The sequence below is a fragment of the Protomyctophum parallelum genome, assembly GCF_964188405.1.
Source record: "Protomyctophum parallelum genome assembly, chromosome: 15".
Classification (NCBI taxonomy): Eukaryota; Metazoa; Chordata; class Actinopteri; order Myctophiformes; family Myctophidae; genus Protomyctophum; species Protomyctophum parallelum.
The window spans coordinates 38675177-38957157 of record NC_139710.1 but is presented as its reverse complement, the minus strand read 5'-3'; the positions used below and the strand labels follow the sequence as shown (position 1 = coordinate 38957157).

The window sequence follows — 281981 nt, the reverse complement described above, 5'->3', positions numbered from 1 at the left end:
TCTCCCATAGCGGGTTCAGCTCCGAGCGTGCACCTGCCGTTTAGCCCACCGGCGTTCAATACAACGAGAGCCTGCTTGCTAGGCAGTCCTCGAAGAATAGTCTGTGTGGAATTAAATAGGTTTCCTTCCGACCTTTTAGTATGGGTTCCAGTTGTCTTCGCTGTGGCAGGGCTGCCCCCCTGTTGCGTCGCGATAACTGTGAACTCCTGGAACTCCCGTTCCTAATTCACTCATTCATCCGTGTCGTCCGAGGTCTCTGTCCCGCGGACATTCCCTGGCCCGATCCTGAAAGCCTGTGACGGGGAGAGTGACAGTTAAGGCATGCAGAGATATATACACAGGAGTGTGTGTGTTTGGTGAGAGCGTGTGTGTCTGCTTACCCCCCGACGGTTTGTGCGTGCGTGCCTCCGTGAGCGCTTGTGTGTGTGAACCAGCCGCTGTCAGACCGACTACTAAGTCTTCCTTTTATACGCCGGGTGTGGCCGCTTGCTGGTTTGGGCGCGGTCCGTCCATCAGCTCAATCTGGTGGAGGAGGAGGTTCGGGACGTAGACATCCCCTATTAGGCGGCCGAGGGCGTGTCTTACGATCCGAGGCGTCTTCTGTCTGACAGCTTGTCTGGTTGCCCTGGCAACGCACTTACCATCGCGGGGTGTCGCTCGCGAGACCCCACACACTCCCCCCCTAAGATCCTCGCTGAGGCGAGGGGCTTTATTTTCTTCCTCTTCTTCATACATCCTGGACATCGCATCTGCATGGCGTATGTCTTTACCGGGTCTGTGTTCTACCGTGAACGTGTAGTTCTGTAGTTCTAGGAACCAACGGGTGACCCGCTCGTTCCGATCTTTGTTTGTGGACATCCACTTGAGGGGCGCGTGGTCGGTTACTAAGGTGAACCTTCGGCCCCACAGGTAGTACCGTAGGTGGTGGATTGCCCACTTCACTGCGAGGCACTCTTTCTCGACTGTAGAGTAGTTCCTCTCGTGTTTGAGCAACTTTCTACTTATGAACGTGACTGGGTGTTCGTCTCCCTCTAGCGTCTGGGCCAGGACAGCACCGATTCCTGTGTTAGACGCGTCTGTGTGGAGGACGAAAGGGGTATTAAAGTCAGGTGTAATCAGGACTGGGCTTCCACAGAGGGCATCTTTCAACGCTTGAAATGCGCGCTCTGTTCCCTCGGTCCATTTTACGTGGTGTGGTAGACTTTTTTTTGTGAGATCGTGTAACGGGCTGGCGGTGGCAGCAAAGTCTTTTACAAATTTTTTATAGTACGACACTAGGCCGAGGAAAGACTTCACTTGTTTTTTGGTGGCGGGCCGTGGCCAGTTCTGTATTCTCTCTATTTTTTTCTCTTGTGGCTTAATGCAGCCGCGTCCAATTGTATAGCCTAAATAGTCTGTTTCGGTCCAGGCTATACGACTCTTCTTGGCGTTAACGGCTAAGCCCGCCTGGCGTAGGGCGTTGAGCACGGCATCTAGCCTTTCTAGGTGCTGCCGCCAGGTGGCGCTATGGATGATCACGTCGTCCAAATATGCCGCCGCATAGGCGCTATGGGGTCTCAGGACTTTGTCCATTAATCGTTGGAAGGTCGCCGGAGCTCCGTGTACACCGAAGGGCATGACTTTATATTGAAACAGCCCATCTGGGGTGGTAAATGCTGTTTTTGGTTTGGCTCGCTCGGTTAGGCCAACTTGCCAATACCCTTTCGTCAGGTCTAATGTACTAATGTGTCTAGCGGGGCCCAGCCGTTCAATTAGCTCGTCTACGCGAGCCATGGGGTAGGCGTCAAACTGCGATATCTCATTTAATTTCCTAAAATCGTTACAGAAACGTAGGCTCCCATCTGGCTTGGGAACGATAACTATGGGGCTCGACCAGGGGCTGTGTGACTCTTCTATGACGTCTAGCTCGAGCATTTTCTTCACTTCCTCCTGTATGGCCCGCCTACGAGTTTCCGGGATCCTATACGGCCGTAGCCTGACTACCTTACCCGGGGTCGTATCGATGTCGTGTTTTACTACCGAGGTACGGCCGGGTAGCTCGGAGAAAACATCTCTGTTCCGGTCTAAGAGCTCTCGGATATCCTGTTGTTGTTGCGGGGCCAAGCCTTCTCCTACAGCAACGGGTGGAGTCTGGGGAGGGGGGCGGGTCAACAGAGCAGGTAGCGGAACGGTTTCCGGCGGATACCACTTTTTCAGAATGTTTATATGGTATACCTGCTGGCCCCGTCTCCTCCCTGGTTGGGCCACTCGATAATTAACGGGACTGAGCTTCTTTACAATCTCGTATGGACCTTTCCAGCGGGCTAGGAATTTACATTCTGTCGTGGGGACAAGGACGAGGACCTGGTCCCCAGGCTTGAATTCTCTCACTTGTGCGCCTCTATTGTACACTCTACTTTGTGCTGCCTGTGCCTCTGCCATATGTTGTCGCACAAGCGGCCAGATGCGGCTGGCGCGCGCCTGTAGTATTTCTACATGTTCGATGACATTTCGCAGTGGGGAGGGCTGACTCTCCCATGTCTCTTTTGCGATATCTAGCAATCCGCGGGGCTGTCTCCCATACAGGAGCTCGAACGGGGAGAAGCCTGTGGATGCCTGGGGTACTTCTCTTATGGCAAACAGTACATATGGGATGAGGCGGTCCCAATCTTTTCCGTCCTCTTCGGCTACTCTTTTTAGCATTTTCTTCAGTGTGTGATTAAATCGTTCTACCAGCCCATCGGTCTGAGGATGGTAGGCAGATGTGCGTATTTGTTTCACTTTCAGCCAGCTATAGAGCGCCTTGATAACCCGTGAGACGAAACATGTCCCTTGGTCCGTCAGGATTTCGTCTACTAAGCCTACTCTACTAAAGAGCATCATGAGCTCGTGTGACACTGTTTTGGCATTGGCGACCCGCAGGGGTATAGCCTCGGGATATCGTGTGGCATAATCAAGGATAACTAGGATATATCGGTGCCCGCGCGCCGACTTGGGTAGGGGACCCACTATGTCCATAGCTATACGCGAGAAAGGGACACCGATAATCGGCATGGGAATGAGCGGACTGTGCACGACCCCCCGCGGGGACGTGAGTTGACATTCCTCGCATGACCGACAGAAATCTTCGACCGCTCTTTTTACTCCCGGCCAGTAGAAGCGAGCCAATATGCGATCATACGTCTTCTGTACTGCTAAATGAGCGCCTAGTTGATGTGAGTGTGCCAAATATAACACCCGCAATACATGGGATCTAGGTACGAGTAATTGTTCAATTACAGCCTCTACTTTATCTTTGACGGCTCGATAAAGTAGACCATTACGTACTAGAAAGTGAGGGAAGGTTATTTCGCTCACCCCATCACACCGCTTCCCCTCGACAGTGGAGAGGTTTCTCCGCGCCCCCTCTAGGTTCGGGTCGGTCCACTGGGCCGTGGCGAACTCCCCTTGTAGGCGAGTGGGGGGTCCGTCCACTTGGGGGAAGCTGACGAAGGGGTCCTCGTCGAGTGGCGGGGTCTCGTCTGCTGAGGAGTGGACTTTCTCCGGGCCGGACTCGTCCGGGGCGGCGGCTGTTGCTGCTGATACCGGCCCAGCTGCGGGTTCTCCGAGGGCGGGGCAGGCGCGGTGTCTCTCCGTCTCTGGTCTAGGGTGGCGTTTTCTTCCCCTCTTCCGCGGTGGACGGCGGAGGCCCGGGGTCCAATACTTGTCGAAGAGCGGGCAGTCTGTGCCTATCAGGAGGGGGACGGGTAGGTCCGGAACCACTCCGGCGGGTACCGTCACGCTGCCTCGGGGGGTCTGGATGTGTATTTGGGTCACTGGGTAGCGGCGCAGGTCGCCATGCACGCAGCTGACCGGGACCGTCTCGGGTCCACCGCCGGTCACCAGGTCCCCTCTCACCAGTGTCACCACACTACCGGAGTCTACCAGGGCCTGGGTGTCTCTGCCGTTCACTCGGACCGGTAGGGCTGCCTGGCACTGTGCGGAGCTTCCCGAGTGCAGGCAGTGTCTGGAGCCCACCAGACTGGCGGCCGAGGCCATCGAGACGTCGGGGTCCCGTGCCCGGTCCGGACATGCCCAGGAAAGGTGGTCCTCCTGTCCGCAGACGTAGCACCGCCTGGGTGGGCCGCGGGCTGGTGGTGGGTTCGTCCGGGGTTTAGGCGTGGGGACCGTCTGGGCCTGGCGGCGGCGGTCCCGTCCTTGTCGGTTGTCGGTCTTCGCTGGTTCAGTTTTAGATGGTTGCAACATCTGGGTGCCCACCTGGTAGTTCTCTACCAGGGTGACTAGCTCTTCAACGGTGGCGGGGCAGGCGTGTACCGCCATCTTCTTTGCGTCGGGGGGCAGGGCTCTCACGCCGCGGTCGATCACTATCCTATCGAGGAGTGGGGTGCCTTCTCCTGTAGTGAGCCAGTTCTGTGTGAGTCTGCACAGGTCGGCGAACTGGGTGCGCGCCGGCTGCGCCATGCGGAACTCCCACTGGTGGAACCTGTGTGCTCTGGCGGGAAGGTTGTACCCCAGGCTGGACAGGATGGCGGCTTTTAGCTTTCCGTAGTCGAGCGCGTCTCTGGCGGTGAGGTCCCGGCATGCTTGCTGTGCCGGTCCGTACAGGTAGGGGGCTACGATGCCACCCCAGTCGGCCAGTGGCCACCTCTCCCGGGTGGCGGAGCATTCGAATACCTCTAGGAAAGCCTCGATGTCGTCGTCAGGTGTTTGCTTAGTGAGCACGGCTGCTGGTGATCGGGGGGCCGGTGCGTCTCTGTCCAGTCTGTGCAGTACCTCCCGCATGCACGTCTGGAGGTCCGTGTTGCTCTTCACCAGGGCGTTTAAGGCTGCTGCTTGGTCCATATTAGGCGGTGGTTAGGACCTGCTATACCCACATTCTCCACCAAATGTGGAGTCTTGGTGGGAAATGAACAGGCAGAACAGGGTATTGCAGCACTTCAAAACGCTGTTTATTAGCAAGAAGGTTGATTATGACAGTTAGATCACAATGAGACGCTCGACATCCGTCTCTGGGTAGCATTCACAAGCGTACAGTATTATTGGCTTCACAGGATTCCTTCGATCGCCTGGAGTAGGGTGAGAAACATCGGTTAGTTTCAACTTAGATTATACAGTCTTCTTCTTACGGCACGACTCCACACTGGAGGGCTCGTTATAATAAGAAACGATAAGAATAATAATAATATGACGGCGGAGCCTTGCTTCGTGACGTCGTCAGTATTTAGCCTTTACTGTAGCGTATCTTCTCCCATAGCGGGTTCAGCTCCGAGCGTGCACCTGCCGTTTAGCCCACCGGCGTTCAATACAACGAGAGCCTGCTTGCTAGGCAGTCCTCGAAGAATAGTCTGTGTGGAATTAAATAGGTTTCCTTCCGACCTTTTAGTATGGGTTCCAGTTGTCTTCGCTGTGGCAGGGCTGCCCCCCTGTTGCGTCGCGATAACTGTGAACTCCTGGAACTCCCGTTCCTAATTCACTCATTCATCCGTGTCGTCCGAGGTCTCTGTCCCGCGGACATTCCCTGGCCCGATCCTGAAAGCCTGTGACGGGGAGAGTGACAGTTAAGGCATGCAGAGATATATACACAGGAGTGTGTGTGTTTGGTGAGAGCGTGTGTGTCTGCTTACCCCCCGACGGTTTGTGCGTGCGTGCCTCCGTGAGCGCTTGTGTGTGTGAACCAGCCGCTGTCAGACCGACTACTAAGTCTTCCTTTTATACGCCGGGTGTGGCCGCTTGCTGGTTTGGGCGCGGTCCGTCCATCAGCTCAATCTGGTGGAGGAGGAGGTTCGGGACGTAGACATCCCCTATTAGGCGGCCGAGGGCGTGTCTTACGATCCGAGGCGTCTTCTGTCTGACAGCTTGTCTGGTTGCCCTGGCAACGCACTTACCATCGCGGGGTGTCGCTCGCGAGACCCCACAATATATATATATATATATATATATATATATATATATATATATATAGACATTTGAAAACAGCTAATCAACATCTAGGCTAACTTTCACTCTTAGACCAGTTATATAACCCGGTTTTAGCAGGGACCCCCTGAGTTTTTGAATGATTGATTGATTATTTCACAATATGTAGAATGGGTATATTTAAAAAAAAAAACGAAAGCACAAGTCAATACAAAAACTGTTACTTTGTGGGTGGCACCATGAAAAGCACACGACTAGTTTACATCGGGGTCCAAAATCTATACAGTCTATACCTGTAATACAGTCAAGCCTCCAGCAGGGCCCCAGGGCCATCTCAATGTAGTGAGATATCGGGAGGGGATTCTGGAGCCAGTGGCGATACCATATATATCTTCAGAATCTGTGAACGCCATCCTTCACACATCTGCTGACATTATGGGTCATCATCACCCAAAGCATAGTGAACAAGCAGAGAGCTGCCTGTAGGTTATAGTGTAAACAAACATCCACCCACATCTTGTGGCACACACACCACGTCCACGTCACTAGTACATGACGACCTAGAGTCAATACTGGAGGGCAGCTGGCTGGCTGTGAAGACAGTGTTGTTTTTGGCAGCACATTTTGATTGTAGTTTTAGTCAGAGTCTCTTGAATAGTTTTTATTTAGTTTTAGTCACATTTTAGTCAGAATGTTAGTTAGAATGTTTTAGTGTTAAGTCTAGTTTCAGTCGACTAAATATCATGTTGACTAAATCTACAGTCGACTAAAATGTATTTTGGCGGGTGTTGATGCCGTTATAATGACTGATTTTACACGTCCTGAAAATAGACGAACTACAAGCTACGAGCTTGTAGATCGGCTATTTCCAGCATGCAACCAAGTGCTAACTGACTTATACTGGATCCCTTGTCCACTAGTGACCAGTCCATTCCTAACATTTTACCCTATTTTTTATTTGTTGACGAAATTGACAATAGCCTATATTTAGTCTTAGTTTTATTCATCGTAGCTTAATTTTCATTCGTGAGACATGGCCAAAGCATGTCCGGCTGTCCCCAGCCAAAAACGTTGAGACCCCCTGCTGTAGAGAACTGATAAGGCAACATTTCCCAAATTTCATCATGCTTTAATTAGCATATACTGACAATTGTGACATGTCAAACTAGGGGGGTTTCATGATTCTGAATCCATTCCAAGCATTAGTTTTGCATGAAAAACACTCATTGGCCTGAATTCGGCCATAGACACTTGCCAAAATGTGCCCCAAATGTGCTGACCTCATCACTTTTGTGCTGACCTCATCATATTTGTGATGACGGCTATGGTCGTTTTTAGGCCAAGGAGGGTTCTTCGTGCAAAACAAATGCTTGGAATGGATTCAGAATCATGAAAACCCCCTAGTTTGACATGTCACAATTGAACATGCTACTTAAAGCATGATGAAATTTGGGAAATTTTGCCTTATATTGGTTGTCTATGGTGTGGAATACAATAAGGGCCATAACTTTTTTTCGCGATGTTTCCGGCAGAGCAGGCCTCTCATTCTGTGGACCTTAATGACCAAGTGAATAAAGAAAACACAAATAAAAAGTATGGCACGACATCACAGGTTAATCCTTAACCGTTGAGCTTTTGGGCCTGTGGCTCCCTGGCTAATACCTGCCCCAAGTGCCCCGACATGTTTCATATTGGCCAAATAACAGCCAATATCCATGGTTAAATAAAGGTTAAGGTCCATGTGGCATTAAAGATGCGGAGCCGGTATAGGAGTTGACCTAATTTCCTGCCTCTGCTACAACTCAAGCTGCGACGGAAAGGTCGACCACTATACTGCGGTCGTCAAATAACGCAGGGCTGAAATGAATGGAGAATGAATGCAAGGATATACGTCAGTGTGTTATAAAGTCGAGGGTAGAGCCTGTATTTTCATAGAGTGCTATATACTGTATAGCAGCACTTCAATTGTCATATTACACACATTTTGAATGTATTTTCTCTCATTTCTCCCATAGCCTACTGTACTTCTTTGACACATTCCTCCATTATTGCAGGAATCAAACATGTATGTATGCTTGCTTTAGTCGCTTCTACACACAGCGCCGCCTCTCTATAACCACCAGAGCACCCCTGCGTGCTCATCTGCTCTATCTCGCGACCCCGTGTGTGCACTCACGCAACATTCGCGTAATCATGCAGCCATTGCAAGGAATACGTTTGGGTCGCTTTGCGTCCACATGTTGACTCTCTGGAGGCTTGACGAAATTAAATTAACCCCCGGGCCACATGCTTGATTAGGGGAAGGCCTGCCTGGTGCCACAGCCAATTAATTTGATAGCAAGCAAAAGTCTGGAGCTGGGCTTCTGTCTACTCATTCTGTCACATGTGGAATGGTGGAATGGTGGACCCTTGTGACATGAGGATGTGGCCTATTAGCCACAAGACGTCATTAAAGCGTCGTAACGCTCCAACACAGGAGGACGCATTGTTTGTCAACAACAGCACTCGTTATGCGATGCTAGTATTTATATATAAAGCCAACATTAAAAAAATAAAAAACAACACACACAAGCGTCATGGGTCACACAAGCTTAACCACTTTAAATGTGGCGTCCCTATTTGGGGCATTTTTTCTAAAATGTTATTTTGTAAGTGTATTTTAGAACTACGGTATATACCGGAAGTGTGGCATTTTGTTCTTTGTGCTAATTGTGTTACTGTTGAATGTGGGAATGCGTTGTTGTGTGCCATGTATTAACCCATTAAGACCTGATACAGTAGGCTACATCTACAAGCTCATAGCTATAGTAGATCTGTTAGATCTGTTATCTGTTATGCTAGATCTACAAGCTATGAGCTTGTAGATCTAGCATAACATAATGCTTAAATGACCAAAAGCCGCCCAGAATGGGTTAAGAGTATAAGTAAGCCTTGCCAAGCCATGAGGCCCATAGGGCAAAAGAGGTGCCATATACAATTCATATGATTCTAAAGGCAGCCCCCAAGACTTAGAAATACACCCCGACACAACATAGGCTATGTAAGTGTGCCATACATGGCCATAATCCTGCACCTGAATTTAATTGGCCTGCCTCCCGCTATCTCATCTCAATGAACGAAAGCAGTCAAAGCAGTGAGCTGCCAAATTCACTCGCGCTCGTTTTCTACTAAAACAACTCACAGCGTGACTGACAGTTTCCAAAATGCACAGTATAAATCACAGTAATCCAGCAGCTTTTATGCTGCGTTTACACTGGCAGACACAAACGATATTCACAGCATATTTGTAGCTTTGCAGCTGGCGTCCATTGAAAAGGAACGGTAGCCGCATTCAAAACCTCTATAGGCCTACTTGGTAAACTTGGCGTGATTGTTATTATATGAAAAAGATTTGTTTTGGGCTTTTCTGCCTTTATTGATAGTTACAAGTGAAGATAAACAGGAAAGAGGGAGGGGGAGAGACACACAGCAACGGTCAACGTGAACGGGACTCGACCACGACATGCAGCAACGGTCAACGTGAACGGGACTCGACCACACGACACGCTGTCAGGCCCAAATGTGGCATGCGCCTTGACCACTAGGCCAGCGGGCGCCCCAGACTTGGCGTGACTTGTACTTGGTTCGCTTGGTTTTCTACTACTGTGACAGTAGTAGCCTACTGTACACCTGTCTGTATTGTCTGTACACTTTGTCTGTACACCTTTATGCTGCTCAGATGATTACTCACACACGCGCACGCACGCACGCACGCACGCACGCACGCACGCACGCACGCACGCACGCACGCACGCACACACACACACACACACACACACACACACACACACACACACACAGTGAAACATGCAGGCAGAGTCACACAGACCAAAGTGCCAAACGCTGTAAATGGTGGTAAGCCCCCGGAGTGTGCTGTGCTAATTGCCACAGCTGGTGGAAGTGGTCTAATTTTAGAATATTTTTTAATTACATTCAACAGCTTCTTGAATTAATCTCAAGGTTCTGATTAAGAAACAATGACTTGTGCTCACTGGGATGATGGAGTGGGCTGGAAGCAGAGATGGGTTTTAGCATCACAGAATATGACAGTATAAAGTCTTATAACAGCTTAATTACTTTATAATTTCGCCCGGTCTTCGTTCACCGTGACAGCCAACCCGCCATTTGATGTGTATGCAAAAAAAACAGCAAATCTGTGCCTGGATCACATAAATGACCATATGTCTTACGTCATCATTTAGAGCTAGTCATACGTATACTATATACATAATCAGTAAAATAAAATAGCAAATTGTGCCTGATCTGCTGGGACCAGAGTACGTGGTGTGTATATGTATGACTAGCTCTCAATGATGACGTAAGAAATATGGTCATTTATGTAATCTGGTCCCAGCAAACCAGGCACAAATCTGCTGTTTTATTTGCATACGCATCAAATGGCGGGTTGGCTGTCACATTTTTTGGCGCAAAGTAACCACAGTATACCACTAATCAACTTACAACTACATACTCTATAGTATATGTATATATGTATACGTATGTCTTACGTCATCATTTAGAGCTAGTCATATGTATAGGCTACTATATACATAATCAGTAAAATAAAATAGCAAATTGTGCCTGATCTGCTGGGACCAGAGTACGTGGTGTGTATATGTATGACTAGCTCTCAATGATGATGTAAGAAATATGGTCATTTATGTAATCTGGTCCCAGCAAACCAGGCACAAATCTGCTGTTTTATTTGCATACGCATCAAATGGCGAGTTGGCTGGCACGGTTTTTGGCGCAAAGTAACCACAGTATACCGCTAATCAACTTACAACTACATACTCTATATAGTATATGTATATGTATACGTATGTCTTACGTCATCATTTAGAGCTAGTCATACGTATACTATATACATAATCAGTAAAATAAAATAGCAAATTGTGCCTGATTTGCTGGGACCAGAGTACATGGTGTGTGTATATGTATGACTAGCTCTCAATGATGACGTAAGAAATATGGTCATTTATGTAATCTGGTCCCAGCAAACCAGGCACAAATCTGCTGTTTTATTTGCATACGCATCAAATGGCGGGTTGGCTGGCACGGTTTTTGGCGCAAAGTAACCACAGTATACCGCTAATCAACTTACAACTACATACTCTATATAGTATATGTATATGTATGTCTTACGTCATCATTTAGAGCTAGTCATACGTATACTATATACATAATCAGTAAAATAAAATAGCAAATTGTGCTTGATTTGCTGGGACCAGAGTACATGGTGTGTATATGTATGACTAGCTCTCAATGATGACGTAAGAAATATGGTCATTTATGTAATCTGGTCCCAGCAAACCAGGCACAAATCTTCTTCTGAAAATACTGCGGCATGGTCATGCTGGACCTCCAAAAGGCTTTTGACACCGTGAACCACTCCATACTGGTTAACAAGCTTAAAGCTATTGGTTTTGATAGCACATCAGTGAGCTGGATGCAATCCTACCTGGAGGGGAGAGAACAGATGGTGGAGGTGAACGGAACACTGTCCCCTCCCCTCCCAGTGAGCTGTGGCGTCCCACAAGGAAGCATACTAGGGCCTTTACTGTTCCTAATATATGTTAACGACATGACTTCAGCTTGTGACTGCAACTTGTTCCTGTTCGCAGATGACTCAGCACTGCTGGTCTCGGACAGGAACAAACTGCAGGTTGAAAAGACCCTCAGCTCTGAACTCGGTAGAATCTGCACCTGGCTCGCTGATAACAAACTATCCTTACACCTGGGAAAAACTTCGGATCAAATAGTAATCTCAGCAAGGCAGATGGCTTCTTGGTTAGAGTGGGTGACAATATTATCACACGAAAAGATCAAATTACCTACCTAGGTTCCATCCTGGAGGCCAATCTTTCCGGTGATAAAATGGCCACCAACGTAATCAAAAAAGTCAATCAAAGAACAAGATTCCTTTACAGGATCTCCACAGCACCTCAAAGGCCCTTAAAACAAGGCTCCAGACCTCACAAAACAAACTGGTCAGGCTCCTACTTGGCCTCACCCCCCGAACCCACCGAACCCCTGCCCACTTTGACAGGCTGGGATGGCTTAGGGTCGACGACAGAGTACAGCATCTTGCAATGGGTCTGGTCCACAAGATTCGATACACCACCAAGATACCCATGTACTTTTTTTTTTGATTGATTGAAATATTTATTAACAGTTTGTAGAATTTACAGTACATTTTAAGCACAAACTCAATACAAAGACTGTTAACTGTGAGTGGACGACCCAATTAAGCATTACACTTGTTTACAACAGGGTCCACATTGTTCAATTCATCAAAACATTTAGAGACATACAAATAGACACTTCTATGTAGCTAAAGAACAGAACAGGAATTCATCATTTAGGAAGCACAAAGGGAAAAGATACATATACAGTGAGGGGAAATGGGGTGGGGGGGGGATTCAGATTTTACAGAGGCCAGTTTCGAATTGCAGCCATCCGTAGGTGCCCTTTGAGAGCGGTTTTGAAGGAGTCAAGGGATTCACATGTCTTAATGACTGTTGGTAGGGCGTTCCACATTTTGGTGGCATAGGAGCGAAAATAATTTAGTCCCTTGTTTGTGCCGAATCTGGGTTGTACATGGTTTGTTGCACTCCCTCTGGTGTTGTGGGTGTGGACTTCGTTTACATTAAGGAAGTATTTAGACAGGTACATGGGTATCTTGGTGGTGTATCGAATCTTGTGGACCAGACCCATTGCAAGATGCTGTACTCTGTCGTCGACCCTAAGCCATCCCAGCCTGTCAAAGTGGGCAGGGGTGAGGTGGGTTCGGGGGGTGAGGCCAAGTAGGAGCCTGACCAGTTTGTTTTGGGAGGTCTGGAGCCTTGTTTTAAGGGCCTTTGAGGTGCTGTGGTACCAAGAGGTGGATGCATAGTCAAAGAAACCTTGTACGAGGGCTCCTGTTAAGGTCTTCAAGGTGTTTTTGCTGACCAGTGAGGAGATCCTGTAAAGGAATCTTGTTCTTTGATTGACTTTTTTGATTACGTTGGTGGCCATCTTATCACCGGAAAGATTGGCCTCCAGGATGGAACCTAGGTAGGTAATTTGATCTTTTCGTGTGATAATATTGTCACCCACTCTAACCAAGAAGCCATCTGCCTTGCTGAGATTACTATTTGATCCGTCTAAATACTTCCTTAATGTAAACGAAGTCCACACCCACAACACCAGAGGGAGTGCAACAAACCATGTACAACCCAGATTCGGCACAAACAAGGGACTAAATTATTTTCGCTCCTATGCCACCAAAATGTGGAACGCCCTACCAACAGTCATTAAGACATGTGAATCCCTTGACTCCTTCAAAACCGCTCTCAAAGGGCACCTACAGATGGCTGCAATTCAAAAGTGGCCTCTGTAAAATCTGAATCCAAAAATAAATCATGATCTAGAATATATCTACATCGATAAAACTGTATTTCTTATATAGATAGAAACTTGAACCATACTTAATAATACTAGGTGTTTACATGCATAAAGTAGATAGGTAGCAAATAGTTACACCTAATAATTAGACATTTCAAACGTTCCTTCACAGAGATACTGAGATTCCACAGTTTACAGAATAATTATACTGTATAACATATTTTAATTCAGTTTATATACCTTTTTTTCATCACATATCAATGATTTATTTTTCTTTAAAAGACTAAAAAGGGATCCAGAATATTAAAAAAAACTGTATTTCTTATATAGATAGAAACTTGAACCATACTTAATAAAACTACACTGTAGGTGTTTATATTAGGGCCGGGACTAATTGCGATTAATTTAGATTAATTAACTACAGAAAAATTAATCGCAATTAACTACAGATAAATTAATCACACCTTTTTTTTCACCGCGGAACGTTTCTCACTGGGCGCTTTTCTATAGTACTGAAAACTGGAAATAATTTAAAAGTCACCCCATTTTGTGTTGCCTAGAACTGGAGGTCTGACAAAAAACAGTAACAATATGAAGTAAGTACAGCTTTGTGATGTCACTGAGATGTACTTGTTACTGTTACTAATTTTTTTTTCAGACCTCCAGTTCTAGGCAACACAGAATGGGGTGACTTTTTATTATTATTTCCACAACAGGTGGAACAAATGTTGAAAATGAGTGGTATCCTGTAGTCACTATTCGTTGATTCACTGGGATACCAAAAAACATTAAAAAAAAAGGTTTCTCGCTGTTCTCGGGTTGAATATTGATATGCAATTAAAATGCGATTAATCTAGATTAATTAATCGCAAAGCCTCTGATTAATTAGATTAATTTCTTTAATCGAGTCCCAGCTCTAGTTTATATGCATAAAGTAGGTAGGTAGCAAATAGTTACACCTAATGGGCGCGTTCGGAAATAGCGCACTGAGCCCACTGTGCAATGCAAACTAATAGGCCAGTGCGCTCCGGTGCGGTCTTTACGAAGGTGCCCAATAATTTCAAACGTTCCTTCACAGAGATACTGAGATTTGACAGTTTACAGCGGTCGAAAGTATACTTGCGCGCTCTGCTTGCGCACTAGTTGGCCATTTATGGCCTACTAGTGTGCAACAAGCAAGTATGCACTCGACAGAGTGCAGTTCTAGTTTATTATATGGAGTTGGAACAACTGATGTTCAGGAGGCGGAGAAACACACTTTGACCATGCCCTCATGCCATCCTCCGCCCTCCTTGCCAATCTACCCAGCCTACTTATACCCGCCTCAGACAACCCAGCATCCTCTATGCTTTTCGTATGCTCGTACACGCCACACGCACGTACACATACTAGCAACAGAAACAAACCAGCAACACGAAAACCAGCGGCTCACCTGCCATGGTTTCTTCCACCTCGGAGGACGATCCTCCCACGGACGGACAGGGGAGCCCAACGCTCATACCTGACACTGACACGTCCAGCGACGATGACAGCCGTCCCACCACAGCCCCCCAGACCGCCGTCTCTCAGCCATCCAGGCTCAGCCTTATCCGGAGCCGCATTCGGGACCGTATCTGAAAGCTCCGCTCCGAGAAGAGGAAGGGTCGTGAGACTCGCCACCAACCACCGGCACCAGCCCTCCCTCCACCCACCCAGGCGACCCTGCGCTCCAGGCGCGTCCTCACCGCCACCCGCAGCTCCGCCGCTTCGCAACCTCCCAGCAACCCAAGCCCGCCACAACCCGCCATCTCCGACTGGACGGTAGTAGGACTTCACAAGCAGCTCCGCTTGCTCAACGTTCCGTTTGTCCGCTCCACCAACAAGGCGGGTTTGTTCAAACTTTTCTGCGACAGCACCAACAACAACAACAACGCAACTCCTTCAACTTCCTCAAACACGGCGCCCACCGATGACGTCACGAGGCGCGCTCCCAGCGCGGCCACCACCGATGACGTCACCCGCCGGTCCAAGCGGTCCCGCGTCATCCCAACCTCTCTTCCCCCCCCCACCTTCAGTGTTGGCACAATTCCAACCAGCTCAACCACCCCCCTCCCCCCCGCCATCACAATCCCTCCAATCAGCCAGACCCCCCCAAACCCCCCCACCTCAGTGCCTGCCCCCCACACCCTCACATCCCTCCTTTCCCTCTTGACCTCCTCCCTCTCGTCCTCCTCCGCCGCGCAGCCCGCACCACCCCCCACCCCCCCCACCCCCCCCACTCAAACTCCCCCCATCCCCCCATCCATCGCCACTCTCGTGGCTGCTTTGATCCAGGCCTTCCCTCAGGCTCTCCCAGCCTACCCGCCCTCCCAGGTCCCCCCTCCCCCCCTCATGGCTTCTCCTGCCGAGGTTCCCCCCGCCCCCCTCATGGCTTCTCCTGCCGAGGTTCTCCCCGCCCCCCTCATGGCTTCTCCTGCCGAGGTTCTCCCCGCCCACCTCATGGCTTCTCCTGCCGGGGTTCCCCCCACCCACCTCATGGCTTCTCCTGCCGAGGCTCCACCCACCGTCCCCCTGGCTTCTCCTGCCTTCCCACAGGCTCACCCTGCCTACCCTCACCTCCCGGCTACCTACCACCCTACGCTGGTTCTCCCCAGCGTCCTTTCCGACCCCTCCTACCCTCTCCCCCCCCGTCCTCCCAACTTCTCTCTCTCCACAGCAACCCCAGCAGTCGTCCCGCCCAACGCCCCAGCAAGAAACCCCCAGAACATCTGCGCCGCCCTCCGGAACCAGATTCTCTCAGGTAACGACATCGACCTGGCCACCCTCCTCCGTCCCTCCACCACCAACTCAGAATCCCGCGTCATTGAGTGCGGAGACCTCTCCATCCAACTCCGCAACCCCACCCCTTCACGCTCCGCCATCCTCACCGTCGCCGAGTTCGGCCTGGCATTCTCACTCTACAGAGACGTCATCTGCTCCACCTACCCAGCCCGGCGCCAGGAGCTGGACGACTACCACACCACCATCCTAGACCTAGCCGTGAGGTTCGGCGGCTCACTCTTCCTAGAGTACCACCGCCAGTTCTCCGCCACCGCCGCAGCAAGGCTCCACCAGCTCAACACCGCCACATACTGGGGTCAACTAGACCTGGAACTCTACTGCCGGATATTCGCAGGAAGGCTCGCCATCGCCTGTAACCTTTGCGGCAACCCCACCCACCCCGCCAGCCAGTGCGTCCACGCCGCCACCCGCACCCCCGTCACCAGCCAGTACCCTGCCGCCAGTCAGCACGTCCACACCGCCGCCAAACCCACCACCAAACCCACCACCAAACCCACCACCAAACCAGCTTCCAGTCTTCCCCCCCTCCTCGCCATCGGCGCCCCGCCCCCGCAACGAACCCCCCAATACCCAGCTTCCAAACAAACAACTGACGTACGTGGCCGCCCAGTCCTTTACTGTGGCACCGAGGCCATCTGCAACAACTTCAACGGCATAGGGTGCTCCGCTTCCGTCTGCAGGATGCTCCACGTTTGCACCCACTGCGGGGGCGCCCATGCCCGCCCCTCCTGCCCCCAACACCCCACCAATCCCTCCAGACCCAGCTGACTACTCCGGCACCTCTCCACCCCCATCAACATCCCCGCCCTGGCCGCCGCACTATCACGCCACCCAGACCCCGCAACCGCCTGCTTCCTCCTCGGAGGCCTGAACTACGGCTTCTCCCCCGGCCTCATCACCCTCCCCACCAACAGCCACATCTGCCAAAACCTCCAGTCCGCCATCACCGACCCCGACTCCGTCACCACCCTGCTCACCAAAGAAGTCAAAAACTGATTCATGATCGGCCCATTTTCCACCCCACCATTCCCCATCTACCGCATCAGCCCCCTCGGCATCGCCACCCGGAAATACTCAGGGAAAAAGAGGATCATCCTCGACCTCTCCTCCCCCCACGGCACCTCCACCCCCAGCATCAACAGCCTCATCCCCAGCCCCCCATTCTCCATGCAATACGCCACCATAGATGGCGCCATAAACCTCATCCGACTCGCCGGCCAAGGCGCCCAGCTGGCCAAAGCCGACGTCACCGCAGCTTTTAAAGTCCTCCCCCTCCACCCCGACAGCTGGCATCTTTTTGGGGTCTTCTGGCAGGACGCCTACTACTTCGCCGTCCGCCTCACCTTCGGCTGCAGGAGCAGCCCAAAGCTGTTTGACACCCTCGCCGAAGCCCTTTGCTGGATCCTCCTCAACAACTGCAAGCTCCCCTACGTCACCCACCTGCTAGACGACTTCCTCGTCGTCACTCCCCCTCACGCACCCCCCGCATCCGGCCTCACCACACTCACCTCCCTTTTCAATGACCTCGGCGTCCCCCTCGCCCTAGAGAAGACCGAGGGCCCTTCCACCTCCCTCGAATTCCTAGGAATCACTCTGGACACTGTCTCACTCCAAGCCTCCCTGCCCCCCGACAAGCTCAACCGCATCACCCTCCTACTCTCCAACTACATGGACCTCCCCCAGTGCAGCAAGCAACAGCTCCTTTCCCTACTCGGCCATCTGAACTACGCCATGCGCATCATCCCCCAAGGCCGCTCCTTCATCTCCAACCTCCTCCACCTCTCCACCTCAGTCCCTTCCCTTCACCACCAAGTCACGCTCGACTCCCCCTGCCAAATGGAGCTGCGCCTCTGGCACCTCCTCCTCTCAAACTGGAACGGCATCACTTTTTTCTACAACGACTTTGTCTCCTCCCCCGAAGACCTCCAACTTTACACAGATGCGGCCCCCTCAGTAGGCTTCGGCGGCTACTACGCCGGAAGGTGGTTCTCCTCCCCCTGGCCTGGCGAACTCCACCTCCTCGACCCTGACCATACCCAATCCTCCACCCTCTACGAACTCTACCCTATAGTCGTCGCCGCAGCCCTGTGGGGCACAGAGTGCACCAGCAAGAGTGTCCTCATCCACACCGACAACCAGGCCGTCGTACAAATCATCAACAAAGGCCGCTGCTCCTCTCTCCCCGTCATGTCCCTCCTGCGCCGCCTAACCTGGCTCTCCGTCACCCACCAGTTTCTCCTCCGCGCTGCCCACGTCCCCGGCCACCACAACACCATCGCTGACTCCCTTTCCCGCTTTCTCTTTCAGAAATTCAAGACCTTGGCACCACACTCCGATCCCCTTCCGGTCCCAGTCCCTCCATTTTCCGACATCACCTTCCCCTAGAGCATCCTCTCCACCACCTCATCCTCCAGTCCCAGCAATCCGTCCTGCTGAGCATAGCAGACTCCACCCTCTCATCCTACCGGACAGCTTGGATCAACTTCCAGTCCTTCCATCTCCGCCACAACCTACCCTTCCCTTCCCTCGATCTCCTCTCCCTCTCCGCCTACATCAGCCACAGCGCCTCTGCCCTCTCCACCCGTTCCTCCACAATCCGAGTCTACCTCTGCGGGATCAGTTTCTTCACCAAACTCCTAACCGGTTCACCCCATCCCTTCACTCAGCACCCCCAAATCCTTCTCCAACTCAAAGGCCTACAGCGCGGCGAACCACGACTCCCCCCTCGGCGCCTCCCCCTCACCATAGAAATCCTGGCCTCCTGCATCCACACCGTCAGATCCGGCTACGCCAACCAAACCCTCAACTCCACCCTCGAATCCATGTTCCTCCTCGCCTTCTACGGCTTCCTCCGCTGCTCGGAGTTCACAGCCGCCAACCGGAACTTCGACCCCGCAATCCACCCCTGTCTCTCCGACATAACTTCCCACGACCACGACACACTGGTCTTCACCCTGAAACGAAGCAAGACCTCCCAGCATCGCCCAATCCCCATCTACTTCTTCCGCCTCAACTCTCCCACCAGTCCTTTTGAATCCCTGGCCAACCACGTCCGCCTCAGACAATCCCAGCACGCTCTCCCCCAGGACCCCTCTTCATCGACGAACACGGAACCGTCGCTACCCGTGGCTGGTTCCTCCTCCACCTCCGCCAAATCCTCACCATCTCAGGCTACCCTGCGGAAAACTTTTCCGGCCACTCCTTCCGCATCGGCGCTGCCTCCACAGCTGCCAGACGAGGCCTCCAGGACCACACCGTCCGCCTGCTAGGTAGATGGTCTTCCCAGGCATACCTGACCTACATCCGCTCCTCCCTCCACGACATCAAACAGGCCCACAACTCCCTGGCCTAGTAGTCGCCCCCGTAGTCCTTTTGGGGATCACGCCTCCAGCGTACCGCGGGCTGACCGCCACGCGATCACGCCCCACGTGTGCCGCGGGCTGACCGCCACACGACCCCTTCCCCAAAGACTTCAGGGTCGGCGAACCCCCGGAACCCACGCCCCGCTCTCCTCCTCATCATCACAACCCTCATCACTTCATTCTCTCATTCAATAAAAACCTTAAACCTTCCAATAGTGTGTTTCTTCCAACTAGTGAAATGGAGTTGGAACAACTGATGTTCAGGAGGCGGAGAAACACACTTTGACCATGCCCTCATGCCATCCTCCGCCCTCCTTGCCAATCTACCCAGCCTACTTATACCCGCCTCAGACAACCCAGCATCCTCTATGCTTTTCGTATCCCGCCACCATCCCCATCACCACCTCAAGACCAGCAGCTTCCACTGCTCCTTCTCCTCCATCTCTCCTCACCTCGTCCCTTCCTCACAGTTCCCACGGGGGATCACGCCTCCAGCGTACCGCGGGCTGACCGCCACGCGATCACGCCCCACGTGTGCCGCGGGCTGACCGCCACACGACCCCTTCCCCAAAGACTTCAGGGTCGGCGAACCCCCGGAACCCACGCCCCGCTCTCCTCCTCATCATCACAACCCTCATCACTTCATTCTCTCATTCAATAAAAACCTTAAACCTTCCAATAGTGTGTTTCTTCCAACTAGTGAAAAACGTAAATGATACAAACAGCCTCCTAAACACAGTCTGAAAACTGTTTGCCTCTTGTCAGCAACACCTGCTGCTTGATTGAGATCTGATTAAATACCCTTCCGGCTTCCAACCTTCACATTGACCACACCCCTCAGTGGACATCATTGGCCACAATTAGGAAACTCAAATGGCGCTTACACTGATAACAGATTGAAAACCTCATAATCTCACATGGATGATTTCTGTAATTATAGCTTCTAGTGCATACCAAAGAGAGTGCGTGTGTGCGGAATGTCAGAACAGGTCAGCTTTCAGCCGCTCTGCCCCTCACCTCTGGAACTCCCTCCCCCCTGACATCAGAAACATGGACTCTATCACCATTTTCCAAACTCACCTCAAAACCCACCTGTATAGGCAGGTCTATGACTCTGCGTGACCTGTGTCTTCTGCTGCAAGCTGTGTTTTGTTTTGCTTTTAACTGTGTTTTTGTACTGTTTTTAACCTGTACGGCGACCTTGAGTGACCTGAAAGGCGCCTTATAAATAAAATGTATTATTATTATTATTATTATTATTATTATTATTATTATTATTATTATTATTATTATTATTATATAATGGAGATGTAAGGGTGCCAGCGGGGGCAGTGTCTTGAGTGTACAGGGTTTGATGAGGTCTGACCATATATGGAGCGTGTCTTGAGTGTACGAGGTTTGATGAGGTCAGATGGACCCATTAGGGTCCGTTTGGTTGCATTTGTAGGTCAGATGGACCCATTAGGTTCCATTAGAGTTAGAGTTACAGACCCATAAGGGTCCATCTGGTTCCTAACTATCTACCTGCCGTTTAGCTGGGGACCCCCTGGAACTCCCTCAAGGACGCCTGAGAACCAATGACCTTCCTAGAACATTGTCTCGACTCCCATTTGCCTCATCGATCGATTACTCATTGATCCAGAATTCCACGACAGCGTCTTGGCCAAATTACTGGGCAAATATAGTGAACGTTTCCGGTTATGAGACAAATGCCCTGGACAAGGACATGCAGCGTAAAAGCATAACACATTTTTACCGTCTTCCCCGGGGAATAAGATAACTCTGAATATGTTCTCAAGTGGAAAGAATGCACCCGGTAGAGGGCTTTAAGAACATTCTTATTTACCACTGTGGTCGGGCAAGGCCTGGAGGCTGTGGGGGGGAGGAGAGGTCAATCAGGTTAGAATCTCACCAGTTGTCGTCAAGCTATGCCATTTCCACCATTGTGTCATTTCAACCTTTCCCCTGATTATGATACTCATATATGTCAGTATCGTGGTCACTGGTCAGTATCACGTCTGTTTCATGGTCAGTATCATGTCAGTATCATGTCTGTTTCATGGTCAGTATCATGTCTGTTTCATGGTCAGTATCATGTCTGTTTCATGGTCAGTATCATGTCTATTTAATGTATCGTGGACTCAGTATCATGTCTGTTTCATGGACAGTATCGTGTCAGTATCATGTCTGTTTCATGGTCAGTATCATGTCTGTTTCATGGTCAGTATCATGTCAGTATCATGGATTACAGTTTCTCTCTTAGGTCTCAGAAACAAAATAATGTATTTTTTAGATGGGGTCCGCGGCCAAATTACATGTAATTTTGGAGGGCCCATGGCCTTAGGCTTGCATTAAGTTTGAGCATCACTGATATTGCAACATACGTTCGTTCGGAAAACTGTCAGGATTTAGATTTGTTTGTCAAATCGGCCTTCGGTCTTATAATGGGCTAAAAATAAAAGAACCACATGATTTACATTTAGCCCTATATACATCATCTGTGACACAATTTGCCTCTGTGTAAAAAAAAAGACTAGTCTCTGATCTAAATTAGGAGACAAAAAGGAGCCATGGCCAATTTCCAGAGACACTTTTTCCCCTCCAAAGCGAATATAATCTAATTTAAAGGACCCAACGTCCCCAAATAATCTCCATTTCTTTATTTTCTTTTTCCTTTTTCTGTTTTTACACATCCTAGCAGCTGCCAGCTAGGCCACCCTTAAAAACACCACTACACAACAAACAAAGGCAGCTGTGAAGGCTCCCAGGATGACTAATGGGAGGAAATGGGGATGTCTGCAACTTAAACAAGTCATTGGAAGCTATTTTGGGCGAGCAGTTGTTTTAACAAAGGCTCCACAATGACCATAGTCCGGTGACTATTAAAGCTGGAAACAAGAGTCATCATAAAAGTCAAATACACCTCCTGAAATATAGGCAGCGCTGTCAAGGTATAGTACATGTATAGTATAGGCCTATATAAAGTTGCTGTCAGGTGGAAACCTCATGTGCTCAAAAATGTTCAATTTCAGGATTCAAATTTTAAAATCACACCTGTGTGAAGTGAGGGGGCGCTCTTATCATCATACATCATCATGACATAACATGTCGATTTGCTCGTCCACATACGACGTACATTCTACATTCATTGTCAATGGGAATTTAATCTTTGTTTAAGACGCAAATCTACGCTAACTAATAGCCCCTCAAAAGTAGACGAATCCACAGAGGACGGTGTATATACCATTAACGGTAACAGTCCCCCCATAGCGGATTAGCTGAGATAGACTTTATTGATCCCCGAGGGTAAATTCAGATGGTCCGACAGCTCATACAGGCATACAATAAGGTTAAGAATACAGCAAAAAGGGGGGGGGGCATGGGTTAAAAAGAAAGAGAAATATATTTAAAAATATATTATGAACAAGCATAAAAAGAGGCACTAATCCATGGAGCAGTGCCCTGTAGGCTAGATGTGGCTAATCAATTAATTGTAGCCTACCTCAGTAATGGCCTATATCATCCATCGTTCATGTGATGTCATCATTGGCATCAAAGTCCAACTCGCTGTTGCATTTTAATCACATGAGATCGAATCAGATACAATGGTTTAAATGTATATAATTTACTCACGTAGCCTACTGTACTTAAATACAATTGTGTGGTATTTATATATACTTTATTTGAGTATTTCTAATTTCAAACTTTTACTTATACTCCACTACATGATCTCATGAGGCAAATATTGTACTTTTATTCTACTACATTTATTTGAAAACTTTACTAGTTACTTTGAAGATTTTCATCATTGTTACAAAACTAGATCTACAAGCTCACAACCGTACAACGTGTTGCTTGGTGACGCATTGTGAGCTTGTAAATCGGCTTTTTTCAATAGGCCTACTTCTTAAACATTTGTTTTCAATTTTTTACATGACATTACAGGAATAAAATGTTTTGTTATTAATTCATGAAAATATGTTTTGGGAATCTTTTTTGAAAATGTTTTGAAAAAATAATAATTTGAAACAGTGATTCTAGTAGGTCTAGTATAGCCTATTATATCAGTGGTTCTCATACGTTTTCGTACCAACCAAGGACCCCCAAATGTATATGGCCGCGGACCCCTTGACTTTAGCATGTTGGACAAAATAAATGAGGTGCCCAGATGTCCCTAGTGCCCATCGGACGGTAGAACTGCTTTGGTTTGGGCCATAGTTATGCTATAGTGTTTTGCACTAACAACGCCCCCATGTGGCTACAACGTGCACAGAGTGAACTCGCTGGACAAGTGCACAAGTAGGCCTACAGTACAAAGGTCTACCGGTAGAGGGCGGCAGACTTTAACTTTTTACGGCCCATGGTAAACTGTACTTTAGATATTTACAGACATCAAATACAAACAAGACATAAGGGATGTAGTGGCGGCGGCATCCTCCACTTATCTTACATGTTTTTTTTACTTACTTTTTCTAACACGTCCATTATGGGCACATTTATAAGAAACTAAAGAAAGAATAGCAAATATAGGTATAGGTATCCGAGGCTAGATATGCAAAGTGTTGAGAACTTGTAGACAAGTCTTCTGGTTTTATCCTCTTAGCAGTTTTTGTATTGACTTGTACCTTCCTTGGACTGTAGGCCTACCTACCTATTATGCAATCAGTTAACATTTTCAATCAATCAATCAATCAATCAATCAATCAATCAATCTTGCTGTTCTTGATTACTCATAAGACTAATTTTGGTAGTTATTAGTGGTTAAAAACCATAGAAAGGAAATGACCGTATCTATTTTGAAACAGCATTTCTACACTCTTTCACCAGTGGTCTCACATCACACACCCCTATTAAAGGTATATTCAGTGATTTCACTTAATTCAAATATCACTTATTTTTTTGTTTTGTTGTGATAATCCTCCCTACTATAGAGTGTGCTGGCCATATAAGGAGTTCCTCCCTGTCCCCAGTTAACCCCTGGGGGTCAAAAAACCTTAGGTTTCGTTTTTGACTCTCTATCCTGATTGGACGAAAGGCTGGGTCCCACAGCCAAAAACGAAACCTAAGGTTTTTTGAGTGAAATCACTGAATATGCTCATAAATAATCTTTTCCATGCAGGACCACAGACAGACACTACAAACAAGCAGTGGAAAGTAGCCCAATTAAGATAATTGAAATAATAATATTAGAGAAAATACATCATAAATAAATACTGAAACCAGATATATGGTAATCATTATGGAAAGTTTATGCATATAGGCCTACACCCTACAGTGTAGGGTGTAGGCCTACTATTTCCATTTTCCGGCCATTCATTGCAAAAACATGATATAAAATAAATAAATAATCAGGGGACCCCCGGCCATATTATATATATATTTATATATATATATATATATATATATATATATATATATATATATATATATAAATATATATATATATATATAAAGGGACTCCTGCACATTAAAAAAAACCCTGTGGGAGGTGCAAGTCTAGTCAGCATGAAGGCATGGACTTCAGACTATGCACCTGACGAAGCTTGCGGCGAAACGCGCCATGTCATGCTAATAAATAAGTTGATGCTAAGTTGTCCGTCTCTGTTTCCTGGAGTGTGCAGTACTTGTTTGTTTTTGTTTTTTTGTAGGAAAAGAAAATTTAACTTTTACTCCAGCCTTGACCCATAACAATTGGCCACAAATAAATCAATCAATCAATCGGGGCGCCCGCTGGCCTAGTGGTCCAGCTCTAGCCTGACAGCGTGTCGTGTGTTCGAGTCCCGTTCATGACGTTGACGACCTTTGCTGCATGTCTCTCCCCTTCTCTCTCTCCCTCTTTACTGTCTTGAAGATAGTTACAATTGTAACTATCAATAAAGGCAAAAGGCAGCAATGGATTTTTCTTGGGAGGGGGGTCCTGTCATGACCCGCAACAACAAACAACAGAAACCAAGCATTTACTATTATATAGGCCACACAGTCAAATTTGCACTGGAAACCAAAAGGTTGTTGTGAACTTAAGAGCTCAGAGTTATCTGAACAGATAACAAAGCTACTAACCTGCAATCTCTGGATAAGGATTAGCTCTGGTCCATAGATCTAATGCGTTGCATTTAGAGCTATGGGACCAGAGCTAGATAATGATATGTTATTGTTTCCTGTAGCCATGCACTTTGGACTTAATATACTACATGGACACTTCAGCATGCACCATTATAGTTTGAAGACATTGTTTACAATTTACATCCTTCAAAAATCTCTGATATTTGTATTTGCACATGCGTCTTCTTGCATGTAAACTTTTTAGTTAACAGACACTGCGGGCCGGCCCACCGGACATAGGCTATGTCTTGTACGTTAAAGCTGCCATAAGCAATATGTCAAACTTTTAATTCCCTTTTTTTTTTTTTGCAGGAGAGAGTCACTCCTGCAGAGTTAGAAATTGATTCATGTCACTGACTTATAACAATCTGTCAATCTGTGAAGCACAGGGGTAGTCTAGTCTAGTATCCAACAGCCAGAAATGGGTAGAACGCTCCCGCCAAAAATTTAGTCTCTGTGACACATCTATAGGGGCCACAATCTGCATTCAAAGATTTTCCTAGAAGGGTCGATTTGCCTGTCTGCTTCCTGATTGGTTAGTCATTGCGTCAACCAATGACAAAGCTTCTAGGCACATTTTTTTAATTTTACATTTTTATCCCACGATTTTGTAACCCAGTTATCTTTTCACCCAGTGTCAATTATCTAATGTAATCCTGGGCACTACACTTCCTCTGCCAACCTGGGGGGGCAGCAGACTGACCTCATGCCTCCTTCTATGCATGAGGAGTCCAAGCTGCTTCTTTTCACCTGACAGAGGGGAATTTCCCCAGCCGGACGTAGCGCGTGGAAGGGACACGTTATTCCGACCAGTTCCTTTCCCCTCCATCAGGCACCCCGGCTGGCCAGGGGGAGGTAGTTTTAGAGACCAGGATTACGGCATGTTTTTGTGAGGGTATCTACCCTAGGGGACACGGGGAGAACATGCAAACTCCACACAGAAAGGCCCTATCGCCAACCCCCGCCTCGGGTATGGGCACTGATGACGCGGAGGAGGGAACACGTCGCCAGTGCCCACAGCGTCCCCAGCGGGACTCGAACCCAGGACCTTCTAGCTGTGAGGTGACAGCACTACCAACTGTCCCACCGTGCTTCTAGGCACATTTAATGCAGATTGCGGCCCCTATGTGTCACAGAGACAAAACATTTTTTGGGAGCTGTCTAGGACGAAAATCACACTCGTGTGAAGTGAGGGGCACTAATATATTGAAGTCTAAGGGCCATTAACAATAAAGAGACAATATGACGTAACATTTCCCTTCATTGTCAATGGCGTTTTTAAAACAAACATTGAACTAAAAACAAACATTAAACCTGTATCAAAAATACAGATTTGCTCGTCCAGTGGCATCAGTTCAGCCAAAGCTAACATATGGCAAGGTGACGGGACGTACGCGCGTGCAGCGTTCGCGCACAATAAACTTTTTCGTGTATAGCCCGCTAAGCCCGGTTATTTGCGTCTTTTTATGCCTATGTGTGGGTATTTGTCGGGTTTTTTTGGGGGGGGACATATTTTCCTCCATTTCCCTCTATTTTCCTAGAAATATTAAGTTGAGTGTCTTTGAGACTGACCCCTGCCAATTTGCCATGAAGCTTACAATGTCAGAAATGTTAAATAACAACATACTGTCCGTTTCAAATCAATTATTTATTTATTTTGCATAGAAGTGTATATTGGTACGTCTTTAAATGGTCTGATGAATTCAAAATGGAGGGTCTTAGTGCTTTTTCGGGTTTTATCCTCTAAGCCGTTTTTGTATTGACGTATCCATTCTACATGCTGTGAATAACAACTTCAATCAATACATCAATCACACAAATGCATGCACGCACACACGTGCGTGCGCGCGCGCGCACACACACACACACACACACACACACACACACACACACACACACACACACACACACTTAGATTAGTATAGGCTATATTTCACCAATTTGCACCACTACCTACATATTGACTACATGACATGCACAGTTAAGTATATTAGCACTGTTTACTCAATGACTATGTAAATAAATGCTGATAAAGAGCTATAGAGAATATATACCTACATACTGTATAGGGACAGTGCAGTGAGTGTTCTGTCCACAATGCTATATTATTGCCCATGCCATTTCGTGTGGCATACCAAACTGTAACATATTGTAAAGATACTGAACGACAAGGGAGGGATATAACGAGATAAATAATTAATAAGTTCCATCTGACTGATTGTAGGGTGGCTATACCTCTTTTTGGCTGATAAGATATCTTCACTCACTCCCACCTTGTGTTGTTGTTCAGCAGATATGGACAGGTGTAGTCCTTAACATAAATGTTCCACTGTATGACATGTGTGCAGTGCACACTATAGTCTGAAACTAGCAGATCTACAAGCTCACAATGTGTCATGATGCACTGAAACCAGCAGATTTACATTTACAAGCTCACAGTTGGTCGAGTATGCAACGCGTGGTGATCTTGTTGATCAGGATTTTCTTTTTGTCTTTTTAGTGCACTACACTTCCTCTGCCAACCTGGGGGGGCAGCAGACTGACCTCATGCCTCCTTCTATGCATGAGGAGTCCAAGCTGCTTCTTTTCACCTGACAGAGGGGAATTTCCCCAGCCGGACGTAGCGCGTGGAAGGGACACGTTATTCCGACCAGTTCCTTTCCCCTCCATCAGGCACCCCGGCTGGCCAGGGGGAGGTAGTTTTAGAGACCAGGATTACGGCATGTTTTTGTGAGGGTATCTACCCTAGGGGACACGGGGAGAACATGCAAACTCCACACAGAAAGGCCCTATCGCCAACCCCCGCCTCGGGTATGGGCACTGATGACGCGGAGGAGGGAACACGTCGCCAGTGCCCACAGCGTCCCCAGCGGGACTCGAACCCAGGACCTTCTAGCTGTGAGGTGACAGCACTACCAACTGTCCCACCGTGCTTCTAGGCACATTTAATGCAGATTGCGGCCCCTATGTGTCACAGAGACAAAACATTTTTTGGGAGCTGTCTAGGACGAAAATCACACTCGTGTGAAGTGAGGGGCACTAATATATTGAAGTCTAAGGGCCATTAACAATAAAGAGACAATATGACGTAACATTTCCCTTCATTGTCAATGGCGTTTTTAAAACAAACATTGAACTAAAAACAAACATTAAACCTGTATCAAAAATACAGATTTGCTCGTCCAGTGGCATCAGTTCAGCCAAAGCTAACATATGGCAAGGTGACGGGACGTACGCGCGTGCAGCGTTCGCGCACAATAAACTTTTTCGTGTATAGCCCGCTAAGCCCGGTTATTTGCGTCTTTTTATGCCTATGTGTGGGTATTTGTCGGGTTTTTTTGGGGGGGGACATATTTTCCTCCATTTCCCTCTATTTTCCTAGAAATATTAAGTTGAGTGTCTTTGAGACTGACCCCTGCCAATTTGCCATGAAGCTTACAATGTCAGAAATGTTAAATAACAACATACTGTCCGTTTCAAATCAATTATTTATTTATTTTGCATAGAAGTGTATATTGGTACGTCTTTAAATGGTCTGATGAATTCAAAATGGAGGGTCTTAGTGCTTTTTCGGGTTTTATCCTCTAAGCCGTTTTTGTATTGACGTATCCATTCTACATGCTGTGAATAACAACTTCAATCAATACATCAATCACACAAATGCATGCACGCACACACGTGCGTGCGCGCGCGCACACACACACACACACACACACACACACACACACACACACACACACACACACACACACACACACACACACACACACACTTAGATTAGTATAGGCTATATTTCACCAATTTGCACCACTACCTACATATTGACTACATGACATGCACAGTTAAGTATATTAGCACTGTTTACTCAATGACTATGTAAATAAATGCTGATAAAGAGCTATAGAGAATATATACCTACATACTGTATAGGGACAGTGCAGTGAGTGTTCTGTCCACAATGCTATATTATTGCCCATGCCATTTCGTGTGGCATACCAAACTGTAACATATTGTAAAGATACTGAACGACAAGGGAGGGATATAACGAGATAAATAATTAATAAGTTCCATCTGACTGATTGTAGGGTGGCTATACCTCTTTTTGGCTGATAAGATATCTTCACTCACTCCCACCTTGTGTTGTTGTTCAGCAGATATGGACAGGTGTAGTCCTTAACATAAATGTTCCACTGTATGACATGTGTGCAGTGCACACTATAGTCTGAAACTAGCAGATCTACAAGCTCACAATGTGTCATGATGCACTGAAACCAGCAGATTTACATTTACAAGCTCACAGTTGGTCGAGTATGCAACGCGTGGTGATCTTGTTGATCAGGATTTTCTTTTTGTCTTTTTAGTGCACTACACATGCCTTCGTGAGAAATAATATAAATCTCGCTTTAGTTAAGTACAGGTCAAAGGCTGTGTAATTAGTTGCATCCTTTTTAGTGACCATAAAGTCATCAAGGCTTTCCCGTGTTGAACACACAAATAACAGGTTATATAATGACTTGTTATGTTTTGCCTTTATCCAAGGCGCTTTACATAGATTGAGCATTACATTCACCCATTCACACACACATTCATACACCGATGGTGGCGGAAACCATGCAAGTATGAATGAGGCCATTATGCTTTCTAAGATCAGGGTTTCTCAAAGTGGGTGCTACAGGGGTGCAGCAGAATACTAAATATTTGTAATTATCATCTCAATTTAATCACCCTCATAGACTCACTGAAACAGACCTGAATTGCACTGTACTTGATGCGTTCTTTTTCAATCTACACCAAATCTCAAACAGCCGCTGTACAAGCTCAGAAAGTCAGAACATGCTTGCGCTGTGTGAGCTTGTAGATCGGCTGTTTTTGTTGAATATCTCACTTAAGTAAAAGTATAAATACTGCAATATATAGAACTACTCTGTTACAAGTAAAAGTCCAGAATTTATGCTAATAATAATACAAATTTACAAAGTAACTAGTAACTAAAGTTTTTAAATAAATGTAGTGGACTAAAAGTACAATATTTGGATCTGAGATGCAGTGGAGTAGAAGTAAAAGTATTGGATGTAATTGGAAAAACTCCAGTAAGGTAAAAGTACCTCAAAATGTTACTTGAGTACAGTAAATGTACTTAGTTACTTTACACCACTGCTAAGATCTCCAGGTTACAGATATGTGTTAAGCAAGCATAACTCAGGCAGCTACATACATAACACATGTGACGCTGAAGGGTTCCCAGGCTCAACTGTCCCCTCCACAGCTTGACCCATACAAACAGACCACCTGTTTGGCACGTCCTTCAGTCACGAGCTCCCCCGCTGAAAACTGCCTGGAAGATTTGGCGGGCTGTTTGGCAGTGTTTGCATTGCGCTGACCTTTAACAGCTAGTGACTTTAACACTTGAAGAGAGAGAGAGTCACTCCTGCAGAGTTAGAAATTGATTCATGTCACTGACTTATAACAATCTGTCAATCTGTGAAGCACAGGGGTAGTAGGCCTATAGTATCCAATAATTGTGTCACTCTTATAAAAACAACAAAAAAACTGTCACTCAAGAAAAGAAAAAAAGAGAAAAGCATAGTAGGTTATTTACGGTTGAAGTAGGCCTATGCGGCGGTGGCTCAGGGGTAGAGTGCCTGGATGGTAACCGTAAGGTTGCCAGTTCGAACCCGGGCTCCCCCAGAGTTACTGTCGAAGTGTCCTTGAGCAAGACACTGAACCCCTAATTGCTCCCGATGTGCTAGTTGGTGCCTTGCATGGTTTCCGCTGCCATCGGTGTATGAATGTGTGTGTGAATGGGTGAATGTAATGCACAATCTCTGTAAAGCGCCTTGGATAAAGGCGCTATATAAATGCACCATTTACCATTTATAAATACTTGATTTGAATCCTGGCAATTCTTCTGAGCAAGATTTCCTCAAAGATTTATTTATTTCTGTTCTGTAAGTGTCAGGCTGTTTATAACAACAACTCTGAGTTTCTTTTTATTGGCCTAGTCCTAGTGATACAAGCAGACAACATTCAATGTCATTTACATTTTGAAGCTGCAACTCATTCTGTGTATAACCAGTTAGCCGGTGCTCATTTTTAAAGAGTGGTATATCTGGTATCCCTTCGAACCCCCTCCCCCTCCTGACAAATGCTTTTTTTCCCTACTAATTGACTTTGTGTTTGAGTCCAACACACTGACTATCTCAAGAAGAGGCCTTTCCCCATTCCCTTGTAGATAGATATTTTAATGGGACCTCTTAGAAATATGCACTGACACACTCATATTTGGCTCAAAATCCTTCCGTTTGGAATTTGGCTTTCTGGGCAGGGGGGAAACACAACAAACTCAATCAATCAATCAATCAAAAATAAGAAGTGTAGGTTTAGGCCAATAAGAATGTGATAAATAGGCCGGTTGTGACAATGCAAAGCGGAAACAAACTGTGGCTTTATTGGTGTGTGGGGGGGAAAGTGTTACATTGACATAAGCAACAATACAGACAGTGACAATCATTTGCGCCTCTCAGCCTTTCTCTCTATAACTCACATGGCAGGCCTCATTTAGGCCAAATCAATATAATACATATAGGTGACAACTTACCAGGGGTCTATTTACATTTAAAATTGTTGCTGTCACCAGCTGTTATTGTGGTCTAGCCAGGTGAACTACGTAGGCTGTCGATCACCGTCATCAGCTTTTGTCAAAAACACTCAAATAACAATAACGCGGAGGGAGTCAGGACTCAGGAGTTATTCACATTCAGTCATTCACAGAATCATTTACAAAAAGAAGAGGCGGCGTTGCCAGATACTGCGAGTGAAATAAGCACCCAGGTCTATGAAAACAAGCCCAAATCTTTAGGCTACCGCTATTTGAAAATATAGCAGATCTAGAAGTTCACAACGCGCTATGAGCGTGTATATCGACTATAATTAACTAATCTTGAGTAGCCTATATCTTATGAATTGAATACTGCAGGTCAGGAGTGGACTCCAATGGAAACAAGTCACAGTGCTTTTTGTGTTCAATCCTTTTTAGCATTGCATTTGTATTAAATTGTACTCTTCTGTGCTTTTTTGCAAATTGATGGGGTGGAAACTGCTACGAGGATATACCGTAACTATGTTGTTTACATCAGGGTCCTCCGTTTTCAATTGATCAGAATGAGAAATATTTCATTGCCAACTTTTTTATGTTGTTGTTGTTTTTATGTGGACCCCAGGGAGGGAGACTCAGTTACTCACCAGTCAATTCAATTTCAATTCAATTCAAAGGGCTTTATTGGCAAGAGAAAACATACGTTTACATTGCCAAAGCAGAAAGAACAATACAACAATACAATCAAAACAAGAATGATGTACATTTGAAGGTCAGAATCTTCAATAGATCAAAAGTCTTTAGGGTCACCAACTAATGGGGATTGTGGCTTAGCGAACATGGCAACACCGAAAAAGAGGGTTTGAAATCAGCATTAGCCTCCAGCATTGAGTTGTAGTGGCCCCGTCAATGGAATGTCAACGCCCATTGGCCGGTAGTAAACAGACGTCACGCTGGTGGGAGGGGAAACTGGCCAACCGCCAATGACGTAGTCCTATTCTCGGAAAGGGGAGGAGTCTACTGGCATTTTTTCACTGCCTTGACACTTCCTAGCCGGCATTTCGTTAAAGTACGTCGACTCGGCAAGTGTGTGAGTCAGTGAGAGCAGCACAGCACGCCAGTATTTATTTCTTATTTATTGTATTATATAAATATATATTTTTGAGCCATAAACTATGCTCGGCCTGTGCCTTTACGTGCCTGTCCCCAACTCGGACCGGGTCGAGGTGGAATACTTCGAGTCCAACGGACTGCCGTCGGAGCTCAAGTCTCTGTTCAAGCTGAGCGTTTTCCTCCCTTCCCAGGAATTCACCACCTACCAGAAATGGCGGAAGGTAAAGGGGAAAAAAACCAAACATTTAATATCCCACTTGTCTTTATTTTATACATAGGCCTACTACGCGTTTAAAGGTACTAATTTCGGTCTTTGAATGTTTTGTTTTGTGTTACTTTTCTCTTATCAACGAAAAGCCGGTATTACTCCACGTAGTAAAAAAAAAAGCCTGTACGACTAGGCCTCGCCGAGTCGCCGGTGTCCCGCTTGATTCGTTGCTCTATTCATGACGTCTGTCTGCAGCCGGCATGCGATGCATGCTCCCTCCCAGGAGATTGTACACCGTGGTACGACGACGTAGCTAGCTGCCCTTAGCCTAAACTTGGTTTAGATGCATTTGATCGATTCTGTCATAGATCGAAAAGGGCGGCTGGCCTGGCTGCATATCGCTGTCTCAAAAGAACTGGCCACCTTCCGCACCTCCTCTTTACTGTCAAGCTACAACCTATGGTTTACATTTTAAATGCACTGATAAGCGGTGCACGGTGATCCGTGCAGTAACATGCGCTTTGAATGGCTTATTTTTTATGATATATACTATTCTGTTATCCTATTTAAAAAAAAATCTAGATTAAACCCCATAATGCTAAGATACCGGTAATACACAAGTTGCACAACTTTTTTTCTTTTTTTTTATATACATGAAGTGATTTTCTTTGGTTTCAAATAAGTGTTAAAAAGCTCTATATTGTGATGGTACGCCTTGCTATAGAGTGTTTGTTCAGAACGGGAGTCTCCGTTTCTCCAGCTTTTTATCAAACAGAGAATGCATTTTCATGTCGGGATGCCAATTTTATCCAATCAGGATTAGCGATACAGATTAAACGTGTGGAATTGAATTGTAAATGACGGCACAAAGAAATGAGCAGACAAAATTGGAACTGTCTACTTTCTCCCTGATTGGTCGACATTTTGTCACGTACCTGCAAATATATTTTCTGTTTATTAAAGAGGTGGAGAGACAGGGAGTCAGACTGTTAACTGAACAAACACACTATAGCAAATGATTACAATCAGAATATTGTGATTTAATCAAAGGTATCAGTATTATTTCGCATTGTTCTATGATGCTGGAGTGACTTGAGTGCACCAGGGTAACCTCTCTATGTGGCCTCACTGGCCTGGATCAACGTGTGACTATCAACGCTCCTAGACTGCAGCTCCGATGTCACCGCTGTCAGTCCACTCTACTCCAGCGCCAGTGTCCCCAGCGTGTCCTAGTTTTAAAGAGACGTCTGGTACTCTGCTCAGTCATTCACAGTCACATTGCAGAACACTTGTTGGAACTGTAGTTAACATTTAAAGCTGGACATGAGACGAAGCCAGCACTCACAGGCGTCTTCAATCAGTCAAGCCCAGGCCTGAATCTTGGCTGGGTCACAGGCAGCGACAGGCTTGTGATCTGACCCTGGCCTACACCACTGTTGCGGTCGGTGGTGTAGGGTCTTATTATCACAAGCCATAGTTAAAATGCACATTCTCATGGCTTGAAGTTCTCAGCACGCCACGACTGATTTCAGTATGTCTGCTATGGCAGCATGTTGCTTGCAGCCCCATGATTTGTGTTCCGTTCCATTCACAGTATTGTGTTTTGTCTTTTTGTTTCCCCTGTAGAAATCTTCCAAGAGGGAAGAGGACCTCAATGGACAGCTGGATGTTGAGGATTTTGTCCACTATTTGCAAGACTACGAGAGGGACCTGAAGCTGGTTGTCAAAAGTTGGGATAAAAAGAATAAAGGTATGACTTTATTGATCCTGTGTTTGCTAAACTTAGTTAAGTTTATTCCATGCCCACCCACTAGAAAATGGAACCCCAAATGGATAAGGCGAAGGGGGGGACTTTAGCCACCTGTTTAACTTATGTAGGGGTACTAAAGTACAACGCTACGAAACATCCAGTGACGTTCACTCTTGGCTGTGTGAACGTCATTCTGTCATAGGTCATGGCAGTTAAACAGATCCACTTGATTTCTTGATGTAACTGTAACGCATATTAGGTCATGGCTGTTGCATTTCATGTAATGTCTTAACATCGCCTTTTAAAGGACTATAGCTACGCAATGATGGACCGACAGTCACATTTGTTTTGTTCCATCAAGTCATTGAATTATAATGGAATCTTTTAGAAGTTAAAAGTGCACTTCTTTTGTATAAATTAAAAACATCGTTTTGTTTCCTTTTTTAAAGGTCCCATCAGTTCCAAGGTGTTCATGGAGTCTCTCAGGGATCTTGGTGTGCACCTTTCTGAACAGCATGCGGAGAATGTCCTTAAAAGGTAATGTCCATGAAAGTAGACAAAGAGGGGTACGAGGATGTTCCCCACAAATCCATTAGTCAATGATGGAAGAAACATAAAACGACAATGACCATCTTGTGGTAATTTGGTTATCCCCTCCCCTTCTTTTTAATAGCATGGATAAGAATGGAACGATGACAATTGGATGGAGTGATTGGAGCAACTACCCCTTGGTGGACAGGACTGAGAGCATTCCTGAGATAATTCTATACTGGAAGCACTCTACGGTAAGAGCAGAGCGTGGAATGACAACCAGCTCAGGAGCCTTGTGGTTAGTGGAGTGTCCGCCCTGGGCCTGGGGGTTTGGTCCTCGGCCGGGGTCATACCAAAGACTATAACGATGGGACCCAGTGCCTCCCTGCTTGGCACTCGGCATCAAGGGTTGGATTGGGGCAAGACATTTTGGCGTCATGTCCAGGGGGTGTACTTGTACATCACCTGCTCCGGCCCTATGGGCCTCATGGCTCCGCAAGGCTTACTTACTCAGCGAAGGACGACACAGAAGTAATGTAGTAGTGTACTTTATCAGGTTGACACACATGAATCAGCAGTTAAGCAGTTATTGGTCTGTAAAAGGTATATTGGCGTAAGTTATGTCAGAAAGGATTATGTCTGAGGGATTTCCTGGTTTTTATTTAGCTCTTATGTAATTGTAGTGTTGAGAAGCGGGCTCAAATTGCCTTCTGTGGGGTCCTTGCAGACAGTCCTGGGTGCCATTGAAATACTGTACGACAGATAGCAGCCAGTAGACCACTAGATATGCAGGCATATTCACAGAATGTCCTGGGGCTAAAATTAAAGGTGATAGAGGTACCCGTGTCAGTTTATTTTATAAATGAAATTATATTGATTTGGCCATTACTTGCCCATATCCCTCCTAACATGTTCATTTGTTGTCACGTTTAGAAGATGGTAGGTAGCCCACTGAAGCCCAGCCATGTTGCCCATAAGCCTGTCTCAGGTTTCTGTAGAGCTTGAGGCAGCGTGACACTTGGAACTTGTAGTATGATCCCCTTGGACATGACGCCAGTATGTCAAAGGGACTTGGGGCCCCATGCCAAGCAGGGAGGCATCAGGGCACCGGGTCCCATTTATAGTCTTTTTATTTGGCCGGGTGATCGAACAGCGACCTCACAATCTCAGGGCAGACACTAACCACAAGGCTACTGAACTGGTCACTTTAGATGGACCATTTGTGCAACCAGGAGATGAGAGTACTGCCAAGTTGAGTTGGAAGTTCACACTGGCATGGATCCACAAATCTATCCATCTGTGCTTAGATTGGGTAGCTCATTAAATCTATTTTGAAACGGTGTCCTGAAACCTCTGTGCATTGCACAAATTAGCATTTTTATGGCTTTATTGCAATTTGATATTAACTCTGCTGCATGATTCTTGGCACCTGGACCCAAGTACTGTGGCTTTAAGCGGACAACATCAAAGTGCTTAATTCGATTAAAGTCTCTTGTAGCAAAAGCATAAGGGTAACTCAAATGAATTGGATGGCCAACTAGTGCTGCACGATTCTTGCTCAAATCTAGAAATGAGATCGCATAGATGTCTGGATCTAAATCTAAATCTCGATCTTTATTTTTATTTTTATTGTGCAGCAGCAGCACTACTGCCAGCTCACAAGTTTTCAACTTGCATGGCCTAAATGACTCATGACTTGACCCTGAGTTGAAATGACGCCTCACTTTGATGCAAACTTTGCTGTCCCCAAGGACCGATGCGTAATTCAACCTGTTGGGACAGAATACTGTAGGTTTCATCCCATCATCACCAGCCATGTTGTCAATCGCCTGCTAAATCCGTTCCTCAGAATAGAATTTCTGATTCAAACATCTTTGACATGGCTGCTTTAGATTAGAATAAATACAGCTTTGTTGTTTTCAATGTCCAACTTGTGTGTGTTTTTCTATTGGCTCTTGTAATGATTATAAATGTGATCCCTCGTCTAGATCTTTGATGTGGGTGAGAACCTGATGGTGCCTGATGAGTTTACTACAGAGGAGAAGATGACAGGGATGTTGTGGAGACATCTGGTTGCAGGTGGTGGTGCTGGAGCTGTGTCTCGAACCTTCACTGCCCCGCTGGACCGGCTCAAAGTCATGATGCAGGTAAGGAGAACAAAATCTTTAATTTAATTTGAGCACATTTCCGCATCCAGTGACTGGCTGGATCCAGAATCCAGCAGCTTAGTTGATAGTTATTGTTCAGTAGCTAGCTAAGGGCTCATATTGAGGACGGCTGAAATCGTCTATAGTATGGCGTAGGCTGGAAATGTCTAGCAATCTTTTCTAGGGCAGCATTTAGGCCTTTTGCATAAGGGCAGGTGGCTTAGTTACTTGCTCTGAATTGCTCAAGAGTTGGCCATTACTTCAGCATCATAAATTGGTTAATGTTTATGGCGAAGAGGCCAGAGTCCACGCTCTATTTGTTAAACCTAGTTCACTAGGTCATCCACTAGACAGAACAGTAGCACACCCTCCAAGGGAACATATTGCATAATTATGTAACTGCAAAGTCTGTTGGTGTCAACGGCCTCAATATTCGTCAGCAGGCTCGTCATAGGTGACCAGCATTGATAAGAACAGGCAAGAGTTTCTGGGGGAAAAAATAGCTGCAGGTATTACTTGTGCATAACTTAATGTGGCACATACCTTTTACCTTTTGGAAGAGGGGGGGGAAATATGGGACAAAATAGCTGCTGGTCAGATGGGCTACATGGCTACAGTAAACTTGGTTCTCCATATTGTGGCTGCTTAAGAAGACAGCCGTACTAGTCCTAATCATAGTTTACTGGCATTTGGCCGTGTTCATTCCACACATTATCAGGGCCATCAGCTGAATTCTGTCTTCTTCTCTCCTCCCCAATTAGGTTCATGGAACACGAACCAACAACATCTGCATTATGAGTGGATTCTCCCAAATGATCAAAGAAGGTGGGATGAGGTCCTTGTGGAGAGGGAATGGGATTAATATCATCAAAATCGCCCCGGAATCTGCTCTCAAATTCATGGCTTATGAGCAGGTACCTTTTTTTTATCATCTCAAACTTGAGTTCCTTTTTCCTGGAAGATGAAGACATGCTTTTAGTTACTGATCTGGGTTTTCTAACACGGTCCTTGTTCCTCTTTTTCTTTCACACAGATCAAGCGTCTGATTGGCAGTGACTCAGTCACTCTGAACATTGTGGACCGTTTCGTTGCCGGCTCTCTGGCTGGTGTGTTTGCCCAGAGTACCATCTACCCCATGGAGGTAATTATACTTGGATTATACAAAGGATTAGTTTTAAAGACATTTTATAGGCTTCTTAAAATTGCAACCAGGCATCCATAAGGTTATCTCAAAGTCAAAATATTCCCTAAGACCTCTGCTGTGCGAGGTATAAGCGAAGCTTATGATGCCAGGTAACAATGTATTAACATTGTTTTCTATTTCACTTCAAGGTCCTGAAAACTCGTCTTGCCCTAAGAAAGACGGGCCAATATGCGGGTATCTCGGACTGCGCAAAGCAAATCTTCAGAAAGGAAGGCGTCGGAGCGTTCTACAAGGGCTATGTCCCCAACATGTTGGGAATCATCCCCTATGCAGGCATTGACCTGGCAGTGTACGAGGTAAATGCTTGTTCAAGTTACAGACCTGATAATCTAGGTAGGATAATAGAGTAAAAACAATTGGATATGATTATGAAGTCTTCATTTCTCAGGTTTAATTGCTTTCTCCTATTCAATCCTTAGACACTGAAAAATTGCTATTTGGAGCGGTATGGCACCAACAGCACAGATCCTGGCATCCTTGTTTTGCTGGCCTGTGGCACTGTGTCCAGTACTTGCGGTCAACTGGCCAGCTATCCGCTGGCTCTGGTGCGCACCCGCATGCAAGCACAAGGTGAGTCATCAGTCATGACATGTCAGTCATTTCAGCTGATTATTCTTATTGTTTGGGCTTGTTATGTGTAGTAGTAACTCATGCATAATCTTTATTTCTTTTTTTGCAGCTACCCTGTCGAGCAGTCAGCCGCAGGTTACTATGACAGGTCTTTTCAAGAACATTATTCAGACAGAGGGTCCCCTGGGACTCTACAGGGGCCTGGGTCCCAACTTTTTGAAAGTGATTCCAGCTGTCAGCATTAGCTACGTGGTATATGAGCGCCTGAAAACCTACCTTGGGGTGACCTCACGCTGAAGCAACTTTTTCGCCAGAGGCCAGAGGATTTAACTTTCATGGGTGCAATTTGACACTTTCTTTCATGCTCCACCCCAAAGGGCTTGGGTACAGGAGGAATCTCAAGTTTGTGGAACCCTCTCATTCTGTGAATGACAGCTGATGAAAGTCAAAAAAGCAAGTACACCAACAAGAGATGCCAAGGGGGAGGATATTTATTCTGAAGTTGCGGGGAAATGGAAGCTCTGTCGATTATGCAAATGCTGCTATATAGTGACTATAAATCGGACCAAATGTTTTGTGTTCCAGACAGTGCCTAAGAAAATGTTTGTTTCTTATGTGACCATTGTAAACCTGAACGGCCTCAATCACCATCCATTTAATATGCACTTGTGCCTTCTACTAAAGATACTGTACAAAATCCAATTCTGTAGTGCAAACCTCTGTTCATGGCAATGGTGACATCAACAAGTGTTTCATTCTCTTCAACGGTTCTACCACCTGTCAAAAGTCTTAATATGTGGATTATTGTTTACCTTCTGCTCCGTCTTAACTTTGAAAATTGCAGAATGTGCTTGTAGTTTTCCGTAAAGACTGAAGTGTTTATTTATGTCCGTCCACTATTTATTATTTTTACTCTGGAGAATTTGTACTTGTGTTGCTTGGTCTTTCGAATGGACATGCTGGTGTTGCGGACAGCTCTGTGTAAAGCACCAGCCACACTGAGCACTAGAACTACATTGTTCACTTTTGTATTTTTTTTTAATAGTTCATAGTAGCTGGTCTCTGCCAACTAGTATTCATAGTTGTAGTGCTCAGAGTGAATGACCCTTAAAGCTGCTATAAGCAATAATCTGTCAAAATTTGAATGAGTTTTTATTTTATTTTTTGGACAGCCGGCAATGGGTAGAACGCAATCTGCATTCAAATTTTTCTAGAAGCTTTGTCATTGTTCGACTTGCTTGCGACTGGGGTTTTTTTTTTCGACCAATGACAAAGCTTCTAGGAACATCTTTGAATGCAGATTGCGGCCCCTAGATGTGTCACAGACTACTTCTTTTTTTTTTGGGAGCGTTCTACACATTGTTGGGCTGTCTGAATACAAAAATAAAAGTCATTAACATTTTGACATATTATTTCTTGTAGCAGCTTTAAGAGAATGAATGCAAATGTAATGTATAGATGAGTGACATGTGTTAATATGATCCATTCAGGAAGACTGGAACCTTAACTTAAAACACACTGCCACCTGTCAAATGCTGCTAGATCTTTGGCTGTGTGGCTATGAGATGAGATGGTGAAGTGATCGGGTAGTTGGAATTTTTGAGATTTACCGTCTGTCGTTTTACTGTCTGTCTCGTTTTATATGGTTTCCTTTCTTTGTTTTTTGCAAACCACCTGTACATGTCTTAATTGCACTACTGTAATGTATAAATGTTTGAGTAAAGTTTAGGATGTATTCAACTAAGCCTTAAGTTATGTGTCAGGGTTCACACTTGGTGGTTAAATACTTCAAACATTTGTACATTGTGGAATAACTGCTTTGAGTAATGAATGATTGCATAGCTCTGGCGACATGCACTTTAATGGAAATTGCTGGAAGGGCTTTTGAATGTCAACTTGGCGAATCAAGTTTATTTTTGTATTATGATTTTAAAATTTAATGGACCAGTTCATTTCAGGCAAATAAATGCAGTCTATTGAAATATTTTTGTGTCCTGGCTTTGTCCGAAATCTGTGGGTGAATTTTCAATTTGTTTGAACCAACGATTGCATTACAATAAATACTTTAAGGATTATGCATTCTGTTTGCATAAAAGTAAATTTCAGGTATATTTCCAATTTTCTTAACTTTTGAACTTTGGCTACTTTGCCCCCCCCCCCCCATTAATAGCAGATCTACAAGCTCACAATGCATCATGACTACATTGTGAGCTTGTAGATCTGCTCATTTCAAAAGATTTTTATATATTAAACTCATTGACAAAAGATTTTTATACATTTGAAAACTTGTGATTTGTCACACATGAGTAGCCTATATTTCTACTACTATACCAATAGTATACCTAATATTTTCTACCTTTACTTATGGTAATACATTTTGAATTCCGGACTTGTAACTGAGTCTATTTTAGTTGCAGTATTGATACTTAAAAAGTACATTTTTAAAATGAGTAAATAAATCATGATCGAGTCCCAGAAGCTCGGTGGAGCCACGGCATTAGTAGTCTCTCAAGACTGACAGGGGGCGCTGTTTTTCCTTTGTTTTGCCAATGACTTCCCGTGTTGAACTGCATTAGAATTAAGCAGTTTGTCCCAAACGACTGTCCGTAGCAAAAACAAAACACGGAAGCAGGAGTGGTCGACCGACCGACTCAGTCAGTTTATTTGGCTCGATGTTAGATCATTGAACAATTCAAACTTAATCAAATCCTTCTATTTAAAGGACTGTTAACGCAATGGAACAATGTAACTACTTAAAGGGCTGGTAGCAACGCATCGCTATATTGAATCTATAATGAATCATTGTGTCGTTTAGAGATAAACTGAACACCGCAGCTAAATGCTTAGCCAATAAAATAGTGATCAATTATTGAAAATGTTGGAGAACATGTTCCGAACTGGCTTTCTGATCAGGACGACACACACGGTCCTGACCTGGGTTATAACTTTAATACTGTTTTTACACAACACGGGTAAGTCAAGTCATGATGATGCAAATACAAGCCATTATTATTATTATTACATGGACATAATATCAAGGTCCATTATTTATTCGGCATTTGAGCCACGGACCCCCATTTGATGACATTTTAGCCTCACTGCTCTCAGACCCAAAACTTGGGTCTAAGAATATGTTGTTATTGTTGCATAAAGATTTTGTCCACGCCATTTTGTCTATGGCATGCTGTATTGATATGTTAGGCAAAATAACAATTATTCTACATTCTGTAAACCTTTGGTTTCCATTTACGAGTTAAAGATCTAATAAGGGTCCATTTGGTTATCAACTCTCCATCATTTAGCTGGGGACCACCTGGAACCCCCCCCCCCCCCCGACCATTGGTTGAAAACCACCATGCCCTTGTGATGAACATGTCAACATATTTCTGTCAGGGACACCAAAAATATGACCAGAAACAGCCCTAAATACTACCTTTGCTACTCAAGGTGCGTTGAGGGACCTTTGGGGGTTTCTTTTAGCTCTTTACCTTTTTTTTGTATAATGGGAAGGTGTCCAAATCCAAAAAAATTACACCCGTACTGAAGTGGTGCAACTCCGTGTGGGGGCCCCGGAACTTCCAGACCCCCAGGAATGCGCCCAGGGGGCCGGGCCGGGCCGGGCCGGTTCCGGCGAGCCGCCCTGCGTCTGAAACGGTTGAGAAATGACAGAGTTACCATGTGGGGGTCACTGTACTGTACTGAGGCCTGTATGGTTGCATTTGTTGTAGATCTGCGGCGCTGTGAAGAGCACGGAGAATTGCTGCAGCCCATTCTGTTCTCGCTGCTCGTGCTGCTGTCGGTGATGCTGTACTTCACCGTGTCTCTGATGGACCCGGGGTTCGTTCTCACAGACACCGTCAAGGTAGGTTCTGATCAGGGTTGTTTTTGGCAGCAATATTTGTTTGATTTTAGTCATAGCCTCTTGAATAGTTTTCCTTTTAGTTTTAGTTACGTTTTAGTCACCCGGAATGTTTTAGTGTTAGTCTAGTTATTAAGTGTCATGCAATTTTAGTTGACTCAATCTACAGTTGATTTAGTCGACTAAAATGTATTTTGGCGAGCCTTGATGCCGCCATAATGACTGATTTCACACTTGCTGAAAATAGCCGATCTACAAGCTTGTGAGCTTGTAGATTGGCTATTTTCAGCATGCAACCAAGTGTAAAATACCTCTTGTCCACTAGTCCCTTCCTGACATTTACTCTAGTTTTTATCTGTTGATGAAATTGTCAACATATTTAGTCGACGAACATTTTTCGACTTGGTTTCAGTCGACGAAAACAACGTTAAGATACAGGCGGAGCCGGAAGAGGCCTTTTATATGTCTTTATGTGAACAGAAGAGCAGCGAGAGGCCAACCTCCAGCCACTTCACACCTGCTAGTTAGATTAGAGGCCAACCTCCAGCCACTTCACACCTGCTAGTTGGATTAGAGGCCAACCTCCAGCCACGTCACACCTGCTAGTTAGATTAGAGGCCAACCTCCAGCCACTTTACACGTGCTAGTTAGATTAGAGACCAACCTCCAGCCACTTCACACCTTCCAGTTAGATTAGAGGCCAACGTCCAGCCACTTCACAAGTGCTAGTTAGATTAGAGGCCAACCTCCAGCCACTTCACACGTGCTAGTTAGATTAGAGGCCAACCTCCAGCCACTTCACACGTGCTAGTTGGATTAGAGGCCAACCTCCAGCCACGTCACACATGCTAGTTAGATTAGAGGCCAACCTCCAGCTACTTCACACCTGCTAGTTAGATTAGAGGCCAACCTCCAGCTACTTCACACCTGCTAGTTAGATTAGAGGCCAACCTCCAGCTACTTCACACGTGCTAGTTAGATTAGAGGCCAACCTCCAGCCACTTCACACGTGCTAGTTAGATTGTAAAAATATTATTTGTTCAAATTAGTTGAAAGTGAAAGATGGTATACATTTTGTTCCATTTTTGTACAATGAAATAGAGAATGAGTGTCATTTTGTTTTGTATTGTCCCTTTTATGGGAGGGTCAGAGAAAAGCCGTTTAATAATATAAACTATGATGATATGATGGATTTAAATGATGCACAATATGCACAATATCTTTAAATTGGCAAACTATCTAGAAAAAAAGCCTGGGACCTAAGGAAAAAAGCAATGTACAGCCAGTAAGGGCTGTTTTGTTTTGTATATTTTTGTTTTGTTTTGTTCATGTTGAGTAGACGATCAACATTACTGGTAACCAGTGTAAAAAGACGTGTATATCCGAATAATTGTAACTGTATGAAAAGGTGTCTTATAACCCCATGAGGGATGGGCCACGAGGTGGCATGACACTTAAATAAAATCATTAATTAATTAATTCATTTTACACTCTGAGAGATACAAAGGAATACATAGGATTTCACAGTGTGTTAATCATGGATTGTGGTTTGTACTGTGGATAAAGGTGACCCACATTTGCCTTTTTTGCCCCCCCCCCCCCCCCCCCCACACACACACACACAGAGCCCTCAAGGGTTGAGTGAGGAGTTGGAGGTGATGATACCCCAGTCCACCCCGAGGCTGCGTCGCTGTGGCTATTGTCTATTACAGGTATCTGCTTTCACAGGCGCTGGTTTCTCAGTGTCCATTTGGAAAAAATACCAAACTGTCACTAGGGCATTCACTTCTAGTCATTTTTACTAGTTGACTAGTTGCCTAGTTTACTAGTCGACTAGTTGTTTAACGACCTATTATGTGTAAAACTAGTCAACTAGTACCAACAAGGTCAACTAGTACTAGTGGATTTACTAGTCGACTAGTTGCTTAATGCTCAAACTGTCACTAGACAGACAGACAAAATGCAGCTAAAAGTTAATCTGAACTGTGAGCCAGAATGCCAGGTCACATTTTATTCTAAAGACATAGTTTGCTGGTAAAATAGTTAAATATCCGGACACACACACAACCACGTGTGTGAAAATGTTTTGATGGTTCAATATCTGATCCATATGCATTACAGATTGTGATACCACACCCCCCCCCCACACACACACACACACACATGTGTGGTATCACAATCCGTAATGCATATGGATCATATATTGAACCATCAACACATTTTTATTGTATGTCTCTTATAAGCCCAAACCGCACCAATGGGTCGAGACGCAACAAAACGCTTTTAGCGTTTGTCCTGTTGCACGTCGACGGCGCATGGTGGCACATGTCGACGCAAGTCCACCCGAGTGATTCAATTGGTTCAATTCAATGGTTGCTTGCAACTACATGCGTCTACTCACAACCGTTTGGCTGCAAGGAGTTGCATAGCGACCCATTGCTGTCATGATGTGGTTTGGGCTTTACATGAGCAATGAGGAATTACATTCTTGATAAAAAAAACACATGCCCCCCCCCCCTATCTCTCTCTGTCACCCTCTCTGTCTCTGTCTCTCTCTCTCTCTTTGTCTGTCTGTCTCTGTGTGTCTCTCTCTCGCCATCTCTCTCTGTCTGTCTCGCTATCTTTATGTCTGTCTGTCTCTCTATCTCTGTCTCTGTCCCTCTCTCTTTATGTCTGTGTGTCTCTCTCTCTGTCGCCGTCTCTCTCTTTATGTCTAATTGTCTGTCTCTGTGTGTGTCTCTCTCTCTCCGTCTGTCTCTGTCTCCTCTCTTTATGTCTGTCTGTCTGTCTCTCTGTCTCTGTCTCTCTGTCGAGCAGCAGCCTATGCGAGCCAGGCATTGCCAGACGTGTAAGCACTGCGTGCACCGCTTCGATCACCACTGTCCGTGGATCGAGAACTGCGTGGGCGAGAGGAACCATCGCTGGTTCATCGTTTACCTGACGGTGCAGCTGGTCGCTCTGCTCTGGGCTCTTCACATAGCGCTGTACGTATGTGGTGGAGAGAACAATACTGTATGGCCCTCATTTATCAATTGAGTGTAAAATCTGCCCCAAATTCGAGTGTGGGTTTCGTAGTACACCAACGTCGCCACGGCATTTATAAAGTGATCGCAAACAGCTGATCCTTCCTTAATTTCGTTCTGACGTTAATAAATGTGACGGCTGAAATCTATCTGGCACGCCCTATGAAATCAAGCCTTGCCCTCGTTTTTGCGACATGAACAACTTGCAATACGACCCATGGAAACCATGGTTACAGGGGGGAAAAAAAGTTTCTCCCGTGCCTTGCTGCCTGCCTCACCCCCCTCTCTCATACACACACAGACGCACACGCAACTTGCAAGCCCAACTAACTTGTGTGTTGTTAAATAAAGAACGAACACCTCACAGTTGTAGGCCTACCCTGTCTGGTTCCTCTCACCTCGCTTGCCTTGCTGTCATGCACGTACGCACCTACATGACACATCGCATCGCCATGAATGGAATACGTTTGTAGGCTGGCCTATATTAATTTTACCCATTCGTGCGCAGTGCACGGCGAAGGCGTGAGACTGCGCGCTGCTGTGATAAGTCCTGTGAGTGATGCCTGCATGAGAGATAGGCTATCATGTCGTCAAGGCAGTCATAATCAACGTTGTAGTGATTTGATCATTGATGAACGAATCATAAACATATGGATGAAGGCTTGCCGCTTGCATGTGTGCTGGTATGTGTGCTGGTATGTGTTGGCGACGCACGTCGCGGTCCCGTCCTCCCGAGTCCCGACCCCCTAAAATGATATCGCTTTTATCTGAACAGTCAAAGCACTTATTTAAATGGTGAATGATTAAGCCCCTTACACCTATAGCCTGCTACAATTGCAAATAGGTAAGCTGTATGCTTGTCATTGTCACTTGGAAATAAAGGCGTGCAGTCCATTTATGCCTTTCTTTTAATAATATCACAGACTGTACAGTGATATAGGCATCTGATGTCATGCGCAATGCGCTCCCAAATCATCTCACAAGTGCGCTCGCATAACAAGGCCAGTAAAGCACTGTTAGATTAAGCACAAACTAATACATTGTAAACATGTTATATTGTTTTTAATTGCACGAATTTAATTACTTGTAAAGTTGGAAATCTCTCTTTTTCTTTTTTTTACATGTATATACATAGTTTTATATTAACATTTTAAAAATGTTAAAACATTGAGTGAAAACATATGCTTAGATGCCTGTGACAGCATGTCAGCAGTTCAGACAATGCTGCTCCGCTTGTGTACGACAGAAAAACAGCCGAGGACAAAGCATACAACAGCTCCCGACCAGACGTGACTTTTTGTCCTACTCAAGTTCAATTTCAAGCTTTGGCGGAAATGGTAAATGGCGAATATTTCGGTAATTTTGGCGTGCACCCATATTTTGGCATACACACGGTTGATAAATGAGGGCCATTGTATTCACACGGCGGCCATTTTGATCTAGCGTCACATTTTGCGGATCGGAAGAAATTGGACGCCGTGTGAATATGGTGAAACATTGCAATTATTTGAGAGATTCGCAATTAATCGTTTCCATGTTGGAAAATGTTCATACATAAAAAATAGCAGGAATTGCAGATCTACAAGCTTACAACACGTCACCAAGTGACGTGTTGGACCCATATAAGGGTCCAAATGGACCCATATAAGGGTCCAAATGGACCCATATAAGGGTTCATTTGGTTCCTAACTATCATTTAGCTGGGGGAACCCCCCTGGAACTCCCCTCAACAAGGTCCCCCTGGGGGGATCCCCCAGGAACCCCACTTTTGGGGGGAACCACGTGCCCCCTATACATACTAATGTTCTTTTGTGTGTGTGTTCTTGTCACAAGGACGGGCATTTCGCCCGCCGCCACGTGGCGGACGTGGCTCGGCCTCAACGGCGTCCTGGCGGTGGCGCTGGGCCTCTTGGGCGTGTTCTCGGCGGTGGCGGCCATGCTGCTGGGCTGCCACCTCTACCTGGTGTCCGTCAACTCCACCACCTGGGAGTTCATGTCGCGCCACCGCATCTCCTACCTGAAGAACGCCGGCGACGACGAGAACCCCTTCGACCGTGGCGTGGTCTGCAACCTGTGGGACTTCTTCTGCGTCTGCCGCACGGTCGTCTGGGAGCACGCGTACAACAGGAACAGCCACACTCCTGTCTGATTTATTTATTGTTATTATTATTATTATTGCCCCATTTTGGGCTGACGTCCAAATTTAAAAAATGTCTTCAAAATCCTGACGTTTTCTGAAAAACCTTATGTTTCTGTATGTGCTCAAGTGGTGTTCATGTCAAGGACCTCAAAAATTATATGTTATTGGCCACCGACCCGACTATATGTAATAGTCATATTACATATTACTATATGTAATTGGTAATATGCCTCCGAGCGGTCCAGGCACTTAGGCCGGTAATCCAGCCTGACGGCGTGCCACAGGTTCGAGTCCCGAGCCTGTCGGCTTTTGCCGCATGTCCTCCCCCTTTCCTGTCACATTACAGTACTGTACCCTATGAAATGAAGGCAAAAAAGCCATCAAAATATCTTAAAAAAAAGGACCACTTTTCAACCTATCTTCATATAATTTGTCCTCACTAATGTTCATGATAAAATACCACCATTTCTTTCTACTCATTCCGTGTCTCATAGGAGGGCCATTTGGGTCCATTTGGCAGAAGTTCAGAAACCCGTCCACCAGTGACATCATCGTTAAGCTGATTTTTTTTTAAACAAGATTAAAAATAATAATATTTAGATTTGTATTATCGTGAGAACGATGGCTTCCATTATTGCATTGCCACTTCAGGAATAGAAAGCCTGCAGTTTCTATTAGCTTGGATTCCCCATCGATGGACGGGTTTCTGAACTACCCAAATTTTGATTTTAGTTTTAGTCATAGTCTCTTGAATGGTTTTCATTTAGTTTTAGTCACCTGTAATGTTTTAGTGTTAGTCTAGTTTTAGTCGACTAAATACCATAAGATTTTAGTCGACTAAATCTACAGTTGATTTGGTCGACTAAAATGTGTTTTGGCGGGCTTGATGCCATCGTAATGACTGATTTTACACTAGAATGACATATACTGGATCTTTTGTCCACTAGCCCCTTCCTAACATTTTAGTCTAGTTTTTATTTGTTGACGAAATTGTCAATACATGTAGTCTTGGTTTTAGTCGTCACATCTTAGTTTTCATTTGGTTTCCATTTAGTTTTCGTCAGTGAAAAAAGGTAGTCGACGAACATTTTTCATCTTAGTTTTAGTCGACGAAATCAACATTGCTGCCCACCAGTCGGTGAACAACATGTTAGCCCCAGAGTGAAAGGACTTGTCGGAAAAAGTAGAAACTGAGAGATGTGTCGGGATCCACGGTGATAGCTGATCACCGTGGCAAGTGACGGAATGTTGTAGTTTTCTAACCTTAAAAACAAACTACACCTCGGTGATAAGCTATCACCGACAATTGCGCCTTTATTCATACTCCAGTTTTAGATGATAAGGTGAACACCGAAACGGTGGTTTAGTTAAAAAAAAACCAAGAGAGATGTGTTTAGGTGAGTCACTTAACCACCACGTCTCAGTGACGTCATGTTGTAGTTTTAGTAAAAACAAGAGGGATGTGTTTGGGTGAGCGGTGAGTCGCTTAACCATCGCGTCTCAGTGACGACGTCATGTTGTACTTTTCGGTGGTCACCGACTCGAACCATATCACCGAAAACTGGATAGGCCTTATCCTCAGACAACGTGGCTGTGTCTGTTGGTGTCTGAAAAGCTGTGCGAACAAAGTCCATTTACCGCCACATAATATGGGTCATGTAAACAAGCCACTGGTTCCCATGTGTGGGTCACGTGACACATTTTTATGGGTCCCTATAATGCTTTTTTGTTTTCATTATTTATTATCAAAACAATTTCCGAAAACAATCCCAGAAAAGCAAAATTCTTCATAATGTTAAAAAAAAAAAATCAGTGTTTTTCAGTAATTCCATGAAGAAAGAAAAGAAAAGCAATTCCGTGAATTATAACAACATACGATTTACAAGCTCAGCGCGGCGCCAAGGAACGTGTTGTTGATCTGCTATTTTCACTAGTTTGCATCCTGGGCAAACATCTACCGGTAATTTCCCTTTTGGATCACGGGCTAACAAGTTTGGGAACCGCTGATATAAAACCACAGTAAACATGGTCCTAAAATTACTCGGGGGGGGGGGGGGGGAGAGAAAATAAAGTTTTCCAGACCTGGAAAATGTTTGGAAATCAAATTAATCGGAATGGGCTTTATTGTCACATCACAGGTCTCTCTCTAGGTTGAGACGAGCCCTCCATCGTGGCTTCCAGTCACACTCCATACATCTGGCCAGTTGTTGGTGCTTTGCGCTTTTGCGTCTTTACAAGGTAAAGAAAAAGGTGTGAAATTAATTTCTAGTGCATAGTTTCTATCGTGCGGTATTTCCATAGGAAAAAAAGAAAGGGAATACTTATGTGTGTGGAGTTGGGAGGGGGAGAATAGATCGGAATCGATCTGTTATTTTTGTCACGGGACACCTTCACTCGAGTCTGTCTTGGTGCGCCGATGGCACACGTTTAAGAGCCTTATTATTGGACTATATGGCCCAGGCCGTAGCGTAACGGTCTGGGCACCGGACTGGTGATCCAGTCGCGGTGTGCCGCGGGTTCGACTCCCGGACCCGACACGGCCTTTACCGCATGTCATCCCCCCATCTCTCTCCCGTTTCCTGTCAGCCTACTATCTGTCCCTTAAAAAATCAATAAAAGGCGTAAGCCGCAAAAAAAATAAATAAAAAATTATTGGACTATATGATTTCTGTAGGCCTCGGAATGCTTGGGAAAAGTTATGGAAAATGTTTGAAAATGAATTGTGTGTGAACTCTGTATAAAATGGCATCGTAGTGTCTGCTCCAACCTGCTTTGAACCATCACTGTCCTTTGATAGTGGCAGCTAACTGGGGATTATTGAGTCAGGAGGACATTTAAGATGATCATAAAAGTGTCCTCTTATCTATGCAGAAAAAACGGCTATAGGCCATTTCCACGTGGGTTAAAACAAACGCCTCGGCAGTACCATTCGATCCAGGTCCCTGCCATCAACCATTTGCACCCCTTAAGGTCCCTGCACAGTGCACACAGCGCGTTTTTCGGATTTCTTTAGTGGCGTTTCTACATCGGTTTTGCGGAAAAAAAACACGCCCAGTGTGCAACCACCTTTATTGTTCGTTATATTGGGGACAATAAAATACGACACTAATATTGAATTTCTACGGTCTGTTTTAGTGCTGCACGAAAAATTGCTGAAATGGAAGATAATGTTTTGATTAATCACTATTCTTAATGATTAATTGATGATATTTGTGTTTATCGGTGTCATATCTCTGGTCATATATGCTATGTAATGGCCTCCTGTGTGATTTTTATTGTGCCGTCCTGAGGCCTGTGGGCGGGGAGGTGGGTTGTTGTACAATGCGTTGTGTAATGACCAGATGAGGGCAAGGTGCAACAGCTTACCAAATGAGATGAGATGTCACAACAATTACTTATTGATTGTGGGAGAAAGAAAAATCACCATTTTAACCCATTTGCCTGACGTCGAAATAAAAAAAATGTCAAGGACCCCAAAACCTATTATGTAATATGCCTCCACCCCCCATCTGAAAATATGTTGTTCCAGGGACCTCCCCAGAAGCAAAGATTTGAGTTTGAGAAAATGTTCACTCTGTAATAATATATATTCAAAGATTAGAGGCACATTTTCACAATTTTTCTAAAAATAGCAGATAGCTCATAGCGCGGCACCAACGCTATGAGCTTGTAGATCTGCTATTTTTCAATAGCTAAAGTATAACATAATGCTTTAAAACACCAAGAGGGGTTCCCGCCCAGAATGGGTTAAATGACTTCAGATTAATTTCAATCGTGTTCCCTAATTGTTTGTAGTTAATTCATGTGTTGTAGTTTTTATAGTTGATTAGGTTGTGATTATTAGCTTGTCTGATATTGATTTTTCAATGCCAATATCACCCTTTGTCAGCCTTCTGATTGGTCCCTGACTGACTAACCAGCATGACTCTTAATGCCTTGTTCCGCCCTGTTTATGCCTTGTTTATGTTGACACGTCTTTTTGTGAAAAAACTAAAAACAAACATGATATGCCCTGCAGTCACCATGCTGTGATGTTCCTTTTTACTGACACCAAGTTTAAAATAAGAATTGAGTGCAACTGAAAAACGAAGCAACTGAAAAACATGTTATTTCAATGGTAGTGAATGTAGAGAGGATTTTTGTCTGACCACAAAACGGCAACCAATGGGTGCGAAGAGGGGCACAACCACGGGGGCGGGACTTGACAAAGCGTGAATTCTCATACAGGAAGTCGCAGAGGCTAGGTTTAGGGAGTAGTGCTTGAAATGTTATTTTTTAATGTGTTTAAAAACATATAGATGTGGAAAACAATACATAGAATTACACTGGATAATTAACATCTATCAACAATCTGCATAATTAATTAATTATCTATTAAAAAAAACCTGAAATGAAACCTGCCATATTGGTGTCCATATAGTGTCGCAGTCCCGCTCCAGACGAGCGGTTCGAAAGAGAATTTCGCATAAATTTTTTCCCATAGACGTTTCAGAAAGTATTTATTTAGAGACCTGTAAGACTTGGATGGTGACAAATCATTAGTGGTTTCACCAGGCAACAAAAACAATTGGGTGGGCCAAACAAATTAGAAGAAAAAAAGGGCAGGGTACAACACCTTTTTTGTTGTTTTTCTTCTTTTCTAATTATTTGTTCGGCCCAAAAGAATTGTGTTTTTTATTGTCATGATTTGTCACCTTCCGAGTTGGCTTTGTCCGAGGCTGAAGCCCTAACCACACCAAAGGGTCGAGACGGTTTTAGCGTTGTCCCTGCGGTGTGACCCTAGTGATTCAACGCATGGAATTCAATGGCCCAAACCACACCAAAGGGTCGAGACGGTTTTAGCGTTAACTCCTTCATGCAACCGTTTGGACCCAAGGAGTTGCATGGTGACCCTTTGGTGTGGTTAGGGCTTTAAATAAATACTTTCTGAAACGTCTATGGGAAAAATGAACGAGGAATTCTCTTCCGGGCCTCCGATATATCAGGTCAATGTGATATATCAGACTACCATTTCGCAGTGATTATGTTAATTGTGACAAACCTTGACAAATCATGTTTAATACAAATGTCACGTTTTGTACTGGGTTTGTTTGTTCATTTTATTTTTATTTTATTCGGGACTCAAAGGATACAATAAACACTAATCTTTATTAGTATACAGTACATATGTATTGGCCTACATTCCTAGTTTGGACGCACCACATACAACATACATTCACATGGCAATGTGTCATATTTTCAGCAGCAGAAACCTAAAGTGCTACTCTAGCAAAATGATTACCTGTAATAACGATAGCTTGCCTTTTGCGCTGAGGTTTTAGACCAGTGGTTTTCAACCCTTTTCGCATCAAGGACCATTACTTTATTTGGTATTTGAGCCACAGACCACCGTTTGATGACAATTAATTAACCTCTCAGACCCAAGAATATTTTGTCCACAATTCCATGCTGTATTGATGTTGGTACCATTAGGAGAGATAACAGGCTCTCCCTCAAGGACCACTGGTGGTCCCCGGACCACTATTTTAGACTATGGGCCCGGTACCTTACTACCCCTTATCCCTAAACGTTTTTTTTCTATTTAAAAGAACATTTTTTAAATAGTTCAAATTGAAGTTTAGGGTACTTTTAAGTAAGGCACAGACGAAAACAGGACCCTGGTCCTCTTATCCAGAGTGGTCTACAATGACCAAAGGGGCAGTAGTGGAAAGTGAATACAGTACATAGGTACTCCACTACTTCGCAGGTCCAAATATTGTACTTTTACTCCAACATTAATTTGAAAACATACTTTGATCTGGACCATTATTACAAAACGTACAGTAACCATTTCAGCCCCTATAATTTTCTGGAATTTTCGGAAAATAGCAGATCTACAAGCTTGTAGATCGGCTATTTTCAAAAGATTTTATGCATTTGAAAACTTGAAATGGGACATTCTGCAATAATGAGTACCTTCTACTTTTGGTACTTTTTAAAGTACATTTTGATACCAATACTTTAGTACTTCTACTCAAGTACATTTTGAATTCCGGACTTTTACTTGTAACAGTATTTCTTATTTTGCAGTATTGATACTTTTACTTATAAAAACAAACTGTGAGTACCTTTTCACCACTGCTAAAGTTCAGTGTATCGCTAAAGGGCACTTTGACCATACATAATATCTATGGTCAAAGTGCCATATTAGGTGATATATGTGCTGTCATGTAGATGGACACATTGTGGGATTGAACCTGTGACCTTTGTGTTTAAGCCAATCTCTTACACCACCATTTGAGCCACCACGGGCCACCATTTGGTAAGATTTAGTGTCTCAAGACCTCTAAACACTAAAGAATATTTTGTTTTTCGGAACGTTGAATACGATTTTGTCCACGATTCAATGCTGCATTGATGTACTTGGTAACGTCGGAGAGATTCTCTAATTGTGTAGACTTCTTAAGTAATGCAGCATTTTAACAATAATGTAACCCTCTTTGAGAGTGTAACATATTTTACGCTCTCAAGAGTTTAGGACCCAATATAAGGGTCCAAATGGTTACCAACTCTTCCATCATTTAGCTGGGGAACACTTGGAAGCCCCTCACAAGGACCACCGGTGGTCCCCGCCCGGGGTGGTCCCCGGCCGGTGATCCCCGCCTGGGACAACTGGAACCCCCTCACAAGGACCACCGGTGGTCCCCGCCGGACAACTGGTTGAAAACCACCGTTCTAAAACCACGCCGTCACCATCACGCTCTCACAGTACCGTTATACTTATTGCACTGACCTCACGAGCGCTGAGTCAATCCCGCAGATTAAGCTTTGCTTAAAATATTATTATGGCTATATTGAATTCTCTATGGCTCCTTTTTTATAGTGCTAAATAACGGATTACATTGTTTCTAGTGCACGAGTTAAACAACAACAGTGCCATGCACTTCTCGATGTGACAGAAAACAGTGTGGCCCTGGTAGCCTGATATGCGCATTCTAGTCACCTGTAATGTTTTAGTGTTAGTCTAGTTTTAGTCGACTAAATACTGTTAAAGAAATCGTTCGGTGAGCACTTCTACCCTCAATCTTCTGATTCGAAAACATATTCTCCATGTTGTCGCAGGAACAGCTCTGCCTTGCATTGAACCCATCCATTGCAAGCTGCATGGGGTGCCCAACCCTTCACGCAGTCACGTCTCAGTACAGTTCAGTGTCAATAAGTGTCTCAAAGTTCAGTGCAACGATCACACTTCCCACAGTGTGATCTGGAAAAATCAACCCAGTAAGCGGCTTGCAGCTTGGCCCTGTACCCCAATCTCAAATAACGGATCAAGAGTAGGCTTACTTTGACAGATGCATATGTAGCTGCTATTACTCTAATAATCATATTCCATGTAGGCCTATGTGATGTATTGCCATGCTCTTTGTTCTTACCTAATGTAAGTCGCGCTGGATGTAAGATCGAGCACTATCTCACCGAACGATTTCTTTAACAATACCATACGATTTTAGTCGACTAAAATGTGTTTTGGCGGGCCTTGATGCCGTCGTAATGGCTGAATTTACACTTGCTGAAAATAGCCGATCTACAAGCTTGAGCTTGTAGATCTGCTATTTTCAGCATTCAAACAGAGTGTAAAATGATACTGACTACACTGGATGCGAGTCATCCGTGCACACACACACACACACACACACACACACACACACACACACACACACACACACACACACACACACGTCTTTACTGTGAGGAGGAACTGACTTGACAAAAAACATTTTTACATACTTTCTGTTGAATGGACATATTTAAAAAATATGAGTTATTCAGGGAATAGGGTTATTATTATTATAGCTTGTTATTTGTTGGGTCAAGGCAGTGGGCGAAGCCTCTCACAGTGATGATGCATAGTATAGGGCAGCTTAGACTGTAGCTCTGTAGTTAAAACAGGTCAAAACATAATAAGCAAAAGGCCATAAAGCATGCTCAAATTCTCTCAAATCAAGTCTGTTAAATCCCTTAATATAATTATGGCAGTTTAGGGATGCACCGATGTGGACATTCTTGGCCGATACTGATGTTTAAAATAACAATTTTGGCGCTAGCGTCTGTAGACGTCCTAGCGCATCCTCAATGATACCGGGCGAGAGAGGAATATTCTGATTTCTTTCCTTTTTTTTTGTCAGTTCGCCTTTCGGCTACCATATGTTACGCTCTGCAGTCATATTAGCTTACCGTTGACTTAGCTGTTAGCGCGGCAGAAAGAATGACTCGTCTCTCCTAATCCAGGGCGCTCTCCGTGGTTTTGAACCGATATACCGGCGCTTCATTTCTGCTCCTCATCCGTCTCTCCCGCAAAAACGCTTTTTGGATTATATATCGTATAAATTAAAACGATAGCAATGTAAGCTAGCAATGTAAAGCACACTTATTTAGCGGATTGTTTCCGGGTCGTGGGTTTCAGAGTAAAAGCGGCCATGTCTTTCCGGCACCCAAGAGCTCCTATTTTGAAGGACTTCCGGCACTGATTGTGTTAATCTCCGGCCTGAGTGCTGGGCGCTACTATTTGATAGGACGGAGAACTCCGTTTATGCCGCTCTGGTGTTAATGTCCGTTTTATTTGCCAATATTGACCGATAACAGCAAATATGTGGCCGATACATCGGTTCATCCCTACCCACGTTTCATAAATACAATGTAGACTAAATTAACATATATGGTAGAGTTGATATGGTGTTGCTGTGAATGGACAGAATACTGAAACAGTCAGAGAGAGAGAGAAATGGCCCTGCCGTTTGTGACGGAGAATATAAAGGGTTACAATCATCCAATTTACTCCTCCTGTAAGACCGTGTCTAGTTATTTGCCTGATGTTGGCTTTGTATGACAGTGAAAACAGTCCGCATATAATCAGCCATGGGTATGCAAACTATGCATGAACCGAACCTGTCCTGTTTGGGAAAGAGCTGTGCAAAAATAACTGTCCATGAATACGCTCCCGTCGTAGAACTTTGGGGGTTATGACCAGAGTGGGAAACTAACTCTTTTCACTGCCAGCTAGCCAAGGGCTGGGAAATCAGTCGGCATGATTAGATACCGCAGCTATTAACGACCATGCAATTAACGTTTGTCAAGTAGGAAAGCCCTTCCAATTAACCAACATTTTAACTGGTGGTTGACTATGTTGGTTTCCAACCCTGGCCCGGGGAGCCCACAACAGTGTTTTGTTTTATCTTCATCCGTGCAAGGCAGAGAAGTCAAAGTCAGCGAAGGCCTCCTGCTGCTCCGGGGACAGATTGAAGGGCTTGGCGGGAGGCGATAAGACGGGCTGAAGACGGGTGAAATCGCTGTCAAAGTTGCTCACGTCCATGGATTCTTTGATCGAGGGAAGGAACGGAGGCTTCACTTTCTTGGCGAGCAGGGCCTCCCAGTCGATAGTCTGTGAAACACGGACACAGCATATAAGACGCGCAAATGTGGGAAGCGAACGCAGCTCGTAAATTGCAATAACGACTATTAGAATAAATTACGTACTTTATTTTTTATTTTTTTAAGTTTTTGTTTTTGTTTTTCCACCGTGTGTGTGTGTGTGTGTGTGTGTGTGTGTGTGTGTGCGTGTGTGTGTTTTGTGTGATACAGCTGCGCCCTCTGGTGGCGGGCGGGTGGTGTCACAGCGTGACATACACAGACAGACTGCCTGGGTTACATAGTACTGGCTCACTGGATTCGCAATCACTGCATTTGCAATCAATGAGGGAAAACTTTGTGAATCGTCAACAGTTTTTTGAGCGGTGCCTCCGCTCCAATACGCAGCTATGTGTGTCCCTAATACGTGTCCGCCATGTGTCTGTCAGAGCACGGACAGCTGTAACACCTAAAGCGGCCGGTAGAGTACAGCACAAAGTAAAGTGGCACAAAGTACACTACAACTACAGTATGAGCCCTGGGCGTCAGTACACACGCTACAGGTGTGATTTTATTTCTACTCTCTGAACACAGTAAAGTCAGCTCTCCCACATACTTTCTTGTGCTTCAAAGTTTAAAATGTATTTGGTTGGTTTAGTCTTTATTTACTCTTGAGGATCTTGGTCTTGCCTTTGTGGATGTTGAGTCTGAGTTGTGCCGAAACGGCTGCCACGTTGGTGGTCTTCTCCTGCATCTGTTGTTGGGTGTGCGACAGTAGTGCCAAATCATCTGCATAGTCCAAGTCGTCGAGTTGCTTCCAAGGTGGTCACATAATTCCATACCTTCTCTGTGCCGTGGAGGTCTTCAATATCCAGTCAATGGCTAACAGGAAGAGAAAGGGTGAGAGCAGACAACCTTGTCTGACCCCAGTCCTCATTTGGAATGCCTCTGTGAACTGCCCTCCGTGGACCACCTTGCATGTCAGTGCCCTCATAGGAGTTCCTGATGATGGAAACGATCTTGGTTGGCACCCCGTAATGTCGGAGAAGATTCCAGAGGGACTCTCTGTCCAGGCTGACAATCTATACCGTATCAAGAAGACTCGAACAATTTTCCTTTCTTTTGGATAGGTTCTAAATTTTACACCATTTGGAGTTGACGTTTCCAGCCTCGCCAGCTCTTCATCCGGCCGTGTGGAGCCGAGGACCGAAACATCACATCTAAATGGCGTAGTCCAGCAGATGGTGATGGTAATTCCCATCACTAACCTGACGTACCTCAAAGAATTTCTCTCCTTTGAGCTCGTTTGCGTCCCTCTCCCCAGCTCCTAGCCTTTTCAACGGGTTCTTCTTCAGCAGCTGCAGAGGAGTGCAAAAAAACTGAGTTGGAAGTACATGAGGAAAAAAGCTGTAACCTATGTTTCTCTCATAAAACACGACATTGTGAAAACATGAGAACAACAGTGCGCTGTGTCATTTTAGATTTTAGACATGGGGCTCCATCTCGCGCCAGGAGCCCTAATTCCCCCGTAACAAATGCTATCTTGCCCAGGCGGTGGCGTAACCGTCTGGGCACCCGACTGGTGAACCAGTCGCAGTGTGCCGCGGGTTCGACTCCCGAGCCCGACACGGCCTTTACTGCATATCTATCTGCCATCCACTCCACGGCCAACACAGCCAAGTTGTGCAACTATGGCAAAATCACATTGGAAATTACACCCATCTAGCATTTAATTGCCTTTCATTTGGTTGACACAAGTATCAGCTATGTGTTACTGATTATGGGGAATTTACATATTTGCTGCATAATGGGGTAATCAAACTGAAAGAGGGAATCACGCACAATGTGCCTTGGTACAGATTTGTGGAGAATTAAGACAGAACAAGACCTCTGAGCTGTGAATGTTCTGCAACATGCATGCGTCAAGCTGAGGCAGCTCCAACTCAGGTCGCACTATCTGAGGAGCGCGTTCTTTTATCCAAAGGATTCGCATTACGGGTGGTTTGAAGAGGCACTTTCCGTGTGCATAAGATAGCAAATATAGGGAAAGCGCATTGACACGCCTACAGACACACCTCCACCCGCAAATATAGGTGTCGGCAAAATTAATAGTGGGTTGTGTGGCCGCAAGATAACGCTTACGCACAGTGGAAGCTCCTAAATGCGTAATTCACAGAAAATGTTACTTGTGGATAAAGCAAATATTTGAATATATATATATTTTTAAGCACACATTTTTTGCTAAAATCTTTGCTTTTGGGGGTATTTGGCCACAGGTCTGTGGCCAAATAGAATATCATTTTGGGTGTCCTTGACATGAAAAGGTTTGAGAACCACTGACATGGTAACATACGTTTTTCAGAACTGTCAGGATTTAGAAGGCCGTTTGTAGAATGGGCCTTGGGAACGTAGTGATTTTTGGTGCCCTACAGTGGACTAAGTATATTGCAAAGTATTGATCATTGGATTGGAGCCCATGCATTGATTACCTTCTGGATGATGGAGACAGCATGTGGAGGAAGTGACCCAGGGTACTGGATGTCATCGTTTACGATGCTGTCAAACACCTCCTCTTCATCCTCTCCAGGGAACGGAGACTGTGCAGGGTCGAAGGACATTGATTGATTGATTGATTGATTGATTGATTGATTGATTGATTGATTGATTTATTAACAGCTTGCAGAATTACAGTACATTTCAAGCACAACTCAATACAAAAACTGATAACTGTGAGTGGACGACACCATAAAAGCATTACACTTGTTTATAATAGACCGCCCCCTTTCATGACGACGCCAGGCCCAGGAAATAATTCCCAATGCATTTTGTTGTCACAACTGGAGTTGGCTTTGTACGAGGCTTAAAGGGTCTTTAAATAAATACTTTTTGAAATGTCTATGAGGAAAATGAACGGGGAATCATTTCAAGTGATTTGCAAGTGATCAGATCGAATTAGCTTATTTCGGACATGCATCAACTTATCTGCACCGGTTGCACATCTGGTTTGACGTACGTGTCATTCGTAGAAAATTATTTCGCATATCTACAACATCACAATGGCTTGATGACACCACCAGGCTTCAGTGTCAGAGTCACCAGTTTAGAAATCAGATGCGAATCACATTTCAAACCACCTGGGAATGTGGTTCAAATCTGCTTGCAAATATATATATTTATGTTTTGCTGTCGGACTTGATCAAACTAGTTTGATTCCAATCTCTCTGGATAGGCCAAAACATAGGATTTGGCCTACAATTGTGTACATCCAAATATACCAAATGTAACAATTTGAGGGAGGACTGACCTCTCCCACAAGCATCTCAAAGATGAGCACACCCATCCCCCACCAGTCCACGGCCTGGGTGTAATTGTCATCCGTGAGGACTTCGGGGGCCAGGAACTCTGGCGTTCCACAAAACGTCGAGGTCCGATCGCCATGGCCCATGCCTGCCAAGACGACACGGATAAACTCAGTCAGTGCCAGTGTTGTTTTTGGCAGCAACATTTGATTTTGGTTTTAGTCATAGTCTTTAGAATAGTTTACATATCGTTTTAGTCACATTTTAGTCACCTGGAGTGCCTTAGTGTCTAGTTTTAGTCGACTAAATGTCATGCGATTTTAGTGTAATGTATTAGTGTAATGTATTTTGGTGGGCCTTGATGCCGTCGTAACGACTGATTTTACGCCGATCTACAAGTTCACAATGCGTTACGCATTGTGAACTTGTAGATCTGCTATTTTCAGCATTCAACCGAGTGTAAAATGACTTATACTGGATCTCTTGTCCACTAGTCCCCTCCTAACATTTTAGTCTAGTTTTTATTTGTTGACGAAATTGTCAGTATACTTAGTCTTAATTTTAGTCATCATAGGTTAGTTTTCATGTAGTTTCCATTTAGTTTTCGTCAGTGAAAAAAAGGTAGTCAACGAACATTTTTCGTCTTAGTTTTAGTCGACGAAAACAACTATGCTACATGCAGCATTCATTGATTCATTGAAATCCAACAGGCTCTCTGAATGGAGTTTCACGATTATGAAATAATTCATATCACCTTCTTTACAGAGCCCGAAGTCTGTGATTTTGACAAAGCCGTCTGCGTCCATTAGCAGGTTGTCCAACTTCAGGTCACTGTGGAGGACACAAACATCCATGTGATAGGGCATTCACTTAGTCATTTCTACTAGTTAACTAGTTGCCTAGTTGAATAGTCGACTAGTTGCTTAATGCTCTACCATGTGATGCCTCCGATTTCCTTAAATTAGCCCTTCGCTAAGCCCCACCCCAAAAAGCAACTGTCCAGTGAAAATCCAAATAGTTTAGCAACCGTTAATCCTTGGCAATCTATGGTCACCTCATAGCTGTCGGTGTTATTTTTGCATGGCTGTGTTGTTGTGCTGTCGGTGTTATTTTTGCATGGCTGTGTTGTTGTTGTTGATCTCAGAAGATCTCTACAAGATGTGTGCGTCAGAAGAGGAGCAGATGTGGCTTCGGACCACCATCTTCCTGGTCGCCCGCGTCAAACTAAAACTGAAGAGGAACTGGACTGGGAAAACCAACAACCGCCAGAGGTACAACACCATACCTCTCAAGGAACCAGCCGGGCGAGAAGTGTTCAAGATCACACTCTCCAACAAGTACCAGATCCTACAAGAGCAGGGAGAGGAAGATACCATCGAAGGGAAGTGGCAGGGCATTAAGACAGCAGTGACCGCAACATGCCAGGAGGTACTAGGTAACAAGAAGTATAGCCACAAGGAATGGATGACAGCAGAGAACTTAGCAAAGATAGATGAGAGGAAAAAGAGAAAGGCAGCTAGAAACAACAGTCGCACACGGGCCAGCAAAGCAAAAGCACATGTAGAATACACAGAAGCAAACAGAACAGTCAAGAAAAGTATAAGGGCAGACAAGAGGAGCTATATAGAGGCTTTGGCAGTAGAGGCAGAGGAAGCAGCACAGCATGGAAACATGAAGACCCTGTATGACACCATTAAAAAGATAGCCGGAAAGCTTAGCAAACCTGAGAGACCTGTGAAGGACAAAGAAGGGAGGAAAATTCCAGATGCGGAAGGACAGAGACGTAGATGGGAGGAGCATTTTGAAGAGCTATTAAATAGACCACCTCCACTCAATCCAGTGGACATCCAGCCAGCCGAAAGTGATCTGCTGATTGCCTGTGATGTCCCATCCAAGGACGAGATTCACAAGGCCATAAAACAACTAAGAAATGGAAAGGCTGCAGGGCCAGACAATATTCCAGCAGAAGCACTGAAAGCTGATGTGGAAACCAGCGTTGAAATGCTCTACCCTCTCTTTCGTGATATTTGGGAGAGAGAGGAAATACCGTCAGAGTAGAAGGAGGGTCACCTCATCAAACTACCAAAGAAAGGTGATCTAGCTTCATGTTCCAATTATAGGGGAATTACTTGTTGTCCATACCAGGGAAGACCTTCAACAGAGTACTCTTAAATAGAATGAAAGATGCAGTTGACCCACACCTCCGAGACCATCAAGCTGGTTTCCGAAAGAATAGATCTTGCAAGGACCAGATTGCAACGTTGCGGATCATTCTGGAACAGTCACTGGAGTGGAACTCGCCTCTTTATGTCAATTTTATTGACTATGAAAAGGCGTTTGACAGTGTGGATAGGGAGACAGTCTGGAAACTTCTGAGGCACTATGGGGTTCCTGAAAAGATAACCAACATTATCAGGAACTCTTATGAGGGGATGACCTGCAGAGTGATACATGGACAGCAGCTCACAAATGCCTTCCAGGTGAAGACTGGAGTGAGGCAGGGCTGCCTTTTGTCACCTTTTCTGTTCCTGTTGGCCATTGATTGGGTCATGAAGACATCCACAGCACAGAACATAAATGGCATACAGTGGACACCGTGGACACGGTTAGACGATCTTGGCTTTGCTGATGACCTTGCTCTTTTATCCCACACCCAACATCAAATGCAGGAGAAGACAAACATAGTCTCAGCCATCTCAACGCGCCTTGGCCTCACCATCCACAGAGGAAAGAGCGAGGTCCTTAAAATAAACACAAACAACGCTACTCCCATTACATTAGAGGGCGAAGCACTAGAGGAGGTGGAGAGTTTTACCTATCTAGGCAGTATCGTGGACAAAGTGGGCGGGACAGACGCTGACGTGAAAGTTAGGATGGGAAAGGCAAGACCAGCTTTCCACCAGCTGAAAAATGTCTGGGGATCCTCAGATCTTCCCAAAACAACTAAGATCAGGATCTTTAACTCCATGGTAAAGCCTGTTCTGCTGTACGGAGCAGAAACTTGAAGAACAACTGTTAATACCATGAAGAAAATCCAGACTTTCATAAACACCTGCCTGAGAAGAATCCTCCGAATCCACTGGCCTAACACAATCAGCAACCTGGAACTGTGGCAGCAATCAGGCCAGCACCCTGTGGAAGAAGACATACTACAAAGACAAGGCGATGGATTGGCCACACCCTTCGCAAGCCTGCAGCTAGTATCACAAGATACGCCCTGTTCTGGAACCCACAAGGGAAAAGGAAAAGGGGCAGACCAAGAAACACCTGGCGGCGTGACCTAGACGCAGATGTGAAGAGATCTGGCCATACATGGGGACAGCTGGAGAGAATGGCCCTGGACCGAGATGCCTGGAGAGCTCATGTTTGTGGCCTATGCCCAAGGTTGGGCGATAGGCGTAAGTAAGTAAGTGTTGTTGTGCTGTCAGTGTTATTTTTGCATGGCTGTGTTGTTGTGCTGTCAGTGTTATTTTTGCATGGCTGTGTTGTTGAACACATACACAGCAGGACAGTTACACGACTGAGCCACCCGGTCAGGTGATGGCGATAATGCTAATCACCGTAGTCTTCCGTGCATTTCATGAAAACTCCTGTCGGACGGTCGTAAGTTGATTATTATTATTATATTAGTATTTCTAGTTTATCTAAATAATGTCATGCACATTTATCCAGTGCATAGCCTGGTTAAGACATTTTGAAGCTCTTGCTCCTGAAACGATCGATTATTTATATGGATAAATCCCGTCATTTTACAAAATTGCTAACGTGCCTATTGGACAAGGACGGGTTGGGGAGGGACTTGGCGATGGGCAAATAACCGATGTACAAGCTCATGACGCGGGGCATCATGATCTGTTGTAGATCTGCTATTTTCTGAGTAACTAAGTATGAATCAGGCTAGCAGACTGACTTGGAGGCGTTTAGAAAGCTCAATGACAGTGACTTAAAGGACACGTTTGGAAGAACTTACCGATAAATTATTTTATTCAGATGGAGAAACTCCAAACCCAGCACAACACACGCTGAATAGAACCTGTACCAAACAAAATAATTGTTTTAGATATGCATATATTCAGCCCCCTCAAATCGGGACCCTTAAATCAACGCGCACGTTCGTCATGCACGCACGTGCGCACATAGGGGTTGCATACAGGCGGCGGCCGAACGACAAATAGCCTCAGCGTTGTATTCAGACACGCAAAGATATGAACATGATAAACGTCTATGCGCCCACTGAAAATAACTGTTATTATTGTCATTCTGGTGAAAACCGGGACAATTTGGTTGTGAATGTTGAAAACTGGGACATACAGTATTATCGTTTTGGCGATATTTGGCTCGAAGTGTGAATTATTACAAAACATACAGTAACCACTTTAGCCTGCGGCCTACGCTATACATTTCGGCTAGGGATGCACGACTAATCTGTAGCATAATAGGAATAGGCCATATGGGCCATAAAAATGCCATATCGGTATCAGAACAGTCTCAAAATAATACAGATGATATTTAATCGGTTTTCACCAGCAGAAATATTTTTAAATTAAACATTTAAAAAATCATCAATGATTTCAATAACTAAATAAATCAAAACTGCCGAGTACCTCTATTCTAGAACAAAAGCCAAATCAAGGTATAGAACTTTTTAAGAACTCTTGTGCAAAAGCCAAATCAAATATGATGTAAAATCTTAAGTAAAAATATTTTTCTACATATTATTTGTGTACACATCTCATTCAGTTGTGAAAACAGACACTTGGAAAAGAGTATAGACTATTTATTGATTGATTGAATACTTTATTAACAGGCTTTGGGCCAAGCCCCCCTAGGGCCTAATACTAGGCTTGTTTCCATTGTGGTCCTCTGTATAATATCGGAATCGGTCAGAATCGGTATCGGCAGATATGACCATGCAAATAATCAGATATCGGTCATAATTTCATAATTGTCCATGCCTAATTTCGGCCATTTGAAAATAGCCGATCTTGTAGATCTGCTATTATAGATCTGACACCGCCGGTGTGGGATAGGTTATTGAAAATAACGGACGCGGCTGTTTTGACGCGCAGCGTTCAGAGACGGTGTGTGTTGGGCTTTACCCAGAGAGTGTACAAATGGAACCAAATGGACCCGTTAAATGGGGGGTTCGTATACTAATGCATGTCAACTTGAAATGAAACTGGTTGAAAATCACTGCTAGAGCCATAAAAGTCTGCGGGCTAACGAGTGTCAATTTGGGGGGTCCTTGACATGAAAAGGTTTGGGAAACAGTGAGATAGAGAACGGACCTGGCCTGGGCTTCAGTGAAGACGTGCGTGTGGATGTGGATCATGAGGTCGCCACCAGGCGAATACTCCATGACGAAGCAGACATGGTCTGTGGTCTGGACGCAGCCGTAGAGGTTCACGAGGAAAGGATGTTTGGAGGCGTTGATCATCTCAAAGATCCTCTTCTCACTCATAAGGCTGTGGAAGAGAATAATGTTGTTTTTGGCAGCAACATTTGATTTTAGTTTTAGTCATAGTCTTTTGAATAGTTTACATATAGTTTTAGTCACATTTGAGTCACCTGGAGTGCCTTAGTGTTAGTCTAGTTTTAGTCGACTAAATGTCATGCGATTTTAAATCAACTGTAGATTTAGTCGACTAAATTGTATTTTGGTGGGCCTTGATGCCGTCATAACGACTGATTTTACACATGCTGAAGTGAAAATAGCCGATCTACAAGTTCACAATGCGTTGCGCTGCGACGCATTGTGAACAGCTATTCAGCTATTGAGATCAGCTATTTTCAGCATTCAACCAAGTGTAAAAGGACTTATACTGGATCTCTTGTCCACTAGTCCCCTCCTAACATTTTAGTCTAGTTTTTATTTGACGAAATTGTCAGTATACTTAGTCTTAGTTTTAGTAATCCTAGCTTAGTTTTCATGTAGTTTCCATTTAGTTTTCGTCAGTGAAAACAACACTGGAAGAGAAGATCTGAAGGTAGTTCTTCCAGTTCTTGTTCCCGCTTCGAATGCCACCGATGCATTGAAATGGGACCTGTCCCCAGTTAACCCCTGGGGGTCAAAAAACCTTTTTATTCTTGGCTAGGTGGCCCAGCCTTCATCCAATCAGGATAGAGAGGGGCCTTCTGCCAATCATGATCGAGCGGGGGCGGGCCTTGGTGTGTGTGCTGTTGGCCTGTCGCGTCCCCCCACCCCACTGTCCCCCCCCCACTTCTTTACTATTATGTAAAGAAGTGGGTGGTTCTTGAGCCTTTAGTGTCATTTGTAAAGAAGTGGGTGGTTCTTGAGCCTTTAGTGTCATTTGTAAAGAAGTGGGTGGTTGGGCCTTTACTGTCATAATTATGTAAAGATCTTTGGTCTTTGCACAGACAAAAGAAAGCTCAAAACTAAAATGTTTGCCTACATTATATGGAAGCAAGAATTGTTTGCAACATTCATAACATATAATTGTAGCTTTTATGTATAAAATATCTCACAAACCTGTCCACTTCATCACGAGTCACAATGTCTCTTTTCTTCAAGGCTTTGATTGCATAGAGCTTGCCAGTCTTCTTAAATTCTGCTAAAAGCACCTGGATGGAGCAAACAGGCAGCACTGAGGATACAAGCAACTTTCTTCACCATATCATTGTTAAAATGGTTTCAAATGGTGTGTTACCTTTATATACCTTTATACCATTGTTAAAATGTTTCAAGCGGTGTATTACCTTTATATACCTTTATATCATTGTTAAAATGGTTCAAACGGTGTGTTACCTTTATATACCTTGATATCATTGTTAAAATGGTTCAAATGTTTTTTACCTTTCCGAAATGCCCTCTGCCAAGAACAGAAATGTATTTGAAATCTTCCATCTGCATCCTTATTGGGAGATGAAGTGGCAAGAAAAGAAGATAAATCTAACCACACTTTGTTACAGTAGATCTCAGTGTACAATAATTGTCATATTTCTATGATCGTGTGTGTGTGTGTGTGTGTGTGTGTGTGTGTGTACCTCAGATCAGATACGGACTCATCTCCATGCCTTTCTGTTATATCGCTTCCAACAGACGACTGTAAAGAGAAATACAGTTTCAAACACCCTACTACCAGTAAGACTGCCCTGTGAGCGAGAAGCTGTGCACGCATCTGACTGGGTGACAGCAGACTGCTGGGCAAGTGCTGGCGCTTTGGCAAGGAGGGGGGGGGGGGGGGGGGTCAACATATGTCATGAATTCTGCACTGGCCATATATGGAGTGTGTCTTGAGTGTACAGGGTTTGATGAGGGCCCAGGTAGGGCTGGGCCTTAATTTTCGGGCCTGTTAAGAACTCTAGTTTTCGCGGCTGCCCGGTGCGTCTGCACTCATTAGCGATTATTAATTGTTGAGAGTGGAAACATGGCAGTTCCAGCACCTGTTTTTCTTGCTGCGTAGACACGGGAGGTGCTTGTTGTGCTGTGGAGGTGGCGTAGGGGTCAAGGTCACTCTGACGGGACTGGTCATCATCGCTGATGTCCAGTCTGATTACTGGCACGTTGCTATGGACAATTGGACATAACAGATATATGATCACTGGCACACAGTGTTGGGCAATATTAATCAAGAGAGTAATATGTTACTTATTACATACCTTAAACAAGTAATAATATTATATTGCTTATTACTTGGAATGGTAAATGGTGCATTTATATAGCGCCTTTATATAAGGCGCTTTACATAGATTGTGCATTACATTCATCCATTCACACACACATTCATACACTGATGCCCGGAGGAAACCATGCAAGGCAGGCACCAACCTACACATCGGGAGCTATTAGGGGGTTCAGAGTCTTGCTCAAGGACACTTCGACACTAACTCTGGGGGGAGCCCACAGGAACTGGGAACCTTGCGGTTCCATTCCGGTCACTCTACCCCTGAGCCACATGGCTGCCGCCCCGAATCCCCGGAATCAAGACTAATATATTATATACTGTATTATATAATTACATATTACCTTTTGTGGTCGGACATGCGGTCGCACACGTGCTGCTCCCGTGCTTGCGGTTAGGGTTTGAGGTCTAATTACAGTCAGACCAATAGTATCACAATCTGTTTAATCTGTTTAGTCAGCTTCTTTTAGAACTGAATCCAATTGTTTTCAAGAAGAAGAGTCACCAATCAGCGAAAAAGGCTTTAAAATAAAGCAGTGATCTTTCTCTACCTTTTAAATTAAATGTTTTCAAGCCAACAGCCAACAAAACATAAACAAACTAGACAAAGTGCCAATCGGCACAGGTCTCCACCAGGGCAGGTCAGGTTGTGGCCTCATGGTGGCGCTATAACAGGCTGTTGAGGAAGATTTGGGCCGGAGGTTCGTGTTGGAGGGATGCAGGTACAATGTTTTTCCATGTGTGCATACATAAGTTGTATACAGATTGATGCAGTTATAGCTAAAAACAGGAATTGGCCTGTTATAGCGCCACCGTGAGGCTGATTTTGAGGAATAAATTGTGGCATGTCGTCCTCGGCCTAGTGAAAATGTGCGTGTATAATTTAAGGGAAATTGTTTGTTTGTTTGTGATTTGTGGGCTTTTTTCGAAATGGACGAATCGTGTGAGCTTTGGAAGCCAATCTTAGCCAATCAGGATGGAAGATGGGAAATGGTGCCGCTCCGTGTTGATCACATGACTATGGAGATAGTGTATACCGATTTGCGTGAAATTTGGATAAAATCTGAAGGAGTAATAATAGAAAATGTGTTTTACATATGTCGGCCTCCTGGTGGCGCTATAAAGAGCAGATGTGAAAAATTCCAGGCAAAGGTTTTTCCTTGGCCTCTAGGGAGTTGGCATACAAAGTTATCCACAGATCCGTGCAGTTAGAGGTAAAAACACTTTTCGGCCAGTTATAGCGCCACCTTGAGTCTGAGTTGTAATTGTTCATGTGGCATTTTGTCCTCGGCCTAGTGGGAATGTGGGTGCACAATTTCACGGAAATCACGCGATGTGTTCATGATTTGCAGCATTTTGTTTGAAACTGAGCACTCCTGTGAACTTTGGAAGCCAATTTTAACCAATCAGGATGGAGTCTGAGAAATCTGAAAGACCGGTTTCGTTGAATGGCTCTAGAGAGACTGTGTACCAATTTGCGTGATGTTTGGACAAAATCTGTAGGTGTACTGTGCAAAAACTTTTTTTGCACAAAGCGGCCTCCTGGTGGCGCTATAACAGGCCGTTCTGGAAAGTTTGGCGCAGAGGTTCATTGTTGGCATCCAGGGAGTGTGTGTGCAAAATTTGGCATCGACCGGATTAACGGTGGCCGAGATTAGCTGCTCACGGACACACGGACGGACGGACGGACGGACACACACACGGACGGACACACGGACGGACGGAGTGCAAAACATACTCTCCCCACATGCCTTCGGCCTGGTGGAGACAAAAAGTAATATGTAATATGTGCAATTTCTTACAAAGTAATGTGGATATAATATTACTGTTACTGGGTAAAGTAATAATATACAGTAATATATTACTAGTAACTAGTTACTGCCCAACACTGCTGGCACTTTGCTATGGACAGAACAAAAGGGGGAAAAACATTGTGTAATATGGTCCACAAAAAAACTAACATAAAATACTTTGAAGTCTGTTTTATTTAATACATTCCAGTCTTTGGTGGAACATTTTCAGACGCCACTTTTGTCTAGTAATAAATTAATAAATATATAAAGGTCATACAAGCGCATCCATTCGGCTAGCTCGGACATTATGATGATGGATTGCAGGGGAAACCAATTAAAGTCATTGTGCCGTTTTGTCACTGACTGTGGCAGTGGAATGGGTGTTTGATTCTGCTGTTTTTGTCACTGACCTTGGCAGTGGGACGTGTGTTTGGGTGTCCCTCCTCTCCGCGGCCGGCGGTTCGTTGACCAGAGGATCAGGACTAGACGACGACGTCATGGACGAGCTGAACGTAGAGAAGGTAGCGTAGTGGGGCAGGACGCTCATCATCAGATGACCCCACGTGGTGAAGTTCATGTTCATCTGAGCCGCTCTGAGGAAGTTCTTCCCTGGATGAATAATAAGAACATCGATTTAAAAAAAGACAGACAGATAGTAGGTAGTAGGTGCACACGTGGTTTGCTGTGGTGACGCATTAAATATGAAAGCTCAGGAAACAGACTAATTCTCGCGTCATCATGACATTGACATCTTATATAATTAATGAGACACACACACACACACCTTTCTCTTTAGTGAAGATACACCTTTGTCGCCTCAGTTTCGGCTGTCGCTCGACGATGGTGTCAATGAATGAAATCTGTAAATTGACCAGGAAAATAATTATTTGGAAAAACTAAAACTGTAAAAGAAGTGTCAAAACCATCCATCCACCCATCTTCAACCGCTTATCCGGAATGGGGTCATGGTGGTAACATTTCCAGACTTCCCTTTCTCGAGCAACGTCTAGGGAGACACTCGAGAGGCATCCTAACCAGATACCCGAACCACCTAAGCTTGTCTCCTTTCCAAACGAAGAAGCAGCGACTCTACTTTCGCATAGCCTAACTGAACTTCTCACCCTACTGTATATCTCTAAAGGAGATGCCAGCCACCCGTCTGAGAAAACTCATTTTGGTCGCTTGTATACCAAAAGAATAATCATCTGGTCATGGCCTTACACTTCATGACCGTAGGTGAGAATAGGGACGAAGATTTATCTGTAGACGGAGAGCTTTGCCTTCTGGCTCAGCTTTCTTTTCATCACAACAGTGCGCAACCGCGACTGCAATACCGCCCCTGCTACTCCCATTCTCCGTCTATCAGATATGACATATACATAGAAATTACTGACATAACGTATTTAATAATTGTATACTTCAGATCTTAAAGCTTAAAGCTGATCTACAAGCGTACAACGCGCCATGAAGTGACGCGTTGTGCGCTTGTAGATCGTCTATTTACGCCCTCTTATGTATTTGAAAATGTATGAACGTTTCCCAACATGGAAACGATTATGACTATGCAACAAATAGCTGTGATCATAACTGAGATCAGTGGATTCTGTAATAACTGTGACAGACAGACCTCGGCATACAGGCTCCCCTGTGGCTCCATGCGGAGACACTGGTCCTGGTTTGGGTTCTTCTCCAGCAGCTCTTCCAGACGTAGGAATTTGACTGCACACATTCCCCTCCAGTCTCGCCGGAAGATCCCGATCTCCAGCTCACGAGACTGTTGTTCATATATAATTGGTTTTAGTCATAGTCTTTTTTTTTAATATATATGTTTATTGGTAATAGGTTTCAACAATTTAGTACAGTTTGAACATACCATTTTTTTCTCTCCCTCTCCCTCACCCCATCCCTCCCCCCCAGTTATCGTATAAACAGTAGGATACAAAAATAATAATTTAAGCACAGATAACAAAAACAATATAAATAACAAAAAATAAAATAAAATAAAACAAAATAAATACAATTATGAGTTGGGTTATTCGAGTTCAAAAGATAGTCAGTCACAAGTTATGTTGGAAAAGATTGTGTTCGGAACGTTGTCATACATCACCCTCTATACACAGTTCTATCGTTATGAGAAAGCAAAAAAACACACATAGTATTGATTCAATTAGTCTGTCGGAAGTACTCTCAGATTCTCAAAGTAGGTAATAAATGGTTGCCAGCTAGAAAAGAACCTTTCTGTTGAACTTCTAATTGTAAACTTTATTTTTTCCAATTTTAAAAATCCCATAATATCCTTAAGCCACATAGCTATAGAAGGGGAAGTTGGGGATTTCCATCCCAACAATATTCTACGTCTCGCTATCAGTGTGGCAAATTCTACCATATTAGACTGTTTCTGGGTTAGAAGTTCAAAATCTGATGGTACCCCAAAAATAGCGATCTGGGGTGACGGCTCCAAACAAACCTCAAATATATCAGACAATCTCAAATATTTTAGTCCAATAATGTACCAGCTTGGGGCAAGACCAGAACATGTGTGTGTGATTAGCTGGTGAGAGAGCACATCTATCACAATTATCATCAATTCCAGGATATATTGCAGCAAGTTTAGATTTGCAGTAAAGTCATAGTCTTTTGAATAGAATTTCATTCAGTTTTTGTTCTGAATAAGATGTTATGGCCTTTGATGCCGTCATAAATTCCTGATTTTACACTTGGTTGCATGCTGAAAATAGCAGATTTTCTACCTTCATTACACCATTTCACAGTCTCTATCATCACTCTATGTTTTTCATACAGTAAGCCAGATGTAAGAGACAGATTTAAGGATAGTAATACATATTAGTCTGGAAGTGGAAACCAGATGAATATCTGGATAGATAAAGGAGCCCACCTGCTGGTCAATGACAGAACTACAATAACAATAGCATTGCTCCATGTAATTACAGTGAGCTAACAGGCCACCAATCCTTCTATTCCTGCTGTTCAGTCAGCAGGATTGAAATCCTGACGTCAACAAAACTAGGCTACCGTTACATATATTATTACAACAACACATCACTGATTAGGATGGAATATACTATAGCCTACTATAGGCCTATTTACAGTACATACAGGACTAGGCTATATTATAAACAAGGTCCTTGACACCCATCTGAAAATATGTTGTTCCAGGCAGGGACCACCCGCAGAAGCAAAGATTTGAGTTCAAAACGCTCACTCTGAAAGAATATGTATTCAAAGATTTGCGCCACATTTTCACGATAAAAAAAATAATAGCAGACCTACAAGCTCGGTGCAGCGCTATGAGCTTCTAGATCTGCTATTTTTCAATAGCTAAAGCATAACATAATGCTTAAAACACCAAAAAGGGTTTCCCGCCCCAAAATGGGTTAATCGCTGTCTCGTTTGAAAGGATTGTCATTGTGATGATGTGGCCTACCCGCTCCAGGTGGACACAGAAGGTCTGGTGCTCCCACATCTGTCGGCTCACAGGTCTCCACTGGGTGCGTCCCACCAGTCTGTTGTCCAACCTCAGAACGGCACTGACCTCCACTGTACATTGCACAACAACACCAGATGATAACACAGTCGGTCACCACATTGCCAGGGGTTTTCTAGAAGGGCATTGCAAATGATATCCAAACATTGCCTATATTACTATGACCTGTACATGAAACTCCACCAAGAAATATACTTCCAGTGTTTTTTTTTTGTTTTTTTTACTTTTTGTGTCCAAGGTATATCAAAGGGGATGCACTGCACAAGCTTTATGTTATTTTATAATATCACAACTGTATTCATATCTGTGCACTGTTTGGAAACCACTGGATTAAATAGCTATGCTAGATTTTCCATTAACTTAACGATTCTACAAATGACTTCTAAATCCTGACAGTTTTCTGAAAAACCCTATGTTTTTATGTCAGTGGTTCTCAACCTTTTTCATGTCAAGGACCCCCTAGAATATGCATTTGGCCGCCGACCTCCATCTGAAAATATGTTGTCCCAGGGACCCCCCCAGAACCAAAGATTTAAGTTAAAAACGTTCATTTTTATGTAGTTCAAATGCTGAATAAAAATGTAGTGCAAATCTGTACGTCCCCCAACCGAGGAAACTCCCCCCTGTATAAGGGTCCAGACACACCCAATAATAAAAATAGGTATTCCATTGAGTCTCTCATGGTCAGAAACCATGAAATAGACACCAAGTTTGCGTTTCTAGCTCATCTGGTTCAGAAGTTAGAGCCAAACCTATTTTCTGGGTGCTAATATTGTGGCGGCCATATTGCGGCGGCCATATTGGATTGCATGGAAACTTTCAATAAAAAAAAAATTCGTATTCATATCATTGATCAACCTCCCTATTCACCCCCATTACAATTATTGTGGTGGCCATATTGGACCTTTTGCCCAAAAATTGACCGGGTTGTCCATAATATAGGTTGTGATCCTACTGGGTTATAGATATTATTTCTGGTAGACAACTTTGTATGTTATGGCAAATGCAGGTTTCCTAAAATAAAAGGGTGGTTTGCCCCCTGGGTACTGTCAGGTGAAAAGAAGTGGACTCCTCATGCATGGAAGGGAGCATGAGGTCAGTCCTTTGCTCTCCCCAACAGCAACAGCCACAAATGTCAAAGTCTCCCTGAGCCAAGACATTGAACCGTTGAATCCGTTGAATATAAGTACTCACATAACATACAGCAGTTTGTATCTTTGTACCAATATACAATGGCTGCATGCATTCTAGCATGGCTTGTCAAGTAGTAGCATGTACATACGCATACATGCTCTGCAATCGAACCCCTAATGCTCCTCGGGCAACATACAGTATATGAATACATGCAAAACGTAAAAGGTTTATGGACGAAGCACTTACAAGAGAGGCTCCTGTCTGTTGTTCTGTCAGGCAGTTTAGGACAGTCATCATCAGTGATGTGACCGTGTGAGCAGTCCAGAGGAGAGGTCATGTGAGGCATGTGTTCCACTGGTTCATCCAGCAGATCCTCACATCCAAGAAGCCTAACTTCAAGTTTACCTGGAACAACAGACAGTGGTACAATCTTTTATGAATTTTTTCTTCCTTCTTTTTTTTTTTTTTTAATCTCTTCTGGTATTATTGACATGCCAGAGCAGCGAGAGAGAGAGCACATTACAATTATGACATCTTTAACATGTCAGGGCTGCACAATGTTGATTAAAAAGAATAGAACAATACATCACAATAGACAGAGAGTATGCTATGCGCATGCATAAAGTGAGTGGCAAATCAAGCGGCAAATCGAGTGGCAAAGTGAGTTTAGCGTCGTTTAACGGCATTTAATGCAATAAGATAGGACTTTTCTGTTTGGATGTACAATATGTATGGGCAGTCAAGGCCAGAAAGTATAATATAATAAAGTTCCCATAGACATATAAAGGTAGACACCCCTTTCGGCTCTGGAGCGTATGTGCTCAAGGGAGGGCAGAAAATTCCCGAGATTCCTTGCGAAGCATGAGCGTGCGTCACAGAGTGCATGTTCGGGTCTGATAAGTCCCGGAAAAGATGCGCTGTCATTGGCCAGTAGTCACTTGAGTGGCAGCGTGACAGTGTGCCGTCCACTCTTCCAGTGTAAATTCTTCCGCCCTCCCGTCAACACACATGGCTCCAACTAACTGCAGCAGCCAATGAGGCATCTATTTTTTAAATATCTATGGGCGTTCCTGCATAACTTCCGGGTATGATGTACTTGAAATACCTTTCCAAATGTTCCCCCTAATTTACAATCACATTTAACGACTTTAAAAACATTTCACCAACAAAAAGAAAAAGAAGGAAAAAAAAAGAAAAAGAAAAGAAAATCCGCAAAATAATATGCAGTCTTACTGCACATGCCATCTAGATCTAGCTACCGTGATGATACCAGTTAAGGACGCGGGCTTGGTGGAGACGACGCAGGAAGAGTTGATGAGGGAGGTGAGCAGACAGAGTTTCCCAGGAGGAGGAGGAGATCCGGGCAGGGCAGGCTGCTCCTCTCTGGTGGTGGTGGTAGCAGGGTGGTGGTGGTGATGGATGTCGGGTTCCTCCTTGCGCTGCTGCTCCTTCGTGCACCTCTCCAGGGAGAGCTGCAGAAGGCTGAGCTTCTGGGAGGACTCCTGCACACGAGAGCCAGCCTATAGCAGGACGGTATACCGTACGGTGTATTATTTGCCTCTCTTTGTGTGTGTGCGCGCAATGTTTTCCCCTGCAACTATACGGGGAACATATTTTTTTTTTTTATCCCATGATTTTGTAACCCATTTATTTGAGGGGGTATGTGTGTCTGTCTGTCCGTTTGAGCACGGAATGTGCTCAGCTGATTGGCTGAGTACGGAATGTGATTTATAATGTGATTTATAATGATGATGTGTGATGATCTGCATGTTCAATATATGATTGTTTTTTCTTTAAACAAACAAAAACAACTATGAATGTATAAGCATGCCTGGAGAAGCCATTTGCAAGCCCCTGGAGGGTTTTTAGGCTTTCTCCTTCACATTTTCATTGACCTTGTGTATCATTTCACATGTGAAAATAAAACAAACAAACAAACAAACAAACAAACAAACAAATGATGAGAGCGCCCCTCACTTCACACGAGTGTGATTTCTTTTTCACCCGCTGCCAATGGCCTATACTAAGCTGTAATCCCGGGCGTTACTCTCCCTCTGCCAGCCTGGGGAGAGCCCTGAACTGAGCTCATGCTTCCTTTAATGCAGTGAGTATCTTCTTAAGGCCTATTCATAGTCTGGATTTTCGGTGGTGAGGTGACCACCGCTCCGGTGGTGAGCTGACCACCGGAGCTGAAATAACGTTGAGCGGTGGTGAGTAAAAACAGAGAGAAGGGCTGGAGCGGTGGCGGTGGTTTGCTCTTCACCGCGGCTCGTGACGTCATGTTGTAGTTCGGTGGTCACCTAACCACCGAAAATCCAGACTATGTATGAGCCTTTACTCTTATCACCTGACGGAGGGGGGGTTTCCCCGGTTGGACGTAGCGCATGAGTAACACGTTATTCCTGGAGAAGGAGAGAATGTCCGCACACTGTTGAGTAGCTCCCACTGGAAATTATTTGATAAAGTATGACAACGTTTTGACCCCTTATGAGTCTTCGTCAGGTACAGTATATATATACCTGACGAAGACCCATAAGGGGTCGAAACATTCTCTCCTTCTCCTGTACATATCTTTTTGTACAGCACCTGAAAGTTTTTTTAGAGATGTGCGTACTTTCCGTTGGATTCCGTTTCTAACACGTTATTCCAACCAGTTCCTTTCCCCTCCATCAGGTGCCCCGGCTGGCCAGGCGGGAGGGCAGTATAGAGACCAGGGAACATATCTGACCAGTCTTTCACTCAGGTATTTTCTGGTGAGATGCGTTGTGGAAATTGTCCCCTTTAAAATCTAATATTACATAATTTTTGCCCTCACCCACCCCACTTTCCTCTAACATGCAGTGATTATGAATTGCATAAAGTATAATGTCCAGTGTACGGGCAAACTGCTTCCTCGCCTGTAATTAGGCATCTATTCCAACACGTATGGGATTCACACTGTGATTACACTTGAAGAAATCAGATTTCTGTTGAAATAGGATTAGCTTTCAGAATAAAAAGCCTAGCTAGGTAATCTCTCTCTCTCTCATACCAGTGTTGATTTCGTCGACTAAAACTAAGACGAAAAATGTTTGTCGACTACCTTTTTTCACTGACAGAAACTAAATGGAAACTAAATGAAAACTAAGCTATGATGGCTAAAACTAAGACTAAATATACTGACAATGTCGTCAACAAATAAAAACTAGACAAAAATGTTAGGAAGGGACTAGTGGACAAGAGATCTAGTATAAGTCCTTTTACACTTGATCGGCTGATCATTACGATGGCATCCAGGCCCACAAAAATAAATTTTAGTCGACTAAATCAACTGTCGACTAAAACTAGACTAACACTAAAACATTCCAGGTGACTAAAATGTGACTGGAACAAAATGAAAACTATTGAAGACACTAGGACTAAAACTAAAATCAACATTTGCTGCCAAAAACAACACTGTCTCATAATACCTCAACGAGTGCTTTTTGGTCCAGCGATGGAAGTCCTTCCAACTTTTTAAGCACGTCTTTGGCGAGCGCCAACACGTCCGTCTCTTTCTGGATGTAGTGCTCCAACTCCGCCATACGAGCATCCAGGGAGCCGGCTGCCACTGGAGAGGACCCTGCAGCAGGGACGTGCACACATAGACATCAAAAGGGGACTTCAGCCCCTGCCCTTTTACCCGTCTGTAAAACAACTGCCCTCTCCAGACCACGAATGCAGCACTTACTATGGCAAAATGCCACTCCTTTCCTTTCCATGCCATGTCGGAAAGGCAGCATTCAGGAGAATTGTTTTTTTTCTCACTGAACTTGAACGAAGCATTTTGTTATTGAACGAAATCCATTTCGTACAACCGCATCTCCAGTAGATAAAGAATCCAGGCTTGCGCCCCGAAAATAGCAGATCTCCAAGCTCGCAACGCGTCGCAGCGTGACGCGTTGTGAGCTTGGAGATCTGCTATTTTCGCTATTTTGGGCCAAAAGTGCCCTCTTATGGGATTTCAGCCCCTGCCCCTCTAACACTCTCTGCACATGCCTGCCCTGCAGGATCCAGATCCAGAGAGAGATGCAGGAGCGTAGCGTGGATTAAAATGTTGACTGGGCAAATTAGCATCGCGAGGAGAGGCTGGGAGGATTTAGAGGAGGTGATTTTGCACACACAGGGTGAGTGGCTGCCGATGTCACTAGAAAGTCTGGTGACGCGAGGTTACTGCCAACGTATAGGCTATATTTTGTTGCCTTTCTTGTTGTTTTGCCCCAGCATTTCAGAAGCTATAGCTACTGGGCAAGATCTCAATTGACTAGCTGGCCCTGTGCCAATTGAGCAGTGGTTTTCGACCAGTAGTCCGGGGACCACCAGTGGTCCTTGAGGGGGCTCCAGGTGGTCCCCAGCTAAATGATGGAGAGTTTTACAGAACTATAGAGTGTAGAATAATTGTTATTTTTGTTTAACATTTGCCTGTTGCCGTGGCTCAAATGCTGAATAAAGTATTTGCCTTGATATGAAAGGGGTTGAAAACCACTGCTACGTTTCTGAGAGAGAAGGGGGGCATGTAATATGATGTTCACTTCCTGTGCAACATGAAATGGTACCTGGCAATGGCCAGTGGTGGAAAGTACCGGTAAGTGCATTTACGTACAATTTTGAGTTATTTGTACTTGAGTATATCGAGTACTTTTACATATACTCCACTACATCTCAGAGGCAAATATTGTACTTTTACTCCACGACATTCATTTTAAAAGTTACTAGTTACTTTGTAGATTTGGATTATTATTAATATTACAAAACATTCATTAACCACTTCAGTCCTATATACGTTTCGGCATTTGAAAATAGCCGATCTACAAGCTCACAATGTGTCGCATCAAGACAAATTGTGAGCTTGTTCATCTGCTATTTTCAGAAGATTTTTAGACATTTAAAAACTTGAAATGAGACATTCTGCATTTTGAGGCCAGTATTTCTATATTACAATATTGATACTTTTACTTTTTCCACCACTGGCAATGCAGGTGGGGTTTTTTTTTGGTATTGAAGGCACCCATTCCAAGAGGCTATTGAACGCAGTGTAATTTTAGAATTATTTTATTTTTTTCATAATTCAAATAAATAAATCGCTAAAGCAAATCTACATCTGGTTAGGATGCCTCTCGGGCGTCTCCCTAGGGAGGTCCTCGAGACACGTCCCACTGGGAGGAGACCCCGGGGCAGACCAAGGCGCAGTTGGAGGAAACACATCAACTCACTGGCCTTGGAACGTCTCGGGATCCCCCAGGAGGATGTCACTAATGTTGCCCTGGGGGGCACGGTGGCACAGTTGGTAGTGCTGTCGCCTCACAGCTAGAAGGTCCTGGGTTCGATTCCCGCTCTGGACACTGTGGGTGCTGGCGGCGTGTTTCCTCCTCCGCGTCATCAGTGCCCATACCCGAAGGCGGGGTTGGCGAAAGGGCCTTTCTGTGTGGAGTTTGCATGTTCTCCCCGTGTCCCCTAGGGTAGGTACCCTCACAAAAAACATGCAGTAATCCTGGTCACTAAACTGCCTCCCCCTGGCCAGCCGGGGCGCCTGATAGAGGGGAAAGGAACTGGTTGGAATAACGTGTTCCTTCCACGCGCTACGTCCAACCAGGGAAACTCCCCCCTGTCAGGTGTAAAGGAGCAACTTGGACACTCAGGCATGAAGGAAGCATGAGTTCAAGTCTGTTGCTCTCCCCATGTCCTCCATATATGGGGACTAGGTTGGTGGAGGGTGTGTAGAGCCCAGGATCACATTAGATGATTGACACAGGGGTGAAAAATGGGTTACAAAAATCGTGGGATAAAAAATATATATTAAAAGAAAACTAATGTTGCCCTGGAGAGGGAAGTCTGGAGATGTTGGCGCTGTTGCCCCCACGACCCGACTACGGATAAGCGGTTGAAGATGATGCATGGATGGCTAAAGCAAATTTCTAAAGCACACATTAGGCTATTCTCCAATTGTGTTAATGTATTAAGAATCCAAAGCTATATACTATTCCATAGAAAGTTGAAATGTACTTTCATGTGAACAAACATTTTTTGAAAGACTTGGTGAATTCTTGCTGCATCACACAGTATTGACTCAATGAGAACAGCATTGACTATTTTTTAATAATTTGCAATCAACAACAAAAAAAGCGAATGCAACCCCTGCTCAAGAATGTTTATAATGAATAACATCAAACAAGTCTAGTTTTTTATCTTTTCAGGATAATGAACAGGATTAATCGTTGCATGGGAACAGTTTAGAGATGCAGCAAAGAGCTGTTATTTCACATTCCACAACAATTCGATGTATTGTATTGCACTACATCTACTTTGTTTTGTATTAATATTGATTGCTTGCTTTTATCCTTTTCCTGTGTGGTCTTATAGTTTTGTATGTTGTATTTTATGTGCTATGGACTTCTGTCTGAAATATAAAGATGATATAAAACAGCTGTGAAAGCATGCCACCATGGGCTGACCTCTGAGTGTTGTGTTATGGTTGCAGCCATCACCACCTCCAGCCTGCTGGGTGACTTTGATAATGTGCATTCGGATCAGCTCGATCTTGGAGCGGCTATCCTGCAGCATCTGCTGAGCTGTGGACAACATCATGATCCTGGTGGATACAGAAAAACAACAAAGCTTTGCAGTCTTTACACTACCGTCCGTCACCAGCTATGGGTTGTTATTCCTGTAGTATAGTTCAATAAAGGAGGAAAGAAGTAGCCTTATATACAAATACAAATAAACCTTAAACTCATATATACGCCTGATCCTGTTTCAAGTCGGAACGGGCAAGTGATAAATAATCCTGTCTGTCTGTATATGTACAATGCAACATTTATAATTGGGGCGATGGGTGGGGTTGGGGGGAGCGACACACAAGTGGGGGAAAGGGTTAAAACTAAAAAGTAAACGTTTTTTTATGTTAAGAGAGAGGATAATTAATAGTATGACTGTGCATTTCACATACCTCGGGGGGTGATCTGCCTTCTCCTTGCCGAATAAGGACTTAATTTGACATCCTCCTCGGATAGGGACCTCTCACGTTGCTTGGACCTTCACTATCCTTGAAACAACAAGTCCCCTGATGTTATAGCACGTGTTTTTTTTAAACCAGGGCTCTCCTCCTGTATGCGTCTTTACATGTTGTGCGCGTATATATAAATGAATCACGCATCAGTCTTTCCTCGAGTTGTGTTTTTTTTGCCTCTCAGCTGGTGCCTGTTCTGGGATATTGTCCATGATTTCCCTTTGCGTCTTCTTCATCAGCCCACTGTTTTAGTGTTTACGGGGTTTTGACTGCAGGGGGGTAATGATAGGATAGTTCCTTCGGGTGCCAATGAACACCGCTGCTGCAGATGGGATCGTCCTAGCCGTGGCTCAGTATTGGCCAAGGGGGAGGACCACGATGTTCCACTAGGGGCTGTCACCAACCAAAAAGACAAACACTGCTGTTGTATTCTCCGCATGCAGGACAAGAAAGGAGCACAACAATTCCTTATTGCTTTAATAAGAGAGCCTTGTCGTGTTTAGCTTGCTTGATCCCTGCATGCACGGCAGCCGCGTGTACATAAATCAAACGGTTTAAACAGCATGCAGCATCAAGCAGGCAGAGGCTGGTGTTTTATTAACAAATCCATCATGCATGCCCCCTACCCTGAGCCATTTCAGTTACCCCGGATTACGGGGCACAGGGTTAGCCCACAGTCAGAGAGCTAATAATAGAAACGTGTAACATGCATTGCATTGCATTTAAAAACAATAAGCATTTCTGTCTTCTCATGCCCAGTTAGATCCATATGAGTTCACTCAGTATTTTCTGGTGGTGCAACATGCACGTGGTGTTGTGGAAATTGTTATTGTCCCCTTAAAATCACGAGAGAAATATTGTAAACAGATTAGTGAATGAAAGTCAGAGAGAAAGTGAGCAGAAAGGAAATGGACAATGACTGGGAGCTGGGTATTACGATCACACTTTTATCGAGCTTTATAATGTATGGAGGCTATATCTATAGCCTGTGTAGTAGTAGGCTAGCTACTACGACCATGTCGCTTGCCGATAATGTTGGACGGACAAATGCACTAAGCCTGTGTTGGCTCGGCAAGCAAGCGTGCAAGCATCATATGGTGCGATAATGATGATGAATCATGGGCTGCTATAAATTAAACAATTCATTAACCGGGGCCAAGATTGTGACTTCGGGGTAAAGTCATCTTTTTTGGTCCTCTACTCCTGCATCATGCATGCCTTAAAGCTTGCAGAATGAACGGAATGTTTTTGACTAAACAAAATCAACCGTGCATGTATCATAGTCATACCAGTCAGATGGAATTGATTTACGGTATATACAAATGGTGAACATTCATTTAATTTTCGGTGAGTGTTTTTTTTTTTAATTATTATTATTACTTAAATGTTAATACAATAATCCTTCACTCCCCCCCAAAAAGAGACCTACTTTGAGAGGCGGAGCTCTCGTTCGTATCGTGGTGCTCTGTGCTCTGCGTGCTTTGCTCCGCTTTCCATGTGTCTCGCGCGCACCCGAAAAAAGAGAGAAAAAAAAACAGCGGATCTGCAAGCTCACAGCGCGTGGCGTCCGCGACGCGCTGTGAGCTTGCAGATCGGCTGTTTCCCGGGCGCGCGACCTTCTTTCGCGGCGGCGCGCCTTCGTTAATATGAAAGGAGCGGTGTTGCCATGGCTTGTTGTTATAAGCGACTTTTTAAATGCTGACCCTGGGAGCTGATTGATTTAAATTTGTATTCACAGTATGTATATACAATGAAAAAAAGGAAATCATCATATATACACAAAAAAGAGGGAAAAACATGTAGGCCTACAGTATGGAAAAGGTGTGTGTGTGTGTGGGGGGGGGGGGGGGGAGGGGGGACGGACGGAGGACGGACTTTGACTTTTTCTTTTACAGGGGCCAGTTAAGAATTGCAGTAGGTAACTTTTGAAGGAGTCTAGGGATTCACATTTCTTAATGGATGTTGATTGTTAGTTCCACATTTTAGTGGCATAGGAGCTAAATTAATTTAATCCATTGTTTCAGCCAAATCTGGGTTGCACATGGTTTGTTGAACTCCTCTGGTGTTGTGATTGTGGACTTTGTTGCTGAGATCCAATATTTCCTATGCACTTGTGCAAATAATGGCAAATAAAGTCTATTCTATTAGAGTTGCGGGACCTTGCTCGTTATTGGGGCTTGTTTCTAAAGTCTAGTTGCTTTTTTGGGCTTGTTCCTAAATATTGCTTAAAGTGTTTAAACACTTTTTCATGTCAAGGACCCCCAGTCCAGATGTATTTGCCCACATGTGGGCAAATACATCTGGACTGGGGGTCCTTGACATGAAAAAGTGTCAGATGGGGAGGTATGCATACCTCCCCATCTGACAATATGTTGTGCCACAGGGACCCCCAAGGATACAAGATGTATGTTGTTTCAAAACCTTTCCAAAATTATTTATTTTTCCCCAAGATTTTTTTACCCCCTAGCTTTTGAAAATTACATCATATAATATGGCAGCCAAGTCTATGGACTTTTTAAAGTTTGATTAGAGCACTTAAATGACGTAAATCAAATGCTGGCCAAGTCTATGGATCTGGTAAGTCGCAGAATCTGGCAACCCTGGATAAGGAGGCTCGTGCGCGAGCCGCTCGAGCGCCCGTGTGCACTGTGACTTCCTCGCCGAGCTCGAGCGTCTCTCACTCACATTGTGTTAGAAAGGCGAGCACGTTGTAGAGAGAGAGAGAGCGCGCGCGCCTTCGTTCCTCTTGCACACACATTTAACCAAGGCACACAACTTTACGGAGCGGGCACTAGAATCCTTGAATTATCTCCTCTTCACAAGGGAGAAAACGAAGCTTAGAAAACGCGAGCTTTTCGCATTTAAAAACATTTACACATTTTCCCACCGCGGCGCGAGGAAAGAAAAAAAAAAACATGTCGGCTTCGGCGGCAAAAGTGAGTAAAAAGGAGCTGAACTCGAACCATGACGGAGCGGACGAAACCTCCGGTAAGACATCGAATGGCGGCCTTCCTTCTTTCGTTTCTAACCGCCATTTTCACTTTTCTTCCCCCTAGCCGCCCAGAATGTGTGCATTTTAGAGGCTAAATGTTTGGCGGCATGGTGCATGCGTGTGTCCGTTGATTTGTGTGGTCCGCAGATCTGGGCTTTGTGCTGCGGGTGCGGTGCTTTATTGCGTACATTACATTTAGCCTCGCCGTGGTTAGCAGCATGGCTAAGCTAACGCGTTGATTTTTAGCATGCTGCTAGCATGCTGACCCCCCAGTTGTTTCAACACAACACCGCTGCTCCCCCGGAGCAGGCCAATGCCGCCGTTTTATTAACAGCCTCGGCGTTTTGTGTGTAATTGAACGGAGAAATTGACGTTCAGTTCAAACGTTTTACCCTTTTCCTCCCCGTGAAAATGTATTGTTTTGATGAAGCTCGCGCCGACGAAAATGTTGAAGCGAAGCGGCCGTGAACCGAAGCTAGCTGGTGTTAGCATCAACCCAGCATGGCCGCTTGTTATTTCACACGGCTAGGCCGAGTGATTGAATGAAGAGAACGATGTGTTTATTGGGGCTATAACTTAAGACTTTTGTTAGTTTCTGGTTCGTGTGCCGTTGAACCCACATTGACGATAACCCGAGCAACAAACGTAAAAACAAAAAAGAAAGCTACCTCTTTCATTCGTTGTTAGCAACGAATTAGCCTAGTTAGCAGCAGTGTTGTTAATGGCTGACGACGTTTGTTGTGTTGCTCACATCCCGCCACGATTAAAACGGAACGCTTTTGGGGGTTTTGCAATGTTGTCATAGCCTCGTTGCGAGAAGTCTTTTGTTTCAATCCGACTAAGCTGCTACACCACACGCTGCTATTATGTGGCGGTTTTGTGTACGTTTTTAGGCCTTTGTGTGTTTAGGCTAGTGATCGGGATTCGAGAACAGACAATCGTGTGTGTGTGCAGAGCCAGAGCAACAGACGTCCCACATTTAAACCACGCGGCCTTCTGGGTCTTAGCCGGCAGGATACGCTGGGTGAGATCCCCGCTGAACTGGGACACTCAACCATTGGACGCTCGCATCCCCTCCACTGTTTTGTCCAGTTTGTTAGATCGTTGCCCGTGAAAATAGCATGGCCGTTTTTTTGTTTTTACCATGGTGTGTTCGTGTAGGCGCCTACATTTAGCTACTGTTCTTGTGTACTGTGAATGTTATGAAACATATTAAACAATTACGTGTTATTAAATATGTTATTAAAACTGATTTTTGTATAAAACGTTTTCACTTCCTGATTTAAATGGAAACCGTAACAAATGTCTGTTAAAATGTTTTACATACAAGTGATGCATTTCCTTTTTTTTTTACACAGAGAAAGAGCAACAGGAAGCTATCGAACACATTGACGAGGTTCAAAACGAAATTGACAGGTAAAAGCCCTTTTATTTATAAATGTGTACCTTAAGGGGATGGTCAGGCTGTCTCCTATCAATGTAATGTTTGTGAATTCTACAGTGTCCACATGTCATACTTTCTTCCCCCAGGTTGAACGAGCAAGCGAGTGAGGAGATCCTAAAAGTAGAACAGAAATACAACAAACTCCGTCAGCCGTTCTTTCAGAAGAGGTCAGAACTGATCGCCAAAATCCCCAACTTCTGGGTCACCACATTTGTCAACCATCCACAAGGTAAGCTTTTGAACTTGTGTTCACTCTTACATAGCCAGAAGAATTGTGTTTTACATTGGTGATGTAAAACGTGTTAGCCTGCTGTAGTAGTTGATGCTCTCTGAATACATGCTAAACACAGGCTCTAATGATGATTTCTGCCTGCAGTATCTGCTCTACTGGGGGAGGAAGATGAGGAGGCGCTTCACTACCTGAGCCGGGTGGAGGTGACAGAATTTGAAGACATCAAGTCAGGCTACAGAATAGATTTTGTAAGTATTGTTTACACAGATCACTTCACATGACTGATTAAACGCCCTTCCCCGTTTTATGTTGCATTCTTATCTCTGCCCTTTGTGTGTTCCAGTATTTCGATGAAAATCCGTACTTTGAAAACAAAGTGCTTTCCAAAGAGTTCCACCTGAATGAGAGCGGAGACCCATCTTCAAAGTCGACGGAAATCAAATGGAAGTCAGGAAAGGTATGTGTTAATTGAGCTACATTTGGTAACAATTATGCTGGTGTACACAATGCTCGTTAATCAAGGTAACCACTTGAGGCGTTAGTCCCACAATCCCCAGCCAAGGAGGACTACAGTTAAACTGGCAAGTTGTCCATGTCTAATACTGGCACACCCACAGTAATATTGATTAATGTATCTGTCCCTTAAATTAAAGTTAATTATTTTTCTTTTTTTTGCTTTAATGATTCCCCCTGTGTGTGTGTATATGTATATATATATATGTGTGTGTGTGTGTGCTGACTTTGATGGAAAAATATCAGGCATGTGCCAATATACATCATGGACACTATATTCTTTGTCTTATTTGAAGGACCTGACCAAGCGCTCCAGCCAGACGCAGAACAAAGCTGGTCGTAAGAGGCAACATGAAGAGCCAGAGAGCTTCTTCACTTGGTTCACTGACCACGCTGATGCTGGGGCTGACGAGCTGGGAGAGGTCATCAAGGACGACATCTGGCCTAACCCCCTGCAGTACTACCTGGTAGGTAGCGTTTGCCGTCTTGAATATCATCTGTGATTTTTACTGTTAACTGTGAGCCTCATCATGGCTATTGCAGCTGTGGCATACTTTTTGACTCACGGTCACGGTGAAAAGTGAACATTGCACACCTGCTGGGATTTGAAACTTCAGTTGTTTTAGATCTGAGCTGCTTGTTCTATGTAGTTTCAAACTTGTACATGTTTTCATGGACATTTTTGTAGCTGTTCTGCCTTGGTGAGTTTGAAGTGAGAACGTTGAATACTTACATCTTTAAGAATCAACCTAAGCTCCTTGTAATTTACATTTCATGTCTAGGTTCCTGACATGGATGATGAGGAGGGTGAAGGTGAGGATGATGATGAGGACGAAGAGGGTTTGGAGGACATCGATGAGGAGGGTGATGAAGATGGAGAGGAAGATGAGGAAGATGATGGCGAGGATGGAGAGGTATGGATGCCATAATCTGTTAACTCCTGTCACTATTGGCAGTTGTATCTGTGTACTGTCATGACTGTTAATTTCTTATTTTTAGGATGATGATGGAGAAGATGACTGAGATGACGTGGATCTACCAAGACCCTCAACCTTTTCTTCCCTGTTTGGTTTTTCACCTATGATCAGGAGCAAGTTTATTTTTGTGTGCTTCATCTCCATTCTGAAGCCTCTCACCTGTTTGTGCCATGTTTAAGTTCTCCTTTGACTCATCTAAAGCCAATGGCACTTTGCCCTGACTTGTTAATAACATCCCCCAAATTCATCTCAAAAATAAAAATGTACAAAAAATAGAATCAGCACGGCATCCTGAGTAGAATTTGAAGTCGATTTACACAAATTTCCTCCTGGTTAAGGTTGTGTGGTAAATTAACTAAAGCCATGGTGTAGTGACCTAGTGCTAGCAGACCTCCAGTTTTTGTTTTTTATATATATATTATTTTCTTCTGTTGGGCGTTAATTCCTTGAATAAACTGTTATTTTTCCCCTATGTGGTTAACAAGTACCAGCTCATTCCTATCACTTGTAATGTTAGGGGGCTACGCTGGGGATGGGTGGGAAGTAGACTGGATGGTCTCTAGATGCCGCCTACATAGTTTAGATTTCTGCAGATCTAGAGTTTGGACAGAAATTATCGTATCTTGGGAGGAACTCTTGATGATGGCCACAAACAACTTCCAGGCTATCCAACCTCCAAGTTGCAGTTTGCTCCATTGACGGCCCTGTTTGTGAGACGAAAAAGTTCCATCTGATTGTTGTAAACAAACTAGCTAATGTTGCACCTCTACAAAAGCTTGGGTTATCCTCTCTGTCCACACAAAGGCTTTGTTTCAGATAAATCCACTCTTATGAGAAACATTTTGTCAAACTCCACAAAGGCATGATTCAAATAAGTTTTTATCTACAAGTGCATTACCTGTGCGCTCATTGCCAGGTGTGTGATCAAAGTGGTTTTGGGCACAGCACAGGTAATGAAGGTGTAACACTAAAAATCATAACATGGAGATTGACACGGTTGCTCATACAATGGTGACTTTTTGTTAGACTTGAAAGAGGATTACCCTAGATTTCTGTAGAGCCTAGAGGTCCAATATTGGCGAGTATTGTATGCAATCAAATTGAACTGTCATGAATAGGGATATCAATGGAAGGAATTAAAATAGCCTTGTAGCCATCTTGATGAATTGGTGTGCAGCTGGACAAAATTAGGTTCTTGATGTTTTCTACCTTGAGTATATGGATGTTATGTAAATTTGCTCAATTCAGTTTTGTCAAAATTACTTATGACTTAAGAGACATGAAGTCCAGCATTTCCCCCACTTTGGGTGCATACTATCCAAGGAAGTCATAATTGAGCTAATTATGTTTGTCCTTCCATTTTTTTTGCTGCATTGTTTGGATTTACTCTTGGAAAGTGAAGCTGCATGAGTTTTACATTGTTCAAGTTCGGACTGATGTCGGAAGTAAATATAAATAAAGGTGACATCTAAAGGCCGTTGGTTTAGGTGGGGACTGGGTTGTAAGGGAGAGTTGTTATTTTGACACCATTTCTATGGGATTTTTTTTCATTGTATTGTTTTACAGATATCCATTGAGGTTTGAGATGACATTTTTAATAAATAATAAAATTGAAAAAAAAAAGCTTGTAAATTTTGGCCCCCACTGCTTCATGGGAAATATGACCTGTTAAACTCATGGAAATTGCATTGAAATCACCCTTTTCTTTTCCGCTGGGGGGAAAAAGAAACTGTTTTAAATTTGAGGTGTACAAGTTGCTTTGTTACAATAAAACTTACTGTGTATAAATGTGTGGGACTCTTTTAAAGAGGACAACATTTTATTAATGGCAATGGACATGCCTTAATATACAAACAAAATCAGCTCATAAAAGATTTTGGTGTGACGAGCAGGCTTGATGCCAAGTCTTCTCTTAATAATCGATGGGTTATTAGAGCCACAAATGTCTGGTCCGATTCCTCAAACTTCTTTCTTGTGATGGTTTCTGGCCAGTCGCTGGGTTGAAACGCCCAACCTAAAAGGGGTTAGTTATTAGTTCCCATGTAAAATAAATATTGCAATGCGCTTGTAGTTGTAGCAGGCAACTACTACCCACCTAGATGTGTTTTACACTGCGGGCAAGTGGCCACCGTCCAGGAGTATCCGTGGTACCAAGAGAAGCGCTCGTCTGCCGGCCAGTGTTGGGAGACGTTCGCCTTCCTGAGTGTTATGACTTCGAAGCGGTGCCCTTGGGGGTTCTCGAAAAGTTGCACGTTCACCCGCTTGTCTCCGATCAGCGTGTCGTTACAGCTAGACAGCGCCAGGTGGCTGGAGACATGATGTATGTCTGTCGCGTACGCCAGCTCGTGTCCGCATGCCCTGCACAATACACAAAAGTTCTCAGTCATTTGGATTCCACAGCCGTTTTCAATGGACTGTTTTCATGTTGTGCACCGAAAATAGCCAATCTATAAGCTCACATCGCGCTGTTTTCGGTTATTAGTTATTTTAAGATGAAAGAGTAATTAGATTCGAATTCGATGTAGGCCTATTAGTATTTGAAGTGGTCAAACAAACTATCTATATAATTAATGTTTCAAACGCGGCTATATATTGTATATAATGAATGTTCAGAAAGCATCTTCCAAAAAACCCTAATGATCTCGGATATTTCATTAAAGGGGGAAAAAAACTCAATCTGCAATTTCTTCCAATTTAAATGTGTGGACTGGTCTGGAGCGACTAAAACACTCAAATGTAATCACAGATTGGGGCTTTCTTAGTCTATAAAACAGTCATATGATCAGATTTTGTTTTGCTTTAAAGTTTAAACCATGCCTGCACAGTATCAACTTGTCCCCCTGGTGTTGTTGTTCTTCCACACCACAGGCTGCACCAGAATCGAACCGTAGACACAACAACAGCCAGAAGTAGAACAGCCTCTCCAGCTGTTGTTGAAGACATGGCTGCATTCGTAGTAGGCCACTCATAGTCATAGCTTCAGCACATGGATGGAGGGGGGAAACCATAGAGTATAAAGAAGGAGAAACAGCCAGGAAACTAAAGGAAATGGGAAAAACTAAACTAGCCTTGCTACTTTAGTATGAGGCTCGTTTATGTTCCATCGTACGGCGGTGTCGCCACACAAACAGATCTACAACTAAAAACGAATCGCTGCGTGGCGCGTCGTTAACTTGTAGATCTGTGTGATTCTATGACAAGCGGTTGTTGCCATGTCCGCTTGTTTTGGGTTTGTTTTTTCTCCAAAGTTGGTTGGTTGATTGATTGATTGATTGAATAGTTTATTTGACAGAAATGTAAAAACAGCAAAAAGAGTACATATAGACTGTCTAAAAGGTATAACACACATCCTTGCGGTCTTGTTTCCTTGTAAATAAGCCATGGTTCACATTGCTCGTCATTAGACATCATCATCCTACCTAGGAGCATCCTACCTAGCTTTCTTGCATCCTACCCGGAAGTTATGCGGGAACGCCTACTGAGTGGCAAAAAACCCCATAAAAAACTACTTTCTGTTTCTGGCCTTGACAGCCCATACATCCAAACAGAAAAGGGGGATTGTTTTCATAGTACCCGGCTGCTTGTTTTTCTCTCACATAATCTGGCAACACTGGTGATGACAAAAATCATTGTAGTGACGGGGTGCAGTTACAAAATTAGACATATCAGTGCGCCGTGTCAGATGAAATGGCGCATGATCGAACTGACATGGATGGATAATAGTTTGCTCTTATTTATTCATATTAAAATAAATATATATCATTTGATTTAAATTTGATATTAAAGCCAATAAATACGTGGTTGTATTTGATATTATGTTAGTGACGCGCTGGTTCTCGTTTTCCCCAAGTGCGCATGTGCGCGGAAGTATATGACTGGAGCACAACAGGAAGTAGCACAGAGAGGATGTGCGATTACTTTTATTTACTTTATTTTTTTTCTAAATGGCTCTGATAAATAAAATAACACGTGAGGGATCAAGAAAAGGCTGATAAATTAACTGCGTAGAACGACGACAAAGTAAACAATATGACATTCTTAATCTGTAGCCTGAGCCTCGGTTTTGTTGTCTGTTGTTGCTACCCGTGGTTGCTACTGGCAACGCTTGTCAAGCTTTCTGTGGTCATCCAATCACAGAACGATCTGTTACTAAACCAACCAACCACAAGCCGCTACTCGGCTCAAAACACAACAAGTCTTCACAAAGAGAAGAAGTCTTGGGTTTTGCTGCTTTGCTGTATATTTATTAGTGTGTACAGTTAGTGTATTTTTATTTTAGCTGTATGGGTAGATATGACCATGTCCAGTACTGATTGTCCCTAAAAGGCTGTTTCGTTTTTAGACTGATTCAGAATGAAAACGCGAGACTCGTCGCCGCCCGTCCACGTCCATGTCTCAGAGAAGACGCCTGTGCATGTCCATCGGATGAGAAGTCCTCCTAAGACTACCTCACGGGTTTGTTTGTTTCACCACTCATTATTAAAGTTACCATTTCAACACACAGACAGGGCCGTTATGCATGCCAATACCGCCATTCATAGAGAGAGAGAGAGAGAGAGCCGGACAGGGCTCTTTTGCAAATTTGCATGATGTGTAGAGTTGTATACAGTGGGTTGGGGAACGGTTTTTGCATCACGGTCTAACTAAGCTTAGCCACGTCTGTGAGTGACCTCACCGACCCCGTCCTCCTCCGTTATGGGCCAGGAGGTCACCGCAGACGGTCAAGCAACTAAGCAAGATGCATATTATTGGCATTGTAGCTTGTAGCTCTTTTTTTTGTTGGGATAACGGTTTTTCGAAAGGTGCCATGTCACGTGCGAGATGGTCAATAATGTATTAACCAAACTAAGGTTCCACCGAGATTTGAACTCTGATCGCAATAAATCTGAACATGTCCTCTCACAGAAAGGATATGACATGTTGCTTATAAGAACATTGTTAAGTGTGGCAACTAGAACGTGCAGACTTTTGAATGTATTATTAACCAAACTAAGGTCCCACCGAGATTTGAACTCGGATCGCAGGATTCAGAGTCCTGAGTGCTAACCATTACACCATGGAACCCTATTTCTGTTGAAATGGGTGTGGCCTTATCTTCTGGACAACTTTGATCATTATCGGCGATAAATCGTCACAAACTGTCCTCTCACAGGAAGGAGATGACATGTTGGCATGTTGCCAAGAACCCCCACATTCTTGTATTTGTATGTGGACTCTCATTTGGAAAATATTTAGGAGCCCCAATACAAGATTGATTTGTGTTGTTTTTGGCAGCAAATTTCTATTTTAGTTTAGTCATAGTCTTTGGAATGAAACTTAATTTAGTCACATTTTAGTCACCTGGAATGTTTTGGTGTCAGTCCAGTTTTAGTTGAATGACTGTTTTTACACTTGCTGAAAATAGCCTATCTACAAGCTCGCAATGCGTGAGCTTGTAGATCTGCTATTTTCAGCATTTAAACCAAGTGTAAAATGACTTATACTGGATCTTTTGTCCACTAGTCTCTTCATAACATTTTATTCTAGTTTTTATTTGTCAGTATATTTAGTTTTAGTCATCATAGCTTAGTTTTTATTTAGTTCCATTTTATTTAGTCAGTGGAAAAAGGTAGTTGACAGACATTTTTCATCGTAGTATTAGTCGACGAAAACAACACTGTTGTACAGCATAAAAACTGATTTTTATGCTGTATATCAATTTACTAATTTTGCAGGGGGACCTCCTGGAACCAATAAACAATGCACCCTCCCCGTCACATTCTCTTCTATGCAGATCAGGACCGGTGAAACGACACCGGATGCTGGGTTCCATTACCCCTCTCCCTCTGCCAGGTCCAAGTCCCGTAGCCCGTGGATACCTCCGGGCAGAGTGTCCTCGCGCGGAGACGTGGGCTCATACAAGTGGCAGGTCTCTTGACTGTTATGTGTTTATATGTTTCCCCTCTATTTTGTTTATTTGAAAAGGATCCCCATTAGCTGATGCCATGGCAGTCAGCTAGTCTTCATGGGGTCCACACACAACATATTACAAAACACATAAAAAAAAAGAAAACTACAACATGAATCGCATTAATTCAGTTACATCAATATCAATATAAAACACAATTAAATAACATGGTTTCACCTCAGCGTGCGTTTGTTTGTTAAAAACTGTTCTTGTGCACTTTGTAGCTATGAAGACTTCTATTACAAAACGCTATGAATCTATGGGTGGTGGGGGTCAACTGAAGCTTGTCAATTCATATTTCTAAGATGTCAAGGACCATCAAAATGATACGTATTTGCCCGCCGACCCACATCTCAAAATATTTTGTTTAAAAATGTTTTTCCACAATATTTCTAAACTACCGGTAGCAGATCTCCAAGGTCATAGTGCTCATATAGCTGCTATTTTTGAATAGCCAAAGTATAACATAATGGTTACAAGTGGTTAAAATCTAAAACGACATGCTTTCCCGGTCTTAATGGGTTAAATAATTCCAATTGTCTGCTTTAATGTTTTAGTTTGCTCATTTTGTACGAGTAGTGTCGTCCCATACTTTTCAAAAGGTGAATGGAGAGATTATCCAGGCGTTCATTCATTTTATTTTTATTCATTCATATTTTAGAGGTCCACCCAGCCATTTGCATCTGGATCAAACCACGGTAACCCAGGCAACAAGGAGGATGCTGAAGAGGGATACTGGTCATGTGAGAAACGTGTCAGTAAGATTGACAGGCTGATGATGGACGCAGGGCCGACTATGGATGAGGTGTAGCAGATACTAATTGAAATACGAAATTAGCCATAATCACTAAAAAATAATTCTTGTATTGTCCCTCCATGCTGTGGATGCCTCTAGAACTATACCGTTTTAAAGTAATCATTTTTTATTTATTTTTGCTCTTCAGCCGAAGCTGCGGATGAAGGATTCTAGACTGGGTGCCACAGAGGAAGAGGAGCTGGTGGCTGCATCCAAAGATCTGAACATCAGGTAACGAAGAGAATCTGTCGCCCGAGACATTGGCTGCGGTTACATGAGGGCTTATTCATTCAGAATGAAAACTTCAGAATTAATTAATTCAGAAGTACGTTTTTTTTTAATGTTTACATGGGAAATGTCCATTCCGAATGAGTGTTTACATGGACAATACTTTTAAATCCCATTATTTCATTCCACATCAGGTTTGGGGCTGGGAAGGCTTCTGATTGGATAGGAGGCGGGGCGGATATGTTTACGTCCAGTGGTGGAAAGTAAATAAGTACGTTTACTTTAGTACTCTACTAAAGTAAAGATTTGAGGTATTTCTACTTTACTTGAGTATTTCCAATTTCCAATACTTTTACTTCTACTCCACTACATTTCAGGTAAAACAAAATAATAATAATAATAATAAAAAAACACTTTTATGCCGTATTACTTTATATTTGATGTATCCTGTAGCCTATGAGAGGTTGCTCTCAGAGATGTGAAATTAAACATGTCTAGTTTCTTATAATTAATCGCAAAACAAGAGCATAATATCGCCATACCAATTACATGGAAACAAGCATGCACAGAAAGACCAGAATGAACTTAAATCCGAATGAGTGTTTACATGAGTCCACAATTGTTTCAATAGGATTTAAAAATGGAATAAACCGGTCAGTTACATCAGATCTAAGTTTAAATCAGATTGGCCATTTTCATTCTGATTTAAGTTTTTGTAGGTGTTTACATGACAACTTTTAATAGGATTTAACTTTTATTCTGAATGAAAAGGGGATTTAACTGTCCTTAGCCATTGTTTACTTTACACCTCATCTGCACAGGCAAGGAGCGAGCGATGCGACGGCGATATCGCCCCGAAAAACTGTCCTGATATGGACAATATATATAAGCAATATATAGTAGCGTGTAGATCTCAACCAATAAAAGTAGTGATGGGAGATTAATAATCGGTCGGTATCGGCCGATTTGAGTTGTTTTTAGATTAATCGGCATCGGTTTGATTAATCAATCAGACCGATTAATTAATCAGTCCGATCAATTGGTCTGTCTTTACAGATGAACAAGCCCAAAGTAACAGCTTGAACAGATCTACAAGCTCACAATAATACAAAAGTATTTAAGTTAAATCTGACTTGCCTAAGCCTTCAGTGCAGACACCCTGTTACATGTATTTTTCAGAATGGACAAAATTATTATAATTTTTCAATACAGAATGAGATCATATCGGTAATATTATTACGATATTATTATCGGCCATGACAGCAATTAATTATATCAGATATCGATATTGGCCAAAATGTCTCATCGGCACATCCTCAAATAAAAGTATTTGGGGGCCGCGAAACCTCGCTCAAATAGAGACTCTGCGGGCGAATATAGGAGGGGTGGACGAGGTCGCTGCACGGCGCGTTGTCACTCGCAGTACGTCAGGACAGTCACACACAGATTTTCCTTGAGATGTCCTCGTTCGTTCCAAATTTGCTCGCTTGCATCGCCAGCAGTGCGGATGAGGTGTTATGCCGAGAGCGAGAGAGAAAGAGAGAGCAGAGCGAGAGGAAGCTGGGGGGAGAGAAAGGGAGGGAGGGGACACAGGTCTCTGTTTGGAATCGACGGTGAAAAATACGTTTTCGATGTACAGTACCACACACTGTCAGCGTACACTTACAGGATGCCCTGTTGCCCCGTTCAACCAATATATCCGTTTAAATCAGCGCGTACTGTATATCAAATAATCATCTCAAGAAATATAATCTTCTACTACTACTACTGCAAATAATACTGTGAAATACGTACCGTTGCTTTCAGATCAGATTCTGCTGTGCACCACGGGGACATAGACCTGCTCCTGAGAACACTGGTGGAAGCTGAGATTGACGGCGTCTCCATAGCCAATCAACTGTCAGCCTTGAAGGACACTGTAGACAGCCTGCCCAAGGTAAAGATGACCTAGAAGAAGCCTTGCTGTCATTTTCCAAAATGTTTTGTTTAGTCACTCTCAGTCTAGCCTCGGTACCCAGGCTTTTATTTCCATTCAGCATTCGGCTCCAAAAATGAGTGTTGGCAGAAGCCTCAGCTTATAATGCCAGCCCTTTTAATATTCAAAATAGCTATAAAGTATGAAAATACAAACAAAACAAGACAAAACAAACATAACAAAACAAAAACAAATACAAGACAAAAAAAACATACAAAACGGAAAAAGAATAATATATATATATATATTTATATATATAAATATATATGTATATATCTTTTCCCTTTTCCGTATATATATATATATATATATATATATATATATATATATAATAAACTTAAATAGTTTAAGTTTTCTACTGTGTGTGTGTGTGTGTGTGTGTGTGTGTGTGTGTGTGTGTGTGTGTGTGTGTGTGTGTGTGTGTGTGTGTGTGTGTGTGTGTGCATGCATGCATGCATGCATGCGTGTGTGATACAGGTGCGCCCTATATATTTAAACTTAAAAAAAAAAGAATATATATATATATATATATATATAAATAATAATTGCAGCAAGGCCAAAAGGTTGAGCAATATATCTCTTATATTATAGGATAAACGACTGTCAAAGATGGACGCCGTTTCACTTGGACGACAGCGGGAGTTATTGTTGGAAAAGATTGAGATATTTGACAACACAAACCGCATCCTTCGGGAACGTCTCAGAGAGTGGCGCGACTATGAGGTAAGTTTTTTTGTTTTTTTTTCACGAAAAGCCATGACACAACCAGTCTAATCCGAAAGCTAAATTCAGACAAATGGTTCCAGAACGTTGTGTCAGGTGGAAGGTAAAAACTGCAGTCCAGACAGGCACAAAAAGCCCACGATAAGCTTTATAGTCCAGTCATTATATGAAAAAACCTAGGACAAATTGCAACAGTAGCAAACTCAACTGATTTTGTATCCTCATTATGTCCTTAGTGAGGGAAAAAAAGTCCCAAGGAATCCCATCATGGGAAAGTTTTGAAAACGACCTATATATATTCATATCGAAAAATGCCTGTTATAACATAGTGGTGAATGGGGTTCAAAATTTTACTTTTAGATATCACTATAAAAACTCACAAGCTGATTACACACACAAAGACAAGAAAAAAAAAATCACAACTTCATTGAATTATTCTGTTTACTCATGCAAATCACACATTATCTTATTTGATATGCACCAATTAGCATACACGCCAGAACTAATCAAAACATTTGATAAAGACATTTTTTTCTTCTTGGAATATTAGTAGATAGGCTCTGTGGAGCTCAGTCCATGAGGATGGGGCTCAAGGGTTTATGTCCGTGGGGATAGGTCCATGGAGATGGGGGCTCTGGTGTCTTGGCAGGGCAGGAGATAAGGCTGAGGGATGAACAGGAGACGGTTAGTAAGGACAGAGAAAAAAATAAGGTAAAGTACAAAAATGGCTAGACTGGTCAAATAATTAAATCACTTACACAATACAACACTACACAATCTAATCTTCATCCTCATCACAGGCCATCTGTTTTGTATGAGAACCTCCCTGTACTTGAGCTTCGTGTACGTCTCTCTCTGCCTGTACTTGGTTCTGTGTCTTTTGGGCTGTTATATGTAGTTATCTCTGGTCGTCTGGTGTACGGCGACATTCTTTGTGAACTTTATCACCAGGTACTGAGGTTATGCTGTCTCCCCTCGTTACACTGGCCTCGTTTATAGACACACATCCCTTCTCTCCGAGTGTTGATACTAATGACCCTGTTCCACCAACACCTTGCCTACAAATTACACATTGTTCATTTGCCTCCATTTCCTGAAATGGATAAAATAAATGTACAAAATTAACAATGTTTGTAATACCTGTTAACTTTAATGTCAATATTAGGTCAGAGCTACAAACATAAAACATATCTTTCATGTAGTTGTTGACATTAACTTCAGCTGAGCACTTACTTGAACTTCACACATCCATGTTAGGAACTGAGCCTGTTCTGGATGAGTAGATTATGGAAGTGGGAGAGATGAGGGTCCAGAAATCTAGAAAAGTGCACTTGAATTTTTGTTTCATGTGCTCTGTGTGAATGAAAAATAAATATTTAGCATAATACTCATAGAATGATTTAGTCTTGTTAATAGGCTACACAGCTGGTGTGCCCCCGCGGGCGGGGGCTCTGGGGTTCAATCTAGGTTTTAAGCTAGCTATTTAATAGCTAATTACTAATGTAATGACAATTTAAAAACAACAATAAACTTTAACGTTACAATAAAGCAACATTTAACAATTGTATTAGGCTACTAGCATGATTGATTTGTTTAATAAATTGATTGATATTAATTTATATTGTGAAAGCTTCCACTGACAATAGCAGACCATCAAGCACAATGCGTGGAAGCTTTCCCCACAATTACAGAAAACAGAAACAACACTAGCATTCAGCCCTGAGTCCGGTTACCCATATAGGGTTTAAGTGGTTAATGTAACAAGTCAAGAGAGTCAAGAGTCAAGAGTGATGCTGACACAGTTCAGTACACACAGTCATCAACATTATTTAAGCTATTCTGTACATTGCAATAACTATCACAGTAATGTTAGCTAGCATGGTTAATAGCTAACTGACTAAATCCTATATTAAACAATGCTTTGAAATGTTCACATCTATAACGCTTATTATATGTTACTTGATGTATATATATATATTTTTTTACCTGCAAGGGTCTCTGACTTTAGAGGAAATGGATAAATATTTCAAAGCTGTTGGGATGGTTTACATGTCAGCCATCTTGATCTTGTTGTCAAGAAATACCAATTTATGCAATGACATTCCTGTTTAAGAACTCCCAGTGTGCAGCAATGGGCAAATACACAGTTTTTATAATAGGCGGAAATTACATATTTGTACAGCATGCAAAACACTACATGATTCTTGCACAAAACTACATGGGCTTAACATAAATTTGGTATGTCTGTATAGGGGAGGCTTGTAGGTACCCATGTAACCCATTTCCATTAACATTTATTGAGGTAGAAGGCCAAGGGGCCATTTGAAAAATGGTGATGGCCATATTTCCTTCCCCAAAAAATCGTCTTAACTTTGAATAATTAGGTATGTAGCCCCCTTTCCAATGAGGTAACATGACATGGTTGGTCTCATTGGAAACCCGAGGTTGTCTAGAATCAAATGGTATCTTTACTTTTGAGCTACCTCAAAATTTGAACGCGTCACAATCTCTGAAATACAGTGTCGTCAGTGATCCTGCCAGCAATCAAGTAGGTGTCATAGGGGTAACAAAACATTGAAAAAAAAACACATTTCCCATGATGGGATTCCTTGGGACTTTTTTTCTCTCACTAAAGACATATTGAGGATACAAAATCAGTTGAGTTTGCTATTGTTGCAATTTGTCCTAGGTTTAGCCTAATTCTGGCCTATAATGACTGGACTATTACTTACTACTACTAGTAAGAGTGAAAATTTTAATTAGTTCCTTAATTAACTTCCTTAACAGCCCCTTTTAGATTCTAAACTTCTAAAGGGACTGAGGAACTAATATAATTGACAGTCTAAAGTTAGAAACATGGCAAAGTGAGGACAACCTGATAGCCAAGTTATTAGGGCCCATACCACATGGGCACCACATAATGCTCTCATCAGCAAGTCATCCCCGGTTTCATTCCAGGCTGGCCGGACCATTGGCTGTATGTGATTGCAAACGCAGTGATTGCGAACTCAGTGAGTGATTACTATGGAAGCCACGCTGTAACACCACCCGCCCGCCACCAGAGGGCGCACCTGTATCACACACGCACACACGCATGCATGCACACACACACACACACACACACACAGTAGAAAACTTAAAAGAAAACTAAAAAACTAAAACTTAAGAAATAATAAATAAATAATATTTTAAATACACACAGGTGTGTGTGTCAGACTGCCACACCAGCTGCGTTTGCTTCCCACGTTCACGCGTCTTACTTGTTCCCATACTCTCTCTCTTCTCTCTCCACTATTGCTGTGTTTTTAATTGCTTAAAAATACCCCCCAAAAAAGGAACACGGCAAAATTAAGATCACTGAGATTATTAAGATGGAGTATGTATTCTCATCTTCATGACTCCAAACTGAAACATGACTGTTTTTCTTTTTCTTCTTCCACTGCTAGAAAGACGAACTAACAAAAAAAGTGGCTGATTGTGAAGCAGAGAATAATGTAAGTAATGACCCATATATTTAACCCATTATGTCGTGAGGCCGATTCTACAAATGTCTTTTGTCTTCTAAATCATAACTGTTTCATGGTAAACCTATGTTGTTATTTCAGAGGTGCTCAAACGTTTTCATGTCAAGGACCCCCAAGTATTTGCCCCCCCCCCCCCCTTCTCAAAATATGTTGTTCCAGGGACCCCCAGATGCAAAGATTTGAGTTAAAAATGTTATCTTTATATATATATATATATCAGAACGAAAATACATCGCATGGATGCAACTGGGACGTATCCTCAGTGATGTATCCCAAGGTCATCGGGGTTTCGGGTCTCGCGAACATCATACCCCTCACTCAGGTGACCCTCAGACCCACTAGGGAAAGACCAGGGCCACACAATCCGTTGGAACCACTCCGGAACTACGACTGAGAGGTACAATTCTGGCATGTGGAGGGACTAGGCTCTGTGGGTTGGCTCCTGTCCGGGCCCCTCCTACGTCTCACAAGGTCCACTCCTGCTCTCACCATGAGTACAGCGAGGACCTGTGCGTTGCACCAGACTCCCAGCACCAAACACTTCATTCAGGAGTGGTGGATTCTTGAGCCGCAATGGTTCTGCAGGCTCCACATGGGCAACTGTAGCACTGCAGGCTCCACTTGCGGCTCGAATGGCCCTCCTAAAGGCCTCATCGAAGGTTTTGGGCTTCCTCCTCACGGAGGATGCAGGCTGGGGCGCTAACCCATACTGCTCCCGGGGTGCCGGGAGCACGTATCCTCAGTGATGTATCCCAAATGATAGTGTATATTTATATTTTCCAGGTTCTTTCGGCCAACCTCAACAATAAAGAGAAAGAGGCTACCAAGCTTGCTGAGCTTTTGGAGTTTCAAAAGGTTTTCATGATTCTATCTATTTTTTACCACATATACCTATATAATTGGCCAATTGAAATCGAAACCGTAAAATTGGTACTACACTTTACATCACACGATTGCGATATAATATGTGTCATGTCATGGCCCTCATGGTTGCTGTGACATACAAAGTTTACGGGTGAATTAATTTGCAGTTACAAGATCACGATGTTTACTAATAGGAGCTTGTATTCATTCATGCTGCAATCTTCCAAATCACAGGACAGCGTAATGACTACTGCAGAGCTATCAAAATCTCTCCAATCATCCCGCAACGACCTTGAAACTCAACTACTCATGAAAGAAGCGGAGAACAATCACCTAGCTGCCCAGATTCAGGTTTGTCACAAAGCAAATTGACTGTTAAAATGTGTTTACTGTTTATCTGTGTGGGACTGAGGATTAGGGGTGGGCAATACGGAAAAAATACAATATTACAATTATTTTTCAAGCAGTATCACGATCCACGATATTATCACGATTCATTTTCCATGTTGGTTTTTAATGGTTACTTTTTTAACCACCTACAAGGTAACAAAAAGAAAAAAATTATAACAGACCATTTAGGCCAAAATACTACTGTTTGGCGAACGAAACTGTCGTTCTACAGAAGTATAAATGAAGTTATAGAATTTGCATTCACTGTATCACGATATAGACTATCTGTATATCACCATATCACCCCCTACAGAGGATGGAGCAGAACTACAGCTATCAGCGGCAGGAGTTAAAGTCTCTGCAGGAGGAGCTGCAGGCGCTGAGGCAGCAACGAGAGGACGACAGAGAGAGACAGAGCGTGGAAACCATCGCCCTGTTGAAACGTCAGGCCGAGCAGGCCCAAGAGTCCGCCAGGCAGCTCACCACACAGCTACAGGAGAAGGTAAGAGTCCGGCCAGGCAGCTCACCACACAGCTACAGGAGAAGGTAAGAGTCCGCCAGGCAGCTCACCACACAGCTACAGGAGAAGGTAAGAGTCCCGTCCGGCCAGGCAGCTCACCACACAGCTACAGGAGAAGGTAAGAGTCCGCCAGGCAGCTCACCACACAGCTACAGGAGAAGGTAAGAGTCCGGCCAGGCAGCTCACTACACAGCTACAGGAGAAGGTAAGAGTCCGGCCACTCGGCCAGGCAGCTCACCACACAGCTACAGGAGAAGGTAAGAGTCCGGCCAGGCAGCTCACCACACAGCTACAGGAGAAGGTAAGAGTCCGGCCAGGCAGCTCACCACACAGCTACAGGAGAAGGTAAGAGTCCGGCCAGGCAGCTCACCACACAGCTACAGGAGAAGGTAAGAGTCCGGCCAGGCAGCTCACCACACAGCTACAGGAGAAGGTAAGAGTCCCGTCCGGCCAGGCAGCTCACCACACAGCTACAGGAGAAGGTAAGGCCAGGAAGGCACTTTGCAAACTTTTTAACATCACCTGATTTCAACTAAAGTAAATTCTGCCCACTAAGACGGATGTCCTGGATGAATCAGATCGAGGCCAGATCAACTTAAGTCATATAGTCGGATCTGGCCCAGAACCTATCTTTATTATTTCAACTGGTGAAGACGTCCTGGAAATGACCATCTGGATCATCTGGCCTAGTCCTGAACGTACCGGGAGGACATCATCATAACGTCATTTGGCTTGCTGGTTATAGTAGTACTGATGTTGTTTTAATCCAGTAATCGTCTATTTACATTGAGATTGGAACATTTATGTATGTATGTACGCACTCTCAGGAGACCCAGCTAGCAGAAGCCTTCTCGGCATCGAAGGACTGGCGCGCCCACCACTCTAAAGAGGTGGCTGTCAAAAGTCAGCTTGAGGATGAAATCACCTGTCTTAAAATGTGAGTACGCTCAGCCCCTTGTCTGGTTTATTTTATTACTTTAACCACCTCAACATATTTTTTGGGGGCACATTATTTCAGGGGAACATTCTTACAGATCTTTAGCAATAGACCCATTCTGAGCCTTCTGACTAACCCAGCAGGCTCTTTCTGCCTTGTTTCCACCCTGGTTCCGCCTTATGGTTGGTTGTTTATGTGGAATTTGCTAAAACATCTACAAACATAATTTATGCCCAGTCACTATATTAGGTTTTTCTCCTACTCGGTCTGTGTCTCATAGGTGGGTAGGCAACAAATCCTAACGATGATGTCACTGGTGGACGGGTTTCTGAACTACCCACAGCCCTCCTATGAGACACAGACTGAGTAGGAAAAATGTGCTATTTTTATCATGAACATTAGTGAGGACCTATTCTATGAATAAATATACGATGGAAAGTGGTGAAGTCGTCCTGTTTAACCCATTTTGGCGTTTCTAGCATTATGTCATAATTTAGCTATTGAAAAATAGCAGATCTACAAGGTCATAGCACGGCACCGAGTGCCGCGTGGAACAACATATTTTCAGATGGGGGTCGGCGGCCAAATACAGATAATTCTGGGGGCCCTTGACATGAAAAAGGTTGAGCACCACTGACATAGAATCATAGGTTTTTTCAGAAAACTGTCAGGATTTAGAAGACATTTGTAGAATCATTCCCAGGTCAAAATGGTTTAAAGGACCACTTCACCACTTTTCAACCTATCTTCATATACAGTAATAGGTTAATATTTTTCTACTCAGTCTGTGTCTCATAGGAGGGCTGTGTGCAGATCAGAAACCCATCCACCAGTCACATTATCGTTAGGCATAACGTTTTTTAAACAAGATCTTTTTTACAAAAATGTTTAGATTTTCATTATCGTGAGAACGATGGCTTCCATTTTTGCATTGCAACTTTTCAGGACTAGAAAGCCTGCAGTTCCTATTATTAGCTTGGACACAGACTGAGTAGGAAATGTGACATTTTATCATGATTATTAGTGAGGACCTATTATATGAAGATGGGGTGAAAAGTGGTGAAGTGGTCCTTTAACCCATTTTGGGCGGGAACCCCTTTTGGTGTTAGAATTATGTTATGCTTTAGCTATTGAAAAATAGCAGAACTACAAGCTCATGCTTGTAGATCTGCTATTTTTGAAAAATCGAAGAACTACTGACATAGAAACATAGCTTTTTCAGAAAACTGTCCGAATGTAGAAGACATTTTTAGAAAATTCAAGTAATTAAAATGTAACTAAGATAACCAAAGTGTTTCTCAGCCAGGTGACTGAACTGACCACCAAGCTGCACGCTGAGGAGGACAAAGGCAGAGCGGAGAGACAGAAGCTGTTGGACCAGCTGCATAACCTGAGCACTGATTGCACCTCTACCAAGCTGGAGAACCAGAGACTGAAGGTAGATGCTTCGATAGACCTGTAAATAATTATGTGTTTTTATAATAATGCACTTTAGTGTTCGTACGATGTGCCAACTTATCTGTTTACTAACTAAATCGACTTATCCGTTTACTAAATCTGCCTTACATAAAACAATAAAGTGAATAAACGCTCGATAGCTGCGATTTTGGCACAATGTAATGTTTATAAAAGCTCAATTGTTTTTTAATTATAGCATAAGATGTATCAGTGGTTTTCAATCCTTTTCATATGAGCCATGGACCACCACTCAATGAGATTTTGCCTCAGACCCAAAACTTTGAATATTTTGGATTTTGTCGTTATTTTGTCCACAATTCCATGCTGTATTGATGTTGGCAACATAGGAGTGATAAACGTTCAAAATCAACTATTATTTGACATTCTCTAATTTTGTAGACATCTTGTAAATTAAGTAATGCCGATGTTTAACAATAATCTCACTCTCGAGAGCGTAATATGAAACCAAATGAACCCGTCGGTGTCCATTTGGTTTCATTTTACGCTCTCAAGAGTTTAAGACCTATAAGGGTCCATTTGGTTACCCACTCTCCATTTAGCTGGGTGGGACCACCTGGAACCTCCTCAAGGACCACTGGTGGTCCCTGGACCACTGGTTGAGAACCACTGCTGTAAATGATAGCTTTAATTATCACAACTTGGAACAACTATTGTGTACTTGCTCCGACCTAACTAACTAACTAACTAACTAACTGGATTAATCTCCACATTGCATCTCATTTGGAAGGTATTTTACAATCAGTAATACTGAAACATACGTAAGGATTTACGTTGTGCGTGTGGTGGTGATTATTACTGTTGCACTCACATTCTAATTCCAACATTGATGAAGGCATGCGTCCCAAAATGTGTGCTGGTTTGGTTTGACTGCTGCTGCGCATCCTTTATCATTATTAGACAAGACTCATAAGACTATTACAGTGCAGATTGTATATTCATTTCTACACATTCTGCTCTGCCATAATTGTTCTTATTTTATTTTATTTTTCTTCCAAAGGCTTCGTCGGCCTCATCTGAAGAAACACTCCGATTTGTTCAGTCCGAAGTACTTCAGCTTAAAACGTCTGTTAGGAAGCACGAGAGCCTGGTGGACAAATATAAGAATAAGGTAAGGCTGTCTGTCCCTCTATAAAAAATAGGCAAAAGCCGCAAAAAAACGTAAAGAAAAAAAGAAAAACACCAAAAAGGGGTTCCCGTCCAGAATGGATTAATTGTACAGTCCCAGTGACAATGACCCTTGTCCGCCCCGCCCCCCAGGTCCACCAAGCTCGCCTGGAGTCGGAGGAGCACCGCCTGAGGCTGGAGGCGGTGCAGAAGGAGGCGCGGGACATGAGGGGAGACCTGGAGAGGGAGATCGAGCAGGTCCGGAGGCAGCTGGTCTGCCGCCTGCAGGATCTGGAGCCTCTGCCCGAGAGGCTGCGCCACAGCGAGGCCCTGCTGAGAGAGGCCCAGGAGCAGCTGGCGCTCGCTCAGGGGAGGAGGAACGCCGAGCAGAGCAGCGCCCTCTCCGACCTCAGGCACAAGGTTACTGCATGTGTTAGAGCAGTGGTTCCCAAACTTTTTCATGTCAAGGACCCCCCCCCCCCCCCCCAAATTTACACCAATTACCCCATATTTTAAAAGATATGCCATAGACTTGCGGGGGTCTATGGCATAGACCCCCACAAGAGAATATTCTTACGGCTCCAGCAGTGATTCTCAAGCCGTTTAATTTCAAGGACCCCCCAGTTTGACATGCATTAGTCAACCCCCCCCCCCCATTTCTATCTCTGGGACCCCCAATTTATATTGTCAAATCACTGTTGGTTTAACTCTGAGAATGTACACTCTCAGAGTTACAGACCAATAAGGGTCGATTTGGTTCCAAACTATCATTTAGCTGAAGCAAAGATTTGAGTTAAAAATGTTCACTCTGAAAGAATATATATATATATATTCAAAGATTTACGCCACATTTTCAGGATTTTTCAAAAATAGCAGACCTAGAAGCTTGTAGATCTGCTATTTTTCACTAGCTAAAGTATAACATAATGCTTGAAACACTAAAAGGGGTTAAATAAATGTGTATATATATGTGCAGGTGGAACAACAAGGCACTCGTCTGGAGACCTTCCAGCACAAGAACGTGATTCTGCAGGAAGAGAACAACCTGCTGAAGGAGAACATGGAGAGCTTGGAAAGGTACACACGTTTTCACGGCGCCATTTTCCAAAGGCGACAAAACGCATTTAGAGATTTTAATACCATTTAGACCCGAGGACGTTTCTACAAATGCCTATTAAATCAGCTTTCTGAAAAACCTTTGTTTCTAATATGCCAGTCGTTCTCAAACATTTTCATGTCAAGGACCCCCAAAATATATATGTAATTGGCCGCCGAATCCCATCTGAAAAAACATTCACTCTGAAAGAATATGTCATATATCGCACCATTTGAAAGAAAATGGCACCTGTTTTTTACAAAACGATTATTAATTGTGTTACATTATACACATTTTGGTTAGCTGTGCGTCTATGTTAAGGCAGTAGCCTTTTAGTTACAGTAGCTGGCCGCCCCAAAGTCGGCATATATCGTGCTTTGAAACGATTACGCTTCAGTTGCACCACCCCACCTCTCCAACTTGTTTTGTCTTAGGAAACTGGAGGAGAGCACATTGGACAACAGAGACACGGCTCAGGTTGTGGTCGTGAAGGAGGGCACCATTAAGAGCCTTCAGCAGCAACTGGAGGAACGGACCAGCGACTGCAGCCTCCTCTCCAGGCAGCTGGAGCATGCCCTGGAGGACTCCAAGAGACAGGTCTGTCTGCCTGTCTGCTTTGGAGATCACTTTAACCATGCAGGCTTCTGTCGAAAAAGTTACCATCTTCTGTGTGGAGTTTGGATGTTCTCCCCTAATTACATTAGACAATTGACACTGGGTGAACAAAATGTGGGATAAAGATTTAAAGTTTCTTTTTACGATCTTAGCTAACGATAGTAGCTAAGTACACTTAAGTACTGTACTTAAGTACAATTTTGAGGTATTTGTACTTTACTTGAGTATTTCCAGTTTCCAATACCTTTACTTCTACTCCACAACATCTCAGAGGCAAATATTGTACTTTTTACTTATATTTGAAAACGATTTAGCCTAGTTACTTTGATTAGTGTTACACCATTACATTTGAGATTTACACTATTACATTTGAGATTTGTATACATTTGAAAACTTGAAACGGGACATTCCGCATAGTAAGTACTTTCTACTTCAGGATACTTAAGTACATTTTGATGCCAATACTTTTGTACTTTTACTCAAGTACATTTTGAATTCCAGACTTTTACTTGTAACGTAGTTCTTACATTGCAGTATTGATACTAAACCCATTTATGCCTGACGTCGAAATAAAAAAAAAAAAAAACTTCTAAATTCTTACAGTTTTCTGAAATACCTCATGTTTCTATATCAGTGGTGCTCAATATTTCATGTCAAGGACCCCAAAAATTATATGTAATTGGCCCCCGACCCCCCCATCTGAAAATATGTTGTTCCAGGAACCCCTCAGAAGCAAAGATTTGAGTTAAAAACGTTCGCTCTGAAAGAATATATTCAAAGATTTGTGCCACATTTTCATGATTTTTCTAAAATAGCAGATCTACAAGCTCATAGCGTGGCACCGAGTGCAAAATAGCTAAAGTATAACCAAAAGGGGTTCCCGCCCAAAATGGGTTAAGTAAACCACTGTGTACTGGGGATGTTTACATTTTTTCTTGTACATTTTCTTTTCAGATGGACGAGAGCATGCAGAGGGCCTTTTCTAAAGAGCGCTGCTCCCAGTCCAAAGCTCTGGACTTGGAGAGCCAGCTGAGCATAGCCAGAACAGAACTGACCCAGCTCAACCGAAGCAAGGAGGAAGTGTGTGACATTTCTTTATTCCTCGCCAATTTGACACAAATGTACATTTAAACTGTCGTGGCCGAGATCAGTGCTGCACAATTCATCGAAAAAAGATCGCGATCGAAGATCTCATTTTGTGAAGAATTGTGCAGCACTGTCCCAATACATTTTAATTATTAATCTTGTGTTTTTGCTACAAGAGAGAGACTTTTAGTCAAGCTTTGATGTTGTCTGTGTAAAGCCACAGTAGTTAATGGCTCCAGGTGCCACATTTTGAATGTAGTTAATGTTCAGCAGCAATTACAGACTAAAATACAATAAATATTATCATGGAAGAAAATGAGAACTGTGTAAGAATCGTGATCTCAATTCTTGTGGAGGAAAATCGAGATTCACATTTGAGCAAAAAGGGTACAGCCAGGGACGTGCAGAGAGTGCATGTCAGTGGGGCAGGGGCTGAAAACCCCGTAAGAGGGCACTTTTGGACTAAAATAGAGAAAATAGCAGATCTACAAGCTCACAACGCATCGCACTGCGAAGTGTTGAGAGCTTGTAGATCAGCTATTTTCGGGGCGCAACCCAGAACTCTTTAGCTAGTGGAGAATGGAGATGCGGTGTATATGACCTGGATTTCTAAACAAATTTGTTCAATGCAAAATACTGTGTTCAAGTTCAGGAGACTTCGGGGGAAAAAAGCAATTCTCCTGAAGGCTGCCTTCCGGCATGGCATGGAAAGGAGTGGCATTTAGCATTTCTTTCACCATCAGTAAATGCTGCATTCGTGGTCTGGAGAGAGCAGTTGTTTTTACAGACGGGTAAAAGGGCATGGGCTGAAGCCCCCCTTTGATGTCTATGTGTGCCTGGGTACAGCACTAAACTGAGACTTTGTGGTGTTCCTTTTCCAGATGGAGCGTCGTTCCCAGTGTCAGCTGAAGAACGTGAAGGACAGACTGGAACAGTCGGACTGTACAAACCGCAGCCTACAGAACTATGTTCATTTCCTCAAAGCCTCGTACGGAAATGTGTTCGGCGACTCTTTACTTGCAAACTAAATACGAAACATATGTTTCAAGCACTACATATTTGATAGAAAACGTCCTATACAAGTATAGAGCACCGAAGTCTGACGTCAATATCGCTAGGTTCATCTACTTACTTACTGCATTGTAATCCCCATATGGAGATTTTAGATCGCCTCATATAATAACTGTGTTATATAAACAAATCATCCCGGGCGTTTCACTCACTTCATATGAAGAATCAACTGACTGAGAGAAAACACAAATGTTACTGCTGCTGAATTAGTTAACTTTACGCTAGAAACAGACATACTGTATATAATTGACTGACTGGAAGTCTGGAGCTGTTGCCCACGCGACCCGACTACGGATAAGCGGTTGAAGATGGATGGATGTTGTAAACGACAGAGACACCTCCCCGACAATATCGCCAGGACAGTTTGTTTATTTTTGGATTATTATATGAGACGAATCTAAGATGGCCTGTGAACCAGGGGATGAGCGAGTGATGTCAGGACTTAGGTGCTCTATAAAAGCTTTTTCTTATATTCCTATTTTAGACTTTGAAATTTTTTGACTTTTTATTAATTGTATGATGAACCCAGTGAGACAAACTCGAATTGTTTACATTTAATTGTATGACTTACTGTAATAAATGAATGTTGCCAAGACAAATTGCTATAAGTTAATTTGCACTCGGCTGATTCTTCTGCCTCTAACCTTAAACCAAACCTATAAGGATGTAACCAGAAAAGGCTTTCGGCTTGTTTCCATTGGTGTCCTGTCCTCACGTACTCAATTTATCGAAAACATTATTGATAGACAAATATACACAATGCTATGCAAAAACATATAAACGAGTGGTGGAAAAAAGGGGAAAAAATGCTTTCTTCAGCACTTAATGACTTCTGTGGAAACCTGGATGCTATCTTTTGTTTCCTTTGCTATTATGACGATAGGATAATTATACGAGCAGCAAGTTGGCACTACCAGTTTTCATCCAGAAGATGGCAGTAGAGACTTTAATGTTGTCTTATAACAACTGTGCTCTCAAAGGAACTGTCCATGGTTTGGGGAATTTGAGGATAGAGACCCATGACTTTTTTCCCCCTTTTTTTAAGTAGGCTATTACCTTTTGGCCCACACATGGGCAACATATGGCCCTTTGACCATCTCAATCTGGCCCTAGAATTCCTCAAAGAAAAACTCAACAACCCTCCAGAAATCTACATCTTAAAAGGCAGCATTTTATGTTAATGCTTTAGAGGGGGATTCATTTAAGATTTAACCCACACTAATTATTAGTAATTCATGTACGGACGGTACATAAATACAAAAATACAAAATATAATCAATGTAACAGTGAAACAGTCTGCCTTGAGTCCAGTTTTAACATAATTCAGCACTATAGTTCAATATGTGGCCCTTTAGTCATTTATCGAAGTCAGTATGTCACTATTTTACAAGAGAAACCTGGCCAAGAAGGCCAGCAGCAAACCTAGTTAAATTCAACATAAAACATGCTTATAGTCATGCAAACTAAACATAGAAAATAAGAAACAAGAAAATAAATGTAGTTAGTCGTTACCAAATAAACCGACACCATGGAGGTTACAATAAGCTTAAACAATGCACTGGCCATAAGAACACTCTTAATTGTGACATTCCGCACACAAAACTGCACCAAAAAAAACATGGTCATGGTTTCTTCCGCAAATACATATACATGATACATTATTAAATTAAATCACATTGATTGAACATAATGCTTTCCCTAAATGCATTCCCATAGGCGAACAGTAACACAACAGCACGATAATAGAACAAAAGACAGGCATGCTGGGAAGCCTTCCTCCTGTCACTAACCACCTTACAGCTCCCTACAGTCATATTTCAATTGGATAGTGATAGCGAACTAAGACACTGTCTCTTTAAACTCCTCCTATGCGTACGAGTGTGCGAGCACACACACGCACGCACGCACGCACGCACGCACGCACGCACGCACGCACGCTCTCTCTCTCTCTCTCTCTCTCTCTCTCTCTCTCTCTCTCTCTCTCTCTCTCTCTCTCTCTCTCTCTCTCTCTCTCTCTCTCTCTCTCTCTCTCTCTCTCTCTCTCTCTCTCTCTCTCTCTCTCTCTCTCTCTCTCTCTCACACACACACACTCACTCACACAACCAGGAAGAAGTGAATTCAGTCAGCCGTTTGGTGGCCATGCAGACAGTCAGCAGCAGCAGAATGACACAGCAAGGAGTCCAACTGGACCAGGAACAGTTCTGCTGCTCCATCTGCCTGCATCTGCTGAAGGACCCGGTGACCGTTCCCTGCGGACACAACTACTGCAGCGGCTGCATCGAGGCGTTCTGGACTCGGGGCGAGGCTCCGAGAGGCGTGCACAGCTGTCCACAATGCAGGCAGACGTTCACGCCGAGGCCCGTTCTGAGGAAAAACACCATGCTGGCCGAGGTGGTGGAGAAACTGAAGGAGACGGGAGGAGGAGGAGGACCCCACGACGTTCCTCCTCCTTCTCCTCCTGATTCCTGCCATGCTGCCGGACCCGGAGACGTGGCCTGTGACGTCTGCACAGGGAGGAAACTGAAAGCCGTGACGGCTTGCCTTCAGTGTCTGGCCTCGTACTGCGACGCTCACCTCCAGCCGCACCATCACTCCCCTGCCTTCAAGAAACACAAGCTGGTCAAAGCCCCCGCCGCCGAGCTCCGGGTGAGCGTCTGTCCTCGGCACGACGAGGCCGAGAAGATTTTCTGCCGTACCGATCGGCGGTGTATCTGTTACCTGTGTTCCATGGAGGAAGAACACAGAGGTCACGACACGGTACCGGCCGCCACGGAGCGCACAGAGAGACAGAAAGACCTCGACGCGAGTCGTCGGACGATCCGGCAGAGGATCCAGGAGAGAGAGACGGACGTGAAGGCGCTTCACCGGGAGGTGAAGTCTATCGATGGCTCTGCTGACAGAGCGGTGGAGGACAGTGACTCCGTCTTCACTGAGCTCATCGCCTCCGCGGTGAGGAGACGATCCGAGGTGAGGGAGCTGATCAGAGACCGGCAGAGGCTCGAAGTGAACCGGGCTAAAGAACTGAGGAAGCGCGTGGAGCAGGAGGTCGCCGAACTGAGGATGAGACATGCTGAGCTGGAGCGGCTGTCACACACAGAGGATCACGTCCATTTCTTACAGCGGTACTGTAGCGGCTCCCTGTCAGTGATCGGTGAGTCTTCACAGACGGTCAGCAGCCATGTCCGTCCTCTACGCTACTTTGAAGACGTGAACGTGGCCGTTTCGAGAGTCAGGGACAAACTGGAGAACATTCTTCAAGAGGAAGGGACGAACATTTCAAAGACGGTGAACAGAGTGGACGTTTTACTATCGACGCCATCGGAGCCCAGGACCAGACCCGATTTCTTGCAATATTCCTGTCCAATCACACTGGATCCAAACACGGCAAACCAATACCTGACTCTGTCTAAAGATAACAGATACGCAACGGTGCTGAAAAAACAATCACATCGTCAGCACCCAGAGAGATTCACGGGCTGGTGTCAGGTTCTGTGCAGAGAGGGTCTGACCGGACGCACTTACTGGGAAGTGGAGTGGCGCGGAGATATCTGCGTGGCGGTCTCGTATAAGGATATCGGCAGGAGAGGGAACCGTGAGCAATGCGTGTTTGGATTCAACGACAAATCTTGGTGCTTGCACTGTTGCAAAGCGGGTTACGATTTCACGCACGGGGACGTCGTGACCAAAATCCCAGCAGGTCGGGTGTCGTCTAGGGTAGGCGTGTACCTGGACCACGCTGCCGGTACTCTGTCCTTCTACGCCGCCTCCGACACCACCACCACTCAGCTGAGTCTCCTCCACAGAGTCCACACCACATTCACGCAGGCCCTCTATCCTGGATTTAGGCTTCTGTCCGCTTATGGGGACACTGTTGAGTTGTGTGACCTCAAATAGGTCAGACTTTGTGGTCGTTATTCTCTACAACAAAAAGAACAGGGCAAAGCAGCTTTCTGCTTCTATACGGGGCCGACGGCGTGGAACACTCCCACCATACCTTCACAGCTTTCTGCTTCTATACGGGGCAGACGGCGTGGAACACACTCCCACCATACCTTCACAGCTTTCTGCTTGTATACGGGACAGACGGCGTGGAACACACTCCCACCATACCTTAACAGCTTTCTGCTTCTATACGGGGCCGACGGCGTGGAACACACTCCCACCATACCTTCACAGCTTTCTGCTTCTATACGGGGCCGACGGTGTGGAACAGACTCCCACCATACCTTCACAGCTTTCTGCTTCTATACGGGGCCGACGGCGTGGAACACACTCCCACCATACCTTCACAGCTTTCTGCTTCTATACGGGGTCGACGGCGTGGAACACGCTCCCACCATACCTTCACATGAAAGCCTCTGTATGGACATGTTTAAAGCACAGCTGAAAACATATTCTACTACTACACTCTTGCTTTTCGTTGAGCTTTAAAATCCTTTTTTAGTGTGGTTGCCCGAATGGGCAACCAGACTCTTGTAACTGTGACACTTTATTATTTCACTGGAGTAGTCTTTATTTTGACGCTTTATACCTCCCACACTGTACGCTGTACGCACTTGAGCCATATGTCAAATTGACCGGAAAAATCGGGAATCGTGTGCTTGTATTTTGTTAAGAGAAATGTTGTATAGTTTAATTGATATGAATTTATTAGTGAATTAAATTTCCCCATTGACATGAATGGGAAAAGGCAAAAATTCACATTCAAGTATTTGTTCCTCGGAGACTGTAATCACTATAGTTACAAAACTTTTAGGGATAATTCAACATTATCCCTAAAATTATTTAACCTTAAAATTTTATCGGTCGGCCTCATGGTGGCGCTATAACAGCCCACTTTACCTTTTGGCTTATAACTCTTGAACCATAGGTCGTAAAATAAAAAATATTTTTTCCCTGGATTCCTTGGGTCATGACGCATCTCCCCATATAGGCCACGCCCATTTCCGCCATGATAGATTTTCCGCCATTTTGAATTTTGTCCAAAACACACTTTTTGCTTTTCCTCCTACAGATTTTGTCCAAATCTCACAGAAATCGGCACACGTGATCTCTGGACCCATCCAATTAAAACTGAACTGCAGAATTTTGAAAGTGCGTATCGTTCGGCCGTAATCGTCTTCCGAAGTTAGTAGGAGGGGCCTATATCACAAAAAATGCCATAAATCACGAACGGAATGTCCAATCCATCCCACATTTCAATCACATGTCCGGGGTGGTTCAATCAACCAAGTTCTAAAAGCAATTCCATTTTCATCCATAGGGGGCGCCGCAAATGCGAGAAATGTAACCGTTTGTCGCAAAAACATGAATTTCGGGGGTTAAATCCCCTCCGAATTACTTACGCATGATCTAAGGCGTGACTTGAAATTGTAATTGGCTGGCAATACTAGTGGGAGGGGCATATGTAAGCCACTGCGGCAACCACACTCTGCAATTTTTTTAAATTTGTGATGCCTTTGACAGATGTTTGTAGAAGTCGTTCAGTTATTGTTACATCATTTTGTAATTAACCTCTTAAGTCCTACATAATATATACACTTAGTCGCACAACAATGTTCAATTGTAAAAATGGCTGATCTACAAACTCACAACACAGCATTGTGAGGCTGTTTTTGAACATTTGTAAAGGATAATTTCACATGTTTCAAGTGATTAAAGGATGGATGGCTTTGCTGGCATTTAATGTGAATCACCACCAGCCCAGGTGAAATGTATGCATAGTTCTTGTGAGGCTGGAATCTATTTTACAGTATGGCTCTAGATGCGGAACATAGAAATGTTATGTCAGATTTTCACATTCAGAACCGTGTTAATCAGACCAGTGTGTGTCCATGTGGAAACCTCGTATGAATCTGATCTCAGGTCAGAATGGGTTAATCAGACCAGTGTGTGTCCATGTGGAAACCTCGTATTAATCTGATCTCAGGTCAGAATGGGTTAAATACTACTGAAGTTTCACTTGTAGGCCTAAGTTTGGGTAAGAAACTGTTTTTTTTTTTTGCAGAGACTTTTTGTCTAATCACGTGGTCTGGTTCTTTATTTTCTTTACTTTATACGATAAAGCGTCCAGTACAGGAGTTATGTACAATTTGTCAATTTGCAGGTATTTACAACAAAATTATAGACTCAAAATCTATACATGCTGCAAGTGCTCCGTCTTCCAATAAATAAGGTTTATCAAGTAGAAATACATGTTTGGTTATGGTGACATACATTTTGTGCGTTGTACATTTACATGACATTGGCAGTTATAAATAAAATTGATATAAATTAACATGTTTTGAGTACTGAGTTATTTCACCGAGCTGGTCAGTTCAGGTGAAGAAGTTTAAATGGTTTAATGTTTGAAATTATGTTAATTAATTTATTATTAGCCAAATTTGTTTGATACATATCAAGTAGTGTCTAATGGGGGTCTAATGGGGGCTCAACAAATGTGGATTTGGGAACAACTGCAGACTGCAGTACAGTATTACGTTATTAACAGATCCCTGATTGATCTAAAACGAATCCACAAATCACCAACAACACAGCAATAAGGCATTAAAACGTTTCCTTTGGAAAGTCAGAAAGTGACGTGCAAAATAAAAAATAAAATCTGCCAATTTATACACACTATGTTACACGTATACCGACGGTAGGATACCGTGTCTTTTAGGGGCGTTTCTGTGGTCAAGATAGGGCTTTTTTTTGGTACTGTAGCCTACCTGTCAGTTCTGCTGCTGGAGTCGGGTCTTCATGTAGGCTATAGCCTATGTGGTCTTCAATGTATAGCCTATGTGGCGTGAACACTAAATCCAGGCTAAAATCGCGAGATAGTCAGCAAGTCATTAATTACAGAAGTATTTCACACACCTTTGATTCGCTGTAATAAAGGAACTAAAAGGTGATCATGAAGCAGAGGGAAACACAAAAGTCAGTTGGCAGCGCCACAGCCCAGCGACACCCACGTTGTGGCCAGAAATGTCACTCCGTTTGTAAGCTAAAGGATCCCACATAATGTAGGTTTGTAATAATGTTGTTTTTTTATGAATTGAACAATGTGGACTTTTGATGAATTGAACAATGTGGACCCTCTAAAACAAGTGTAATGCTTAATTGGGTCGTCCACTCACAGTTAACAGTCTTTGTATTGAGTTTGTGCTTGAAATGTACTGTAATTCTACAAACTATTAATAAAATATTTAAATCAATCAATCAAACCAGAGCTAGACTACACCATGATATATTACAAGTAAGACGCGCAAACGCGGGAAGCGAACGCAGCTCATGTGTGTGTGTGTGTGTGTGTGTGTGTGCTACAGCTGCGCCCTGTGTGTGTGTGTGTGTGTGTGTGTGTGTGTGTGTGTGTGTGTGTGTGTGTGTGCTACAGCTGCGCCCTCTGGTGGCGGGCGGGTGGTGTAACAGCGTGACACACACACACACACACACACACAGACATTCAGCCCTTGCTGTCATAGTAAGTGGCTCACTGCGTTCGCAATTAGGAGTACAATAACTTTGCATTGTGAATAAAAAGGTATAGCCACAGTGGGGTTGCAGTGTAATGTAATGCTGAAGGTTTAATCACAGGGCTGTCTGCTTTATGTACTATGATTAAACGTGCATTCTGGTATTGTGAATCAATGATTGAGAAAAACATCAGAGGGGTTTGAACCCGTGAAGTTATATAAAGTTTAATTCAAAGTCGGGTGTCTAAACCGCTAGACCACTGAGGACACTGCCAGGAAGGGGACTCATGTCTGTATTGACTATTTATAAGCCGTGACGTAACCCGCTTCCGGGTCTTACTCAAGAAAGCTCCACGTCCTCGCGGGCGTGGCCTCACGTCATACCCGGAAGGAAGTGCCGCCCCCCCTCAAATCAAGAAAGCTCCACGTCCTCGCGGGCGTGGCCTCACGTCATACCCGGAAGGAAGTGCCGCCCCCCCTCAAATCAAGAAAGCTCCACGTCCTCGCGGGCGTGGCCTCACGTCATACCCGGAAGGAAGTGCCGCCCCCCCTCAAATACGGAAGAGACACGTGGAGGGGGTTTTGCTCAGTGTTGTTTTGCCACGTCACCATGTCGGTCGTCGTCGTGTCCGCAGCAAGCAGGTACGTTCAATGTTATTTAATACTTAACGTTGTTGTTGTTCAAACATCTGTGATCACTTTATATGTTAACTTGTTGTGATGTTTATATATTATGTTCGTGCCACTCTGTAAAACCGTGTTCCAGTAGCCGAACGGTTACTCTCGGCGCCTAGTAGACAACAGGGCCCGGGTTCGAGTCCCCATCGAGGACTGAGAGTTAGCTTCATTCTTACCAAACTAGCACAATTGTTTTAGCTTTTCTCGTCGAGGTCCATTATTCATTCAGTATTTGAGCCTAAAAATGGTGGTCCCGTGGCTCAGATACGGAATGAATAAAGGACCTCGACTTGATGCAAACAAACAGTGTTGTGTTTGTTAAGAAGAAAATAAACTCGGTCATCGACTGGGAAGTGAACCCGGGCCCGGATGTTCACATACCATCGGCTTAACCATTCGGCTACTGGATCATGGTTTCATAAAGTAGTAGTAGTAACATATATGAACACAACACAGTAGGAACAAAGCATTCTGGGATGCACGCTAGTTCGTTAGCTAGCTAGCGTGCTGCCGTCGTGAACGTGCACAATGATAGTCAACGGACCAGCGCGTTCATGTGTTTGGGGCCAGGCTGCAATACCTTCATTCGGCCACTATGTCCATTTCGCCTCAGGGTTTCCTCTGGGTGCCTTCTCTATTCATAATATACTCTATGCTCACAATGGTGGTCCGTGGCTGAATAAATAATCGACTAGAGGTGAACAGAGTAGTGTTTAGAATAGATGGTTCTGTTATGACTGCATGCTGTAGTGTTTAGATGGTTCTGTTATGACTGAATGTTGTAGTATTTAGATGGTTCTGTTATGACTTCCCCTCTGCATGTTGTAGTGTTTAGATGGTTCTGTTATGACTTCTCCTCTGCATGCTGTAGTGTTTAGATGGTTCTGTTATGACTGCATGTCGTAGTATTACTATTTAGATGGTTCTGTTATGACTTCCCCTCTGCATGTTGTAGTATTTAGATGGTTCTGTTATGACTTCTCCTCTGCATGCTGTAGTATTTAGATGGTTCTGTTATGACTTCTCCTCTGCATGCTGTAGTATTTAGATGGTTCTGTTATGACTGCATGCTGTAGTGTTTAGATGGTTCTGTTATGACTGAATGTTGTAGTATTTAGATGGTTCTGTTATGACTTCCCCTCTGCATGTTGTAGTGTTTAGATGGTTCTGTTATGACTTCTCCTCTGCATGCTGTAGTGTTTAGATGGTTCTGTTATGACTGCATGTCGTAGTATTTAGATGGTTCTGTTATGACTTCCCCTCTGCATGTTGTAGTGTTTAGATGGTTCTGTTATGACTTCTCCTCTGCATGCTGTAGTATTTAGATGGTTCTGTTATGACTTCTCCTCTGCATGCTGTAGTATTTAGATGGTTCTGTTATGACTTCCCCTCTGCATGCTGTAGTGTTTAGATGGTTCTGTTATGACTTCTCCTCTGCATGCTGTAGTATTTAGATGGTTCTGTTATGACTTCTCTGCATGTTGTAGTATTTAGATGGTTCTGTTATGACTTCTCCTCTGCATGCTGTAGTGTTTAGATGGTTCTGTTATGACTTCTCCTCTGCATGCTGTAGTGTTTAGATGGTTCTGCTATGACTTCTCCTCTGCATGTTGTAGTGTTTAGATGGTTCTGTTATGACTTCTCCTCTGCATGCTGTAGTGTTTAGATGGTTCTGTTATGACTTCTCCTCTGCATGATGTAGTGTTTAGATGGTTCTGTTATGACTTCTCCTCTGCATGTTGTAGTGTTTAGATGGTTCTGTTATGACTTCTCCTCTGCATGTTGTAGTGTTTAGATGGTTCTGTTATGACTTCTCCTCTGCATGCTGTAGTGTTTAGATGGTTCTGTTATGACTTCTCCTCTGCATGTTGTAGTGTTTAGAATGGGGGTGGGCAACTTTGACGATAGAGACTATATTTCCACAGTCCACTATATTTCCACTCTCACTCCAGAGGGCCACGTTGCATATTACTGTTGTAGCAAAAATAGCCGATGTACAAGCTCAAAACGCGTCGCAGTGCAACGCGTTTGGGGCTTATTGATCAGCTATTTTTTCCCCAAGACGGTGGATTGTGGCCCATGCCTTCCTGCTGTTATTTGTCATGTTGGTGTTCTCTATATCTTTTCGTCCTGGGCATGACGTTAAACTGTTCCGTTCGAGAGGACCGGCGACCCTCGAATGTAAACAGCCACGAAAGGAAACTATGTGTGTGTGTGAGGTGTTCTCTATCATTTCATTCCAGTACTACTACTTTGGGTAGTGGCTGGACGTTTGTGTAGATATTGAAAAGGAGGGGGCGAACAGGCTACCTTGTGGTAGGCCGTTCTTTTGGGCTTTCCATTTACTCCTCTGGTCATTTAACTGGACATAGAAGCGCCTGTTGTTGAGGAGGCTTTTCCTGACCATTGTGCGGTGTTGGACAGTGTCGTAGGCAGCAGAGAGATCTCTGAATGCTGCTCCAGTTATTTGTTTTCCCTCAAACCCATCCTCAATGTGTTGGTTGAGGTTGAGCTCTGTCCAGCACAGGAGCGGCCAGGACGGAAACCACCTTGGTCTTTAGTCAGCTTGGTGTCTATGAGTGGCAAGAGGCGTTGGAGTAGCAGCCTCTCTTCTAGGTGATGCAGAGGAGGGAAATGGGTCGGTAGCTCTTTGTGGATAATGGGTCTTTGCCAGGTTTAAGGATTGCAACCACTTTGGCCTTTTCCCAGACAGAAGGGATGGTTTTCTGTGCTATGCATGTGTTCAGCATCCCCACAAGCCAGGTCTTTGCGTTGGGTCCCAGGTGCTGTAACATTTCTGCCAGTAGGTCATCAATCCCTGCTGCTTTTCCGGGTTTCAACTTTCCCATTGCAGTTTCAAGTTCTTCTAGGTCGAAGGGTTTGGTTTGAGGGCTGGCTGATTGTGCTTGGTCTGATACCACTGCGCAATGGTATTCTCCTGTGGGTCGGTGGCGGTCTTGGTCACAACTGGTGGCCAACAGTTGTAACCAACACCGCCACCGACTCACATAGAATACCATCGCACAGTGGTATCAGACCAACCACAATCAGCCAGCCCTCAAACCAAACCCTTCGACTTAGAAGAACGTGAAACTGCAATGGGAAAGTTGAAACCCGGAAAAGCAGCAGGGATTGATGGCATACTGGCAGAAATGATACAGCACCTGGGACCTAACGCAAGGACCTGGCTTGTGGGGATGCTGAACACATGCATAGCACAGAAAACCATCCCTTCTGTTTGGAAAAAGGCCGAAGTGGTTGCAATCCCTAAACCTGGCAAAGACCCATTATCCCCGAAGAGCTACCGACCCATTTCCCTCCTGCATCACCTACAAGCTCTATGAGAGGCACTAACATTTCTGAACAGACTATATTTACATCAATATGTCTGGGTCCCCACCTACTCACTCAGGGTTGACGTGTCACACCTGCAGTGATGGGAGGGGTACCAAAATGTGGTGTTTTGATTGGTTGATGGGGGCACTCCCTTAGTATAAAAGTGTATGTTTTGTGTACACATGACCTGATGAAGATCAAATAGATCGAAACGTTGTCAGTATTTCAATACAGAACGTTTTTTTTATACCTGTGAAGTGCGGGCTCCATCCAATACCTACACCAGTTGTGATGCAACAGAGTTTGCTGTGACCGTTGTGAATTATGGGTGGTGTGGTTTTTGCCAAGACGGTGGATTGTGGCTCATGCCTTCCTGCTGTTATTTGTCATGTTGGTGTTCTCTATATCTTTTCGTCCTGGGCATGACGTTAAACTGTTCCGTTCGAGAGTACCAGCGACCCTCGAATGTAAACGACCACGAAAGGAAATTATGTGTGTGTGAGGTGTTCTCTATGGGTTGGGTTTCAGGTGGTTGTATTGTAGTAGCTTGACATTTCTTGGAGGGCACTTTCAAGGACAGACTCAATCTTCTGGAAGTCTGCTTGTTGGGTCGTAATGCAGAGGTTGTCGGCGTAGATGAAATGCTGGCATTAGGCATTGGGTAGTGGCTGGTCGTTTGTGTAGATATTGAAAAGGAGGGGGGCGAGCACACTACCTTGTGGGAGGCCGTTCTTTTGGGCTTTCCATTTACTCCTCTGGTCATTTAACTGGACATAGAAGCGCCTGTTGTTGAGGAGGCTTTTCCTGACCATTGTGCGGTGTTGGACAGTGTCGTAGGCAGCAGAGAGATCTCTGAATGCTGCTCCAGTTATTTGTTTCCCCTCAAACCCATCCTCAATGTGTTGGGTGAGGTTGAGCTCTGTCCAGCACAGGAGCGGCTGGGACGGAAACCAGCTTGGTCTTTAGTCAGCTTGGTATCTATGAGTGGCAACGAGGCGTTGGAGTAGCAGCTTCTCATATAGCCTTGTAGGTGATGCAGAGGGAAATGGGTCGGTAGCTCTTTGTGGATAATGGGTCTTTGCCAGGTTTAAGGATTGCAACCACTTTGGCCTTTTCCCAGACAGAAGGGATGGTTTTCTGTGCTATGCATGTGTTCAGCATCCCCACAAGCCAGGTCTTTGTGTTGGGTCCCAGGTGCTGTAACATTTCTGCCAGTAGGTCATCAATCTCTGCTGCTTTTCCGGGTTTCAACTTTCCCATTGCAGTTTCAAGTTCTTCTAGGTCGAAGGGTTTGGTTTGAGGGCTGGCTGATTGTGCTTGGTCTGATACCACTGTGCAATGGTATTCTCCTGTGGGTCGGTGGCGGTCTTGGTCACAACTGGTGGCCAACAGTTGTAACCAACACCGCCACCGACTCACATAGAATACCATCGCACAGTGGTATCAGACCAACCACAATCAGCCAGCCCTCAAACCAAACCCTTCGACTTAGAAGAACGTGAAACTGCAATGGGAAAGTTGAAACCCGGAAAAGCAGCAGGGATTGATGGCATACTGGCAGAAATGATACAGCACCTGGGACCTAACGCAAGGACCTGGCTTGTGGGGATGCTGAACACATGCATAGCACAGAAAACCATCCCTTCTGTTTGGAAAAAGGCCGAAGTGGTTGCAATCCCTAAACCTGGCAAAGACCCATTATCCCCGAAGAGCTACCGACCCATTTCCCTCCTGCATCACCTACAAGCTCTATGAGAGGCACTAACATTTCTGAACAGACTATATTTACATCAATATGTCTGGGTCCCCACCTACTCACTCAGGGTTGACGTGTCACACCTGCAGTGATGGGAGGGGCACCAAAATGTGGTGTTTTGATTGGTTGATGGGGGCACTCCCTTAGTATAAAAGTGTATGTTTTGTGTACACATGACCTGATGAAGATCAAATAGATCGAAACGTTGTCAGTATTTCAATACAGAACGTTTTTTTTATACCTGTGAAGTGCGGGCTCCATCCAATACCTACACCAGTTGTGATGCAACAGAGTTTGCTGTGACCGTTGTGAATTATGGGTGGTGTGGTTTTTGCCAAGACGGTGGATTGGGGCTCATGCCTTCCTGCTGTTATTTGTCATGTTGGTGTTCTCTATATCCTTTCGTCCTGGGCATGACGTTAAACTGTTCCGTTCGAGAGTACCAGCGACCCTCGAATGTAAACAGCCACGAAAGGAAATTATGTGTGTGTGAGGTGTTCTCTATGGGTTGGGTTTCAGGTGGTTGTATTGTAGTAGCTTGACATTTCTTGGAGGGCACTTTCAAGGACAGACTCAATCTTCTGGAAGTCTGCTTGTTGGGTCGTAATGCAGAGGTTGTCGGCGTAGATGAAATGCTGGCATTAGGCATTGGGTAGTGGCTGGTCGTTTGTGTAGATATTGAAAAGGAGGGGGGCGAGCACGCTACCTTGTGGGAGGCCGTTCTTTTGGGCTTTCCATTTACTCCTCTGGTCATTTAACTGGACATAGAAGCGCCTGTTGTTGAGGAGGCTTTTCCTGACCATTGTGCGGTGTTGGACAGTGTCGTAGGCAGCAGAGAGATCTCTGAATGCTGCTCCAGTTATTTGTTTCCCCTCAAACCCATCCTCAATGTGTTGGGTGAGGTTGAGCTCTGTCCAGCACAGGAGCGGCTGGGACGGAAACCAGCTTGGTCTTTAGTCAGCTTGGTATCTATGAGTGGCAACGAGGCGTTGGAGTAGCAGCTTCTCATATAGCCTTGTAGGTGATGCAGAGGGAAATGGGTCGGTAGCTCTTTGTGGATAATGGGTCTTTGCCAGGTTTAAGGATTGCAACCACTTTGGCCTTTTCCCAGACAGAAGGGATGGTTTTCTGTGCTATGCATGTGTTCAGCATCCCCACAAGCCAGGTATTTGTGTTGGGTCCCAGGTGCTGTAACATTTCTGCCAGTAGGTCATCAATCTCTGCTGCTTTTCCGGGTTTCAACTTTCCCATTGCAGTTTCAAGTTCTTCTAGGTCGAAGGGTTTGGTTTGAGGGCTGGCTGATTGTGCTTGGTCTGATACCACTGTGCAATGGTATTCTCCTGTGGGTCGGTGGCGGTCTTGGTCACAACTGGTGGCCAACAGTTGTAACCAACACCGCCACCGACTCACATAGAATACCATCGCACAGTGGTATCAGACCAACCACAATCAGCCAGCCCTCAAACCAAACCCTTTGACTTAGAAGAACGTGAAACTGCAATGGGAAAGTTGAAACCCGGAAAAGCAGCAGGGATTGATGGCATACTGGCAGAAATGATACAGCACCTGGGACCTAACGCAAGGACCTGGCTTGTGGGGATGCTGAACACATGCATAGCACAGAAAACCATCCCTTCTGTTTGGAAAAAGGCCGAAGTGGTTGCAATCCCTAAACCTGGCAAAGACCCATTATCCCCGAAGAGCTACCGACCCATTTCCCTCCTGCATCACCTACAAGCTCTATGAGAGGCACTAACATTTCTGAACAGACTATATTTACATCAATATGTCTGGGTCCCCACCTACTCACTCAGGGTTGACGTGTCACACCTGCAGTGATGGGAGGGGCACCAAAATGTGGTGTTTTGATTGGTTGATGGGGGCACTCCCTTAGTATAAAAGTGTATGTTTTGTGTACACATGACCTGATGAAGATCAAATAGATCGAAACGTTGTCAGTATTTCAATACAGAACGTTTTTTTTATACCTGTGATGTGCGGGCTCCATCCAATACCTACACCAGTTGTGATGCAACAGAGTTTGCTGTGACCGTTGTGAATTATGGGTGGTGTGGTCTTTGCCAAGACGGTGGATTGTGGCTCATGCCTTCCTGCTGTTATTTGTCATGTTGGTGTTCTCTATATCTTTTCGTCCTGGACATGACGTTAAACTGTTCCGTTCGAGAGGACCGGCGACCCTCGAATGTAAACAGGAGTAGCAGCCTCTCTTGTAGGTGATGCAGAGGAGGGAAATGGGTCGGTAGCTCTTTGAGGATGATGGGTCTTTGCCAGGTTTGGGGATTGCAACCACTTTGGCCTTTCTCCAGACAGAAGGGATGGTTTTCTGTGCCATGCATGTATTCAGCATCCTCACGAGCCAGGTCTTTGCGTTAGGTTCCAGGTGCTGTATAATTTCTGCCAGTATGTCATCAATCTCTGCTGCTTTTCCGGGTTTCAACTTTCCCATTGCAGTTTCGAGTTCTTCTAGGTCGAAGGGTTTGGTTTGAGGGCTGGCTGATTGTGGTTGGTCTGATACCACTGTGCGATGGTATTCTCCTGTGGGTCGGCGGCGGTGTTGGTTACGACTGTTGGCCACCAGTTGTGATGCAACAGAGTTCGCTGTGACCGTTGTGAATTATGGGTGGCTCCCTGAGGTCCTTGATCGCCATTGGGTCCAACAGTGGTCATTGAAGCGTGCGCACACATGCACCTACACACGCACAGGCGCACATGCGTATGCACACCTGGACCTTTAAATGAACAACAACACAAAAACTAAGGCACTGGTGTCGGACTTCTGGTTTACCGGAACGGGGTTCAACTCCCTGCAGTGCCCTGCTCAATGTGTTGTATTTCATTCATTGGTCCATGGTCTCAGAGGTCATTGAGCGGCGCGCTATAGTGCGCGATTCTTCATCATTGTTGAGGATTTAAAAAAAAAGGTGAAAATCAAGGAAAAGCAAAAGGCTATAGTCCATGGTCACGGACCACATACTGGTCAAGGTCATTTATACTGGTGAAGATCATTTACTAGTCTTATGAAGGTCATTTATACTGGTCAAGGTCATTTACTAGTCTCATGAAGGTAATTTATAATGCCTTCCTGCTGTTATTTGTCATGTTGGTGTTCTCTATATCTTTTCGTCCTGGGCATGACGTTAAACTGTTCCGTTCGAGAGGACCGGCGACCCTCGAATGTAAACAGCCACGAAAGGAAACTATGTGTGTGTGAGGTGTTCTCTATCATTTCATTCCAGTACTACTACTTTGGGTAGTGGCTGGACGTTTGTGTAGATATTGAAAAGGAGGGGGCGAGCAGGCTACCTTGTGGTAGGCCGTTCTTTTGGGCTTTCCATTTACTCCTCTGGTCATTTAACTGGACATAGAAGCGCCTGTTGTTGAGGAGGCTTTTCCTGACCATTGTGCGGTGTTGGACAGTGTCGTAGGCAGCAGAGAGATCTCTGAATGCTGCTCCAGTTATTTGTTTTCCCTCAAACCCATCCTCAATGTGTTGGGTGAGGTTGAGCTCTGTCCAGCACAGGAGCGGCCTGGACGGAAACCAGCTTGGTCTTTAGTCAGCTTGGTGTCTATGAGTGGTATGAGGCGTTGGAGTAGCAGCCTCTCTTGTAGGTGATGCAGAGGAGGGAAATGTGTCGGTAGCTCTTTGAGGATGATGGGTCTTTGCCAGGTTTGGGGATTGCAACCACTTTGGCCTTTCTCCAGACAGAAGGGATGGTTTTCTGTGCCATGCATTTATTCAGTATCCCCACGAGCCAGGTCTTTGTGCTAGGTCCCAGGTGCTGTATCATTTCTGCCAGTATGTCATCAATCCCTGCTGCTTTTCCGGGTTTCAACTTTCCCATTGCAGTTTCGAGTTCTTCTAGGTCGAAGGGTTTGGTTTGAGGGCTGGCTGATTGAGGTTGGTCTGATACCACTGTGTGATGGTATTCTCCTGTTGATCGTTGGCGGTCTTGGTCACAACTGGTGGCCAACAGTCGTAACCAACACCGCCACCGACCCACATAGAATACCATCGCACAGTGGTATCAGACCAACCACAATCAGCCAGTCCTCAAACCAAACCCTTCGACCTAGAAGAACTTGAAACTGCAATGGGAAAGTTGAAACCCGGAAAAGCAGCAGGGATTGATGACATGCTGGAAGAAATGATACAGCACCTGGGACCTAGCGCAAAGACCTGGCTTGTGGGGATGCTGAACATGTGCATGGCACAGAAAACCATCCCTTCTGTCTGGAGAAAGGCCAAAGTGGTTGCAATCCATAAACCTGGCAAAGACCCATTATCCCCGAAGAGCTACCGACCCATTTCCTTCCTCTGCATCACCTACAAGCTCTATGAGAGGCACTAACATTTCTGAACAGACTATATTTACATCAATATGTCTGGGTCCCCACCTACTCACTCAGGGTTGACGTGTCACACCTGCAGTGATGGGAGGGGCACCAAAATGTGGTGTTTTGATTGGTTGATGGGGGCACTCCCTTAGTATAAAAGTGTATGTTTTGTGTACACATGACCTGATGAAGATCAAATAGATCGAAACGTTGTCAGTATTTCAATACAGAACGTTTTTTTTATACCTGTGATGTGCGGGCTCCATCCAATACCTACACCAGTTGTGTTGCAACATAGTTTGCTGTGACTGTTGTGAATTATGGGTGGTGTGGTCTTTGCCAAGACGGTGGATTGTGGCTCATGCCTTCCTGCTGTTATTTGTCATGTTGGTGTTCTCTATATCTTTTCGTCCTGGGCATGACGTTAAACTGTTCCGTTCGAGAGGACCGGCGACCCTCAAATGTAAACAGGAGTAGCAGCCTCTCTTGTAGGTGATGCAGAGGAGGGAAATGGGTCGGTAGCTCTTTGGGGATGATGGGTCTTTGCCAGGTTTGGGGATTGCAACCACTTTGGCCTTTCTCCAGACAGAAGGGATGGTTTTCTGTGCCATGCATGTATTCAGCATCCCTACGAGCCAGGTGTTTGCGTTAGGTTCCAGGTGCTGTATAATTTCTGCCAGTATGTCATCAATCCCTGCTGCTTTTCCGGGTTTCAACTTTCCCATTGCGGTTTCGAGTTCTTCTAGGTCGAAGGGTTTGGTTTGAGGGCTGGCTGATTGTGGTTGGTCTGATGCCACTGTGCAATGGTAATCTCCTGTGTGTCGGCGGCGGTGTTGGTTACGACTGTTGGCCACCAGTTGTGATGCAACAGAGTTCGCTGTGACCGTTGTGAATTATGGGTGGCTCCCTGAGGTCCTTGATCCCCATGGGGTCCAACAGTGGCCATTGAAGCGTGCACACACACATGCACACATGGACCTTTAAATGAACAACAACACAAAAACTAAGGCGCTGGTGTCCGACTTCTGGTTTACCGGAACGGGGTTCAACTCCCTGCAGTGCCCTGCTCAATGTGTTGTATTTCATTCATTGGTCCATGGTCTCAGGTCATTGAGCGGCGCGCTATAGTGCGCGATTCTTCATCTCCATCCAATAACTACACCAGTTGTGACGCAATAGAGTTTGCTGTGACCGTTGTGAATTATGGGTGGTGTGGTCTTTGCCAAGACGGTGGATTGTGGCCCATGCCTTCCTGCTGTTATTTGTCATGTTGGTGTTCTCTATATCTTTTCGTCCTGGGCATGACGTTAAACTGTTCCGTTCGAGAGGACCGGCGACCCTCGAATGTAAACAGCCACAAAAGGAAACTATGTGTGTGTGAGGTGTTCTCTATCATTTAATTCCAGACTTTCCTTCGTTCATTCCCAACTTCACTGTCTATCTCCTGTGTTCTCCATTCATCTTGAGCGATACACAGTCGTCTGATGTGCGGGGGGAGGTGCCGGCTAGCGCATAAAGGCACGGGACAGGTGTTGTCTTGACGCATCCCGTGTTGATGCGACAGGTGTCATTTAGGGCTGTGTCGACCAATTTGGTGTGACGTGATCGGCTCCAGCTTGAGCAGGCATACTCTGCTGTAGAGAAAGACAGGGCCATGGCAGTTGCACAGATTGTTTGTGGGTCTGCGCCCCTCTTGGATTTCACTAGTTTTCACAGGATGTTATTGTGGGTGTTGACCGTGGCTTTTGTGTTCTCCAGGTGTTTTTTGAAGAAGAGTGTCCTGTCCAGTGTAACTCCAAGATACATGGGGTGGGTATGGTTGGAGAGTTTGTGACCATCCCAAGTGACGCTCAGTTCTTTTTTCGCGTCTCGGTTCCTCAGGTGGAAGCTGCATAGTTGGGTTTGTGTGTCTTTCTTTTTCTGTCTTTCTTTCTTAGGACGGAGATCAAGGTAGACGCCGTTGGAAGGCTCAACACAAGCCGGTGCCCCTAGAGATCCATCCCAAAGCTTCCCTCAGGGAGCCCAGCATGCCAGCTAGCCAGCAAGCCTGCCCAGTCAGCGAACGCAGCCAGTCAGCTCCGCCAGTCAGCCAGTGTAGATAGTCAGGCTGCCAAGCCAGAGCATATCAGCCCTTGCAGTCAGCCACTGCAGCCATGCCAGCCTTGCTCAGTCAGCTCAGCCAGGCCTCTCTCGAGGCCTGGCTCTCTGTCTGCCTGGCCCGGTCTGCCCCGCCCTGCCTTGCAGCAACAGAACCAGCCTTTCTGGCAAGCCAGCCAGCTCAGAATGCGAGCTGAGCAAGCCAGTGCAGCAACAAGCCCAGACTAGGTTACTGCAGCCTTACTGTGCAGCCACAGCCACTCAGCGGAGATCAGCAGGAGCTGGCCAGGCTCCAACCCTTGCAGCGCAGCCTTAGGCCGGATAGTCCCCCTGCCTGCACTTTGTTGCCTTCCTGGCCTGTCTGCCTGCCTAGGCGCCTCGGTCTTCCTGTCTGTCTGCCTTGGCCTGCCTGTCTGAAACTGGTTAAGACTAACTGCGTGCTTGCCAGCTGCGCTGGCTTGCTGAGCTCGTATTCTGAGCTGGCTGGCTTGCTAGCAAGGCTGGTTCTGTTGCTGCAAGGCAGGGCAGGGCAGACCGGGCCAGGCAGACAGAGAGCCAGGCCTCGAGAGAGGCCTGGCTGAGCTGACTGAGCAAGGCTGGTATGGCTGCAATGGCGGACTGCAAGGGCTGATATGCTCTGGCTTGTCAGCCTGACTTTCTACACTGGCTGACTGGCGGAGCTGGCTGGCTGCGTTGGCTGACTGGGCGGGCTTGCTGGCTAGCTGGCTTGCTGGACTCCCTGAGGGAAGCTTTGGGATGGATCTCTAGGGGCATCGGCTTGTGTTGAGCCTTCCAACGGCGTCTACCTTGATCTTCATCCTAAGAAAGACAGACAGAAAAAGAAAGACACACACAAAGTCAACTATGCAGCTTCCACATGAGGAAGGCAGGCAGGAAGGCAGGCACGCAGGCACAAGCTGCCTTTAGTCAGCTTGGTGTCTATGAGTGGTATGAGGCGTTGGAGTAGCAGCCTCTCTTGTAGGTGATGCAGAGGAGGGAAATGGGTCGGTAGCTCTTTGAGGATGATGGGTCTTTGCCAGGTTTGGGGATTGCAACCACTTTGGCCTTTCTCCAGACAGAAGGGATGGTTTTCTGTGCCATGCATGTGTTCAGCATCCCCACGAGCCAGGTCTTTGCGTTAGGTTCCAGGTGCTGTATCATTTCTGCCAGTATGTCATCAATCCCTGCTGCTTTTCCGGGTTTCAACTTTCCCATTGCAGTTTCGAGTTCTTCTAGGTCGAAGGGTTTGGTTTGAGAGCTGGCTGATTGTGGTTGGTCTGATACCACTGTGCGATTGTATTCTCCTTTGGGTCGGCGGCGGTGTTGGTTACGACTGTTGGCCACCAGTTGTGATGCAACAGAGTTCGCTGTGACCGTTGTGAATTATGGGTGGCTCCCTGAGGTCCTTGATCCCCATGGGGTCCAACAGTGGTGAAGCGTGCACACACACATGCACACATGCACCTACACACGCACAGGCGCACATGCGTATGCACACCTGGACCTTTAAATGAACAACAACACAAAAACTAAGGCACTGGTGTCGGACTTCTGGTTTACCGGAACGGGGTTCAACTCCCTGCAGTGCCCTGCTCAAATGTGTTGTATTTCATTCATTGGTCCATGGTCTCAGGTCATTGAGCGGCGCGCTATTGTGCGCGATTCTTCATCATTGTTGAGGATTTTTTAAAGGTGAAAATCAAGGAAAAGCAAAAGGCTATAGTCCATGGTCACGGACCGCATACTGGTCAAGGTCATTTATACTGGGGAAGATCATTTACTAGTCTTGTAAAGGTCATTTACACTGGTCAAGGTCATTTACTAGTCTCATGAAGGTAATTTATACTGGTCACAGTCATATACTGGTCACGGTCATTTCTACTGGTGAAGGTCATTTATACTGGTCAAGGTCATTTGTACTTGTCAAGGTCATTTATACTGGTCAAGGTCATTTACTAGCCTTATTGAAGGTAATTTATACTGCTCAAGGTCATTGATATTGGTCAAGGTCATTAAGTGGCACGCTATAGTGCGCGATTCTTCATCATTGTTGAGGATTTGAAAAAAGGTTAAATCGCAGAAAAGCGAAAGGCTAAAGTCCATGGTCACGGAGGGCATACTATAGTATGTTGTTTTTCATTTTTTGGTGGTGTGCGGGCTCCATCCAATAACTACACCAGTTGTGATGCAATAGAGTTTGCTGTGACCGTTGTGAATTATGGGTGGTGTGGTCTTTGCCAAGACGGTGGATTGTGGCCCATGCCTTCCTGCTGTTATTTGTCATGTTGGTGTTCTCTATATCTTTTCGTCCTGGGCATGACGTTAAACTGTTCCGTTCGAGAGGACCGGCGACCCTCGAATGTAAACAGCCACAAAAGGAAACTATGTGTGTGTGAGGTGTTCTCTATCATTTCATTCCAGACTTTCCTTCGTTCATTCCCAACTTCACTGTCTATCTCCTGTGTTCTCCATTCATCTTGAGCGATACACAGTCGTCTGATGTGCGGGGGGAGGTGCCGGCTAGCGCATAAAGGCACGGGACAGGTGTTGTCTTGACGCATCCCGTGTTGATGCGACAGGTGTCATTTAGGGCTGTGTCGACCAATTTGGTGTGACGTGATCGGCTCCAGCTTGAGCAGGCATACTCTGCTGTAGAGAAAGACAGGGCCATGGCAGTTGCACAGATTGTTTGTGGGTCTGCGCCCCTCTTGGAGTTCACTAGTTTTCACAGGATGTTATTGTGGGTGTTGACCGTGGCTTTTGTGTTCTCCAGGTGTTTTTTGAAGAAGAGTGTCCTGTCCAGTGTAACTCCAAGATACATGGGGTGGGTATGGTTGGAGAGTTTGTGACCATCCCAAGTGACGCTCAGTTCTTTTTTCGCGTCTCGGTTCCTCAGGTGGAAGCTGCATAGTTGGGTTTGTTTTTCTTTCTTTTTCTGTCTTTCTTTCTTAGGACGGAGATCAAGGTAGACGCCGTTGGAAGGCTCAACACAAGCCGATGCCCCTAGAGATCCATCCCAAAGCTTCCCTCAGGGAGCCCAGCAAGCCAGCTAGCCAGCAAGCCTGCCCAGTCAGCGAACGCAGCCAGTCAGCTCCGCCAGTCAGCCAGTGTAGAAAGTCAGGCTGCCAAGCCAGAGCATATCAGCCCTTGCAGTCAGCCACTGCAGCCATGCCAGCCTTGCTCAGTCAGCTCAGCCAGGCCTCTCTCGAGGCCTGGCTCTCTGTCTGCCTGGCCCGGTCTGCCCCGCCCTGCCTTGCAGCAACAGAACCAGCCTTTCTGGCAAGCCAGCCAGCTCAGAATGCGAGCTGAGCAAGCCAGTGCAGCAACAAGCCCAGACTAGGTTACTGCAGCCTTACTGTGCAGCCACAGCCACTCAGCGGAGATCAGCAGGAGCTGGCCAGGCTCCAACCCTTGCAGCGCAGCCTTAGGCCGGATAGTCCCCCTGCCTGCACTTTGTTGCCTTCCTGGCCTGTTTGCCTGCCTAGGCGCCTCGGTCTTCCTGTCTGTCTGCCTTGGCCTGCCTGTCTGAAACTGGTTAAGACTAACTGCGTGCTTGCCAGCTGCGCTGGCTTGCTGAGCTCGTATTCTGAGCTGGCTGGCTTGCTAGCAAGGCTGGTTCTGTTGCTGCAAGGCAGGGCAGGGCAGACCGGGCCAGGCAGACAGAGAGCCAGGCCTCGAGAGAGGCCTGGCTGAGCTGACTGAGCAAGGATGGTATGGCTGCAATGGCGGACTGCAAGGGCTGATATGCTCTGGCTTGTCAGCCTGACTTTCTACACTGGCTGACTGGCGGAGCTGGCTGGCTGCGTTGGCTGACTGGGCGGGCTTGCTGGCTAGCTGGCTTGCTGGACTCCCTGAGGGAAGCTTTGGGATGGATCTCTAGGGGCATCGGCTTGTGTTGAGCCTTCCAACGGCGTCTACCTTGATCTTCATCCTAAGAAAGACAGACAGAAAAAGAAAGACACACACAAAGTCAACTATGCAGCTTCCACATGAGGAAGGCAGGCAGGAAGGCAGGCACGCAGGCACAAGCTGCCTTTAGTCAGCTTGGTGTCTATGAGTGGTATGAGGCGTTGGAGTAGCAGCCTCTCTTGTAGGTGATGCAGAGGAGGGAAATGGGTCGGTAGCTCTTTGAGGATGATGGGTCTTTGCCAGGTTTGGGGATTGCAACCACTTTGGCCTTTCTCCAGACAGAAGGGATGGTTTTCTGTGCCATGCATGTGTTCAGCATCCCCACGAGCCAGGTCTTTGCGTTAGGTTCCAGGTGCTGTATCATTTCTGCCAGTATGTCATCAATCCCTGCTGCTTTTCCGGGTTTCAACTTTCCCATTGCAGTTTCGAGTTCTTCTAGGTCGAAGGGTTTGGTTTGAGAGCTGGCTGATTGTGGTTGGTCTGATACCACTGTGCGATTGTATTCTCCTTTGGGTCGGCGGCGGTGTTGGTTACGACTGTTGGCCACCAGTTGTGATGCAACAGAGTTCGCTGTGACCGTTGTGAATTATGGGTGGCTCCCTGAGGTCCTTGATCCCCATGGGGTCCAACAGTGGTGAAGCGTGCACACACACATGCACACATGCACCTACACACGCACAGGCGCACATGCGTATGCACACCTGGACCTTTAAATGAACAACAACACAAAAACTAAGGCACTGGTGTCGGACTTCTGGTTTACCGGAACGGGGTTCAACTCCCTGCAGTGCCCTGCTCAAATGTGTTGTATTTCATTCATTGGTCCATGGTCTCAGGTCATTGAGCGGCGCGCTATTGTGCGCGATTCTTCATCATTGTTGAGGATTTTTTAAAGGTGAAAATCAAGGAAAAGCAAAAGGCTATAGTCCATGGTCACGGACCGCATACTGGTCAAGGTCATTTATACTGGGGAAGATCATTTACTAGTCTTGTAAAGGTCATTTACACTGGTCAAGGTCATTTACTAGTCTCATGAAGGTAATTTATACTGGTCACAGTCATATACTGGTCACGGTCATTTCTACTGGTGAAGGTCATTTATACTGGTCAAGGTCATTTGTACTTGTCAAGGTCATTTATACTGGTCAAGGTCATTTACTAGCCTTATTGAAGGTAATTTATACTGCTCAAGGTCATTGATATTGGTCAAGGTCATTAAGTGGCACGCTATAGTGCGCGATTCTTCATCATTGTTGAGGATTTGAAAAAAGGTTAAATCGCAGAAAAGCGAAAGGCTAAAGTCCATGGTCACGGAGGGCATACTATAGTATGTTGTTTTTCATTTTTTGGTGGTGTGCGGGCTCCATCCAATAACTACACCAGTTGTGATGCAATAGAGTTTGCTGTGACCGTTGTGAATTATGGGTGGTGTGGTCTTTGCCAAGACGGTGGATTGTGGCCCATGCCTTCCTGCTGTTATTTGTCATGTTGGTGTTCTCTATATCTTTTCGTCCTGGGCATGACGTTAAACTGTTCCGTTCGAGAGGACCGGCGACCCTCGAATGTAAACAGCCACAAAAGGAAACTATGTGTGTGTGAGGTGTTCTCTATCATTTCATTCCAGACTTTCCTTCGTTCATTCCCAACTTCACTGTCTATCTCCTGTGTTCTCCATTCATCTTGAGCGATACACAGTCGTCTGATGTGCGGGGGGAGGTGCCGGCTAGCGCATAAAGGCACGGGACAGGTGTTGTCTTGACGCATCCCGTGTTGATGCGACAGGTGTCATTTAGGGCTGTGTCGACCAATTTGGTGTGACGTGATCGGCTCCAGCTTGAGCAGGCATACTCTGCTGTAGAGAAAGACAGGGCCATGGCAGTTGCACAGATTGTTTGTGGGTCTGCGCCCCTCTTGGAGTTCACTAGTTTTCACAGGATGTTATTGTGGGTGTTGACCGTGGCTTTTGTGTTCTCCAGGTGTTTTTTGAAGAAGAGTGTCCTGTCCAGTGTAACTCCAAGATACATGGGGTGGGTATGGTTGGAGAGTTTGTGACCATCCCAAGTGACGCTCAGTTCTTTTTTCGCGTCTCGGTTCCTCAGGTGGAAGCTGCATAGTTGGGTTTGTTTTTCTTTCTTTTTCTGTCTTTCTTTCTTAGGACGGAGATCAAGGTAGACGCCGTTGGAAGGCTCAACACAAGCCGATGCCCCTAGAGATCCATCCCAAAGCTTCCCTCAGGGAGCCCAGCAAGCCAGCTAGCCAGCAAGCCTGCCCAGTCAGCGAACGCAGCCAGTCAGCTCCGCCAGTCAGCCAGTGTAGAAAGTCAGGCTGCCAAGCCAGAGCATATCAGCCCTTGCAGTCAGCCACTGCAGCCATGCCAGCCTTGCTCAGTCAGCTCAGCCAGGCCTCTCTCGAGGCCTGGCTCTCTGTCTGCCTGGCCCGGTCTGCCCCGCCCTGCCTTGCAGCAACAGAACCAGCCTTTCTGGCAAGCCAGCCAGCTCAGAATGCGAGCTGAGCAAGCCAGTGCAGCAACAAGCCCAGACTAGGTTACTGCAGCCTTACTGTGCAGCCACAGCCACTCAGCGGAGATCAGCAGGAGCTGGCCAGGCTCCAACCCTTGCAGCGCAGCCTTAGGCCGGATAGTCCCCCTGCCTGCACTTTGTTGCCTTCCTGGCCTGTTTGCCTGCCTAGGCGCCTCGGTCTTCCTGTCTGTCTGCCTTGGCCTGCCTGTCTGAAACTGGTTAAGACTAACTGCGTGCTTGCCAGCTGCGCTGGCTTGCTGAGCTCGTATTCTGAGCTGGCTGGCTTGCTAGCAAGGCTGGTTCTGTTGCTGCAAGGCAGGGCAGGGCAGACCGGGCCAGGCAGACAGAGAGCCAGGCCTCGAGAGAGGCCTGGCTGAGCTGACTGAGCAAGGATGGTATGGCTGCAATGGCGGACTGCAAGGGCTGATATGCTCTGGCTTGTCAGCCTGACTTTCTACACTGGCTGACTGGCGGAGCTGGCTGGCTGCGTTGGCTGACTGGGCGGGCTTGCTGGCTAGCTGGCTTGCTGGACTCCCTGAGGGAAGCTTTGGGATGGATCTCTAGGGGCATCGGCTTGTGTTGAGCCTTCCAACGGCGTCTACCTTGATCTTCATCCTAAGAAAGACAGACAGAAAAAGAAAGACACACACAAAGTCAACTATGCAGCTTCCACATGAGGAAGGCAGGCAGGCACGCAGGCAGGCACAAGCTGCCTGCGTGCTTGCTTCGCCCTCCAGTTGCTGCTCCAGTTATTTGTTTTCCCTCAAACCCATCCTCAATGTGTTGGGTGAGGTTGAGCTCTGTCCAGCACAGGACGGGACGGAAACCACCTTGGTCTTTAGTCAGCTTGGTGTCTATGAGTGGTATGAGGCGTTGGAGTAGCAGCCTCTCTTGTAGGTGATGCAGAGGAGGGAAATGGGTCGGTAGCTCTTTGAGGATGATGGGTCTTTGCCAGGTTTGGGGATTGCAACCACTTTGACCTTTCTCCAGACAGAAGGGATGGTTTTCTGTGCCATGCATGTGTTCAGCATCCCCACGAGCCAGGTCTTTGCGTTAGGTTCCAGGTGCTGTATAATTTTTGCCAGTATGTCATCAATCCCTGCTGCTTTTCCGGGTTTCGAGTTCTTCTAGGTCGAATGGTTTGGTTTGAGGGCTGGCTGATTGTGGTTGGTCTGATACCACTGTGCGATGGTATTCTCCTGTGGGTCGGCGGCGGTGTTGGTTACGACTGTTGGCCACCAGTTGTGATGCAACAGAGTTTGCTGTGACCGTTGTGAATTATGGGTGGCTCCCTGAGGTCCTTGATCGCCATTGGGTCCAACAGTGGTCATTGAAGCGTGCACACACACATGCACACATGCACCTACACACGACCTTTAAATGAACAACAACACAAAAACTAAGGCACTGGTGTCGGACTTCTGGTTTACCGGAACGGGGTTCAACTCCCTGCAGTGCCCTGCTCAATGTGTTGTATTTCATTCATTGGTCCATGGTCTCAGGTCATTGAGCGGCGCGCTATAGTGCGCGATTCTTCATCATTGTTGAGGATTTTTTAAAGGTGAAAATCAAGGAAAAGCAAAAGGCTATAGTCCATGGTCACGGACCGCATACTGGTCAAGGTCATTTATACTGGTGAAGATCATTTACTAGTCTTATAAAGGTCATTTATACTGGTCAAGGTCATTTACTAGTCTCATGAAGGTCATGTATACTGGTCACAGTCATATACTGGTCACGGTCATTTCTACTGGTGAAGGTCATTTATACTGGTCAAGGTCATTTGTACTTGTCAAGGTCATTTATACTGGTCAAGGTCATTTACTAGTCTTATTGAAGGTAATTTATACTGCTCAAGGTCATTGATATTGGTCAAGGTCATTAAGTGGCACGCTATAGTGCACGATTCTTCATCATTGTTGAGGATTTGAAAAAAGGTTAAATCGCAGAAAAGCGAAAGGCTAAAGTCCATTGTCACGGAGGGCATACTATAGTATGTTGTTTTTCTTTTTTTGGTGGTGTGCGGGCTCCATCCAATAACTACACCAGTTGTGATGCAATAGAGTTTGCTGTGACCGTTGTGAATTATGGGTGGTGTGGTCTTTGCCAAGACGGTGGATTGTGGCCCATGCCTTCCTGCTGTTATTAGTGTGGTTGCCCGAATGGGCAACCAGACTCTAGTAATTGTAACACTTTATTATTAGTGTGGTTGCCTGAAGGCAACCATACTATTGTTTTAGTGACCTTTTATTATTTTTATAGATAAACTTTATTTTGTCGCGTTATACCTCCCACAGTTTTGCCACAGTCCACAGTCGCACGCACTCGAGCCATATGTCAAAACGACGGGCTACATCGGGAATCGATCGTGTGCGTGTATTTTGCTAAGACATTTGTTGAATAGTTTAATTGATATGAATTAATTTGTGCATTAAATTGCCCCATAGACATGAATGGGAAAATGCAAAGACTCACTTTCAAGTATTTTTTCCTCTGAGACCGTAAGGGCTATACTTACAAGACTTGGAGGAGAGATTCATAATAATTACTCAAATTAATTACCTTAGAAGTATATCGGTCGGCCTCATGGTGGCGCTATAACAGCCAACTTTACCTTTTGGGGTATAACTCTTGAACCGTAGGTCGTAAAATAAAAAATATTTTTTCCCTGGATTCCTTGGGTCATGACACATCTCCCCATACAGGCCACGCCCATTTGCGTCTAGATAGATTTCCCGCCATTTTGAATTTTGTTCAAAACACACTTTTTGCTCCTCCTCCTACAGATTTTGACCAAATCTCACAAAAATCAGTACACATGATCTCGGGACCTATCCCATTAAAACAGCACAGACAGAATTTAGATCTTCTGTATCGTTCGGCCGTAATCGTCTTCCAAAGTTAGTGGGAGGGGCCTATTTTACAAAAAACGCCACAATTCACGCACGGAATGTCCGATCCATCCCAAATTTGAATCACAGGTCGAGGGTGGTTTCATCAACGCAGAGACAAAAGCGATTCCATTTTCGACGGGTGCGATGTGGGCAACCACACTTTGCAATTTCCCAGAATTGCCTCTTTCTAGTGTTATTCATGTCCTCGCTGTATTGCCTTATTCACTGCTATTATTGTCTCCACCAGGCCGAAGGCATGGGGAGAGAGTATGTTTTGCACTCCGTCCGTCCGTCCGTCCGTCCGTGTGTGTGTGTGTGTGTGTGTGTGTGTCCGTCCGTTAGCAGCTAATCTCGGCCACCGTTAAACCGGTCGATGCCAAATTTTGCACACACACTCCCTGGATGCCAACAATGAACCTCTGCCCCAAACCTTCCAGAACGGCCTGTTATAGCGCCACCAGGAGGCCGCTTTGTGCAAAACAAGTTTTTGCACAGCACACCTACAGATTTTGTCCAAACATCACGCAAATTGGTACACAGTCTCTCTAGAGCCATTCAACCAAACCAGTCTTTCAGATTTCTCACACTCCATCCTGATTGGTTAAGATTGGCTTCCAAAGTTCACAGGAGTGCTCAGTTTCAAACAAAATGCTGCAAATCATGAACACATCGCGTGATTTCCGTGAAATTGTGCACCCACATTCCCACTAGGCCGAGGACAAAATGCCACATGAACAATTTCAACTCAACCTCAAGGTGGCGCTATAACTGGCCGAAAAGTGTTTTTACCTCTAACTGCACGGATCTGTGGATAACCTGGTGGAGACCTGTGCCCAGAAGGGCACTTTTTCTAGTTTTAATGTTGTTTTATTCCTTTGCTTTTCTTTTTTTCCCCTCTATTGCTCTGTCAAGCACCTTGAGCTGCATTTCATGTCATGAAAAGTATACAAATCAATTTATTATTATTATTATTATTATTGTCTCCACCAGGCCGAAGGCATGGGGGGAGAGTATGTTTTGCACTCCGTCCGTGTGTGTGTGTGTCCGTCCGTGTGTCCGTCCGTGTGTGTGTCCGTGAGCAGCTAATCTCGGCCACCGTTAACCCGGTTGATGCCAAATTTTGCACACACTCCCTGGATGCCAACGATGAACCTATGCCCCAAACTTTCCAGAACGGCCTGTTATAGCGCCACCAGGAGGCCGCTTTGTGCAAAACAAGTATTTGCACAGTACACCTACAGATTTTGTCCAAACATCACGCAAATTGGTACACAGTCTCTCTAGAGCCATTCAACGAAACTGGTCTTTCAGATTTCTCAGACTCCATCCTGATTGGTTAAGATTGGCTTCCAAAGTTCACAGGAGTGCTCAGTTTCAAACAAAATGCTGCAAATCATGAACACATCGCGTGATTTCCGAAATTGTGCACGCACATTCCCACTAGGCCGAGGAAGAAATGCCACATGAACAATTTCAACTCAGCCTCAAGGTGGCGCTATAACTGGCCGAAAAGTGTTTTTACCTCTAACTGCACGGATCTGTGGATAACTTTGTATGCCAACTCCCTAGTTTACTTTTGTTGCCCTTTTATCCAACCACCAGATGAAGGCAAGCTGCAATGTCCTACAATCCTATCCTGGTGGAGACCTGTGCCCAGAAGGGCACTTTTTCTAGTTATTATTATAGTTTAATCCATTTTATATACAGTAATTGTTTCTCCCTCTTCCAATGTGTTCTGTTCTCTGACTGCAGGCTGCAGCGATGTTGATCCTAAGCTCTAGCCACTCTTTGTTTTAAAAAAAAGCTGGATCACTGTAAGACAGTGGTTCCCAAAGTGGGGTCCGGCGACCCCCAGGGGTCCTTGAAAGAGTTCCTGGGGGTCCTGCAGCTAAATGATAGTTTGGTGTCTTTTCAAATGGGGGTTGATTGGTGTCAATTTGGTGGTACTTGAAATGAAGGTCCCAGGCAGTGAATTTAGTGTATGCTTCCTGAAGAATATGGATGAAAGACGATTCAAAATAAGACTTCTGAATAAACTATAGAATTAAAGTTTCCCAAACCCACGCAGTTCAATGATCTGTTCATTTGTTACTCTAATGTAACAAAACTATGTATTAAAGCTGACCGGGGGTCATTGCTATGCTGGCTTGTGGTGGACATTTAAAAAAAAAAAAAACGGGCATAGGCCTACAAAATGAGCTGACAATAATATGAAGAGATAGCCCTGAATGACCATAACAGTTCGGAGAGGAGAGGAGGGGGGAGAGAGAGAGAGAGAGAGAGAGAGAGAGAGAGAGAGAGAGAGAGAGAGAGAGAGAGAGAGAGAGAGAGAGAGAGAGAGAGAGAGAGAGAGAGAGAGAGAGAGAGAGAGAGAGAGAGAGAGAGAGAGATAGAGGGGGAGGGGAGAGGAGAGGAGAGGAGAGGAGAGAGAGAGAGAGAGAGAGAGAGAGAGGAGGAGAGGAGAGGAGAGGAGAGAGAGAGAGAGAGAGAGAGAGGAGGAGAGGAGAGGAGAGGATCCTTCCGTCCATCCGTCCATCCATCTATCAATCCATCCATCCATCCATCCATATGTATTCTTTCCCAGCTCTACATTTTTTTAACCGACTTTATAGTCAAATAAAAGGAGTAACCCATAGATAGCCCGGAACCATACTCACGTTCATACAGTTGCACGTCGGACTGTTATTGCATCTGGGTTGTTTGAACTTGTTTCCGGCCCCCGGCTAGCCTCAGCCTTGCTAGCCCCCATACTCTCTGTGCTAGCCGCTTCAACGTTTCCACAGCTCAGTTTTAAGATCCCATCATCATCATCATCATCATCATGCCTGCTGAAAGTCTACGATGGGAAACATTAGATGCCTTGAAAAACTCATCAAAAGGAAAACTCAAATATAATACGGAGTGGCCAGAAAAGGGCGAGGTGAGTAAGGTTGCTAGTATTGAGTATTAAATAGCCCTGGTCCAGTGCTTACAGCGAGTCTCTCTCTGTCAGAGAGAGACTCGCTGTAAGCACTGGACCAGGGCTAAGTATTAAACAGCTAGCTAGCTTCCAGAAAACATGACTTCTTATTATCTTCCCCAGAGTAATCTTCCCTAAGTCGAGTTAGTTACGCGCTAACTTATTATCAATGCAGTGGTTTTCAACCCTTTTCATACCAATGAAGGTCCATAATCATTATTTATTCGCCATTTAAGTCACAGACCACCGTTTGATGACATTTAGCCTCTCAGACCCCAAAAACGAAAGAATATTTGGTTGTCGTTGGATAGGATAACAGCAGGCAACCATTGTTACCATTAGGAGAGATAACCGCAGGCAAACGTTGATCAAAATAACAATTATTTTACAAACATGCTTGTACTTCCTGTAAATGAAGTAATGCAGATTGTTAACAATAATTTAACTCTTGAGGGCGTAAAGCGGGTCCATTTGGTTTCATTTTCCACTCTCAAGAGTTAAAGATCTACAAGAGTCCATTTGTTTACCAACTCTTACATCATTTAGCTGGGGACCACCTGGAACCCACACTGTGTGTGTGTGTGTGTGTGTGTGTGTGTATATATATTATAGATCCACCATTTATACACCGGTCCATCAGATTATTTTTAGATTGCGTTGAAGTCCGAAATGACTGCATATCCCTCATCTTTGTATTGAGTTTGTGCTTAAAATGTACTGTAAATTCTACAAACTGTTAATAAAGATTTCAATCAAAAAAAAAATCCCTGTGTGTGTGCGTCTGTGTCCCGTACAGGATATTTTAGCGGGTTACAACGATGTCCCCAGCTTGTCCCCTCTGTCCGGGTTCATCTTGAAAAGACTCAGTCCCAGAGTGCACCAGAACAACAGCAATAAGGCCTGCTCCCTGGGAGGAGGAGGATATGTCTCCCGTGACTCCAGTCCGTGTGAGGAGATCCCGTCATCATCGCCACTGTCTCTGAGCCCAGTTCTGTCGTTGTCAACAACAGCAACCCCTCCTCCTCCACCAAACCTCGGTGGTCTTTCATCATCCACTCCACATGTTGTGGCCCTTTCCTCAAAGACTGACACGGAACAGGCAAGTCGCGCGATCTCCCCGTTCACTTGAAACTTTTTTCCCCCCCTGGGTCTTCCAGAGATTAAAAATGGGGTGCATTTTGCATTCCAAAACGCAGTTTATAGTTTAAGGGAAGCAATAAAACAACGACCTCTGCATCCACGGGATGCACTACTGTACTGTTTTTTTTATATTCTAGTTTATTTTGCTAGCTTTAATTATAATAATCATTTCCTCTTCTGTTTTCTACATGGATATAACCACATTATAACCATATGAAATGAAATGTCAAATTTGTAAAAATGGCAAAATATGACTCCTAACTCATAAAATGTCCCTGGGACTCATTACATTGAAGACCTATTTACATCCCTGGTCTGAATATCTTTGTCACATTCATTCATCAATAATGTCCGTACACTACACGGACAAAATGTGTCATGTCAGTGTTCTTATTTTGATTATAACAAAAAGCCAATTACTTGAATGTCAAGTCTCCGCGTTTTCTTCCTTCTGACACAGATTTATGACACTAATAAGGCACATTATCAGATTATTATTATTATTATTATTGGTTCTCAAATGGTTTATTTGCAAGCAGAGTGTACAAATGGACCACCGTCCATTTAGTTCAGTCTCAGAGTTACAGACCTGTTATGGTCATTCGGGGGCTACAGTAGCTCTTTAAGTGTTTATATATTATCGTCCGGTCGTTTGGTACATCCGTGGCAAAAACAAAAGTGTCCACCACAAGCCAACAAGATGACACTTGCGTTGATCAGTGATTACAACTTACAATACGTTCCTATTTTGGAAGGCCTTTTCGTCATTAAGGCATGACGTTGAAATTTAAAAGAAATCTGTTTTTTTTCCTGAAATACCCATGTTTCTGTATCAGTGGTGCTCAATATTGTGAAGAAGCCCAAAAACGATATTCAATTGGCCACCGACCCCCATCTGAAAATATGATATTCCACGAACCCCTCAGAAGCAAAAAAAATGTGTTAAAAACGTTCGCTGGTCACTAAACTGCCTCCCCCTGGCCAGCCGGGGCGCCTGATGGAGGGGAAAGGAACTGGTTGGAATAACGTGTTCCTTCCACGCGTTACGTCCAACCAGGGAAACTCCCCCCTGTCAGGTGTAAAGGAGCAACTTGGACACTCAGGCATGAAGGAAGCATGAGTTCAAGTCCGTTGCTCTCCCCTTGTCCCCCATATATGGGGACTAGGTTGGTGGAGGGTGTGTTAGCCCAGGATCACATTAGATGATTGACACAGGGGTGAAAAATGGGTTACAAAATCGTGGGATAAAAAAAAAAAAAAGAAAACGTTCGCTTTGAAAGAATATATATTCAAAGATTTGTGCCGCATTTTCACGATTTTTCAAAAATAGCAGACCTACAAGCTCGTAGCGCGGCACAAATGAGCTTGTAGATCTGCTATTTTTCAATAGCTAAAGTATAACAATGCTTAGAACACCAAAAGGGGTTCCCGCCCCAAAATAAGTTAATGTATCACAAATGTTCAACATGGAAACTATTATGATGATTATGACAAAATGATAGCTAATCTAATCATGTTCTTGTGTTTTTGTTTTGTTGTTTTGTTTATGTTTTATATACTGCAATCATGTTTTCTGGATATTCTATATCTCATGTACATGTTTCATTTTAATCTATATAGGTAGAGGCCTCGTATAAGCCCCTTGGGCTTTTTTGCCTCAGCCTAGCACCTTACCCTTCTCATATTTATATGTTCACTGTTGTTTTTATACTGTGCTGAATAAATAAATACAAATACAAATGGCGATTAACTCAAATAGATGCAATGAGACGATTGTGGTAATAATAATTGTGACAGGCCTAATTAATGATCTTCTGCAGGTTGTTGCTGACGATGGGAGGAGTGGTCCCGGAGAGGGTCTCAGTCCCGTGTCCAGTCGGCCACCAACGCCCACCATCTCGCTGGTCTCTCCCAGAGCTACGCAGACAGCTGGCTGCATCCGCATATGCGAAGAGAAGCACCGTGCCAAGGCCAAGGTTGTTAACGAAATCTATTCACTTTTTCTGAAATTGTTTCTCAAACTACTTCATGTCAAGGACCCACAGAATTATTATTTAATTGGCCCCCCAGAAGCAAAGATTTGAGTTTAAAAACGTTCGCTCTGAAAGAATATATATATATTATTCAAAGATTTGCGCCATACTTTTCACAGTTTTTCAAAAAATTGCAGATCTACAAGCTCATAGTGTAACGTAATGCTTAAAGCACCAATAGACAACCGCAAGGTTCCCAGTTCGATCCCTGTGGGCTCCCCCCAGAGTTAGTGTCAAAGTGTCCTTGAGCAAGACTCTGAACCGTGTGTGTGTGTGTGTGTGTGTGTGTGTGGTGTGTGTGTGTGTGTGCAGACGGAGCTGAATCTTCGTCAGGAGATGCAGGAGCGTCTGGTGGCCTCCGTGGCCAACCGCGAGTCTGAGCAGCTGAAACGCTTCGAGGAGCTGATGGAACTGAAGCAGCGACAGGAGCACCAGAGCATGATGGACATGATGAACAGAGAGTACGTACTGTATGCTAAACATCATCATTATTCAAATGTGTTCCTTATGTTTGTTTTTAAACCCATTTAGACCTGAGGCCGATTCTACAAACGTCTTCTAAATCCTAACAGTTATCTGAAAAACCCTATGACCCTATCAGTCGTTTTTATGTCAAGGACCCCCAAAAATATATGCAATTGTCCGCCGACCCCCATCTGAAAATATGTTGTTCCAGAGAGTAGACCCACCAGAATCAAAGATTTGAGTTAAAAATGTAAATATATATATATATATATATATATATATATATATATTCTTTCAATCATTTTTAACTCAAATATTTTCTTCTGGAGGATCCCTGGAACAACATATTTTCAGAAGGGGGGTCAGTGGCCAAATACATACACATTTTGCGGGGTCTTGGGCATGAATGACTTTGAGAACCACTGACATAGAAACAGATTTCTTTGAAGCACGTTTTCAAGTGTAACCCTAGGATTATATCACCGTCCCGTCCCGTCCGTGGCCTGATCAAAAAGCTCTGTTTCTGTTTCTCTGGCAGAACCAAAGAGAGCATCGGGCGCCATGAGAAGCTGAAGGAAGAGCAAAGACACAGGATGAAGGTAGGATGGATGGTCTGTGTTGTGTGCACTGGTGTTTTTTTGGCAGCAAATTTTAGTTCTTAGTCGTAGTCTCTTGAATAGTTTTCATTTAGTTTTAGTCATATTTTAGGGCGCTTTCACACCCAAAGTTCGCTTAGAAGGTCCGGATCAAGGACCAAGGACCAAATATTTGCATTTTGATTTTGGTCCGTTTGGTGTTCACACTGGACTTTGTAAAGCGTACCAAATATGTAAACAAATGACACGTGGACATGTTAAGCGAACCAAATAGTGAGGGGGAAAAGAACATGAGGGGAAATCACTGTCTACAATTTTTGGTAGATGAACAGAGGAGCAGGTGTTTGAACAATAATGTGCTTGCTGCTGAATGCTGATGCATAAATTCACGGAGACGTATAGCCTACAACAAGGTATCCCCGATAAAAAGGACTTTTCTTCCATGTGTGCACCTTCACCCATGTTATTTCTGCGCATCAAATCGGCGCCGCGGCGGGCATTTCCATGTCATCTTACGGTTTGGTCAGTTGGTTATTGAGCTTCAAGTCAGAACAGCTCCGCTGCAGCTAATTGAGTTGACCTAGTTTTACGTCTTTTGCTATAGTGATGTAATCAATTAATCATTTGGGACCACCTGTGTATAGCTTATTTAACATTGGCTTTTTCTCGATACCTGCGGCCTGCGCGACATGGATGATTTTAAATATTTCTCTGTCTCTGCGTCTCTCCCATATAAATATATGGGTCTCTCCCCCAGTCCCCTCGTGTGCGTGCGCGCCCACGCGCCCACACACACACACACACACAAAAAGGAGGGGACACGAGTTGAAAGAGAAACTCGCATGAAGACTCGTGCATCGCAGATTCGCATGCTTTGTCATAACTTTGCGTGGCGGCGGCAGGCGCATGCTTAAAATAAACAGATCTACAAGCTAACATCGTGTGCCATACCGTACACCATTCCATGTCGATAACTTGTACATTTTGCGCATGTGAACCTCGTATGCTGCGCTGCGCCTCGACATATACTGTATGCGTCTACTATTAAAATCAGACTGTCAGCTGTCATATGATCCCCGTAAAAAAATACATGCTTTTATAACTATAATTATTAATGCAGCCTCACACATGCCGACGCCCGACGGCTATTTTGCCTATCGTCCTGTATTTGGTCCTCTATAAAGTCCGAATGCATTCACACCAGTAACGAAGCGCACCGTGGTTCGTTTGGAAGCGAACCGAGTCCGGCCTTTTTTAGCGGACCATGGTTCGTTTCTTTGATCCGCACCAGAGTTCGTATGCACGTTCACACCAACCGAACCAAAGGGGTAAGCGGACCATGGTTCGTTTTAAACGAACCAAACATGTCCGGTGTGAAAGCGCCCTTAGTCACCTGGAATGTTTTAGTGTTAGTCTAGTTTCAGTCGACTAAATATCATACGATTTTAGTCGACTAAATCTACAGTTGATTTAGTCGAACAAAATGAAATGAAAAGGGTGGGATATATTCCTCAGCCTAGTAGGAAAGTCTGTGAAAGATTTCACGTAAATTGTTCATGATTTGACGCTTTTTGTTCGAAACGGGCCAATCCTGCAAACTTTGCAAGCCAATATTAGCCAATTAGGATGGAATATGAAATATCGGACAGATATGTCTTGCACACATGACTATAGAGATACTATGTAACGATTTGCAGGATTTTTGGACAGAATCTGGAGGAGTAATATCCAAAAATGTGTTTTTACAAAAGTCGGCCTCCTGGTGGCGCTATAACAGGCCGTTCTGGAAAATCTGTGGCAGAAGTCCATCGTTGGCATCCAGGGAGTGTGCGTGCAAAAATGTGCAATCGACCGGGTTAACGGTGCCGGAGTGTCGCGTCGCGTTTCATTGGCTGCACGTTTTGTAGTGTTTGTAGTAAGTGTGCGACCTTCGGTCGCAATGATGATGATGAATAATGACAATTTTCAAGTGTAACCCTATTATTATTTCACCGTCCCGTACGTGCCCCCCCCCCCCCCAGATCCTGAACCTGCGGCTGAGGGAGGCGGAGCAGCAGCGTGTGCGCGATGCCGAGTCGGAGCGGACGCGGCAGTCGGAGGGCCGCGACAGGCTGCGCAACCTCAACACCATCCAGGTACTGGAGAAGGAGAAAAAAAACGGGGAAACACTTGTGTTTGGGTCGTGTTTGGACCCGAACTAAGCTGTGATGACTAAAACTAAGACTAAATATATCGACACTTTTGTCAACAAATAAAAACTAGACTAAAATGTTAGATGGGGACTAGCGTACAAGAGATCCAGTTATAAGTAATTTTACAATATTGGTTGCATACTGAAAATAGCCGATCTGCGACGCGTTGTGAGCTTGTAGACTATTTGTAGGCTATTTGTAGGCTATTTTCCAAGTGTAAAATCAGTCATTACAACGGCATCAAGGCCCGCCCGAAATCCATTTTAGTCGACTAAATAAACTGTAGATTTAGTCCACTAAAATCTTACGATATTTAGTCGAATGTGACTAAAACTATATGTAAACTGTTCAAAGAGACTATGACTAAAACTCCAAACCATCCAGGAGGAGGTGCTGCAGCTCAACCAGCTGCTGGAGCCGGCCGCCGTGCAGGCCCAGACCACGGGCCCCGCCCCGCCAGACCTCCCCGCCTACATCACCCGCGGCAACCAGCTCTGCTCCCAGGTGTCCGAGGTGGTGCGCACCACCAATGAGGTCTGTCTGTCTGTCTGTCTGTCTGTCTGTCTGACTGACTGACTGTCTGTCTGTCTGTGTCGTCTGTCTGTCTGTCTGTCTGACTGACTGTCTGTCTGTCTGTCTGTCTGTCTGTGTCACGCTGTGACACCACCCGCCCGCCACTAGAGGGCGCAGCTGTATCACACACAAAAAAATACGCATGCACACACACACACACACACACACACATACAGTCATACACACACACACATTAGAACATTAAAAAAAAAGAAACGTAGGGAAAAAAAGGATTTAAAAAAATATATATGGAGGCCATCATACTGGCGGTGATGTCTTAATGCTCCGGGCTAATCGCCCAACAACATATCAATGTATGGTTCCCAGGGTGAGTTCCCCAGCGTGGAGGACATGGCCGTAGCAGAGCGGGCCCTCCATGAGATGCGCGCTCTGGTCCGTCTGACGCAGGAGGAGACGGCCAAGGCCCAGGAGAGGAAGGCCAAGGAGCAGCAGGACCACGAGGCCCGCCAGGTGCAGGCAGAGCTGCACGCGCAGCAGGAGGAGCAGAGGAAGAAGGCGGCCATCGCAGCCAAGGAGAAGGCACAGCGGAGAGGTGAGACCGTCGTCGCAGTCGAGTTAAAACAGACAGACGGGGCGGTGTGTGGTTCATTTGGGTCATCGTCAGGGGAGTTGGAAGAGAGAGAGAGAGAGAGACTGCATCCACACTGTCGTGTCACAAAGTTGCTTCTTGCCCACGAGTGGCAAGACCAAGAAGTCTCTTCCTGGTTTTTAAACCATTCTGGACCCCCTTTTGGTGTTTTAAGCATTATGTTGTACTTTAGCTAATGATCTACAAGCTCATAGCGCGGGTGCCGCGCTACGAGCTTATATAATTTGTTTTATTGTTTAATGCAACCGTTAATGCTGCTCAAACATTTTCTTGTCAAGGACCCCCCAAAATGATATCCATTTGGCCGCCAACACCATCTAAAAAAATATTAGAAACAAAGATTTGATATATATATGCTAAGGTTTTCAGAGGGAGGGTTTGTAACGGTTCTCCTTTCCACAGGTCTGCAGACCAAAGCTGAAGAGAGCACTCTGAAATGGTACAAGGAGCTGCAGGCCAACGCTGTGCGCTGTGCACAGTTATTTGAGGACCTCAACGACCCAAAGGATATGCAGGTGGGCTCATGCATTCATGTACACGCAATTCTGTATTTATGTTGTACAACATTGCACACCCACGGTGCCATGGAATGGAGTAGCAATGGGCTCTACGTATGCACACGGAATAACTCTTACTACAAGGACTATTTAAAGAGATTGTTAAAGATTGTTTTTGTTTCAGTGGTTGAGCTGCTAACTAACGTCCTCCTGCTGCTTAACGACTAGCCTACAAATACACTGTCTGTGAGCATCTTTGTATCTTTTGCATCTGCCCGTGTGGGCAGCATAACATTGTGGCAGAGTAGAAACGTCCGTTTTTGTATATATCCTGTCTTCATAATGTAAATAGTACCCCAAGCGGCACACTTTACTACTTATTTAGATGGAAATAAGTGAATTAGCACAAAAACCCAACCCCCATTGAGGGCTTATGGTAGGGGAAATAGGCTTAGCCAATAATGCACTTTTACGTAACAACTACAAATAAAAGTAAGAAAACCTTGTATTATGGAATTCTCCTTTAATGTTAACCTTGCGTTGTAAAATGTGCTGCTATATAAATAAAGTGGATTGGATTGGAAAGGGTTTCCCAACACACATTTCACTATAAACGTTCACATGACCCTTCTGGCTGTCAAGCGGTAGAATAGAGTTAGTGTCGAAGTGTCCTTGAGCAAGACACTGAACCCCTAATTGCTCCTGATGTGCTGGTTGCTGTCAAATCTAAATCAACAACTGTGTACGAATCCTTCTTTATTTTATATATATATATTTTTTATGGATTCAGACGAAGAAGTTAAGAATGGAGCTCCAGAAAGCGGCCACCATCCCAGTCAGTCAGATCTCCAGCACGTCTGGCTCGCTGCTCAAAGAGATCTTTGACAAGATTGACAAGCTGCTGTGCGGGCGCTCCGTGGTGTCGGCGGGGAAGTCCGTGTCCACCTCGCAGCACCCCAAGGGCCTGGAGTACGTCAGCTACAAGCTGGCCGAGAAGTTTGTGGTGAGTGACTACTAGTGCCCGGTCGGGCCCGTTTGTTGTGTGGAACAGTGGGGTTTTCAACCACCATTCTGGGTGGGAGGGGAACCCCCTTTTTGGTGTTTTAAAGCATTATGTTATACTTAAGCTATTGAAAAATAGCAGATCTACAAGCTCATAGCTTGTAGGTCTGCTATTTTTGAGAAATCGTGAAAATGTGGCGCAAACCTTTTGAATATATATTCTTTCACAGCGAACGTTTTTTAACTCAAATCTTTGCTTCTGAGGGGGGGGGGGGGGGGGGGACACAACATATTTTCAGATGGGGGTTTGCGGCCAATTACATATATATTTGGGGTCCTTGACATGAAAATGTTTGAGAACCACTGGCATAGAAACATGGGTTTTTCAGAAAACTGTCAGGATTTAGAAGACTTTTTGTAGAATCGATGGTAGGTCTAAACAGGTTAACGCTTTTCAATATCGAGGCCCATTATTACAGTTGTTACCAGACTTTTTCATGTCAAGGACCCCCAAAATTGACACTCATTAGCCTGCCGACCCCCCATTAGAAAATATATGCCAAGGAAGCCCCATAAGAGAAGACGTTGATTTTCACCAATTTTTTTTTTTTAATTTCAAGAATTCCCAGGTTTGACCTGAATTAGGCTACGGACCCCCGTTTAATGGCATTTCTATCTCTGGGACCCCGATATATATTGTAAAATGAATGTTAATTTAACTCTGAGAGTGTACAAAATGGAACCAAATGGACCCGTTAGTGTCCATTTGGTTCCATTTGTACATTCTCTGACTTACAGACCCATAAGGGTCCATTTGATTCCTAACTATCATTTAGCTGGGGACCCCCTGGAAGTCTCAAAGACCCCTAGGGGTCCCAGGACCCCACTTTGGGAACCATTGCATTTATTATTCAGCATTTATTTGAGCCACGGACCACCATTTGATGAGATTTAGCCTCAAAGACCTAAAATAAACTAATATTTAGTTGATGTTGGATAAGATTCCATGCTGTATTGATGTGGTACCATCCATAGGAGAGATAACAGGCAAATGTTAATCAAAACAATTCTTCTACATTCTCTAATTGTGTAGACTTCTTGTAATGATGTAATGTTTAACAATACTTTAACTCTTGAGAGCATACAATGCAACCCAAAAGAAGAAATCAATGAAAAATCAAAGGAATTCCATAAAATATAAAACAAATGTTTAAGAGGTTTTTGGGTCTTGGGTCAAAGAAGATTGCGAACCACTGAATAATTGAATATATAACTCTCTGTGTACAAGCATTGCGTGCAGGTGTGCAGGGAAGCCACTAGGGGGCTCCCAAACCCCAATGACGACACCAGTATAGAATTTCAACATTGGCAAACATGAGCTGTCGCCTTCTGAATAAAACACTCCTAATCGGGGCTTGAAATTTATATTTCTGGATCACCATCCTAGATACTAGATGAGAAGTACATTCCAGACATTCACTTAACCCATTCTGACCTGAGATCAGATTAAAGAAATGTCTTCTACATCCTGACAGTTTTCTATGTCAGTCGTTCTTCGATTTTTCAAAAATAGCAGACCTACAAGCTCGTAGCGCGCCACTCGGTGGCGCGCTATGAGCTTGTAGATCTGCTATTTTTCAATAGCTAAAGCATAACATAAAGCTAACACCAAAAGGGGTTCCCGCCCAAAATGGGTTAATATAAATACTGCAGTGTAGAAATATCTATAAATGCACCACGTCTCTTGTTACGTAACTCAAGAACTGTTCGCCCCACGGACTTCAAATCTGTCACAGGGAGTGCGGTGCCCGGTGTCGAGTGGGTCACATACACAGTTGTCCAGAACCGCCACAAAAGGCTCTGGTCAGGCTCCGCCAGTGGACCTCACCCGTCGATTCCATGACGTCACATTGAGATTAGCCCATTCTGTACGGGAACCCCTTTTGGTGTTTTAAGCATTATGTTATACTTTAGCTATTGAAAAAAATAGCAGATCTACAAGCTCATAGCGCGGCACCGAGTGCCGCGCTACGAGCTTGTAGGTCTGCTATTGTTGAAAAATCATGAAAATGTAGTGCAAATCTTTGAATATATATATATATATTCTTTCAGAGCCAACGTTTTTAACTCAAATCGTTGCTTCTGGGGGGGTCCCTGGAACAACATATTTCCAGATGGGGGTCGGCGGCCAATTACATACTAATCTTGGGGGTCCTTAGTTATATAGTTATAGGAATAAAGGGACACAGAGAGACAGATACAGAAATCTCCATATATGGGCATAAAAGGGACAGAGACAGATGGGTGGAACGGGTACTCTGACACGGGTATTGCATAGCCGGGTGGAGCATGGATCTCCAACTTCCATCCTTACTGACTGTGCTCAATTCAGTATTTTAGCCGTGACGTGACCGCCCCCTCCAGAGATACTTCCGGGTTCTACTTTTGTGTCGCTTTTGTGTCCCCATAGAGATATACTGTGTTCCTCCATCGGACTAAATCTGAGACGAAAACAACCACGAAAGTCTCATTTTACCGCTTTCCTTGCAACAACAAAGCTACTGGTCTCCCAAATCTGGCTGTGACAGGCCGTCTGCCCCACACTGAATACTATCTCCATTTAATTTCATTGTGTCAACTAAATCCTCATTAATGCAAACTAGATTCAACATACTCAACCCTGAACACATTCTAAATATGCCCCCGAAAATATATTGTACTGAGCAAATGAACTGTTACCACCTTAAATAATAATTGAATGTATCACACACAAAAAAGCATGCACGCACACATGCACACACGTCACACACACACACACACACACATACACACACTAGAAAACGTTAAAAAAAAAAAGAGACAAAAAAAAGTCTTTGTCTGCCACAACAGCTGCGTTCGCTTCATGCATTTTACTTGTGATAATAATATTCTTTATTGTCTCCACATCATATATTTTCTTTGTCATGGACACTTGTACAGAACATTAATAATTCTACTCTAGTTGGAAGCATTAAGACCCATTTTAACCCTCAATGGCTTCCTTTATTGTAAAAAGATTCACGCGTTTAGATATTCTATTTACAATATTCTATTTAAAATGAGAAGCGGACGGGAGCTGGTGCCACTTGGACCCGGACGTAACGTAGGACTACATAATGACGTCGGACTTAAATACAGAATAGCCGCCGTGCACCGGTCTAGTTTAAGGGACACTTCACCCTTTTTGCAAAAAAAAATTAATGACGTGAAGATTAACACTTTCCTGTGGGTCTTTATGTGTGTAATATGTGGTTTTAGATCATTTAGATTTTAGCAGTGAGCCCAGTGTCCATGACACCAGAGACACTGGGCCTCACTGATACAATCTAAAATTCTAAATGATCTAAAAACCACATATTACACGCATAAAGACCACCCCCCCCAGGAAAGTATTCTAAAGCTTCTAAAATCTTTTTTTAGAAACAAGGAGAAGAGGAGGTGGCGTCTCACCACGAAGCGGCCTTCCCCATCGCCGCGGTGGCGTCGGGGGTTTGGGAGAAACACCCCAACGTGGGAGAGCTCATCCTGGCCCACCTGCACAAGAAGTGCCCTTACGCAGTGCCCCACTACCCCCCTATGAAGGACGGCACCTCTGTCGAGGACTACCAGAGGTAAGTGTAGTGCCCTTATCGCACGGGACACGGGGTACCTACTCTAGGGGACACGGGGAGAACATGTGAGGGTACCTACCCTAGGGGACACGGGGAGAATATGTGAGGGTACCTACCCTAGGGGACACGGGGAGAACATGTGAGGGTACCTACCCTAGGGGACACAGGGAGAACATTTGAGGGTACCTACCCTAGGGGACACGGGGAGAACATGCAAACTCCACACAGACAGGCCCTTTCGGCGTCTGGTATGGGCAGTGGGCACTGATGATGCGGAGGAGAGGAGAGATGTTATGTTCCATATTTTTTTCTTCAAAATTGCATTTGAGAGAAATGTCAAAAACTCACACCAACACAGGGTTCTGGGTTCTTATGGGGTCTATCCTGTCTGTGTCACAAGCATGTGGTTCTCACATCTACAGGGTTCTGGGATACCGTGTAGATGACAACGGGGTCGAAGGTCAGGACGCCTTCCTGAAGAGAATGTCTGGAATGATCCGCCTGTACGCCGCCACCATACAGCAGAGATGGCCCTACGGCCCCAAGACAGGGGTGAGACTTGTCCCCGATACTCTGGTTTCATTGGATAAGGGGTGAGACTTGTCCCCGATACTCTGGTTTCATTGGATAAGGGGTGAGACTTGTCCCCGATACTCTGGTTTCATTGGATAAGGGGTGAGACTTGTCCCCGATACTCTGGTTTCATTGGATAAGGGGTGAGACTTGTCCCCGATACTCTGGTTTCATTGGATAAGGGGTGAGGGTGAGACTTGTGCCCGATACTCTGGTTTCATTGGATAAGGGCTGAGACGTATTCCATGACTCTGGTTTCATTGGATAAGGGGCAAGCTTTATTCTATGACACTTGTTTTCATTGGATAAGGGGCGAGACTTCTTCCATGACTCTGGTTTTCATTGGATAAGGGGCGAGACTTCTTCCATGACTCTGGTTTCATTGGATAAGGGGCGAGCTTTATTCCATGACTCTGGTTTCATTGGATAAGGGGCGAGCTTTATTCCATGACTCTGGTTTCATTGGATAAGGGGTGAGACTTATTCCATGACTCTGGTTTCATTGGATAAGGGCTAAGACTTCCCATGCATCATTTTCTGGAACATTTTAATCCATAAACTCTTTCAGTTAAAAAAGTGAAAAAGGGACATTTTATTTGTGTTTTTGTTATAAACCATGTGCAATCACTGCGACAGATGCCACATACAAACGCAAACCAGCTCAACAGAGTCGAGTAGCTAAATCCATGTTCTCTGACTCCATTTTGATGTATTGCCCCTGCTTCCTCCAAGCCTGACCCTCATGGCTTGAACCACGGCTGGCGCTGGCTGGCTCAGATGCTGAACATGGAGCCGCTGGCTGACATCACCGCAACACTGCTGTTTGACTTCCTGGAGGCGAGTTCACTTCATTATACAATGCATCAGTGTTGGTTTTTGGCAGCAAAATTTTGATTTTAGTTTTAGTCCTAGTCTTTTGAATGTTTTTTGTTTTAGTGTTAGTCTAGTTTTAGTCGTCTATATGTCATGAGATTTTAGTCGACTAAATCTACAGGTGATTTAGTCGACTAAAATGTATTTTGGCGGGCCTCGATGCCGCCGTAATGGTTGTGAGCAGCGTGACACGTTGTGAGCTTGTAGATCGGGTATTTTCAGCATGCAACCAAGTGTAAAATGACTTATAGTGGATCTCTTGTCCACTAGTCCCATCCTAACATTTTAGTCTAGTTCTTATTTATTGACAAAATTGTCAATATATTTAGTCTTAGTTTTAGTCATAGCTTAGTTTTCATTTTGTTTCTATTTCGTTTTTGTCAGCGAAAAAAGGTTGTCGACGAACATTTTTCGTTTTTGTTTTAGTCGACGAAATCAACACTGCAATGCATACTATATAAATATATATACAGTATATACACCAGGTGTAAACCTCTCACTGTGTCCCATGTTGCTGATTATAAATCCCACAGGTGTGTGGCCACGCTCTGATGAAGCAGTATCAGGGGCAGTTCTTGAAGCTCATCCTGCTCATCAAGGAGGAGTACTTGCAGAGGTGCGTGCCGGTATAGCCTTTTTACGTCCAGAAAACATGTGGGCAAAATACATTTATCGTGCTTGCATGTAAATGTGCTCCATTTGGTAAATATTAACCCTATTTAGACCTGAGAAATGATTCTACAAATGTCTTCTAAATCCTGACAGTTTTCTTGAAAAACCTCATGTTTCTGTGTCAGTCGTTCTCAAACATTTTCATGTCAAGGACCCCCAAAACGTTATGTAATTGGCCGCCGACCCCCATCTGAAAATATGTTGTTCCAGGGAACCCCCCAGAAGCAAAGATTTGAGTTAAAAACCTTCACTCTGAAATAATACAGTATATATTCAAAGATTTGTGCCGCATTTTCACGATAAAATAAATAAATAGCAGACCTACAAGCATAGCAGACCTACAAGCTTGTAGCACGGCACTCGGTGCCGCGCTACGAGCTTTTTTCAAAAGCTAAAGTGTAACATAATGCTTAAAACACCAAAAGGGGTTCCCGCACCAGAATAGGTTACAAACCTAGTTTAGTGGTAACAACAATGAAGCTGACGGGGGAATCGTACCAGCAACTGTTGCCTGGCTGTAGACACCAAAGTTTGTTTTTCACCTGGAACTATCGTGTGTGTTTCTCTCCCAGGATTGAGGCTGTAACCGGTACAGGGCAAATGGGCTCCGTCATTCGACTCAAGGAATTTCTAGAGGTGAGTTCTAAGTCCTTCTGAATGAGAGACACTTCCACTGTTGATTCCGTCGACTAAAACGACGACGAAAACATGTTCGTCGGCTACCATTTTTCACTGACGGAAACTACATGAAAACTAAGCTATAATGACTAAAACTAAATGTATTGACAATGTTGTCAACAAATAAAAACTAGACTAAAATGTTAGGAAAGGACTAGTGGACAGGAGATCCAGTATAAGTCATTTTAAACTTGGTTGCATGCTGAACTTTTCAGCAAGTGTAAAATCAGCCATTACGACGGCATCAAGGCCCGACAAAACACATTTCAGTCGACCAAATCGACTGTGGATTTAGTCGACTGAAATCTTGTGGTATTTAGTCGACTAAAACTAGACTAACATTAAAACATTCCAGGTGACTAAAATATGACTAAAACGAAATTAAGTTTCATTCCAAAGACTAGGACTTCAAACTAAAATGGAACTTTGCTGCCAAAAATCAACACTGGACACTTGGGAGTCCAGCAGACGCTAGACATAAAACGATACACTAATAATTATGCTCCCACTGAGTTTATCGCGAGTTAAACGTTCACTGTCACGTCTGGATCTTCTTCATGGAAATGGGCGTATACAATACAATACATTACACATAATAGATACAGTAATTAGGGCTGTCAACAGATCTTATCGATTATAGTTTAGCTGGGAATCAATGTTGTGCTTTCCCCATTGGCCAGAGGGCAGGCAGCTTTGCCTGTCGCTTCTTGGTGTCCCATTGGCCAGAGGAGCCAATCGGACTAGGTCTCCGAATTGGATCGCTTTACCTTTCATGAGCGTTCAGTTTCACCTGACAATGAAATTGTTTGAGAACCACTGACCGAAACATGAGGTTTTTCTGAAAACTGTCAGGATTTAGATTTTAGAGAATCGTGCTCATGTCTAAATGGGTTATTCTACTAGAAATGCTCTCTCTCTCTCTCACTCTGTTGTGCTATGCTGCCTACGAACCTGTTGTGCTATGCTGCCCAGTGCCTACGCACACAAGTTTAAATGACGCTGCCATTAGTTTACTGGCAATAACAGACCCATGATTTCTTTCACACCCATCCAGAGGTCCAAATGGAGGTTATTTCTCCATCTCATTTGGATCCATCAGGCATCAGATAACATTAGAGAGACAACTAGTGTGGATTGGGTGCTGCATTTGTCAAACGTTGAACTTGCAGTAAACATAATTCCCCTGACACATCATCACTCGGCTTATACTGTATGGAAAAATGGAACATAGCATCCCCCCATCAAGGCAATTTACATATTATTCTAAAAATACATGTTGAGTAACTTATGTGTACGGAAAAAAAAGAACATTGACACTTGCTGTAGAATTCACCATGTCTATGAAATCCCATTTGTCAATCAAATATAATTAAAAATAAATAAATAAATGTTAATATTAAAGGGACATGTTGACAGATGCATGGTGGAATGATGGTAAATAATATCATGCTCAACATCAATATCATACACAGCTGATCTACAAGCTCACAGCGGCGAGCTTGTAGCTTATCGCTCTGCGAACGCTATTGCTATTTTAAGCATGCAACCAAGTGTAAAATGACTTATACGGGATCTCTTGTCCACTAGTCCCTTCCTAACATTTTAGTCTAGTTCTTATTTTTTTTTACGAAATTGTCAGTATATTTAGTTGTAGTTTTAGTCATCATGGGTTTGTTTTTATGTACCAGTTTTTGTCAGTGAAAAAAAGGTAGTCTATGAAAATGTTTCGTCGTAGTACTAGTCGAAAACAACACTGGTTTTGTATTGAGGCCCTTTCTCTGTGTCTTTCCGTACAGACGTCATTAAGAAGCAGGCAGATCGCTCCGCCCAAAGGCCAGCTCAGCTCCCATTTCTGGAGGTCATGATTGGAAGAAAGGCATAAGAGCTTTGCTGTGCTGAAGAAGGCCCTAGTCCTGCATTAGTACCATGTATCCATGTTTGCTGTGGGTTAATATGCTCCAAGTCAAAGTGTTTGTTTCGTCAGCAAGCTAGAATTTATGCCAATGAAATGTTAACCGCTTTCATTTTGACCGGAGAGAAAATGTTTTACTAGCCTTTTGTCAGCGAACCATAATAGACGACACCAGGGACGTGCACATATAGACATCAAAGGGGGCTTCAGCCCTTGCCATTTCCAGACCACGGATGCAGCATTTACTACATGGTGAAAGAAATTAAGTTTTTTGCACTGAACAAATTTGTTTAGAAATCCAGGTCGTATACACCGCATCTCCACTAGCTAAAGAGTGCTGGGTTGCACCCTGAAAATAGCTGATCTACAAGCTCTCATTGTGAGCTTGTAGATCTGCTATTTTCGCATTTATTTGTCCAAAAGTGCCCTCTTAACCCATTTTGGGCGGGAACCCCTTTTGGTGTTTTAACTAAGCATTGTTATACAGCAGATCTACAAGCTCGTAGGTCTGCTATTTTTGATAAATCGTGAAAATACGGCACAAATCTTTGAACATATATTCTCATATAAGACTTTTTATTTATTTCGTCGTCAGGCCTAAATGGGTTAAGGGATTTCATCCCCTGCCCCCCTCTAACACTCTGCACGTCCCTGGACAACACAGTAGTACTATGTTGTAAATTTATTTTCATGCATATTTAAGAATTGTTTTGTAGTAGTTAAGATGCCACTTAACTACTGCTGATTGTTATCAGATTAACAAACTGTACAATTCGATGTATTGTATGTAAATGCATCTCCTAGTATCGTCACACGATGCATAACTGACCTAGAATTTTAAATTAAAATGTCACTTTTCTTGATTGAAATCATTGCCTACTTTCAAGATGTATGGAGAGTGAAGGCAGGGGAAATCCTTGGAACAGTATCTTCTGAAGGGGTTTCCGGTCGGCGGCCAATTACATATAATCTTGGGGGTCCCTGACATGACAAAGGTTGAGAACCACTGACAGAAACATGGGGTTTTTCAGAAAACTGTCAGGATAGATTAGAAGACATTTGTAGAATTGTCCTCGGGTCTAAATGGGTTAAGGCTTTTAAGCATAATACACAAGACAAACGTTTGTCAACTTTATTTTAACTTCTTAAAAGTACAGTATGCTCATCAGTGTGGCTTTATTACCACTGCATTTGAAGCTTCAGTGGAAATTGGTCTAGCATTGACGGTATGTACAGTATATCAGCATAATTATGATTTATGAAGAGACCATCGATCAGCAAATAAATAAGAATGAAATTAACCCTCGACATCACAGTAACTGTTATGAACCAAAGCAACGGAACTTAACATTTACAATTTCAGACTTCGAGCTGTCAGTTTTATCTGGAAAAAAAGATTTGCAAAATAACAGAATTAAGACGCAAACAATGCATTTAAATCTTCGAGCACAGACACATTTTGTTCCTCCACGCGAGTCTTATCGCGACCATAGGTCGCGGATTACTACGAGAAAACCTGCCGATCAGTCACTCACGCCACCATATGGTCAACGCTCCATATTATGGGAGATCACGACTTGTCACTGACCTCATCAAACCCCTGAATAGCCATACATGGAGAAGACTATCATCACCTAGATCTGCATATATGGAGCCGGCCAGCAACTCTACATCTGACCTCAAACCCGTAAGATCTCCAGTCCATATATGGAGCTGACATGGTTTGACATTCCATATGTTGATCCCCCCCCCACCCGTCCTTCCTCTTCGACGTCTCCCTTTTGACTGATACCTGTGCCCGTCCATTCAAACGAGATGGGTTTCACCCCCAAGTTATTAGTGCATCTACCTCCAGACAGTAATGGAAGGATACAGTAATGTCTAAAATGCAACTTAAATTAGAAACACTAAAGGAAAGGGTGAATGTACCGTTATGAAGTATTGCTGAACAAGTGAAACGTTTATACAGTAAACATTCCGTCTACCATACTGCATAGGAACCCTGTTCACAGTGAAGACATTCTGAACATCTTGTTCTAATCTAGGGTGATTTCAGAGGTGCAATACAATGGACAGAATCCACAGCACATCTGAAGGATATGCTCCAACACAGTTCAGGTGGTTAAACGACCACTTATGCCTTACTGCCCTATATATGAAAATAGCTCATCTACAAGCTCAACTAAGAAGTGCCATTTCCGCTTTGTTTTCGCCTATAATGGCATGCCCAAAATAGGGATGCCGGTTAATTAGCCTTAAAAAAAAAAAAAAAGTATTTAAGCAAATGCTGCAGATCTTACGGATGGAAATGAGGAATGAATTAAAGATGAAGCGGAATACATGTGGAGATCTGACATGGCACTTCCGTTTTGAGATGGGATCTTGACGGCCCTCTTAGGTACCATTTTAATCCTTTAAAACCAGGAAATATGTCCTTTTAGGCTTTAGCTATGAGTGTCAACATTTTTCTAAATTAGCAGATATACAAGCTCATCGAGTCATGTACGGTATATTTTTAACAAATTTTGCTTCTGGGAGTTCCTGGAACACATTTGTTTAGATGGGGGGGTGGGTTCCGTGGCCAAATACATAAAGGATTTAGAAGGCATTTGTAGAATCGTTCCCAGGTCAAAATGGGTTTTAACCAACTAGCGCAGTGGTTTTCAACCAGTGGCCCAGGGACCACCAGTGGTCCTTGAAGGGGTTCCAGGTGGTCCCCAGCTTAAATGGAGAGTTGCTGAGTTGGTAACCAAATGGTTTCATTTTACGCTCAAGTTACATTATTGTTAAACATCTGCATCACAAAAATGTACAAGAAGTCAATATTAGAGAATGTAGAAGAATGTTATTTTTGATCAACATCTGCCTTTAGTCAGGGGGGAACTCCCTCAAGGACCCCTTTGGGAACCACTGAACTAGCACATCTGCAACTGTTGTTGGTCGTGGTCTCCCTCTTCGGTGGGACACCCCTGGTAATGTCCAGGAGAAAACAGACACACACAAGATTGTAGCTTCAATAAATAAATAAAAAGCCACGCTTCGGAAGTGCAGGATAATATTTTCGCGCCGTTGTTACGTTTTCAGTTATTTCCATCATTTACAAAACAGGCATTCCTCTACAGCATCTCTTTATAATGCAGATGAATCACATTCTTGTGGCGTTTGTGTGCGATTCAAGTCCTTTTCCAAGCCGCTGCTGCCGCCGCCGCCCCGTACTCGTCTCTCCTTTGTCCCGTGTGTTTTGTTTTAACTTCAGCACCTCCCCTCGTGGTTCTGTGCTGCTTTCTCCATGCGGCGGTACCAGAGTTTCACCTTGGTGTTCTGCATCATGTCATCGAACGCCTGCAAGCCCTCCATCACTCTCAGGATCCCGTAGACCGCCTATGAACGGAGAGATAGTCATGCTTTAGCTATCGAAAAATAGCTTAAGCATTACGTTGGTCAGGCTCCTACTTGGCCCCACCCCCCGAACCCACCTCACCCCTGCCCAGTGTGCCCACTTTGACAGGCTGGGGACCAAATCAACTGTAGATTTAGTAGACTAAAATCTCACGATATTTAGTTGACTAAAACTAGACTAACGACAAAACATTCCGGGTGACGAAAATGTGACTAAAGCTAAAATGAAAACTATTCAAGAGACTCACTACACTAAAACTAAAATCTAAATGTGCTGCCGAAACAAACCCCACTGCTCACCAGGTCTGCTAGGTTTGGCTTCTCTCCACCCATGAACTTTCTCTTCTTGCCAATGGCTGCGACCCAGTCATTGACGGCCTTGTAGAGGTCCTGTCTCACATCATCCTGCAGGTTGTATCTGGACAATAAAAACAATGCAAAGATGTGTTAAAACTACACAGAACAGAGAAAGAAAAAGCTTATTCTTTTCCTCCCCCACCACCCATTGAAAAAGGGGGTAAGGGTAATAGCAAGGAGTGCATGAATCACAGTATCACCGAACAGAATTATCACAACTTTAATGTGTGATCCGACTAGATCATCGTATTTCATGAAAAATGCTTTAAGTCATTTTGAACTGAGGTCGAATAAAAAACATGTCAACATGTGCTCAACCTTTTTCATGTCAAGGACCCCTAGAATGATCTGTATTTTGTTTGTTACTCACTTATTTTTCAGCCTTTTGGAGATGATGAACATGGCTGCAGCGCCAACATATTTGGCAAAGAAGCCTTCAAAAGTGCTAAACTTGCCCTCGCGGACAATGTAGTCAAAAGAGGCCAGGGCTTCACCCGTGGTCCGATACACGTTGGGAGATATGAGGTGCACCAGCCAGTCGTCTGCCCACATTCGCCATTTCATCTCCTCTCTTGAAAAAACAACAGGGAAACGGGCAGAAAGGTTGAGCGATTAGTTACAATGAGGCACAACACAGAAAACATTTGTACATTTAACCCATTTTGGCCTGACGTCGAGAAAAAAAAGAAAAAAGTCTTCTAAATCCTGACAGTTTTCTGAAATACCTAATGTTTTTATATCAGTGGTGCTCAATATTTCATGTCAGACAAGGACCCCAAAAATGATATGCAAGTGGCCACGACCCCCCATCTGAAAATATTTTCAGATGTGGGTCCACGGCCAAATACAGATAATTCTGGGGTGTCCTTGACATGAAAAAGGTTGAGCACCACTGACACAGAAACATAGGTTTCATAGGTCTGCTATTTTTTGAAAAATCGTGAAAATGTGTTTAGGTTTTTAACTCAAATCTTTGCTTCTGGGGGGGGGGGGGGGGGTCCCTGGAACAACATATTTTTAGATGGGGGTCGGCAGCATATTACATATAATTCTTGGGGTCCTTGACATGAAATATTGAGAACCACTGATATAGAAACATGAGGTTTTAAGTCCACATACTTCTGAGAGCCTTTTTCTGGGTACAGCTGCAGGGTCTCCTCCTGGTCCAGCATCAACCAGTACTTGTTGTTGTACTCGGTCACTTCCTTCCCCCGATCATTGACCGCCTTCATCTCTGGGTAGCAGCGAAGAACCTCACCGACAGCTTTCTCCCTGGAGAGACAGTGTTTTTGGCAGAAAATTTCGATTTTTGTTTTAAAGTCATAGTTTATTTAGTTTTAGAGACATTTTTGTCACCTGGAATGTCTTAAATCTACAGTTGATTTAGTCGGCTAAAATGTGTTTTGCCGGGCCTTGATGCCATCGTGACTGTTTTTTACACTTGCTGAAAATAGCTGATATACAAGCTCACGCGTCGCAACGCGTTGTGAGCTTGTAGATCGGCTATTTTCAGCATGCAACCAAGTGTAAAATGGAAATTGAAAATTCTACTGGATCTCGTGTCCAGTTTCCATTTAGTTTATCAGTGAAAAAAGGTAGTCGACAAAGTCTTGGTTTTAGTCGACAGAATCAACACTGCCGGAGAGATAAATCGTGGGCCGAAATAAAAAGGCAATTACATTCTGTTCAGTGACTGATTACTGGTATTATTGGCATGACATTTTACAATAAAAGCAGTAGAATACGATATCCGCAGGGCTAGATTCACAAGAGGATAAAGTAATCATTTTAAAAAGGGGGATGCTGTGACTTACTTGCTGACTAAGAGGGTCTTCAAAGAGCTGATGATAACCGATGAGTCATTCAGTTGCTGGTAAATGGAAAAGAAAGCGGATGTCATCAGACAGACGGTATAGCAGTACTAAGTACAAGTCAAAGCTGTATGAGGTTGTACAGCAGGCTTGGGCTATTGTATGCAATTCTGTGATTAAAACCCATTTCGACATATTTGAACTGGGGACTGTTTTGACAGGCCTTGATGTCATTGTAATGGCAGATTTTACACTTTGGTTGCATGCTGAAAATAGATCTACAAGCTCTACAAGCTTGTAGATCTGCTATTTTCAGCATGCAAACTGGATCTCTTGTCCACTAGTCCCTCCCTAACAGTTTAGTCATCATAGATTCGTTTTTATTCCATTGTAGTCAGTGGAAAAAAAAGGTAGTCGACGCCGACGGACATTTTTCGTCGTAGCTTTAGTCGACGAAAACGACACCGATTGGAAGCCCTATAGCTTACCAGTTCACCATCGACCATCAGGATGGGCACTTTTCTGTAGGTGGACCACTTGATCTCCTTCCTCATCACGGGGTTCACCTCCACGATCTCGTAGGCCAGTCCGTGGTAGTCCATGAAGGCTCGCACCTTGCTGCAGAAAGGACAGGTCTTGTACTGATACAGAGTCAGCTTCAGTCCGCCAGCAGCAGGAGCCTGAAATAATACATAGATATACCGTATACTATACAGCAGTGGTCCGTCCGGGGGGGGACCCCCAGGGGTCTTTGAGGGGAGTTCCAGGGGGTCCCCATAGCTAAATGATAGTTTGGAACCAAATGGACCCTTATGGCAGTGTTTCTCAACCTATGTACCGCAGCACTTTACTGTGCCTTTGATTTGTCCAGGTGTGCCTCGAGATTTTGACCGAAAGTAACACTAGCCCTCCCCCCACAAAGCGATAGCTAGGCGTCCTATTGTTGCGTCGTTGTTGTTGTCACACGTCTAAATAGACGTGCGAAAACAACATGACGACGGAACAATAGACTCTCTAACGACCATAGAAATGTTATCACCTGGCAACTTTACTGTATAAATGGGGCACAGACATGGCATTCACATTGTACAGCTACTACAAGATGGAACCAGCAGCAAAGAAGAGATGCATCCAGAAGACGCTACATTTCGCCGGGGGGAACGGCGACTACTACCAACGCAACGCCTACAAAGAAAGCCCCTGCCAGACTGTACCGTGATGATTACATGAAGTTTGGCTTCACGTTTACTGGGGATACAACGTACCCGATTCCGCTGTGTATAGTTTGTGGATTCAAGCTTGCAAACAGCGGCATGGTTCCGAGTAAACTGAAGCGCCACCTTGATACCAATCATGATGAACTCGCTACAAAGGACAAACACTTTTTCGTGAGCTTGAAAGAAAAAAAGGAGAAAGACACAACGAAGCAGGCAAGTCTCTTGATACGCAGTACCACTAAGACTTCTGAAAAAGGTCTGGAATTAAGCTACCAAATCGCAGAGATGTTGGCACAGTTAAAAATGCCACATACATTGGCAGAAACAGTAATAGCCAGAGCATTCAAACTCGCGGGGGGTGTGGGCTTGGTGCCAGCAGATCTTGCAAAGGAATTAGCAAATGTGCCGCTCTTAAATAACACAATTGGGCGACGCATTGATGAAATGTCTGCAGACATCGAGAGTGTCGTCATACACAAAATGATGACGATTGGTAAATTTGCACTGCAAGTGGATGAATCAACAGATATAAGTGGACACGCACAGCTGTTGGCAAATGTGAGATTCATTGATTGTGACGCGGATGGTGACTTCATCAGAGAGAATTACCTGTTTTGCAAACAACTACCTGTCAAACTACCTGTCTGTCAAACATATATATATATATATATATATACACACACACACACACACACACACCAGTATATATACTATTTGTACACTCTTACAGACCCATAAGGCTTATGGGTCTGTAAGAGTGTACAAATAGTTCCATTTGTACATTCACAGATACATTTATAGCGCCCGGTTCACTTTTACAGACAGACCGGATGTTGTCCCGGATATGGCTGCAGCTAAGTGTAGCCAAAACACTCTCGAGACAACAACGGACTAGCGACTGGACAGCAGCCTAGGAGCGTAACAAGTGTTCCTAGGCTGTGGAGTATTTTTGTATTTATTTATTCAGCACAGTACATTCAGACATTCTGTGCGACGTGGTTCAATGACAATGTTTTGTTGTCGCTTTGCTGCTGTCCAGCTCATAACATGAGACATTAGAGAGCTTAGGAGGCAGGCAATATCATACTACTCTCCCATTGGCTTAGGCAGCGTGTGTGGCAGCCAATCAGGCCTAGGCCGCCAGTATGACTACTAGGGTGTCGATCTTATCGTCTACATTTAGTGAGCTTTCATTAGTCAGGTTTCACCTGACCAAAAAATGGCTATGATTCATGATGACCATTTTTGTTTTCAGCATTCTGATTCTATATTATATGCTTTATTTTTGCTACACTGTGTTCGTGTTCGGGCATTGCACATTAGAGCACCATTGTTGCACTGAATGATCGTTATAGACCTGGAAATTGGGTTAAAAAAAACTTATCTAACTATAAATAAATGCACCAAGTCCCTGTGTGTGTCTGTGTGTACGTACGTACGTACGGCTGTAATCCACGTAACTTGAGAACCGCTCGCCCCACCGACTTCAAATTTGACACACACGTTCCACAACCCCAACGGGAGTGCAGTGCCCAGTGTCGAGTCCGTTGGATAGCCGATTGTCCAGAACCAGCACGAAACCCCTCTGCCCGGCCCCATGATCACAATGACTGTTCTGACATCTGCATAGACTCCATATTTCGGCATGCCCGACAAAGAACTCCATATATATATAGGCATAAAGGGACACAGATACAATAACTGGGTGGGGCATACATTTCCAACTTGCAGCGTTCCAAGTAGGCAAGTAGTGTCCAACAGGCACGGCTCTAGTTGGTAAACATGTGTGGGAACTGGGAACCAGTCTGTATACAGGCCTTTATTGATCCTGCAAAGGCAATTCAATTCACCAGAGGATGCACAGCAAAGATACCGATACAGAGTGATGCTGCCGAGTTCACACTGCCAGCTACAAAAGATACAAAGTTACACGGGCAGCGATGCAACATATCTGTCACAGAGTCGCTGCTGAAGACAGTGTCGATCAACACGCTTTATTGACATCAAGCATGCATCCGACGAGCGAGACCAATTTAAATATAAAGGAAAATAAATAACGAAACTTGGGAGTTAAAAAGAACACAGAAGTGGCTGACTGAAATGTTTAGTTTAGTGGAAGCCAGCTCAACTTGGATCATAGTTTTATGGGTTTTTGTAGCAGCTACAAATGTATGGTGTCTAGTCCACTCTCCTTGCATCTTCATTTTGCTGCCTGGGCTGGCTTGAAAATCATTCATTGAAAAATGAATGGTAGTCTAGTTGTGTAGCTGCCAGCGGTGTGTACTGTGAACACAGCATATAAAGTACTGTAGGATACATACAGCAACAAGGTATGCAAAAAGAAAAAAAGAAAAGAACGTCATCGAGTTATGCGCATCTTTGTTGTTATTACAGATTTGTACCCAAGCCCCAAACCACACCACTGATTCGCCATGCAACTCCTTGCAATGCAACTTGCACCCATTATCCCCCACCAATCCAATGGCAGATGCAAGGTGCATTGGTTGCCCTTAAAACTGTTTTGTTGCTTCAATCAAGGATCAGTTGCGATTATATAGTTGCATTTGGGCTTCAGTCAGAGTTAACAATGTGGACTTTACTGTGGGCACTTGACACATGGGCATTTTGTTAAATGACCACTGTAGGTCAACTAGTTTTGTAGGACAAGTGGTTTTAGCCGGTCACAGCCACAGATGTTTCAGTAAGCAATGTTTTAGGTCACGATGATGCAGCATATATCACATATTAATACCAACGCAACACATTACTAGTTATTTGTTTTACCTTGGCAGTGGCTTCCTCTTCGGCGAGGTGCTGCTGTTCAACGGAAAACTTAATTGTCTGATACAAGCCTATACCACCGCCCAGGAGGAAGGCACAGCCGAGGACCCTGCTGCCGCTTCCCCGCAGCAGAGCCGCCGCCGGTCCGGAGGCTCCTCCGCCGCCGCCACCGGTGGTGAACAGCCTGGATCGGAACCCTCCGGCCCCGGGCCCCCCGGGCCCGTACGCTCTCCTGGAGCCATGCAGAGACCGGCGGGCTGCCAGGGAGGAGGACGACGGACACTCCAGAACATGCTTTAATAAGCCGACCTTACTGAGAGCTCTGGCACAGGCGGCCGCCATCTTGGATTTTTACATAAAACTCCCAGAGTGCTCCGCGGTTACTCCTCCTCTGCTCCTCCCCTCTATGGGCTCCTCCAGCCATAGATATGCCTCCACCAACATGTGACGCACATGTGACACGTTCAAGAGCAGCTGGTTCCAATCAGCCTTTTAAGGCCGTGACCCCCCCAAATAATCATATTTGAACTGGGACCCCCCTCACCAAAAAAACTAAACATAATGGACTCCCCAGTCCCCAAAATGATCATATTTTAACTAGGGACAACCAAAAATGATCATATTTTAACTAGGGACAACCAAAAATGATCATATTTTAATTAGGGACACCCAAAAATGATCATATTTTAATTAGGGACACCCAAAAATGATCATATTTGAACTGGGGAGTGGGTGACTCGTGATGACACGTCACACGGCTCACGCCACCATATATGGCCAGTCGGTCCGTCACGCCTCATGACACGCTCCATATATGGCCGTCTCCATATATGAAGATCATGACACTGACCTCATCAAACCCTGGATATTCATATATGGAGAAGACTAGATCATCACCTAGATCTGCACATATGGAGCCGCCAGCAACTCTACATCTGACCTCACAGACACCAGCTTAATAGTTGAACTGCTTCTTAACTACTATGCCGTATTAAGAAGCTCTGTTGTTTCAGCACGACTTCGCCCGCGAGGAAGAAGTACATTTTTTATTGGATATTGTACGACAAGTCGACGACAAGATAGCGCCCCTCACTTCACACAGGTGTGATTTTTGTCTTAACACAAACATTAAAGGACATTGACAATCTACAATATGTAGATTGTAGCAAATCGGCTATTTGTCCTACACAAAGTATAACCTACATTCCCTCTGACAATGAATGGAGAATTTACGTCATAGGCTATATGATATCAAATGTGTACAGTCTGAGCAAATCGACATGTTGCGTCATGATGATGTACGGTGATAAGTGAGGGGCGGCCCTCACTTCACACGGGTGTGATTTTCTTTTTCAATATAGGAAACGAAAACTGTATTTTGTAGACTAAAAACTGTATTTTGTAGACTAAAACTGTATTTTTACTCGAGTTGTTGTGACCCATTAAAATGAGTCCCGCGCGTGTGTGTGTGTGTGTGTGTGTGTGTGTGTGTGTGTGTGTGTGTGTGCGTGCGTGCGTGCGTGCGTGCGTGTGTGTGCGTGCGTATCTGTGTGGACTGCAGCTCCTCTGTGTGGTCAATATATTTTACAACTCAGCCCTCAACACATCCATCCCCATCCATCCATCCACGGGTCAGCCATCCATCCAGCAGCCAGCAGCAGCATCCATTTAAAAGCATCAGTCAGTGTATATCCACATTTAACGTCGATCGTCGACTATATAGCTGCATTATTCCTATTACTGTATGTATTGTGGGATATGCTGTAGATTAATTAATAACGAAATGGGATTTATATAAAATAAAATAAAAAGACGAGAGATACACACACACACGGACGGTGACGGACCCGTTGTGTGTGTGTGTGTGTGTGTGTGTGTTTTATTTTCCACGCACGACTGGAGGAGGAGGAGGAGGAGGAGAATATACCAAATGATGTAGGCAGATCGAGAGAGAGAGAGAGAGAGAGAGAGAGAGAGAGAGAAGAAGACAAATACATTTTTGATTATCGCTGCCTGGATTGTGTGCTTCTCTGCTAGCAGCTATAGCTAGCGTAGAGGCTGCTAACAGCTCGCTGTTTTTTCCCTATATTCTCATTTTCCGATCGGGATGAATATAAAATAAAACACAAGAAGTGATGCTTTTTCACTCGGACGGATGTGCATGGTGGTCGAGGAGTCATTGAGGGCATTTCCCCCAGATAGAAACCGACCATCCTTTGCAATGTTAGCTATATAAGGAGCATCACACATTTCTTTCTTCTTTTTTTCTTTCTTTTTCTAAATCCGTGTGCAATGCTGATGCTGCCCGAAGACCAAGGAGAAAGACATTAAAGTGCATCTGATGACCTGAACGTACGTGTTTGTATGGATACAATACGGGCTCCACGAAGGTCATGATTCTGAGAGAATGATCATGCTGGAAAAACAGGTAAGGTTATATATATATTTGTGTATTAATTTGTATTGATCATCATTCATCATGCATGTCCTGAATTCGGCGTTGTTGTTGTTGACGATGCTTTGATTGGGAATGGCTACTGCTGCTGCACCTGAGCTGGGATATGATTGAACCAAGGACCTCATTAGTGTCTTTTGTACTTAAAACACATATTAGACATTTAATCCAAAAATACGTGTATATATGTATTCATATACTGTATTCATATACTCCATATCTAGGTGATTAAGCTGACCAAACACACTGGAGTATGACTGAATTGGCCTTAATATCAGGCAGGGCATCACCACTGTTGTTCCATGTTGGTGACAGGTCTGGCCTTCAGCTATTGGTATTCTGGGGAGTCGGGACACATTATGTTTTTACATTGCCATGGTGATAAGTGGTGACACATTGGCCTACTAGAATAAAGAGTACAATGTGACGTTGCAATCAATCAAGCAGGAAATATTGTGCTTTTGCTGTTTAAGAATATACTGTAGAATTACACACGCACACATAAAGATAATTTACATAAAATAAATGGCAAAAAAAGGATTTGTTTTTCTCATTTTTAATAGATGATGTACAGTAATGGTGTTTGCACTGTACAGTGTAGGTGTGTGTACTAGTGCCAAGATCAGGTGCCAAAGACAGTGCCAAATTCTGCCAATTAATACACCAAATACACCCCATTTCTCTTCATCTCTCTCTCTCTCTCTCTCTCTCTCTCTCTCTCTCTCTCTCTCTCTCTCTCTCTCTCTCTCTCTCTCTCTCTCTCTCTCTCTCTCTCTCTCTCTCCTACACACACACACACACACACACACACACACACACACACACACGTCATACATGTCCCTGCGTTTGTTTTTCTACTAAAGGCCTCATTGAGATGCGTTAACAATAGCCACTGTCTGTGATGTTCTTGGCCCTGAAGTGGACCTCTCGTCTAGGAAATGCTTGTCCGTCAGTGCCCCGCCGTACTAGCGTGCACACACAGGTCCACAGCCTGCATGTGTCCAAGAGTGTGTCCCATTGTCTCTCTTCAGCATCGTCTCTGTAGCCTCGCTATACTCGTGTTGTTTTTGGCAGCAAATTTTGATTTTAGTTTTTAGTCGTATAGTCTCTTGAATGGTTTTCATTTAGTTTTGGTCATATTTTAGTCACCTGGAATGTTTTAGTGTTCGTCTAGTTTTAGTCAACTAAATATCATAAAACTTTAGTCGAATTTTAGGCGGACCTTGATGCCGTCGTAATTTACACTTCTACAAGCTCACAACGCGTTGTGAGCTTGTAGATCTGCTATTTTCAGCATGCAACCAAGTGTAAAATGTATCTCTTGTCCACAAGTGTTAGTCCCTTCCTAACATTTTAGTCTAGTTTCTCTGTTGATGAAATTGTCAATACATTTAGTCATCATAACTTAGTTTTCATTTAGTTTCCATTGAGTTTTCGTCAGTGGAATAAAGGTAGTTGACGAACATTTTTCGTCTCAGTTTTAGTCGACAAAAACAACACTGCTCGGTATACGGTACCCATGGGGGAAAGAAAGGCCTGGGGCGGAAACCCATTTGAAAACCTGGCATAGGAAGTGGGAGTCAACTTGTATTTCGCTATAGCCAATTTGGTGATGTCAGTGTTCTCCCTTGTTTTCTACCGGGGAGGAGGGAGGGGGGGGGGGGGGGACTCGGATCGGTAAACCAATATGGTCCACCGGCTGTTTTCGCTGGTACCCACCCCTACTTCACCCATTTTGACCTGAGATCAGATTCTAAAAATGTCTTCTACATCCTGACAGTTTTCTGAAAAATCTATGTGTCTATGTCAGTCGTTTTTTCAAAAATAGCAGACCTACAAGCTCGTAGCGCGCCACCGAGCTTGTAGATCTGCTATTTTTCAATAGCTAAAGCATAACATAATGCTAATACCAAAAGGGGTTCCCGCCCAAAATGGGTTTTAACATGATATGAATGAACAGCATCAGGGCAGGAAAACATATTTCTCATCCCAAGACGTGCACACGTCACCACATTCATCTTATCTTCACCATTATGTAACCACATAATACTTCTAGACCATGAATTGGATTTACACTATCACATCTAACACCATGCATCCGTGTTGTTGTTGCTTCTCCGTGAATCAATTCAATTCAGCGATGTGTCTTTGGCCACTGAGCGTGTTTTGACCGTGCTGGGCAGGTTGTAACTGACGAGATAATCCAAGTGCGCTGTCTGTGTTTTCATCGTTTCACCACAGTTGTAGGAATGGTCCGCTGTGATTGGCCAGTAGTCCCAACAGCCACAGAGCTTGGTTGAAAACGCAGAGGTGATAAAGTCAGTGACGTATCACGGCCACAAAGTACATCCACATACTCCGCATATGACTTGTGTATGACTACCATTATTGTATTTTCCTTTATTGTTGCAGTGCCCGGATAGAGCGTTAAGCTTTGCCACAAGGCTTTCCATTTTACAAAGAGCATTAACAGCGCTCTGTTCTTGAAGCTTGACTTCACTCCTCCTAGGCTAGCACATCTGACATCTTTCTCTGATGGAATGTGACATTTTAGAAATAGAGGAATGGAAGCGCTGCAGGGATCTGTTAGTGGCTCTTAGATGGGTGCTCTTTGGTGATACAGGTAAAACCATATAGACAAAAGGTATCCTTCCTCCAAGTAGTACTGCTTGTAAAAATGTGAATTGCAGACTTGAAAAGAAAATAATCCAAGGCACTCCGTCTTTGGTGAAAAATTAAATAGTTTATTTGAAGATGAGCAAGGCAAATAAATAACAGGAATGTGACAACAATCAGAGATTTTGTCTTTGTCCACAGGGAGATTTTTTTTCCTCCTCCACTAGGAGCATTAGTTTGGTGTTTGCAGAAAGAAGGTTGTCCTTGAACTGGTTCCTTTTTTGTTTTTAAGTCCCTCGTACCAAATCATATATTTATGATTGAAATGCACATGGTGTTTTCAAAATACAGAAAATACTACTTTTTAGACGTCTCCGTCTCTAATGAAATTGTCTGGTTAATTACAACATAGCGTTCTGCGAGCCCCATCGTTATGAGTGTCAATTCTTGACTGTCATTTGTCGATTCAAAAATAATGTTCCTGGGCCAGTTGCTACAATGGTGGGTCCAGTGATCTTGAAAAGTCACTGGCCCAGAGGACCAGGCCTATAGAGTGTCGCAGTCCCCCCCCCCCCTCAAGAGACCCGGAAAAGAAATCCCCATTCATTTTCCTCATAGACTTTTCAGAAAGTATTTATTTAAAGACGTTTACGCCGCGGACATAGCCAACGCTTGTCGTGACAAATCATGACAATGATAACACAATGTTTTGGGCCAAACAAAGAATTAGAAAGTAGAAAAACACTTTTTGTTGTTTTTCTTCTTTGTATTTCTTCTTTGTTGTCATGATTTGTCACGACTCGAGTTGGCTTCGTACGACGCATAAAAAGTATTTAAATAAATACTTTTTGAAATGTCTATGGGGAAAATGCATTGAGATTAATTTCCTTCGTCGTCATGAAAGGGGGCGGGACTGCGACGCTCTATATCCAAACATCGATGGGGTTGTGTCAAGACCCGCCCTGCAGCACTGTTTAATGTTTAATGCAATTTATTTGTGCGTGTTATATTTTTTGTTGAATTACTGATGACAAAGTCAACAGTATGTATATCCATAACATAAGCAAGCAGCAATGCACGCTAGCAGACAATACACTAGTTCTTTCTTTCTTTCAATCATTTTATTGTTATTATTTTCACACAATTATATTACATGATCATCGGCTTCTTAATACACTAGGTTAAGCTCGTCACATGAAACTCTATACCGTCATATGCATACATCTGGTGCGTATTATCAAAACATTCGGAAGTAGCCGGCGTATCTGTGTGACAGATTGTGAAAATAATAATGATCATAATAATATTAATAAAATGATTGAAAGAAAGAACTAGTGTCTTGTCTGCTAGCGTGCATTGCTGCTTGCTTATAATATGGATATACTGTTGACTTTGTCATCAGTAATTCAACAAAAAATAGTAAATGAATATAACACAAATAAATTGCATTAAACAGTGCTGCAGGGCGGGTCTTGGCGTAACCCTATCATCGTTTGGATATAGGCGATATCGCAATGTTCAAATGCTTTCTGGTCATACAGTCTCGAGACCGGAAGCTCTGAGCATGAGCAAGCCATAAAGCGGAAGTGAAGCCTCCTCCGCACTTCCGTTTCGTCTTGCGCAATATTATCTGAATATAAATAGATAGACGTCTAAGCATATATAGCTTGCTGTTACTAGTTCTTTAGCAGAAATGGACATTAAAAAGAAAATGTAAAGATATTTTAAAATATTTTCGGGATTTCGGGAGGTGTAGTTCCAGACTCTATATAGCATTCAGGAGGTGTAGTTCCAGACTATATATCATTCAGGAGGTGTAGTTCCAGACTCTATATAGCATTCAGGAGGTGTAGTTCCAGACTCTATATATCATTCAGGAGGTGTAGTTCCAGACTCTATATAGCATTCGGAGATTGTGAACTAGTTGTCTGGCTAGTGGCTACGCAAGACAGACTATACCTTGCTGATACTAGTAATTATATTACTCAGTGTCATATGTTGTAGCCTAAGTGCGGTTGTGTGGTTTGCTCTTGTTGTAGTTGTGTGTACCTGCACTACCATGTGTGTAGTAGTTGTGTGTACCTGTTGTGTTAGTTGTGTGTAGCTGACTGTGTATACCTGCACGGTCGCCACCCTGTCCTGCACAGTCACCACCCTGTCCTGCCTTTGTCTTTAGGCCACAGGAGGCTGCACTGTTGATTACACAGTGTAGCTTCCAGTTCCTGAGCATCCTGCCCTGTCTTAAGTGGCTCTTTCAAAATCCCTGGTTTATACTTTGCCACCGATGCAGCTGCGTTCGTTGCTCAGCGAAAATAAAAATAAAACAGAAATGTGTTATTTGTGCCTCACTGAGCTGTACGGTATTATAGGTACGATGAAGTGTACATTTTCTTTAGCTGGGGGATTCTTTCTGTTTCTGGCTGCCCTCCCTGTGAGTGAGGAGATGGCTTTCCCTTAACAGTTTCCATGGTAACCCCGGCATTCTACAGTATTCTCCCAGCCGTGGGACGTTACGGCCCCTGCATGTGAAAGCAGTTCACACACTGTCTCTGCACCCTCCCCCCCCTTCCCCTCGCTCTTCTCTCTCTCTCCTCTCTCTCTTGTCTTTGCATTCTTTTCACCGTCTGTTGTGTGAACATAATGTTGGCACTCTGTCTGTCTTCACTTTGCACTGTACTTTAAATCTTAATGTCAGCGTTCATTTGCATTTGTATCGGGATACATAGAATTCTGTCTTTTCTTTCTGCTCCGTTTTAAAATCTGCTCTCTTGCACACACACCACACTGTGTAGTTTTAGCCTGCAGGCGAGAACCTATTCTGATGTCTGACTGGGCCTCATTTTGTGTGGCATTGTTAAATGTTAGCCAGTGTGTACTGTGTAGCTGTAGTCTCACGTAGCCAGACAACGATTCCACAATCTCTGAACGCTATATAGAGTATGGAACTACACAGAGTAATCTGTTTTGTCATTTCCGTTCATGAAAACATATTTTAAAATATCTTTAGAGCTTATTTTTTTTATTTCCATTTCTGCTAAGCAGCAAGCTATAGGCTATGCGTTATATTTAGGGTAAATGTGCACGACTGTAAAGATGAAACGGAAGTGGGGAGGAGGCTTCACTTCCGCTTTATATTTTACGCATGATAGAGATTCCGTTGCTCCAGACAGTATAAATGACGGAAGCATTTATACATTTGCGAGACAACGCGAGTCTAGCCAGTGTGCAAAGACAAAAAAAGAAGTATTGTATTTTAAATGTGGAAACCTGTTTGGCATGAATGAGCACAATCATGTGCTGTCTCTGAACTATTTGCTAGTGCAACACAACAGACAGATATGTTCAGGGACAGTGCAGAGAGGCAGGGGCTGAAATCTGAGAGGGCACTTTTGGACAAAGGTAGCAAATAGCAGATCTACAAGCTCACAATGAGCTGAGAGCTTGTAGATCAGCTATTTTGCAGAGCGCAACCCAGCACTCTTTAGCTTGTGGAGATGCGGTGTACGACATGGATTTCTAAACAAATGTGTTCAACGAAAAATTCTGCGTTGAAGTTCAACTTTTGGGGGTTAGACCAGTCATTAGTCCTACAAGGCTACAACCTATTTCAAACCCTTAACCCTCTCCCAACGCACCCCTCACCAATCTTAATCCGGTCGTTTGAAAGCACCCCTCACCAACCTTAATCTGGTCGTTTTAACGCACCCCTCACCAACCTTGATCCGGTCGTCTTAATGCACCCCTCACCAACCTTAATCCGGTCGTTTTAACGCACCTCTCACCAACCTTAATCCGGTCGTTTCAACACACCCCTCACCAACCTTGATCCGGTCGTTTTAACGCACCCCTCACCAACCTTGATCCGGTCGTCTTAATGCACCCCTCACCAACCTTAATCCGGTCATTTTAACGCACCCCTCACCAACCTTAATCCGGTCGTTTCAACGCACCCCTCACCAACCTTAATCCGGTCATTTGAACGCACCCCTCACCAACCTTAATCCGGTCGTTTCAACGCACCCCTCACCAACCTTAATCCGGTCGTTTCAACGCACCCCTCACCAACCTTAATCCGGTCGTTTTAACGCACCCCTCACCAACCTTAATCCGGTCGTTTCAACGCACCCCTCACCAACCTTAATCCGGTCATTTGAAAGCACCCCTCACCAACCTTAATCCGGTCATTTTAACGCACCCCTCACCAACCATAATCCGGTCGTTTTAACGCACCCCTCACCAACCTTAATCCGGTCATTTTAACACACCCCTCACCAACCATAATCCGGTCGTTTTAACGCACCCCTCACCAACCTTAATCCGGACGTTTTAACGCACCCCTGACCAACCTTAATCCGGTCGTTTTAACGCACCCCTCACCAACCTTAATCCGGTCATTTTAACACACCCCTCACCAACCTTAATCCGGTAATTTAACGCACCCCTCACCAACCTTAATCCGTTCGTTTTAACGCACCCCTCACCAACCTTAATCTGGTTGTTTTAACGCACCCCTCATAAATCTGGTCATTTTAACGCACCCCTCACCAACCTTAATCTGGTCGTTTTAACGCACCCCTCACCAACCTTAATCTGGTCGTTTTAACGCACCCCTCACCAACCTTAATCTGGTCATTTTAACGCAACCCTCACCAACCTTAATCTGGTCGTTTTAACGCACCCCTCACCAAACTTATGTCTAACTAATGCTATGTCTAACCAAAGGATGCCTCCCATGCTGAAAGGAGTGGCATTTGCATGTCTTTCACCATAGTAAATGCTGCATTCACGGCCTGGAGAGGGCAGTTGTTTTACAGACGGGTAAAAGGGCAGGGGCTGATGTCTATGTTTGCACGTCCCTGGATATGCTTCTTCAAAGCTGGGCCATTGCATTGTTGTATATAAGCTTCACAAGTCAGTTATCATCCAGTCTATCGTATCCTGTGTTCAGTTCAGAGGCAAACTTCCAAACTGTAAAAACAAAACAAAAACAAAAAAACATCTCTTGAGCCATTGTGTCCGTCTCAGTTTAGCCAATATTTTGTTTTTTAATGTTTTCAGCCAAAGATTCCACATAGAATGCCATTGTTCTTATAACCACATTAAGCCTGGTGTCCCAATAGCGGCGAAATCTTCCCAAGAAAATTCCAAACATTCGGTCACCGATGGCTGAGTGGTTGAGGCGCATACCACATATAGGCTCTAATGAGTCGTGGGTTTGATTCCCACAGAGTGTCATTCCCTGTCTCTCTCTCTCTCTATCTCTCTCTCTCTCTCTCTCTCCCTGTTTTCTAAATAGAATTGCGACACATTTTCAAGATTTAAAAATTGGCAGATCTACAAGCTTGTGGCGCGCTATGAGCTTGTAGATCTGCTAGATCAACAACTAAAGTATTAATGCTTAAAACACCAAAAGGGGTTCCCGTTCTGAATGGGTTAAAGAAGACATCGTAGACATTGTATAATTGTTCATTTCATTTCCACAAATAGCTAATCTACAAGCTCACAGGCACTGTGTCGTATAATTATACTGTATGTTCTGTTTCGTACGTACAGGGAAGCCGGGAAGTCAGTTTACTTTGTGGTGCTTTTGTTAGGTAGTATATTTTAAACAATGGTCAGCAAAAATAAAGGTTTGGGAAAGTACAGGACATGGGCATTTCCCTGAAGAAACATTCATCTAGCTTACTAGTTGTTTCATAGGTTTAATAGGTTTACCTTGCAAGAAGGAACTCATTCCTTCCGCTGCACACATGCCCTGGTTTTTTTTGCCATGTGCTTGTAAAGCGCCCGGAATGCATTTGCACGCAGCACTACTCACGACCGCAAAGACGACCGTACTGGACACTTTTTCACGATAGGCTGCCTCTAAGCCAAACGGGAGACTTGGCCATAAAACCCGTAGTCTGAACGGCAGACTAAACCCACACTCTGAACGCCGCAACGTGGAGCGAGTGGGCGACAGAAGCTAATGCTATGAGCTAACTGGAGCTAGAGGAAAGCCATAACAAAACACAGGACCAACATAAAGAACGTCGGAAACGAACGGAAACGGGAGCTTGTTGTGCCGGTTGTTTGTTTTTATATCGACGCTGCAGCCCAAACCCCTCTTGGTGTTTATAGCATTATGTTATACTTTAGCTATTTAAAATGAAAATGAAAATGTCTCGCAAATCTTTGAATATTCTTTCAGAGCGAACATTTTTTAACTAAAAAAACAACATATTTTCAGATGGGGGGCCAATTACATATAATTTTTGGGGTCCTTGACATGAAGAAATACTGAGCACCACTGATATTAGAAACATAGGTACTGTATGTCAGAAAACTGTCAGGATTTTGACGTCAAGTCAGGATAACGAGCCAGGAAAATATCAGTCATCATCATCAGCAGCACCACCTGCTACACTTGGAGCTTTAAATTGTAAATGCCTCGTCTCAGCCCCTCCTTTTCGTCTTCATGCAGGCAGGCTTGCAGCCTGGAGCAGCTGTATAGCGCTGTGTGACGATGTGTGGTATACGGATGGCGTGTGAATGATTTAGTGAGCGTTGTACAATTATACGATCCAACTCGCACAGCCTCGCTCGCTCCGCTCCGGGCAGAGCGAAAGACGCAAAACGCTACGGACGGACGGACGGACAGTCACTGGCTCATGGCGTGCAATGCAAGCTGAGTCTTATAGTGCCGAGAGGTTGGGCAATGCCTACCTACAATACCATCTGCAGGGTGGAATAGGAGGAGAGGGGACTAGAGCAGAGCAGCTGCTTGTTAAGCACAGACATTCCCTTGTGAGATACACAAGTGTTTGTTGGGGGTGTGCTGGAGTGGGTGTGAGAGGGAGGGGAGGGGAGGGTGGGGGGGGAGAAGGAAACGAGGGGAGTGGGAGGATGGTGGATGTTCTTTTTTTCTCCTCTCAGTCCTCCTCAGTAGAGCCAGCGACAGTCAGGCAGAGCGACTCGCCAAAGGAAGGTAGCAGCCAGTCTGGGAGTTTTTTTTTCTTTGTTTTTGTTTTTCTTTACATGTGTTTGATGCAAGAGGGAGAGCAGCAATCTGTCGCTGTGTGTGTGTGTGTGTGTGTGTGTGTGTGTGTGTGTGTGTGTGTGTGTGTGTGTGAGTGTGAGTGTGAGGAGGAATCCTCTGTGATGTCGTTGGCTTGCTGCCGTCTCACTCTCTGAGGTCTGTGAGATCTGTTTTAATGCAGCAGCACCATGGATACTATTACTAAGTCTGTTCTGAGATCTGTTCTACAGCAGCATACATGGATACCAAGTCCCTGTTCAGTCTGATCTGAGATCTGTTCTACAGCAGCATACCGTACATGGATACCAAGTCCCTGTTCAGTCTGATCTGAGATCTGTTCTACAGCAGCATGGATACCAAGTCCCTGTTCAGTCTGATCTGAGATCTGTTCTACAGCAGCATGGATACCAAGTCCCTGTTCAGTCTGCACAAAGCCCTGGCTCAGCCGGTCAAGATGTGCATGTTTGATTTCCCCGTCACCATCCTGGACGATCTGGTGAGAATTAGAGTGACGCCTGTTACATCTTCATTATTGTACCAGCAGAGCTTTTGTGATATACTGCTCTCTCTCGCTGTGTGTGTGTGTGTGTGTGTGTGTGTGTGCGTGTGCGTTCATAACATGTGTCTCATGTATGTATATATATTCGTGCACGGTATATATTTGTGTCGTTGCTGCCTATAGGCTACATAAAGGCAAATGTTTTGGTCTATACTTTGCGTACAATAACAATTCAAAGGAGCTTCATAGGCATGAAAACGTATAGCTTTACGTTGCCAAAGCAAGTGTCAAAATAAAACTAAAACGGTTGGAGGGAAATTACAGTTGAGCATTGTGTAAACCGAGCTATGTCACATTGCGTCGTTACACACAGCAACAAATGGCAGCAATTGTTTGCAGTCACTTTGGGACAAATAGCAGCATTTCTTTCTCAAGACTTATTTCAACAGTATAGAAAAAGCACTTGTGCACCGTATAGTGCACGTGTGTGAGTGCGTGCTTCTAGATTGGTATAGTGCACGTGTGTGAGTGCGTGCTTCTAGATTGGTATAGTGCATGTGTGTGAGTGAGTGCTTCTAGATGGTAAAGTACACGTGTGTGAGTGCGAGTGCGTACTTCTAGATGGTAAAGTTCACGTGTGTGAGTGCGTGCTTCTAGATGGTAAAGTGCATGTGTGTGAGTGCATACTTCTAAATGGTAAAGTGCATGTGTGTGAGTGCGTGCTTCTAGATGGTAAAGTGCACGTGTGTGAGTGCGTGCTTCTAGATGGTAAAGTCAAGTGCACGTGTGTGAGTGCGTGCTTCTAGATGGTAAAGTGCACGTGTGTGAGTGCGTGCTTCTAGATTGGTATAGTGCATGTGTGCGAGTGCGTGCTTCTAGATTGGTATAGTGCATGTGTGTGAGTGCGTGCTTCTAGATTGGTATAGTGCATGTGAGTGCGTGCTTCTAGATTGGTATAGTGCATGTGTGTGAGTGCGTGCTTCTAGAGAATACCAGACGACTCGCCCCTTTACCAACTCGCCCGCGCGAAATGTTTTAATGTAGTTAACAGTTAATTGCGAACGCAATGAGCACTAACTATGACAGCAAGGGCTGAATGTCTGTGTGTGTCCCGCTGTTACACCACCCGCCCGCCACCAGAGGGCGCAGCTGTATCACACAAAACACACACAGCACGCACTCACACACACACACACACACACACACACACACACACAACTTAACTTTAAAAAAAACTTAACTTAAAATGAAAAAGAAAAAACTTAACTTAAAAAAAACTTTAAAAACACTTAACTTCAAAAAACTTAACTTCAAAATAAAATCTTAAAAACTTAAAAAAACACAAAAAAACTTAAAGGGTAAGACCACTTTTTTGAGGTTTGGGTTGTGTAGTTACTTTGCCATGATGCAACTCCAAATGTGGACAAGAAATAAAAAATAACTGTTCCAGTGATTAGAAATTGATAATTCAAAATATGCTCCTCATTGACTTACATTGTAGCTAAAACAGCTCTCAAAGTCACTCTTTTAGTACGTAAACAAACACAAACAATGTTGATTCAGACAATATAGAGCATCACCAAAACTCATGTGGTTTTATTTTTTCATAAAAATGTTATCTTCCTGTTGATTTGTCCATTTTATTGGGAAGAAAACCCGGACTGGATCCGTGGATCCGGATCCAGATCTTCAAATAGTAAAATCAACAGGAATCTAACATTTTTATGAAAAAATAAAACCACATGAGTTTTGGTGATGCTCTATATTGTCTGAATCAACTTTGTTTGTGTTTGTTTACGTACCAAAAGAGTGACTTTGAGAGCTGTTTTAGCTACAATGTAAGTCAATGAGGAGCATATTTTGAATTATCAATTTCTAATCACTGGAGCAGTATTTTTTTATTTCTTGTCCACATTTGGAGTTGCATCATGGCAAAGTAACTACACAACCCAAACCTCAAAAAAAGTGGTCTTACCCTTTAACTTTAAAAAAAACCTTTTAAAACACTTAAACTTAAAAAAACTTAACTTAAAAATAAAATCTTAAAAAAACACAAAAAAGTGAAGTTTAAAAAGAAAACCTTAAAGTATGTAATTTATTCTAATTGTTATTGCCATTTACGAGCTGCGTTCGCTTCCCGCGTTTGCGCGTCTTACTTGTTTAGTATTTCCCTCCCTCTCTGAAATCTGAAATTATCTTGTATACAGATTTATTTGATTGCATAGTAGTCGATCTCTATACTCTTTATTAAATTTAGAAAGAACAACATGTCACAGAGACGGTGACTGCTTAATTAAGTTAATTTAGGACCTTCTAGCAGTTAATTTTGTTTTATTAAACACATGTCTTCCATATGTAGCCCATGTTTTGTAATGGCATCATCATGCTATTATGCCCGTGGATATACAGAGTGAACTTAACAATGATAAATGAATATGATAATACCTTTTTATATAATCACCAACATGAATTATGTTTGTAGCTAGGTAGAGTAGTGGGGCGAGGTGGAAAAGGGGTGACCGTACCTGTTACATGGTATAGTATCTGTTACATGGTATAGTATTAATCAGATCTACAAGCTCACAGTGTGTTTAATGCTCGCAACTTTCTAAATATTTTTATACTTTTGAAAACTTTCATTCTGAGCTGCTTTCTGCTTTTTGGTACATTAAAGTGCATTTAGAATCCGATACTTTTGTACCTTTGAGTACATTTTGAATTCCTGGACTTTTACTGGTATTGTAGTACTTCTGCATTGCAGTATTGATACTTTTACTTAAGTAAGACATTTGAGTACTTTTTACACCACTGGCTGTACCACCAATTTCAGCTCCGCTCCTCGGTCTGTGCCAGTCTGGCACACATCCTGTGTGTGTGTGCGTGCGTGTGTGTGTGTGTGTGCGTGTGCGTGCGTGCGTGCACGCGCGCGTTCGTGTGAGATGTGTGCCAGTCTGGCACACATCCAGTGTCCATTGTGTGTGTGTGTGCGCACATCCAGGGTCCAGTGTGTGTGTGTGTGTGTGTGTGTGTGTGCGTGTGCGTGTGCGTGTGCACATCCTGCGTGCGTGCGTGCGTGCGTGCGTGCGACGTGCGTGCCAATCTGGCACGCATCCAGACAGTCCTAGGCAACGCATTCTCCCAGCGGAGGAGAGAAGACTATGCCCTTTGATATTTTGACGTGTTTAGTCATGCCTGTAATCTCATGGAGTCCATTGAATATGCCCCTGTTGCTGTTTGTTTGTTTGTTTGTTTGTTCATAACCTCTGCAAATCTATATGGCTAGTGTTGGTGTCAGTTATTTTGCTGTTGTATCATCATTAATCGTCATGATTATCATTATAGGGGTGTGAATAACATTTCGTTTAGACTTCTTTTTATGCTTCTTGGCACTTGTTTTCTTATTATTATTACATTTTTAATATTGTCGACGTGCCAGTAGGAGGCCTCTCTTATTATGTGATTGATTATTGTGGAAACCAAAGTTTCTGTAGACCTCGGTCACATGATTATTTAATGTTTATTATTGAAACCGAAGTCGCCACCAGGGATGTGTTAGAGAGGCAGGGGCTGACATCCCGTAAGAGGGCAGTTTTGGACAAAAATAGCAAATAGCAGATCTACAAGCTCAGAACGCGTCGTGCTGCGACGCGTTGAGAGTTTGTACATCAGCTATTTTTGGGGCGCAACACAGCACTCTTTAGCTAGTGTAGATGCAGTGTATACGACCTGGATTTCTAAACAAATTTGTTCAACGCAAAAACAAAAAAAAAGCATTTATTTCGCCATAGTAAATCTGGAAAGGGCAGACGGGTAAAATGGCAGGGGCTGAAGCCCCGTTTGATGTCTATGTGTGCACGTCCCTGGTCTTCACAGTCACACTATCTAACTATTCATTCTAGAGGTGTGAGGAAGTGAGAGAGGGTGGTGTGGAGTGCTGTGGCAATGGCGTCATCTGTGGATCTGTTTTGGCGATAGGCAAATTGTAGGGCGTTGAGTGTGGTTGGCAATTTGTTGTTGATCATCTCTCTGGCAAGTTTCTCAACACATGTACTCACTATGGGTGTAAGTGCGATAGGCCTCCAGTCATTGAATCCGGTTACTTTGCCCTTTTTTTCGGGACCGGAACAATGGTTACTGTTTTGCCGGGACTTAATTGGCACTTGTTCTTCGTACTTCTTTCTACCACCTCATCTACAAATGATTTGCTTGCTTCGTGGACCACTTGGGGGTCCGTGGACCACCTGCCTCAAAATGCATGTGTCAATAATAGGCTGTGATCTATCTTGGAACGGGTACTAGGGACTAGTAGATCACAAATGATTGGCATATTAGATTTCAGTATAGCAGTCATAGCTCCTGGCTTTAGAGTTACCGTAGGAATACATTTTGAACTAGAAAAAGTGCCCTTCTGGGCACAGGTCTCCACCAGGATAAGCATTTCTTCCTCAGCCTAGTGGGAATATGCGTGCACAGTTTCATCGCAATCGGACGCTGCGTTGAGGAGTTGTGGCGATTTGTACAAAGCGGGCTACTCCTGAAAACTGTAGGAGCCAATCGTGGCCAATCAGGATGGAATATGAGAAATCAAACAAACCTGTCTTGATCACATGACTATGGAGATGATGTGTACCGATTTGCGTGAAATTTGGATAAAATCTGAAGGAGTAATAATAGAAAATGTGTTTTACATATGTCGGCCTCCTGGTGGCGCTATAAAGAGCAGATGTGAAAAATTCCAGGCAAAGGTTTTTCCTTGGCCTCTAGGGAGTTGGCATACAAAGTTATCCACAGATCCGTGCAGTTAGAGGTAAAAACACTTTTCGGCCAGTTATAGCGCCACCTTGAGGCTGAGTTGAAATTGTTCATGTGGCATTTCGTCCTCGGCCTAGTGGGAATGTGGGTGCACAATTTCACGGAAATCACGCGATGTGTTCATGATTTGCAGCATTTTGTTTGAAACTGAGCACTCCTGTGAACTTTGGAAGCCAATCTTAACCAATCAGGATGGAGTCTGAGAAATCTGAAAGACCGGTTTTGTTGAATGGCTCTAGAGAGACTGTGTACCAATTTGCGTGATGTTTAGACAAAATCTGTAGGTGTACTGTGCAAAAACTTGTTTTGCACAAAGCGGCCTCCTGGTGGCGCTATAACAGGCCGTTCTGGAAAGTTTGGGGCAGAGGTTCATCGTTGGCAAAATTTGGCATCGACCGGGTTAACGGTGGCCGAGATTAGCTGCTCACGGACGGACGGACGGACGGACGGACGGACGGAGTGCAAAACATACTCTCCCCCCATGCCTTCGGCCTGGTGGAGACAATTATTGATATCATTATACGAGGCTGGATATCACCTGGGAGTGCATGGGACTTTGGTTATTTTAATACTTTGATATGAAGTTTTGTCCTTTAGCAGCGTCATAAGGCTAGTAAGCCTCTGTGAAGTTTCCTGTCTTTTTACCCCCCCTAATGTCAACCATTTCTGACACAGAGGAAAACGCAGTCCATTCAAAGTAAAATAAAATGGAAGTTTGAACAGGCTCAGCCGAGCTGGGGGGAGATCCATGGAAACACAGACTGTGTGTGTGTGTGTGTGTGTGTGTGTGTGTGTGTGTGTGTGTGTGTGTGTGTGTGTGTGTGTGTGTGTGTGTGTGTGTGTGTGTGTGTGTGTGTGTGTGTGTGTGTGTGTGTGTGTGTGTGTGTGTGTGTGTGTGTGTGTGCGGCTGTGCGCATTGTAAACAAAGATTGCACGGGGGAAAGATATCCCAGAAACTTACGAATTGACTTACAATGACCGATACCTACAATCAAAATAAATCATGTTTTATGGCCAAAATACACAGTTGCAGAGAGAGAGAGAGAGAGAGAGAGAGAGAGAATCCTCTCTGGACAGCTGAATCTCCTGTTGGCCGGCCGGCCACTTAGCTGGCTTTGAGCCCGTTTCTCACACACTGTCACTTCTCTGCACTAAATACACTGTATACTCGTATAGCCTCTAGAGCAGTGTTTCTTCTCTGCACTAAATACACTGTATACTCGTATAGCCTCTAGAGCAGTGTTTCTTCTCTGCACTAAATACACTGTATACTCGTATAGCCTCTCTAGAGCAGTGTTTCTTCTCTGCACTAAATACACTGTATACTCGTATAGCCTCTAGAGCAGTGTTTCTTCTCTGCACTAAATACACCGTATGCTCGTATAGCCTCTAGAGCAGTGCTTCCAAAACCTTTTTGCTCCAAGAACAAGAAGACAAGGGGTCCATTTGAGGTCCATTTGGCTCCAAACTATCATTTAGCTGGGGACCCCTGCAACTCCCTCAAGGACCCCTAGGGGTCCCCAAACCACACTCAACAAACTGACCACATTCCCGGTGCGCATTTCCGAACGCACCCATGAATGAACCGGAATATGGCATAATATATGCAGCATAGGCTATATTCTGCATTGCTTTCCATATATTGGCATAATATCTTAATATATTTAAAATAAAACCATAGCACCACCATTAGACTTTTCATGCCCCTCACCCCCTAGAAGGCGCTCACGCACCACAAGGGGTGCACGCACCATAGTGTGGGAACCACTGCCCTAGTCTGTAGGTCGTTGTGTTGTTTACTTTTGCCTGCACCCACTGTTGTCATGGTCAACCAAAGGAGCATTCTACTTGTTTCCTGGTGAATTTGATTGTCTTTTCTTAAACACGCCATACCCGCCCTATTGTTGTGCCATACACACAGGCCTGGTTCGTTCTCCACTGTGCTATCAACTGCACATCTCTAGGCCTATCCTATGTGTGCCTGATAACAATTAAGCCCTGTGTGTAGCTTATTGTATTCCACGTAGAATTGTGACTGTCATTGTCATCGTACTGTCGTCATTCAAAAACATTTTGTCTGCTTCCTGTTATGTTTTTATGTTATCTATTTCGGACACGTTACATTCGTGGACTGTCTGTGCTATTCTGGGTACTATTATCTCCTAAACACATACGGTACAGCAGGCTTCTTTTATCATCGGCCAAAAGCCATCCTTTTTCCTGTTAGCGTCTTGCTCACGCTGTGCCCTGTGCCTCATCATGGCCTTATTGTCTCCCCCAGACCGAAGGCATGGGGAGTATCGTTAGGATTTTTTCGAGTCCGGTACCGATTCCGGTTCTGCTTATCGATTCCGGTTCTTTTTTTTTTTTTTTTTTTTTTTTTTTTTTGCGGCTTACGCCTTTTATTGATTTTTGAAGGGACAGACAGTAGGCTGACAGGAAACGGGAGAGAGATGGGGGGATGACATGCAGTAAAGGCCGTGTCGGGTCCGGGAGTCGAACCCGCGGCACACTGCGACTGGATTACCAGTCCGGTGCCCAGACCGTTACGCTACGGCCTGGGCCCCGATTCCGGTTCTTAACGGTTCCCTATTTCGGTTCCAAAATTATATAAAAGAGGTCAAATGTTTAACAAAAAAGCTCAATGTCAATTTAAGACATGTAATGAATAAATAGTGTAACATCCTCTTCCACAGTAGACTACCACAGTACTGTGGTAAAAGCCTACAGTTAGGCTACTGACAGTTCAGATGCAAATAATAACATAAAAATTAAATGTATGATAGGCTATTTCATATACCGGTAATATCACATCAGAACAGTGCAACACTACAGTGCTTCAACGGGAGGGAGGGGGAGAGAGAGAGAGAGAGAGAGAAAAAAGAAAGACGTGTTAGAGAGAGCGTCTCTCTAACGCGCGCGAGAGAGAGAGAGGGAGAGAGAGAGACGTGTTAGAGAGAACGTCAGAGAGAGAGAGAGAGAGAGAGAGAGAGAGACTTGTTGCTAACAGGGTCCCGTTAGCAACAAGCTAACAGCATACCGGTGGTACGTTCGTTCCATAAAATGAGAGATCCACAACGCGCATGGAGCTGCGCCAGTGCGCCAGGCTGCAAAACCCCCCATGCGCTCATCGATCTGCCGTTCGTTGCATGAAGGGCAGATCTGTGGGGGCTCTCTCCCGAAGTTAACTTTGTTGTTGTATTGTGTGCAAGCCGAGCACCGCGGCCACGGCATCTGGACAGTGGACGCTAACTGCTTTGATTGTCTACTATAGTGAAGCCATACTTTTGAGCGACAAGAGCGATTACCATGGTCCATTCTGTTGCTGGCTCTCCGAGTAGCAGGATCTGATTATAATCAGCTGTTTTATGTGCGTGCGTGCGTGCGTGCATGGTGTCACCCAGGAACCGATAGAGAGGACCGAAATTGAATTATTGTAATGGGTACCCGGTACTCGAGCATGTTCGGTTCGGTACCGGTTTGGTCCCGACGTTCGGGACCCACCCCTAATTGGGCGTTTAAGTTAAATAACACAGAAAGTGTAAAACATTTCAAAGTAAAAAGTTACAGCATGTGTCTCCACAGTTAGCTGAATTATAAAAAGTGTGAATGGAGTTTCTAGGTTAAAGTGATTTTTTGAAAGTTTTGCGTGGGCACTTAACTGGGGACCTCCCCCAATATAATCACATTTAAACTGTGTCTCAGGTTGAGTCCCTCCACACCAACAGAGGGTGAGCAGGATGGTGTGGATCCATAAGGATGCTCTGTGCTCTCCTCCTACAGCGTTATAGTAGCGCTGTGTGTAGATTGTGTGTGTCCATGCTAGGGCATTAAGCAACTAGTCGACTAGTTTACTAGTCGACTAGTAAATCCACTAGTCGACCTTGTTGGTACTAGTTGACTAGTTTCTTGTAGGCCTCAAGATCAGGTAGATTATAGTTATTATAGTTATAGTAGATTATAGTTATAGTCACCAATGTACATGTACAAATATTTATTTCCAAAACAAACAAAAAAAGGTTTTCTTTCTTTCTTTTTTTTTTTACACATAATGACATAATAGGTAGTTATAGGTAGACTAGTAAATTAGGCAACTAGTCAACTAGTAAAAATGACTAGAAGTGAATGCCCTAGTCCACGCCACGGCAGGGAAGATTTGAGCCAATAATTCCCTCCGCACTTTTGACAACTCGTTGCAGCGATGTCCATCTCTTATGTGTAGCCTAGTTATTATTTTATTATTTCCATCTCTTATGTGTAGCCTAGTTATTCCTTTTCTCTGCTGATATATTGCTCCGGGGGTGTAACTTTTTTCCTTTCTGAAGTGGGTTTCTGAAGTGGGTTTCTGAAGTGATGCGCGATGTGCTTCCTTTATTCTCTCCTGTGGACTAGTTTGGACCGCTTCTGTTCTGGGAGCCGGCCCGTCGTTAAATTGCCTCAACGGAGAAGCCCTCGCATTCCGAATAAGGATGTGGCCGTTCGTTTGGCCGCAGTCGGTTCGGTATGAGAAAGATCTTTTAATCCATTTAGACCTGAGGAGGACGCGTGGGTGACACCTCATTGCTTTTAACCACTTTTTAACGATTATTTTAAACTTTAGCCGTCGAAGAATAGCAGACCTACAAGCTCATAGAGCTATGAACTTGTAGATCTGCTATTTTTTTTTAAATTGTGAAATATCTGGCGCAAGTCTTTGAATATATATGCTTTCACAGCAAACGTTTTTTAACTCAAATCTTTGCTTCTGGTGTGGGGTCCCTGAAACAACATATTTTCAGATGGCGGCCGGCGGCCAATTACATATAGTTTTTTTGGAGTCCTTGACATGAAATAGATTGAGAACCACTGACATACTGTATAGAAACATGGGGTTTTTCAGAAAACTGTCATGATTTAGAAGACATTTGTAGAATCACACACACACACACACATACACACACACACACACACACACGCACCCTCCCCAGTCCCCAACCCCCTTTAACACTGAAAAGGAAAGGGAAAAAGAGAAAACGAAAAGGAGAATGAAAACATTATACGATAATACACATCAAGAGCAGAAGCGGAAAGACTAATGTAATATTTTTAATTGTATATCAAAAACACGTTCTTCCTATAGGTAAAAAACAAACAAACAAACCAAAAAAAGGTTCTTCCTAAAGTCCCAGATCTTATTTATTTATGTAACACTTTAGTTTCAAGTGTAATTCTTCTTGTCGCGTGCGTACGTACGTACGTACGTGCGTGCGTGCGTGCGTGCGTGCGTGCGTGCGTGCGTGCATGCGTGCGTGTTGTCTCTTGTCAGATCATTGGGACTCTGAACCTTGTACTCCTTCTATACTGATAGTTGTGTGTACGGTGCGGTGGTGTTTGAAACTTAGTGGCTCTAGCTAGGCACTACTGCACCAGCGTTATTACCTGGCCGATGGACAGAAGTATACATTATTACTTTCTCACACGGTGCATCTTTCTTGTTCCCCTCTGCTGCCTGGATCTGGAATTCTCTTTGAGACGACTTCAAACAAAGCCAAACGCTTTCATTTTCTGTTTACACTGGTATATATCTACCCCGGCAGGCCGTGTGGTGCGCGTTGCTGTGTTGTTGAGAGAAGAACTATTGTTTCAGACCTACGGACGGACGGGATGTATAGCAGAAGAAGCTGGACGTTTTTTTTATTCTGTTCGTTCATGTAGTTTTCTTCTTTTTTTTTTAGCACAAAGTTAATGTTTTCTAGTGTTTGTCCCAGTATGTTGACACAGCTTGTTAAGTAAACATCTATTACGTTTTGTTGAGGGGGTTCATGATCCAATCTGGTAATGAGTGAGGGGAGGAGGCTCTGTTGTCGGTATACGTAGCTATAGACCCTGTTCCCCAGAGGGGACAGGCCGTTCCCGTCCTGATATACGTGTCCTCTCCCCCCCCCGCCCCCCCCCCCCCCCCCCCCCCGTTGTCCTCGGGTTGTTGTTGAGCGAAGCAGTGATGGGGTCCACGAGGGCCCGGTGGACCTGTGGCTTGATGGGGAGACCGCTGCTGGGAAGACCGCTGCTGGGGAGACCGGGGGCCCGCTCCTCCCGGGACAGTGGCTCTGTGTACCGGGCTGTGGTGCTGGTGAAGCTGCTGGAAACGTACAGACAGGTACTGTATATAGGCTCTGTGGTGCTGGTATAGGCTCTGTGGTGCTGGTATAGGCTCTGTGGTGCTGGTATAGGCTCTGTGGTGCTGGTGAAGCAGCTGGAAACGCACAGACCGCTACAGTATATAGTCTCTGCGTTGATGGGGGGAGGGGGGGGGGTTCTTGAGATGAAAATGTGATGAAAATGGCCTTTTCTGAAAACTGTCATGATTTTGATTTAGAAGACATTTGTAGAATCGTCCTCGGGTCTAAATGTGTTCATTAGTATTTAAACGTGACAGTACTAGTGGTGGGAAGTAACAAAGTATACATTTACTCAACTACTGTACTTGAGTAACATTTTGAGATACTTTTACTTTATACTGGAGTGTTTAGAAATTCCAATACTTTTTACTTCTACTACACTACATCTCGGATCCAAATGTTTTTTTTTGTTGAAAACTTTAATAACTACGGTAGTTACTTAGATTATTTTTACAAAACATACATTAACCACTTGATTTTTCGAAATGGGACATTCTGCACATTTTGATGCAAATAAATACTTTTGCACTTACTCAAGTTAACTCAAGTTCATTTTGAATCACAGACTTTTACTTCAATACTGCAATATTGCTTTAAGTAGCCTATGCTTAAGTAAAAAGTGTTTAGTAGGTATTTTCCACCACTGAAACACGAACACGTTTTAGCTCGTAAACACCTGCGTGTTACACTACGGTATATTAAGCCACTATTCTTGTTTGAGCACACTTTGAGGAGACTTGTTAAAGTTGCGCAGAGCGCCGCAGACTAAACTAAACCTATAGTGTGAACTCTGGCTTATACATAACACAACAGTCTATTTAAGCCGACTTCCAACTCCTAATGTGTAATGAACTGCTTAATTTAATACAATTTGTGGTTTGATGTCAGGAGAACAACTTTAGGAATGTCGCAGCACCACTTCAGTGTTCTATAGCAGATCTACAAGCTCGGACCACCATTTGATGAGATTTAGCTTCTCAGACCCAAAACTAGTATATGTTTTTGTTATCGTTGGATAAAGTTTCCCTGCTGTAATTATATATGTTGGTACCATAAGAGAGACAACAGGTAAATGTTGATCAAAATGTGTAGACTTCTTGAAGATTTAAGTAATGCAGATGTTTAACAATAATGTATCTCTCGCGGAGTGTAAAATTAAACCAAATGGACCCATTTGGTTTCATTTTACACTCTCAAGAGTTAATGATCTATAAGGGTCCATTTGGTCACCAACTTTGTATCATTTAGCTGGGTGGGAACACCTGGAACCCCCTCAAGGACCACTGGTTGAAAACCACAGTTCTACCAGATATCAGGCACAGATCTTTACTTTCACCAGCAATTTGTCATCATCGTTGGATGAAAATAATTGCGATACGTTCACTTTTGTTACCTGTTGGGTTACTTTCTACATAATGGAACTTGTTTCTATTTTAGTTCAAATCACATTAGAACTGTCTTTCCTGTGTCTAAAACGTGGTCTGTCATGACCATTATCATTTTACCTGTTCTGGGCTGGAACCCCTTTTGGTGTTTTAAAGCATGATGTTATACTTTAGCTATTGAAAAATGGCAGATCTACAAGCTCATAGTAGCTGAGCTTGTAGATCTGCTATTTTTGAAAAATCGTAAAAATGTAGTGAAAATCTTTGATTATATATTCTTTCAGAGCGAACGTTTTTTTTTTTTTTTTTAAGATATTTTTTTTGCGGCTTACGCCTTTTATTGATTTTTTATGGGACAGACAGTAGGCTGACAGGAAACGGGAGAGAGATGGGGGGATGACATGCGGTAAAGGCCGTGTCGGGTCCGGGAGTCGAACCCGCGGCACACCGCGACTGGATCACCAGTCCGGTGCCCAGACCGTTACGCTACGGCCTGGGCCAGAGCGAACGTTTTTAACTCGAATCTTTGCTTCTGGGGGGGCGGGGGTCCCTGGAACAACATATTTTCAGATGGGGGTCGGCGGCCAATTACATATCATTTTTGGGGTCCTTGACATGAAATATTGAGCAGAGCACCACTGATACAGTAACATAGGTATTTCAGAAAACTGTCAGGATTTAGAAGACATTTTTTAAATTTCGACGTCAGGCCTAAATAAATGGGTTAACTTATTCTACTCTCTCAGGTGAAAACAAAAAACTTAGGGGAGAATGGGTGACTCACTTCCCCCGAAAACAAAATTGATTGATTGATTGACATTGATTGACATTTTTATTTCACAGTATGTATAACCTTTCAAACGAAAACAACAAGTCAATACAAAAACTGCTACTTTGAGGATGAAACCGTTTAAATCAAGGCCCACCATTGTCGATTCATCATGACAATTAAAGACGAACAAACATACACTTCTCTGAAAAGAAAACTAGGAAATCATCATATATAAAGAAAGTTTAAAAAAAAAAACATGTAAAGTATGGGGGGGGGGGCTCTGAAACAGTAGAGATTAGCAGTCAGACAGCCTACGGTGACATCACATCGCCTGTCTTGTTTTGTTACCTCACAGAGACCGTGTCTGACAGAGAGCTGTCAACACTTTAGGCCTGAGGCCGATTCTAAAAACGCCTCTAAATCCTGACCTAAGTTTTCTGAAAAATTTAAAATATTTATATAGCAGCATCAAAACATTTACATTTTTGAATACTGTACATACTGTACAGAACCCGGCCTGAGCCTGGGGGTAAAACACAAGGGGTTCCCGCCCAGAATGGGTTAAGTAGGGCAGGAAGATAAGACCTCTTGTATAGGTGGAATCCTAAATCCACCATGACGTCAAATAACAAAAAGAGGTTAAAAAGATAACCCCAAAGACGGCGTGATTGGTTTTGGTTTGTTTTTATTATCATGCTGAGAAAAGGTGTGTACTGTACGTACGGTAACGGTAACGGTAGCAATCTTTGTGTTGTTGAGCTTCAGAAACACCTTGCATAACAGTTCGTGGGCTCTGCCCTACAAGTACAACCACATGCATTCTCTGACTACTGCTCTGTCTGTCTGTACTGTCTGTACTGTATACTGTCTGTCGCACAGCGATCATCATATTACTGGGCAGTGTTGTTTTCGTCGACTCAAACTAAAAACGAAACTAGAAACGAAAAATGTCCGGGGGGGGGAACGACATATTTTCCGATGGGGCTCCCCAAATACAGATAGTTGTTGTGGGGGTCCTAGTATAGGCATAAAGTAGTTTTGAGAACCACTGATATAGAAACATAGGTTTTTAAGAAAACGGTCTGGATTTAGAAAACATTTAGTAGAATCTGGCCTACAGTCCTAAATGAGCTAAATCCTCAAAAATACAGAACATTTGGCAGAATGATCCTCTGGCTCTCTGAGGAGCAGTCATGATGGGCGCATGCCTCCGCTCTGCTCTGCCTCTCTGGCACCTGGTGGTGGGAGCTGAAAAACTCCTGCTTTGGTCCGGGGACCCCCAGGGGTCCTTGAAGCAGTTCCCGGAGGGGTCCCCAGCTAAATGATAGTTTGAAACCAAATTTGAAATTAGTTTGAAATTAAACGGGTTGAGAATCACTGCTAGAGCCGTAAAAATTCACTACTTTTTTTTTTTTTTACATTTTGTATTTATTAATGGAATTTCTTAGATTTGGGTATTTGTTTTAAAATTCATTCAATTCTTTAATTTATTCTATTTAAAAAAACAAAATATTTTGAATTTCTTTTAGATGTATGAAAAGAAAATTAGTTTTTACTTGAGTCGTGACTCATAAAAATAAAAAAATTGGTCTGTGACCCGCAAGATGGTTCCCACTGTTTGAGAAACTGTGCCCTGGCTTATATACAGTATCTGCCTCGCAAATGTGCGCACACAGCCACACACACACACACACACACACACACACACACACACACACACACACACTCAACAGCTGCAGTCAGATGTGTGCATGAAATATGAAACGTAGCCGAATGGACAGAATGGAATTTAAGTTTGCACAATGATGAGAAATGTCAGTGAGGTCACAAGGGGCCTATTGAGGAAGAACCACGCCCCCTGCTGTTCAGGCAGATGTTGGCACACCTGCTGTTGTCCCTTTTCAGTGTCTGACTTTGACAGCCAAACAATTGTGATTTAGTTTAAGTCCTAGTCTTGTTATTCTTGTTGTTGACGTTTTAGTCATATTTGAGTCATCTGGAATGTTTTACCTCCTAGTCTAGTTTTGGGAACCTTGGTGTTTTAAGGTTTATGTTATACTTTAGCTAATGAAAAATAGCAGATCTACAAGCTCATAGTGCAGCACCGAGTGCAGTGCTACGAGGTTGTAGATCTGCTATTTTTGGAAAATCATGAAAATGTGGCGCAAATCTTTGAATATATATTATTTTAACTCAAATCTTTGCTTCTGTGGGAGTCCCTAGAACAAAATATTTTCAGATGGGGGTCGGCGGCCAAATTCATATAATTGTGCTTGACATGAAAAACCTTGAGAACCACTGATTTTTCTGAAAACTATCAGGATTTAGAAGACATTTTTTAGAATCGTCCTCGGGTCTAAATGAGTTAACTAAAAATCATAAAGATTGTATGTATTTTTGCTGGTGCCTTGATGGTGTGGCAGGTTTTACACTTGGTTGCATGCTGAAAATCTACGCGTAAGAGATTCTTAGCTCTGTTATTTTCAAAGCAACACCCGGGCGCAACCAAGCATGGAATGACTTGTCTTTTAGTTCTACTGGATCTCTTGTCCACAAGTCCCTCCCTGACATTTCTAGTTTTTTTATTTTAGTAAACAAAATCAACACTATCCATTTTTCTTGAGTGATACAATAATGTGGATTGTTTTGTCTCAGTAGTCAGTACTGACCAAAAGGGGGCGACAATGTTACATGAAAAATGCATGGAAGCGTTTTGCTGTTTTTATCTATACTAGGCTGTGACTCAGTTGAGTGGCTGTCTGTCATCATTGTTTTATGAATTGAAAATAACTCCTTGGTTTTAATGTGAGATATAGAAGGCAATGCACATACTGTAAGAACAAGAAGAAGAACTCAAGAGTAAGTAAAAAGTAGTAATAACAATGTAGACATGTTTTATGCTGCAGATGGAATGCCCATTTTTACAGACTGCCCATTTCAGAATGTCATTGAACAATATTTATTGATCATTGACCATTTATGACCTACTTTACGGATATTCAAATCTTTTGATGTTTTCAAAAAGATTTGGAGGATTCTTTTGGATTAATAATAACTTGATTTATTAATGAATTCCAAACGTATACTTTGAGAGACGGATAATAACACGTCTGATCATGAAAAGCATTAGGATACCTTGTAGTGGAATATTAATGCTTGATTTCTGTGTTGGTTTCATGTTTCAATTCTGCAGTGGTACCTTAAAATTAAGTACTTTTATTTAAGTACTGTACTTAAGTACAATTTTGAGGCATTTGTACTTTACTTGAGTATTCCAATTTCCAATACATCTCAGAGACATAATTTGTACTTTTACTCCACTGCAATTATTTGAAAACTTTAGTTGCTTTGGAGATTTTCAATGCGTCGCAGCATTGACATACTCTGAAAGTATGTAATGTATTTCTAATCTATATTTATATATATAGTTAGCATAATTTCCCAGATGCGTGACGTCATGCTGAAGGAGGGGCCAGACGAGCCCAGTGTGTGCAGTGTTGCCATGTCTGCTTATTATAAGCGACTTTGGGGTAAAGTGTAGTTGCTTAATCTGGCTTTGTTTCCTAAATGTTGTTTTAAACCAGTGAATCTCACACATTTCCATGATGTCACATGAATGTATTTGTTCCAAGGAAGGGAGGACCCTGACCCTTAAACATAAGTCTTTTTCTGGTTTTATCCTCGTAGCAGTTTTTGTATTGATTCATTGATTGATTGACCATTTTATTTCACAGTATGCGGAATGGGTACATTTCAAACAAAAGCACAAGTCAATACAAAAACTGTTACTCTGGACGAAACCATTAGCGAATCTTGTGGACCAGACCCATTGCAAGATGCTGTACTACTCTGTCGTCAACCCTAAGCCATTCTAGCCGGCAGGGGTGAGGTGCGTTCGGGGAGTGAGGCCAAGTAGTAGCCTTGACCTGTACCCATTCCACAAACGGTTATAGAGTGGGTACAATAGAGCGTCGCAGTCCCGCCCCCCATACCAGGGCCCAAGAAATTATTTCCCGTTCATTTTCCTCACAGACATTTCAAAAAGTATTTATTTAAAGACCTTTTAAGCGTCATACAAAGCCAACTCGAGAATATATTCTTTCAGAGCCAACGTTTTTAACTCAAATCTTTGCTTCGTGGGGGGGTCCCCTGGAACAACATATTTTCAGATGGGGTTCGGCGGCCAATTACATATTATTTTTGGGGGTCCTTGACATGAAAATGTTTGAGAACCACTCATATAGAAACATGGGGTTTTCAGAAAACTGTCAGGATTTAGAAGACATTTGTAGAATCGGGTTAAAAACATACATACACAAGGAAAGTACTACTAGTAAAGACAAGTACAAAAGGCAAGCACTGGTCCGGGGTGAGTTGTCCAACATTCCTTCTTTTTTTGGTCTTGTTTTCATCGACGTGGGTTGCTTATTTCTCTCACAGTGACACAATCTGGCAACACTGTCCCCTAGCACTCAGCTGGGCTGTTGCCTACGGAGCGCATGCATGTACTGACTGACTGCAGCCGGGGCGCACCGTACGTAGCATCCTCACATACACAGCTCTGAGACAGTCACCGTGCGTGTGTACGTGGGGCTGGGGGGTAAAAAAAATTGAAAACCATGGATGTCCGACAAGAAGACAGCAACATTACAACTGATCGTCATCATCAGACAGCAGCCTAATATAATATAATGGTACTCCTCCGTGCTTTGTTGTCGTCGGGATGAAAACCGAGCCGGGATACCACCACCACCACCACCACCTCGATCAGCGGCTCGATGAGATGTTTGACGCCGGGTGGAGGGTGCGCAGTATCTGGGATGGGGTGAGGCTGGAGGTCGCCGAGGACGACAATCCTCCGGTGGTCCTGAGCAGTTTCACGCACTTGGACCCCGACCTGCCCTCGTTGGAGGTGAGCGCGGAATAATGAGGATGTAGTTGTTAAAAATATTTTTTATTTTGCTATTTATTGATTGGATTGTGATTTCTGCGGTGATGCGTGTTGTTGTTGACACAATTCAATTAAAGGGAGCTTTGTTGCTGGCATGAGAAAACATATACATTTACATTGCCAAAGGCTACAGAGCAAGTGTCAAAAATATAATAATGAAATAGTTGAAAGTGGGGGAAAGTAATAAAGTATATACGTTGGCAGTTGGGCCTTGGTTAATATGTCACATTGCGTCGTTATATACATATGTTATATACAGTTTTATAAAGCTTTTTTTTTTAAACCAATAGTGGCAATCTTTTGACACACAATAAGTGTTATATAGTGGCAGAGACTGTGCTGGAAAGGTCCGTTTACAGTTCAGTTAGCAGTTCTCAAAGTGATGATTCATGTGAGCCTATGTTTACAAGTGGGCCTCCTCTCCTCATATTTAGAAATGATTGCTGGTTATAATAAATATAGGCCTCTATACTCCCAAAAGTGTAGTTTGCTCTCTCAACCATTCTGTTGCCAGTTGTTTAATCATTGCCACTGTACTGTACTGTACTGTACTGTACTGTACTGTACTGTACTGTACTGTACTGTACTGTACTGTACTGCACTGCACTGTACTGTACTGTACTGTACTGTACTGTAGGCCTACTGTTCATAATAATATCTTATCTTCTTCATGTTCATCTCTTAAGCATGATGAAGCATTCTTCACATAACACAATTTACAATTTAGGCATTTATCAGACACTCTTAATCCAGAGCGATTTACAGTAAGCAAGAGCAACACATGGTAATACATAGAAAATAGTCAACGAGGAGACTAACATCCGTCTTACAATGAAACTATGCCTATACCGTACGGCGTACACTATAGAGCGCTATGTCTACATTTATGTAATTTAGATATTTTATGTAGTCTTTGCATACGCCTGTATGTAAGGTCGCAGAGGCTAGTGCAAGTGCCGCGGCAAGTGCTACACTGTTTAATATCACGTACATGTAGTTTTACCACTTTAAAGCAAGGAGGATGGATGAGTAATCACATTTGGTGTCTTGGTCTTACGTAATGTCGGATGAGATGCGACGAGGACGGGGATGACGATAAGTGATAGCAGCATGGATGGAAGTGCCTGTTGTGTCCAGCTCGTACAACAACATAACCTTCATCCTCACCATGAGATTTATTTTTTAGTTATTTTGGCCGTCGATGTTTGTTTCTTAACGACATAATCAACCCTGTAAATCTAAGCCAGGTTAGGACATCACAAGCACATTATTAATGCCTGTGTGTTGCTGTGTTCTGCATCTCTGTGGCTTTTTAGATGTGGCTGTGTAGTTTCTTCTCTCCTGTGCTAACTCTCTCTCTCTCTCTCTCTCTCTCTCTCTTCTCCTTTAATCCAATCCTGTGTCCACTAACACAATTACCTAATGCCTATAATCCCCACTCCTTCACAAGGCAAAGCGGCCTTACCTTCCTTCAGAGCACAACAACGGCAGCCTTTCTTCCCCCCTGCCTCTGGGCCAGTTAGTATGCTTGTTGCACCTTATTATTACGGTTATCCAGATTGTGGATGCTTTCTTTCAGCTGTGTGTTATACAGGGCACAAGTCCAACTGGGTTAGTGATGCAGGGGGAAACCTAAGCCATTTGTTGATCCCCCTGGGCTCTGCGTTCATGCGTTGGCCCTGGAGCAGTTAGCCTATATATATCATATAGTCACTGTAGAAGGTCAGATGGCGTTCTTGTTGAAATGGAAGTTTGCTCAGGGAATAGGGATCGCATGACCTTAGTTCTGAGTTCTATTAGTTGAACGTATTGGTCTTCTCGGCCACAGCAGAAGCTGCGTCAAGACCTAACTTCCCAGGCACATGATAGGCCTACCTATGGTCTTCCAGAGATTAAAATAGGGTGCATTTTGCATCCCAAAGACCCAAAACGCAGTTTATAGTTAAGGGACGCAATAAAACAACGACCTCTGCATCCACGGGATGCACTACTGTACTGTTGTTTTATTCTAGTTTATTTTGCTAGCTTTAGTTATAATAATAATTTCTTCTGTTTGCTACATGAATATAACCACATTATAACCTGCATATAAAATGAAATGGGAGTTAAATGCTGCAATTTGTGAAAATGGCAAAATATGACTCCTAACGTCGTTGAAGTGGGACTCATAACATGTCCCTGGGACTCCTCTAAAAGACCATCCCTGCATCCCGGGACTCATTACATTGAAAACCTATTTACATCACTGGTCTTCCGAGACTGCGATGCCGATGATGATGATAGACCGATAGACCGATGTTGAACACATATCTCCACACACGGCACTGAGGAGATTATTGACCTTACAATTTACATAATTGTAAGGTCATTTACATAAACATTAAATTACATAGAAATGGTCATCAAGGATCATAAGTAGGCTAAGAAACTAACATCCGTCTAACGGTAGAATATCTGTACAGTGAAACTGTATACACTATAGAATGCTATGTCTACATAGCATGCTATTCGAAATGACATAAGTTTAGGCTATGCATACGGGTCGTCGAGGCTAGTGCAAGTAGTGCTGCTGCGGGGCTAAGCTAACCTTAGTGATGATGGCTCAACGAGTGTGGACGACTTGCTGTGTTAGGGTTCAGGGATGATGTCATCGGTGCCAGTCACCAGGGACGTGCAGAGTGTGTTTGAGGGGCAGGGGTTGAAATCTCGTAAGAGAGCACTTTTGTACAAAAATAGCAGATCTACAAGCTCACAATGCCTTGCTCGTTAAGAGCCTGTAGATCAGCTATTTTCGGGGCGTAACCCAACACTCTTTATCTACTGGAGATGCGGTGTGTATGACATGGGTTTTGAAACAAATGTTGTTCAACGCAAAATGGTGCGTTCAATTTAAGGAAAAAAAGCAATTCTCCTGAATGGCATGGAAAGGAAAGGAGTGGCATTTGCATTTCTTTCACCATAGTAAATGCTGCAACTCGTGGTCTGGAGAGGGCAGTTGTTTTACAGACGGGTAATGGGGCAGGGGCTGAAGCTCCCCTTTGATGTCTATGTGTGCACGTCCCTGCCAGGCATCTACGTGCGATCGACCCACACAGAAGTTGGTTTTGTTGCCGTCGGTCAGTGCATGGGCCTGCTTGACAGATGAGCCTTTTAAAGGGAGAGAACGCATTCAGGGAAAAACATATCCAGTTGTTGCGTTGTGAGCTTAATTGCTGATCTGCTATTTTCACTTATTTTACAATTTTAGCCACACTTGGATGACTGAGTAAGTAGATCATTACGAAAAAAAATCACACCTGTGTGATCCGAGTGGTGCAACTCCCCTCTCTCCCCCCCTCCTCTCTCTCTCTCTCTCTCTCTCTCCTCTCTCTCTCTCTCTCTCTCTCTCTCTCTCTCTGCTCCGTCAGATTAGCTTTATTATGTGGATATCAATCCGCGTCGCTGAGAACTATTTTTTCATTATTATTTTGGCTCGGCCTTTCCTTCTTTAGCGAACCTAGACCGGGTTGCACAACAGCAAGACCGTGGCAGTCAGAAGTTGGATTTGCGTCCAGCAGCTGGCAGCCATGTCACATACTTCTCTCGTTCCAATTTCACGCATGCGCACACCACTCATGCTCACACAGGTAAACGGACATTGCTGGATGTAGGAGTGGTTGCACCACTCAAAAATAAATAAAAATGTAGTAACCAGATGAGCATTATTTTAGTCGCAACGATGATCAGTATTTATCACAGAGTGTGTAGATTTAGTGAAAATACCGTAGCCAATCTACAAGCTCTGTGACAAAATGTGATCATTGTGTGACTAAAATAATTTCTTGTGTACATAAGAGTAAAACTTATTTTAGTTTGGCTTCCTTCAGACAATGCAACAGCATACGGTATACATTATATAATATAACGGCAAACACATCAAAACACAGCAAACAATCCATCAATCCATTCATCTGCAACTGCTTATTGCACGAAAAACACTCCTTGGCCTAAATACAGCCATAGCCGTCATCACAAATGTGATGAGGTCAGCACATTTGGGCACATTTGGGCAAGTGGATATGGCCGAAGTGTTTTTCATGCAAAACTAATGCTTGGAATGGATTCAGAATCATGACAACCCCCTAGTTTGACATGTCACATGCTACTTAAAGTATGATGAAATTTTTGCCTTATAATGGTTGTCTATGGTGTGGTATACAAAAACACTCCCTCTCAAATGTTTGGTGCTGGCCAATTATGAATGGTGTGCTTACATTGTTCCGTCCCATCCTTCAGAGGGGAGGCGGAAGCTTGGCTTCATCCCGCAGTCGGTGAGAAACCGGAGACACGGACAGAGGGAGCTTTTGTTGTTGCAGCTCTTGAGCTCATTTCAAATGGAGACTAATTTTGAGTAGCCAAGGAGTGCAGGGAGCGCCAATGAGAGAAACAGACAGTGGTGGGGAATGCCGAAGGACAGGCCCTGCAGCGCCTGGAAAACCACTATTTCTCTTAAGCAGTACTGTTACTTGGATATAAGGCTAGGCTACTCTAGAAGGACACATCAAACCGTCATTTACTCACAAATAATAGCTGCTGGCTCATAATATATGGCAGTTTTTCAGAAATCAAAATTTTCATAGATCATGCGATATATGATTCAGACAGCTAGGCGATCTCACGCAGTTCCTAAATTTGAGCAATAATCATGCAGCATTGGTTGGCTGCCCAGTTCATTTAGGTTACTTTTGTGTTTTTGCTACGAGAGAGAAGACTTTAAGAGAGGTTTAAGTCGAGCACTTGTCTGTTTAAAGCCACAGTGGTTATGGCACCTCCAGGTGAATGTAGTTAATGTTCAGGTACTACAGACTTTCAAGACAATACATATTGTCATGGAAATCTCAATTATTTTGGAGGAAAAATCGAGATTCACATTTGAGCAAGAATCGTGCGGCACTAGCTGTTGTTACCACCAACCTATCCACTTCATGCCTTTTGGCACATACTGCGTTTTATGTACTGTACAGTGTATACTGTACACTACAGACACAAAGCCATACCAGATGATCCTGAAATCCTATTCTCGGTGAACTCCAGTGAGGGTGAGAAAACCATGAAACGGATACTACTGGTCAAAGGCATAGGCATGGCATGTTTGTCTAGCAGCAGCCAGAGAAAGCCCAGGGGTTTAGAAACCCATGGTTTAAAGTGAGAACAGGGGAAAAATAACACAAGACAGGTTAGTCAGTGAATTGTCTAGTACGTAGGCCTACGTTATGTACCCAGTGCCCTAGTGACCTCGTCGTCACTCGGTTTACAGAGTTTTAGCTCCAGGGAAATAGATAAGCGTTTCATCTTTCCATTGGTATTCAAATTCTGATCCTAATAATTGAAATTGATATTAGTGGCACGTAAACGCTGACAAAGCCGGTTTAGTCCTAGTATCGGTGAAAGAACCGGCCTGGCGGTGACCCACTTTTGAATTGTACAATTTAAATGGCTTTAATAACCTAAATCCAGTGGTTTTAAAAAAAAGAAAAGAAAATGTCTTAATTGGAAATCACTTTACTTTGCCCAGATGTTATAAAAACAATAAAAACAAATCAATAGACAGACATTCAGAGACTCGTGGGGTTTTATATAGATAGGTTTCTTTATTTAAAAAAATTTGAACATTAGGACAAATGAAAGTAATTTTCAGTAATAATAGTAATGTATATTTCATTTGTCTATCTGCTATAGAGACTGAGAATGACATTGTAATATTACTTAGACATGTTTCCCGGGCATTAAAGGTGTGTATATATAGGTAACGTAAATAGTTTAAGGATGAGTCCTGTCATTTGAACTGACAACATCTGAGGCATCGACATCTCATAATTCCTAACCACCTTCAGAATATCCTTTACATTTCCCTAGCAGCACTGTTTTCCCCCAGTTGATATGTGAGACCTGTAGATCGGCTATTGCCATTTAACTTTTTCATTTGTGAATCACCCTTTGTTGATTATCGAGTGCCGACGGCACTGGGTCACTTCGATGCCTCCAGATTTAGGCCAAAGGAAGGATTACAGTATACATGAGAGCGGTATTGTACTATAAATGACTTGCGGTCATAAACGCTTGTGGTACACATGCATGGTCTCGTGGCAGTACCACTGAACTGCTTATTGTAAACATGATCTCGTGGCATTACCACTGAACTGCTTATTGTAAGCAAAAAGGAAGCCGGTGCCTCATTGTGCTAGAGCTGCTCATAGTGGATGCATATGCTGTTAGTACGCTTTCGTTGTTTACAATATTGACTGGTTTGTTGGAGCGGGTTTCGCTTAGCTTCAAGTGGAAGTTTCCCCCTCACCAGAATTGGAACATCGCTCAAAATGGTTTTATACGTTTAAAAAATATATATTTATGGCCAGACGATAATTCTCAAAAGTGCGTGCTTGCGGAGCTGTTTTGTGTCTGTGACGCTGTGTGTCAGTAATCATAACTTGGGACGCTCTACTAATGCACAGTTTGGCCTTGGGGAGGGGGGGGGGCAGGGGGGGGGGGATTTGGCTGGTATTTCAGTGTTTAGTTTAGGCTATATGATGATGTGTGTTGTGTTTGTCTTTCAGTGTGTTATTGTACCAGGTGACAGACAGTGTTTGTGTTCAGTCAGTCCGCTGTGCGCACAAAGTCCAAAAACATGTCTTTCAGCCAGACTTGCTTGACGGGGAGAAGCACATGAAGTGCTGGCAAATGTTTTGCTCATTTTAGAACATCATGGACTGTTATTCGTGTTCTAATAACACCTCCTCTCTGCCCTATAGGACATTAACCCATTTTGGGGCGGGAATCCTTTTTGGTGTTTTAAAGCATTATGTTCTACTTTAGCTATTGAAAAATAGCAGATCTACAAGCTCATAGTGCGGCACCGAGTGCCGCACTATGAACTTGTAGGTCTGCTATAAAGAATCGTGAAAATGCAGCACAAATCTTTGAATAAACTTTCAGAGCGAACGTTTTTAACTCAAACCTTTGCTTCTGGAGAGGTCCCTGGAACATTTTCAGATGGGGGGGGGGGGGGTGTGTGTGTGTGTGTGTGTGTGTGTGTGTGTGTGTGTGTGTGTGTGTGTGTGTGTGTGTGTGCATTAAAAGATTGCTTTCATCTGTGGTTTCACGCTGTCCCTAAGAGGAGGATGAAAGTACAGTATATTCACTGTCCTGTACACTGTACAGGACAGTGATATGAACGAAAGTACAGTATATTCAGAACACTTTCTGATAAAACTGTTACTGGACAGTGCAGAATCTCTGACCTGATCTAAATGGATACATTAAAAAAAACATACACACAAAAAAAGGAAAAGAAAATTGCTTAAACCTTCAGCTTTTATTGGAAATCACTTTAATTTGCCCCGATGTTATAAAAACAAATCAATAGACAGACATATAGAGACTCGTGGGATTTTATATAGATAGGTTTTTTTTTATTTTTATGAACATTAGGACAAATGAAAGTAATTTTCAGTAATAATAGTAGCCTAATGTATATTTCATTTGTCTATCTGCTATAGAGAAATACATTGTAATATTACTTAGACGTGTTTCCCGGGCATTAAAGGTATATATAGGTAACATAAATAGTTTAACGATGAGTCTTGTCATTTGAACTGACAAAATCTGAGGCATCGGCATCTCACACAATTTAATCGTTAATCGTTACAGCGTATAGTCACATATATAACCTCACCTCAGTAACACCATTTGAAATATACAGGTCCAGAAAGATGAATACAAATCACTCTGGAAATAATAATTATGTACTTTGCAACATGCTACCCAGCCGGACCGAGCCAGTGTCCGCTGTGTTGTGTGCACGTGACGTGAGTGCTTGCTGACGAAGCTAGCTACCCATTTTTGGCAAACTTACTGTATTCTGGTGTCTATTTAGAGAGCCCACATACTGTAGCAGAGGTCCATTTGACTAAGCAGTGAGTCTGGCCAAGAAAGTGAATGTGTGCCATGAGCCTAAATCATCGGATCTAGCAGCTCACAAGCCGTCGCATTGCAATGCACTGTGAGCTTGTAGATCAATATTTTTGTGTGTGTTTTTGCCCAGAATAGTGATGCCATGCCATGGTGGTTAAAGTAGGAAGCTGCGTGCTTACAGCTAGTTTCCTTCCTTGTTTTGTTTATTTATCCTCTTTTTGAGGAAGACCCTTATATAGTCGTCTGTCTCTACGACTACGTATGTGTGACGCAACGTATCCCCTGGAATAACCCCCGACGTTAAAAAGTACCACATTCTGAATAAAAAAAACAACAATCCTGCATGTGGCAGCCTGTAACCGCAGAGCTGACACAAGGCAGCTGCTGTATATACACACACAATTTACAATTTAGGCATTTAGCAGACGCTCTTACATTTTACATTAAAGCGATTTACATTAAGCAATAACAAAAAGCATGGCAATACATCACATACATAAAAGTACAGTAGTTATCATGAAACATGCGTAAGCTAAGAACGTAACAGTGGAGTATCTATATAATGAAACTATACATACTATACTTTACATATGTACTATAAAGTGCTATGACTACATATAAAAATGCAATTCTAGTGCTGTCTACGTAACATGCTATAAGTCTGTATAAAATGTGTCTACCTAAAGTGCTATCTAAAGGGGCTAGGGCACACACACAACACAAATGGAGTCTTTCCATTTTTAGGCTCTGCATCACCCCCCACCCCCCTCCATCCCCCCCATCGCTCGCATATCACTCAAACGATGAATGGGACCGTTGTTGCTGTGACCGACTCCATGGATTAGAGAGAGAGAGAGAGGGAGAGAGAGGTTGCCCTTGAGTCTTCCCCTTCGTTGTGTGACTGTGTGTGAATATGATAGCAGAGCGGCAGGCCTCTTTGCTGCAGCCTGTATGATAAAGCAGCTCTCTACTGTCAAGGCCCTCTCCTTTCCTCTCCTCTGCTTATCTGCATTCTCTCACACAACAGAACTGCAGCCCAGACTTCCCTCCCTCAATTACCATACAATAAATACATCAGTGGTTCTCATTCATTCAACCAGTGGTTCCGGGGACAACCAGTGGTTCTTGAGGGGAGGGGGGGGGTGTTCCAGGTGGTCCCCGGCTAAATAAGTGGCGTATCCAGGAATTACGTTTTGGGCAGGCAAGATGTGTTAATTGTCGCTACAATCGTAGCACTAAAGGTTTTCAAAGAGATATACCTGCCAGACGAGTAGGATACAGAGGCTGAAAGGCATGCATTTACATTCCAATGGGTGATTGAGGATCGCGCTCTACGGCCAATCAGCTGTCCACTAATAGTTCTGAGGTCTTGTTTTTGTCCTCTTTCGGCCTGGCCGAAATCCATACAATGAGAAAACTCATTGGAACACATGCGGAAACCATGCGGTTACCATGGCATCCAGTCACTCTACCCCTGAGCCACCGCCGCCAAATAGACGGGACCCTTATTAGTAATAGATATTTAGCTCTTGAGAGAGTTCCCTGGAACTATATATTTTCAGATTGTGGTCGGCGTCCAATTACATATAATTTTTGGGGGATCCTTGTCCTTGACATGAAAATGTTTGAGAACCACTGACATAGAAACATGGGATTTAGAGGACATTTGTAGAATCGTCCTCCGGTCTAAATGGGTTAATAGTACAGTGCATTCATTATTTTATTTACAAGCTAATCCCATGAATCTAAGATGTTTTCTGATTCTGTGGACCAAATAAAAGTGAGCTTTAGAGAACGGCCTGCGGTTCTGCTTTAGTTTTTTTCTTCTTCTTCAGATCGCCAGCAGTAACCCACAGCTGCTCTCGATGTGCGATGGTGTCATGGCAACCAATCACAACAACAGAGGAACCTGGCGGTGACTGTGAGGTCACTGAGTATAGAAGCAAGCAGCGGAGTCAGGGCCAGTGTTGACAACTCTCGTGAGAGAAATAAGCCAACCCATCGCCAAAAACAAGTCGACTGTTGCGAGAGAAATAAGCCAAATCTCCCCTCGAAAATCAAGCCTAAAACAAGCCCAAATTTAGCCTTATAATCTCAATAAAAAAGACTTGATGCATTGGTACCTTTTTGATGCCTAAAGTTGGTACTAATTTAGGTATCATTAGCATACATTTAACACCAGAGTAGAGCCTATCTGCTGTGGTTAATAACAGTGACACTGTCTAATATGTCTTTGTAGTTTGTAGGTTATACTTGGATAAATAAATAAAATTATCCAAAAATCTGACTAGTGGCATTATAAATGGCCACAGAGCTCTCCTTCATTTGTCCATTCACTGAGCAAGCAGCTTGTGATAATTCCCGGGTCGGGCAGTATGCAGGGTTTAGCTTGCATTGTACTAGCCAGTTATCCAGTAAGCTCTGTTTGTTTGGTGACAATGCCATTGTTGTTTGTTCATATAATTGACATGCATGTATTCACTAAAGTATATAACGTATGAGTCAGAAAGAATGGCACAGACGAGAGAGTACATTGTCTCTTTGGTGAAGTAGTCTCTTTGTCTTCTTGGCCCGGTGTGGTTGGGTATCACAGGCATAGTACAGCGGCTAACAGCCATATTGTGAGAGAACCTTTCACTTGGTGATACAAGCGTGAAATTTGGCATGAACATGCCTTCTGGGTCACCTCTTTAACTTTTTTAACCGAGCCAGCGAAAAATCCAATATGGCGGTAATTTTTCAAGATGGCCGCCAAATAAAAAAGGCCTTTTGTGGCGGTTCTGGACAACCATGGGTGCGGCCGACTCGAGACCGGGCACTGCACTCCCTGTGGGTGTGTGGAACGTGTGTGTCGAATTTGAAGTCGGTGGGGCGAACGGTTCTCGGGTTACGTGGATTACAGATGTACACACGCACACAAAATTCGTGCAATATAGCAGATCATTGGAACGGTTGTTCGCTTGGTGATACAAGCGTGAAATTTGGCATGAACATGCCTCTGGGTCACCTCTTTAACTTTTTTTAACCGAGCCATCCAAGAATCCAATATGGCGGTGCTATTTCAAGATGGCCGCCACATCTAAATGTTAGCCTATGTCTACATTTCTTACAAATTTTAGGAAAAATGTCACCATTATAGATAGATAGATAGATTTGTTTTTTAATATATATTAAATATATATTTATTTTTTTATTTTTTTGTCATTATTTTTAGTTTTCATACTGAAAATGGTAGCATGCTAATGCTACCATTTTCTAATGCTAATTAGCATGTTAGCATGCTATGTTAGCATGCTACCATGTTAGCATTAGCATGCTACCATTTTCAGTATGAAAACTATAAATAATAACAAAAAAATAAAAAAAGAATATAAAGAATATAAAATAAATAATTAAAAAAAACTATCTATCTATCTATAATGGTGAAAGTTTTCCTAAAATTTGTAAGAAATGTAGACATAGGCTAACGATTAGATGTGGCGGCCATCTTGAAATAGCACCGCCATATTGGATTCTTGGATGGCTCGGTTAAAAAAGTTAAAGAGTTGACCCAAAGGAAGGTTCATGACAAATGTCACGCTTGCCCCACCGACTTCAAATTCGACACACACGTTCCACACACCCACAGGGAGTGCAGTGCCCGGTCTCGAGTCGGCCGCACCCATGGTTGTCCAGAACCGCCACAAAAGGCCTTTTTTATTTGGCGGCCATCTTGAAAAATGACCGCCATATTGGATTTTTCGTTGGCTCGGTTAAATAAGTTAAAGAGGTGACCCAGAGGCATGTTCATGCCAAATTTCACGCTTGTATCACCAAGTGAAAGATCGTTCCTATTATCTGCTGTACTAGCAGTGGAACTAGTATGTTGAGGTGTGTCGGCAGCATACGGCTGGAATTTGGTAAATGCAGGGCTTAATTTGTGCCGGAGGTGAAGGCGGAGCTGAGCTCTGGTACCTGCCTGAGGGCACAAAACCACAGGTTCATGACGTACTTTTTATTTGCATTGTAATTCTATAGTGGGATTTTAGATCGCCTCATATAATAACTGTGTTTGAAAAATAAACATCGCCCCGGCCGCTTCACTCATATGGATATGAAGAATCAACTGACTGAGAGAAAACGCTATTGTTACTGCTGCTCAATTAGTTGCATTTTCGCTAGAAACAGACTGTATCATATATGAGTGACTGACTGTCGCAAATTATACAGAGACACCTCCCTGACAATAACGCAGAGACAGCTTGTTTATTTTTGGACCACAATGCTTATATGAAATGATTCTAAGATGACCCCATGTTATTCTCCATAGAGAAATTACTTCCGTGAACCTGGGGGAATCGAGGGGATGAGCAGGTGACGTCAGGACTCAGTTGAATAATAATAAATAGCTTAAAAATAAAAACGTATTGTATAGAGCACCGAAGTCCTATCACATTTACCCCTCAATGTCCCTTCCTCCAATGGAAAGGGACAATGGATGATCCCGAGGCGTTCCAAGGCCAGCGTGGAGATATAATCCCTCCCACCTGATCCTTGGTCTGCCACAGGGTCGGAAGTATTTCATCCATTTTGGGGCGGGAACCCCTTTTGGTGTTTTAAGCATTATGTTATGCTTTAGCTATTGAAAAATAGCAGATCTACAAGCTCATATGAACTTGTAGGTCTGCTATTTTTGAATACATATGTAAGTTTTTAACTCAAATATTTGCTTCTGGCGGGTCCCTGGTCCGCGGCCAAATACAAATAATTCTGGGGGTCCTTGACAAGAAATATTTTGAGAACCGCTGACATAGAAACATGGGTTTTGTAGAAAACTCAGTAGAATCTTTTCTCAAGTCTAAATGGGTTAAAGTATCTCCGGGGTGTTCACGAGTGAAGTCTTTCTGACCTGTTTTTCCTTCTGTCCTCCAGAGCTCGACGCAGGAGATCGGCGAGGAGGTGGAGGAGGGCGCCGTGTTCACCATCACACTACGCAAAGTGCAGCTCCACCAGTCGGCCAGCAAGGGGCAGCGTTGGCTGGGCGTGGAGACGGACGCGGCGCTCTCGCTGTACGAGACGTGCAAGGTGCGCACCATCAAGGCGGGCACGCTGGAGCGCCTGGTGGAGTACATGGTGACGGCGTTCCGCGGGAAGGACTCCACCTACGTCACCATCTTCCTGTGCACCTACCGCAGCTTCGCCAGCACCAGGCAGGTGCTGGACCTGCTGCTCAACCGGTGAGGAGAAACACGTGGATTACAATGTTGGATTCTGGAGATGCCAGCATTTCTTCTATTTAAGAATTAGCAAATCATAAGCATAAGCCAATAAGCCAACGTAACCTAATCCATTTGTACACTCTCAGAGTTAAATTAACATTGATTTTACAATATAAATTGGGGGTCCCAGAGATAGAAATGCCATTAAATGGGGGGTCCGTAGACTAATGCATGTCAAACTGGGGGTCCTTGAAATTAAACTGGTTGAGAATCACTGCTAAAATCTTCTCATATGGGGGTCCCTCGCATGTCTTTTCAAATGGGGTCTGCGGTATAATTAGCGGGATAATTTGGGGGTCCTTGACATGAAAAGGTTTGGGAACCACTGCTGTGTACAGTACATGGTTCCATGAACTGTCCTGTGAGTGTAATTAATCTTCCTATGTGCTGTATGTATATCTCTGAAGTTATCTTGTTTATGTCCTAGGTATGCCCGGCTCCAGAATCTGCCTCTCACCACCTCACACAGAATCTCCCAGGATGAATGCACGGAGCTGAGAAAGTAAGACTCCCTTCCTTCAGGGTCAGACTAAGACTAAGACTAAGCTTTTCAGCACACAGAACGAACAAGGTCCCTTTTTAATAGTAGATGGGATACTTAATCCCACCGTTAGTTTAGAGTGGACAATTACGGTAGCAAAAGTGAAATCAAACACTTTGATAAAACACGGAAGGAAAGGGAGGAGGAGAGATCACCAGCCCCGCTCTTCCCTTTGTCCTTCAGTGTCTCTAAGATATTCTCTAACTTTAATGATTACGATGATGATTACAAATTCAGTTGTTATATCAACAGATCTAGACTTAATGGAAGCATTAGACATTACACTACATGGTCAATTTGTACAATGAAAACTCAACTCTTTGAGTTCAATCTCCATAATAAATGTACGGCTAAAGGAGAATGTGATTATGTTTGCCCTTTTTTGTTTTGTGTCTGCTTTAGTATTGATTTTGTCGACTGAAACTATGACGAAAAATGTTCGTCATAGTTCGTAGTTCGTCGAAAAACGAATTAAAAACTAAATGAAACCTTTGACCAAATAGACAATTATGTCAACAAATACAAACTAGACTAAAATGTTAGGGAGGGACTAGTGGAGAAGAGTTGGTTGCATGCTGAAAATTGCAAGCTTGTAGATCGGCAATTTTCAGCATGCAACGAAGTGTCAGCTAAACTCTTATGATATTTAGTCAACTACAACTAGACTTAAGGTATAACATTTCAAGTGACTAAAATCTACTGGGCTACTGGATTTAAGATGGCTCAGGGGCCACTCAGCAAAATTCCATAAGTCCAAGGGCCGCAGGCTAAAAATGTCAGTATTATTTTGAAACGTTTACAAATGTATTTTGTAACAGAGACTACACGACTAGTCTAAGAATTAAGGACACGCACAGTAAAAAGCTATCTATAAAATATATAAGGCCAAACCTCAATGAACAAAAACCTTGTGAATAATGATGTCACAAAACATTCACAAAATGTGAAGAGAACATATAATGAAAAGATAATTAAGTGGCTAATACTGGCTGCGGGTTGAGTAGCACTAGACTAAAACTTAACAGAATTTCATTCAAAAGACTAAAACTAAAAAACAAATCCCCCACTGTTCCGTTTCCCTTGCAGCACGGTGTCGTCTATCCTCGGAGCGTGGTTGGACCAGTACTCAGAGGACTTCTGGACTCCTCCAGACTACAGCTGTCTGCACCAGCTCATGTCCTATCTACACCTGCACTTCCCCGGGTCGGACCTGGAGCGCCGCTCGCGCAACCTCCTGGCCCACTTCCACCGGCGGCAGCAGTGTGAGCCCGATCACAACGGTACAGTGTTGACTGTGTCGACTAATGGTGCGTTCACACACAGCCTCGCGTATAGCGATACAAATATCACTGCGTGGATATTGGCCTCGCGTTTAGCGAGACCAATATCAATGCGTGGATAATGGCCTCGCGTTTAGCGAGACTAATATCACTGCGTGGATATTGGCCTCTCGTTTAGCGAGACTAATATCACTGCGTGGATATTGGCCTCGCGTTTAGCGAGACTAATATCACTGCGTGGATATTGGCCTCGCGTTTAGCGAGACTAATATCACTGCGTGGATATTGGCCTCGCGTTTAGCGAGACTAATATCACTGCGTGGATATTGGCCTCGCGTTTAGCGAGACTAATATCACTGCGTGGATATTAGCCTCGCGTTTAGCGAGACTAATATCACTGCGTGGATATTGGCCTCGCGTTTAGCGAGACTAATATCACTGCCTGGATATTAGCCTCGCGTTTAGCGAGACTAATATCACTGCCTGGATATTAGCCTCGCGTTTAGCGAGACTAATATCATATTTGCATACTGGTGGCCCCTGGTTGGTTATAACCTGTGTTATATTCCACACGAATCTGGTTGGTCATAGCAATTTTGGCCACGAAGTCCTCCTACAATTGAGAGGTGCCAGACTTAATCTGCCCGGGGCGATATATGCTTTGCAAAGGCTGGCTATGTGAGGCTAGCGGCTCATGCGGGGCATATGCAAAGATGCAAATTTGCAAAGATCACAGCATGCTGTATTCACGTGTGGCCGTACTAGTGATGTGTGTCAGCAAAAATAACTTTATCCTCCAGTTCCATGTTTTTTGTCAGCCAGAACAGGGTGGAGGAAAGAAAATGTGATTTGGTTGGTTTGCGCTTCGCTGTGTCATTGCAGCTACACTCTTAGCTTTGCATCTGGAAGTTGAACCCATAGCTCAGCTTCCATTTTTAGCATTGCAGCTTTGTGTCTTTTGCAGCAGCTCCAAACATTGGATTTGCTTCGTAGCTTGACGGCGCTGCATGGCTTCCATTGACAATGAATGGTAGACTGTGTCTTTGCATCTGCCCCGTGTGAACGCACCATGAGACTATGACGAAAAATGTTCTTCAACTACCTTTTTTTCCTCCACTTGACTAAAACTAAATAACGACTGACCTACGATGACTAAAAAACCCTAAACCACACCAGAGGGTTCGCCATGCAACTCCTTGCAACATGCAACCTCTTGCGGCTACTTGCAACCATTATTCCCAATGGCAACTTGCAAGGAGTTGCGTTGGTGTGGTTTGTTTTGTTGCGAGGAGTTGCAGCGGGTGTGTTTTGGGCCCAAGACTAAATATATTGACATTTTCGTCAACAAATAAAACTAGACAACATTTTTACGGAGGGACTAGTGGCCAAGAGATCCAGTAGAACTAAAAGAAAGGTCATTTTATGTTTGGTTGCATGCTGAAAATAGCAGCAAGACACATTGTGAGCTTGTTGATCGGCAGCATACCAAAATACATTTTAACCCATTCTGACCTGAGATCAGATTCATACGAGGTTTCCACTGGACACACACTGGTCTGATTAACCCATTCTGACCTGAGATCAGATTCTAAAAATGTCAGACGTTCTTCGATTTTTCAAAAATAGCAGACCTACAAGCTCGTAGCGCGCCACTCGGTGGCGCGCTATGAGCTTATAGATCTGCTATTTTTCGATAGCTAAAGCATGACATGATGCTAACACCAAAATGGGTTCACGTTCAGAATGGGTTAATTTGGGATTTGCTGTTTGCTGTATAATTCAATATTGAGCCCTTATATAATTCATGAGTTATTGAGTCCTTATATAACTGAATAGGCAATTGTAAGCTATTATAAGCATGCAACGCATCAAAATGCCAAGTATGATCTTCAAATCCAATGGAGAGAGGAGAAAAAATGAAAAGAAAAATACTGTATGAACAATGTACATTATACATACATGGAGTAGGGGCAGGAAAGCTGTTTGCAATAAAATAAATGGTAAATATATATAAATGCTAAATATTGAACTATTCTCAGTTTTTTTTTTTACTATGTACATTTTTGAAGACTAGCGACCATGTTGTAGGAACTTGAGGATTGAAAAAGAAGGAAAGAAAGACAAAATAAATTGATGTTCATCCAGGGTTTGTGTTTTTTTATGTATTTTTTTTTACAGGCGACCACATCGGCTGTCCTTTATATTATATTACAGTTATATTATAATTATATCATGTTACAGGCGACCACATCGGCTGTCCTTTATATATTACAGTTATAATATATTATAATTATATCATGTTACAGGGGACCACATCGGCTGTCCTTTATATATTACAGTTATATTATAATTATATCATGTTACAACTTACAGGGGACCACATCGGCTGTCCTTTATATATTACAGTTATAATATATTATAATTATATCATGTTACAGGGGACCACATCGGCTGTCTTTTATATATTACAGTTATATTATAATTATATCATGTTACAGGGGACCACATCGGCTGTCCTTTATATATTACAGTTATAATATATTATAATTATATTATGTTACAGGGGACCACATCGGCTGTCCTTTCGCTACACAGGAAGAGAGTGGCTTTGAGGATGAACTTCCTGCTTTCAGCTTCCTGTCGTTTGACCCCATCATGGTGGCGGAGCAGTTCACACTCATGGACGCTGTAAGATATCTCCCCTTCCCCTAAATGCCTGCTGATGTATATGGATTAGTTATGACGTCCCCACGGGGTGCATACTTAGTTTAGACTAGTCATTGGTTAGACATGGGTTAAGGTTTGGTTTAGGTGTGCTGCCCCGTGGGAGGTTAGGTTTAGGGTGAGGGTTTGAGATAGGTTGTAGTTGTAGGACTAATGACTGGTCTAACCAATGACTAGTCTAAACCAAAAACTGTCTAAACTCACAGGTCGTACGGTCTAAATGGGTTAATCCACGTGTACTGCATCCTGTCGCCTCCCCCTATCTCTCTCTAAGGACCTGTTCAAGAAGGTGGTTCCGTACCACTGCCTGGGCGGGATCTGGTCCCAGCGGGACAAGAAAGGGAAGGAGCACCTGGCGCCCACCATCCGCGCCACCGTGGCCCAGTTCAACTCCGTCACCAACTGTGTCATCACCACCTGCCTGAGCAACCCCACACTGAAGCCCAACCAGAGGTCCCGGCTCCTGGAGCGCTGGATAGAGGTGGCTAGGGTACGGAGAAACCTATACCAGAGGCAGTGTATTTTTTTTTTGTCAACTTAAAACTATGACGAAAAATGTTCGTTGACAACCTTTTTCCCACTGGCGAAAAAACGAAATGGAAACTACATGAAAACTAAGCTGCAATGACTAAAACTAAAGACTAAATATATACTGTCTATTTTGTCGACAAATAAAAACTAGACTAAAATGTTAGGAAGGGACTAGTGGACAAGAGATCCAGTATAAGTAAAAGACACAAGACATTTTACACTTGGTTGCATTCTGAAAATAGCCGATCTACAAGCTCGAGCTTGTAGATTGGCTATTTTCAGCAAGTGTAAACAGTCATTCCTTTTTTGTCAAATATGTTTTTATTGAACAGATTATAAATTATTACAAACATTATGATATGAAATACTTTTTTATGAAACAAAATGAAAGAAAAAATAAACAACGAAAAAGAGAAAGAAATCCCTTAACCCTCCCACCCATACTGCTCAGTGACACTGCATACTATAATAAGATGATAGAAAGCTCATGGAAAACATCTGAAAAGAAAATGGCGTACAGTCAACCATATCAATGGTATCCTGTCTATTAATCGTTTCTACTCAGGTAATGGACAAGGGGCAGCCAAACCTTATCAAACTGGCTCTCCCTGTTTCTCAGGAAATACCTTATTCTCTCAAGATGAAGTGTACTAGTCATTTCATTTAACCAGTGCTTAAATGCAGGAGCCTCCTCCTTCTTCCAGTGTGTCAGAATTAGTTTTTTCGCTGTAATCAGACCATATGAGAAGAGTTGTTTCTGCGCTCTTGTCAACATAGGCATGGAGTCTGACAAACCCAGAATTATTAGTACAGGATCGGGGTCAATATGAATACTCAAAATATCAGAGAGCGTCTCAAATATCTTAATCCAATATCTTTGTATCCGAGGGCAAAGGGCGAAGCTACAGTATGAAGAAGATTTGTATCTATTGTATTACATTTGTCACAATGCGAAGAAATATCTGGGTATATGTTATGTCATTTTAATTTGGAATAATGGAGTCTATGTATGACTCGAAACTGGATAAGGCAATGTCTGGAATTGATAGAGCACGCATTAATTTCTTCAAGGCTGTCTTCCCAGAGCTCGTCTGAAATTGAAGTCCCCAGCTCATTTTCCCATGCCAGCTTAATAGCTGATGTAGTAGGTAGGTTTGCCACTTGAAATGATTCATAAAGATGTGACACCCTCACGTCTGGTACTGTATTTAAACAGTCATTCCAACGGCATTTTAGTCGACTAAATCAACTGTAGATTTAGTCGACAAAAACTAGACTAACACTAAAACATTCCGGGTGACTAAAATGTGACTAAAACTAAACTAAAACCACACACATAGCTCCGTAAGGGAGTGGTTGCACCAAAAAAAAAAAAAAAAGGTTGTGTGTGTGTTTGAATGTGTGTAACTTAGTAGTGGACCTGTGTGTGCATACGAGTTCAACCTTATTGAGGGACAGTCAGTCACTGACCGATGGCAGGACAGTCAAAGAGGAATGTGTTGTATTGTTTTCCAGGAGTGTCGGATTCTAAAGAACTTCTCGTCGTTGCGAGCCATCCTGTCCGCACTGCAGTGCAATGCCATACACCGCCTGAAGAGGACCTGGGAGGAAGTATCGAGGTATGACGGAGCGATGGAACAAGTGCTTTAAACATGTTTGAAAGTGAAATATCCGTTTTAGAGATTCCATTTAGACCTGAGAAATGATTCAACAAATACCTTCTAAATCCTGACGGTTTTCTGAAAAAAAAACCATGTTTCTATGTCAGTGAAACGTTGTCAGTATTTAAATAAAGAACATCTTGCTAGTACCTATGGTGTGCGGGCTCCATCCAATTCACTGAAGTTTCTTTTAGCCCAGCACCCAGCCTGTCGATGTGCGTATTCTACGTCTGCTCTATGTCAGTGGTTCTCAACCTTTTTCACGTCAAGGACCCCCATAATTATCTGTATTCGCCATCTGAAAATATGTAGTTCCAGGGACCCCCCCCCCCCCAGAATCAAATATTTGAGTTAAAAACGTTTGCTGTGAAAAATATATATTCAAAGATTTGTGCAAAGATTGTTCAAAACTAACAGATCTACAAGCTCGTAGCGTGGCACTCGGTGCAGCGCTATGAGCTTGTAGATCTGCTATTTTCCAATAGCTAAAGTATAACATTATGCTTGAAACACCAAAAGCGTCCCCGCCCCATAATGGGTGAAAGGAGAGGTGAGCTAACGCCGGCCTCATTCTGTTCAACAGGGAGAACTTCCGCACCTTCCGTGAGCTGTCGGAGATCTTCTCGGACGACAACAACTACTCTCTCAGCCGAGAACTGCTGGTCAAGGTTGGTCAGACAGGAAGTTACTATTATGGAGTAGCGCCGGTCAAGTCATTGTGCATTAATCTCACGCTTAAACCCATTCAGACCTGTGGCCGATTCAGACGCGTTTCACACAACATCCCAGAAGGTCGTCGCTCAGACTAGACTTGTCCATCGTGCACACATGCACGTTATGACCATCGTCCGTCCCAGATAATAAAAACGTCTTTGATCATTTTCAGGGTGACCCCGGTGCATTTGTTAGCACTTTTTTTTGTCATCAAAGTTTTAATCATTTTTACAATAAAGCATACAAAATACACGTGACTTACACAAAAGAAAAATACAAGAAAGAACTAACAAAGACAAAGAACAAAACACAACTAGCAGTCAAAAACTACCCCAAAGGGACAACACCACCCCTCCACATTCTGTTGTTGACAATAGTGATTATATCATCTGTAATCTATTACAATTACAAATTGTTAATGCAACCATCCTTTTAATATACAAATAAAAGTAGTCCCATTATTTCATGGAACTAGCACATCGGGAGCAATTAGGGGTTCAGTGTCTTGCTCAAGGACACTTCGACAGTAACTCTGGGGGAGCCCGGGTTCGAACTGGCAACCTTACGGTTACCATCCAGGCACTCTACCCCTGAGCCACCGGTGGACCCCGCCCACACAACACATCTCTCTGTTTTTACTAAAACTACAACATGACATCACTGAGCCTCGGTGGACCCCGCCCACACAACACATCTCTCTGTTTTTACTAAAACTACAACATGACGTCACTGAGCCGCGGTGGACCCCGCCCACACAACACATCTCTCTGTTTTTACTAAAACTACAACATGACGTCACTGAGCAGCGGTGGACCCCGCCCACACAACACATCTCTCTGTTTTTACTAAAACTACAACATGACGTCACTGAGGTGGACCCCGCTCTGTTTTTACTAACCACCGTTTAGGTGGTCACCTCTTCACCGAGAAGTATGAATAGGCCTTCACTTTGCTACACTAGTTCCCAAACACTTGTTGGTCCCATTTGCAGGTCATGGACAACTTTTTATGGGTCCTTTAATTTTTTGTTTTTAATTATTATTATTTCAAAGGACAAATAAGCTAAAACTGTGATGAAAAATGAAAAATGAATTAAACACAACATGCAATGATATGTTTCAGTCATTATGAAGAGATCTAAGAAAAATCTAAGAAATTCCATGAATTAGAAAACAAATGTTTAAGAAGTAGTGAAAACTAAACGAAAACGATCTTCAAGCTCGAAGCGCGGCGTGAAGCGACGGCGTCGCTAGCTTGTAGATCTGCTGTTTTCACTAGATCGGATCCCGGGGAAAACATCACATTTCTCTTTTGGGAAAGGTTGGGATCAGATCATCGATTCCGACCAGCCCTCCCGCTCCGTCCCGTTGTGTCGGGGAGGAGCTCCTGTTTTCCAAACAAACAAATAATCAATCGCCCTTTGTGCGTTATGTAAAAATCTAACTCTGAAAGTGAAACGGATAAGAGGAAACGTACTGTAATATGACCTGTCATCATTGCAGCACATCCTCATATCTATCAGAGCACAGCTGCACTTCAGTTGGGCCCGAATGAACAAAATCTATAACTGAGCAAAGAAAAAACCTGCACCGTGTTTAGGAACATGGTGTGTCCTGTTGGGATACAACATGGAGCTATCACTCAGTGTTCCATGGCTGGGTGTTGAGCAGTTGATGGAGCTGTTTTCCTCTGTGTGCAATGGGCTCCGCATGCACACACAGAATAACTCTTCCTACTTCCGCGCCATTTCCCTACTTCCTTCACAGGTGGTACCGATGAGGCTAATTAAGGCTCTGTTCCATTTAGTGTGCAGTGGTCCCGGCCCCTCCCCCCATTTGGAACCCACTCAAGGACACTTTGAGACCCACTGAGGTAGCAGAGTGTTTCCAGTGAGCCAACACGCACAATAGCAGGGTAGGCTTACTTTGGTCCGACATATCATTGGTTCAAAGGAGCATTGGTCCGACTCGGTTAGGTTTAGGTGTGCTGCCCCGTGCTTGCGGTTATGGGTTTGGGTTATGGTTAGGGTGAGGGTTTGGGGTAGGTAACAGCACCCTAGAGTCTTTTTGACCAGAATGGAACAGAGCCTCCATTAGCATCATCGGTAACACCTGTGAAGGAAGTAGCGAAATAGGCCCATGGTCCTTCCAAAATGGCGTGCATGCAATATGCATAGAGCCCATTCAAACCACGTTAGTTGCTGACTGAGCACAATAAATGTACCGGAAGTGTGTTCAGGGACGCGATGACAACTGAACAGATTAATTATTATCGTTTTAACACGACATGCTATTGCTACAGTATCAGCATTTAGTTCAAGGTTCAAGGTTAGCTTTATTGTCCCTTGCGGGAAATTGGTTTGCAGCCAGATCATAGTAAAAATACACACAAAATACACACAACAACAACATTCAATACAGGACTAAGAACAGGGCACCAGAGACAGAGAATTCATGACATACAGTAGTAGCAAAGTCAGCAAAAGTGCATTAGTGGGCAGTATGTGCAAAAGGGCATTTAATATTCAACCTTTAATCCAGGGGTTCTCAACCTGTGGGTCGCGACCCCTCAGGGGGTCCCGAAATTATTTTGGGGGTCCCCAGAAGATTTTCCCTGGCATAATCAAGGAGTGTGACATGCAAGGCGTGGAAGGAATATCCCAAAGACTGTAAACAAAATGGGACGCAATGCCTCTCAGCTTGGCACTACAGCATCAAGGGTTGGATTGGGGGTTAGTTAGATCAACTACAAATGATTCCCGAGCGTGGCACAGCTGCGGCTCACCGCCGCTCCAAGAGATGGGTCAAATGCGGAGAACAAATCTCGCATGCGGCAATATATGTGACAAAATAGTAGGACTTTTAACTAACTTAACTATAACTTTAACATGAACTCCTGTCTGGTGGTGGTGGCAATGATCAGTAGTAAAGTTTTTCTTTTTTTTTTAAAAGGTCAAGGTCTTCATAGTCAGGAAGGGAGGGAACAGGAGAAGCTTTGAGTTAGGGTTTTCGTATCATGCATGGCCCTATACCAGCCCGGTTACGGCACAGCATTGTGGATTAGGCCAGTTATCATACATATTTCAAACTTGGTTATCTTTCAGGCAGGTATTGCACTTCATTCTTTCCAGATCAGAGACAGCTATAGATTCCATTCTCTTTGATGGAGTCTACAGGGAATGTGCTAATTCAGTTCACAGCAGCAGAAGTTCTCCTTCTGCACTTCACTTCATAATGGATTATTCATTAGGTGGAGTTTATTTAGAATCATCTCCCCGTCTCTTGCTTTGGATCAGGGTTCCTACACAGTGTTTGGAACTGAAGTATGGGAATTAAATTGCATTATTTTTGGATCGTGGGGCTTCAACACATTTTTTTATAAAAGTATGGTATAAAAACGGCACAGGTGAGGTGACCTGTGCTGTTCCGTCGCGAATATTTTTTATAATTTATTATTCAAATGTGAGTTGCGAGCCACACCTATAGTTCTTGTTCTTGATCAAAATATTGATCACGATTAGCGTAGTATATGATTATACTAACTGTCATTGTGGTTAGGACAATTACTGTACAGGGATCAGTGTTGTTTTTGTCGACTAAAACTAAGGCAAAGAATAATCGTCGACTACCTTTTTTCACTGCTGAAAACTAAATGAAAACTAAGCTACGATGACTAAGACTAAATATACTGACAATTTCGTCAACGCATAAAAACTAGACCAAAATGTTATGAAGGGACCACTGGACAAGAGATCCAGTATAAGTCATTTTACACTTAGTTGCATGCTGAAAATAGCAGATCTACAAGTTTGCGACTCGTTGTGAGCTTGTAGATCAGCTATTTTCAGCAAGTGTAAAAACAGTCATTACGATACATTACATTATACGATAAAATACATCTTGTGATATTTAGTCGACTAAAACTAGACTAACATTAAAACAGTCCAGGTGACTAAATTAAAACTATTGGAGAGACTATGACTAAAACTAAAATCAAAATGTGCTGCCAAACAACACTGACAGGGATATATATGGCATAGCAGATATCACTGACACTGCCCAGACCACTTCAATACACCTACACACAATCCTTCCACTTCTACACATTACTATTATACAGTATAACGGCACCGAAGAGAAAGCAGAGAAACTATGAGTCGAACTCGGAAAGTATACCCAGTGCTGATTGGTTCTGGCTGAATGCTTCACAATCCTGCAACCCCCCCCCCCCCCACGTAACATGAGCTCCACAGCTGGGCCTGACGACGCTGTGCACAAAGCAGTGGAATGGAGAACGCAACTATGTCGTACAATTACAAAAAGAAATGACTGTCTTCCAGTAAACTTTTGAGTTACATTTACTTGACACGAGTATATCCATTAATACTTAAAAACGTCTGCTCCACTACACCTCAGAGGATGAATACAATTTATATTTACGTCAAATACTTTGACGATAAAAGTATAAAATACTTTGTTTTTGTTTGTTTGAATGCAGGCCTTTGACTTGTACCACAGTATTTCTACATTGTGGTATTGTTACTGTTACTTAAGAACAAGTAAAGAACAAGATGTACTTGTTCTTTTACAAGTAGTACATCTTCAGCCACGGTGCAGATGTAGCTGTTCCAGAACATGCGTACGCCCTCGACACACTCTACAGCGGCAGGGACGTGTGTTAGAGAGGCAGGGGCTGACATCCCGTAAGAGGGCACTTTTGGGCAAAAATAACAGATCTACAAGTTCTCAACGTGACGCAGAGCGACGCGCTGAGAGCTTGTAGATCAGCTATTTAGCGGGGCGCAACCCAGCACGCTTTAGCTAGTGGAGATGCGGTGTAACGACCTGGATTTCCAAACAAATTCTTTCAGTGCCAAATGCTGCGTTCCAAGTTCAGGAGACTTCGGAGAAAAAAAATGAATTCTCCTGAATGCTGCCTTCCTTCCGGCATGGAAAGGAGTGGCATTTAGCATTTATTTCACCATCAGTAAATGCTGAATTCGTGGTCTGGAAAGGGCAGTTGTTTTACAGACGGGTAAAAGGGCAGGGGACTGAAGCCCCCTTTTGATGTCTTATGTGTGGACGTCCCTCTACTGTACGGCGGTAATGTGGCTCACCAGGCTCTACTGTACGGCGGTAATGTGGCTCACCAGGCTCTTATCTACACCTGCCACAAGCTTCTGACTCCTGACATCATCGAACGGGGGGGGGGGGGGGGGGGGGATTCCCTCGGGGGCCCAGTCTGCCCTGGGTGATTCCCTCGGGGCTGGGCTGGGCTATTCTAGCGTGACGTAGCCAGACTTATCTGCCTTTGCAATGCGTTTGTCTGTCTCTACACAAGGATAGGGCTATTCTGCCAACACTCTGGTGGTGTCAAGTAGTCAGGGGGGGTCAGGTTCCAGCTGTTAAGTGGTTCAAGTACAGGTTTCCCCAACACACCAGTGTTTTCGTCGACTTTTTTTCACTGACAAACTAAATGAAAACTAAGCTATGATGACTAAATATATTGACAATTCCATCAACAAATAAAAACTAGAGTAAAATGTTAGGAAGGGACTATAGTGGACAAGAGATCCAGTATATTTCTTTGCTCTCAAATCCTTGCTTCTGGGAGGTCCCTGACTGGAACGAAATATTTTGAGTTGGGGGTCGGAGGCCAAATGCATACTATAATTTTGAGCGTCCACAGTGATATAGAAACGTACGTTATTTTCAGAAAACTGTCAGGATTTAGAATACATTTTTATAGATCGGCCTCAGGTCTTAATGGGTTAATGTCAATGGGTAACATGTCTGTTTTATTTGCACAAGTGATAATTAAAGGTGATATAGACAAGTTTTCAGCCAAAATTTAAAATATATATAAATGTATTCTTTTGGCCTTTTCCCCCTGTATCTTTCCCTATATTATGATGCTGAGGTGTTCTCCTGCAACAGCACACTCCCCCTTTTCCCCCCTGTGGCTGAATGCACTGTTTATATCCACTACAGTTTACTACTCGGGACGTCGGAGGGGATTTAATCTTTTAGCCAATTGCAGCGCGAGGCAGTGACGGTGTGTTCAACCCAGCACTGCAGTATTATAATGAAAATGCGATGCGATTTCAATTGCAATGTATAATGTTATCCCCATATCTTAGTTTCACTAACATTGTTCATGTGAAATAGTATGTTTATGATTTAATATGTAAGCCTTTTGATATGATGAGAATCGCTATGTATAGTGCATGGTTGGGTGGTGTGAAACTGAACAACACCAGCAGCAATAAGCACCCCACAGAACTCAGGATCCTTAGTCACAGAACAACTCAGACCCCAATAAAATCTCCTGTTTAGGCCTACATCAATATCGTTCTCGTTCATGTGGAGTGGATTGTATGTGCTTTTGTTGAAATGGTGGAAGTGGAAGTGAGTAATAGTATTTCACCCTGCACCGCCGCGGCGGCCGGCTTGAAGCATGCATTCAACCCGTGCTCACCAACGGTGACAGGCCGTCGCGGATCATCATAGCGATTTTTCTTCATTGCAATGAATAACCGTGGACAGAGTAGTTCACATGAATGAACGATGCTGTAGTGGCATGGGGCATTTGAGGGGCAATATGTTTTATATGCACGATTACAAATAAAAGAGAATTGAATTGAGAGCCAGTGAGTCTCCTCTACTTCCTACTTCCTCATTTGCGGGACTCGGTGTGATATTGCGATTATGCTACAGTTACCCTTAAAAAAACATGTCAACTCAATGTCATTGTTGTAACTAAGATATCGATAGAAATTCATAATTTTGTAATGTCATATTTAGCCATACGAGCGCAATATCCATAGCGTCCCAGCAGCAACAACAATCCCATAGCCTGAAGTGACCTGGCTCAGCCAATAGAATGAGGGGGGGAGGGGGGTGGAGCTAGATATGCATTTGTTTGGAAACACTCACTCACTTCTGTGTACAAACACTGGAAACTTGTCTATATCACCTTTAAACATTATGTAATATATATATATATATATATATATATATATATAGGGTATATGAAAATGTTAAGAAGGGTTGCTTGTGTGCGTTCTCTAATGTCTCTGTATCCTGCTGTGTGTAGGAGGGAACTTCTAAATTCGCCACTCTGGAGTTAAACCCCAAGCGAGCTCAGAGGAGGCACCAACAGCAGAGGGAACTGGTGAGTGTGTGATTTTTGTATTAATAATATTGTTTATTATTACTATTATTACCTTGTCTATCCAGGAATGGCTGCCGCCTGTGCATGCGTTCATTTTCATTCAAACAGCTGTACGTCCTGGGATTCTCTCATTCTCTTGTCCGTTTACTGCTGGCCAATGAGCAACTTCCCCTGGAGCTATTTTGTGAGAAATGCCTTAGACCTGACAAAAAATCTTCAAAATCATGACAGTTTTCTGTGTTGTGTTTCTATATCAGTGGTGCTCATTGCTCAATATTTCATGTCAAGGAACCCCAGAATGATCTGTATTTGGATCGTAGAGTGAGAGTGTACTGGTGGCACAGGTTAGGTGTTATGCTACCACCTAGTGGCAATAATGGAGTTAATGTGGTTTTATCATTAACTCTGTTCCCAGGGAGTGATGCAGGGAACCATTCCTTATCTGGGGACCTTCCTCACTGACCTGGTCATGATGGACACGGCTATGAAGGATTACTCTGAGGTAAAGACACGTTTAGAAATAATGACAATGATAGCGTTACGGGCGGCTGTGGCTCAGGAGGTAGAGCGGGTCGTCCAATGATCCGTGGGTCGGCGGTTCGAATCCCGGCTCCTCCCGTCCACAGTCATGTCGAAGTGCCCTCGGGCAAGACACTGAACGAACATGCGTCGCTGGGTGCGAGCTCGCCACCATTGGTATGTGGGAAGTGAGGACGCTGGTGTCGACTGTTTGCCTGTTCACCTCCCAATATATGAATGAATGGACCATTGTTAAAGCACTTTGAGTGCTTAGAAAAGCACTGCAAAAAATTCAATTCATTCATTATTTTAACGACCATGGAGGCTAGTCGTTTCTGTCTGTCTGTCTGTCAAAACAAAGTGTGTATGCATGCTGCTTGCCTCTAGGCCACGGTAGTACCGCTGCAAATGTCTTTCACATCTTGAAATGTTCTGTAACTTTCATGTCATAATGGAGGTCAGTGAATGAATGGGGCATAGCCTGGTAAACCCTCCCGGGCGCAGAATTAAAATTTAATTTCTATTCTGCTGCAGAAAAATCAAATTAATTGCGATGTCTGACCAGGGTCGCTCACAATGCCTAAATAAATGGATCCAGGGTAGCTCACCATGCCTAAATAAATGGATCCAGGGTAGCTCACCATGCCTAAATAAATGGAGCCAGGGTAGCTCACCATGCTAAATAAATGGAGCCAGGGTAGCTAACAATGCCTAAATAAATGGAGCCAGGGTAGCTCACAATGCCTAAATAAATGGATCCAGGGTAGCTCACCATGCCTAAATAAATGGAGCCAGGGTAGCTCACAATGCCTAAATAAATGGATCCAGGGTAGCTCACCATGCCTAAATAAATGGAGCCAGGGTAGCTCACCATGCTAAATAAATGGAGCCAGGGTAGCTAACAATGCCTAAATAAATGGAGCCAGGGTAGCTCACCATGCCTAAATAAATGGAGCCAGGGTCGCTCACAATGCCTAAATAAATGGAGCCAGGGTTGCTCACAATGCTAAATAAATGGGGCCAGGGTAGCTCACCATGCTAAATAAATGGAGCCAGGGTAGCTCACCATGCTAAATAAATGGAGCCAAGGTCGCTCACAATGCCTAAATTAATGGAGCCAGGGTAGCTCACCATGCTAAATAAATGGAGCCAGGGTCGCTCACAATGCCTAAATAAATGGAGCCAGGGTAGCTCACAATGCCTAAATAAATGGAGCCAGGGTCGCTCACAATGCCTACATAAATGGAGCCAGGGTAGCTCACAATGCCTAAATAAATGGGGCCAGGGTCGCTCACAATGCCTAAATAAATGGTGCCAGGGTAGCTCACCATGCTATATAAATGGAGCCAGGGTCGCTCACAATGCCTAAATAAATGGAGCCATGGTGGCTCACCATGCCTAAATAAATGGAGCCAGGGTAGCTCACCATGCTAAATAAATGGAGCCAGGGTGGCTCACAATGCCTAAATAAATGGAGCCAGGGTCGCTCACAATGCCTAAATAAATGGGGCCATGGTGGCTCACCATGCTAAATAAATGGGGCCATGGTGGCTCACCATGCCTAAATAAATGGAGCCAGGGTAGCTCACCATGCTAAATAAATGGGGCCATGGTGGCTCACCATGCTAAATAAATGGGGCCATGGGTTGTGCTGAAACCTTTGCACAAATATAGAGGCACGCGTAGGGGTGGGTCCCGAATCTCGGGACCAAATATGTACCGAACCAAACGTGCCTGGGTACCGGGTACCCATTACAATAATTCAATTTCGGTTCTCTCTATCGGTTCCCACAGACACGCAGTCACACGATATTTATTTATTTTCTTCCCTTAATAGATGCGCAGGGAACAGAGCTCATCTACAAGCTTACATTGCGTTGCATTAGCGACGAGTTGTGGGCTTGTGGCTTGCAGAGGCGGAGCCATCTCTCTGCATGGAGTTAGTTGTCGAGGAGTCTAGAGACAGTGACACGCGCTGTGCCTGGCACTGAGGCAACGTCATTATTAAAGTTTCTTAAACGTAATTTTCAAGTGAAGTTTATGGGAGGAAACTTTTAAGAGGGGACAGGAATCTTGCGCCTTGTCTGAGTCTTCACTGCATACGTGCGTAGCACGCTGGCTGCGCAGCATTGAATCAACATGAGACAAGGAGAGAAAGCGTTGGTGCACTCACTTCGAGTGCGCACCCGTGTGTGTGTGACTGAGTGTGTGTGTGTGTGTGTGTGTGTGTGTGTGTGTGTGTGTGTGTGAGATCACGGTGTAGGGTCCAGATACCCAGTCTAAGGTGGCGAAAAAACAACAAAAGATAGCCTACTTTGGGCAGCCCGTGTGCATGCACATTTCTGTTAGTAGCAAACCACAGCATGCAAGCCGCCTTTGTTTTCAATGATCCCCCATTGATGCGCTGCCCCCTCCCCTTCATTAGCGATGCTAATTTACACAGTCAATCGTGTGTTTGTTGCTCTCAGATCTCAGACATGCTTTTATTTGTTATTGGTAATAAGAGAAGTAGCCTACTACAACACTATTGCCCTGGGTAAATACAGAATCGATATTATATAGATACATTTAAAAGAATCACTATATTATCCACAAATGGCTCAATAAAGGAGAAGATGTTATACTATTCATTATACATTACTTTAGTATACAGTATACACTCTGCTCTGACATGCCATGCAGACTGTGCACCACATGAGACTACATGAGACTATCTTTTAATTTTTTTCTAGATTTCTGACTTTGTGTTGCAGTGATGTGTTGCAGTGATGTTTATGTTGTGTATTCTCTCAGGCATATTTGTTGTCATTGTCAGTAGTAGTAAGAGGTAACTGTAGTATCCACAAATGGCTCAACTGTTAAAGGAAAGGATGTTGGCCTATACTCTATTCATCTGTCTTAAATCAAAGTCTTAAAAATAAAAGCTTTGTGAAAAAAAAAGATTGACCTTAAGTTTATACCATTTATTTTTTTACTATATTATCCACAAATGGCTCAACTGAATGAGGAGGAAGAGGATGTTACACTATTTATTCATTACATGTCTTAAATTGACATTGAGCTTTTTTGTTAAACATTTGACCTCTTTTATATAATTTTGGAACCGAAATAGGGAACCGTTAAGAACCGGAATCGATAAGCAGAACCGGAATCGGTACCGGACTCGGAAAAATCCTAACGATACCCATCCCTAGGCACGCGTCATATTAAGGTACCGCAGATGCGTCATACGCCTCTGACACCGGAGGCGTATGCACTAGCCGATCTACAAGCCCACAACGCGTCGCTGGGCTTGTAGATCGTCTATTTTCAGCAAGTGAAAAAACTGTCATTACGACCGTACGACGGCATCAAGGCCCACCAAAATACATTTTGTTCGACTGTGGATTTAGTCGACTAAAATCTTATGATATTTTGTCGACTAAATCTAGACTAACACTAAAACATTCCAGGTGACTGAAATGTGACTAAGACTTGCTGCCAAAAACAACACTGGTATTTAAAACATTGCACACCACGTGATTATAACTTCACCTAACGTTTGTCTGCCGTTCTGTCTTGCAGGGTGGCCTGATTAACTTTGAGAAGAGACGAAAGGTACGTTTGTTCAGCTTCTGTTGCTTTAATCTATGACTGTTTGATGCATTTCCTAACATTAGGGAAGGTTTGGGCATTTCTTGTATAACCAATTTTGGGCGGGAACCCCTTTTGGTGTTAGCATCATGTCATGCTTTAGCTAAAGAACGACAGAAGACTGTCATTTTCAAACAGACATTTTTAGAGTCTGATCTCAGGTCAAAATGGGATAAGCAGCATGCATCGCATATCTCAAAGGAAGCACTAATTTATCAGTATAAAACTGCTAAGGTCTTGTATGAGTTACAATAATATACAGTATTTTAAATATATATTAAATCATTCAAATGAATGACCCATTTATTTACTCATCGTGACCAGATTGTGATCGTTTTTGGTGTATTGTGTTAACCAATTTAAAACACCCCATCTATAATCACCATCACATTTTCACGATTTTTCAAAAATAGCTAAAGTACAACATAATGCTTAAAACACCAAAAGGGTGAATGGGTTAAGTCACTGGTTCCTGAACAGTTGGTCGGGACCCATTTGTGGGTTGCGCGCACATTTTTATCTGTAACCTTATTCGCCGTTCCCGGCTATTTTTACAACATTTATCTGTGGAACCTAGTCAAACTAAATTGAATGCCTCAACTCTTCCAAGTACAAATAATCATATTTGAACCGGAGACCCCCCAAAGTAATCAGATACTTTGGGGGGTCTCCGGTTCAAATATGATTATTTTGGGGGGTCTCCAGTTCAAATATGATTACTTTGGGGGGTCTCCAGTTCAAATATGATTACTTTGGGGGGGTCTCCAGTTCAAATATGATAACTTTGGGGGGGTCACGGCCTGAAAAGGTTGAAGACCACCGTTCTGAGTATAACAAAAAGGCTGTAACGTGTATCCTCTGCTGCCCTCTGCAGGAGTTCGAGGTGATAGCACAGATCAAGTTGCTGCAGCTGGCATCCAACAACTACAGCTTCACTCAGGACAGCCACTTCAGAGAGTGGTTCTCCTCCGGGGTGGAGAAACTCACCGAGGCAGAGAGGTCAGTTCATGTTCTCCCCATGTCCCAGTGTCTTTTAGAGAGGTTCTCCCCCGGGGTGGAGAAACTCACCGAGGCAGAGAGGTCAGTTCATGTTCTCCCCATGTCCCAGTGTCTTTTAGAGAGGTTCTCCCCCGGGGTGGAGAAACTCACCGAGAAACTCAGAGAGGTCAGTTCATGTTCTCCCCATGTCCCAGTAATCAGAATGCAGATGTTCTGTCCTAATTCCTGACTTCACCAAGCATCTCGTTTTGAATATTAACGCTTCCAAAGAGAGAGACTTGACAGCGCGAGGTATAGTAATGGAACATTATACCTCCCGGTTTTGGGGGGGAAATGTAAGGCAGGGCTTTTCAGAAATGTCAAAATGTGGGTCTAATGGTCCCTGCACACTGAGCGCATTTTCAGGATTTCTAGCAGCGATTCTCCATCGGTTTTCCGAAAAACGCGTCCAGTGTGCAACCACCTTTAATGTGGGCACCCCACGTCGCTATTTTGAAAGAATGAAAGGTCACATAATGTGTTAATTGTTCCCACAGCTACAATCTGTCGTGTGAGATCGAGCCTCTGTCGGAGTCGGCCAGCAACACCCTGCGGGCCAAGAAGAACGGAGGCATCATGAAACGCTGGAGCGAGTAAGTGTCACGTGGCATTAACCCATTTTTGTTATGCTTTAGCTATTGAAAAATTGCAGATCTACAAGCTCATAGCGTGCCACCGAGTGGCGCACTACAAGCTTGTAGGTCTGCTATTTTTGAAAAATCAAAGAACCACTGACATAGAAATATAGCTTTTTCAGAAAACTGTCAGGACGTAACATTTCTGAAAAAGAACCTATGTATTTCTATATCAGTGGTTCTCAAACTATTTCATGTGAAGGACCCCAAAAATGATATGTAATTGGCCGCCGACCACAATCTGGAAATATATTGTTTCATGGATTTGAGTTAAAAACTCTGAAAGAATATATATTCAAAGATTTTTGCCACATTTTCGAAAATGGCAGATCCACAAGCTCGTAGCGTGGCACAGAGTGCCGTGCTCCAGACTTCCTTCTCCAGAGCAACATTAGTAACTTCCTCCTGGGGGATCCCAATTCCCGAGGCGTTTCAAGGCCAGTGAGTCGATGTAATCCCCCCAAACTGCGCCTTGGTCTGCCCCGGGGGTCTCCTCCCAGTGGGACGTGCATCGAAGACCTCCCTAGGGAGACTCTCGAGAGGCATCCTGACCAGATGCCCAAACACATTTTTTTCTTTTATTATTAATGTGCAAACCAACGTCTCATGTATCCCCCCTGCGTGTTGTTCTACGTCTCTCTCTCTCTCTAGTCGTCAGCTGACGGAGGCGGGCTCGGGGGGCGGGGCGTCAGGCTCCCATCACTCCAAGTCGTTCGACCACTCCCACTACAGGCCGTACCAATCGAGTGGAGGAGGGGGCGGGGGCGACAGCGGCGATGCCCTCAGCGTCACCTCTGTCAGCTCCAGCGGTTCGGACCTGGAGGATGTCAACGCCAGCTTCCTGTCCGACTCGCCCGAGGGACACGAGAGGAAGGTGAGGGAACAGGAAGAGGAAGCGGTGCGACAGATCGCAGCCATGAAACCCTTTCCCCTTCCTCCTTTACAAGAATAACCTTGACCTTGTATAGACTCTTCCTACTTCTGGGCTAGGAACAAAATGAAAGGAAAAGAGTGGACGCCATGACGCTCGTTGGTGGCAAATCTCGCACCGGAAGTTCCATGAAACCTTTGTCATTTTGTTCAGGAATATTTAAAGAAGACATATAACACATTATCGTCTGCTGTGTTGCTGTTCGATGTGTACACTACACTACACTGTCATTTTATAGAGTTATCTAAAGAGCACAGACTGACCACCGTTTCCTGTCTGACAACCAAATCTCAGAATACCTCAGAGACCGAAGCGATACCTGCCGCTGTTTAGATGCCTCAATAAAATGATGTACTGTGCACATTGAAAAGCAAGTTATTAGAAAACAACCTGTGTTATGTCTTCTTTTTGTCAGGTGAAACCACCTGACCTAATGAAAGCTCCTGAAAACTTCGACCTGTTCTAGCCCTAGTTTATTCCTGAAAAAGGTAGCAATGGTTCCTAAATAGTGTTTGTTCATGAGCCGGTCCAGCCGGCTCCATCCGCTGCCATGTATTTCATCGAACTTCCGGTCCGAGCTTTGCCACCGCAGAGCGTCATGGCGCAGCCCTGGCACCCAGTCACGTGACCTCATGTTCCTTCCTTTCATTTGGTTCCTAGCTTCCGGGCCACTTCCGACCTCCTTCACAGGTGTTACCAATGATACTAATTAAGGCTCTGTTCCATTTAATGTACAGTGGTTCTTCTCAAACCTTTTAATTTCAAGGACCCCCATAACCCCCTTCAAACAGTTTTGAAGGTTACTCTCAGTTACACACCCGTACGGGACCATTTGGAACACACTCAAGGACACTTTGAGACCCACTGGTGTAGCAGAGTGTTTCCAGTGAGCCAACATGCACAACAACAGCACCCTGACTCTGTTTGAATGAGAATGGAACAGAGCCTTCATTAGTATCATCCTTGGTAACACCTGTGAAGGAAGTCGGAAGAGGCCCAGAAGTAGGAAGAGTTATTTCCAAAATGGCGTCCGTGCATAGAGCCCATTGTCTGGAGGCCAGAACGGGACAGAATTCCAGCTTTTCACACCAGTAATGTCGTTAACTAATTACCCGAGATGCTGACTGCAGCATCATCCATCGTGAGCAAATTATATAGGATCTTGTCTCAGTCTGTCTCTCACTTGTGGTACAAATGGTTTCCTCAAGTAGTTGTCTTCTAGTCTTTACTTGTCGTCGGACAGTAGACAATTTACGACTTAGGCATTTAGCAGATGCTCTTGACCCAGAGCGACTTACAGTAAGCAAGGAAAACACAAGCTAACAATAGAAATTGTAATCTAGGAGTATAGGTATTGGGTAAACCGAGACCCTAGCATTATAGTCTAAGCAGTATTCTATAGAAAAATCGATAATCTGTACATTGAATTGAACGTATCGTATACACACTATAAGATGCGGCAGAAGATTGTGGGAGTGAGTCTGCAGTTCTAACTGCAATGGGAAGTTCATTCCACAGTTTGGGAGCCAGAAGGCAGAAGAGTCTGGGACATGTGGCGTGTTGTCCTGGGTGTTTTAGTGAAGGGAGAAGAGTCTGGGACGTGTGACGCGTTGTCCTGGGTGTTTTAGTGAAGGGGGAAGAGTCTGGGACGTGTGGAGCGTTGTTCTGGGTGTTTTAGTGAAGGGGGAAGAGTCTGGGACGTGTGGTGCGTTGTTCTTGGTGTTTTAGTGAAGGGGGAAGAGTCTGGGACATGTGGCGTGTTGTCCTGGGTGTTTTAGTGAAGGGAGAAGAGTCTGGGACATGTGGCGTGTTGTCCTGGGTGTTTTAGTGAAGGGAGAAGAGTCTGGGACGTGTGGCGCGTTGTCCTGGGTGTTTTAGTGAAGGGAGAAGAGTCTGGGACGTGTGACGCGTTGTCCTGGGTGTTTTAGTGAAGGGGGAAGAGTCTGGGACGTGTGGAGCGTTGTTCTGGGTGTTTTAGTGAAGGGGGAAGAGTCTGGGACGTGTGGAGCGTTGTCCTGGGTGTTTTAGTGAAGGGAGAAGAGTCTGGGACATGTGGCGTGTTGTCCTGGGTGTTTTAGTGAAGGGAGAAGAGTCTGGGACGTGTGGCGCGTTGTCCTGGGTGTTTTAGTGAAGGGAGAAGAGTCTGGGACGTGTGACGCGTTGTCCTGGGTGTTTTAGTGAAGGGGGAAGAGTCTGGGACGTGTGGAGCGTTGTTCTGGGTGTTTTAGTGAAGGGGGAAGAGTCTGGGACGTGTGGAGCGTTGTCCTGGGTGTTTTAGTGAAGGGAGAAGAGTCTGGGACGTGTGGTGCGTTGTTCTGGGTGTTTTAGTGAAGGGGGAAGAGTCTGGGACGTGTGGAGCGTTGTCCTGGGTGTTTTAGTGAAGGGAGAAGAGTCTGGGAAAGGAAAGGAAAGGTACTATTAGGGGATTCACACTGAGACAGACTGAATCCGTTTCATTGGAACCGTTTCCGAATACGGTTGCCTGGTCCCCGATGGCCATGATTCACATTGCCCGAGATTCAACAGCGCACCGCATATACACTTGCATAACACACTTTAATCCTCCAGACGGCGGTTTGTTTGATGGCTGGCGCGCACGGACACTGACCATCAACTCTGCGACATTGTCTCAAATAAATCCAGACACACTGCATTGCATTGCCTCTTTGGCTTTTTGCCGTTATACTACTTCACTGTCAGCCTGCCTGCTATTCACTGTCAGTCAGTTCTGTGCTCCAGTGTATTAGTTTGCTATGGATTCTACTTCAGCATTATTATTATTTTGTTTTACTTTGGAAACTGTGCCAAGCAAAGCTCAAGAGCCACGTGTAGTCCGCAGAATAAGATCAGCGCGTACTGCGGTGCTGCGCGTATACGCAGATTCAACAGGAGACGGGCGGCGTTGAGAAATGCGCTGGTGTTACGCGTCGTGCAGCGGCTGTGTTTTTTTTTGTTGAGGCTTGGCTCGTCGACTAGAGATTAAATCACGTTCTTTAAAAAAAAACAGTCCACTTCCTTCTTTAGGTACGCATGCATTCACATTGGAACGATCCGTATCTGAATACACTTCAACGGTCCAGAGACCCGCCCCCCATGCGGTCCCAGGGACGGTTGGGCGATCCACTCCCGGGAACGGTACGCATCATTCACACTACCACAACATCTGCCAAGTGTTCCCGAGTGCGCACCCGGGACCATAGTGTGAATCCCCTATTAGTTTACCCAGGGTAACTGGACTAAGCTCAAGAACTTGTTTACAGTCAGGCCCTGCTCATAGAACATTTCATGGTAGGGGTTCAATGCCTTGTCCAAGGGCACTTCAGCGGTGGTAATTTTAACGTGCCGGTCCGGGGATACGAACTAGCGACCTTCCGATATCAAGACCGCTCCGCAAACCGTTCGGCCACCGCTGCCCCATGTGGAGACATGTGGAGCGTTGTCCTGGGTGTTTTAGTGAAAGTGTAGTACAGCGTACATGTGGCTACTATCATTCTGAACACTTTATCTTTGGGCTGTGGGTTGACTGTCTCTTTCTCCCCTGTTTTTCCTCTGTTTCTAGACCTCTACACCCTCAGTAAAACATTCAGTCTCTGCTTTGGGGAGAGAGGCCCAGGTAGCCGACACCACCTCTACGGTAGCTTACTTTCATTCTTCCATACTTTTCTACTTTCCCACTTAACTGTGTCCAGGCCTATTCAAAGAAACATTAAACACCACCATGTTGTAATACTGTAGGTTGGATTTCAGTGGTGGAAAAAGTACTCTCATTTATCAATACTGCAATGTAGAACTAGTCTGTTACTAGCTTGTAGATCGGCTATTTTCAAATGACCGAAATGAATATAGGGCTGAAGTGTTTATGTACATTTTGTAACATTGATCAAAGTAACTATTAACTAAAGATTTTCAAATACATTTGGTGGAGTAAAAGAGTACAATATTTGTCTCTGAGATGTAGTGGAGTAGAAGTAAAATTGCACTTAGTACAGTACAGTACAGTAGGAGTACTTAAGTGCACTTAAGTACAGTACTAGTAATGTACTTAGTTGCTGTCCACCAATGAATGTCTCTTGCACGCACGTACATACGCACGCACGCACGCACAATATATATACATAATATATACAGTATGTACAGTATGTCTTTGCGACTAACTCTTGAACTATCTGGACACACCAGCTGCACACGGTGTCGTGCCTCAGTGGCGGCGGCGGCGGTGTCCCGGTGCAGGGACTCCTCCTCGGTAGGACGGACCACCACCGTTCCAACCCCCCTCTCCTCCTGTGTCCTCCCCTCCAGTTCTGGGAGTGCACGTCGCTGTCCTCCCTGGACACCTCGGGCATGGGCTCCGGCAGCACGGGTTCGGGGGGCTCGGGCTCCGGCTCCGGCTCCTCCTCGGCCTCCTCCTCCTCGGTCTCCTCGTCCACGCCGCTGTCCCAGGCGTCGTCGGCCATGACGACGGCGTCCTCGTCGCGCTCCCACAAGCGCTCGGTGTCGGCCGTGTCCACCTACTCCACGCTGTCGCTGCCGCTGTACAACCAGCAGGTGGACGACTGTTGCATCATCCGCGTCAGTCTGGACGTGGAGAACGGCAACCTCTACAAGAGCATCCTGGTGAGTTTGTGCCAGGGTTTGTGCCAGGCTCTCTCCTGGTCACTTTTTCTGCAAGATGTGCTTTTAAGTGTGTTAAAATAACATTGAAAATATCCCCTAGAGGCTACAGTACCAAGTCGCCTTGTATTTTAAAACAAAAATGTGAGACGTTTTATGTTGGGTTGTGCCCCGGGTTTTGCACTCTCAAAATAGCAGAGCTGCAAGCTTGTAGATGGGCTATTTTCAGCATGCAACCAAGTGTAAAATCAGCCATTATGACGCCATCATGTCTGCTTCCTAAATACCTTTTTGCAGACAAAATAAACTCTAGATTTAGTCTACTAAATCATTATGATATTTAGTCGACTAAAACCTTATTATATTTAGTCGATATAAAACTTTTCAGATGACTAGGCCTTTCTGTATGGCCTTTAAGAGGATAACTTGTTCACATGTGTTTAAAGACAGAGGATCTATTTCCACTCCCGACGATATTTTGTGATACTTGAAGACTTCTAGAGTTATGTGAATCCATTATGGCAAGGAATTATCTCACGTTTGTGACTTTTGACCATAATATGTGACCAAATTTGACTGAGGGACTGCCATTGGATTTTTTTGAATTTTAGTTTTTTCATGTCATATGAAAGCAGGGAATCATAGCTTCAAATTGACATATTGGTTGTTCAGTTTGACCCACACGTTTTGGAGATATGTTTTATAGAGTAATGTCTTGCAGAGAAACAGCGAGTTGAGAAAACAGGCTTGAAAGGTTCACTTCTTCTCGTCTCTAACATTACACCTAGCTACATGTTTAAGCATTTATTTCATGCCTGTGTCTGCCTGTGCTATTAACTCATTTTGAAAAGCTGGAGCTTGCGTGATGGCATATTTAGCTTTACCTTTAGTGCTGTGAGTCCGAGGTTAATTGACCCAGACAGTGGGACCCTTTAGTGCTGTGAGTCAGAGGTTAATTGACCCAGACAGTGGGACCCTTTAGTGCTGTGAGTCAGAGGTTAATTGACCCAGACAGTGGGACTTTGAACTGGCCTAAGACTGCGAGGTTGTGTCGTTTCTCAACGTTAAGCCTAATGTTTCTGCCATGCCGTCGGCCAGGTGACCAGTCAGGACAAGACGCCAGCGGTCATCAGGAAGGCCATGATCAAACACAACCTGGAGCGAGAGAAGACCGAGGACTACGAGTTGATGCAGAAAATCGCTGAAGACAAAGGTAGTGTTCTTTAACTCCCGGAGGACTAATTCCACCAATAGACAATAAAGTCCTGTTGTAGAGAATGTTTTGGAGAGCGGTTACTAACGGTATTTTGGATAATCTGGGAAAATGAGCTTGTTGTATTTTGAACAGTACCACACTGCAGTAATTTGGTATTTTGCTACCTTTTTGTTTTGTCAAGTGGTAATGACATGCTGCCATGTATCTCATAGTCATCGGTAGGCACAATTCACTTAACTCACGGTAAGAATAAAATCCCGTTATTAGGTTCATGATACGATTTTTATACAATTTTTATTTTCCAGACAAAATTTAAAAACTATTAATATATTATTTCTCTTACACAAATCCAGTTTTCAGACAAATGACCGTAAACTATTTTTTTTATGAATATTATTTATCTTACCAGAGATTTTACCAGAGGTTTTCTTCTTTTTCTTTTTGGCTGCATATAGCCCTTTGCGCACGTTTCTTTCCTTCCAGGGAGCAACATGGAGTCCACCGTATACGGTCTTTGCTTCCTGTACGCTTTTAATAGTCCTTGCCATTACCAAGGATATTTGTCAAACCTGCTGTCTCAATGACTTAACATGTCGCCTCTCCTCTCCTCCTCAGAGCTGCGGATCCCAGACAACGCCAATGTGTTCTATGCCATGAACTCCACTGCCAACTATGACTTTGTGCTGAAGAAGCGAGGCACGGCCCGGCCCTTGCGAGCCAAGAACGTGGCCAGTTCCACACTGCCTCGCATGAAACAGAAGGGCCTGAAAATCGCTAAAGGGATCTTCTGAGGGTTGCCCCCCCTCCCACCCCACCTTCACATCCCCACAACAATCCCCCCCCCCCCATCCCCTAAAAACAAACTATTATCTTCAGGTTGATCTGCTGGGGGCTGGCTATGCCTTCTTCGCCACACACCCTTGGATTCTGACTAAAATCTGAAGGATGAGAGTATTGGGAAAGAGCCAAGGACCAAGGACACCGCGTTACCTGTGGATTTTAACCAGGAGCTATAAGGAGTTAGCGCTTACTAAGAGCTACGCCAAGAGGACCTATAGACTTCAAAAAAGAAAAAAAAGGAGATGTTCTTCTCAACACTGGTTTGTTGCTCCCGCATTCAGAGAGAGAGCTCAAGCAGAAAGCTGCCGTTTGACCTTCTTCTCACCCTCCCCGACTAGTTTCCGCGTTTTCGTCCGTGCTTTGTTCACAGCTCGACGGGACGACGCGTCACGGGAAGGGAAAGGAACACTGAACACTTATTATTATTATTATTTACACTCTCCGTTAACATTGTGTCAACAACAAGCCAGTGCACAGGAGCGCCACCCGGGGGTTGGCCCACGGTGTGACGGGACACTAGCGCGGGCCAGGACTCTGGTCGGTCTGGTGACTGACCGATGCCGTGGTGTGTTCAAACTGCAGACGAGCATACCGTGGCACGTCGTGGGTCCAGAGCTTATTGTGAAGCTCGAACAGTTTACGGTCGATTAGCTGCCAATGTTCAAAATAGGTCAAGTTAAGTGAAGTGGTCAGTGCTATTTCAAGCGTAAAGGAAAAAAAGAAAACAAGTATAAAATGGAGTCGGAATCCATTTTGGAACAGCCATGAGTCTCACATGCCACTGTTCTTCCTTTCACTTTCCTTTGTTCTTTCTTCTTTTTTTTTATCATAACCACTACACTACACTACACAGAAAAGATGTGGTAATGAATGACCTTGGTCAGCTGGCGACAAAACATGTCCGAGACGAGAGATTCGGATTTGAGTAAAGGATCACTCACTCGCTCGGCGGTGTCTCTGGTGGCTCAAGTACTGCTACTAGCCCATTTAGACCTGAGGACGATTCCATAAAATGCCTTCTAAACCCTGACAGTTTTCTTGAAAAACCCATGTTTCTGTCAGTCGCTCTCATACATTTGGCCGCCGACCCCCATCTGAAAATATGTTGTTCCAGGGACCCCCCCAAGAAGCAAATATTTGAGTTAAAAACCTTCGCTCTGAAAGAATATATATTCAAAGATTTGCACTACATTTTCACGATTTAAAAAAAATAGCAACCTACAAGATCATAGCGCGGCACTCTGTGCCTATGAGCTTGTAGATCTGCTATTTTTCACTAGCTAATGTATAACATAATGCTTAAAACACCAAAAGGGGTTCCCGCCCAAAATGGGCTAGGAGCGGGCCGTGACCATTTCTTCAAACGAGAGGGTGATTCCGCACTCACGTCCGAGACGAGAACAAAAAAACGGCAGGAAATTGTGTGTGTATATATATATAATCATTTCAATTAACACCCACTTTGAAGTGTATTAATTTGCCAATGGACCATACACATTTTTTTTTTGTTAATAGAATCATCATATATATATAGTAACTCTTTTGCTTTGTACATTGTTTTTTTTGTTGTTTCTTTTGCAACTTCTCTGCTCTGATATGGTGCTGCTAATTATTATCTTTATAAACGAGGAGTTCGTACAAACTGCACTTAACTATACATCAGCACTGCATTTATTCTTTCTTTCCCCGGTCGGACTCGGTACGTGAGTACATGACGACGCATACATGACACATACATGACGACGCATACGTGACGCTATGTGTGTCTTTTTGACGGCACTGTGCAGGAGACGGTGAAGAGTTTTGCGCGTCGTCGTCGATACACCTTGGGATTCAAATGAAGGCGGCTGTGACCATTCGGTTCGGGGTGGGTAGTATGATATTACTATTATACTCCATATTTTGGGCATGTTATTATATACGGAAGTATAAATAAAAAATCTTACAAAAAGTAGTGCTCACCTATTTCTGACAATAGAGGGTATGCATAAAGTGAGTGGCAAAGTGAGTTTTAACGCTGTTTAATGCAATCAGATGTATGGGCTATCAAGACCAAAAAGTTTTTATTTTTTTTGCCACTCAGTAGGCGTCCTCGCATAACTTCCGGGTACGATGATGATGTCACACGCATGCCCTCTATAGAGCAACTAGATCTGCTATTTTTTTTAAACTTTTCTGAATATTTAGTGTTTACTTTGTTGACTGTGTCCTCCTGGGCCTCTGTAATTCCCTTCATACCAAATCTCTTTTGAGTCAAAAAATACTATTATGACATGCCCAGAATATGGAGTCATATGGACATTAGGGTCCATGTAGTTAAAGAATGTCTTCATGGTTTATTAGGATCATTAAGCAGGTCTGGAAAAGTGTGGAAAGTAAACCGAAGTCTGGGAGAAGGAAAAAAAAGGAAGAAAATGGGGAATGTAGGTATAGGAACTCTGCACCTTGTGGTTCATAACTGCCTGATGAATGCCCATAGAGCTGCCAAACTCCACAAGAGAGGAACAAATTGTTCTCACTACAATTACATAAAAGGAAACGAGAGAAAACAAAAAAAAATAACATTGTGCTGTCCTTGATTAAAGTGTGTGTATGTGTGTGTTTTTTATTCTTTTTTGTTTTTGGTTTGTTTTTGTAATATCTTGGTAACAAAAACACTAGTCACCTATATTGCACTGCAACAACAACCATGTATGCCTTTCTTTTTTCTTTTCTTTTTTCTTTGTTTAACCTGCATGTTCGCCTCCTCCCATCCATGATCGATTTGAACAAAGTAAACCAACTTGACGATGCAAGCGGAATGTTGCGTGAAAGCAATATGTCGGCGAGCAGCAGCAGGGAAAAGTCGTTGGCTATCTCTCTCTAGCCTGGCCCCAGCCTGGTGTGGTTTCTGGTCTAGACTAGAGGGGGCGGGTGCCAGGTAAAAAACAGGCGGAGAACACTTGACGTCATCAAATTTGGAGCGCCGCGCCTCTGCACCGTTATTGGGTTAGCCAAATACGGAAGTGGGTCCTATGCCAGATTTTCCAATGGGTCCCTCCCCCCCATAGACATATAAAGGTAGACGCCCTTTCCGGCTCTGGAGTGTATGTGCTCAAGGGAGGGCAAAACTTTCCGAGATTCCTTTGCGAAGCCCCGCGGAAGCATGAGCGTGCATCACAGAGTGCATGTTCGGGTCTGTAAGTCCCGGAAAACATGTGCTGTGATTGGCCAGTAATCAGTTGAGTGGCAGCGTGACGTAACGTGCCTTCCACTCATCCGGCGTACTTCCTTCAACACACATCGCGCCAACGAACTGCAGCGGCCAATGAGGCATCTATTTCTTTTAATATCTATGGTCCGTCCCGTCCCCCCCGTCCCCCATCCATACCGAGGCTGGGCTATGCTGCGTGTGTTGGTGTGTCACTGTGTGGCTTGCTTTAAGCCTTCGCTGTTTTGTTTTTTTTGGAACACTGTGAGCGTCACCTTTGACTCATTCACTCTGCCCGTGCGTCATTATTCTGACTGGCTGGCACATTAACATGTTGATCACTGTGAGCAATTAATTGATTTCTCGTTCCCTGTAGTATGGTGTCGATAGTGACTATTGTAAAACCCCATCCTCACTCACATTGAATAAATGAGTAGTTGTTGGACTCGCTAAAAGGCAATGTGGCTTTAACCCTTCATGTGCCAAAAAAAAACGGGAGGGCAGGTTTCGCTTTGATTTATGTGCCCTCTGCCTTTCACACCGAGAGAAAAAAAAAGAAAAGAATGGAAAAAGAGATCAATATTAAGATATTTGTATGTTTACTGTTTTGTCACATTTTCTCGAAAATGAAAAAAAAAAAGAATAATCTGAGAACACTAAATAAAAAAAATGTAGTACCCGTTGATGCAAATTCAGACAGTGTTGTTACCCCGTGGGGAGTCCAGACAGTAACCCCACACACCACTTTAATTAAGCCATGATTTGGAAACGACCACCTTGAGTGTGCTATTATTCTTATGCCAGTTTTTCTTTTTAAAGAACATAAACATTGCTATGTGCACATTAACTAAAATTAATTTCATTATCATGCAGGCATGTCTTTACGTATGAGGTCGAAGAGGTGGAATGGCTTGTTGTGAGCTATTCAGCAAAGTATTGAAATAAATGACCGCGATGATGATTTGAATATTCTTTTGGGAGTTTGATCATAATTATAAAGCTGGGTGTAAAAGAGAAAGAAACCGTGAACCAGCTTGCTTTTGGGGTTTTCCTGAACTGTGCTCTGGTGCCATTTCCATTTTAACAAGGATTTTAAACTTTTTATAACGGCAGTCTATCTTTGTTTTACTTTTCCTATCCCCCCCCAAAGAAAAAAAAAAACACAAAACAATGTAGTATATGGAACTGTCAGCAATTATGTCCTTATTTATTGATTTGTATATAGATATTTGTTTTGCATTGTACATTCTCTCCTTTCTTGGTTATAGATTAATATATTCATGTATATATGAATAAAAACATTACATTTATAAAAGTGAAGGGCCTCTCTTTCTGGTGACTACTAAAACCTGTATATTTATTTTAAAAGAATGTGCTTCAGCCTTTGATGTCAACATTGGCAGGTCTCGGGGACAATGGGTCACACAAACCACGCTCTGCCACAAATAACTGATCTTCAAGCTAACAACGCGTTAGCTTGAAGGGGTGCCGAAACCGGGCCGGCACCCTGGCCGTGGTCCTATGGGTCTGGAACTTCCGGGGTCCCACACACGGAGTTGTACCACTCACTTCACACGGGTGTGATTTCTTTATATATCTCTGCTGTTTGGAAGCTAGAACCCCCCTAATAGTCCGGCAGCCAGGGTTGTGGTGCGGGAAATTTGGTATATAGTTTATTTTATTGGCCTAGAATATTGTCTATATACATTCATGAATCCACTTGCTGTCGGTATTGAGCATTTGTTTTATAGGGGTTTATATATGACCATACCATTGACATCCATAAGACAAAAATGTCAAAATTCCATTATGCTTTAAGTAGCATGTGACACATTCTCTGAATCCATTCCAAGCATTAGTTTTGCACAAAAAACATTCCTTGGTCACGCACAAGTAGGCCATTCATGGCCACTGCAAAGCGCAAGTTGGCAGCTCGACAGAGTGCATTTCTAGTTATTATTGCCACCATACAGTATATCTCATCCATGCTACGTCAGAAACCTAGTCACATCCTAACTCGCTTCTGGTTCCTTTTGCTAAATCGGAACTGGGAAAGACGCACATGATGCACATGATTCTTGGAACCTCCTCGTCACGCCACCATAATTAAAATATACCAGACCGGTGCCCAACTGTAGAGCACAGAGTCGGTAACGATGAAAGTTGGAGATCCATGCTCCACCCGGCTATGCGATACTCGTTCCACCCATCTGTCTGTGTCCCTTTATGCCCATATATGGAGATTTCTGTACCTGTCTCTCTGTGTCCCTTTATTCCTATATATGGATTTCTGTGTCAGGCATGCCCAAATATGAAGTGTTGTGACATCAGAACAGGCCATCTCCATACATGGCATGCCCAAATATGGAGTCTATGCAGATGTCAGAACATATTTGTGATGTCAGAACAGGCCAGCTCCATTATGTATCCTGGGCAGTCCCTGTCCCAGAGCCCCTGTCCCAGAGCCCGGGCAGGGTCCCTGTCCCAGAGCCCCTGTCCCAGAGCCCGAGCAGGGTGCCTGTCCCAGAGCCCGGGCAGGGTGCCTGTCCCAGAGCCCCTGTCCCAGAGCCCGGGCAGAGTCCCTGTCCCAGAGCCCGGGCAGGGTCCCTGTCCCAGAGCCCCTGTCCCAGAGCCCCTGTCCCAGAGCCCGGGCAGGGTCCCTGTCCCAGAGCCCCTGTCCCAGAGCCCGAGCAGGGTCCCTGTCCCAGAGCCCGAGCAGGGTCCCTGTCCCAGAGCCCGAGCAGGGTCCCTGTCCCAGAGCCCCTGTCCCAGAGCCCGAGCAGGGTCCCTGTCCCAGAGCCCGAGCAGAGTCCCTGTCCCAGAGCCCGAGCAGGGTCCCTGTCCCAGAGCCCGGGCAGAGTCCCTGTCCCAGAGCCCGGGCAGAGTCCCTGTCCCAGAGCCCCTGTCCCAGAGCCCGGGCAGGGTCCCTGTCCCAGAGCCCCTGTCCCAGAGCCCGAGCAGGGTCCCTGTCCCAGAGCCCCTGTCCCAGAGCCCGGGCAGGGTCCCTGTCCCAGAGCCCCTGTCCCAGAGCCCGAGCAGGGTCCCTGTCCCAGAGCCCCTGTCCCAGAGCCCGGGCAGGGTCCCTGTCCCAGAGCCCCTGTCCCAGAGCCCGAGCAGGGTCCCTGTCCCAGAGCCCCTGTCCCAGAGCCCGAGCAGGGTCCCTGTCCCAGAGCCCGGGCAGGGTCCCTGTCCCAGAGCCCCTGTCCCAGAGCCCGAGCAGGGTCCCTGTCCCAGAGCCCGGGCAGGGTCCCTGTCCCAGAGCCCGGGCAGAGTCCCTGTCCCAGAGTCCCTGTCCCAGAGCCCCTGTCCCAGAGCCCGAACAGGGTCCCTGTCCCAGAGCCCGGGCAGAGTCCCTGTCCCAGAGCCCCTGTCCCAGAGCCCGGGCAGAGTCCCTGTCCCAGAGTCCCTGTCCCAGAGCCCCTGTCCCAGAGCCCCTGTCCCAGAGCCCGAACAGGGTCCCTGTCCCAGAGCCCGAACAGGGTCCCTGTCCCAGAGCCCGGGCAGAGTCCCTGTCCCAGAGTCCCTGTCCCAGAGCCCCTGTCCCAGAGCCCGAACAGGGTCCCTGTCCCAGAGCCCGAGCAGGGTCCCTGTCCCAGAGCCCCTGTCCCAGAGCCCGAGCAGGGTCCCTGTCCCAGAGCCCGGGCAGGGTCCCTGTCCCAGAGCCCGGGCAGGGTCCCTGTCCCAGAGCCCGAGCAGAGTCCCTGTCCCAGAGCCCCTGTCCCAGAGCCCGAGCAGAGTCCCTGTCCCAGAGCCCGAGCAGAGTCCCTGTCCCAGAGCCCGAGCAGAGTCCCTGTCCCAGAGCGCCTGTCCCAGAGCCCGAGCAGGGTCCCTGTCCCAGAGCCCGGGCAGAGGCCTTTTGTGGCGGTCGACACCAGGCACTGCACTCCCTGTGGGGGGTGTGGAACATGTGTGTCAAATTTGAATTCAGTGGGGCGAACGGTTACGTGTTACGTGCATTACAGACGTACAGACAGACGTACAGAGACTTGGTGTATATTTAGACACACAATGGATACAAATGTAAGTGGTGCACTGGCATTTGTACATTTTCTTTTAAATAACATGCAGTTACATAAAAGAGTATCAACATTATCACATTTCTCTTCTCTGACAATGGAATCTTTTGATGTCACTCCTAGACATCTTTCCTTAACATTATTGTTGAAATAATCCATTGATGCCAACGATGAACCTCTGCCCCAAATATTCCTCAACGGCCTGTTATAGCGCCACCATGAGGCCGAATTAGGTAAAACACATTTCTGTACATTACTCGTAGACATTTTATCCATAAATCACACAATTCGGTATACACTATCTCCATAGTCATGTGATCAACACGGATCTGCACCATTATACACACATTTCCACTAGACTAGGCTATTTATTTTCTCCAAAACAACCTCACGGTGGCGCAATTCCTGATTGTACCTATAACTGCATCAATCTGTATACAACTTATGTATGCGCACTCCCTAGAGGCCATGGAAAAACATTTTCCCTGCATCCCTCGACATCTGCTGGTTATAGGCCACCATGAGGCCGTTTTTTGTTTGTTAGTCGCACAGATTTCATCCAAATCTCACGCAAATCGGTACACATGATCTCTGTAGTCATGTGATCAAGATGGGTCTGTTGGATTTCTCAGATTCTACACTGATTGGCTAATTGGCTGATTGGGGTCCATTATTCTATACTTTAGCTATTAAAGAATAGCAGATCTGTGAAAAACCTTGAAAATGTGTGCAAATCTTTGAATATATAAATATTCTTTCACAGTGACATTCTTTTACTCAAATATTTGCTTCTTGGCAGGTCCCTGAAACAACGTATTTTCAGATGTGGCCGGTCCGGCAGCCACAAAGGCTATAATAATTCTTATCAACACATTCTACTCCTCTAGTTTCAGTGTCTTGGCTTTAGGCTGACGGATCTCAGACTCCATGCCCGGCAGGCTGGTTCTCCTCCGCGCCGCCGTCTCGATCTTCTGCACCAGCTCCACGTCCCAGGGGTGCGTGGCGAAACTGAGCGCCTCCCCGCCGCCCCCCGCGGCGCTCCCCGCCCGCCCCACCCGGCCCACCCTGTGGATGTAGTCCGTCGCCGACTCGGGGAAGTCGTAGTTGACCACCAGGCGGACCCCCTTGGTGTCCAGGCCTCGGGACGCGATGTCCGTGCAGACCAGCACGTTCGCCGCCACCAGGCCCTTCTGGAAGGAGCGGAAGATGCCAGCGCGCGCGGCCGCGGACATCTCGCCCTGCAGGCGCAGGTGTTTGACGCCCAGCTCGTCCAGGGAGTAGCTCAGGAAGTTGACAGTGGGAGCTTTGTTGCAGAACACCACAGCGCTGCCTCCGTCCGCTTCTGCCTGCAGGACCTTCAGGACGCGGTGGAGCTCCAGCACCTTGAATCAGAAGAATCAGAATCAACATTATTGTCACATCAGAGTTTTAACAAGTAAAGAAAGTTTTTTTTTAAAGTGGGTGAAATTCGTTTTTGTGCATAGTTCCCATTGTGTCATTGTTTTCCAAGAAAAACAGCAAAGGGAAGATGAGAGAGAAAGTTTAAGCGCCTTTACCACACAAAGTACAAAATACAAATAAAGGGTTTCAGATCATTTAGAAGCTTGTTTCACAAACAGCACAGCTGTTGGGTTTCTCTTCTCTTCTCTATTTACAGCCGTACAACCAAAGGGTCTCTTTTTCCACAAAATAAATGTACACATAGTACCTGACATAATAAATAAATAAATATATATATAAAAATATATAAATATATATATAAATAATAATACAATTTTATATATATATATATATATATACAAGTAAGACGCGCAAACGCGGGAAGCGAACGCAGCTCGTGTGTGTGTGGTTGTGTGTGTGTGTGTGTGTGTGTGTGTGTGTGTGTGTGTGTGTGTGTGTGCTACAGCTGCGCCCTGTGTGTGTGTGTGTGTGTGCTACAGCTGCGCCCTCTGGTGGCGGGCCGGTGGTGTAACAGCGTGACACACACACACACACACACAGACATTCAGCCCTTGCTGTCATAGTAAGTGGCTCACTGCGTTCGCAATTAGAGATGCAACGATACAGATTTTTCAATTCCGATCCGATCCGATATATTAATTTTGAAATTTCCCGATATCCGATATTTGCCGATCCGATATTTGCTGTAGCAAAACAAATAAATACAAAAAAATTCAAAGAGGGGATGTTTATGGTTAAGTGTTTAACCTGTAAAAATAAGAATATGAACTGTTTAACCTGTAAACCTTAAGGGAATGGCAACCTGTTAATTAATACTATGGATTATTATTATGTGCAAAGGTACATTTCTACCCCTAATGTGATGCCTGCATGTAACCTGTTAATTAATTCTATGGTTTATTAATAATAATAATAATAGTAATTATTATTATTGCTATATACACATGGTACCTTTTTACCCCTAATGCGATGTCGGGAATCAGCTGCGCTATCATGTGACAAAAGCCTTGAGCCTTACCGACAGAACTCGGGGAGAAAAAAAATACCTCAGGACGTTTGTTATGGCGCTGGTGTTGTTTATGCTACTGCCTACTTTGGTTTGCAAACTCTGTCTTTGTCTTAAGAATTGCACTACACTTACAATCTGAATCAGTGTTTGAGCTTCTGAAAACAATGTCATGGTTTGATAACTGAGCCAATTATATAAAGACGGATTTTACCGCGACGACGACGTGCGCTTATTCTTCATCATCGTCGTCACAGCAGCCTTTTTTTCAATGGCAATAATAAAGTTACATAGATTGAATCACATAGCACTAAACAGCACGTGTGTGCAGTAAATATATAGCAGAAGAATGGATTACAAGAGCAATCTCATCGACAACAACAATGTCAGAACGCAGCTAGATGATAGGCTCCACCACACAACTGAACTGCGCATGCAGTGACTTGACTGATCCGTGCGACGACGGGTAAACTTTATACTTTTATTACTGTTAAGTCTGTAAGTGATTTCATTCTCTTGCATATTGCACCTTAGTGGGGCTTTTTTCTATAGTCTGTTTGCAGTCTGTACATACTGGAGGTTGGATTCGCTCACTGCACTGTCTGTGCAGGACGGACTGTAAACATTAAACACGTGTCCCCCTCCTGTATCGGAGCGTGTATCGGTGGCATCAAATCCGATCTCCGATACATTAATTAAGCTGGATCGGAGGCCGATACCGATATAATATCGGATCGGTTGCATCTCTAATATATATATATATATATATATATATATATATAGCCACTGACTGTGTACTGTGCTTTATATATACATAAGGACATTATTCAAGGTGCATATAGACCGCGGGTGGTTCAAGTCAACTAGTCCTGGTATAATCCACAGTAGGTTCAGGAAGAGCAAGAAGATCTAAGGTCATTGCCTCTCATCAGGTCGCTGAGGAAGGCATCGCCTCTCATCAGGTCGCTGGGCATAGCCTTGCTCAGCGTCCTGTTGACAGACTTATGCCATGCCTCAGCAATCCGACGGCATGTCGGGTGGAAACTGTTTCTTACCTTGTCGGCACCGCGGACCTTGAGGAAGGTCTGCTTGACATGGGGCATGAGGCAGTGCAGACCCTTGCTCTTGACGGTCACCACGCTGCCCAGGTCCGTCACCTTGCTCAGGAGCTCCCCGACGCCACCGGGAAAGGTGGCGCCCACCACCAGCAGCTGGGCTGCTGCCCCCGGGCCCTCCCGCGTCTCCGCGGGCCCACTGGCGATCCGCGCCTGCAGCAGGATGGTCTCCAGCATGCCGCAGAAGCTGGGGTCGAACATGGTGTCGGCCTCGTCGATCACGAAGAAGCGCAGCTCGCTCAGGTCCAGGTAGCGCCGCCGCAGGGCCTTGACCAGTGCGCCCGGCGTGGCCACTAAAACGTCTGGCAGATCGCTCCCCTTGCCCTTGAGGACGTTCTTGATGTGGCCAACACCCCGCCCCCCGCCCACGGTCTTGGTCACGAGGCCGAACGGAGCGCACAGGCCTAGCGCCACGGAGCCCACCTGGTCTGCCAGCTCCCTGGACGGCACCAGGACCAATGCCCGGACCCTGGGGGGCGAGGAGTCCGCATCTGCCTCCTCCAACGCCTTCTGGGCCTGGAGCCTGTGCACGATGGGCAGGAGGTAGCCGAGCGTCTTGCCGCTGCCCGTTTCGGCGGCGCAGAGCACGTTGAGGCCTCTCAGGACTTTGGGGATGGTCTGGAGCTGGACTGTGGTGGGACGGGTGACGTTGGCGGAGGCCAGCGTCTCCACCAGACCCTGGCAGAGGTGGAGTCTGGAGAACGTCAGCGGTTCTTGCTTCTCGGCGTGTTGTCCCTCCGGTGCCGCCTCCCCCTCCCTTATCTCCTCCGCGTGAGGTTCCACGACAAACGGCGCGACATTCCTGGTGTTGTTTATGGTGAAGTAGTCGCCGTACGACTTATTGTGCTTCCAGCCCTTGGAGGACAGCACTGGCTGTTCAAACTTGCCCAGGGTGTAGGCCGCGGACTGGTTCCGTTCGGGGTTCTTGCTCTGGATCAGCAGCTTGCCGGCCTTGGTGGTGTTCACGCTGGCTTTGCCTCCTCTCAGCTGCTTGACGCTCTCGACGTGCCTCTGCATGTGCCGTGGGATTCGGATCACGGTCAGCCTGGCGCCTGGACTGTTGTTGGCCAACGTGGTCTGACAGCGATGACCGATTATCCTTATAGGATTATTATTCTTCGATAAGAAAGTCCTTGGCGTGAACAAAGCCAAATACGTGCTGACCTTCACAAGTTGCATTTTGTTGTTGGTCTGTTGGACTGTACATATATATCTTTAAAATAAAGGACAGAAAGGGAAAAAGATAGAGAGGGACTTCAGGAATCACAATGCAAAAACACTCACTCTAATCTCTCTGTGTTGCATCATTTGAGCTCTTCATCATTTATGTTTCATGAATAATCATATGAAATGTGATGTTTTGTTCAGGAGTATACCAAACCATGGCATGCTGCTGTCACGGCGTCTGGGCGAGTAGTGATGACCTAACCTCGCGTCACCATGACTAATTCACGGCACTTGCACTGTTGCCATGTCCGCTTATTATAAGCGATTTTGGGCTTATTTTAATTTTTATTGTAAAGTTGCTTGGGGTTTTACCATAGTTTTACAGGGGTGAAAAATGGGTTACAAAATCGTGGGATAAATTAATTAAAAAATATAAGTTGCTTGTAAATTATATATACCGGTAGCCTATATGTTTTGGTCTTGTCAAGTCAAATATTATTAATAAATATTAATTAATTAATTAATTAATTAATTATAATAATATTAATAAATATTATATTTAAATAGCAGATATACAAGCTCACGATGCGTCTCGTTGTGAGCTTGTAGATCTTCTATTTTTAAAGGTGTTTTAAAGGTAAAGGGCATGAGGAAAATAGGTAGCCTAAGCCAGACTCAAATCACACTGTCAATTCTTTTGAACGGCTGATTCGGTCTGGCTTATTAGCCAGGCTAGAAAAGAGGGCGCTGACTGTTTTTCCTTTATTTTTTGAAGATGGGTTCTCAGATTGGTTTTCATCGACCTGGTCGCTTGTTGCTCTTGCAAAATCTGGCAACACTGCTCGTGAGAGTCGTGACTTGGCGCACGCGCAGTGGTGGCACAGCGCTTTGTTATTGAAGGGTTCCATCATGGCGCTTAGCAAGACGTTTGGACAAAAACCTGTCAAGTTTCAGCTAGAGGACGATGGAGATTTTTATATGATCGGATCGGAGGTCGGTGTTTCATCCACGTAAACCAAATACTGTACTTTTAGAGTCGCTATTGAACCCTATATTTAATTATTTGGTCGTTTGCCCCGCCGGGTCGCTAGCCAACAAGCTAATTACACTGCTATGCTAAAAGCTAAAGGGCTCATTCATTGTTTGTGATTTAAGTAGGGCTGTCACGATTTACAAATCTATTTAATTGTGCATTTGAACATTGCAACATTATGAATAAATTATTATCAAACATTGCACAGGGCATATATGACAAATTATGCATTTTATATACAAATACATTATTGAAATGTAATAATTATATACACTTAGAAATAGCTGACGTATGTATATAGATCTGCTATTTTCGAAAAACGTGTTAATAATGTAGGACATTTTTCAACAATGGAAATGATATGACATGTTGGTCATGCATCATGTTCCATTATAACACTCCAGTTGTGTTTACAATACATTCATGAGATTTATCATTCACCCTTCCTTGGTAATAATGTTTGAAAGATCCCCAACCCAATCGTAAATAAAGTTGGCAATCGCCATACATTAAATTATGTTCTTAATTTTATTATAGTTCATTATCTATTAGGCCCTAAAAGATATGAATATGCAATGATTAATATGTGACGGACTATTTGTTTAGCTGAACTGACCTGTGACTTTATGTATCGTCAGGTTGGAAATTATGTTCGTATGTTCAGAGGCTCGCTGTACAAGAGGTACCCGTCGCTATGGAGGAAACTGGCGTCGCTAGAGGAGCGCAAGAAGATAGTGGAAGGATCACACGGTCAGTGGAGAACGTTACATTACCGATACCGGTGGTAGAGCTCCGATAATCGGCCAGCGATTGGTGATCGCCCATATCGGCCGATATTCACTCTGATTGGTAATCGGCATTTACCCTATCCTTTACACCATTTAACCCATTCTGACCTGAGATCAGATTCTAAAAATGTCTATTACATCCTGACAGTTTCATTATTAACCCATTCTGACCTGAGATCAGATTCTAAAAGTGTCTTCGATTTTTCAAAAATAGCAGACCTACAAGCTCGTATCGCGCCACTCGGTGGCGCGATATGAGCTTGTAGATCTGCTATTTTTAAATAGCTAAAGCATAACATGATGCTGACACCAAAATGGGTGCCCGGTCAGAATGGGTTAAGTGGTATAAATGTCAATCAGATACATAGTATAACATAATTTTGTATTTTTGTGACGGGCCTAATCACTCTCCCCTTCCTCCCCACACACAGGAACAGTTTTGACATTTTTGACAATTTTGGAAATATTAAAATTTGCAACATTTCACAAGATCAGTATCTGTATCGGTCCCAAAAAACCTGATCGGAGCATCCCTAACCGGTGGTTTTCAACCCTTTTCATATCGAGGTCCATTATTTATTTATTCAGCATTTGAGCCACGTACGGACCATCATTTGATGAGATTTAGCCTCAGACCCAAAACGTAGAATATTTTGTTACGATTTGATACGATTTTGTCCACAATGCCATGCTGTATTGAGGTTAGTACCATTAGGAGAGATAACGGGCAAACGTTGATCAAAGATAACAATTCTTCTACATTCTTTAATTGTGTAGGCTTCTTGTAAATGAAATAATGCAGATGTTTAACAATAATTTAACTCTTGAGAGCGTTAAATGAAACCAAATGGACCCTTACGCGGCTACTGTTTTGACAGCGACGACACGCGTTGTCCGACTAACCCTAACACTAAATCTAACCCTAACAGTACGTTTTAACAGTGCGAGACCAACGGCGAGTGTCACTTGAATTTCATTGGCTAGCGCCGGGCGACGTCGCCAAAAAGATGAATTATTTTTTTATCTTTTTGACCATCGCCTGCTATCGCCTCTATTGCCAGTAGTTAACTTGCCGGGTCCCATTGACAAATAATGCACCTCCGGAAAATTCGTCTGGCTGTCGCCCACTGTTAAAAAACTTAAAACGTACTGTAACCCTTAACCAGCCACGTAAGTCCCCTAACCTCATATCAGTCTTAACCGGCCCACGTAAGTCCATTAACCTCATATTGGTCTTAACTGGCCACATAAGTTCCCTAAACTCTTATCAGTCTTAACCGGCCACATAAGTCCCCTAACCTCATATCAGTCTTAACCGGCCACGTAATGCCCCTAACCTAACCTCATGTTAGTCTTAACCGGCCGTGTAAGTCAGTTTCGTCGCTGTCAAAACAGTAGCCATGATCAACGTACAGAATGCAGCTACTGAGATCTTGGTAGGTCAGTAGACTAGTGACCTACTGGCTACTGAGAGCATTCAATGGTCTGATTAAACGTGATTTAGTCCATTTCAATGCATTGATAGCATTCAAACTGGGAGAACTGAATGAATCATATGCTTTCTTGCTTTGGCCTTTGTAGTCACCACTCCCCACATCTCAAATTGATGGGATATTTTGAACCAATGTGTAGATTGTGTAGAGAGCCAACAACCACCTAACCTGAATGCCAGATTGCGGCAATATTGAGTTCACAAGTTCCCTCCTCCTGTCTGCATCTGGGCTCTCTCAAGCAGAAACGATGAACCTGGAAGCAGACAACAATCTGATATCTCCATAATAACTTTGAGTTGCAGTCCTCAGTCCTGTTAGGTTGTTTACATTTGTGCTGTGGCACAGCTTCAATATGTCATCAGTCTTGCGTTGATCCCGCCTCTAGCGGCCGCATACGGCTGCGTATCTCTCCGGTCTGATTTGGTCCGGAGTGAATCGTCTCTGCCCGAGAGTCCAGGAGGGGGAGTGGTTTTACCATGCTAACAACCACCACCCAGATTCAAAACGGCAACAGATTCGATGCTACGCATTGAGGCTGTTCTGTTGGTGGACTGGCCCAACACCTTATTCATTGTCCGAAACCTGGTTTTGTATCGTCCACATTACTGTCTCTGATTTATTTTTCCTTGGTATATATATATTTTTTAGATCATGGCTACACTACTCTGGCTACCAGCGTGACCCTGCTAAAAGCCTCAGAAGTAGAAGAGATCTTTGAAGGGAACGATGAAAAGTACAAAGCTATCTCCATCAGCACGGAGCCGCCTGCCTACCTCAGGTACAGTATCTCTGAAGCAGGGATTCTTTGTATTGGCCGGCCTTTTGTACAGATGTAATGAGATATCAAATATTATGTAGTAGTAATGCTCAAATCGGTGAACGACCGCCTGTTTTCGACCGGCAACACGCCCCTCTAGACCAGAAATCATACAGGCTGGGCCAGGCTACTTTGTACCAGAAATGTTGCCTGGTGATAATAAAGTATTTCTAATCAGAAACCTTAGCCCATTCAGACCTGAGAACTGAGGTGCTATTTACACGAGGATGGTGTTCATATAAAACGTCAAAATAAAGTATCGTTTGCTGCTGTCATTTAGACGAGAACCGTGTTCTCAGGAGGTGAAAACGCAATGAAGTGAAACCGCCTCCCAGAGTGGAAATCTTTGAGAACTCCGTTTCCTATGGTCTCCATATAAACAGGCAAAACGGTGAATCCGCAAAACTTATGACATCATGGCTCACGTTGGCTCACAGCGCATATGTTTATTACATTGATGCAGAGCAATATCATTATGATATAATGGAGTTCCTGAACAAGCCTCCCTCCTCGCCTACAAAGTGATGCTCATCAGAGATGTTGAATGTAAAACCATGATGTAAATAAAAAGCCTTGTGATAGACGGCAGCAGCGTTTATTTAATAAATATATATCATCCCGTGGCGCGCCCAGAGCAGTGTTGCGCCGCTTGCGTCTTCTTCTTGTACGTGGGTGACCTGTCTATTTGGCAGCCCGTTATCGCCACCTAGCGACAGTATAGCATAATAGCACATTATATCATAACGTGTGCGTTCTCGTGTAAAGGGTAAGAAAAAATGAGAACGCAACGGGACTTTGACGTGTTATATGGAGATGGTCGCCGTCTAAAAGAGGCCTACTCGGTTTTCTGAAAAAACGTTTCTGTATCAGTGTTTCTCAAACTATTTCATGTCAAGGACCCCAAAACAATGATATGGAATCTTCCGCTGACTCCCATATGGAAATAATTTGTTCTAAGAAAGAAGCAAAGCACCGAGTGGCGCGCTACGAGCTTGTAGGTCTGCCATTTTTGAAAAATCGTAAAAATGCGGCACAAATCATTGAATATTATATTCTTTCAGAGCGAAGGTTTTTTTTTTATTTCGACGTCACACTGTGTACAATAAGGACTGTCTGGATCCGTTCCCCTCAACAGGGAGCAGAAAGGCAAGAGGAACAGCCAGTGGGTTCCCACGTTGCCAAACAGTTCTCACCATCTGGACGCCGTCCCCTGCTCCACGACCATCAACCGTGGCCGACTGGGCCGGGACAAGAAGAGGACGTTCCCCCTGTGGTAAGTAAGACCAAACAACTGGCAGAAAGATAAAAGGAAAAGACATTTCCACGCCTAAATGGGTTAATTAATGCTGTGTGTTGTTGTTTTTGTTTGTGGTGGCGTTTAGTTTCGATGACCACGATCCGGCCGTGATTCACGAGAACGCCACTCAGTCTGAAGTGCTGGTTCCCATCCGTCTGGACATGGAGATAGAAGGACAGAAGCTCCGCGATGCTTTCACCTGGAATATGAACGGTTAGAGAGCCTCATTCATGATTGTTCTGGAATATGTCTGTAGAGAAACTGATGACCCCGGGCCCTGAGATGTTTGTGTATCCACAGAGAAATGAGCCCTTCACTAACCCATTTAGGCCTGACGTCGAAATTTAAAAAATGTCTTCTAAGTTTTCTGAAATACCTATGTTTCTATATCAGTGGTGCTCAATATTTCATGTCAAGGATCCCAAACATTATATGTAATTGGCTGAAAATATGTTATTCCAGGAACCCCTCGGAAGCAAAGATTTGAGTTAAAAACATTCACTTTGAAAGAATTTATATTCAATGATTTGCGCCACATTTTCAAGCTTTTTCGAAAATAGCAGACCTACAAGTGCATGAGCTTGTAGATCTGCTATTTTTCAATAGCTAAAGTGTAACATGATGCTTAAAACACCAACAGGGGTTCCCGCTCAAAATGGGCTAAACCCCACCCCAAAAAGTGATCCAAATCCAAATAGTTTAGCAACCGTTGCTATGCCAGGGCAGGCTGTGGTCACCTCATAGCTGTCAGTGTTATTTTGCATGGCTGTGTTGTTGAACACACACACAAAGCTTAACAAAGTTACACGACTGACCCACTCAGGTGATGGCAATAACACTAATGACCGTAGTCTTACCGTGCAACATGAAAACTCCTCGTCTTGCAACATTTGTCCAGTGCATAGCCTACTGCAGGCCCGGTTGACTAGATTTAGAAGACATGTGTCCAGTGCATAGCCTACTGCAGGCCCGGTTGACTAGATTTAGAAGACATGTGTCCAGTGCATAGCCTACTGCAGGCCCGGTTGACTAGATTTAGAAGACATTTTGAAGCTCTTGCTCCTGAAACAGAGAAATCCCGTCATTTTACATGCGTCTCAATAGGCTGCTAACGTGCCTATTGGACAAGGACGGGTTGGGGTGGGACTTAGCGAAGGGCTAATTGATGCTTGTGTATCCACAGAGAAACTGATGACCCCTGAGATGTTCGCCGAGATCCTGTGTGACGACCTGGACCTCAACCCGCTGGCCTTCGTCCCCGCCATCGCCTCGGCCATCCGACAGCAGATGGAGTCCTATCCCGCCGACAGCGTCCTGTTGGAGGAGACGGCAGACCAGAGGGTCATCATCAAGGTGAGTCCTATCCCGCCGACAGCGTCCTGTTGGAGGAGACAGCAGACCAGAGGGTCATCATCAAGGTGAGTCCTATCCCGCCGACAGCGTCCTGTTGGAGGAGACGGCAGACCAGAGGGTCATAATCAAGGTGAGGAAAATGAAAGCCTATCTGGTCTGCGGTTAGCTGTTTAACCCATTTAGACCTGACGATGTTTCTATACTTTTCTATACTTTTTTTTAAACCTTTGTGAGTGCTCGGATTGCCCCTCTTCTTTCCCGACAGCTGCAGAGTGGAGGACAAGTACACACAGAAATTACTAACATATTTAATACTTTTCATACATTAAAATATTTAATTCATGGAAATAGCTGATCAACGCACCACGAACACATGATCAGATATTTCTGCTATTTTGGGAATATCTTTGAAAATGTATGAACATTGTTCAACATGGAAACGATTATGTAAATTTAATTTTTTTGCGATTATCTCAAATTATCGCGATTAGCCTATTAATGCATTGCCAGAAAGGCACTGGCATCTCAAAACTTCTTTCTGTGGACCTATTATGGCTATTAGAAATATTAGTTAAGTAGTCGATTATTTATCCTTTTTTTATTTGTTAGTTTTATCAGTTTTTCTCTCTGTTTTTAGTTGAACATCCACGTGGGGAACATCTCGCTGGTGGACCAGTTTGAGTGGGACATGTCTGAGAGGGAGAACTCTCCGGAGAAGTTTGCCCTAAAGCTTTGCTCCGAGTTGGGCCTGGGCGGAGAGTTCGTCACCACCATCGCATACAGCATCCGAGGACAGCTGAGCTGGCACCAGAGGACGTATGCTTTCAGGTAACGCATACAGACCACCATACGCAAGAAACATGTACTGTAGCCCAAGCGGTGGCGTAACCGTCTGGGCACCCGACTGGTAATCCAGTCGCAGTGTGCCGCGGGTTCGACTCCCGAGCCCGACACGGCCTTTACTGCATGTCTTCCCCCATCTCTCTCCCGTTTCCTGTCAGCCTACTGTCTGTCCCTTAAAAAAAAAACTATAAAAGGCGTAAGCCGCAAAAAGATAGATGTACTGTACGCACATGCTAGTGTATCGTCATAACACATTTAGACCTGGGAACAGATTCTACAAATGTCTTCTAATTCTGAAAAACCTATGTTTCTATGTCAGTGGTTCTCAAACTATTTCATGTCAAGGGCTCCCAGAATTATCTCTATTTGGCCCCCTATCTGAAAATATGTCGTTCAAAGTATAAAATAAAGGTTTAAAGTGCTTAAAAGCTAAGGCGAGACGGATGCGTCCTCAGGTATAAATGCATTAAAGCCATTTCAAAATGACTTCCATCATTGTAATTTGGCCAATACACAGGATCTTCCAATCCCTAATGTGTTCATGCTGGGATCAATGAAAGGTCTATCCATGTATATTTGGTTCGTTGTGCTTTCTGCAGCCACAAAAGTCTCTCATCACTCATTGATATGTCTTTGGTTCTAGAACTGGTTCTGTTCCTTACTTTTTATGATGGTTTACTTTATTATTTATGTATTGTATATATATATCACACCTGCATCTTCCAACCTGAAGTTAGTATTTGTGACACACCCACTTAGCCCACATTAGGGCAAGAAGTAGTACTCTATGTTTTGGTTCCAGTTCTGAACCAACTTGTAGAGCTCTGAACCAATTCATTTGGTTCAAAATTAGGCGGGAAAAAGAATGGAACCGGTTCAACCACGGTGGAAAATGGTCCTGAGTGTGTTGTAAGTAAACCACACTGCTACAGTTGAGTACACAGTTGCAGAGAACAGTGTCAATACATGCCACCACCATAATAATAATAATAGCTCAAATTTATATAGAGCTTTAATACCCAAAGCGCTTTACATAAGAACACTAGGAACAGACTTTATTCAGGAAAAAAACTAAGCAAAACGGATACAACAACAGTACAAGGTTAAAAAGATAAAAGGATAAACGAGGGAAGGGGGGACATCAGCTAGGGAAAGCTATCCTGAAGAGGTGGGTTTTGAGTGAGGTTTTGAATGAGAGGAGAGAGGGAGCAACTCTGAGATGGTTGGGGAGTTCATTCCAGAGGTTGGGGGCTGAAACGTAGAAGCCCTGTCCCCCCAGGTATGCTACTTGGCCTTGCGGACCTTCAGGAGGTTGACTTCACTGGACCTGAGGGGGCGGAGGGGGACATATGGTTCGAGAAGATCGGAGAGGTAGGGGGGAGCCAGGTTATTGAGAGCTTTGCAGGTGGTGAGCAGGATTTTGTAGTGAATTCTTTGTTTGATGGGAGCCAGTGTAGGTCGTGGAGGACGGGTGTAATGTGGTCTCTGGAGTGTGTACTGGCTTGCATTAGCCATGACTAATGCAAGTTAGGTTGAAAAGTGTTCCTTTTACATTTTTATATTTTCTGTGCCTGTAATCATTCAATCCTGGGGGTCCCCAGCTAAATGATAGATAGGAACCAAATGGACTCTTATGGGACTGTAGATTAAGTTAAGATAACAAAGGTTGGCCTGGGCACCTTGGCTGGTAATCCAGTCTGGCAGTGTGCCGCGCGTTCGACTCCCGATTCCGACGGCCTTTACTGCATGTCACCCACCCCCCCCATATCTCTCCCCATTTCCTGTCAGCCTACTGTCTATCCCTCCATAAAAAATATAAAATAAAATCCACTGGTTTACGACTTCAAACAGCTGGGATCCGGGTAGAACGTTTGTCTGATAAGGTTGCTTTGTTTTGTGCGTGCGTGTGTGCGCGTGCGTGCGTGTGCGTACGTGCGCGACGGCAGTGAGAATCCCCTTCCCACAGTGGAGATAGCCATCAGAAACACGGGTGACGCTGACCAGTGGTGCCCCCTACTGGAGACTCTAACAGACGCAGAGATGGAGAAGAAGATCAGAGACCAGGACAGGAACACCAGGTGAGCGTCTTTCTTTCAGTGGTGGAAAGTTACCAAGTACATTTACCATTTTGAGGAATTTGTACTTTACCTTAATATTTCCAATTTCCGACACTGTTACTTCTATTCCACTACTCCATCTCAGATCCAAATATTGTACTCTTACTCCATTCCATTTACTTACCAGTTACTTTGAAGAATGAATATTATTACAAAACATACTATACATTAACCACTTCAACCCTTACTGTATATTATATTTCGGCCGTTTGAAAATGGATGATCTTGTCAGATCTGCTATTTTTTTTTTTATACCTTTTTGAAAACTTGTGGGATGGGATATTCTGCATAATGAGTACTTTCTATTCTTGGTACATTTTGATGCCAATACTTTTGTACTTTTACTCGTCAATTTGGAATTCCAGACTTCTACTTGAAATGTCTTAGTATTGATACTTTTACCTAAGTAAAACATTTGAGTACTTTTTCTACCACTGGTCAATACATTTAGAAGCATTGTACAATCTGGATATAATTATAAAACTTCAATCAGGTTTTTTGGGAGCGATCCCGATCACCGATTGATTTTCTCACGATCGGCCGATACCCTTCTTGTGTGTAAGGGTTACATTTTGAATATTTCCAAAATGTCAAAACTGTTCCTGTGTGTGGAGGAAGGGGAGAATGTTAGGCCTGTCACAAAGATGCAAAATTATACTATATATCTGATATGACTTTTATACCACTAAATGGTATAAAAGATCGGTTACTCCGGATCGGGTGAAATTGCCGTTCACCGATCGAGTCATTTGGAGTGAAGAATCGGTGGCCTATTGATCAGAGCACTGTTGAAATGTATACCTTAATTTATACTGTAGAACGACTGTTTTGTTTGCCAAAAAACAAGTATTTGTCTAAATGTTCTGTAAAGGTGGTTGCACACTGGACACGTTTTTCGGAAAAAAACGATGGAGAAACACAGCTAAAAGTCAGAAAAACGCGCTGGGTGTGTGGGGACCTTTACTCCTTTTTCCTTTAGTTTTTGTTACCTTGTACTGTAGGTGGTTGTACTGTTAAGTAACTTGATAAATAACCATAAAAACTGCATGAAAATGTGGTTGGTATTACAGCTTGAAATAATAGTGATATTCTATTTTTCCATATCGCCATTAATTTCTGGTTGCGTTTTGCTTTGCTTTCAGGCGAATGAGACGACTGGCGAACACAGCACCTGCATGGTAGTCCATACTAACGAGTGACTTCGGCGTCTGTACAGTAATAATCGTGGCCATCTTGACGACGGTATGAAGCTGCCGTGATTTTTTTTTTGCAGCCGCAACGAGAGACATTCCTTCAGCTAGTCGTCGTCCTGAGCAGGTGCTCTTTGATCGCCTGCTGCGTTCTCAGTCAGTAGAATCTAGCGTCCAATATTGAAGAACCGGAATTGGTTCCATTGCATTTGGAACCGTTTTTTTCTTTCCTTTTTATCACACTGTGACCCCCTTTCCACCGGTTGGTTCCCAATGGGAACCGGTTCAGTTATTTTTGGTTCTTAGTCCATGAGCCAGAGCTCATAGGACTAGGAAAAACTAGACCTAAATGAAATTGTTTATAGGATCAATACAAGTAAATTAATACATGATAACCCTTCCACGGTTTCTATTATTTTGCATATTTAAAAATGTTAAATTTGTAATAAAATAAATCATTGTCTTCGTGTAAGTAATCAATTGGGGAAGTGTCATGGTGATAACAATTTAATTTAGGTATGGTTTTGCCCACTCAATTCATAATTAACATTCCAATTTTGGAGGTCTGGCTCATGGACTAAAAACTGGTTCTGAACTGAACCGGTTCCCAGCCGGTGGAAATGGGCTCTGTCAGTACAGAGTTAACAGTTAGTCCATTTGGAACTCCCTGGTGGTTCTGAACTGGTGGAAAAGGGCTCTGTCAGTACAGAGTTAACAGTTAGTCCATTTGGAACCCCCTGGTGGTTCTGAACCGGTGGAAAAGGGCTCTGTCAGTACAGAGTTAACAGTTACAGTCCATTTGGAACCCCCTGGTGGTTCTGAACCGGTGGAAAAGGGCTCTGTCAGTAGTAGTACAGAGTTAGTCCATTTGGAACCCCCTGGGATAGTTAAAGGGAACCATTAAGAAATTGGAATTGTCCTAAAGGATCCCGACCCTAGTAGAGTCCCTCCTTTTACATGTTTATTTTTTAATATCGTTTCTTTTGGCCAAATCCTACTACAGTAGACTAGTAACACAAATTATCCCCCCCCCCCACACACACACACACAGCCAGTCTCAGATAATATATTATGTTGTATTCGTTTGTCTTTTTTTTTTTGTACATTTTGAATAATTCTTACAAAATAAAAAGGTGATTGACCTTAATGGATTTGTTCCCCCTTGTTATAATTTAATAATGACGCACTGCAGCCATGTCATGACGCGTGTTTTGTTGTTGGAAACACCGGACAACTCACTGTTGCTTTGCTTGTTGTGCTAACTTAGCGATTTCCATTTTACGCCAGGTTTTCACCCACAAAGGCACTACATACTGTAGGTGAAAGTGCAGACTGTGCATGGATTCCATGGCAGCCACAGAGAGCGACCGACCCATGGGATTCTGGGGTCGTCGGCACATTTTAGCCAATGAGTCCTGCTGCAGTAGTGCCAGAGCCTTGTATTGACCACAACCACAGCAATGAAGAGATCGGTCATTTGGACTCGCTCCACAAACAAACTGGATGATAACACAAATTCTAGTCTAGATGGAGTGCCGTGATTTCCCCCCCTCCTAAAACATGATCATCAGGTATTGATTATACTAGGAAGATTATTTAAAAAAAGTCTACAGAGTGTTAACCCATTTTGGGCGGGAACCCTTGTTTTAACTTGTAAGCATTCTGTTCTACTTTAGCTATTGAAAAATAGCAGATCTACAAGCTCGTATCTGCTATTTTTGAAAAATCGTGAAAATGTGGCTCAAATCTTTGAATATATATATTCTTTCAGAACGTTTAGCTTCTGGGGGCGTCCCTGGAACAACATATTTTCAGATTGGGGTCCTCGACATGAAATATTGAGCACCACTGATATATAAACGGGTATTTCAGAAAACTGTCAGGATTTAGACATTCTTTTTAATTTCGACGTCAGGCCTAAATGGGTTAAAAATGTATGTGGCCACCCCCACCAGTATACCTGGTTTTCACCATCCACCTGAACTTAAGCCTCACCCCACAGCTGCTGTTGTATGATAAATGGGGAGGGGTTATGTCACAAAAAGTGGTGTATTTCGACTGGGCCTTTTGACTCGAAGGCTTTCAGGAAGAAACCAAAAATACACAGGGAAGACATATTTGAATATTTTAACCACACCTGGGCGTCTATTAGAGTAATGTTAACCCCATAGACAAATACAGATCACCTGGGGGTCTATTAGAGTAATGTTAACCCCATAGACACATACAAAAGTCATGGCACTCCATCTTTAAGTAAAACCGAAAAAAAAGACTGATTTATCTACAATGAAAGATGTAATTGTAGTGTTCACACAATTGAAAATGTGGTTAAGACACGCATTGCATTGTCCTTTTTGGCTTTCAGTTGGTCTTGACCCGTTCATCACTCCTGGTACGTAAAGGGTCTTGACCCTGGTACGTAAGGGGCATGCTATTGGTCAGTTGGTCTTGACCCGTCACATGCTATTGGTCAGGCTGCTGCTCCTCCTGGTTCTGCGGCAGCTCCTCCGGGAGAGGGGAGTAGTCGGGATCCTCTGCTGGATGGTCAAATATCAGCCGCCTAAAAGACAAGCGCTGAACAATGATTTTGACTGGAGGGAAATGTTACTTTTACGTCAGCCCAAACTGAGGGAGCGCTTGCTCATTTTAGGAACTCCAAATTTTGCCTATGGCTCTGCATCAATGTAATAAAACATATGCGTTGTGAACCGACGTGAGTGGGCATGTAACGATATATCGTACATTGATATATATCAATATTAATCCCGACGATATGAATCGATTTATTGAAATAAAAAAATCGTTGCACAATTTTACAATTTATTTTTTTGAAAGATTGTATCGTGAACCTCATTGTGATACGAATCATGAGTTGAGTGAATCGTTACATGCCTAGACGTGAGCCATGGTGTCACAAGTTTTGCCCGTTTACATGGGAGACATTTTCAAAGATTTCCACTCTGGAAGGTGTTTTTCCCTTCCCGAAAACGCTGTTCTCGTCTAAAGGGGTTTCATCATACACTCGATAGTTCAATTATTGTTAAACATCTGCATTACTTAATTTACAAGAAGTCTACACAATTAGAATGTAGGAAGAAAAGTGTTATTTTGATCAACGTTTGCCTGTTTGGTACAAACTCTTAATAACAAAATATTCTTTTAGTTTTGGGCCGCAGAGGCTAAATCTCATCAAATGGTGATCTGTGTCTCGAATGCTGAACAAATAATGGACCTTGATGATATCACACATGGTGGTCTGTGATAGCCTCGCTGTTAACACCCCCAACGCCCGGGGTTATTTAATCATTAAATCATAGCGCCCGGCGATTTATAGTAGCGGAGCACTTTTACCGACGGACCGATCGGTTATTTTGATATCAATAACCTCCGTCTTTTTGATCAATCTTCGTCCTGGCCGCTGGGCGTTACTAATTGAAAGGACGGTGAACTTTGTCCTGGGCGATCGGGGTGTTAACCCATTCTGGGCGGGAACCCCTTTTGGTGTTATCATTATGTTATGCTTTAGCTATTGAAAAATAGCAGATCTACAAGCTCATAGAGCACCGAGTGGCGCGCTACGATCTTGTAGGTCTACTATTTTTGAAACATCGAAGAACCACTGACATAGAAACAGCTTTTTCAGAAAACTGTCAGGATGTAGAAGACATTTTTAGAATCTGATCTCAGGTCAAGTACAGTATAAGCTCAGTTTGGTTGCCTTATAAAAGGCAGGTCCTTGACTATGGCTCATTCTGTTGGGTTGTTAAAGGGTAAGACCACTTTTTTGGAGGTTTGGGTTGTTTTCTTACCTTATTATGGTCAAACTAGTCCAGTCCAGGAGTTAATTCGCTCCATTGTGCAGTTTTATAGAAAATAACTTTATAAAAATACCAGCCCAATGAGCCCATTGACTTACATTGTAGCGGGGAAACAGCTCTCAAAGTCACTCTTTTAACACATGGTCGAACGCAACAAAAGCTGATTCTGACAGTTTATGACATCAGGAAAACTCATGCGGTTTTATTTTTAATAAAACATGTCAACGTTGTCTTGTTTTGACTAATTTGTGTAGAAAGAAGATCTGGTAGGTATGCTTACGCCAACCGAATCACTTCTGTTTTCACGTGACGCGGTACTACGATCCGATTGGTCCAACTCTAACTGCAACAACCTGGAACAGCGCACTTCATCCTCCGTTCTAAAAGTATCGTAAGCCTACAAACTTATGACTGCTTGCCGTGGGTGTCTGTGTCGGGTACTGCTCGACTGCAGATGGATTGGGTGCTCTCAGTGTACAACACAGGCAGCCAGCGTGCTTCCTTGTTTACAAATGAAACCGGAAACGGAAGACCGCATTACAGCTTCAGTGTCTCTCCAAACGAAATAGTACCTTTATAAATATACGTTAAAACACGAAAATAAAACCGCATGAGTTTTCCTGATGTCATAAACGGTCAGAATCAGCTTTTGTTGCGTTCGTTCATGTGCTAAAAGAGTGACTTTGAGAGCTGTTTCCCCGCTACAATGTAAGTCAATGGGCTCATTGGGCTGGTATTTTTATAAAGTTATTTTCTATAAAACTGCACAATGGAGCGAAATAACTCCTGGACTGGACTAGTTTGACCATAATAAGGTAAGAAAACAACCCAAACCTCCAAAAAAGTGGTATTACCCTTTAACCCATTCTGACCTGAGATCAGATTCATACGAGGTTTCCACTGGACACACACTGGTCTGATGAACCCATTCTGACCTGAGATCAGATTCTAACAAATGTCAGTCGTTCTTCGATTTTTCAAAAATAGCAGACCTACAAGCTCGTATCGCGCCACTCGGTGGCGCGATATGAGCTTGTAGATCTGCTATTTTTCAATAGCTAAAGCATAACATGATGCCAACACCAAAATGGGTGCCCGGTCAGAATGGGTTAAGCGTTTATTGCCAATGAAAGGAGGTGGATTTATTTTTGATACTTACAGCAGTTCTGGTGTTGCCAGTAGCTTCCTCCCTCCTGGCTGGTTTGGAAAAACATCCTCGAGAAAGTAATACATGTGACCAACTCCAATACCTGGAAAGGAAAGGAGCATATCGATAATACTATACTGACAGCACAGTATATAGAAAGTATGAAATTGTATTAAGAAAATGTACTCTTTAAAAGGAAATGGTTACATAAAACATGAGTTATATTTCTTACGCAGCAGATCTACAAGCTTGTTGATCTGCTATTTTCGGTGGGAAACACCGGCGTGCAACGCAGTATAAATCAGCCAGAAGATTACAATTGTTACATTATAGTCTAATTAATCGCCATTCATTTTGTATCATCGCCAAAATTTAAAAAAGCAGAAATGGCAGATCTACAAGCTTACAACTACAACAAGCTTACAGACAATCGTCAACTTAAATTTGTAATCGTGACAGCCCTGTACATACTGTAAGATTGTTATTTGTATTTTGGTGGCTGCCTGTCTCTAACCTAGAACAGTGGTTCCCAGGGGTCCCCAGGTAAATGATAGTTTGGAACCAAATGGACCCTTTAGGACTAACTCAGAGTTAAATTAACATTGATTTTACAATATAAATTGGGGTCCCAGAGATATAAATGCCATTAAATGGGGTCCGTAGACTAATGCATGTCAAACTGGGGCTCCTTGATTGAGCAGTGATTCTAAACTGGTTGAGAATCACTGCTAGAGCTGTAAAAATGTAGAGCTGTTTTCAAATGGGGGCCCGCAAGGCTAATTAGTGTCAATTTGGAGGTCCTTGACATGAAAAAGTTTGGGAACCACTGACCTAGAAGGTCAACGACGATGGAGTTTCCTAGCAGCAGCGAGAAGCCCATGAGCACCCAGGGGAGAAACGGAGCCTGAAAGTTCAGCAGGCCGAAGAAGTTCATGCGTATGAACGGGTGGCGTCGGCTCCACACGTACACCAGCATGATGGTGAACGCCTGGCCCAGGAAGAACAGGTTGGCAAACAGACCGAACAGCTGGTGGAGACCTCTGGGTTAAATGCAATAAGCAAAGAGTGGAGTCTGTCAACGAATACAAGGCTTGCCCCCAAAAACACTCAGCCCGGGTCAAATCCACCAGGTATTCCTAAATGTAACCTCATTTAAACTATGCCCTAAACCTAACCTTATTCCTATTCTTAACCTCGGTAGAACTACTATGCTTAACTACCCTAACCTTATTCCTATACGTGACCTCGGTTAAGCTATTGGGCATTTTATCAGGTATTTGACCAATGTGGGAACTACATCGTTACCAAGACATTTCTTCACCAATGTGTTTCTAAAGGTGTCTAATAACATGTACTAAAAGTTTGAAATTCAACTCCCGGGGGAAATTGAGTTATTAGCATAATATATGTGACCATACCCATAACATCCTATATAAAGAAAAAAAAAGTCCAAATTTCATCATTCTTTCAGTAGCATGTGACATATGAAACTAAGGGGTTTTCATGATTCTGAATCCATTCCAAGCATTAGTTTTGCACAAAAAACACTCCTTGGGAGGAAAACGGCCATAGCCGTCATCACAAACGTGATGAGGTCAGCACATTTGGTCAAGTGGATATGGCCTAATTTAGCCCAAGGAGTGTTTTTTTGCAAAACTAATGCTTGGAATGGATTCAGAATCATGAAAAACCCCTAGTTTCATATGTCACATGCTACTTAAAGAATGATGAAATTTTGACTTTTTGGCCTTATATAGGATGTTATGGGTATGGTCACACTCACATATTATGCTAATAACTCAATTTCCCACAGGAGTTGAATTTAAAACTTTTAGTACATTGGTGAAGAAATTTCTTGGTAACGATTTAGTTCCCAGATTTTCATAGATTTCTCTTACTGCCTAAACCTAACCATAATATTCCGAAACATGACGTCAGTTAAACTATGCCTAAACCTAACCCTAAATGTGACCTCAGTTAAACTATGCCTAAACCTAAACTTACTAACCTTAACCTCAGTAAAAACAAATACAAGATAGATAGAATACTTGAGAGACCTCTTTGACCGGTAACGGGTACAGTAGAAATAGTCCCAAAGTAAAGTACAAATATTAGTGGCATCTATGATGCAACATCCCTAAAAGAAAACACATTGTCCAATAATTCCCAACAGGCACAGACAGTGCATGTGAAAGGTCCGACATGGTGTCATGATTGTGGAATGTGTACAAGGTTTTATGCAGTGGAAGAGCTTAGCATCATCACAATCAAACAGGCGGCTACAGCCCTGTAGCTGCCTTTTCAACAAACAAAAAATTTAATTGAAAATGTCGCTAGGGTTAATCTGGTAAACCGGAACCGGGCCGGCACCCTGGGTGCGTTCCTGTGGGTCTGGAACTCTTTAATATAAAAGGATACAGTCATCAGGAAGCCTCCAAACAGGAACATGAATATAAAGTCAGCCGTTCTCCCCCGGAAAGAGCCCTCTTCCAGCATCCGGCAATATCGATAACTTGTTTAGGTTTTTGTTAAAGAAAGACCACGACAAAACAAACTGATATTATGAAGCATGTTATGATGATGATACTTTATAAGATACTGTATAAAGAATGTTGTTTACAGGTGGATAATAGTGGTGGACGAGTGTTTTCGTCGACTAAAACTAAGACGAAAAATGTTCGTCGACTACCTTTTTCCACTGACGAAAACTAAATGGAAAATAAATAAAAACTAAGCTATGATGACTAATACTAAATATACTGACAATTTCGTCAACAAATACAAACTAGACTAAAATGTTAGGAAGGGACTAGTGGACAAGAGATCCAGTATAAGTCATTTTACAATTAGTAAAATAGCAGATCTACAAGCTCACAACGCGTCGCACTGCAATACGTGGGCTTGTAGATCGGCTATTTTCAGCAAAGTGTAAAAACAGTCATTACGATGGCATCAAAGCCCGCCAAAATATTTTTTAGTCGACTAAATCAACTGTAGATTTAGTCGACTAAAACTAGACTAACACTAAAACATTCCAGGTGACTAAAATGTGACTAAACTAAGTGAAAACTATTCAAGAGACTAATGACTAAAACTAAAATCAAAATCTGCTGCCAAAAACAACACTTTTTGGGTATGCTGTTCTGCATTTCATCAGCTAGTCCGATGTCAAGTTGATACAGGGCAAGGCCATACGCACTACAGTACATTTTGTTGACTAAGACTAAAGTAAAAGACTAAGGTTTTTGATAATTAGTCGACTTTATAGACTAAACAATTTCAGAAGACTAAATAGGACTAAGACTTAAAATAAAAGAATGGTGTGTTATTTCAAATAGACTATAGACTTTTCTAGCAAAATTAACATTGCATTAATAAATACTACAATATTTGATGATAAGGATACAGAATGTTGATAGCTATATAGCTAATAAAAGCATGAATAAAGCAAGGCCATACAGTGATAAGGATACAGAAAGATGATGTTGAAGAGGAAACTGAATCCAAGGGATCCGAAGAACAGGAAGTTGGTGACGAGGCGCCATATCTACAAAAAAAAGACAGGGTGAGTGAGGGACGTCATTATTTATTATAATAGTATAAACAGCATTAAAAGGAAGGGGTGATCGTTAACATTAGTGGGTGAGTGATATCGCTTACCTGGTACCGCTTAACAATCAGGTCTGGGTTAAAGTAAAGCTGGAAAGGCGTGATCAGCTCAAGTTGCTGGATTGGGGGAGAAAAAACAAACAAACACAGCTTGAACTTGTCTCCGCAATGTTGACATGTCATGACATCACATCAATCCAACACGCACGTTTCTTATGATTTATTTATCTTTGCATTTCTGCAAATGCTAGCTAATTCAATACAAACCCGAAAACATATGTGGCCTAAAAAAGCCCAAACGTTCGGTACTTCCACCACCACCACAGTCAACATAAATCAGCTGATCGCTGCCTGCCCTGCACGTCAGCAGCACTGTCTGGTGTCGTGGTGGAGGATCATTCTGACCTGAACACAAACATGAAGCTGCCTCTCCATGATTAAACTCCATGTTTTTTTCTTTTTTTGTTGTTGTTGGTTCGTCATATGTTATGAGCTTCATCATGATCCATCGATCATATGATAATCCATAATCTTACCACCGCAGCTGTAGTCAGGACGCATGCTGTGGTGTAGGCTCTGGTCACCACAGGGATCTGAAAGTATTCTTGGGTGAAGCTGTTGGCCATGGCACTGCTGCTCTCTGTCTGCACTGTGCCATATTACTCTGTAATGTACCGGAGGAGGTGGTGGTCACACAGTGGCGATGTGTTGACGGGGGAGGCGAGGAAATGTAGACGCCACGCCCCCCACCTTTAGGCATGTCAGCCAATCGAATTCAGCCACCATGTCAGCGTCATACTTCTACAGTGACGTGTGGACTGTGTGGACTACTAGAGAAAATCCTCATAATGTTATTATTAATATTATTATTACGAAATAATTATACATTGTTTTGGTCAAACCACGAATGGAAAGATTAAAGCATGATTTTATATAATAATAATAATAATAATAATAATAATAATAATAATTATTATTATTATTATTATTTTTAGTTGTTTATTTAGTTACTTATTTTAAATACATGCCCAGAACAATAAAATAAATATGAATTATTATCTTTACCTAGACTTGGGATTTTTGGAGCTGAGCAGCAGATTTACCATGTAATTTCGGGTTTCTTTTCTCACCTGCACACACTTCACACTTCTATTGATGTTACCTTTTTGTACTGTTTTTATTGTGCAAATAAACTAAACTAAACTAAACTAATGCAATTGATTGATTGATTGAAGTATACTTATTCACAGTTTGCAGAATGGGTACATTTCACATGAAAGCACACCTCAATGAATGAATGCAGTCTGGGTATGTTGTTTGAGAGTATGGTGGTTGTAAGAGCCATTTGAGCTACCATATTGTTTCCCATGTTGTTCATTCAAGTGGCAGAGGTATACCCGTTTTTGACTGTGTTCATGAGGACTGGTGATCTGTAGCCTATCCTGTGCGTTTGATGATTTATGTTATGTTTATTTTGTATGACAAAGTATAGGACTTTAAGCAGCTAATAAATATAATTTAATTTCTAATCGACGGACACTTTTGGACATCGGTTATTTTGATCACACGTCTGAACTTCCTCGGCAACCAGTATCACCCAAGTATAGGGACTGGGGCGTTACAGTAACAGTAACTTTTTAATTTTAGTAGAGGACCTGACTAAGATATGTATGCACTTCATTTAGGAGAGAATATCGCAACTGTTCTTGACTAATAATTCTCTATCCGGGGCGAAATACCCGAAAATGACCACGCCCTTTTAAAAATGACCGCTACTTCAAACATAGCTCTATTTTCTAAACCGTTGGAGCTACAGATTTTCTGAGGTGCTCAAAATGTTCAGAATACTCATGTTTGTTGAATCCGTGCCCAAGCCAGCAACCCTCCGGGTCAGCATAGTGGCCAAATCCAATATGGCCGCCAGTCCGCCACCTGAAAAAGGTTTTGTCCAGAACTTTTGAACCTGATCAGCTATGAATGCAAACTTGGTGTCTAAATCATGTTTTTTGACAATTAGAAACATTTTGGAATGATCATCTTTATGACTGGGTGTGGCTGAACGTCTATTTTGCATATTTCAAAGATGGCGACTATCTGACAATTTGTTTTACTTATAAACTTTGTCATTTTTTGCAAACTTGGTGTCTATTTTGTGCTTTTTGAGCATTATAAACACATTGGAATGCTCATATTTATGATTACATCCATCTAGAGCACTCTTATTTGCTTATTACAAATACTGTATGGCCTATATAAAAAATGTTACATTTCATGTGAGTGTAGAGTTGATCAAATTGGAGAAAAGAAACAACCTGTAGGCCTATACATATGTCATTTTATAGAAACAATATAATAGCATAATAATAATAATATCATGATAAATTATGCTGAACATTAGTCAAAGGTGTATCAAATTTTAACAGTAGACCTATGTTTACACACACACACACACCGCATGTGCTCCGTCCTTTTGATTCCTCATGGAAAATACTTTTTTTGTCCTGGTCATACAACTTCTATATATCGAGGTGCAAATGATTCCAGATTTGCAGAATTTTCTTTGTGTCCACTAGGCCTTTCATGACTGTTGCAGTCTCAGTGGAGGAGGATGGTGCAAGCTTTAGTGGCATCTACAATGAGTCCAGTAAGGTTCCCAAGTCTTAGCCATGGAGTCAGTGACCAGCCCAATGTACTGAAACGTTGGGATGTAGTGGCCTTTAGACAAGCTGAATCAAGTAGAATTGGGTAGGAGGAATGGACTTGTGACCATTTGTTTGACCAACGCCAGCCTTCCCTGACTATGGGAAAAGGAGTGCAGGAATCTCACATAAACCCTGGTCACTCTCACCTTGGAGCCTGACAAGATCAACTCTGATTTCCATGTCCAAAGATTGGCCAGAATATGTAGGCAAGTGTGTTTGTTTTATTATGTAACGCCATTGCCGCTATTCTAAAGCCCCCTCAGGTACAAAAACTGGGCACCCCTATCATAGAGGGACTGAGAAAGCCACTGTATGGCTTCATCTACTTTGCTATGGCTACGACTCTTGCTGTATATGACGATGACCATACGGCAATCTTGATCTTTTCAGGCTCCAAGTCCAAGGTGAGAGTGACCAGGGTTTCGGTGAGATTCTGCACTCCTTTTCAAATAGTCAGGGAAGGCTGATGTTGGTCAAACAAATTGTAGCAAGTCCCTTGAGAACCTTCCTCCTACCCAAGCTACATTGATCCAGCTTGTCAAAAGGCCACTACATTCCAAATTTCAGTACATTGGGCTGGTCATTGACTCCATGACTAAGACTTGGGAACTTTACTGGACCCATCTTGTAGATGCCAGCCAGTAAAGCTCCTCCACTTAGGCTGCAACAGTCATGTAGGCCTATTGGACGCAGAAAATTATGCAAAGCTGGAATCCTTTGTACCTCGATATATAGAAGTTGTATGATCAGGACCCAAAAAAAGTATTCTCCGTGAGGACTCTAAAGGGCGAGTGCATGGTGTGTGTGTGTGTGTGTGTGTGTGTGTGTGTGTGTGTGTGTGTGTGTGTGTGTGTGTGTGTGTGTGTGTGTGTGTGTGTGTGTGTGTGTGTGTGTGTGTGTGTGCGCTCGCATTTCCAATTTAAACACTGTTAAAATGTGATACCTTTGACAAATGCTCAGCATAAATTATTAAGCTATTATTATTATGCTCTTATGCTATTATTCTATTGTGTCAATAAAAGTATATCTGTACACATGTATGTTTTAGAGACAGTCGCACTGAGGAAAAGACAGGAAGCAGAGCTGGAGGTAGCAGAGACTAAATTGTTGAGGTTCTCTCTGGTAGTAACAAGGATGGATAGGATCAGGAACAAGTACATCAGATGCACATGTACAAGCACATGTCAGATGTTTTGGAGATAAAGCCAGAGAGGCCAGACTGAGATGGTTTGGACACATACAGAGGAGGGTAGTGAGTATATTGGTAGAGGGTTGCTGAGGTTAGAACTGCCAGGCAGGAGGCCTAGAGGGAGACCAAAGAGAAGATTTATGGATGTAGTGAAAGAGGACAGGAAGTTAGTTGGTGTGAGAGAAGAGGAGGCAGCTGGGGACAGCGTGAGATGGAGGCAGATGATTTGCTGTGGCAACCCCTGAAGGGAAAAGCCGAAAGAAAAAGAAGACACAGGTTGCTTCTTTTCTCCAGTTTGATCTTAACCTATTCCAACAACTCTACACTCAAATCCGGATGAAACGATGATATATATCCAGGCCAGACAGTATTTGTAATAAGCAAATCAGAGTGCTCTAGATGGATTTAATCATGAATATGAGCATTCCAATGTGTTTCTAATGCTCAAAAAGCACAAAATAGACACCAAGTTTGCAAAAAATGACAAAGTAAAACAAATGTTCAGATAGTCGCCATCTTTGAAATATACAAAATAGAGGTTCAGCGGTTCAGCCACACCCAGTCATACAGATAAGCATTCCAAAATGTTTCTAATTGTCAAAAAACATGATTTTTGCATTCATAGCTGATCTAGTTCAAAAGTTCTGGACAAAACCTTTTTCAGGTGGCGGACTGGCGGCCATATTGGATTTGGCCACTATGATGACCCAGAGGGTTGCTGGCTCAGGCACGGATTCAACAAACATGAGCATTCTGAACATTTTGAGCACCTCAGAAAATCTGTAGCTCCAACGGTTTAGAAGATAGAGCCATGTTTGAAGTAGCGGCCATTTTTAAAAGGGCGTGGTCATTTTCGGGTATTTCGCCCCGGATAGAGAATTGTTCACAGTTCCCAAGTTGTTCGCGTGGGTCATATTAGTCAAGAACAGTTGCGATATTCTCTCCTAAATGAAGTGCATACATATCTTAGTCAGGTCCTAGACTATTTCAAGAATTCCCAAATTGATTGAAGTATTAAAGGACAACTTTAGTTTTTTTTCAACCAAGGTTTATGTTTTAGGTTGTTATTAGACAAAGTAAAAGGTGAGTGTTAATTTTTGCTGCTTTCTTTAGTTTTAACGAGTTTACCTATTTTTTTTACACGGGGTGGGGGGTAATTCGAAGTGGTTAAATATGTATTTCTTGTTACAAAATGTTACGGCAATTTCTTTATTATTTACTTTAGTCCTACTAGACCGAAATTACATCTGGCCACAAAAGATCATGGGATCTATTGAATCTGAAGGGGAGGGGACAAACCGAGCCTACGACACACAGTATGGCAGCCCCCTAGCCCTATAGGTTCCCGGTGTTGGTGCAGACACACAGAAAAGAACTACTGTGGCCAGATGTAATTTCCTGGGCTCTAGTAGGACTATAGTGAATAACAATAAAGAAATCCCCTTACATTTTAGGTTAGACCCCTGCACCCCCCAAGCTCATAGAGCGGCACCGAGTGAGCTTGTATGTCTGCAATTTTTCAAATCTTTGAATATATATTCTTTCAGAGTTTCAGTTTTTAACTCAAATCTTTGTTTCTATTGGGGGGGGTCCCTGGAACAACATATTTTCAGATGCGGGTCGGCAGCATATTACATATAATTGTTGCGGTCCTTGCCAAGAAATATTGAGAACCACTGACATAGAAACATGAGGAGTTTTTTTTAATTTCGACGTCAGGCCTAAATGGGTTAAGTGCTCATGGGGTCATGGGACTCATAAACCTCACTTCAGACCTGTGCCCGTCGGCCACCGGAGGCTTTTGGGAAAGATGCAAATTGGGAACAATGAAAATCTGGAATGCATACCCCACCCTAGTATGCACCCGTTTTAACCATCTGGCTGTGTGCCTTTTGTGCCCATATATGGAGATGTCTGTATCTGTCTTGACTGGCCATATATATGGACATACTGTATGGGGGGTTGTGTCAGTTATGGATATTCCTTGTGCAGTGGTAAATGTCTGTGGAAACTGTCTGAAGAGTGCAAACCGACTGTGAAAAGTTGACTGACTAAGTAATCAAATGGCAGATTACTTAGGGGTTGCTGTGGCAATCAATTAGCTCAGACAGAACCTGCAAATAGAGCACCGAAGTCTGACGTCACTTTCAGTAGAGGGCGCCAGTACACAGGTTCATGTATTTTTTTAGTTGCATTGAAATCCCCATTTTAGATCGTGATTTTAGATCGCTTCATATAAGAACTGTGTTTGGAAAATAAACCGATCATCTCTGCCTTTCTGTCAGGGGGGTGGCTGTGTGTCGTTAATGATGTCCATTAATATTTGATACGGCCAGTTTCTGGAGAAAATGGAATTATTAAATGTGTCCGCAAAAGCCTTGAAACTACATATGAAGGCAATGTCGCTGCTAATATACGTCACGCCCAGCTGTCAACACATTGCGTTCCTGAGATTCCTCGTTGACGTAAGCTCAGCTGGTGCTGACTTGACTCGTACTAACCACGAAACATTAAATATCAATAAAATAAAAATAAACGTAATTAACATTCAGTTTCTGTTGTGCGACGGGCAGATCGATGCAGCCACCCGCCTACCTGGAAATGTAGTCTCTGGGTTGTTTGACTCGTTTCTAACGCTTATTTTGTTACTCTTTGGGTATATTTGTACATTTCCACCTTCAGTCGATGATTCATATCCATATGAGTGAAAAGGCCAGGGTGATCGGTTTATTTTTCAAACGCAGTTCTTATATGAAGAGATCTAAAATCCCCCTATGGGGATTTCAATGCAAATAAAAAATACATGAACCTGGGGACTGACGCCCTCTTCCGACAGTGACGTCAGGACTTCGGTGCTCTATAGCACACGTTTGGGGAGTTAGGTTCATTAGGCGTCCACTGGCAGCGCCTGACCAGAGCCTTTTGTGGCGGTTCTGGACAACCGTGTATCCGACCAACTAAACCGGGCACTGCACTCCCTGGTGGGGGCGATCCACACACAGCGTGGAACACGTGCTGTGTGTGGAATTTGAAGTCGGTGGGGCGAGCGGTTCTGGAGTTACGTGGATTGCACGCACGCAGAGAGACATGGTGCATTTGTTGTAAGATATGGCATGACATCCTGGTGTTATGTGGTAACATGTCTGTGTGAATGTTGAAATGACAGATTGCTCTCTGGAGCAGACAGACTGCTATTAGAAATGAATTAAGGCTGTTACAAAACACCAGTGATGGAAGAAGTACTAAGATTTTACTTAAGTTGTAAAAGTACCAAGAATATCACAATGTAAAAGTACTCTGTTACAAGTAAAAGTCTGGTATTAAAAAAAATAATACTTAGAAGTACAAAAGTATTGTCATCAAAATGTACTTAATGTATGCCTACCATAAGTAAAAGTACTTGCAGAATATCCCATTTCACAAGTTATATGTCTAAAATGTATTAAACATGTTATTTTAAACATGGCAACTCTACAAGTTCACAACAAAGCATTGTTGTGGGTTTGTAGTTGTAGATCAGCTATTTTCAAATAGCCAAAGTTTAAATAGCGCCGAACTGGTTAATGTATGTTAGGTGATTATAATCAAAATCTACAAAGTAACTTAAGTAACTAAAGTTGGCATATAATTCACTCCATGGAGTTTAATGTACACTATTTGCCTCTGAGATGTAGTGATCGGTAGAAGTAAAAGTAATGGAATTTGGACACACTACCTCATAATTGTACTCAACTACAGTATACATGTAAAATTGTAAATGTTTGGACACATTACCTCATAATTGTACTCAAGTACAGTATACATGTAAATGTTCAATTACCATAAAGATAACAGACAATATTGCTCATCCACACTAGTTCAGATGGCCTGAACTCTAAGCACAACCCCATGGGTATAACACTTCCCAGGATCTATCCTAATGGAGTGTTCCAACTAAGTTGATAAGATATGATACAGTACTTTATTGTCAGTTCACACTGAAATGTGTCAGCAGCCAAGTATGCAGAACACATACACACATTTGACATAACACAAAGAACAAGACAATTTACATACATAAAGACATGAAGACAAGAGCAATATCCACCGCTTAGATTGCCCTGTGGCTACTACAACTCCTGATTAAGCCTCAAGGTCAACTGGTTACTTCCAACCCATTCATTAAATATGTTGATATCAGTTATTTTTATTTCAGTTGGTACTTGGTAGGCCTACTGAGTAAGATGGCTGACCAAAAGCGGTGTTGCCTATACTTCCTGCCTGTGTCCACTATGATTCTATAATTTGGTTGTATATGTTTTTAATTATGCAAACTGTTGATAGCTGTGTTGTTGACATATGACTTTCTCTTCAATGGAACTGCCGGACAGATCCAGAACATATTCCCCTGAAGTATCTTTATTATTAACTGGTAAATAACTCATTTTGTATGAGAAGCATTGGTATACTCATAAACACATGCTTTGCAATAATACATTGTCCAATGTAGGAAAATCTAGAACCTTTTTATATTGAACCTCTTTTGTCAGATGTATTTGCATGTGTCTCTTTTTAATGGTGCAGGAGGAAAGGGAATACATGCTTTTGATGAGAATACATGCTCAACAGTGGCCCAATGGTACAGCTGTTGGTTTCACATCTTTCTCTCTCTCTCTCTCTCTCTCTCTCTCTCTCTCTCTCT

At 43.9% G+C, this 281981-nt stretch overlaps 12 protein-coding genes across 23 annotated transcripts; 8 read left to right on the top strand and 4 right to left on the bottom strand.

The window, feature by feature from the left end:
* Positions 1 to 33267: 33267 nt before the first annotated feature.
* LOC310872554 (calcium-binding mitochondrial carrier protein SCaMC-2-A-like) lies at positions 33268 to 41706 on the top strand. Its single transcript, XM_083784525.1, has 10 exons — positions 33268 to 33533; positions 35147 to 35270; positions 35720 to 35807; positions 35944 to 36055; positions 37790 to 37948; positions 38710 to 38862; positions 38982 to 39089; positions 39281 to 39448; positions 39572 to 39722; positions 39832 to 41706. Exons 1-10 carry the CDS (start codon positions 33375 to 33377, stop codon positions 40017 to 40019), a joined length of 1410 nt encoding a protein of 469 aa, XP_083640651.1. The 5' UTR covers positions 33268 to 33374; the 3' UTR covers positions 40020 to 41706.
* A 646-nt stretch (positions 41707 to 42352) lies between these two features.
* On the top strand, positions 42353 to 50593 carry LOC310871618 (palmitoyltransferase ZDHHC12-B-like). The gene is made up of 5 exons (XM_083783236.1): positions 42353 to 42694; positions 43451 to 43584; positions 45207 to 45293; positions 46399 to 46565; positions 48438 to 50593. Exons 1-5 carry the CDS (start codon positions 42598 to 42600, stop codon positions 48751 to 48753), a joined length of 801 nt encoding a protein of 266 aa, XP_083639362.1. The 5' UTR covers positions 42353 to 42597; the 3' UTR covers positions 48754 to 50593.
* A 7365-nt stretch (positions 50594 to 57958) lies between these two features.
* On the bottom strand, positions 57959 to 82102 carry LOC310872674 (serine/threonine-protein kinase N2-like; the record flags this gene model as incomplete). The annotated part of the gene is made up of 18 exons (XM_083784718.1): positions 57959 to 58162; positions 59406 to 59486; positions 60618 to 60725; positions 61433 to 61575; positions 62182 to 62258; positions 65398 to 65460; positions 66716 to 66892; positions 67918 to 68009; positions 68242 to 68299; positions 68845 to 68955; positions 71274 to 71472; positions 71648 to 71723; positions 72491 to 72637; positions 74267 to 74421; positions 75749 to 75907; positions 76773 to 77022; positions 78952 to 79103; positions 81973 to 82102. The coding sequence occupies 18 exons, from the start codon at positions 82100 to 82102 to the stop codon at positions 57959 to 57961; spliced, it is 2382 nt and encodes a 793-aa protein (XP_083640844.1).
* A 3119-nt stretch (positions 82103 to 85221) lies between these two features.
* On the top strand, positions 85222 to 89151 carry LOC310872349 (protein SET-like). Its single transcript, XM_083784138.1, has 8 exons — positions 85222 to 85514; positions 86877 to 86934; positions 87049 to 87191; positions 87339 to 87442; positions 87538 to 87651; positions 88004 to 88174; positions 88490 to 88621; positions 88707 to 89151. Exons 1-8 carry the CDS (start codon positions 85442 to 85444, stop codon positions 88728 to 88730), a joined length of 819 nt encoding a protein of 272 aa, XP_083640264.1. The 5' UTR covers positions 85222 to 85441; the 3' UTR covers positions 88731 to 89151.
* Positions 89152 to 92639: 3488 nt separating this feature from the next.
* LOC310872346 (outer dense fiber protein 2-like) lies at positions 92640 to 111623 on the top strand. Of its 5 annotated transcripts, XM_083784130.1 has the most exons (20): positions 92640 to 92704; positions 93027 to 93139; positions 94458 to 94592; positions 95293 to 95436; positions 95576 to 95658; positions 95850 to 95918; positions 97462 to 97591; positions 98222 to 98353; positions 101800 to 101847; positions 102661 to 102732; positions 102976 to 103092; positions 103445 to 103633; positions 104479 to 104588; positions 105891 to 106026; positions 107065 to 107175; positions 107325 to 107591; positions 108148 to 108248; positions 108702 to 108864; positions 109837 to 109962; positions 110850 to 111623. In XM_083784130.1, the coding sequence occupies exons 2-20, from the start codon at positions 93038 to 93040 to the stop codon at positions 110994 to 110996; spliced, it is 2382 nt and encodes a 793-aa protein (XP_083640256.1). In that variant the 5' UTR covers positions 92640 to 92704; positions 93027 to 93037; the 3' UTR covers positions 110997 to 111623. The 5 variants fall into 5 exon arrangements, with proteins under 5 accessions (XP_083640256.1, XP_083640259.1, XP_083640257.1 ...); XM_083784133.1 differs by lacking the exons at positions 92640 to 92704; positions 95293 to 95436 and having other exon boundaries at positions 92897 to 93139; XM_083784131.1 differs by lacking the exons at positions 92640 to 92704; positions 95850 to 95918 and having other exon boundaries at positions 92897 to 93139.
* A 1579-nt stretch (positions 111624 to 113202) lies between these two features.
* On the top strand, positions 113203 to 114933 carry LOC310871845 (tripartite motif-containing protein 16-like; the record flags this gene model as incomplete). The annotated part of the gene is made up of 1 exon (XM_083783484.1): positions 113203 to 114933. One exon carries the CDS (start codon positions 113203 to 113205, stop codon positions 114931 to 114933), a length of 1731 nt encoding a protein of 576 aa, XP_083639610.1.
* A 27833-nt stretch (positions 114934 to 142766) lies between these two features.
* gle1 (GLE1 RNA export mediator) lies at positions 142767 to 160845 on the top strand. Its single transcript, XM_083784788.1, has 16 exons — positions 142767 to 142958; positions 143794 to 144096; positions 145958 to 146113; positions 146483 to 146631; positions 147174 to 147234; positions 149253 to 149366; positions 149808 to 149957; positions 150324 to 150549; positions 151009 to 151121; positions 151894 to 152106; positions 155565 to 155755; positions 156178 to 156307; positions 157061 to 157165; positions 157735 to 157817; positions 158446 to 158509; positions 160348 to 160845. Exons 1-16 carry the CDS (start codon positions 142860 to 142862, stop codon positions 160414 to 160416), a joined length of 2226 nt encoding a protein of 741 aa, XP_083640914.1. The 5' UTR covers positions 142767 to 142859; the 3' UTR covers positions 160417 to 160845.
* Positions 160846 to 163705: 2860 nt separating this feature from the next.
* On the bottom strand, positions 163706 to 170376 carry ptgesl (prostaglandin E synthase 2-like). The gene is made up of 7 exons (XM_083784789.1): positions 170032 to 170376; positions 166519 to 166710; positions 166034 to 166089; positions 165339 to 165491; positions 164590 to 164790; positions 164163 to 164280; positions 163706 to 163844 (listed from the first exon to the last, which is right to left on the bottom strand). Exons 1-7 carry the CDS (start codon positions 170368 to 170370, stop codon positions 163716 to 163718), a joined length of 1188 nt encoding a protein of 395 aa, XP_083640915.1. The 5' UTR covers positions 170371 to 170376; the 3' UTR covers positions 163706 to 163715.
* A 1625-nt stretch (positions 170377 to 172001) lies between these two features.
* On the top strand, positions 172002 to 246742 carry LOC310872526 (ral guanine nucleotide dissociation stimulator-like). 6 transcript variants are annotated; one of them, XM_083784462.1, is made up of 18 exons: positions 172002 to 172456; positions 213556 to 213860; positions 214330 to 214404; positions 215530 to 215750; positions 218287 to 218411; positions 218722 to 218937; positions 220494 to 220597; positions 221223 to 221307; positions 228449 to 228526; positions 228942 to 229028; positions 232610 to 232642; positions 233553 to 233677; positions 234214 to 234309; positions 235003 to 235225; positions 238842 to 238916; positions 239462 to 239896; positions 240992 to 241106; positions 241725 to 246742. In XM_083784462.1, the coding sequence occupies exons 1-18, from the start codon at positions 172436 to 172438 to the stop codon at positions 241898 to 241900; spliced, it is 2595 nt and encodes an 864-aa protein (XP_083640588.1). In that variant the 5' UTR covers positions 172002 to 172435; the 3' UTR covers positions 241901 to 246742. The 6 variants fall into 6 exon arrangements, with proteins under 6 accessions (XP_083640588.1, XP_083640587.1, XP_083640585.1 ...); XM_083784461.1 differs by lacking the exon at positions 172002 to 172456 and adding an exon at positions 200280 to 200655 and having other exon boundaries at positions 215530 to 215723; positions 239582 to 239896; XM_083784459.1 differs by lacking the exon at positions 172002 to 172456 and adding an exon at positions 200280 to 200655 and having other exon boundaries at positions 215530 to 215723.
* Positions 246743 to 249649: 2907 nt separating this feature from the next.
* ddx28 (DEAD (Asp-Glu-Ala-Asp) box polypeptide 28) lies at positions 249650 to 254141 on the bottom strand. Of its 2 annotated transcripts, none has more exons than XR_014570359.1 (3): positions 252678 to 254135; positions 249933 to 250537; positions 249650 to 249835 (listed from the first exon to the last, which is right to left on the bottom strand). XR_014570359.1 is itself a non-coding variant. In XM_083784021.1 (3 exons), exons 2-3 carry the CDS (start codon positions 253914 to 253916, stop codon positions 250031 to 250033), a joined length of 1746 nt encoding a protein of 581 aa, XP_083640147.1. In that variant the 5' UTR covers positions 253917 to 253950; positions 254119 to 254141; the 3' UTR covers positions 249650 to 250030. The 2 variants fall into 2 exon arrangements, 1 of the variants encoding a protein (XP_083640147.1); XM_083784021.1 differs by having other exon boundaries at positions 249650 to 250537; positions 252678 to 253950; positions 254119 to 254141.
* Positions 254142 to 254797: 656 nt separating this feature from the next.
* On the top strand, positions 254798 to 265776 carry smarcb1a (SWI/SNF related BAF chromatin remodeling complex subunit B1a). 2 transcript variants are annotated; one of them, XR_014570383.1, is made up of 10 exons: positions 254798 to 254897; positions 255576 to 255687; positions 257867 to 257996; positions 259171 to 259308; positions 259418 to 259545; positions 260516 to 260685; positions 261323 to 261513; positions 263475 to 263606; positions 264788 to 265615; positions 265688 to 265776. XR_014570383.1 is itself a non-coding variant. In XM_083784263.1 (9 exons), exons 1-9 carry the CDS (start codon positions 254814 to 254816, stop codon positions 264825 to 264827), a joined length of 1125 nt encoding a protein of 374 aa, XP_083640389.1. In that variant the 5' UTR covers positions 254798 to 254813; the 3' UTR covers positions 264828 to 265734. The 2 variants fall into 2 exon arrangements, 1 of the variants encoding a protein (XP_083640389.1); XM_083784263.1 differs by having other exon boundaries at positions 264788 to 265734.
* Positions 265777 to 267068: 1292 nt separating this feature from the next.
* derl3 (derlin 3) lies at positions 267069 to 274093 on the bottom strand. Its single transcript, XM_083784264.1, has 7 exons — positions 273946 to 274093; positions 273461 to 273526; positions 273274 to 273347; positions 272219 to 272312; positions 270632 to 270827; positions 269813 to 269903; positions 267069 to 267395 (listed from the first exon to the last, which is right to left on the bottom strand). Exons 1-7 carry the CDS (start codon positions 274033 to 274035, stop codon positions 267299 to 267301), a joined length of 708 nt encoding a protein of 235 aa, XP_083640390.1. The 5' UTR covers positions 274036 to 274093; the 3' UTR covers positions 267069 to 267298.
* Positions 274094 to 281981: the final 7888 nt, after the last annotated feature.

What these genes read in the sequence shown, in the direction of transcription:
- LOC310872554 (XM_083784525.1), top strand. Translation starts at nt 33,375, where the DNA reads ATGCTCGGCCTGTGCCTTTACGTGCCTGTCCCCAACTCGGACCGGGTC. An exon ending in GCGGAGAATGTCCTTAAAAG is followed by an intron (nt 35,808 to 35,943) that starts GTAATGTCCATG and finishes TCTTTTTAATAG; the next exon opens with CATGGATAAGAATGGAACGA. An exon ending in GGCTCAAAGTCATGATGCAG is followed by an intron (nt 37,949 to 38,709) that starts GTAAGGAGAACA and finishes CTCCCCAATTAG; the next exon opens with GTTCATGGAACACGAACCAA.
- LOC310871618 (XM_083783236.1), top strand. Translation starts at nt 42,598, where the DNA reads ATGTTGGAGAACATGTTCCGAACTGGCTTTCTGATCAGGACGACACAC. An exon ending in GTGGCTATTGTCTATTACAG is followed by an intron (nt 45,294 to 46,398) that starts GTATCTGCTTTC and finishes TCTGTCGAGCAG; the next exon opens with CAGCCTATGCGAGCCAGGCA. An exon ending in TGGGCTCTTCACATAGCGCT is followed by an intron (nt 46,566 to 48,437) that starts GTACGTATGTGG and finishes TCTTGTCACAAG; the next exon opens with GACGGGCATTTCGCCCGCCG.
- LOC310872349 (XM_083784138.1), top strand. Translation starts at nt 85,442, where the DNA reads ATGTCGGCTTCGGCGGCAAAAGTGAGTAAAAAGGAGCTGAACTCGAAC. An exon ending in CAGGCTACAGAATAGATTTT is followed by an intron (nt 87,443 to 87,537) that starts GTAAGTATTGTT and finishes TGTGTGTTCCAG; the next exon opens with TATTTCGATGAAAATCCGTA. An exon ending in ATGATGGCGAGGATGGAGAG is followed by an intron (nt 88,622 to 88,706) that starts GTATGGATGCCA and finishes TCTTATTTTTAG; the next exon opens with GATGATGATGGAGAAGATGA.
- LOC310872346 (XM_083784130.1), top strand. Translation starts at nt 93,038, where the DNA reads ATGAAAACGCGAGACTCGTCGCCGCCCGTCCACGTCCATGTCTCAGAG. An exon ending in CCACACAGCTACAGGAGAAG is followed by an intron (nt 103,634 to 104,478) that starts GTAAGAGTCCGG and finishes ACGCACTCTCAG; the next exon opens with GAGACCCAGCTAGCAGAAGC. An exon ending in TGGACAAATATAAGAATAAG is followed by an intron (nt 107,176 to 107,324) that starts GTAAGGCTGTCT and finishes CCCGCCCCCCAG; the next exon opens with GTCCACCAAGCTCGCCTGGA.
- gle1 (XM_083784788.1), top strand. Translation starts at nt 142,860, where the DNA reads ATGCCTGCTGAAAGTCTACGATGGGAAACATTAGATGCCTTGAAAAAC. An exon ending in GCAACCTCAACACCATCCAG is followed by an intron (nt 149,367 to 149,807) that starts GTACTGGAGAAG and finishes CAAACCATCCAG; the next exon opens with GAGGAGGTGCTGCAGCTCAA. An exon ending in GGAGAAGGCACAGCGGAGAG is followed by an intron (nt 150,550 to 151,008) that starts GTGAGACCGTCG and finishes TCCTTTCCACAG; the next exon opens with GTCTGCAGACCAAAGCTGAA.
- ptgesl (XM_083784789.1), bottom strand. Translation starts at nt 170,370, where the DNA reads ATGGCGGCCGCCTGTGCCAGAGCTCTCAGTAAGGTCGGCTTATTAAAG. An exon ending in AAGAGGAAGCCACTGCCAAG is followed by an intron (nt 166,711 to 170,031) that starts GTAAAACAAATA and finishes GTATTATTTCAG; the next exon opens with GCTCCTGCTGCTGGCGGACT. An exon ending in TCCAAAAGGCTGAAAAATAA is followed by an intron (nt 164,281 to 164,589) that starts GTGAGTAACAAA and finishes TTTATTGTCCAG; the next exon opens with ATACAACCTGCAGGATGATG.
- LOC310872526 (XM_083784458.1), top strand. Translation starts at nt 200,467, where the DNA reads ATGAAAACCGAGCCGGGATACCACCACCACCACCACCACCTCGATCAG. An exon ending in GCCGAGAACTGCTGGTCAAG is followed by an intron (nt 221,308 to 228,448) that starts GTTGGTCAGACA and finishes TGCTGTGTGTAG; the next exon opens with GAGGGAACTTCTAAATTCGC. An exon ending in GAAAATCGCTGAAGACAAAG is followed by an intron (nt 241,107 to 241,724) that starts GTAGTGTTCTTT and finishes TCTCCTCCTCAG; the next exon opens with AGCTGCGGATCCCAGACAAC.
- ddx28 (XM_083784021.1), bottom strand. Translation starts at nt 253,916, where the DNA reads ATGCAACTTGTGAAGGTCAGCACGTATTTGGCTTTGTTCACGCCAAGG. An exon ending in AGGTCCGCGGTGCCGACAAG is followed by an intron (nt 250,538 to 252,677) that starts GTAAGAAACAGT and finishes TTCTGATTCAAG; the next exon opens with GTGCTGGAGCTCCACCGCGT.
- smarcb1a (XM_083784263.1), top strand. Translation starts at nt 254,814, where the DNA reads ATGGCGCTTAGCAAGACGTTTGGACAAAAACCTGTCAAGTTTCAGCTA. An exon ending in GATAGTGGAAGGATCACACG is followed by an intron (nt 255,688 to 257,866) that starts GTCAGTGGAGAA and finishes TATATTTTTTAG; the next exon opens with ATCATGGCTACACTACTCTG. An exon ending in ACCAGAGGGTCATCATCAAG is followed by an intron (nt 260,686 to 261,322) that starts GTGAGTCCTATC and finishes CTCTGTTTTTAG; the next exon opens with TTGAACATCCACGTGGGGAA.
- derl3 (XM_083784264.1), bottom strand. Translation starts at nt 274,035, where the DNA reads ATGGCCAACAGCTTCACCCAAGAATACTTTCAGATCCCTGTGGTGACC. An exon ending in CTCTTCAACATCATCTTTCT is followed by an intron (nt 272,313 to 273,273) that starts GTATCCTTATCA and finishes AACCTAAACAAG; the next exon opens with TTATCGATATTGCCGGATGC. An exon ending in CATCGTCGTTGACCTTCTAG is followed by an intron (nt 269,904 to 270,631) that starts GTCAGTGGTTCC and finishes TTTCCTTTCCAG; the next exon opens with GTATTGGAGTTGGTCACATG.